Source organism: Ostrinia nubilalis, chromosome 19 (genome assembly GCF_963855985.1).
Source record: "Ostrinia nubilalis chromosome 19, ilOstNubi1.1, whole genome shotgun sequence".
Lineage (NCBI taxonomy): Eukaryota > Metazoa > Arthropoda > Insecta > Lepidoptera > Crambidae > Ostrinia > Ostrinia nubilalis.
This window is the reverse complement of record NC_087106.1, coordinates 1674630-1962987: the sequence shown is the minus strand read 5'-3', so window position 1 is coordinate 1962987 and position 288358 is coordinate 1674630. Positions and strand designations below refer to the sequence as shown.

Genomic DNA, 288358 nt, shown 5'->3' with positions numbered 1-288358 from the left:
GTAAATGGGTATATGAGCCGACACTAGCCCATGTTAACATGGGCATATAAATGGTATGGTGAAGTCAGAAATTTGATATCTATATTTAATTTTTTAAATTTTCATAAATAAATTTTATAAAATCCGATTTGTATGAACATTTAAATAATTAAAATGAAGATATCAATTTTCTGACTTCACCATACCATTTATATGACCATGTTAACATGGGATAGTGTTGGCTCATATACCTATTTACCTAACACCCTGTATAAAGCAAAGCCTCTTTAATAGGTACAAGAAATCAAACTTCAGGAGCTTAAAGTTGACAAAGAGACTGCGCCCTAGAAATCAAATAGGTACTCATTAATAAACGTCGCGTTAAGACCCGTGTCTTACTACTTTAGTTCAAATACAGGAGCTTCAAATCTGTAGTTGGAAAGTATTTATAATTGATTCATCCTCCATAGTTAAGTATCTGAACATTGAACAACCAATATTCAAAACTATACTTCAAACTCGAAGTAATAAATGTTATACCACCAAGAGTGTAAAGGCCAGTGTCCATTCAACATTGTCAGCAGCTTTCCAAAGCCAGCAAATGGCAGATTCCTGCTTAAGAATATTGTGCACAATGCAAATTTTCTGCATTATACCGTGAATGCACCGTGGCGTCGTTAGCCGCTGCTCTTGTGTGCACTGCACACCGCTTGCCAATGTGGGAATATTTCCACTCTTGTAAACTATGCTTTATAATGGGCTGGGTATTCTGCTATGTTGGTTGCTAGCTAGTGCCTACAACTTTGCGTGTGCTGGCATATAACTACATAATATGTGTGGTAAAAAAAAATGAAAGTTTTACATTTACCTAGATATTTTATTAAAGAGGACAAGACACTAATTACTACTATTGATTAGTTACCGACAGTGTGATGGTTGGAATGAAATAATGATGACAGACAAGGGTATCAAGTACGTAGGGAGATTTAGAATGTCATTAAGTACCAAAGGAAAAAAAATAAAAAAATCTTTGGACAATTTCACACAGCTCCAGGTAGCCCCTAAATGACATTAATATTGATTGATGTCATTATTACAGATACCTCCACCTAGTATTATATTATCTGTGCCTCTACTTATTTACATAAATAATTATTTACTAACTTATTTAATTATTTATTTACTTATTTGAGAGTACAGTATTTTTTCCCGTTATCTATTTGCCTTAAAACAAGCTCTTTTCCGTTTAAGTTTAGGTCATTTTTAAATGGCAGCGATTACTTATTTATTTAGCTAATTTAATAAGGCATCGTGGAAAAAACCCCTAACCAACCACATTCCAAAACCATTACCCTCCACGTCCTCAAACTCACACACACAAAAGGCCGTGAAATAAAAACACGGTAGTGAGACATTACAATAAATTTCCCGTGACGAGTCTCCCGTCGGTGAGTGATAAAACTTTCGTCACGCGTGCGAGTAGGGCTGACAGTTTGGGCAGTTCACACCACGCTCGGACCGCGGTGCGAGTCTGAATTTTTAGCGTAGCGTTTTAGTGTACCGTAGGTATTATTTTGTTTGTTAATGGATTATTTTCTACATCACTTTTAAAAAAGATTTTGTAAAAATAATTTTAACCTGTCTAATAACTTTCATTAGGATATTTTTTTAAGTTATTAAGTATAAAGCCCATAATATGTTGGAATACCTATTTGGAATTCAACTAGACTTATACTTGAATATCTTGAGGTTTATTCTCGACTAGCTGTGCCCGCGACTTCGTACGCGTAAAAACCCGTTTTCGTAACATTTTTCATTATTGCTCTGCTTCTATTGATCGTAGCGTGATGTTGTATAGTCTACAGCCTTCCTCGATAAATGGGCTATCTAACACTGAAATAATTTTTCAAATCGGTTCAGTAGTTCCGGAGATTAGCGCGTTCAAATAAACAAACAAACAAACTCTTCAGCTTTATAATATTAGTATAAATTTAAAATTTAGATGCAATCTTTTTAAACAGTCCTCTAAGTACCTACAGAAATTCGTGAAATCACATTACCCTTTTTCTGTCGTTTAAATACTCATTTATCTAGCTTTATCCATCGCCTTTTTCATCTTAATCTACTTCATATGTAGGTACGTGCTATAACACGACATCACGTTCGCACCAAGATCTTTTATTTGTTGACAGCCCTATATTGCAAGACTTGATTTATGCTGCTAACACAGTACAATGTGAGTATCAAGCTTGGCTAAAAGTAAAGATTTCAGTGGTTACAACTTAAAAGTATACGCATTTCAAATATTATTTTTTTATCCACAACGAGGAAGCTCTTGACCTGTATCTCGCCTGATGGTAAGTGATGATCAGGCCGAAGGTGGAAGCGAGCTTCACCCGGAATCCTCAACCACGGAGGAACTGGCTATCTTATCTCTAACTGCCGGAACACAACAATGCTGTTAACATTGTTGTTATGGCGACAGGCTTAGGTAAGATGGTGGTAGCTAGCCAGGCGGACTTAGAACAAGCCCTACCACCAACCAAACCGAACAGAAAAATTTGCCCCCACTGGGAATCGAACCTGGGACCTCTGCGTCTGAAGCAGGTGGTCTTACCACTAGACCACAGAGGCGGTTCTATGTAAAATTCTATGTAACAAAAAATAGGTTAGGTAGTCGATTTCAACGTTACAAGCTTTAAATTACATAGAAAGTTCGTAGAAATATGAATAATCATGATAATTAATGTGATAATTAATTCTAACCTAATATTAAGGAGAGCGTATAGGACGTTGGTACTATGACGACTTTATAACGGACTAGTGGCCGCCCGCGACTTCGTACGCGTGGATCCCGTTTTACTCCCTTAGGGGTGGAGTTTCGTAAAATCCTTGCTTAGCGGATGCCTTCGTCATAACATCTACCTGCATGCCAAATTTCAGCCCGATCCGTCCAGTGGTTTGGGCTGTGCGTTGATAGATCACTATGTCAGTCAGTCACCATAATATCTCTGTTTATGATCATCCGTTATTTTTATTTATTCAATGGGAGTAGTGATCGAACTTTAAGGGCGTGATCTATGGGAAAATTTTATCAATAAAGAGACCTCTTCACAGCGGTCGCATAGCGCTCCCCCTCAGGGATCATAAGACCGCCGGCGGTCATGTCGGCGACAATGCACCTACAACCTAATCCGACTCATTTAATCGGACTTACACACTATTTATACAAATTCATTTATTTCACAGAAATACACGTCTATTAGATGTTTGTTATACATATTAAATTTTGTTTGTCACAGTGTTTCTTGCCATGACTGGCATGTGACATATTTAAATTAAAAATACATAAAAGTTTATTCCGGGTACAAAATTCAAATTTCTAGTAAGTCACACCTATGTTACACTTGTCAACCAACTAATATAATATACGTTGTCAACAAATGTTCCACACATCAACACTCCGCTTCAACGAATATGTCATCCTGTCCTAACTCTGGCCGCGGGGGAGTTGGTAACGTGTGAATCCGGCTCGAAGGACCAAAAGGCGTGAAATGTGCGCGTTTTGCGAAACATTTTGCTGTTTCTTAATTTGTCTGGATATATTGTGTAACCAGACCTTTGTTCCATGTGGGTAAATTTAATTTCTGGAGTCAAAAAGTCTAGTCAAAAAGTATGTAATATTATATTATATCGTTTTCCTGGAATCTATTTAGTTTATTTTCGTACGTAATCGTTTCTTTAAACGATTTCATCCCTTTAGAGTTAAGGTACTTATTTTATAAAAAAAAAAAGGTTTAGGGTTCCTATGTGCTCTAAGCTATTATTATTCATAATGATGTAGGCTCCATGGGCGTCGACAGAACAAACTTTTTTAGATACTTCAATTAAATTGTATTTTAAAAAGCAATAAAATACCAAAGACGTTAATTATCCAGCAACTTCAAATACTTGTCTAACAAAAGCACAACTGAACTTGAAACGCTCAAAGCTAAGAGGTTTCCAAGAAAAACTGGCTGGGAAGCTTTTTGTCTAACTATTCTAGACTGGAACTTGGCTGTCTGCGCTTCAGTCTGAACTTTCAGATCTTTAAAAGCGGTTGGATCGAACGGACTGCCTGAAACTACTCTAAAAGGTATGCTTTGAAAGTGGTAACTAAACATTCTAGAATATCCTTCTTAATTAACTATTTGTGTCATATATAAATGTGGTGCTTTTTAAGGTATTTTAAAGAAAGAAACATAATAACAACTCTATGACAGGACTGGTAATTTGTTGGCGCTATTGAATGTAACATTTCTTTTATTTACGCGAAAAACTGAATCCGAAAAATGTTGGTATTTGAACTTTCAATACGGAAAAACACAATATATCTTGGACCATGCATTTTCTGTAGTAAAAACAGAAATTTTAATTTAACCCTTAATTTGGCAGACTCATTATTTATCAAAAAATAAAAACACATCGTCAGATTTATGTTCTTAGGGTTATTTATAGGTCAGAAAAAAATATATAAAAAATCAGAACTTCACCAAATAGAAAAAAAACTATGTTCATCCCAATGAACACTGCCAAATATATGGAGAATTTTAACTGTTCATTGGGGTGAACATTGCCAATTTAGGGTAGCGGCATTAAATTAAAACAATTATTCATATAAAAAGTAAAATTTATATTATTAAATGCTTTTTGGTGCACAAAATAGTAAGAAAGTAACTATTACCATAGAATTTTGTATGATCGTTGAGGTAAAACAATGTTTATTTTTTTTTAAAGAAAAAAATCATAATTTTTTGTTTATGTAACTTAAAAGTGGACAAGTCGCACTAAATAATAAAAAAACAGCTCCCACATTTATAAAGTATATTCTTCAGGGTTTAAATAAAAAAGTAAAAATGATTTTAATCAAAAATATTCTTTTGAACTACAAACTTTGAATCTACAAACAACCGCAAAATAAAATATGTAATTATTGTGCATGAAAATTTAGAAAACAATTATGTCCACTTTTACCAGTAACAAAACATTATTCTGATATTACATTTCATGCAATATACTGTATCAAGCTGCCAACAACTCAAACAAAATAAAAAATAACTCTAAATAAAGAAATTAGTCCACTGAAATAAAATTAAGCAAAAATAAACGTTTCATAGCCTATTTGACAATGTTCACTGGGATGAACAATCAAAGATTATTAGTAATCTGGCAATGTTCACTGGGATGAACACTCGAGTTTCACCTGGTATAACATGGCTTATTTATTAAATGAGCATTGTAAATCAATCAAGTTATTAAGCATGGACACTATGCAATACGTTAAAACCACTGTCATTACTCAATTATAATAAAAAACATGTAAAGCTTGAATAAACACTTTGACACTAAAGCCTGGTCTTCACTACGCCGGCATTTTAGCTAAAATGTAACACTTTCAGACTGTGGCTAGCACATAAAAATATTTTTCTACCAAAGCTTAAGTATATTTTCTAGTGAAAAAAAAAAACTTACCAGAAATGAAGACGTATGCACTCGGCATATTATTTTTTTCAATTTAATGTTCATCCCAGTGAACAAAATCAAATGAAGGGTTAAACCCGGTTCAACATCAACGTCCTTCCACCACATTACAATGTGTAATCAAAAAAGTATGCAGCAGGTTTACTTCATTCTTCAAATCATTTTGACTAATCCTAAATTCTTTAGAAATTTCCATCGATGTAAACAAACACTTCTGCACACAATTACACTATAATACTCACGTTTTCTTAATATCATACACATTATTTCACAAGCTCATGAAACCAACTTTATTCTCATGATGAAACAAATATGAAATCTAACATTGAAAACAAAATATTTTAACAAAATATTTGGATGGTGAAAATTTGTGCTTCATTTTAAAATGTCAAATCGACATTTGACGTTTAAATTTAGGTAATATCTCTGGAAAATCTGTAAGTCATAGACAATATTCATAGATAATAATCTGTAAATTTAATCGATTTTATTTCAAATATTCAAGTATTCAATTATTTCAATTACCAATTACTTTGATAAATAATATTAATTTAAAATAAAATATAAACGAGGTTATATTCAACAATGTATTTTTTCTTCATTGAATGCAACAACACACTTTTCGAAGAAGTCTGAATTCAGCTTTATTATACAGACGAGTGTCACATAAAAAAGGCCTTTCGACCACTTTTCGACTGGTTTACGATTTTATTGTGCACTTTGTCTAGACCCACAGTATAATTTAAATTATCCTACTTCCTACTAATATTATAAATGCGAAAGTTTGGATGTATGGATGTCTGGATGTTTGTTACTCTTTCACGCAAAAACTACTGAACGGATTTTAATGAGACTTTACAGTATTATTGTTTATAACCCAGAATAACATAAGGGAGAGTCCGGTAATTTGGACCAGTTTTTTTCAATCCCATTTTACACATAGTTTTCTTTTGTTTTTGCTAATGTTCATGGTATATACTAAAAGATAAATTATTCAACTTACTATTTCATAGGTATTAATCAACATGATTGTTGTATATTTAGCACAAATCAACAAAATGCGAGTTCAGAGCATCGGTCCAATTTAGCCAACCGGTTCGATAATTTGTACCACAGGGTTACTAAATTGGATTTCAATAAATTTCAAGCCTATAAAAAAACTATGGCAAAATATTATACGATACATTCTTCACAAATTAGGTAACGAAAAGGAACAGTAGTTAATAACATAGACAATCGATATTGTTTTACACGTTATCACGATTTTGAGTAAAAGTTTTGTAATTCCAATTATCGTAACGCACACTTGTACCTAAACTACTTTGCCAGTCCTTTGCTTTCATTTATTGTTAGTCAATCATAACTACGCTATTATAACTTCAAAATATGATTAACTAAAAAAAATTCAAAATCCTTTGGTAAAGTTCCATACAACTTGATGTGGTACAATTTAGCCGACTAGGTGATAGTGCTTTTAAAAAATCGGTAAAAAATAAAGCTTATAAATACCGAAAAATGTTTCAAATAATTGTAACCCACACTAATTTACGCTTCTAAATAATATATTAGAAACACCCTGTGATTAAATTTAACAAAATTACAAACTAAACATGCATTGTCAAAAGTTACTTGAAAACAATGAAAAAATACTTTTCAAAATAAAACACAAGTGTTAGTTGTCACGGCAAAAATCATATGGCCGATATTAATTGAATTAATATATAATAGTCCTAAGACAAAATTATGTATGTAAACCCCTTTGCTTGAATTTGTGTCTGTCTTGTTGGTTGTCCTAATTAAATAAATAAAAATAAAATAAAATTTAGTTGTGTATCGCTGAGTGTTGCAATTACAGACATTCAATAAATACTTTACGAAATATGAGGGTGGTACAATTTACCCGGCGGTACAATATACCGAACTCTCCATAGGCTATAAATTATAACGATATGTGACAAACTAAATTTCACGCGGGTGAAGCCGCGGGCAAAAGCTAGTACCTATTTCCTAAACAAATAAAAATTGGAAAATTAAATTTTCATTGATTAAGAAGATCCTATTTTGACGATCACATTACTGATCTCAACATCAATCAGAAGAGGGATTGATCTTAATAATTAAGTATACAAACGATCTTTGAAAATCTAATAATCGTCTGTTGCAGTCCGTAAATGACATTTACAGAATTTCGAATAACGAGAGATTTTGTCGCATCACTAGTAGATCAACTGACATAGACTAAAAATTCGTCAATGTCAGTTGGCCATATTTGTTTACATTTAGGGAAATTTCTAAAGAACTAAGGTATAGCTTAGTGATTTTCGTACCGGACCACGAAGCGTGCAGATTTCTAGAGTGACATTGACATTAACTTACAACTGACAGCAGCTAACGATACCGACATTTTAACATTTAGGCTGAGTTGCGCCATATTATTTTAACTTACCTACTTAAAAGCACCGGTTATCGTTAACAGTAACCGTTAAAGTTAGGCAACTCAGCCATAGATTTTTTACAATTAACAGTATGTAGGTTGCTTCCCAAATTAGTCTGGGCAGCGTGAAGAGTGTAGGCCAAACTTCCATTTTTGTCTCTGGAAAATTAGAGAGGGTCATACTTCTGCAGTGGAAACCAGATTAACTGATGATGATATGCTTAGGCGGTAGAAACAACCGATTTTAACGAAGCCTTGCCACGAACGTAAGCCGTGTGGTGACGGCAGAGTAGAATACATTTGTCACCAACCCCTACTCTTCCCGCGGGAGTCGTAAGAGGCGACTTAGGGACTACACATCAAACAGAGAATGGGCAGCAGCGCTCTCTGAAAAACATCAATCTTTTAAACTGCGATCTCCAACCCGCCTGCCAAGCGTGGAGATTATGACAAAACCCTCCACTATAGTGGAGGAGGCTCATAGTCCAGCAGTGGACTGTAAAGGGCTGTTGATGATAACGAAGCCTACTGCATCCTCTTTAGTTGTATCACCTGGCATGTTTTTTACTTATAAAACTGTAAAATTGAATCGGACCGAATTAAATTGGGTAGCCAGGGCGATTACGAATGCACACACCCAATCCTGGATCAGGATTATTTGTATTCAGGAATTCAATGATTGGCCAGGGAACACTGGATTGAGGTGGAGGAATTTATTTAAATAAAACTGTAAGACCTGATAGTAATGTTTTTGAATATGAGCGAAAGATAGGGGTCAGTTTTTTTGGAGGCTACTTCGCTCTAATTAGCAATTTCGAAACAGAATCTGTTACGATTGTTATTTTGTCTATGTTACAATACAATGTTTCATTGCAATGTAGAGTGAGAATCTAAGGTAATGGATTTGATCCATGTGTTCAACACATTGTAAATTAACTTTACATGTTATTTTGGATATTAGAAGCTTGAATCATCCTATAGGCCGACTGACCAAGTCTGAGTTAAAGAATTTAGTCATTGTTACAAGTAATTTCGTTTATTTGAAAGTCCTCTACAAAACACATCAAGGCTTACTTTTATCTACGTATGTAATACAGACCCTTTACATGCCTCTAATAGAAGTAAAGAGTCTGACAAAGTAAGTAGGTAAGTATGAAATCAGTTCAGTCCAATAAAGCGACATCTGGTGAATGGACACTTTCTGCCCTCATTATGTTTGGCCCTTTTAGGCCTTCATTACGTCTACATTATCTACCATCTGGTTCTCGACTTATTTAATAACGAATATCTAACGTGTACTGTAATAGTTATTTATCTATTTGCCTCTATACTGAGAGGCCACTGGTCTATACTGAGAGGCCACGTGAACAATTGTCATCACTGGTAACACACCCTGACTATAGGCTTTCGTCTTTAGGCACTGAGGTATTTTTGACGAAACATCTTTCGTCAAAAACCTCCGTATAGATTCCCGAACCCTGCCCAGCCGAGTTGGATTCGAAGATTGACCTACTATTTAGTACTTGTTAATTTAGTGTTGGTTATAATCTTAATTTAAAAATTAATTGCCTCATGCAGGAATCAAACTCACTATTTGCCACTTGCCGGGTGACTGCTCTAATCACCGAGTTTCGGGGATATTAAGTAATCCCGTTTCATTTCAAATAGTTTCAAGGCCGCATCCTGTATTTTATAGATTTGTATTTTCATAAATTTATTGATATTATAGTCACGTCTATCGTTATGCATGTTTTTCCCGTTTACTCACATAGTATTATAAGATTCCTTCACCACTCAAAATGGCGTAACTCATAAAAAGGAATTAACATAGCAAATAGATTTTCCTTCGGAAACAGCGGACCCTGCAACATTAATGTCCAGAACAGGACAGTACGAGCTATATTTGCTGACGAATCGGGTGGCTGCGACTGCTCATCAATAATTCGGAGGTCTGCGATGGCGATTCTTTCGGTTATTTGGACGTGTTATTTTTAGGCACATCGAGCTTTACGGTGACGTTTGTGAAGGATTAAAATCGTGTGATATTCAATAAATTGTCATGTAATGCTTCTGATGCTAGTGACTCTACAATTTATTTTATGTAGGTATAAAATTACAATGATCCTTTTTCTTCTGCTAATCGCGTAAATTAGAAGAAGATTCGTATACGAACATTAGCGAACTAATTTGGACATAATAAACTGCATTATCTGGAAGAAGTTAGAAGTCTTTCATAAAAAAAAATTGATCTCGTGCTTTTTTTTGTCAAACATAATATCATTTTCTTTTTTATAATAACCCCAAAATCTGCTTCGCTTCATAATTTATTTTGACTATTAAAGTACTTATTATTATTCTGTGTTATTGCTAACGAGAGATTAATGGAATAAAATATTGACAGGTCGATATCCCGGCAGACAAAGTCGTGCGCTAAACCTAGTCACTCAATCATTAAAAACACCATACCATAAAAATATCCCCAGACTCATATTTCATTGACCCGACACCGCACAGCTAACAAGACCTTCTGGGAGTAGTCTGAAACCTAGACCGTCTGGAAACGCGAAACTAATGTACCTTTTGAGGCAAGTGTCACTCGAAACGTGGCACTAACATCTAAATATTATATAACTCAAAGGACTGACTGACGGACTGACTGACGGACTGACTGACGGACTGACTGACTAACTGACATAGTGATCTATCGCACAGTCCAAAACACCTGATGAATCGAGCTGAAATTTGGCATGCGGGTAGATGTTATGACGTAGGCATCCGCTAAGAAAGGATTTTACGAAACTCCATCCCTAAAAGGGGGTAAAACGGGATCCACGCGTACGAAGTCGCGGGCAGCCGCTACTCGAAAATATTTAGGTAACTCTTCACGGGACCAAAACTAAGGTCGCTATTACTAAAAAATACTCCAAACTCTATTAAATTTCACTCATTTGTGTCCTGCGATTGGTAGGTATTGAATCATAAATCATAAATAATTTATGCTTGAAATTGACTTTAGTCTTGAACGTCGTCCATTATGCACCTCAGTGAAACTTCTCGGAACACATAACTTTGTTGAATTATGTGCTATTTAGTAAAGATGATGTAATACATAGAGTAAATCCCCGAGGTACAACATTTTCATTGCGCATGAAGTTTTCGTAAAAATGATGTTAAGAAGGAAATATATTTTTGGCATATCTGAGAAAAAGAGTACATTAAGCACTTGTTTTATTAATGACAAAGTTTGCGTCATTGTTTTGTTTGAAAACATTAGTCACAAATTCACAATACAGTTGGGAATTTACAGTCCTACTATGACCATCATCAAAGAAGACCGTATATCTTCTCTGAAACATCATGATGTCATTGAACGTCAATAAATTATGTTACAGAATCGAACAGAGTTATTATTATGTTTATTGTTATTATTTTTGCATTTTAATTTCGTGTTTTTTCTTTTTCTTATTCTTTATTATCTTTGACGTTCAGTGGTGCCAAAATATTGGTCAAATTGAATAAATATTTTTGATTTGAAGTCGTTATTATTGGGTAAAATACAAGCTTGCTGAGCCATGATCCTAAAATACCTCGGCCTTAAGAGCCCTCCGTTCTTTCATCTTTGTCCAACTGTACTAATGGTTCTTGAGTATTTTAAGGTCTGGTTTTCAGCAGTGGAAGGTTTTTATTGTACGATTACAAGTGCTTTTATTTATTACCAGATTGCCTGCGGTCCTGTCCAACTCGCTTGGTATTTATATTGTAAAACGAATATTCACCTAAGCACTAAATTATCGTTTTAGCACGCTTTACAAACGACACGTCATCTAGGTATTTTTTTAATACGATTTTTATTGATATTCGGAAGTATTTTCTGATCAAAGTATAAACATTTTGACATTTAGTAGTATAAGACTATAGGCTCTATTTCCATCTCTTAGGTCTAATGTATACTAAAATTCATCAAGATTAGTTCAGCACTTCAAGCGTACAAACGTAAAAACAAACAGACTGACAAAGTTACCATAATTTCACAAAAATCACTATTTTTGAGTTGTCTCAGTTTAAATAGGTGTGCGATATTCTGTAATGGTAGTCTATATTTTATTATTTGACATTCTTATGCAGAATAAATGCTAAGTCTACATGCAAGGTAGGGCAATATTGCCCTTTCTGTGAAATATGTAAATTTTGCTTACTAATACCTGCTTAAGGTTTAATGCTGTGGTAAAGGTTTAAAATTAACATACCGGCTAAAACTAGCTCTAACCAGCTATATCTGGTTTCAACAAAATGGGTACAGTCAGGATGAAAATGTTTTGAAAAAAAAAACAAAAATCAACAAAATATCTACAATATCAAGTTAATGTTAATGATTTTCCCCGCGGCTTCACCCGCCTCAAAGTCCGTTAGAGAAAAAGTTAATCGCTGTTTCTTAAACCAGGATAAAACTATTTCTATACCCATCAAAATCGGTTCAGTGGTTTAGGTGTGAAAGGGTAACTAACAGAGTTACTTTCGTATTTATAATATTAGTAGGGATAGGTAACCCGAAACAAAATCTACCTAATCGAATCTATCCAAGTCTTGGCCGAAAATGACACTTTTAAATGTTGTATAGTGCTTGCTGGTGGATAGCTAACTTCCTAGACTTCCTATTTACTACCACTATCATGCTATTTCTGATGAACTGTACTGACTATGACTAAGCAAAATATTGAGGCATTTTATGTTGTTGTACAAGATGCGATATTGCAAAAAAATATTCTGGTAATTATATTGGTGTACATACCTTATTAGGACAAACAGCGCATAAAGATTTCGAGCTCGACTGTACAACTGAAGTGTAAATACCGTCATTAATATAATGGTTCTGAATATACTTTATTTCAGCCACGAATGGACGGCGCTGATGTCGCAATTTGTTCGAAAATGAACTTTATGTGGAGGATATAAAACTATTAATTTAGTTCAGCTAAAATCCGTGCAACTTGCAATGTAGAGTGGACAGATGTAAGTGACGACGTAGCGAGAATGAGACTTGAGACGTAACTGTGCACGTTTTGGTTCAATAGATATTTGTATTAGAATTCAAAATACAAATTAGAGCCTTGATAGTATTTAAGCCATTGTAGAATCCTGTAGTTTGATCCAATATCAATTCCATGTGGTAAAGTTTATTATGTACTAAAGCCTGGTCCGTGAGCACGTAGAATTTTGTCCAATGACCCCAAGCTACCCATCCTTATCGCTCGCAGTAATTATATTGAGCCGGCCGCAGTGAGTGTGCGAGCGCGACAGCTTGGGAGAGATGGGTAGCTTGGGGTCATTGGACAAAATTCTACGTGCTTACGGACCAGGCTTTATAAGGAGTGGTTTTGAAATCGAATAATGCACATGTTACAATGGTATGTCTCAATATTTGATACAAAACATACTTTATAATTTTGTTAAGACAAAAAAGCTTCTTTGAGGCAATTCTCACTTCCAATGCAGTATAGATATCAAGAAGTCGTCTAACACTTGGAAAAGCTATTTTTAGAGAGCTTTGTAGATAATGCTCAGCTGTAGTGCCTGTATTTCCTTAACATCGTGTAAAACCGTGTACGAGCTAAAGGATGCGCAAAACTTTACGTGCTAAGCCAAATACCACATTCTAACGTAAGTAAAGTAGTTCCCCACACTTGTGTCGATGGACCGACTTATTGTCTGGAGTAATGCGCCTTTGTTTAGCTTCAGTTATTGTGATACTAGCTTACGATCGCAGGTTTGTCTGCTATTTGCTATTTATTATCCAATAGACCTTTCACCCACAAGGTGGACCGATGACATTATAGAGGCAGGGAAGCGCTGGACGCAGGCCGCTACCAATCGATCAACATGGAAAGCATTGGGGGAAGCCTATGGGAAGCCTATGTTCAGTAGTGGACGTCCTATGGCTGAAATGATGATGATAATGATGAGACCTTTCATAGTAATCTTTGTATGCTTCTTATCTTACACTTTAGCACCCGTATTCACAAACGATACTTGCTTAAGTGAAGCAGCCAATCGAAGGCTCAGCGTTGAATAGAGCTCTGGGATTTTGGTTCGTTTGTAACCCTGTGCGTCCACGCGCACTGTGAGACCTTATAGTAATGTTTGTGAATAGGGGCGTAAAGGCTCATAGAAAACACGGTAGGGTCGGTAAATCATCATATTTGCCATCATGATGGTAACATCCATCAACATCAGGTCATTTAGTCTTCATTGTAGAATTACCAAAAGAAATTGAGGATGTGGCCTACACTTGTGCCTACACTTCCTACGCTGGCCAGACGAGATGAGAGGCTTGATCTTAGCATATTTTTAATAATTGGTAACCTCTTACGGCATCCACCGTGTTGAGTTGTATCACAGTTGTATGTCTTCTAATGTTAGTGATAACATAAGACATAAAGCTGGACTACCGACTACATCTAATTTTTGTTTTATTTCATGTAAATTGTCAATTTTGTTGTGTAGAGTCCATCGCCGTACTTGTTCTTTTAGATTGACTGGGAGAGAATATTTTTATTTTAGGCATCAAATCCGTCATTTGTAACCATCGTAAAATGCAAAAGAGTAATAAGCAAAGGACCTCCTGGCATAGACCTCACTGCATCAGCTATCTTCATTAATTTTTTCTTTTCCTTGCGGAAAACAGGTCAAATGAAATAAAAGCTACTGAAAAATTCAAGGTGAACAGAAACATTAAATGTAATTAGTCCAAGTGAGTTAAGCTTCTATTGTTTTAATTTGAAAGTAGTTTAAGGTTAACTATATGTCAATTGCCGCATTGGGCTGGCCATTAACTAAGCTGCACAAAGATATACAAACATATTACTGGAAATGCTTAGTGTTTTTAATTTGAGACATTAATTTTCTAAGTTTCTTGCACTGCTTCTTCACAGCACTTTCCCATTTAAGGCTATATTTCACCGGGACACCATGGCGGCGCAACCAGTCGCCGCTACCAACAAAATGTATGCAGCTTTGCGCAACCAAACGGACACCAGGTGAGTAACTCTCTATAGAGCTGTATACATTTTGTTGGTAGCCGGCGACTGGTTGCGCCGCCATGGTGTCCCGGTGAAATATAGCCCTTAGTGTCCTGCAACAGTGGTAGGGTTAATACTGGGACGTTTTTTTTAATGCTTAAATGACCAAAAAAGTATTAAAAAAGTATGTCTGTGCTCAGAATCTAATATTTGAAAAAAATCTGATGTTCACCATGGTCTATTTGCTAAATTAAGTTTTGAACCTTCTTTTACAAAAATATATAAAATATTAATTATTTTGTACACAAATGACATGGAACAATTTAAATATTTTTTCGTAAGTCCCCAACAGGCATAGAAGTTACAAAAAAATCTGTTTTACTTATGTAACCCGTATGGCACGCACTCCATAAATACGTAACCAAATGTATCCCAGAGGAACCATAACCAAACAAAGTCAATTACAGCAGATGACGATTGCGGCAAAAACAGGCCCAACTCGTTAATATTACATTCTGTTATTACAAAATGAATGGCTAAGTTGACTTTGGGTTTAATTTAGTTTTCAAAGTTTTTATTTTAAGCCCGCTCCTTTGTTTTTGAAAGAATAACCCTCCTTTTGGCGCAGTCGGGTAAAAAGTACTTACATTTTATAATGGGCAACACTGTAACGCCTTTCGCGAGCTGTCATCGCCATTCTCGCGCTGTCAAACGTGAGGCGAGGCGTTTACGTTACGGTGCGGATAAGCGTGCGTTGCAGTATGGAGTTTCATACAAAGAATACTGACCGCTTCGAGTTGATACGGTTACAATTTCTTTCCGGGTTGATAAAGCGACGACCTTTGGGTTTTTCTCAAGGTTTAAATATTATAAAAAAGGAGCTTGCTATGTCCATTATAGGGTTGAGGGTAACCCTATAAATAATCATAATTAAAACAGCTCAAAAAATCTCCCCTTGGTATTCAGTATAACCTGACTCAATTGTATTCCTTTTCATTCACTTAAGAAAAAATATTTTTAACTCAGTTTGGATGCCGGTATCGCGGCCTTTTTCCCTGTTAATCAACATTCCCCCGAGTGATCCCTCGGGAGAAGCCAGGCCAATTACTATAGATGACGAATGAGCAAAAACGAACCTGTCGCTCCAGGATTTGGGTGGGTTAATGGTGTGTTTTCCCTTTACTAAAATGACTGCAACCTATGGTTGATGTAATCAAAATTAAATGTAACTTAAGTATTAAAGTATTCCAAAAAAAAACTGTTATGAATCTCAATTGTTGACAACGTAAATTACTTTTATGGTAATAACTTTGGGTAAGTTTAGTGGTGTGTTTTCCTAGCTGAATAACTGTTATTTAATTAAAATCTGGTTTCTGTGATCTTTAATTAAAATATTAAATTCACTTCTTCTTCTTCTTCTTTTTGGTACCTTTACTAAAAATGTTTTTTTTATGTTGGTCTTTTTTTCTACCTGAACTCTAGAATTTAGCGTAGAATAATAATTTTGCACTACTACTTGCTACACTTGTGACTGCTCAGATAGATATATTTTTACGAATGCTTTGTTTTGTTGGTATTACCCTGATTGGCAGTCCATACATTACATAATTATTGTCACTTTTGTGTGGTGTGCATTAGAAAGTATTTACCTATGTAGTACAGATACTTGATATCGCTTCTAGTACTGTAATTACATCTGTGAACACGAATAAACATAAAATGTTAATTAATTGAAGTGACACATCAAACACGCCCTCTATTAGATAAATTAGGAAACTTTATGGTTTAATTGTGCTGTAAATATTGCGATTTGACGATAAGGACATGTGTACTGACATCTATAATCAAAATAATGAATAAGAGCTAAAAATGAGTTGTGAATTTATTATTAAACTGTTCGAATATTATGAAAATTGTTTGAAAATTCTTTTTCCGTTTTCATTAGTTCTCTGCCCCTATTAATCGTTCGTTCGTTCGTTCATTTCAGCGAAATAACGTCCGCTGCTGGACAAAGTTTAAGGGCTCCCCCAAGGTTTTCCACAATGAATGGTCCTGGGCTGCCCGCATCCAGGCTTTTCTCGCGACCTTTACCAGATTTTCGGTCCACCTAGTAGGAGGCCTGCCCACGCTACGTCTTCCAGCCCGTGGTCGCCACCCTATTAATTGTAGCGGGTCGTTCGCCTATAACTTTTCTCGATAAATGGGCTATGCAATACAAAAATAATTTTTCAAATCGAACCTGTGGTTCCTGAGATTAGCGCGTTCAACCAAACAAACAAAAAATAACTCTTATTTTATAATATTTGCATAAGATCTGCGTGAATATCCCGCAAAAATAACTAAAAATCAAATCAAATCAAAATCAAATATATTTAATTTGCGAACATGGGAACACATCTACCAAAAATAGATTATAAATCTTTGCAATGACTTTAAAATTGAATTAAACCAATCAAACGAAACTAATGAATCTGTCTGGGACATGATAGAGTTTGAAAGTCATTTAATAATAGTATTATCCGTTTGTTACCTTTTGTAAATGCTCAAGAATTTTTGGTTCAAGGATAGCTACACTTTGTGGAAGGACATAAGCTTTCTTTTGTCTAAATAGATTAAAAAATGTGAACCCCTTTTAATATTATATTATAAATGCGAAAGTAACTCTGTCTGTTTGTCACGCTTTCACGCTTTCACGCTTTAACCACTGAATCGATTTTGATGAAATTTGACATAGAGATAGTTTGAGTCCCGATTTTTTAAACAAGGACGCACGCGATATTGTTTTTTTGTGACAGACCTTACACTTAAAAAGCAAAAGCTAGTATTTTTTTAAATGTGCTAACTGAAGTAGGTATCCGACTTAAATTCACGCAGGTGAAGTCACAGACAGACGTTAACTATCGGATAAAGTTAGGCTTCACCCTGCAATAATTTAGACTCGAGTCTTGCCCTGATCAGCCATTCAATCATAACTTTTTAATGGCGGAGACATAAATAGCTCAGCGTTTTTCATTAAAAAACTGCTTATTCAGTGCAATTAACGTTTTACTGCGAACGGGACGATCAATTTACTACGTTTCAAAGGTTTTCCTTGTATTCTGCTGATTGATTTTCATTTTAATGTTCTGTCATTCTTGAGGGTATTTTTGGGTACGAGTTTCCGTGACCGGTAGTATAGAGGTGTATTTTTATGGGGATAGCAATCAGCGGCATGTAGTGTAAATAGATAAAAATCCTCAAAAAAAAAACTGTCGTATTTAAAACACTAGGATTTGCCTGCAGCTTCGACTGCGTAGAATTCAGTTTGTCATAGACTGTTATTTTCAACCTATATTATTCTGTTTTTGCTAAACGTTGAACAAGAATGTTACCTACTGATAAATATTAGAAACAATATCCATATTGATAAATATCAGAAACAGCAAGGGTTGGATTTAGAACCCATTTTTTAATACTTACTAGAATTGATAGATCCCAATATTTTACAGCATTACAATCCCTCTAACAAAGTGACTTCAAATACTAAAACGTATTCCAAAGCTGTTTCTACAAACCTATCAGAATTCCAACGAATTTCAGAACCTTTAGCATTCGTACGTCAAAGCAAATCTCCTTTCTCAATAGACACTTGAATTTTATAAAATGTTTTGTCAATTTATGCATAGAGACCGCAATGGATTCCTTTGTGGGGATTTAAACAGAATTTCAGATGACATACGAAGTTTTGAAATAATCGAAGAGAAAACAGTAACACTTGTTTTTGTTTTGAAAATTACGAGTATGTTGTTTCTAGTTGTTCAATAGAAGAAATGCTACCGTATGAGCGGTCACTAAATTGGCGCCAGTGGCAAGTGAGAGGATCTAACACTACTGTCACTACTGTGCTGTACTGTATTGCACCTTAAAAATGGTACATATAGGATAGTTAATCTCGGCGCTAAGTACCCAATTTGCGCCACTATTTTAGCAACTCAAAGTTGAAGGTAATTCTTGAATTAATTTAAACAGGTTTTAACGCGATACGCTGATAGGTAACATTGAAATTCAAAAATTATTTGTATACACTATTTCAATAATTATGTAGTACTACAAATCGCCAAATATTTTGCTCTTAGCCAGCGCCTTACCACGCGCTTCGAGACCAACATGGCAAGTGCTGAGAAGAAGTTCCGCAACAAACTCAGTCACCACTGTCTGCCGATTGATATCAATAATAAGAAATAGCAGTTGTAGGTACATTATTAATTCAGGAGCAGTTCTTTGAATTTATCACGCATTCCTGTATGGTGTATCTTATAAAAATCTACAAAATTGCTAGATGCACTAGCAAGTACAATGTTCAATGGCACCACCGAGTGTGAATATACCTACAGCTTCAGTGCTCAGTTGGCGCCACTATCTTAGCATCCAAGAGAGTGACAGGACCTTACTCTACAATGGCGCCAACTAGCTGTGTATAAGGTTCCTAGTTGTCATTTAAACCTTTCTGGTATTAAATTCTAATTGAGGTAGGTTCCGGTGGAGTGGAATAGCAGTTTTAACCTCTGCAATCCGTCTGGCCACAGCGTGGAGAATCAAGGCTTAATCAGTCAGAAGCAAATGGATCGCACAAAACTGGTCAAGTAAACCATCTTTACTAACATTACACTGTGTACTGAACTAGTGATGCGCCAAACTCGCTGCAGCAACTCTTAACTCCTGTTTAATAATGCCGATTCTAAGTGTAAATAGTTGTGAAGTTTGATGAAATACCATCTGCATGCTGTAGTATGTGAGATCGCAATTTCGTCTAATATGGAGCAGTTCAAACTACCTAAAGTTTCAGGACCGGTGAACGTGTGAGCGGGCATTGCAATACACACAATGCCCTATGCTACGTGCCCCTAATGGTATACCTAACTTACTTCCAAAAGTTAAATTTTGATCCATATTTATCGTCAACTGCACCAAAAAGTACATAATACGTAAGTAGGTACATGAAGTAAGTTAACTTAAAAATATCGATAAATACTACCTTCGTCACCTCACTACAGGTGACTCCATTTAAACTGTCGAGCAACTTCTACACCTAAATATGTATTCCGTTTTAAATGCACTTTGGACTGGAAAATGTTCTAAGTTCAAAGAAAAGCTTTATAGAGTTCTTTACGGAAAAATGTAAAGGAATCTTTTATTTTGGCTTACATGCTCAGTTCAATAGTAGCCTTTAGGCTTCAAAAATTAGGTTATCTGTCCATCGGGAATGCGGTTTTCGAATCATTTTCCTTTGGTAATATCAGCATGACGCAAAGGTTCACTGTAATGACATATTATTAAAACATTAAATTCGCCTTTTCTAAAGCCTGGTCCGTGAGCACGTAGAATTTTGGCCAATGACCCCAAGCTACCCATCCTTATCGCTCGCGCGTAATTATGTTGCTGTCGCGCTCGCACACTCACTGCAAGCGCCCGTCGCACAGTCGCGACAGCAATATAATTACGCGCGAGCGATAAGGATGGGTAGCTTGGGGTCATTGGCCAAAATTCTACGTGCTCACGGACCAGGCTTTAGTACTGAACTAAAAGTATAAAGAAGAGAGATTTGATTGTTTGTTTGTTTGTATTGAAGGCTCCGAAACTACTGGACTGAAAAAAAAACTTTCATCATTAGAATCTTACATTATTCCTTACGAACGAAGAAGATATTTCGAAGTTCGCCAGATCAGCTTATAATAAATTAAAGTATTTTTCATTATTTAATTTTACTTTATTAGGAACACGATTTCTTAAAATACTTTACTTATTTATATATTTTTAGCTACTTTTGTTGCATTTTATACTCATACCCACTAGATACTTGTATTTAAACTTGATTGTAAACATTGTTATACCCCTTTTTATGCGCAACCTTACCTTTCCCCATAAAGTAAACCTCGAATACCCGACCTCTGTCCCAAAAAAGCCTGTAGTTTTTCCACACCATGGGTAATTCTAACACCATGGGAGGGTAACGGGAATTTACTGAGATTTCCTACTAGGGATGTGACTATGAAAATGTTCGTATACAATTTTCGTATATTTTTAGAAAATATAGGCACTACGATACTTTTTAGGTAACATAAATTAAAAAGTTCATAAGTTAAAAATTTAACCTTCAAGTTATTTGTTATGGAAAAACTGTAAATATTATTTTTAATGCCATTTAAATCTGATTAAAGGATAGTAGTAACCTAAATTACCTTTACGTAATTAGTAATTGGGTCTTGGGGAATAAGTATTTTAAACGCAAACGATAGCTACCTACAAAGGCCAGCAAATACCTACATACGTGACAATAAAAAATATTAAAACAACTGACGTTCCAATGGGGGTCTATGTCACATGTTCTGATTTTTTTCTCTACCTGTCTCTTCGGGTTAGTAGTTAATTCGCACGAATGTACGAAACGTCCTTTCTCAATAATAATATTATTTTAGTAGGCGTTTCGCCCGGATGTATTAAAAGTATTAAAATCGCGTGCGAATCGCCTCTTTTTTGATCTTATAGTAGTATGCAATTACTAGTTCTCGAAGGAGTTAATTCGCACGCGATTTTAATACTTTCAATACATCCGGGCGAAACGCCTACTAAAATAATATTATTATTGAGAAGGGACGTTTCGCACATTCGTGCGAACGAATTTCGTGCGAATCGACTACTAACCCATTCTTCTACTCTCTTTATGATACTCTCATGGGTACATCTGTGACAAATCTTCCTAAATGTAACATCAATCGCTTAACCCTAATAATCCCAAGACACCACTAACACGTGTTACTAACGGATACGCAACCTTTACGGATCTACCAAATGTATCCCATACAAAATCAGCACATCCCTATTTGAAGGGTCCTCGGGTCTTAATTTAAAAGCGTTAATGTACTCTCAAGTGTTTTGGGTTTCCAGATGAGTTTAAGGATATGCCGACCATTGTCCGTGATTATGGTTGTGTTCTTGACACAGATCTTAGTACTGCTAGACAGGCTGTTTAGAATAAAATTAGTCACAGCATGTCAGCTATTGTGATATCCGAGGCCTGAGTGTGAGTTTCCCGCTAGGGGCGCTGTACAATCCGTCATACATTTAATGACATTTTCACTAGTGAGCGCATTCGATTTAAACTCACACTAGGCCCTCTGAGCAAATTACGACGCTTTGTCTTATCTAGAACTTCATGTTTTTTATCCTTTTGTTCTAATAGTAGAATTAAGGGAATATTTTTCTCCCTTACTCCTACTTCCCCCGCAAAGATTGACCCTCTACTCAAGGAATGTTCATTGTATGGCAATAAAAATATTTAATAAATTACCCGAAGATATTAAAACATTGACATTTACTAAAGGACAATGGGCAAAATGGTACCCGGCTCCAATAGATATGTGTCTAGTATCGTTTGAAAGGTCTTACCAAGATGAACAACTTTTACTATGACCACCAGCCTCAGATCTGGTTGTGTACGAAGATATACATACTTTTAGCAGAATGGTACCCGGCTCCAATAGTTATGTTTGTAGTGTCATTTGAAAGGTCTTACCAAGACGAACAACATTTACTATGGCCACCAGCCTCAGATCTGGTTGCGTTCGAAGATAAAGATACTTTTTGTGTAACCTAAGTATCATACAGTATGGAAGGCAGACGCGCTCGGGGCAGGGCACCGATGAGATGGTCGGACGCGGTGAGGCAAACGGTGGGCGGGAGTTTGCATCGTGCGGTCCACACAGCCTATGACCGCAGTCTGTGGAGGAACACTATCTGTGGTCGCGATCCTCATCAGTGAGGGACCGAGGAAGAAGAAGAAGAAGTATCATACGTGTCCATCGTATGGTACTTAGGTTATGCCAGGCAGGAAAGGTTTACTGATCCAGCATGCTTCCTTAACTCTATTAACTCTATAATTATTGATGGGGATAATAATTGTGAAATAAATATTTTTATTTAAAGAAGTACTACCCCCTTATTAATAAAAAGTTACACCTAGGAAGAACCTTGGATTAAAATGACATTTCCATACCAAATTACAATTTAAGCCACAGCTCAACTAGGGTGTAACTTTTATTAATAAAGGGGTTAAAGTTTTATTACTTGTTAAGGGTTTTATTATGGGTTGCTAAAGCGAATAAACCCACAAGACCCAATAAGTCCACCCACAAGATGGACCGACGACCTCATAAAGGTAGCGGGAAGGCGCTAGATGCAGGCCGCCACCAACCGGCCATTGTGGAAATCATTGGGGGAGGCCTATGTTCAACTGGACGTCCTATGGCTAAAATGATCATGATGATGATGATGAAAGCGAATAAAGGGCTAATAGCTTGGGTAGTTCATCGTAGGTATAATCCTTTCCTTTTCAATGCTTCTTTTAGTTATATTAATAGATTGTAGTCATAATACATACTCGTATACATGGATGATTGTGTTATACTTTCATTATAATACTTAGTGGAATTACTGCTTTCAAAACGTGAATTAGAACTGGCCCCATAGCAGACATTTTCCTACATCTAAAGGCCTTTTAAAATATATATTGGTTATGGCTATTGGAGCGGGTACCACTTTCCATACATTTGTGCCCATCATCCTTTAGAAATAATTTATTAGAATTCTTAAAACAATTACACAGTCAGTGAATTCCTGACCGAAAAATCTTTTTGACATTTTGTACTTGACATTTAAAAATTTCTTAAGATATGACATTATGTATCATTGACATTGTTTGAATCTAATGTAATATGTTTGTGCTATTTCAATAATTCATAATCATTTTCTGACATTTGCATGACATTCAATTAATAATGATACTAATTTTTAATATTAAAAACATAACCATATTTTTTGTAATTTTTTGTAATATTTGCACATCGTAGGTATGTACGATAGGAATATGTTGCAATATGAGCACTCGGATTAACAACTGGCCCCGTGGTGTCGCTACTCACCAACAGCTCGCCACAAAGCTGCAGAATACTTCAAAGTGAGTATTTTGAGTAAAGAGTTTCCCATCTTACCTGATCAGGATTCTGAATTTCCCTATTGTTCTTGAAAACACTTAAACAAAAGCTCTCGTAAATTTATATCATTTTATCGATCTTGCTTAGTGATATACAACCTCTTACTTGTTCGTAATGAACTTAATATTCTTAAGTTCATACTTCTGTAGAAAATGAGCACGCCTTAAGCTGAAAATATCAATTTAGAAAACGGGAGTAAATTAGTTGTTAAATTAAAATTAGTTAGGAACTTAAAAGTTTCGACAATTTAGGTACAGTCCTGTACAGTCTATTGGTGTTTAATTCTTCGAAAGATTACGGGATAATTGAGGTCCAAATGAGCACGCATTTAATTGTAATATCGTACAGAATAATTAAGTATTGTTTTAGTTGTTGGTACCTACTGTTTCGCTAAGGCCGTTTTTCTGCCTGCTAATGAGAAATATACTTTACCTACGTTAATAAATACTAAATCATCGTAAAGGTAGCAGGGAAGCGCTGGACGCAGGCCGCTACCAAGCGATCAACGTGGAAAGCATTAGGGGAGGCCTATGTTCAGCAGTGGACGTCCTATGGCTGAATTGATGATGATGATGATGACGTTAATAAATTGTTCAAAATAAAAGTAGTAACGCTTCTCAAGCTTATGGTTACAGAATTTTGGTTAAGTAGCCCTAAGTCTTAAAAGCTTGCACGAGACTGGGCTTTTTAACGCACAAATTCTCGCAAGAGCGAGCTTTCAACCGACTACATGGAAAGCTTTTATTTAATACCGTCTCCGAACTTCCGAGAAGGTGATTTCAATCACAAAACTTTCTAGGATTAAGTGTTTCGTCCCGTCTTGCATTTACATAAGTTTTCTTAAGAAAAAAATTGGTGAAAAAGTTGGTTTTGTTACAAAATACACATAATCAAATCAATCAATTTTTTAAGCGCCATTTCGACATATTTGTAGCGATACAGACGGAGACGGGACTCGATATTTGTCAAATTCGAACCCGATTAGCCGTTTGTAGGAAAAAATGAGTTGTTGCGCCGTTGACGCGCTTTACATAGGCCCTTCGTCTTATATCCCAACTTAGGTACCAACTCTCAATTATAGGGAGGATAATGCAGGTTTTCTTGTATCATATACCCTTTCTTAATCACAAAAAGCCCTTCAACAAAGCGCAATAATCACCTCTTCTAAGCGGAACAGCAAATAAACAAGCCCGTGATAAATCGCAGCAATCCCGCACTATGTGGTAATTGCTAGGACTAAACCCGCAGGAGCCGGGTGATGATGCAGAAACATGGGAGATTTATTTGTTCTGTGCTTGACATGGTGAAGCACACAGGTTCACTAACGCCTGAACATGTTCTGTGGAAATTAAGACATCTGTTAGGCTTGTTTTTAAATTATTATTACTTTATCATAATTAAGTTATAATGTTGATAAGAGAGTTCACTTTGTGTAAAAATTTTGATCGATTTTTTAATTGTAACCCTAATAATTTAACCTTGATTGCTATAATAATAATGCACAACGTGGTGGTCAGGTAGATAAGATTTTTTATGAAATGTTTTCCCCTTTTTTTCTGCAATCGGCTAACAATGAGCGTTATTATCGTTTTTTAACCAATTCTTTTTCAGGAACAGATTCTTTTGAATTTCAAATCAGTTTCCTGAAACTTTGTTGAGGCAGCGGAAGAAAAATAAAAAGGATTTTCTTGGGAAGATCTTACTGATGTTTTTTTTTTCTGAGAAACGCACAAAATTGCAAAATAAAACTTATTGGAAAATTACCAAGAAACATTAAGGTAAAAATATGGTTAACGTTATTAAGACTTCCTTACCTAATTATTATTTTATCGGAAAACCACGCAAAATTAGCCATGTTTTCACAAATTGTATGTTTTTAAAATTGGTTTGATTCAATCTTGGGATGTAATCTATCAAACCAGAGAATTCTGATGATCACACTGAGAAGTCGTTTTCAATCTGTATGTCCCACTTGATATTCGAACCCATGACCTTAAATTGAAACAATCTAACATTAACCACTATAATAAGGACGTTTAAAAACGATTCCTAAGAAATATTTCAAACATCATTAATGAAATTACTACATATCTCTTACATCCAAAAGAGCCATAATTATTAGAAACAATTAGACGATTCCAGCGTAATTTGATACCAAACAATTACTGAATTATTTACTCACTTCAGCCAAAATCATAGCAAACCCAACCCTAAGTCAACGGTTTACGGCCCAAAAGGCCCCTATTCTGTACTTCACTCGTTATAATTCACAACTTATGCTTTCAAAATGTAAATGCAAAATGGCTTCCCTTCGTATAAGTTGTGACGTATGCTAAATGCGCCTAAAATGTGCTACGAGATAACGCTGATTTAGATGATACTTTCGTGGGGAATGGCCTGAAATTATGAAATGATATTCTTATGAATAACGATGTGTCTGTATGTGTAATGCTAAAGTGGTGAGCAATTAAAATTATCCTGTTTTCGCCTCCGAGATTTATTTTACCGTGTAGTACCCCTGTACGACAAGCCAATCCGCACACAATATTCAGCGTAGTAGTAGTAAAAAACAAAAGAGCGGGCAACCCCACCCCTACCACGCTGTGGGCTCGGTGTCCGAGCGGTCTCATTCCTTTGTGCGCACGCGCAACGACCGCACGCAGTATAAGAAAAATGCTTAAGTGACGTCACCAGGACGTTTTTACCGACAAAAAACGTAATTATTTTAAGTTGTGCAGTGTAGTGACGAGAATTAGACCCAACACAAGGTTGGTTGTAACAACTATTTTGTGCAAGTGCTCGTACATTTTTATTATAAGCGTTGTGACACGACGCGTAACTTTGACCCATTTTTAGCTCCAAGTTAACGCGCGATGTTAACCAGTAGCCATTTTTTGCTCCGAGGTAATGCGAGATGTTACCCAGTAGCCATTCTTTTGCTCCGAGGTAATGCGAGATGTTACCCAGTAGCCATTTTTTTCTCCGAGGTAATGCGAGATGTTACCCAGTAGCCATTTTCTGCTCTAGCGAGTTAATACGAGATATTAACCAGCAACCACTTTATACTCGGTCATTTTTGCGGGTCATTTTTTAACCAGTAGCGTTAATACGAGATATTAACCAGCAGCCACTTTATGTTCGGTTATTTTTTAACCAGTAGCCGTTTTTTGCTCTAGCGAGTAAAAACGAGATATTAACTACCGAGATAGCCAGGTATTGTAATATTATTCACTTTTACGAGTTAAGTATCTTATTTTCGGCCATTTTTAAAAGCCGTAAAAACAGAACATAATGAGCTCATACAGAAAAATGTTGCGTTTGTACGAAACTACCCACATTAAGAGCTTGCCTTCTTGGCCTTACACCTTATGAACCATCAACCGTCTTGGAGCATGATGACCCGGCGCCGCGGACGCACTCGCCCCAGTCGAGCCTCCGCCTGCTTTTATAACGACCGATGACCCTGTGGCCATACACATTGTTCAATGCTACAAAGGGTAACTGAATAATTTTGTTGTTTCGTATTTTTATACATTACACCAATCGATATTGGTCTAAATACAAAGGCTAGTAAGAAAGAAATAAGTATCAGATCAAAATTCAAAGTGCATTTATGTAGATTCATTACTTGCTATTATAAGGTCAGAATAAAAGATCCTAAATAAACCTTAGGCCGTTTTGTTGACCGAACCGAGTCGAAGTGGAAATAAATGCCTACTTTTTATATGAAGTATGACAATAATATGTCGTTTTTTTCTATGCAACGACTCATATTAACTGACATTGTGATTGTGAGTACTTATCAGTCTCACATTTTTTTGTTGGAAACTTACAAAGATCTTTCTATATTTCCGGTCGGTCGACCAATTACATCGACGGTCGACAACTATAACTCATTATAATCCTCTAAAACGGGAAAAGAGATATTTATTTGATATGACAACTAATCCAGGCTGCTGCATTGAATATATAATTTAAGCTTTAGCCGTTCGCATAACTGTGTGAATCGAGGCTTTATACAGAGGCCGTACCGACAAGCTACGCCCTGCTGTATGGTATGATGGGCTAAGACCTATCACCCGCCCGCGGCGCAACCACGCCGCCTTCCACAAGCGCAGGCGCCGTTATTTACGCCGCAGCGCCGCGCCGCCGCCGCCGCATGCCCAGCGCTGCCAGCGCAACGCGGGAAGCGCCATTAAAGACCGACCAGAACACCAAGGTAACCCGCGTCCCTAGACGACGCGCCATCTATGTACAGGTATGTGCTGGCCGCTTAAAATATTTTTATTTTAAATACAATGTACCTAATATCCGGTTACAGAATTTATTGTACCGAGATACCTATTCGATTCCCGATTCGAACCCAGATGAATTTTTTCATAATCATCATAACCATGCGAGTAAACATAATCAATTATACATAACAAATAATTATACACGTCGGCGCAGAGACGTTGATATTAAGAATATTCTTAATCGCATCCGTCGACACGAGTACATTCTGAGATTACCCACTTGTTAAAAAAAAAAAAAATATGTTCCTAGATGGTGGACTTAAATAGCGTTTATATAAGATGCTAAACAAAGTTTATGTATTGTGGTTTAAGCACTTCAAAAGGGATGATATTTTAACCGCAATTAAACTTTTAACAAAAGATTCATTTATGATTTAAAGAAACTTATTAATATAAAATATGTTTATTACATAAACACGATAGCCACTGAAAAGCAAATAGAATTATGGTCTTATTTTAACGGATGTTTGTTTTGTATCTGAACAAACAGGCAACATTTTTTTTTATCTCTTTGCGGCCTCTCTTTAGCCCTGATATTTTACAAAGTTTATTTTTTTATTCATGACGTCTCACCAGCTTGTATCTATAAATAATAGATAAAATCTAAGAGCTTCCTTAAACTGTATCGGTATCGGTACATAAGATGACGTCATTTTTTCTTGTATTGGAAAAACATTATTATGTAGGTTTGTACCTACTAATCAATGTATGATTAATGCTAATAATACTATTGATAGTCTTACAAAGTAAGGCTTCATCATCATTATTATTATTTATTTACTAAAAAAAAAAAAAAAAAAAAGGTCAGTTTTAATTCCATGTACTGTTTTAGAATTGGTTCGTATAAATTATTTATGTATAACGTTAGAATTCTCATAAGAAGAGATGCGACATCATGAAATACATTGAATCATTTCTTATCTTGCTAAATCTTTTAGACAAGCAAAGTATCTTATTATGCGTTAAAGCGATAATAACTATGACTTTATAAATATAACACAATAATAATTACATTGTAATCAATGTAATAGAAAATTATTGACGCATCAAAAAAGAAATCTGGCCGCTTGTAATAACAACCGGACTAGTGGACTTTGGTCAGTCAAAGAACGAATCAACCACATAAAATAAACTATGTATTATGTAGGTACCTACCAGTACTACCACTACTTGTAACCTTTAGTTTAGATTAAGGACATTTTTTAATAATACCAAAAAATAATGCGATATTATTTTACGAATCGATAACGCTGCCACAAACTCATAATAATGAATGAGTCTTTCTTCCCTTTCTATGAAGTATAAATTGAGAATTAGTATTTTGTTATTTTTTCTTAGCATGATTATAAAAATTCAATCATCACAGTCATAATACTGAAGCTGACTGAATCAAGGTGTCTGAATAAAGACACGGAGTAGGAGCTTGGTTTAATATTGTCTCAGAAAATGTTAGACGCTTTGGTCTCAGTACATGACATAAAACTATTTTTTGTTTCTTGAACTTTGTTTGATATTTAGTCATAATTCATATTTTATCGTCTGGCGTAGAGATTTCTACACGATTAACATGAATTAATTCCAATTAATTCGCCTTAGAATGGCGACCATTTTTTTTTAGACGTTAATACGTTTTTTCACTAAAAAAAAAAAAAAAAAAAATAGAATGCTGGGGCAACAGGTACATCAGTAGTACCATATTGCCCATTTAAGCTTACCTTTCCTTGGCAGTGAGTTTTGTATTTGGCAGTCGTGGATCAAACAAAAAGTACCAGACTCCGCTATACACTCCGCAGATAATAAATAAATATACTTCCTTCGACATTTTACACTACGCTCCTAGTCCCAAACGTAAACTGAGCAAAGCTATGGGTCCTAGACAACGGATATAAACATACTTAAATACCGTTTTTATATACATAAGTACATATTATACATAGTAACACCTAGACCCATCACAGAAATTAAAATGTATCAATTCAATTTCTGCCCGGCCGGGGATCGAACCCGGGACCTCTCGGCATAGTAGTCCGTTCCGAAACCACTACACCAAATGACTGACAAATATATATTTTTACAATGCTCAATTACATCATTGTACATACCTTACTCTATTTTCTTAGCATATTCTAAAGTCGGGTGCATCCTATAATAACATTAAATAACCACCGCTTAGCAATATCGTTAGTGAAATCATATAATTTATTGAAATATATAATTATTTAAATAAATATTATAATTTATAGGTCAGGTTTCAAGAATCAAAAGATTGCTATTAAAAGGTGCTATTAAATAGAAACCAAACGTTTTCCTCGCAACAGTGTTACTTGGAATCCAAATTAATACTGTTTTGGAATACTGGTCAAACTGTATCCAAATAAATTAATAAGTTTTAATTAACCACATTATTTATTTATTTAATTAAAATGCAAGTGAGCTTATGTTTTACAACTGTCAGAGTGTTAGCCTTGCAGTCACTGTGATCGATTCGGTGTTAACCACTACCGTCGTCAAGCTCAGTTCTGAGATGAAACTGGATAAATATAGGAAAGGAGTGTCGACACGAGGGTGTTCGGCCCACACAGCACGCGACACGCGGCAGTATTGCCTGCGGTTTGCGCCGCTGTCAACGTTGACACAATTAGCCAGTGTGCTGGATGACAGGATGCTCTGTCAACTGTCTTGGCAACTTTTTACAATCAGTAGTCGTACTTAACAGTTAATAGAAGTACAAATAAATGTATATAATAATACTCTATAATGAACAAAATCTTGTTGAGACCGTGATACTTGTTATTGTTATGAATAAGTGATGCAATACGATTATAATACAAAAATATTGCTTTATTATGTATTTAGTACATTGACATTTACTCTTTTAACCATTTAACATGGACATTGATCCATGCTCTAAACATCTACACGGTAAAATAAATCTCGGAGGCGAAAACAGGATAATTATATGATCAAACGAACTTACCAAGTGAAGTTCGATCTGAATTATCCTGTTTTCGCCGAAGAGATTTAAGGTCCCTCCCAACCCGAAGATTTCTATATCTTCTTCCCTAGAGGTAAACGTCAATGTCGTCTCTTCTCTAAATATAATGAGACCGCTCGGACACCGAGCCCACAGCGTGGTAGGGGTGGGGTTGCCCGCTCTTTTGTTTTTTACTACTACTACGCTGAATATTGTGTGCGGATTGGCTTGTCGTACAGGGGTACTACACGGTAAAATAAATCTCTTCGGCGAAAACAGGATAATTCAGATCGAACTTCACTTGGTAAGTTCGTTTGATCATATAAATATGATTTAAAAGAGTGTTACTGGTATTCAAAAAGTTTTCAGAGATGTTTGTTGTTCAAGAAATAAAGCCTAATTAAAAAAATATGTTATTGTATGTTTTAAGCCTTGGTTGTCTCATTAAAAAGCTATGATTGACTTATAATGTCTTTTTTCTCTAATTTATGATTCTGATAAGAAAATGCCTTTGATAAGCAAAATATAATCGTCTAAATTAGTCTCTACTATCCAAGCTTATACGACCTATTACCACAAATATACAGTTTACTTAAGAGATAAATTATACAAACATAAATATTTACCCCGATCAGATATTCCGTCTGAAACGCGTCTGAAACATCATGAAATTCGCGAAACTATCTTCAGTTTGCTCTGAAATTAATTACAATTATTCTGACGTGAAATGTGAACTGAGAGCGATTCTCGAAAATTATTAAATTTCATACATGAAGAGCTTAGAGTAGGCCTCTGGAGGGGTGGTATTCTGGAGTCGAGCGATAGATTTCTATTTGTTTATTTTCTCGAAAGTATCGAATATGAATATAAAATATGATAAAATTAATGCAGAAGTTATGAATACCAGTAAAGAAGAACGGTCATCTGTGACCCAGGCCCGACAGAAACGAGACATACCTCATTTTTTTTGTCATGTCTTAATTAGTTAAATTATATATTTTTTATATTCGAAATCTATGTATAACACCAAAATATTAACCTTTGTTTTTGTTCAGGCCTTATACAAAAACTAATACAAAATGCCTATTTATCACCAAAATTGGTAAATGTATGTACCTAAATGTCTATTACAGCTGCTATGGAATGTATCTAGGTGACCTGGAGATACTACAGCCGGATTATACAGGGTGGAAACAAGAAGTTACAAAATCCAAAAATTCAATGTTACCACCTTCCATAATCTGTAACCTATTATAGGTACCATTTGAAAGAGCTCGTGAAGCACTTTCAGAATCAGTAATTAGTTTTTCGATATCTTGTATAGTTTAGAAATAATCGAGTGAGATCACTTATCGTTCCATATGTATAACCACCCTGTATAATCCGGCTGTATCTCCAGGTCACCTAGATACATTCCATAGCAGCTGTTATAGACATTTAGGTACATACATTTACCAATTTTGGTGATAAATAGGCATTTTGTATTACTTAGTTTTTGTATAACGCCTGAACAAAAACAAAGGGTAATATTTTGGTGTTATACATAGATTTCGAATATAAAAAATATATAATTTAACTAATTAAGACATGACAAAAAAACTGAGGTATGTCTCATTTCTGTCGGGTCTGGGTTTTTTTTGTATGGGGCGTGACCGTTCTTCTTTATGATGAATCTCTTGGAAATGGATTACTTAAACAGTGGTTTATTGTGTACTCAGAAAGTCAATCGATTGTGATTTGTTACTCGTAGAAAGAACCATGAATTGAATGGAGAAAGCCACTTATAGCCACGATAGCCGAACGGTGAAGGGGTTGGAGTGGCCGACTCGAGATCCGAGGAACGCGAGTTTGAATCCCACCGCCGCTCGACTATTGTGGTGAGCCCACTCTTAACACAAGCTTATTTAGCTTAACACGAGGGGCTAACGGGACTATTAGTAATTTGGGCAATACAAATTGCTAATAATCTTTAAAAAAAATGAAGTTAGTACTGGTCCTAAAAAGTAAATACGTGACAACGTAGACGACAAGATAGACATAATTATCTTGGAAAAGTAAAACTACAATGATTAATCATTGAAATAAATTATGTTGCTTCACAAAAAATACGCATGGCATCTGATTTGTGAGCAGTTGAATTAAAATATAACTCTGATGAGGTGAAGATCATGAGTCAATACGAAAATTAGCGAGTGATTTAAGAATACGAACTCACAACTGTAGAGGGCAGGCAGTTATTAATATTCACATTCCCAAACGAGTAGGTTGAAGGGGCAGAATCTAGGCCCAGCAATGAAGAATGTTCACTAATTTTGTTTTTTAGCTTTCTGTATTCTCTGTTAAAAATAAAAAATACACGTGAAAGAATTATTTCGATACGTCAATTAGTTTCCAAGATATTGAATTTTAAAAGTGCGGGCGGCGGCCGGCTCGCCATTTTATGCGCGTGACGTCATATTACAGTGACTGGCTCATATTTGTATGGGTGGAATCTTGCAAGCTGAATTAAGACCCACTTCCAGGCAACCGATTAAGCTGAAATTTCGCAAACACATGTGATTTGGATGACCATGCAATATTATGATGACATGGAGCTGATCTGATGATGGAGCTGGAAGGTGGCCATAGGAACTCTATAATAAAACGACTTAAATCCATCGAGTTTGGGTTCGTTCGTTTTGTATTGACGAGTACTTTAATTCTATATAGTAATCAGGGTCTAATGATGGAGCTGGAAGGTAATTCGCAATAAAACGACACAATCGCATCAAGTTTGGGTTTGGTTCAATTTTAATTTCTGTGATGGGTCTGGGTGTTAATATGTATAATAAGTTTGTATTTACAAAAAAAAATGTATTTAAGTATGTTTATATCCGTTTTCTAGTGAGCGGATACTGTGAATGTACGTCACGCGGGGTCACGTGACCGTCGGCGGCACTTAATATTTATGCGAACTTTGAATGCCTATAAAATCATAACTACTGGGTATTTTTGAATGAAATAAAAACTAATGTATTTGTAAATGTAAAAGCCTAACTGTAACATAGGTTTCAAGTGATTTTGCATACCTAGTAACATTCTCAATTATAATAACTGCTCAGCAGTACGTGATATTAGAGATTTGTTTGATTTAATTATTATTAATGATGTGTTCATTTGTAATCTAATTTCAAGTTATGAAGACAAATAGAAGTTATTGTTATGAGAAAGTTTCAGTAATTTTATCGGACTGAGAACTGTGCTATTGCTTCCACTTAGTGAGGTCATCTCATCACTGTTTTGAATAAAAATAAAATAATGTCATGGGAATAAAAATAACAGTAAGGGATGAACTATAAAAAAATTGTATTACAGAGAAACCATCTTTATTTGTATTATTAATATTAAAATTTACCAAGCAGAATATCTCTGCCTACCCATATTCTCTTTTTTGCCTAAGATTAGCTGGTAGAGAATGCCACATGGCATTAAGTTCGGCTTTTTGTACCGCTTTTTTGTGTGTAAAATGAAGTTTTTAAATAAATAAACAAAAATATTTTAGGCACTAATAAAATTAGTAGATTGAAATATTAAGATCTGAGGATCGCGGGTTCGAATCCAGTCGCCCGCTGGACTGTTTTGAGGTGAACACGCTAACACAAGCTTATGTTATGTTAGCTTACTACGAAGGGTTACCGAGACCAATTACTAATAATAATAAAAATAGATACTTCATTTACACGTCACCAGACTGGAGATAAACTTGTTTTTCTTCTTCTCTTCCTGTACATACCTGCTGACAACAGAGGGCCCCCGCTGAAAATCAGTTTCGAGACAAGCCCTGGCGCGGTCTTGATGCATGCTGAGCGGCTGCCTTTTTGTCAGAGGGGCACAAGCAGCTATCTGTCCATTTGTACCTATGTCTTTCCTGCTTGTATGTCTTTCTTTCAAATAAAAACTATTCTATTATATTTTATAAACAAGTTTATATCAATCTGAGTCTTATTTATCTGCAAGATAGTCAATATCCTACTACCCTACTACAAAACAGCGGTTTGACCACGACGGCACTTCCAGTGATCTTATTGCTCTCCACTTTTCAATGGAATCTGAATCCAAGAGCTTTAAAGCTCCTGTATCGCTGACGCAGCTTTAGACGACTGTGGAACCGGATCTGTTGAGATTTTTCATTTGGCTCATGTATTGAGACTTGCAAGATATACATCAGCTTCAAATTTCACAAATATACCTCAAACGGTTATTTAGGTATTGACGTTCAAAAATCGATATTTAGAGCATTAAAATCTATCTATCACATGTGAAATGTTAAAATTGACTGGTTTTTTATTTGTTCCTAAGTATTTACATAACTACCTTTCTGGATGCCAAATTTGAACCTTCGAGGTCATCTGGAAGTGGTTAGAATTTGGTCTGTAGGTCAGACATGTAGATTTTTGGACGTCAATATTTAAAGAACCGTTTGAGGCATATTTATGAAATTTGAAACTGATGTATATCTTGCAAGTCTCAACACATGAGCCAAATTTGAAGTGTTAATGCACAGTACTTTTTGAGTGATGAGGAGTCAAAAGTGGCTCAAAGTGGTTCGTCTAAATATACGCACGGTGCAGTCCCCTCCCTGGAACTAGGCTTAACATGCTCCCGCATGTCTAGAATGATTGCTCAATGTTGATTTAGTCGATTTTCTCCTGATGGAAACATGTAAGACAAAAATAAAATTTCCAATATTACAGACCTTCTACAGCAGATGCCGCGAAAACTATACAATTTATAGAAAAACTTGTCTATCTCACCTGTAGCAAATTGAATATGCTTTTTTTGGTTCAAAGTAGTCATGTCACTAGGACGCATAGTTTCCGAGGATTAAGCGAAAAACCGAAAAGTGGCACCTTTAAACCCCCCTCTCCCCGCCGGCTCAAGGGTTAAGGGCGGGGACTTTTGCTATGTTCACCTCCTAACTAGTCTAAATAAAGTCCTGAAGTCAGAAATTGTGTTCTACAGTTTTCCATCTATAATGCTTTATTGACTGGACTAATTGTTTTGTGTAGAAAATTGAAAAGTGCAATGTGTTTTTATCTATGATGGCCAAAAACAATCGAAATCAAAGCAAAAATCAAAAAGGTTAACTTTGTCTAGATTAATGAATGAATTAGTGTGAACTTATCGACAAATTCAATAAACATTGTGTTCTTTGTATGTAAAATTATTATTTTTCGCCCTATATCAGTGCTTGTTGCAAAAATAATGAAGATAGCATAAGTTGGTGAAAATAAAAATAAATAAAATAAATATTGTTGCTAGTATTGTCTTACATTGTGTTTTACTTGTGGACATTAATGTAACATAATGAAGAGGCACGTCTCTGTACCTTTTAACTTGGCAAGAGTAGTCACTGTGTAAGAAAAAGGTATTAAGTTTATTTCTAAACTAGCTTTTGCCCGCTGCTTCACCCGCGTGAAATTTAGTTTGTCACAGATCGTCATAATTATAGCCTATCTTAAAAATAATCATATCAAAATCCGTTCAGTGGTTTTTGCGTGAAAGAGTAACAAACATGTTAACAGACATCTAAACATTCATAAAAACTTTCGCAGTTTATATTTTAAGAGAAAGTCGATATTATAGAATCCCAGTAACTAAACTAACGTATTTTTTCACGTTTTCAGTACATCGACCTACGTTTATTGACCAAAAGGAATTACCACTAAAAATCCAATCGCAAATACCATACTGGAACTTAGAACAAATACTATAAAATTCCGCCACAAATTCTTATAGACACGTCCCACACGTGGTCCCCTGATGGTTATTGGTTCTTCGCACGAAAATTGCAAAATGCTCTTCAGTGGTGCATCTGTCTGGGGTTAGGTTGCCCTTATCTCGAATGTTGCCACATTATCGAGTTGGAGTTCTTTTTACCCAATCCAATAATGTTAAGAGCGGCATTAAGTCCTGTAACAAATGTGTCTTGTATGGGATAGCCGTTTAAGGCCTCAGCCTCGAACTTAGCGGGCAGCGGGGCGGCGGCGGCGGCGGCGCGGAAGCGGCAGGATCTTATGCGTAAAATCAAATAGACCGGTTCTCGAAAACAGCGGCGCGGCAGCGGGGCGGCATCAGCGGGCAACGAGCGGGCTGCGGCGAGGGAGCGGGCAACGAGCGGGCAGCGCATTCCTTCTTTTGCCCACAATAAATCGATCGAAATAAAATTGTCGCCGTTGTTCAGACATTTCGTTTGCGAATAAAAACAAATATCTCGACAACACAACCCCGAACACAACACTTCGCCGCTAAAGCGCCGCGCGAGCTGCCCGCTTGTTTCGAGAACGGGTCTGCGTTGCCCGCCCCGCTCCCGCGCCGCCGCCGCTCCCGCCCCGCTGCCCGCTAAGTTCGAGGCTGAGGCCTAAAAGTGTTTAAATAAAGCAGTGTGTTCTCTATTCTCCATTGATTGTAATTTTTTTTTGCTGAGCCATTACAGCAGTAAAGTAACATAAACTATCGATTTCAGAGAGAAAAACACATTAAATGCAGTCAACTGCACATTTTAGACTATATTTTTTGTTGCAAAAAAGCTTCTACATATTTTTTTATTTTATTTTATATTATATTACAACTTTATGTGCTGTCATCTGTACCTAGATAAACACTTATGTAGGTGCTCTAAAAACTGATTTTTATTTTAAATAGCCTACTAGACCATGTAATAATAAATCAATTGCTATCAGGTATAATGATAAAGAAATTGTCATAAGATATTACATATTGTCTTCGCAAGATAAAATACGACTTGAAATTATACCAAAAAGCGTGTCAAAAGAAAATAGAAACTTGGTCCAAACTTCGCTCCCTGCGGTACTCCCATAACTATTTGAAAGCTCGCCCACATCTAAATCCTGCAGCTTGTACTCGTTGCAAGTTTCAGATGCAGAATACAAAATAAAGTATACTTCAAGACGTATACCAGCATGCTAGCATCGGACGGTACCTAAAGTGCTGGTAAAATGTGCACCATAATACTGATTTGAAGATTATTTCTTATCCCTTTGATTTTATATCACAATTATAGTAGCAATATCTTCAGAAGCTCCTAATCCATTTTCCATTATCAAAATGTGTAGAACTTATTCGCAGAAAATTTCATATTGCTGTTGTTAGATGTTGTTATGTATGTTTTTTCTCTGCCTACATTAAGTTAGAATTAACAGCAAATCAGTGAGACTCAATATTTTGTTACAAAATATCATGGACTAGCTTTCCGCCCGCGGTTTCGCACGCGTGAAAAAGGGCTGTTTTTAGGGTTTTCCCGGAAATTACTCGAATTTTTCTTGCCGTAAAAATGTATCCTTGGACTTCAACGAACATTAAAAAAAGTATTGGTAAATTGGTCCAGGCGTTGTTGAGTTAAATGCGCTTACCAACACATTTTTCGATACATTTTTAGGATTATAGATTACAACGACACAAGTGCTAGGATATCGAAGTTTAGGTTGACATGCTGTCTCTGTTCATGTATGAAGGTAGATAGAGAGAAAGACAATCAAAAGAAATCAATAACAGAGAAAAGAAAATAATATGGGATACCATCTTAAAAGTAACAGAAGCTATTCGCAGTGAAGCTAGTCGCACTTTAGGAGTCTATTTAATATTTCCCATTGTCACAGCAAAATGTTTTAAGAATTCAACTAGATATAAGAGCGGCGACAACTCCCCTCCCTGGGGCACTCTTACAACTATTGCGAAGCCTTCGCCAGTGTTCGTTGACCAAGTTTTAGCTCTCGTTCCTTATTATTGTACATAACAAAAGGAACTCGAGTCAGCAAGATATTTTGAGCTTTTGGGAATATAAATGTGGAGGGAGGATTGTTTTGATACACATTTTAAATAATCCTATGAAAAAATTTTGTTAATGCTTAGTTTTTCGTAATTTTATTTGAAGTCTGGGTGTTGTATATGTACTTGAAATTTCACTTGTAACGTAACAACGAGCCGCTCTATGATATGTTCACATGTTTGAATGTTATCCTGTCACGTTTAGGTATTATTTTATTTTGTACTTTCATCGAATAAATTCATTTTTTTTCTTTTACGACTCAAACGTCATACATTTTAACGGTATTCGTAAAAATGTTACATTACATACAAATGCTCAAGTGTATTCTCATCTTTAGATCAGGGTTGCTTGTCGGACGACTGCTCTTACCACTGAGCTTAAAAGATATATTAGTAAACTTATCAAAATTTTAGAGTGTAGTTTGAGCTATGAATCTATCTATCTTTGTGTTTTATTTAGCAATATGTCAGAGATAAAATGTGCATTTTAAATGCAAGTCGGCAACAACTACTACACATGATACATGAAGATCTTCCCACAAATTGCTTGGCTGCCACATGTTGACATCGCAAAGCATCTTCCCTAACAAATATGCGTTACCTGTAGCACTAAAGCTAGAGTACAGAGCACTTGGCCACGCCAATAAGCTGACGTAGCGAAAATATATTCCGTTCGAACATGCCGAGCTGTAGTTTGTTGGAGGTGAAATTTTAAACAGGTGTGTGGGTGAGACATAGTATTTCTATAATGTACTTATTTATTCACATACCTTAGACTTGTAGGTTGGATGTTCATTTGTTCAATTCAATTGTTTGCTTAAGATTGATGCAATATTTATTATTTATTTCTTAGGTAGACCAACAAAGTCACATAATTATATACAGTTCATACATTTTAACATGGATTAACACATGATGCGTATATGACCTCAATTACAGGTATACACAGCATTTCTTTTTGAAAGGTTAGGGTAATTATACACCAGTGTGCTTACCATGAGTTTACGTTAGGTGTGCTCGCTAGCGAGAACGTCAAAAAAGTCTATGAAGATTTTGTTTCTTGAAAGTAGCCGCTAGGGGCGCTGCACAATATGTCATACATTTAAATGTCATTTTTTTACGCAGTCGCTAGCGAGCACGAGCACACCTAACGTAAACTCATGGTAAGCACACAGTACAGTTTTAGCACCAAACAATTATAAAGGACTTAACATAACCATATTAGAATATTATAACAATATAACTTTTTTGTCTAATATAACAAAATTAGACAAAGAATTGCAAGTATCGTGCCATTTCATAATAAAGATTTACGCCCGTATTCACAAACGATGCTTGCTTAAGTGAAGCAGCAAATTGAACTCACAGCGTTGAATAGAGCTCAGTGATTGACTGTGCGTCCACGCGCACTGTCAGACCTCATAGTCATCATCATCATCATCATCATCATCTCAGCCATAGGACGTCCACTGCAGAACATAGGCCTCCCCCAATGCTTTCCATGTTGATCGATTGGTAGCGGCCTGCGTCCAGCGCTTCCCTGCTACCTTTACGATGTCGTCGGTCCACCTTGTAGGTGGACATCCCACGCTGCGTTTTCCGGTACGCGGCCTCCATTCCAGAACCTTTCTGCCCCATCGGCCGTCAGTTCTGCCCTCATAGTAATGTTTGTGAATACGGGCGTAAGTCACCTTGGTTAAAAAGACTTGAGAGACACGAGGTTGGGAGATTATAATTTAAACTTTTGGGATCTTTATTCATCATCATCATCTCAGCCATAGGACGTCCACTGCTGTACATTTTAGGCCTCCCCCAATGACTTCCATGCTGCCCGGTTGGTAGCGGAGTGCGTCCATCGCCTTCCTGCTACCTTTATGATGTCGTCGATCCATCTTGTGGGTGGACGTCCCGTGGGATCCGTGGGATCTTTATTATCATACTAATATAACGTCAGTCAGGTATAAAACAGGTATGGGTAGATAAAATAATGATAACTTCAGGAAAAAACTTCACTCATTCCATTTACGATCCGTTCGTGCCTTCTATTCCGAAACGACCTTTTTCTGGACCTATTTACATACTGGCCCGGTTTGAATAAATTAGAAATTCGGCCTACATTCGTGATATGTGCCAAAGAAAACATCACAAAAACTCTCCATGCATAAATTACAGTATACAGTTTCCATTACCCCTGAAAATACATTCTGCCCAACTGACTGGGAAAACATTTTTTCTTCCGCACTGTGTTTCTAAAGAAATTGTGGGCGGTAGAGTCACTGTATGTGGGGAAACATGCGTCTTATTCTTCAGGCTTTAAAGGTATATTTAAAACGATAATTTTAACATAATTAGACTGGATCACGGGCTTAAATCTCAGTATTGGTTCAAATAAGTTTTTATCATTAATTGTAGTCAAAGATGTCTTTCACTAAAATTAAAAAAAAAACAGAAATAATAATTGAACATCGAAACACAACATTAAATGCAGAATTTATTACTCACTAGCTTTTGCCCGCAGTTTCACCCGCGTAAAAAGTTTGTCACAGATCGTCATAAATTATAGCCTTATGTTATTCTGGGTAATAAACAATAATACTGTAAAGTTTTATCAAAATCCCTTCACTAGTTTTTGCGTGAAAGAGTCAAAGTCAAAGTCAAAATTTCTTTATTTGTTTAGACTAATAAATAGTTCTTACAAATCGTCATATGCTCTTAAGGAGCCTCTACATGTCTCATAATCTTTTTACCCTACCAGCGCTTCGAGACCAACATTTGGCAAGTGCTGAGAAGAAGCGCCGCAACAAACTCAGTCACCACTGTCTGCCGGTTAATATAAATTCAGAGAGAAACAAACATCCAGACATCCATACAAACTTTCGCATTTAAAGTAGGATAGGATCATCATAGGCACAATCATATTTTTGGGATAGAAAAAAAATCTGACAAACAATTGAAAATCGGAACACAGGTGAAGATACAAATGACCAAAGCTCACAAATTGAACATGCTGGTTTATATTGAATTACGTTTGCACCCCAGAAACACGTTTTAAAATTAACAATCTCCCCACAAAGGTTTTCCATATCGCTGCTTATAAAAGGGTAATTATTTTGCCCAATGCTCACAAAGGGCAACAAAGGCTCTCTATCGCCACTATGGGAGTGTCGAGACGTCTCTGGGCATTATGGGAAACAATGGTATCAAGATGACTGATATTTAAGCTCTTTGAATTGTTTTATTTATTTGTGAAATTATATAAATTTTCACGGGGTACAAATGGTACGGTGAAAAATAACAACATTCTCTACAAATTTTAAATTACACGAGACTGCAAAAAATTTTGAAGTTTTCAAAGCGTTTTATTTTGTCGTTGGGTTATACAATGCATGTAAGGGCCGGCGTGCACGGGTGACTTTTTTGTTTGTTATATCGAAAATGTTTAAAAAATCTGTCACTGTCACGTCGCTACGCTACGTACCTTCATAAATCTCCAAGGACTTCAAAAAAGTCACGGCGACAAAAGTAGGACAGAAAAGTAGCACGGGTGCGCGCAATCCCTAATTAATATGCCTTTAAGAAATAAAAAAAAAAACATTATAAAATTTCATTTACAACGTTCAGAATCTCAAAATTGTCACAAATCTCTGGCAGTAAAATTCCCTTGATTCCTTTAAGAAATTCCGAATCTAAGACCACCGGCCTAAAAAAAATACATTTATTGATTAAAACACTACGGCCATTGATGTATTGTCTATGACCAACAACATCATCTGGCATTTTCACCTAATAAACAAGACTAGATCTAACCCAACATGATTTGGTAATTGCTTTACAATGGTCAATTAAGCCGATACTAAGTAAACATAAACACCAATAGATTAGCGGTTTGGCGATTGGGAGAGTCAAGAATCGATGGTTGTTAGGGCTACCACACAAACATTTGTAATGATTTAGTGACGTAGCCATGTAACACGTTGCGATATCGACTAATGACGTAACGTCATGTCAAGGGAAATTAGATCACGTCTTAAAAACGTCACGAAATTTGCCACGATGAATGACACGACGCTATCAATACGATGACAAAATGAAAAATACGAATAAAGAATAATAACTGGGATAATCAGAAGAACTAGATAATAGCCAAAATAACTTTTTTCTTTCTTTTTTTATGCATGACAAGACAGGTATTTGACCACAATCGCACCTGATGTTAAGTGGGATGCAGTTTAGGATGGTACATATTTTATCTGCCCTGTAAGTAACTGTGTTTATTAGAAGAAGAAAAATTTAAACTAATATGGATACAAAAGAAAATGTCATGATTAAGATATTTTATTATATAGGGATAGAAATAAGTATTATTATCCTTGTTAAAAACGATGGAGTGGACTGTATTAGATGGATAGGCCTGCCGGTCGGTGGTGATTATAGGTATGCTAGAAGCAAGGAAACTCTCCAAACAAGGGGCCAAAACAGTAGGTATATTGCTCAATACATTAGAACACAAGAGCGTACCAAAGCCAACTTCAAAATCAATCAATCTAAAACAATATTAAAAAAAAGTAAAAAACCATAAACAATTATCAAAAAGGATTGCTGGCCAAACTGCCAGCAACAATACTTTTATTGTGTTGTATTTTTTTTTAATTCATACATTACATACAGGTATTTAGCAAGCACACAAAGAAACGGTATATTGAAAACGAACAAAGCAGCACAACATACTAGTGCACTATAAATCAAACGCAAAGCACCGTCTACCCAGTTCAAACGGGCATCAATATCTATTTGCTTTCCCTATATTCGTATACCGGAACGTAACCGGATTCCGGAATACAAACAAAATTCTCCGGTATTACGCCCCAGGGAGTCTTTGAGGGAGTAATGGTTCCGTAAGTATGTGTTAGTAATGACTATTTAATGTACCAATTACATTTCAGTCGTAAGAAACTTGGTAATCAGGGCAAAGATACAGGGTGGTTACGCAAACTTAGAGGGTCGTTGTTGAGTACTATTCTGTCTGTGCCGGCGAGGATTTCAGTCTGTCTAAGTATTTAAATTTCACACTGATCTAAAACAAAAATGTAATAACTACAAAATCTCAAATTATAGGTACTTTTTAATACAGCCCTCTTAGCTACATAGCAAAATTCTCGAGTGACGACCACGAGCCGGAAGACGTAGTGTAAGCAGGCCTCCCACTAGGTGGACCGACGATCTGGTGAAGGTCGCGGGAGGTGCTTGGATGCGAGCGGCGCAGGACCGGTCTTTGTGGAAAACCTTGGGGGAGGCCTTTGTCCAGCAGTGGACGTCTTTCGACTTCAACGAACGAACGAAGAGTTCTCTTATTTTTTAATAAGTTTTTGAGTAGTCCGTATATCCATGGTTGGCCAATTTTAAGTCTATTCGCGTTTTAAAATTTAATTTACTGTACATAAGAGTCATAAAAGTAATTTATTTTTTGCAAATAGCCTTGAAAAGCGCTTTTTAGCGGTTTAATAAAAGAAAAACGAAATAACAGTAAGTAGGTTGCTTTTTGCGCATTAATAATATTTGTACTTAGACCCACCATAAAAGTCTGCCTCGAACTAATTTTAGGTGTAATATTAGTATAAAAACCTCATTTTCTAAAAAAAACTACTGTGCATAAAAATTGCTCGCAAGTTTACTCCCAAAAAATTGAGGTAGTAAAATTTTAACTTCATTATTCAAATTTTGGCAGTAAAACTTTACGAGCTTTAAAGGGCAGTAAAAAAATTGTTAAGTAAATAATAAAGGGTTTGATTAAAATTTTAGCTTTACGATTTTTGTATTGAATAATTTTTATGACTTATTAAATAATGAAACAGGTCTTCAGTAATGAATGAATCTGGGAGCACAGAAGTGTAGGGGAGACCGAGGAGAGTTGTAGGAACAACGGGAATATTCCCACCTCTCGTTCCCACCGGAGGTGGGACCACTGCAACTCCTGTGTAGCCAGGATCTACAGTTTGACCGCCATAAAAACCCAACCAATGAAGGCCAAGTCTGTCCCGGGGGAAAGTTAAACTGTCATTGGACCCGCAATAAAATTAATCAAAAGAACATAGGAGGAGTTCGAAATTAAGGTTCGACTTCCCTCCATTGCAAAGCGGATGACAGGTGACAAACAAAGGTTTAAAACCTTTAAGAAAAGATTAGAGATAAGAGAGTTGTAGTAACAGAGGTGAGTTGCAACAAAGTAAATTTCTCTGAAACTATAAGTTTATAGAGTATAGAGTCAGCGACTTCGTGAATTCGTTGCTCTTTCGACACTCCACTGTTTGCGTGAAAATGCTAGCTCGCTAACAGTCATAGGTGCAGCAGAGAAAACAGCTTTGTTATAAATCACCTCTGTTAGAATCCCCTCGGTCTCCCCTATCCGCCAAGTCGAGCAAAAGAACAAAGAGGCACGGCCGAACTATCCTATTCTTGAAGCCATTCGGGCAATTTTTTATCCCCTAACTTTGCTGTGGAAAAAAAACTAGAAGCCTTATTAATTATCAGGTACCTACTTAGATAATTATCTCAATTCTTAGGTTGGTATTACAGCCAAGATAATAAATATCTTGCCTACGTCACTGTTCCCGAATTCATAGAACCCTGAGATCAAAGCAATGAATAGGCAACTTTTGGTAGATTCGCACCATCATCGGTCGCATCTGCCCTTCAGGTGAAATTGTAATTAAGAGACTTAATATGCCCGTTTTCACCATCAATCCCTAATTTTTAGTGACCCCTATGAAAACAAAATGTTTTTTTATGTTACCATAGGGGTCGTCTCTACTTGAATTGAATAATCTCCGGAATCTCCTAAACATCATAATAACATCAGATTGAGTCATAATTAAGTAGATTAGGATTATTAAAGAATGGATGATTTTTCAAATCAGATATCATTTTAATTATTTCGAATATTCCCTTTACAGAGCCCATTAACATCACTCAGTAATTTAATCTCGCCAAACACAAAATGTCCCAGAAAATTAGTGATGACCTAAATTTTCGCCATTCTTCGGGACGTCCCACAAACGTCCTGTCGTTAAGATAATCACACCTTTTTATGCATGACTTGATTTATAGCTTCCTAAGGAATCCATTACTTTCTGTTTTAAATTTTCGCGCTTGACGGAACAGGCTGTGGGATATTAAGATCCCTTTGTGATAATACGGAAATGCTTTGTCTAAACTGTCTTTGTTGGACAGCATGTCAGGCTACGCCGAGGGATCTTATTCAATTGGAATAGACGCTATTTTTCAATAAAAATGTTGTGTTTGTGATAATGGCTGAAAACCGTAGATTAGCGTCGTATTTTTAATGCGAGAGATGGGGTTGTGATAGTACGACCTGTATAAAACACCACGTGACATCGAATTTAAACTACACTCGACGTCAAATAAATCGCACCTCCCGTGACAAGCATTTTCAAACGTATGTATCCCCACTTCCCACTAATATTGATACCATTTAAAAGCCTAGTTCTAACCTTCATTTCATTAAAGGAAAGGTTTTTACCCCAAAAATGTGTCCTTAGAAGGATCCAGAGTCACTTCTTCAAGAAATAGGTAGTTATGCTAGAGCCAACTTTTATGGCTATAAAACTGTTAAGTTGGGTTTAATTGCTATTCATCTGTTAAAGAGGACACATGAAATCATTATTTGGTTTTATAACCATAAAAATTGGTCTAATTGATTCCATAGGTGGGCCCAAAGTGAGGTATTTTTTCCAGTCACATTTATGGTATAATATACCATTCGATTCGATTTGGCCGATTCTTCATACAATTTGAAATCGGGCACAACTATCTGCCAACTAAAAATCAACGGTGTGCGCCTACTCTTAATCTACTAAAAAGCGTGAATGCAGTTTTTTTCGAAGTTATATTTTTATATTAAAAATAATTGGCTTTTAAAAACGGTATTATGTAGGAGTAAAGTAAGTGGATGTATTTTACTGGAATTAAAATCTTCCTACTTGTAATCTTACTTACCTAACTTTTCTACTTTTATACCAAGTACAATGACATAATTTTAAGCTACTATGAATTAATAATGTTTAATTTATTTAGAATTTAGAATAATAATTATTCTAAATTCTTATTAAATAATATAATAAATAATTAATATAGTTTGGTTTTCGTTTGTCCTTAATAATTCTATTATATCTGCATTATCATAAGGTCAACTGGAGGACAGACTGCCCTATGGAATTAAGTCCGCTATTTGTAGTTTTTCGAAACAATAATAATGATTAAATAAATAAATAAAATTAATTTAGTTTCGGTTTTTCCTATAAAGTAGACATTTATGAAGTTTTATTTAAAAGCGTCATAATATTTATTTTCTAAATTTGCTTTTATATCGGAAATAGTTTCTTCTAGTTCGAAGATATCAAAACTTCTACTTAAATAGTTACATGAATTGTGTGCATTAAATTATGAAGCTACGGAAAATCATTTTATTTCATTTAAAAGACCATAATTCATTAAAAATATGTGAAGAAATGGTATATTACATATGAAATACCATAAAATATTAAATATTTAAGCTAAATCATCAATTTACCCTTTCATAATACCTTACCTGGGTGTCCCGTTACGACCCATGAAAACCTACAAAACTATGTAAATTGTCATTTATTACCTTACTTTTGTAGTTTTGTGAAATAAAAATAGACTTACGACCTGAGTAACTTGCCTAGGACGAATATTTGAGGGGCGTAAAGGTCTTTTTGTTGTGATTTTGAGGGCGTAAAGGAAATCTATCTCAGTAAATACAGCTCTAGTCCAGTTTTTCAATACCTCTTCGGAAAATGCTGTGAATTCTAAGCACTTTCTTCATAAGTCATAATTTAATAACTCAAAAAACAAAAAAGTTATCGTCGAATAAAAAATAAAAAAACGTTTTTTGCTTCTCCTGAAAAGTCGTACTTTGTCCTTTACGACCTTTGAGCCCAGAGGTATCGATATGTTAATCATTTATTAAGAAATTAAATGTGTTTTTCTGTAAGGATATTTATTGGGCTTTCAAATAACACCAATATTGTTTGGGCACCATGATTGTGTCAGAAGAAAATCGTTAAAGTTCGCGTCGCGGAAGGTGCGGTTTATTTGATGTTGAGTATATTATTAAAGCAATTGTACAACATATAAATATACGTTATTAAAATTTGCAAACAGTCACCATCTAGTCCCAAACTAAACTATGTTAAAAGGGAAGCCTTTGTCCAGCAGTGGACGTTATTTGGCTGAAACTAACGCCTATACAATATATACAGAAATATATGACATAAACTAATGTATAGTCATATACTCGTAGTCCTTTACAGCCGCAAGGTTCCGGAAAAGTGGAATATGACCTCTCTTTTCCCGTAGATGTTGTAAAAGGCGACTAAAGGTTGTCCCTTAGTCGCCTTTTACAACACTTAACTTATTAAGCGTATAATATCTGGGAAATGTAGGTCAAATACAGTTACCTCTCTGGTAAAGAAGAGGGGCAGTGCTCCTGCTAAATGAATTGATGATGATGATAAATTATTACTTTATTACATTACAATATCGAAGTCATAACAAAACCGCCAATAAAATTAATATTTTATAACTTTTGCAACAACAACAACGCCAAAGGCAACACAAACAACATCATCCATAGTAAAATGGAAAATTGAAATAAGCCGACCTGAATCATATGTAGATGCGAACAAAAACAATTCACAACGCATCGCGCGTCAAAATGCTTTAGCTGATCGATCAATTATGCAAAATGCTCAATGAATGCGTAATTACGCAAAACAATAATGTTTATTCGCGGCATATCATTACGATGGTAACACTTCTAAATAGGGTATACAATACACGAGGGATCTATATTGGATAGAGTTGACACGTATATTTGGTGGTGGTAGCTAAAGCCACCCACAAGGTGGACCGACGACATCATAAAGGTACCAGGAAGGCGCTGGACGCAGGCCTCTACCAACCGAGCAACATGGAAAGCATTGGGGGAGGCCTATGTTTAGCAGTGGACGTCCTATGGCTGAGATGATGATGATGATGATAATCGTAGCTAAAATCCTTCCTTTGTGGGGGAGGCCTATGTTCAGCAGTGGACGTCCTATGGCTGAAATGATGATGAATCACCATCATTGATGATGATGATGATTGGTAGCTGTAAACAAGATTAGAAACTAAGCGATCGGCTTGCAACAATTGCGGTTCCTATCATGGTGTCAAGTTTGGGTATGGTATTACAATTGAGGTTACTGAGACTGGAATGTCTGACCGCATGTCTGCGAGTCCTCCGCCTGGACATGAGCTCCCCTGGCTTACCTGGAAGTCTTTAAATAGACTTCGGATGCAGGTCGGCCGTAGTAAGGACAATCTGTTCAGGTGGGAATTCAGGGGGCTCAGACTTGGAGTGCAATTGTGGTTTTGTTCCCCAGTCGACGAAGTGCATGATGTGGTGACAACGCCACTCTTGTGGCGGAGTTTTGGGCTGACATTGTGTTGGCCGTCCAACGCAGCGTGGGACGTCCACCCACAAGGTGGACCGTAGACCTGATAAAGGTAGCAGGAAGGCGCTGGATGCAGGCCGCTACCAACCGTGCGATGTGGAAGTCATTGGGGGAGGCCTATGTTCAGCAGTGGATGTCCTGTGGCTGAAATGATGATGATGACTGTGTAGGTTGTTTGTCGACACGACAAGAAGAATATTGAGGTTGGTCTCGGACTCTCTACATAGTAGATGTGACATGGATCTACCTATAGGTCTCATTTTTTATCATGATGTTCACCGAAGTATGAGTTGAGTTTTCTTTTTGGACAATCAAGTAAAATCGCGGGAAGTACCTGGATGCGACCAACGCAAGACGGGTTGTGGAAATCTTTGGGGGTGCCTTTGTCCAACAGTAGGCATCATTTGGCTGAAACGAACCAGTAGATTCAACCCTGCAATGTCATTAGTAACATGGGAATAAAAAGGAAAACATTTTTGTGATTTATGTCTCCCATGTGAGCACCCTGATTAAGAGATTTGTGACCATTTGGCATACCCAATAAAATAAGCTTTTGGGTCTGACCTAGTCGAAGTTGTTTTACAATACCTTCACCTTGACCTAAATTGAAAGTTCCAGATACTGAAATGTCGCTAATGAAAGACAGATTGTAGTTTCATAAGCTGTTGATCTTATGTACCTACAACTTAGTAGATTTAATCGTTCGTTCGTTCGTTTCAGCCGAAAGACGTCCACTGCTGGACAAAGGCCTCCCCCAAGGACTTCCGCCATTGTAATGTAGTAGATTTAATATCTAAAGATAAAAAGATAATTACGTGTACTTTATTGATTACAGGAAGTGTAGTTGCTTAATGTACCCTTTTTATTTTCACAAACAAAAGCCAATTATATAAATCGTTTGCGTGATTTTCCGTGTTTTTTTAACCGCTAGAGGGCGTGCCTAATGGATTGACGAATTGCTGTAGAATGAACTAATTACAGAGTGTGTGAAAAAAATGATTTATTGTCTGGCAGCGTACTGTAGAACACAACAGGGGTGGATGTGGTAGGCTTTTCCCATCTCTCGTGCCCACCGCTGCAACTCCTGTGTAGGCAGGATCTACAGCTTGACCGCCAATAAAAACTCAACCAATGAAGGTCAAGTTTGTCCCGGGGGAAAGTTAAACTGTCATTGGACCCGCAACGAAATTAATCAAATGAACATAGGAGAAGTTTGAAATTAAGGTATATGGTAGGCTTATGGCGAGATCTTAGAAAATTATATTTCTAGCATCTGGTTCGAATTCTGAATTTATGTCTGAAAAGAATAAATGCATACTAGAATCCTTTCCGTTACAAAACTTTAGATACCAGCTGTTTAAGCCTACCTGAATCCTTCACAGACCGACTACTGTTCGTTTGTTACAGAAGAAATTAAATGAAATTACCTAGTTAGTATCTGGGTCATTCCACCGGCCAAGAAAATCACGTGTCCGGGGTCAAAAAGTACCCGAATATCATAATATTTTAGTAACAAATATTTTTATCTAATAGTATAACTTTGGTTCTTGTTGTTAAACCACAGAGATAGTTAATAATGGTTAATTAAGTAATTTAAAAAAAATCGTAAGTCGTCAAAAATTGATTACCACGACGTGTCCGCGCTCCCGATTTCAGAACAAATTTGCTCGTATAAATTAATCCGTTATTATTACCGCTTTCAATGCTTATGTAATCGATTACTGATTAAATAAACATTGATAAATTAAATACGATATAACTATATGACTAAAAGGTTTTGTAAAATAACTATTTGAAATTGTGTCCGGGCGTTAACCGTGATTACCCCGACACGTCACTAATGTGCGCCTACGTCCTTAGCTACGCAATTTAGAAACGAGCTCTATCCTCCCCCGTGAACCTTTAGTGGTGGCCTGCGTGCCGAGGTGATTGGTAATGCAACTCGTCGCAGGATTTCGGAGTTATCGAGATAAGAATATGATTACCCCGACCTTGGTTCAGTGCACGATTGATTTACTCTATCCAATTTTTTTAGGTTTCTTTACATGGAAAGTTCTTGAGAATGTACAGGAATAATGGTCCATGTAACCGCATTTTTGTGTATTAAAACATATGAGATTCAACTTACAGATTGGGCAGGGCTCAGGATAAACCTTAATTTTTTGACTACCCCGACCTTGATTACCCCGACTTTTGTCACCGAGTAATCAATAATACTGTAATTTTACTAATGAATGATTAACTAAATAACGTTTAATAAGCAAAATTACCCTTTACTAAAATGAAATCCTATCTCCTATTAATACATAATATTATCCCTCAAAATTGGCAAGACCCCTGGACTCGACCTTATCACCGCTGAAATGCTGTAAGCCGATGTAAACTCCGCCGTTAACGTCCTGACACCTGTCTTCGAAAACATCTGGATGGAAGAGGAACTCCCAGACGATTTGCATAAGGGGCTTCTAATTATTGTGCCGAAAAAAGGGTAAAGCAAGGGTATCAGTACCGGAAGACCCAAGAGATGCGATCTGGAGTGAGGAATTGCACACCGTTGGTGCAGAGGATGTCCAACGAGTCCACAATTTCACTTACCTCGGGAGCATCGTTTCAGAGCCTGGAGGTACCGAAGAGGACATCACTTCGCGCATTGCCAAGGCCAGAGCTACCTTCGCACAACTTCGAGCCGTATGGCAGTCACGGAAATTGACCCAAGCAAGATCAAAATATTCGGGTCCAACGTCAAACCAGTTCTGCTCTATGGGCGTGAAACGTGGAAGGTCACTAAGGTTATCTCGCACCAGCTGCAGATCTTCTTCAGCCGCTGTCTTCGCCGAATTCTCCAAAATCTTCAAACGACGAACTTTTGGAACGCTGCCACGAAATACCGATCTTTCAGCAGAATAAACGCTGCAAGTAGAACTGGATCGGCCACACTCTCCGAAGGGACCCCGATCACATCCCCAAGCAGGCTCTAGATTGGAACCCCCAGGGAAAATGCAAACGTGGTCGCGCCAAAAAAACATAGCGGCGCACTGTTAAGACTTGGAGCGAGATCAAACACGAAGCTCAAGACCGAATGCGATGGAGGACTGTTGTGGACGCCTTCTGTCCCATATAGGAGACATAGGACATTGAGTCACTAATATTAGGGTATTTCTCATCGCCACGGTTCTCATCGTCACCTTCGTGGCAAATTTTATTTCTAACTTATTTCAACTTTTTGTAAACAAAAATTGTAGCGCTTGATGTGAAGAGTGTATTCTCAGTAAATCAGTCAAATAGTGAGTCTCGTTTGGAAGCTTTAACATTTTGAATTTTTTGATGCCACGAAAGTGATTCTGTACTTCACAGCAATAATTTTTTCAAACTTTACTACTGTAAATGACTATTTAGTGTTTATAAAACATATATTTTGTCTTATTTTCATAGATAAATAGCAATAACATAATATAAATAGCAATTTTTTTATTTTTAAAGCTTGTACATATTTTAATTTTTACCCTTTTTTATTTAGTATTAGTTATTCACTTGTCGATATTAAATAGGTACCTACTTAAATAAAATAAAACTTTACCTTTACAAGATAAAATTTTACCTATAATGTCACCTACTAAGTTACAAGATTCTACGCAATTGGTTTTAAGGGTGACACTGGTGGCATTCTGAAATGCTAAAGAAGCAAAAAAAGGATTATCAGTACCACAATAAAAAAAAACTGTAACTGATTATCAGTCCCTCAACAAAAATATATTTTTTATTGAGGCCAGATGTTGTACAACTTTTAACTCAAACTTCAGATTAAATTTATCTTACAAACAGATACACAGTCCCATATACAGACATACATACAGTCATACAGACAACAAAAATACGAGGCCCTTATTTTTAATTGATGTACTGAACTCTACTTACCACGTATCATTTATTAGTTATTAAAATATTGTAAAAACATAAACACCAGTCACTATATTTTAAAATAAACCAAAGCAAGAAATCACTTTCGTGGCCTAAAATCACCTTCGTGTATAAAACACCACGAAGGTGATGGCACGAAGGTGACGAAAATTTTAGTTTTTTATGAATTATCCTTAAATTTGAATTTAACGGTTCAAGTCGAATACTACACAAATAAGTCTAACATGTTAAGTTTTCAATGGCCTAAGTTTCAATTAAATTGTTTAAATTTTAGAGGTAGAAAATATTGTTCAAGCAAGGGACGGTATGTCTATGGATAATCACAAAAAGTTACGTATTTTTTTCGCGGAGCGACGATCGACCTATCTCACCTCCCCAATGGCCGGAGCGCGACTGACGTTAACCGAATAGAATGATGTGATTGGTTACTGGTGTTCGGTTTAACGGCAATCTTGTATTATAACTCAAAATTTTAGGTACCTAAAATCGTGTGACCAACGTATTTCGCTTTCTCAATTCGAAATAATTATAAGAAGATATTTTTTTGACTATTGTGTGGAAAGTATATTTAATTACGATGATTTAAGTATATGCTACACACAAATTGAATGAAAATTGTGAATGCAGTAACCAAATGTTTCATTGCAACCGAGGGTGTGACACGATGAGAACGCAAAAAATGACCCCGTTTCTTATCGTTTCATGTGATGTTTTCGTATTATTTTTGCTTCTATTACGATAAAATTTATTTTATATGTAGCTAAATAGATATTTTATCATCTGATTTCAAAGTTATTGTTCTAACTTATACCGTTTATGAACTATTATTGTGTGACCATCAAATTTGAGTGTAAATGAGAAGTACCCATTATATGTATGTTTTTTACTCTTTTACGCAACAACTACTTAACAGATTTTGTTCAAACTTTACAATATTGTCGTTTATACATCAAAATAACAAATGGCTAGTTATAATAACATTTATTTTACCATAACTTAAAAAAAAAAACCTTAGAAAATAAAATATTTTGTTTTATTTTTGATTACTCTGACTCCCAACTTTGATTACCCCGACCATGAAAATTTTGATGTCGCATAACTTTTTATTCCTGCTTGCTACAGATGGGCCAATATAAAAAATATGCTCGTAATAATGTCTATTTTGAAATGTTTTACCTAAACTTACTCTAAATTCAAAAATAAAAAAGGTCGGGGTAATCAACAAAATAATCCAGATCCGGAGAATGACCGATCTGTTTTAACGACTTTTGGAAAAGCTTGTGGACCCACACAACAATTTATCCTTCAACGCTAGTAAAATACTGCCTTTTTAAACCTGGATCAAACCGTAGGTTGATAAAGTGGGATTAATATTTACGAGTATCACGTATACCTAAATAAAATGCAGTCCACTTACCTTGCGTAGACCGGAGCCGTGTCGCAGCCGACTGCGCAGCACCAGCTGGTTCCAGGTTCCAGATTCCAGTCGTCCCAGCAGTTCCTTCGGGTTCAGCACTTTCGAAGAGAAACTTGAGATCACATACTTATAGATACGCCCGATATTACGTGTCTAGTAACTACACACATTATCACTAATTATATACCTTTTAAATAAATTATCAAATTAGATTAAATAAATTATCGAATAGAATATGGCGAGAGTCCGATGCACGCTTCAAAAATATACAGGGTGTTAGGTAAATGGGTATATGAGCCGACACTAGCCCATGTTAACATGGTCATATAAATAGTATGGTGAAGTCAGAAAATTGATATCATCATTTTATTTTTTTTAATTTTCATACAAAATAAATTTTATAAATTCCGATTTATATGAAAATTAAAATAATTAAAATGAAGATATCAATTTTCTGACTTCACCATACCATTTATATCACCATGTTAGCATGGGCTAGTGTTGGCTCATATACCCATTTACCTAACACCCTGTATAACTACCCGCAAGTTGTAATAAAATTCGAACGCGCACGAGCAGCCTAATACGGCCGCGTTTCGACACTGACTAACTGTATTGCCTGTGCAAAAAATCAATACCGTATTAAATAAAATAAAATTGTGGAAAAATAGTAGGAAAAAAACCTAAACTATTTATTTTGTTTTTTATTTATTCTTTTTATAATTTTAAAGATTTTTAAACCGTATTAAATAAAATTAAATTGAGGAAAAATAGTTGTAAAAAATCAATAAAAAAAATGAAATTTATTTTGTTATTTTTTTTTAATTCTAGTAATTGGTTTAATTCTATAAGGTAACTAAGTATAATAATGTCTAGTGATGTTACTGCTTTGGTTGCGTTGTATAAAAATCAGTAATGAGAAAAATATCTTTATTAGCATAAATATTGCCTCCATTGCGAGTAATTAACAAATTGGTCAGCGGTGAGTTTGCATAAAAAGTGGTAAAATAACATACTTTTTATGAATTATTTCTTGTCCCACATATTGTAATAAAAATGCCAAAAGTGATTCGTCATTATTACCTTCATTAATATGACCTACTTCCTATTCTTTTTACAAATTTAATTAATTTTCTAATACCACAAATTAATGATAGCTAGTTCCTCTGTGGTTGAGGATTTTTCATCATCAGCCTTATCATCATATTCCATCAGATGAGATGCTGGCTAAGAGCTTCCTCGTTGTAGACAAAAAAAATCTGCAATAGTTTACAAAATATTTGAGGTATGTGCCTCTATCGAATCGCAATATTATGTGCGCAGTCTTCGATTGCAATAAAAATAAAAATAATTATCATCATTTCAACCATAGGTCATAAATAGGGCAGAAAGGCGCTAGCACCTATGCGTCTAGACGCAGACCGCTGCCAATCGATCAACATGGAAATCATTGGGGAGGCCTATGTTCAGCAGTAGACAATGGACATCCTATGGCTGAAATAAAAATAATGTCTTTTACAAAATAGGGATTTTAGTTTGATGTGCCATTGTTTGTACATTTGAATGTGCTGTCCCTGTGCACTCCGCATAGTGACTACTTACCTTTATCTGTTGTTTCTTTATGATAAAACCTTTTGCTTAAAACGATAGAAAATGGGTAAGTTAATAATTCGACGTATAAAATTTCAAATTGTATTTATTAATTACACCTTTTAATATACACAATTCATTCACCCCGATTTGGTCCATCTAGCATTCTCTCTTTACTTGACCATATTTTATTAATAATATAATTTAATTATTATTCTCATATACATAATTTGTTTACCTAATATTTACATTTATACATTTTATATAATATTTAATGTATATTATAGAGCCATGTCTTCAATGAAAATGTAAAATTCCACTATTTCTTTTCTACTGTCGATCCAAAAAATCTTTTAACTATACAGGGTGTTACTTTGCATTCTTGCCATATTTACAGAGGTAACTTTACTACTGATACTGAACACAAATCCGTTAAAAAATAATGCCCGAAAATTTTGATTTTTAATTTTGAATATTTTATTTTATCGACAATCAGTTAAAAACATCACTAATTATCGTAACACATGCACATCACTTGTTAGCGAAGGCGATGGAGACTTTTTTACTTTTTATTGTATTTTTAAATATCTATTGCAATCTATTGTCTTTAAAATGTCTTTTTGACACTTTTGTAAAAAACTGAGAAATCCATCAATCACAAATCACGTTACAAATAATACAAAAATGACTGAAGTGTATTCAAACAACGAACAATTTAATCAAAATGGTGCTTGGAGTGTCTGCAAGACGTCTTAGACGAAATGCTTGATGACGTACCCTTAGCGTTACACCAAATGCTCTACTACCAGCAGGATGGTGCTCCCCCACAATAAGGACGTCAAGTGCGCGAATAATACGTTTGGTGAACAGTGGATTGGAAGAGGGAATCCAGTAGCTTGGCCACCACGATCCTCGGACCTAACACCAATGGACTATTATTTTTGGAGTGACTTGAAACGACCTGGTATGCGCAGAAGAGATAAATAGTGTAAACCTAGTGTAAACGTGTTACGTGAAAGGATTGTTTCAGCGAAATTGTGAGATAAAACGTGTATGTGTTGCGAAAACTAAAGCGAAATACCTACGCTTCGCCGTGCTAGACTTTGCCTTCATCAGAACGGCGGACACTTTGAACACTTGCTTCGCAGTACGTAAACTTTGTAAGTAGGAACTTATCAAATTATCAATAAATAATTATTTGTGAACAAGGTGATTTCATTTCATACTTAATTTATTAATTTGTAAAAATAGGGAACAATGTTATAAATTAATTAAAAGCCTAATAATTATTACGTATTTTTGACGGTCCTAAGCCCGAAAAGTAGAAACTGAGAGCAGAAAGGAAAATCTAAAATCAACTGAAGAGTATTTTAAAATAATTATTATGACTGGATAAAAAGGCTGGTACCCAGAGCCATAAAACATCACAGATTAATAAGAACTAGGCCACGCCCACTAGGTTTATTCCAATTGCGCCTGTAGAACGTGCGAGACAAAATTGGTTTATTCCAATTTGTACTGCAAAACCAAATTTACTAAAAACTCAGTGTACTTTCTTTATGGGAGTCTCTTGTTTATATTAAATAATAGGTATTGTTCCCTACTTTTATCTCTGTGAATATGGCAAGAATGCAAAGTAACACGGTGTATAATTTATACAAATCAACTAATTATATACATCTATTTGCCTATTTATTGATTGTATGAAAGAAAGCTTGGAAGAGTATAACCAATGCAATTTAGTTATTATTCGTATAAGCACCAATATTTGAATTCTATTATTATAAATTTACAATAAGTATTTTCATTTTCTAACGAAGATCAATAAAATTTATCATAATCATAGAAAAGTAAATACAGTAAAATAAAAAGACTGATATTGAAATATCTTCCTTCATTTTTAGGCGCATGCTCGTAGGTTATACAAAAAATATCATATAAATATAATTAACAAATAAGTAGACATCATAAAACTTAATAATCATTGGAGTGGGTTTCTTAATAAATAGGGTCACAAAACCAATTTTGGTTATTAATATAACACGGTCGAGATAACTTCGCAACTGGCGGCCGTGACGTCACATCGACGCTCTGGTACGAACTAGGCTTGTGTAGTACATGTACTAAAGTACTAAAGGAAGCAATTCCTTTATGTGAACGAGAACGAACTATTCCGTATTGGTCGTTCAAATCGGTCTTTTAGTTCACTTTAGTACAGCTGATCACGAATGAATAGGTGTGAACGAGACGTGAAATTGGTTACAAGCGCGCGGGAGCGAGATGGATTCGGCTCTGTAAGTGTATTGCGAGTATTTTGCGACATTCTACTATAAGGTGATAGTAATAAAGACGTTTTTCGTCCGATCTGATTAAAAAAATCGGTACTAAAATGAACTAGGAGTGCTAGAATGAGACGTGAGATTAGTGACATGTGAGCGCGAGTGAGATGGGTAAGGCTCTGTAATTGTGTTGCGAGTATTTTTCGATATTGGACCATAAACACATAGAAATAAAGACTTTTTTCGTTCGATCTACCTAATAGAATCAGTGTACTAAAATGAACTAATAGTACTAGAAGACCGAACTAGTTCATTTGACCGATTGTACTAGTTCGGAGCGATCCGTTCAGTGTCCGAGTAAGAACAAGCCTAGTACGAACGGGGCGAATGCGGGGAGGTGAGCGGGTAAGTGCGAGGGAGAGTCGCATTTTAACGAGGTGCGCAGTTACCTCGATCGGGTTAAACACAATCTAGAATTGGAGTAATAATTGTGATCAATGCAGAACTTGAACACACGTTCGACTTATGCCCGTTTTCACCATCAATCCCTAATTTTAAGTGACCCTTAAGGTAACACTTAATAGCATTTCTTTTTTCATAGGTGTAATTTAAAAATTAGGGATTGATGGTGAAAAAAACGGGCATAAGTATAATTTGGTCGAGAGGACATTTCATTCAGCTTTTGCGCTAGCCATTTATAAACTACTAGTTAAAATAATAATAATAGTACTTACATGAAGGAGTAACACGTTTATATAATCTTTAAAATTAAAATATAACATTACAATATAATGCTTTAATAAAACATATGAAATAAGTCCTTGTAATAAAAATTCTAAGCAATACATTTTAATTTTAACTGGCGGTAGTAATTAGGATTACAAACAAAACCAATTTACCAAAGTACCGACTGAATTAATCCAGGCACTAGTTTTAACTCAAATTAACACATATTTAATCAAATTGCCCCAGTATTTAAAAAGAAAAGAAATATAAAAGTTAGGATACTCAATAAATTGTCTTTCTTTTACACGTAATTTTGCATCTCATTTAGATAAATAAAATAACTATAGTTTAAGATGGTTTTTGGTATGCCTGGGGAAAGTTTTACCCAACTACTTGCTTGTTATTAAAATTCTATGTAGTAGGTAGTAGGTTTTCTAATAAATATTAAAGTTTTTTCTATTTTTGACATGACATTGACAGATATGTCAAAATCCACCAATCATGCAGCATTTGGACCTCCCGTCTACGTATTGCCATCTGGCGGATTTTTCAATCGCGAAAACCCTCATTCACGAAGGCGAGTAAGCTTTACTTGTGTGTGTACGTGTACATGCATAATTGCATATAACGATAGTGTAATGTCTATCAAAACTTTAGAAAAACAACAGTAGCGAGCTACCAGACATGTAAAGCTCACTCGCCTTCATGAATTGCAACAACATATCAGTATTATTTCAGACCTTTGTTGCAATATAAAACAACAAAATTTATTTTTTTAGGAAGAATAGGAGTCAAATAATCACATTAGTTGACATAAAACTTAGGACACTTCCTAAGTTTAAATTACTTAATTGAGTTTAAAACCTGACTGAATCTAAGTACTTACTCTACATAATTGTATTTAGGATTATTATGTACTATTGTCCTTTGATTGAGTCAGTTTGCAAATGTCTTTGTAACTTCTCTATCTTATCTTTCTTCCTAGAAATTAAATCAAAATTAAAATAAACATCATAAATGAAGCAAATTGATAATGACCAATTATGATTACCTTGTAAATATCACTTGAAGATAACTTATAAAAAGATACAAAAACTTAAGACGTATTCAAGCAAAACTGTGTCCCAGCTAAGCCATCAACTTTAAATCCCAAAGCACAAGGTTTATTTTCGTATGGATTTAATGTGCTGGTTTATATGTAAATAGGTATTAAATCTGGAACACAGTCAGACAAAAACACACCTTATATTATTATACGCTTAAATCTACACTTGCGTGGCATTCTCACCAGCGTTTAACAGGAACGGTTCTTTCACTTCACAAGAGTTCCTCTTCCGAGGTTTTGGAGGAGGTTTGGGAACTTTTGTCCTACCTAAAGTACCACTCACCACGTTCACACTGTACCCCACTCGCAGATCCCTTGGATTCTTTAGGAGACTTTCACTTTCAGAGAGCATGACTTTCAGAGGCCTCGTCTCAGAGTTCTTCCCACGACCCTGAGCCATAGACATAGCTTGCAGCATCAGCAATTGGTTGTGGATGTTTGGCGAACTCAAGCTGTTCCTTGGAATGGTAGCATGAGGAGTGCCAGGCGCAGGAGATGGAGCTGGCTCGATTTCTTCCGAATCCAAGAAACCAGACCCCATTTTGCTGATCGGACCTAAATCCATCTCGCTTTTGTTCAAGCTGTAGTAATGTCCTCCGTAAGAAAATAGTCTGGAGTTTAAGTGATCATAATATGGAATCACGCCGTTTAGAGTGGAGAAGACTTGAGGTCGCAAACTGCTTTCTGGAATGTTCCCCTTTGGTCTTCTTGGGAGAGTCACGTAGCCAGCTTTCGAGCCGATCAACGGCGTCGATCCTTGGAAGTTTGGGGACTGGAATCTAGAATACATGGAAGGTATGGCTGTGACGCCATACCCCGGCGATTTCAACGGGCTGTCAAGGTTTCCGTGAGCTATTCTCTCCTGGCCTGAAGTGCTGCCCCCTGCTGGAGATATTTGCGTGGATCCTCGTAATGGAAACGAGAGGAGGTCTGGAGGATACGCTTGATGTTCTTGAGTGAGGTGATCCATGAGAAGAGTCTCTTGCGATATCTTCGGCATTTCTATATCAGCGTGCCTGCTTGTATCTTCATTAGAGGCTGTGGACAAAGAAGATTTGTTATTTCAATTGTTTGGCTAATTCATTCGTCATTAAACTAATTTATACAGCTCTCTAGTTAGGCATCTCAATTGTAGCATCATTCGCATTTAATTAACCAACAAACTACGTCTACAATGAAAATAATTTTGCTGCCGCAAAATTCAAATTTGTCTCTTTGACATTCAAATAAAGTTTTGGCAGGGAAATGTTATTTGTAGCTACAATCAAGTCGGCACAAAGGAGTTCTTCGTTTAGTTTTATGCTCGGGCACGCAACCGGGAATGTTTTACAAAATATAGTTTCCCGTTGTAAATTATGTGGTATTCGAGGTGACATTCGAAGAAGAACACAATCGTGTCTCGCTATAGCGAAGTTTTCATTTAATAGAAGAATTTAAAATTAAATCTTTGACTTATACACTAAGCTTAAATTACGTAGCTAAATTAATTACAATTCGTAATTTCTAGTATAATTTAGATGACATCTTATCTTAAGTAATTATAGTTTCCATTACAGAATTAAATTAGTTAGGCAGTTATTTTAGTAACGATTCAAAGATAAGGACAAACAATTTACCAATAAGATTTTTTCAGATGTGTGACGTGATTTATAAAAACAACTTTTTACTTTTATAGGTATCCTACTAGTAAGTAGCGCGAGTTATAAAAGTATTTTGTTATTTTGCTTCTTTGCCTTTTCGTTTACTGATTGCTTTGAAGTTTATATTGAACTTCAAGCAATAAATTCTTTTAAAACTTGCCACTGCTCATTGCTAGGATATTGAGAAAACTTTGTATTGCCTGCCGGTGTTAACAGTCTAGTTTCTTTGCATTTAAAGAAATAAGTCAACAAATTGTATAACACCGATCTAGCATTGGGTACGAAACTTTTTAATAATTTAAAAAAGATTTATACGAATTTTATTGTGGGATTGAAACCTTTAATCTTGTAAGTTAAAATAAAAATCACAAAACAGTTGATAACATACCTAACTGTTTGAATATAACCGAGATATTTCCCTTCATTTGTTTGTCTAACCGTAGAATACTGAAAATAAATGCGCCGGAACAATCTTAGTTACCTAAACCCGTCTTGTGTCAATATTAGCTTCGTACAAACCAATTTTCGTCTACCTCTTTGGGCAATATCATAAATTCGGCGCGAAATATTACTGCCCCAGGGATTCTGGAAGCTTGAGAAATATAAGCATTGATAAACAATGAGCGCCTGGCTGCTAGCTCTTGGCAAAGTTTCAGATCTGAGACCTAATGCTCTGCATCTGATTTAGGAGATCAACATTTGAATTAGTCTTGACTTGCTCGCTTTGGTAGTGATGTAGCTCGATTGTGCATAATGATATCGATAGTTTTTGTAAAGCAAAGGCATGGCTGGTTTTGCAGTGTTAGTAAAAAAATAGACAATTGTTTTGACAGGTAAGTAATATAAATAGTTTGATTAACTCATTTTATTAATTCAAATTCAAATTCAAATTGTTTATTTGCCTACTAAGTGTACATTAGAGGTCTTATCACTAATACATGTGTGCTTATTACTTAGTTACCTAGTTAAGGCATTGCAAAGGTTTGATGGGAGGGCTACATTATTTATTTTTATAAATAAGTAAGTATTTATAATAAGTATAAATAAGAGTGTTACATTAATATTAAATCAAATATTCTATTGAATATAATATGTCGGCTCGTCAGGGATTCGAACCTCGGATATTGTGGGCGAAATAGGGTATCGTGCAATGAGAATGAGACTTGTGTTCGAACACTTTTAATAATCGTCAAACAGAGTTCAAAATCAGCACTTAGTTCTTAGTACTACAATCTAGACTTCGTCGAGCGATAAAATAGGCACTAGGTGAAACGTGGGACAGTTCCGTGACGATGTCTTCTCTTGTCGGCGTCCGGAGCGAAAGTGAGTTCGATCCGTCCCGCCGTGACCGTTACGACTCTGTCGAAGCGCGCCAAAGCGGTGTTGCGCCGATTCGCCGCTAGGTGGCGCACTTGCGTTTCACTTTAGTGTCCGTACTCATGACCGTCTGCGACACGGCCATCCTGAGTGTCACACGTCCTCGTGTGATCATCTGAAAAAACCAAAAGAACAGCACAGTATCCGCTCGGCCAATCCTATTTCAAGCAACTTATGTGCTTTCAGAAATGAGGAAACTAAACTTTCAGTACTACTAAGATACTCTTTCTACAACTAGTTACTCTTTCTACAACTAGTTACTCTTTCTACAACTAGTTACTCTTTCTACAACTAGTTACTCTTTCTACAACTAGTTACTCTTTCTACAACTAGTTACTCTTTCTACAACTAGTTACTCTTTCTACAACTAGTTTACTATACTCTATCCACTCTTCCAAATAAAAGCCATCCAAGTAGATGTCTAGTGTTTCTAACTAGTAACCATAGCTAGCTATTAGAAACTACCTAGCATTTAGGAATCCAATCACTACTATTCACAATTCCTAATAATTGCTACATTGAAGTCACTAAGACCATGTGGTAAATCATCATTACCAAAAATTACTTCAAAAATTGAATGAGTCCCAGGTATCACAATCGCGGTCCACATTTTTTAGGTAGGGTAACCTCGGGAGCCTAAGTCAATCAACCAATGACTTTATGATCTTAGTTACACACTGCAAGATCCTACTGCACCACCCAGAACTATCGCACTACCGAATTCCCACGGACTACTCAGAGCAGATACCAGTTTCTAATAGGCTACGGCTACGGCATCCTGGTACAATCTCCGATCAAACAATTGAGAAACCTGTGCTTGTAATTAATTAGATGGAACTTGGTCATCCAACTCGTTTCCTTCACAATCTCAATAGGTACTGGGCCTTCAGGGGTCTTCCTAACACGATCATGTGAATACTCAATACACGTTTGTTAATTAGGGATCTTAAAACATAACGGTCACCATCATAGATTTCCACAATTTGAAACGAAGGTAGATGGGTTGACTCATTATAAAGTGGGTCTGACATGGCGGGAAAACTCGAAATATTCGTCTCTATTTGCAGTATAGACGTCTATTCCCACAATCAATTAGAATTTAATACGAAATAATCAACGATCAGTTAGATTTTAACGGATGACTATTCGGAAACACGTACGCTACTATCTACCTAGCGATCGCTTGATACATTATCAAAACACAATAGAGATTAATGTCCATCAAAACTCAATAAACTACATCACAATAACTAAGGCCAGCAAAGCAGTAAACAATACTCTTCATCTCCATCCGATTGTTTCTTACACCATATCACAAACATGGGCTACCTCCATCCGGTACCCGAATACAACACATCATGGGCTACTTTCATCCAGTACCCAAATAAAACACAATCATGGGCTACCTCCCTCCGGTACCCGAATACAAACAATCCGGTGGACTCACAGCGATCGTTTACACCTCCCCGCCAAACGCATGCCATTCACAGTCATGGCCGCACTGCTACGGGAAATCAGGCCCGATTTACGCTTACGACTACGAATGCACGGGAGATGCAAGCAATCTGAGCGACTTGCATACTACGATACTGAGAAAAGTAACTTTAAAATAATTGAGTTTTGATCGACTAATCCTACAACTGGTTTAAGGTCCATGTCCATATGAACGTAGGGGATTCATTATCATCCATGAAAAAGCAATGTACCTCCATCAAGTACACTCATCTACCAAATACTTTATCTAGCATTTTTGTACTACATTAGACACGTCTACCTCAGGCGTTCTAATTTCATTGCAATCCAATGTTCATAATTACACTACCAATCGCTACCACAATCACTGCTATTAAAACATGAAAGTAAAGTAACTCAATTCTAATTATTTTCTAAAATCGAAACTTAACATTTAAGAACATAGAAGTAGCCAGGGCTATGTAACATGATCATTAACTTCAACACTTCAATAATGTTAGTCACTAATAAATTCGTAGGACACTCGAGTATCTCCATATGCCACAGTAATCACCATTACTGAAACTGTACCATTAAGTACCATCACAACACTGTGTGCATCACCCACGGACTACACACTACGGTCTACCAAGACCACGTCTTCTGCCACCGTGTGCATCACTCACCGACTACACACCACGATTTACGGCTCAAGAGCAAACTCGAGTTCCCATTACAGAAAAAATAATCATCATCACCACAACTGTGATCAGCACTTACCTCGACTTCAACTTTAGACTGGTACATAACCCTATGGCATTCTTCTCAATTGATCATGAATAGTAGGTACGCAAGTGCAAAGTGGCAAGGCTGCTTGCTACTTTCCTAAGATGAAATCTTATTTTAAGCTCACCGCCCGTATTCTACTAAACGAGTACCTACAAGGTAAACCGACAAGGAATTCAGGAAGTCTAAGCAATTCTAATAGTTTTAGTCTATTTACATCCGTCACGTACGTCCGTATCGATAATATTCACATCAGTGGTGAACCTACCACCTAGGAATGAAATAATTTTCCAATAACATCTTCATTCAATGTAAACCCAGCTGAGGTCACGCGTAATTGAGCACGTGACGTAATTTATTGCATGTTCTTAACGGGCCCCTTTTTTTGATACCATTTGTACTAATGAGCCAAACCAAAAATTATTTTGAATTAAGATTAAAATTTATCACTTGATTGGACGTAATACTAATTTGCAAACAACTACCTTTTACCAGATGGTAAAACATGAAAATTCATTAACTGAGAACTACCTTTGTCCTATAAAACGTACTTTAACGAAAATACTAGAGAAAAGCCAAAAAGTACAAGTGCCGTTTATTCAAATATAAAGAAAGCATCATGAATAGTAGGTATGTAAGTGCCACAACTTTGAAAGCCATCCCTGTGACTCTCAAAATGAGTGAATGTTATCCCTGTAACAATCACTTTCACTAGTAATCATCCCTGTGACTACTATTGCAATTATCCCTGTAACTGCACAATACACCCCAAGTCATCCCTGTGACTATAGGTTTCAAAATAAAGTAATCATCCCTGTGACTACTATTGCAATTATCCCTGTAACTGCACACTACACCCCAAGTCATCCCTGTGACTATAGGTTTCAAAATAATGTAATCATCCCTGTGACTACATTACTAATCGCAATCATCCCTGTGATCACGATATCGTCATAAGTCGAAAGTCTATGGTCCGTCATCAAGTCAAAATTATGTAATCATCCCTGTGATTACATCACACATCGCAATCATCCCTGTGATTACGAACATAGTGGTAGTCATCCCTGTGACTATCACTCAAGTGGCCTCTACATCACTAATATCATTACTCAAATCATCGTTATTACTAATCAATCGGCACTCGACTGATGGGCATTCCTCCAATTCGATCGTTAATCATTACACAACATAAAATGTATTCTGTGCTGACTACTTGTGTTTGACCTATACCGGTCATTACAGTAACATTATTGAAACGTCTGCCACTCAATCTTGGCGACAATCTTTAACCAACAACAACAAGTATTCAGCAAAAGAATCAAATGAAAAACAATATCGCTCACCCTTGTGATCCAAAGCACTCGCGGGCAACCTCGTTCCGCGCCGCGCCGGTCCAGTGTCCTCCACTTAACCGCCGCCGCCGTCCATTGCTGTGAGCTTGACCACCACCTCGCGCCAGTCCAATGCTGTGAGCTTGACCGCCGTCCTGCGCCGGTCCAACGCTGTGAGCTTGACCGCTGTCTCGCGCCGGTCCAACGCTGTGAACTTGACCGTCGCCCCGCGTCATCTATCCTGATTCTTCATTCTTCTGGCCAGTTATATTCCGGGCATACCCTCAGCTCGACTTTGACACCACTGTTCCGCCCTCAGCGCGGTACTAGCCCACCGGGTGAGACAACATTGGTCGAGGCCCAGTGAACGACCAGCGAGCGAGCGGTTCCTGGATGCCAAAGGAGCTTGCCGGTAGTAGGTATAGGTAGGTATGTTCTTATTTTGTTGGTCCAAAATAGCACGTCGCAAATGTTGGCCTCTTCATTAGCGTGTTGGTTCCAATATCGTTGAAAGTGATCTCAATTGCACGATTCGATCCCAATTCTGATGTCGGCTTGTCAGGGATTCGAACCTCGGATATTGTGGGCGAAATAGGGTATCGTGCAATGAGAATGAGACTTGTGTTCGAACACTTTTAATAATCGTCAAACAGAGTTCAAAATCAGCACTTAGTTCTTAGTACTACAATCTAGACTTCGTCGAGCGATAAAATAGGCACTAGGTGAAACGTGGGACAGTTCCGTGACGATGTCTTCTCTTGTCGGCGTCCGGAGCGAAAGTGAGTTCGATCCGTCCCGCCGTGACCGTTACGACTCTGTCGAAGCGCGCCAAAGCGGTGTTGCGCCGATTCGCCGCTAGGTGGCGCACTTGCGTTTCACTTTAGTGTCCGTACTCATGACCGTCTGCGACAAATATATTATGTTATATATAATATATTTGCTAAAGACTCAGAGCGCCATAACACAAAATATAACAGAAGGTAAACTCATGTATGTACTTCGCTTCGCATACCTGCGCTCGGCCGTCGCGCTAGGGTTGTCTTGTCACGTGTTGCGTTTATTTCGTTATGATAGAAAAATAAAACTTTTAATACTATGGAAGAAAGACAATAACAGATATAAACATTATCCACGTATAATTATGTAGTTATGTTTAGTACGTTATTATTATAATAATAGTTTGCAAACAAATACACGAGTATGACGTAGTAATTATGTAGTTGGGTGGTTGACACTATTATCCAATAATTTCTAAAACCTCTTTAAAACACTTCGATATCCCTAATAATTAAGTTGGCTTTCAATTTGTCAACGTTAAACGAACTATTGAAATACAAATAAATACCTTATTTACCTCCCGGAATCAATTGGTAGTTTAAAAAACGAAAATTTAGTTTTTAATGTTGAGTGTAAGCAACTATCTACCTACTTAACAAATATTATAATAACCCTTTTTTGTTGTTCACTCATTCTCGCACAAAAAAAAAATTCACAAACGCGTGAGCAGCGTCACTCAAGCGAACGCAGTCGCGCCTCGCATTCGTCCGAGACAGTCTTGATAACGCGTACGTGAGCGGTGTCTATGTGTGCGTGGCTCGAGCGCGCTTAGTATGGAGTTTACCTTCTGTTATATTTTGTGGCCATAATGAGATATTTTAATAAAAAATTAAAAAGTATAAAAAGTTAGTTTGTTGTATTATTTATAATGTTGTTTTATAGGGTTTGTTATTTAAATATTCGTCTAGTTTGTAGTAGCAGTTATTTATTAAGAATTGTTTTAGCTTGTTGTTAAAAATTGTGTAATTTTGTTCGTTTTTTATTTCCAGTGGTAATTTATTGTATAGCTTGATGGCCATATAGTATGGGCTGCTATTCAGCATTTTAATTCTCGAGTATGGTAGGCATAGTTTTTCTTTATGACGAGTGTTTACGTTATGGGTGTCTTGCATTTTTTGGAATGAATTTATGTTTTTATAAACAAATGAACATAAATCGTGTATGTATATTGATGTTAGAGTCATTAATTTGTATTTTTTGAAATATGGTTTACAGCTTTGTGTATTATCTATTTGGGCTATAATTCTTACACATTTTTTCTGTAGTAGAAACAAGTCATTGGCATTTACGCTGTTGCCCCATAGCATTATGCCATATTTCAGCCAGGAATATGCGTACGCGTAGTATGTCGTTAATGCTGTTTCTGTGTTGGTGCTGTGTTTGATTTCGAAAAGGGCGTATGTGAACTTTGATAATTTAGTTTTTATTTGATCGATATGTGTTTTCCAATTGATGTTTGTATCTATGTGTAGTCCTAGCAATTTAAAAGTATCTACTGTTTCTAATTGTGTTTTGTCCAGTATTATATTTATGTTTAGGGGAGCTATTGTATATGGTCGGAATTGCATTATTTTTGTTTTATTAAGATTTATTTCTAGGTTGTGTAGTTTAAGCCAATGTGTAATATTTGATAATGTATCATTGATAAGGGTGTTAGGATTTGAGTTTTTTTCGCACTTGATTAAAATAGACACGTCGTCTGCAAAAAGTATGGGAAATGATATTTCTCTATTTAAGATTTTCGGAAGATCGTTAATATAAATTAAAAAGAGTACACAACCTAGTACACTTCCCTGGGGGATTGCAAGAAAGGATTTTTTCCTGGCGGCTTGGTGACTGGAATTGAACCGCCACCGGTGCAGACTGAGAAGATGGTGAATTGTCTGCACGTGAAAAAGAGGTTGTCCGGCTTGCAGAAATTTATATAAGTTACCGTTCCTTGTGTGAAATTAGAAAATGTAAATAAAACAGCTCCCTCTCAATTGACACAATTTATTTTTATCTCGTATGCTCGTATACAGTTAACAATTAAGATATTATAACCACTGTAATAGATAGTGCCAACCTCAAGGGATTCAGGGTCGTTAATTAGGTTCGGTTTGGTGAATATTATAGCCACTACAAATTTCTTAAAACTCAGCCTAAATATTAAAAGACTCTAATAGTTAAGATAACTGCACGATGTCAGGTCGGAAAGACTCCTACTTGAAGGATGGAAAAGTGGGTACCTTGGAAGCCATGCGGTTATAAGCCGTTACCCTGAACGTTCCTCTCTTCTTCCAGGGTCCAACAGGTCTCGCACACTTTTAGGCTCCAAGCAGCGTCCTCCACGGCCTCAAGCGCGCAGTGCCAGATGAAGCTCTTGCATCTCCTCGACAGGTAAGCGTTCAAACTCTTGCAGAGACAGAGGTTTGATGACAAGGAGGAAATGCGAAGAGATCAGCAGTTTAGAAAGGACAAATATTTCATACGAAATGAAGAGAAATTAAAATATATGAAATATCATCAAAATATTGTGTTTAAATTATAGAATTGTGAAATATGAAATTGTTTAAACTACAAAATATTGTAAAATTATGAAATTTGAAAATTGAAAATTATGAAATTATGAAATTATGAAATATTGTAAAATATGAAATTGTAAAATACGAAATTTGAAATCCCGCATGAAGGCTGTTCACTAATTTGAGCTTCGCTCGCAGCCCTCAGCAACCCAATACCCTCATCCGAATAGAATTTAGGGAATTTCTGAAAGAAACCATCACATAAAATACCACGTACTGGAATACGAAAAATATCAATCACGAAAAATAAATAAATTCTCCGACGGGAACTTACCTCATGTGTGATTATTTTAAATTATATTATGAAATTATCGTGGATGCATTCTGCAACACACGATTTAAAACACAGGGGATTACATCCCCGAAAATAATAAAATTGCGGTTGCGCAAGATCGACCAAAATTCCAAAGTGATTTGACAGCTCAACTGACAGCCTGCGAGTCATCGACATCGCAAGACGTTTCGTTTCGCCGCTTAGGTAAAAAGCAAATACTAATAAAAACCATGATGAAAACAATCTCCTGAACACTGAAAATATTCTATTAAAAAATAGAATAATCAAAACAAAAACATTAGGAAATGTTTCAATAAAATATATTTGAATTGACTGAGCAAAAAGCGCCATCTATTGCAAATTAATTCAAAATCACGCCAATAGATGTCGCCAGTGGTATCCTAAATCCAAATATCTAAAAGAAATATCAATTTGTGAAAACAGCCAAAACTGCAACGCTACAATACCCTCCCCCCTAGACATTCGCACGGAGAAAGAATCTGAGCTGCCCTCAGCGAACTACAACTGAAAAGGAAAAAAAAATGTGTCTAAACGCAGAAAGACCTCAAAAAGAAAACGTTCCAGCAGAAACTTCAACTGAAAAAAAAAATTCGAAAAAACAAACAACGAGTTGTAGGGTATGCTGACATAACAGGAACAAAAACAAACTGACTATTCACTAAGCAGAACAAACCAGATGAAAACCAACTACCAGGACTGATGTTCTTCAAGCCTAAAACAATCTCTGCTGTCCGAGCATAAATATAACCCAACACTAACATACAATCATCTTTCATACCTCTCTTTCATACCTGTAAGCATCAGTTTCAAATTACACTGCTTGCCACCTGCATTCAAAATTCCCCATAGAGTCCCAACTGTGAACCAGTGGTACTCGAATCCCCAGTAACGTTGTAAGGCTATTTCGGCCATTACTAACATATTTTCTGGAATAGCCATCCAGTGGGCCCTAGGGAAAGTGTATATTTCAACACATGTCGTCCCTAGAAAAAATGTCTGGGTTATAAAAACCACAGAACAAAAATGTCGCTGGCCACAATATAAATTGGACGTCATCGCAACAAAACACAAAACACAGGGAATAGTGCATAAAAGCACATGATGTCATCCCTGGAAAAGACAAAACAAACGAGGCATGTATATAGGAGATACATAGCACTCACACAAAACAAAACAAAAACACAGAGATAAAATCTCTGGAAAAAAAAATCTGAACTTTAAGTTACAGATAAAGCACCGAGGCAAAACTGTAGCAGATACCCGACAACTCGATTGTGTCCAAAAAAAAATTTTGCTAAAAGAATCTACCGTTAATAAATTCCTAACAGTAAACTACACAATACGATTGTGTCCAAAAAAAAAAAACTAAACTCATAAGTTAGTTACCAAAGTAAAGTACCCACCTACCCAGAAAAAAGAAAAATCCTAAGTCCTACGACTGAGAACCTTGGCATAACAATAATTAAAAAAAAAAAAAAAACTTCCTCAAAGAAGGTAGCTTAATAAAATTATTTTTGAAAAAAAAAACTAAGTGGCAAAAATATTTTCCAAAAGTTATAAGAAAAATTATTATTATTAATTATTAAACTACACAAAAGTTATACAAGAAGAATGGCACTTTACAAGAATTAATAACTTTTAATTGTTATCAAACCAAAACAATAATCAATTAAGTTATTCCCGTATAAACATCAACAAGTTAGTAAGTGTACCCACAAACAACTCACTAGCCAGTAATAACATTATGTACCAAACCTTATAATACACTGCAGTATAATGCCTAAATAACTAATAGGTATAACTGTATTTACTTAATTAAAATCCATTACTTAAGATTCAAAACATTTCAACAAATGTAAACAAATATTTACCAAAAACTAATAAAAGTTATAATATTATGCTAACATTATGTAATACAAAATAATGTGTACTAGGTAACAAGAAATAAAAGTTATATGTCCATAGTGGCACAAAAGCAATTTGTTACCTAAGTACATAAACAATAATTAAAGATTTTAGTCAGCATTATGTAACAAAATATCTGGGTAGGTACTTTAAAATACATTATGTACTTACTTAATATTAGTACAAATGAATAAACACTAAAATTAACACTAAAACTGTGTTTGTCTTGTATGAAAAAACAAAACAATTAAAGTAAGTAACTAAAAGTTATAAGCTATAAAGCCCAAAAGCAGTGTAGGTTTAAGGTAATTATAACCTAACAAAAAAAATGTTACTTACTTGTCCCAACATAATATACAAAATAAGAGTTGCAACACAAAAAAAATGTAACCTAACATCATGTAAACTAACCTCATATAGAGTAGTACGCTCTGTTATAATGGTTAACATAATAAGTTTAAAGTTGACAACCTAAATAAAAAAAATTATGTGGGCATCACAAATAAAATAAATTACAACAAAAAAAAACAAGACAAACAACAGCACACACATGAGAGATTCCCTAATAAAAATTATTAAACAATAAAATAGAAGTGTATGAGCGGATAGTCAGCACACAATGTTGCTTCTATTATTGGCTTTCCACCCATAAACTTCATAAAAAAAAGATGTGGCAATAATAAACATCAAAAGATGGGCGCCACTGCAAGAAAGTCCCCATAGATTTGGTGAGTAGTATTGCCACTGAAAATTTCTCTGCCCCACGTTGGGCGCCACTGCAAGAAAGGATTTTTTCCTGGCGGCTTGGTGACTGGAATTGAACCGCCACCGGTGCAGACTGAGAAGATGGTGAATTGTCTGCACGTGAAAAAGAGGTTGTCCGGCTTGCAGAAATTTATATAAGTTACCGTTCCTTGTGTTGTAATTAGAAAATGTAAATAAAACAGCTCCCTCTCAATTGACACAATTTATTTTTATCTCGTATGCTCGTATACAGTTAACAATTAAGATATTATAACCACTGTAATAGATAGTGCCAACCTCAAGGGATTCAGGGTCGTTAATTAGGTTCGGTTTGGTGAATATTATAGCCACTACAAATTTCTTAAAACTCAGCCTAAATATTAAAAGACTCTAATAGTTAAGATAACTGCACGATGTCAGGTCGGAAAGACTCCTACTTGAAGGATGGAAAAGTGGGTACCTTGGAAGCCATGCGGTTATAAGCCGTTACCCTGAACGTTCCTCTCTTCTTCCAGGGTCCAACAGGTCTCGCACACTTTTAGGCTCCAAGCAGCGTCCTCCACGGCCTCAAGCGCGCAGTGCCAGATGAAGCTCTTGCATCTCCTCGACAGGTAAGCGTTCAAACTCTTGCAGAGACAGAGGTTTGATGACAAGGAGGAAATGCGAAGAGATCAGCAGTTTAGAAAGGACAAATATTTCATACGAAATGAAGAGAAATTAAAATATATGAAATATCATCAAAATATTGTGTTTAAATTATAGAATTGTGAAATATGAAATTGTTTAAACTACAAAATATTGTAAAATTATGAAATTTGAAAATTGAAAATTATGAAATTATGAAATATTGTAAAATATGAAATTGTAAAATACGAAATTTGAAATCCCGCATGAAGGCTGTTCACTAATTTGAGCTTCGCTCGCAGCCCTCAGCAACCCAATACCCTCATCCGAATAGAATTTAGGGAATTTCTGAAAGAAACCATCACATAAAATACCACGTACTGGAATACGAAAAATATCAATCACGAAAAATAAATAAATTCTCCGACGGGAACTTACCTCATGTGTGATTATTTTAAATTATATTATGAAATTATCGTGGATGCATTCTGCAACACACGATTTAAAACACAGGGGATTACATCCCCGAAAATAATAAAATTGCGGTTGCGCAAGATCGACCAAAATTCCAAAGTGATTTGACAGCTCAACTGACAGCCTGCGAGTCATCGACATCGCAAGACGTTTCGTTTCGCCGCTTAGGTAAAAAGCAAATACTAATAAAAACCATGATGAAAACAATCTCCTGAACACTGAAAATATTCTATTAAAAAATAGAATAATCAAAACAAAAACATTAGGAAATGTTTCAATAAAATATATTTGAATTGACTGAGCAAAAAGCGCCATCTATTGCAAATTAATTCAAAATCACGCCAATAGATGTCGCCAGTGGTATCCTAAATCCAAATATCTAAAAGAAATATCAATTTGTGAAAACAGCCAAAACTGCAACGCTACAGGATGGAACAGGTCATGTCTCTTTCTTCTGATGTGATTATTTCTATTTTGTTCGTTGAAGTGTTGTGATATTCTATTTGGACTATTTGTTTTCTGTTTGTTAGGTATGATTTGAACCAGTTGTATGCAGTACCTCGTATACCTGAGCCATATAATTTGGACAAAAGGATGCTATGTGACACTTTATCATATGCCTTTGTCATATAATAGATATATATGCTTAAGGCATATTTTTTATCATTTATGTGTTGAAGAGCGGCTTGGATGTATTTATACACTGCCAAGGTGGTTGACCTAGATTTCCGGAACCCATTCTGACAATCATCTAAGATATTAAATTTTTCTAAAAACGTGTATAACCTATTGCACATGGCTTTTTCAATTACTTTAGAAAATGATGGTAAGATTGCTATTGGTCTATAATGTTTGGGATTGCTCTTATCGCCTTTTTTATGAACTGGTTTAACTAGCGACATCTTTAGTAGGTTTGGAAATTCACCATCGCGGAAACTCTGATTAATTATAGAGGTGAGAGGTTGAGATAGTTCTTCTGCACAATGCTTTAGTAGTTTTGGTGGAATACCATCTACACCATAGCTATATTTGGTTTTTAAATTATTTATAATTTTCATTATTTCTTCGTTTGTAACGGGGTTTAGGTATAGTGAATTTACTGGGGGGTCAATTACAGGTTGTCCTATATTGATATTTTTGTTATTGTTTTGGCCGACAGTAACAAAGTAGTTGTTGAAGGTTTCTGTTATCTCTTTTGGACAGTCTATGATTTTATTATTGATTACTAGTTGCATGTTTTTATATTTTTTCTGTTTATTTTTTCCCGTTTTGCTATTTATTATATTCCACATAGTTTTTATTTTGTTATCGGAGTTTTTCATTTGTTTAATATACATTAACTTCTTTGAAGTTTTGACACAACGTTTTAATGTTTTCGTATATGATTTGTAATAATGTTTAATGATTTCACTATTTGTTTCCTTTGCAAGTTTACCTAACGCTCTTTTATGAATGCATGATTTTTTTATTCCTGTTGTTAACCAAGTTTTTTTTGTAGTATTCTTAATTTTTATATTATTCATCGGAATATGTTTATTTAAATTATTCTTTATTACTGTTATGAATGAATTATAGTTATAGTCTACACTTTTATTTTGATCTACATGAATAATATGTATAGTCCTTAAAACTATGTAGTTTAAGCACTGGAAAGTCGCTGGTTTAGTTCCATTCCTGTGTGAACCATTCATCGACTCCAATAAAGTTGGCGGCAACTGATTTGCACGTGTAGCAGTTGTTGATATGTGTAACGCCACCTTTATGTAATGTTTATGACTTCCACGAATTTGTGTGTTTACCTAAACTATGTGTTTGATAGGAGAGAACATTGATCGATTTTCAATTCGGAGTTCCAAAATCACCCTTTACGAAATCGGATTCCTCATCAAGTCGAAGCCCATTGTTACATCACTACACAAAACGGTCAACTATCGACCAATTAGAGCGTCGTTATTCCGCAACACTAGTTCCAGTATTAATTTCCTTTGGCTTGCCGAAATTCTAAATCTGTTTGCATATCATAACAAGCCTCGTTTCTGACGTTTGCCGAGGTAATATGTTCGTACAAAGCTTTATTTGGTCTTTGCGTTTGGCAGATGTTTCAGCTGTGTTGTTATTAATTTTGATTTGGATTTATGTGAGAATATAATGGGAACGAAATGCCTACATTTAAATTTGCTTTGATATCAACTTGAATGGTCTTGACAGTCATAATATCATTTATTTAATTTAAAAATAATGGACCTGTCATGTCATGACATGACTATGATTAGCCCCTATAGTTAAAGCCATGATTGGTGCTGATGGCGTATCCACGAAATCCATGAAAAAGTAATAGAACTAAACAAAAGGAATAGAAACAATATTTTTGTAGGGTTTTTTAATTTTAATTAGGTATAGGTCTATGGCATTTGGTTCGTACCTTTAAGGCATTGCGAAAATCATTACTTTATTTGAAGTAAGTTGACAGCTGTAATGGTATACATTACGAAAGATTTTTTTTAACTTATATGCAAGTAAGTAGGTAAGTTAATGTTTGGAAACTTACCTAAAATGGAGTCGTTGTCCAGCAACGTTTTGTTGAGCTCTGACATCTCTGTCGCTTTGCAAGTCAAGGACGGTGGAGGCTCAAATTTCCTCGGAGGCTTGGTGATAGGGTTCACCTCGGTCTTGAACCCCTTGTCTATCTCAGAAGCCACAGACCCTTCTATCAACGCGTCTCCATTAGACGACCGCGTGTCGGTCTTAATCAGTCTTTTAATTTCATTATTCTGCGTAGTATAATAGCAAACGAATAGGGTTGCCCCGAAAATTATCACTATCGCTATCAAGCAGCCGACTAGTATAGCAAACGAGTCGGCGTCCATCCCCGCTATAGTTCCAGCGCCTGAGTACTTAGAAAGAACAAGGGTGAGCGTCTTCTCATCTCTACCTCCAGGGTTTTCAGCTACACATGTATAGTTTCCTCTATCGCTGTATCGAGCGTGTAGAATAGTCAAGTTTACCCATCTAATCAAATCCACAGTATTCTCTGTCATAACGTATCTGATCTCACCGAACGCGCGTGTTTCAATTGTTTTCCCACTGAACCGCCACACGACTTCGGGCGTCGGATTCCCGACGACTTTACAAGTCAGAGTCACGTTTTCATCGTAACTTTTGACTGTCGAGTCCGGGAGGGGCTCGAGTATCGTAGGCCGACAAGCGAAGTTCGAAGAGTCTAATTCGTTCCAAAGTTTCTCTCTCACCGTCGCAGGCTCGGCGCACGAAGTTGGCGGCGTGTACAAGTTATGACTGATCACCCAGTCTCTAAATGTTTGCAGGTTGCAATCGCACCGCCACGGGTTGTTGTGTAAATCCAAGCCCGACAAATTTCTCAGCGCCATCAAAGTTTCCGGCTTCATGTGACTCAAATTGTTTCCGTCGAATCTCAGGATCTTCAACTGGGGCAAATTGACGAACGCCCTCGTCCCGATCTTGACTATCCTGTTATTGCTCACCTCTACTTTCTGAAGGAACTTCAAATTGCGGAATATGCCGTCTTCCAGCTTGTCAATATAGTTATTGCTCAAGTTTATTAATCTTAGTTTCTCAGTGCCTTTGAACGTGTCCGGGTGCAGATAGCGGATTTTATTTTTCGATAGATCCAACTCGATCATGATGGCTAGAGTTGTGAAGGCTTGCTTGTGGACAGTGTCGATACTGCACTCTCTGAGGAAGAGTTTCTTGAGGTTGCTGAGGCCGACTTTTTTGAAGGCTTCTTGGTGTAATTGTTCTAGATGATTATTTGAGAGGTCTAGTATTTGGATGTCGCTGCTGAGGTTTGCAGGGATGACTTTTAGGCTGGAGTTGGAGCAGATGGCGGCTTTATTGCCGGATTGCCATCGGCAGTCGCAGGGTCTTTGGCATTCTGTGGTGAAATCCGCGATGGATGAGGATAGCAGGGCGAAAGGTATGAGTGCGATTCTCATCCATATCTTCCAATGTCGATGAGCCATCTTGCTGTGGTGGTGGTCATTTCCTCGGAGCGGAACATTCCTGGGCAGTACACGATGAACGCATTGGTGTGCTGGAACAAAAGAGACAAATGTTAATGTCAAAGTTCTATGACAAACTAACTTCTGCTTGCGGCTTGGTCTGTATGTTAAAATGTTCTTGATTACTACAAACGCATCGTAATAATATCATAACACCAACATGAGGAAATAAAAGAACTCATCTCCTACTCAATTTTTCATTTTTATTTTCGCTGAAAAACGTAACAACATGTCCTGCAAGGTGTAAAATTGTGAAAAAGTTAATAGACAGAAACTATTAGTTTCGCATTATATCGTCGCAAATTCGTCACCAAAGTACCAATAAAATAGTGTGAACTCTATTCTTAATATATAAGTACCCTTTATGTGTACAAGTGTCATTTTTTATAGTTACTTTTGTGAAGCCTCAATGTAACCTTGTTGGTGTTCAAATAAATAAATAAAGAAATAAATAAATGAGGTTTAACTCCGTACAAAATAGGTACTTTGCTTTAAAATCAAGTGCGCTTTGGATTTTCCACGAACGAAAATGCGGTCTTTATTTATTACCCCAGTTAAAATAGAATATCTTATTACTTTTGACAAAGTTGCTAGAGTTAAGAGGAATTTCTATGACATAAATCGCGCAAGCTAAAAATAAGTAAGTTTATAACAAAATTCATAACACTGCACACTACAAATCTGTGTTATGTCAAAGAATGGGCGTAATATAGGAGAGGAAGCGATTTTTGTTACATTTTAAATACCGACTTTCTTTATAAAAATATGGCTAGGCTTTCAAATGGAACCAATGTTGGTGGGAAGTGGGGATGCATACGTTTGAAAAGTGCTTGTTGCGGGAGGTGCGATTTATTTGATGCAGAGTGTAGATTTAATCTGATAACTCAAACATTCGTTTCAACCAATGATAATTTCGCGCGATATGGAAATCATTGGGGGAGGTCTATGTTCAGCAGTGGACGTCTTGTGGCTTTAATGATGATGATGAATAAGTGTACGAGGACGTTTACTGTTGGACAAAGTCCTCCCCTAATGATTCCCACAAGCAACGACCGGTCTTGCGCTGCCTGCATCCAGGTACTTCCCGCAACCTTCACTAGATCGTCGGAACACCGAGTGGGAGGCCTGCCTACATTACGTCTTACGGTCTCATAATTTACCTTAATGGATTTTTAAGCATAGACAGATAAGCATAGATTCTACTAGGCTTAGCATACACGAGTAACTACCACTATTTTGGATTCAAGAAAATCAATTTTTACTACTATCTTATGACTTGGGTACAACCAGGTGGGAGGATGAGTAACGAGCTGAATACGTGACGACGACATTCCACTGCTTAAGACCCGAGATGAATGTGACAATGAATAACTTTGTAAGGGCTGACGCTGGTATGCAGCTAATTAAGATGGAAACGGAAAACTTAATTGGTGAATAGAAAAAGAAGGTGATTAAATCAAAATTGAGTAACAGACTCGGAAAAGTGGCGTCCATTTTGTGGTAAAACAAAATTGAGTAATCAACTGAGAAAAGCTTTTTTATTACGGCTTTACATTGCACGATTTATCCATCATCATCAGCTAGGCTTGATTGCGCGCTGTGATAAAATCTTATCGGCGATTGTAGACGACAAATGTATGGGCTTATCGCGTAGTCGATAAAATGGCGCGGTAAAAGGGTTATCACGGCGCGCATCCTAGACCTAACTGGTCATTTACTTATTACCCCCATGCTAATAAAAAGTTACACAGTTGTTGAACACTGTTTCCATACTAAATGTCACTTTAAAACACTATTCAACGAGCGAGTAAGTAAGGGGGTTAGTCTCCACTGCATGAGCATGGCCCTCTCTAGTTTCATCATCATCAACAGCCCTTTACTTACAGTCCACTGCTGGACTATGAGCCTCCTCCACTATAGTGGAGGGTTTTGCCATAATCCCCACGCTGGCCAGACGGGTTGGGAAGCGTGGTACACGCATATTTTAAAACATAAACCATCTGAATTAATATCTATTCTTATCATTTCCATGAATCAAAGAGCACGTAATATTCACCAGATATTTCAGCATAATTTTATTTAATTTTAGGCGTAGGTTTTATTTGGATTAGACAGACCTATTTGTGCTTCGTTTGTAGGCGTGAGAATTATGTATAATGTGCCATCATTTACTTAAATTATAATGAGAATGGATCTCACTATCTACCTACAGTCTGAGAAATCATATCTCAGAAAAATAAGGTAATAAAGAAATTCTTGAAACCATAAATAAAATAAAATCGTAGAATAACATTCCTAGTAAGTCATTTTTACTTATTCTCAGTAACTTAACTTTTACACTGTTTTATACGTCCCTGCCTATATTGTTCTACTGCTCCAGGAAAATATAGACCAGTGTTTCGAAAAAGCAGCTGCCTGGATACGGGCAGCGCAGGACCGGTCGTTGAGGAAATCCGTGGCAGGCCTTTGACCAGCAGTAGCTGGTATTGTTGAAAATTAAATTAATGATACTCCACTCTACAAAGTACATTTTAATTCTTCTCAGCACCAGCCTATATGTTATTCCAAAATGATTATTATTATGTTTGTACGCTTTGGAGCTCACGGGTCAAGAGTGGCCCGGTCCTTTATAAGGCTTGCGTGGGGATACAGATCCAACACGTAGAGGCCGTTTTAAGCGCAAAATAATCGACAAAAGTGAAAGTGGTGCACATGCTGGATGTGGTGCTCTGACTATATCATGGGATGTAGCCAGAGGCCATCCCCAGCCTGTGCACAGGAGCTATTGCAGTTATTGGAGAATGGACTAGGGTTATGGATGAAGGATGGATGGACTGGTTACTGGGCTATGGATGGAGACTACGGGACACCTGCCTGGTTCATAGTCTCGGACTGAAAAAATGGCAGGCGGTGGCTAGCCAGCGACTAAATGGGCCCCCCCTGGCGTCATGGGTCGTATAGACCGGACTGAGGGGCAACATTGGCGTCTGCCAGCTCAGGGGTGTAGAGAGGTGTGCTGCGCTTTCTCCGAAGTTACTCGCGGCGTTATGCCCTTTAACACTTCCACCCCTGGAGCATATAGCTCTAGCGACTCCACTCTGGCCGGCCGGTTAAGGCAAGCCAGAGGTGAAAGTCCTGCAGACCCTCTCGGATTCCACTTCGGCAAGCCGAAGACGAGGGTCTTGACCGACTCTCGGGAGCACTCGGATTAACAACTGGCCCCGTGGTGTCGCTACTCACCAACAGCTCGCCACAAAGCTGCCCTGCGGGGCTTATTATTATTATTATTATTAGTTTTGGGCCTTCATTTGCGCCAGCTCGACCAGGTTTGATCTATTGTGGCAGCCCTTGTCTTTAGAGTTCACTGCTTAGTCCCGTTGAGTCTTTAAATTTCCAGATTCTTTGGAGCGTGATATCTGCTATCTCATCCGGGTGCATGATGTGTCGCCCGAGATGGATACTTCTTTTGCTCATAAGCGGGCCGCATGAGCAAAGAACATGCATGGCCGTTTCTTCTTCTGTGTGGCAGAATCTGATGCATCCAAAATGATGGTAGGGCAAGCAATCTGTAGCATTATTCACGTAACAAAACTTCAACGACAACAAATCGCTGAGTTGCGATCCTATCGAGTAATCGTTCTATCGAAATGACCCTTGTGAATACGTATTTAGAACTGTTCTTCAATAGGACGACTTCTAAACGTCAACGAGATTTTGATTGTGTCAAAATACGTGAATTTGGCCACTGGGACGTGTATTAACGTCCTGGAAAGGGTTGACTTTGACTTTGAATAATGCTCATTTCATCACAAAAATACTTATCAAAGCTACAAAGTAGGAATGGGAATTATCACTTTTAACAAGTCCCAAAACATTATAATGAACCAGTTTTCCAGCAACTCGTTTCCCAGGGGATGCGAGGGAAGAGGCATTTAATAAAGTTATAATAACGTGTAGTGGGTTGTCTACAGCTTGTTTATACTTACCTACTTTATGTTAGTAAAACCGTAGGTTCCTTAGGAAGGACCAAAAACAAAGCGTTTTTTTTTCGGTAGATCATCTCTATACGTCATAACATTGACAGTAACAATGACATCAGTAGGATAACTTTATGAAATAAAAATTTTAATTTGAAGTGCTGGGACTGACAGGGTATAAAATGTTAGTACTTTTTAAAGGACCTTGTTCGTTCTTACCTCCTTCTTATAAAATTTAACCTCTCGGTCTTACGAGGTTATAATAAACAGAAAATACATTAAAGATAAAGTTTCTGATACAATTGACAGTACGCAATTAAGTAGGTAGTTGACACTATTAACATGCAAGGCACAACTTCTCTAAGCCCCAATTAGATCACAATTAAATTCAACGGAAAATTAGTCAACTAAGTTAGCAATTAAGCGAGATTTCTATTGCTATCTAGCTAAAGTGACACAGTTAAATACACTTATTTATTAACTAAGTTATTTTTATGTGGGACCGATTTCTGTGTGAATTGAGTATTAAGTGGAATGACAGTTATTGATTTCTAAACGTGATTAATATGGAAGAATGAAGAGTAGTCAAGTGAGAAGGGAGATATGATAATTCCAGCTGACAAAGGTGACTGAGTTTCTTCCGCCACTTCTTCTCAGCACCAGCCTATATGTTGCCCCGAAGTGGTGGTAGGGCAAGCTATATTTGGGACGAGTAAAAGCGCATTTTAAAAGCCTTCATCATCATCATCTCAGCCATAGGACGTTCAGTGCTGAACGTAGGCCTCCCCCAATGCTTTCCATGTTGCCCGGTTGGTAGCGGCCTGCGTCCAGCGCCTTTCTGCTACCTAATTTAAAAGCCTATTTGCAAAAGAAATAAAATATGAGTTTTATCCGTAAACGAATTCTGCTTTTAATTCTTCAATTCATGACTCCAGATAATTATGTAGTTTTCAACTGTGCAGATATGGAAGAGGCGGGCGTGTACGCTGTATTATTTTAAATATAAAACAGCCTAATTTGTCTAAAGAAGTATATCTAAAACTACGTCACAACTTCCCTCAAAATACGCCATCTCCATGCCCCAAAATTTCTTGGGAGTGCAACAAACGTACACTTTAGCATTTATATTACTTTTCCAGCAATCGCAGGTAATGCACTCTGCTCTATAAAATATCACTTCGAGATTAAAGTTCTGAAGGAGTTTCGGCTAGATTTACTCCGCTCTCAAGTAGGGTTGGGCTAAGTGGAGTTTATGATCTTCTTAATTGTTTCTTTTAGGTGTTGAGTTACCGGTAGCACAGAATAAGTAATAGTACAGGTACAGAAGGATTACTCCGCAAGACAATTTAAATAAATGCGAGTCTTGCTACGACGCGATACAGTGGAATTCAGCTCGCACAGCACTACGTACCTACAATTTTATTCACCTACAAGTTTTGTCTCTTTCTATCGCGTGCCTCTGAACTCTTCTTACGCTGTTAGGGTTGCTGTCTAGTGAAAAAATAATTAATCTACTTATATGTCATGAGGAACGTATGTAGGTAAGTACGCATTCATTATGGAAAACCTTGGAAGAGGCCTTTGTCCAGTAGTGGACATCATTTGGCTGAAACGAACGAACGCATTCTGAGCAGTAGTCATGGTAGGTTAGGTTCCTATACTATCCTAAGAATTATTGATTACCTACATGGCCAACATACCTTTCAGCATTTTTGGGAAGCGAAAAAAAAGATAAATAAAATCCGGTAGATTTCTTTTCGAATTTAAACACCCGAACGCCGCACAATATTTCTTCCTCTTTATTCCATTTTTAAATAATACTTCGATCGTAGAATTAGGTACTACAACGCACGCCAGCGTCCTGACGGGCGCGCACGTGACACTCGACTGATATATGTAATACCCGCCGGCGGGGCGCTTCGCTGTAGGTAATTATCGGATGTACCGCGCGGAGTGAGCCAGGCCTGCCGGTAGTTTGTACCGGCATTAAGGAGATAGTAAAGTGTTATGGAAGCAAATACTTTCGCTGCTTATACAGGGTGTTGATTTATTTATTATGGTTATGGCCATTAAGATTAATGCTGTTTCATGGATTGTAGTTGCAAAAGGTGCTAATTTAGTCTCAAGTTTAAGAAATGACGGACTTATTTTTATATTAAACTTCGGACGAGTAGAAAATTCAGACATATCAACTTTAAGTGCTAAATAGTTGATTATAGCATTAGTTTTTTAGCAAATTTGATAAAGTGAAGTACTTAGGTAGGAATGTTTTAAAGTTACGCAAATGCCTAATCCAAAATTCACAGTTTATAAATTACCGCGATGTAAAAATAGGATAACGCCATCTATGGCGGCCACCAGAACTAACTTTGAGTTAGGAATCCTACTTTAATGGTTAAATATGAATATTTGTTTACAATTCGAAGTAGCGATATCGAATATCGACTTTCGCCGGCCCTATCCTTCGCGATAAAGTTCGATGACACCAAGATGCGAATTTATAACATCGTTAAGATGTCTACGTTCTGCTCATTAAGCCGTAGCTTTTGTAACATGCTGCAGAGGCGCTTCATTGTGAAAACTATCAATTTTCTCGTGTGATAAGAGTATTTTAAATTCAGTGTTTTATACGCTTTGCTTTTTATAAGTAAAAGTAATAATAAAGTCATTTATTTTTGGCAAATAGGCGTTTAAAATTCGTTTTGCTTTTGAACAAAATCTTTACCTACTCATTAAATGTTAAGCAGATAGACTACAGATTTTCATAGATATTTTCATTAAATCAATATGGTTGAACAGTCCCAATAATAAGTGTGATTAAACTGATTTTAAAAGAAGTAGTGGTTGGAGGTGAAAAGTACATGATAATTTAAATATTTCGACATTTTTTTTAAGTATGTAGTATCTCATATTATGAGTACTCACAGCTTAACGTTTCCTATTGCTACAGTGGTGATCACAAGCCGACTCGTGAGTCAATTTAATCTCATTAATCATTTCTTCAATGGATATGAAGCCAAGAAATTTAGGTACACGTCCAGACACTGTATATCTTTTTATTTGGGATAATTATGTGTTAACTTCATTCTCGTTTTATTAACCCCACGGATTAAAACAAACAAACTAGTAGAAACCTATAAAAAACCATCCAAGAAAAATTACCGTCATAACAATAGACGGGTGGACCAATAACAAAGTACGAAACAAACCTACAACGGTGCCAATATTCCCCCTACTTGTGACATATTTGACCGCCGCGAATCAGCGGGGTCCCGATAAAAACGACATCACTCTGTGCGCCACTCGCGCAATAAATGTGCGTCTTAAGGTAGGGTGACCAACTATTACGTCAAGATATTTAGGTTTCAACCAAAAGACGTCCACTCCTGAAGAAAGGCCTTCTCCATCTAGACAAGGTCTCCCTGCAAAGGATTTTCACGGCGACTTTACCTGGGCCAGATGCATCCAGTTTCCCGTGACCTTCACCAGATCGTAGGTCCATCGATTTAGGTCATGTTGTATAATTTTCTCTTTTCAATATTCTGTGCACTTAGCGGATGCTTATGGATGTAGGTATCTCCTCAATTGAGTAAACAGATATTATTGTCCTGTAGCTGTACCTACTTACACATCCCAACACATTATTGTATTTCGCAAAGGCATCTTCTTGTTCGATAAGCTTATAACTAGAATCTAGCTTTGTCTGTATTGCCATGAACGCGTTAAAAATGGACCGCGGTCTTTTATCATAGTAATCTACCATGACTCTACGAGAGATGTAGTAAATTGATAGAGGAAAAAAATAAGTGAATCTTAAAAACCATTCCAATCACTAAACTATGCATATAATTGTGCGAATAACGGATGGATGCCTAAACAAAAACTAATGTGCTATAGGTACACGTGCTTAAATGTCAATGTTCATCGGCACTCAGAACCGCGACCACAGCTTGCTTTAAACTCTTAGACAAGGCGGACGTCAACAAGTGATCTTCGTGTTTAGTTACATTAAGCGTCAGTCCCCGTCCCTGCATAGTTTCTGGTCTGGTAGATTTCAATGAATGAGTGGGTAGTACAGTTTCCATGTGCGTTTCGGGCTCTCTAAGGGCCAATCTGTTTAATCGAAGATTGAGAGAATAACGTGAGAGAGATCTAGATCTAAGATCATTTTGAGCTTTGGATTTCAATCTGGAATATAGTTCAATCTCATCTCATTACAATTCGAATTGCATTAGCATATAAATATCATTGTTAAAAAATATGTGGTCAGTAAAAGTATGAAAATAATATTAATTTCATAAGCATTCTTCAGGTCAACTTTCTTTTCTTTGCTTTAATGCGTCTTATACTGTGTCCCAAACATTTTGGAGAACATCTTTCAACACGTCCGGTGCTGAGTCAGTACAATAAATTATGCAGGTTATATCAGAGTTTAAAGTAGACATTACTTTAAACTCTGATATAACCTGACACTAGAAAAACAAAGGAGTCAACGAAACTAAAAAATTAATATGCCCACATTACCCACTAAATATCAAACAGTCCCAAATTTCCCAGCTTCCATGGTCGTTCTATTTGTTCGACAGTTACGAACGGGTGCGTCCTCTGAAAAAATCATTCCCTCTGAGGTCTAATGTCTTCCTTTGCACTCGGCTGTCGCATTGACTCGTTTTACGTAACACCACACGTGCCGCCTCTGATGTTTTTGTTAGGGCTCCGTAACCCGCAATTTGGCGATATGATGCCCCCTTTTATGGTTTTCCTCCGTTATTAAATAGTTAATGCTGGTAGCCGTAATTGGACGAATAAAATGCGGGTACTTATGTGGCTGTATTTCTGGTATAATATCGTGAAAATCTATTTTTTTGCTTTTGTGTGGTTTCCGCATTCCAGTCGCCCACCAAAATACATCATTATTACAAAAAATATTAGGAAATTAGAGAAACTGCTTCATGACGCTATAATTTCTTGCTTGTAATACAACGCAAATCTAACAATATTGTGAGTAATTGAAACAATTGTTGGTTTGACACTGAATTTATTGTTATATTTTTCTGATTAAGAATAAAATTGACATATTTTATGGTTTCTATAGAAAGGTACGTAAGAGATACCTTAGATTTCGAAGCGATCACGACATAATCAAAACCGAATTTTGTTCTTCTTCAAGCATTTTGTTACATAAACTTCTTACTTTTCATCCAATCTTTCGCTAAATCTTTTTAATCAAACCCACAATAATGTCTTTGGTCCACTTTAGACCACTGTCCATTTAATCCTACTAATTGCGAGTATATTTTACTCTTTCTAACCCATATCTAACATTTTTAATAGCGAAATAAATGTTCCAAACGAACAATGAAACTTTATATGGTAGCACTGTGACAGTCCGCTCCAACCTCAACTAAGTTATTAGTTCATAGTTAGGGCTAAATTATTACAGTTGTATGTTTTGTGTTACATTCTGCGGTGGGCTTGGAGTCGTAAAGCTTTCGCTGCATATGAAATTTTAAAGCTTTGCAAATGTGGAGCTTTAATGGCAAAGGGATGGATGTTACATGTGTGTTTAAGCTCGTAGCTTTCGTAGAGATTTTTATGTCCATACAAAATTGTATCATTTATTTCGTTGTTAGACGGTTACTGTAGGATTATGGTGTTTTAGTATAGTAGTGGATAAAGTTTATAACATAAGGAAACAGGTCGATTCCTATTTTATTTTATTTAAGATTCCCAAAATTCTCACTTCAATGTAATGTTACGTTTCGTTAATCTAAGGGGATATAGGGGGTAAAGACAGGTGAAAGTGAAAAATATCTTTGTTTAGTGAGTTGCCCTTTGGATAGGACATTCAAGAAACCTTTTTGAGAAGACATTTTATAGTTCAGATGCGGGCAGCGCAGGATATAATGAATCGCCTTGAGTTATTCAATTCAATTTTCCCGAATTTGTTAGTTTCTTGGTTGGTAATCCTCCATTTGTCTCTGGTACAGATGACAGCACGTCCAGCTACACAGGATGGAGTCTTAAGGCCGGGTAGCAGAGAAAATGGCGAAAATGAGGTTTTCATTTTTCATTTTTGAGGTACAGAAACAGTAAAATTAAAGGCTAAGATTTTTATTGGGCATAGTTGAGGATATTTTCTAGGGCTATTAACGGATGGAAACACGATTTGATGAAGTTGACTCGATAGAATAAATTCCCAAAGTTACCTCTATTCGTTTTCTATTTATGGTTTTATTTTTAAAATAAGCGATTTGAGATTCTAAATCTTTTACTAAACTAAAGTTCAGAAATAACTTGAGGGCTTTTAACGGATGAAATTTTTATATTGCGTCTTATTTAGTTACTATGTTAAAAAATGTGGAAAAAATCGTCCATGACGGCTTGGACAATCTCAATCAGTCGCGCGGTGGCGCTTACGGAGGACGGACGCGTGTCAGTTTTTTGGCCGTGACAGTTCGCGATTTGTCAATATTTTTGACAATGATGACTTTGATGAGTCACAGTATAATAATATCAGTGTTACTGGAGAAAGCTTAAATTTTTGATAATTAAAAATTATCAATTTTGTCTACCTATTGAAATTTAAATCGTTCGCATCCTTTTAAACGAAGACTCTACTCATGATACATAGTACATTCCTCAAATATGAGACAAAACCAATGAGTTAAAATTACATTTTAATAGTACCTGTAATATATGTATATTATATGTATATATTAATAGTATGTAGGTCCTACATACAATCGTCTTACACTCTTTAGAAGAGCACACTGACACAAATAAATTATAAAAAATACTGTCTAAGGTCTGTAGCTAAAGGTCTAAGCTGTAAGATAGAAGAATCTTCTAGCCAAAAAGATGGCAGATGCAGCAGATGTCAACGGATTTAAAACTGGAGTTCATATGACTCCTTGTAGACTTGAGTCTCTAGAGCGTCCCTTCCTCCACCATGCGTAAGAATTTTCACAAAAATACTGTCTAAGGTCTGTAGCTAAAGGTCTACGCTGCAAGATGGAAGAATCTTCTAACCAAAAAGATGGCAGATGCAGCAGATGTCAACGGATTTAAAACTGGAGTTGATGTGACTCCTTGTAGACTTGAGTGTCTAGAGCGTCCCTTCCTCCACCATGCGTAAGAATTTTCACAAAAATACTGTCTAAGGTCTGTAGCTAAAGGTCTAAGCTGCAAGATAGAAGAATCTTCTAGCCAAAAAGATGGCAGATGCAGCAGATGTCAACGGATTTAAAACTTGGAGTTCATGTGACTCCTTCTAGACTTGAGTCTCTAGAGCGTCCCTTCCTCCACCATGCGTAAAAGTTTTCCAAAAATTCTGTCTGAGGTCTGTAATAAAAGTCTAAACTGCAAGATAGAAGAATCTTTTAGCCAAAAACATGGCAGATGCAGCATATATCAACGGATTTAAGACTGTACTGGCACCACCTTGCAATGTAATCCTCTCACTGTTATCTGTAATGTAAATTTATTTTTAAAATGTATTTAAAAAATAAAATTTTCGTTTTATTATTTCAATAATCTGACCTCTCAACTCAACTACACTACACAAACACCTTTGTTCGCAACTGTACTGACGAAACCTCGATTTTATACCGTTCATTTAAGATGGCAAGCTTTTTGCTGCGGTAATGCACTCCAGGTAACCGTGTGTGATGCTTATTGCTCATAGTGATTTTCGATACAGAGCCCCGTACATAAGTTTTACATAAATTATGGAAAGAAAACACCCAGACCAATACAAACAAATATGTATGCAATTTTAGTATGATATTTTTATTTATTAATAAACAAAAAGACTGAACAAAATTGATGCGTGTTCTGATTAATGTAATTAACCACATGCAAAGCTTTGTGAATTGCAACAACTATAATTTATTATCCAAGCTCTAAATAATCGCTACTACGAGTAACATAACTGATCATAAAATGTTTTTCCAATCGCTCAAGCTCCCGAGGATCTACCGATAGGTCGGGTGACATAATCTTGAAATTCTTTTAGCCGGCGCGGAACTTCCGGAAGGTCGGGTGACGCCACGCCTTTTTGAACCGTGTTTACTTTGGCAGTTATATTCTATATTTATTCGATTCTAAAATATATTCCCAAAAATTTTGAAAGTTGTTTTAATTTGTATCACTTGGATATGATTTGTATTAGAAAGTGCTGTGAGTGTGACGCTTGAACGGAAGGAAGTCAACCTAACCTAACCAACTGCGTATTTCTAAACTGCATATTTCTATACTGTGTAGCCGCGAGAGCTCTTTGGCGCGCTGTCTTCGGCGAAGTATTGCGCGCGCAGATTTTGACAGCGCGAAATACCTACTTTAGCAGAAATACCAAGCCTTAAGGCTAGCGTCCACATGTCGGTATCGTACGCATCGAAAGTATCGCACGCAACGGATCGTAGTATTATTTATATAGAAACTCATATAAGTGCGTCCACCTGTCCGCATCGTACGCATCGCACATCCGATACGATGTGTTTTGTACGATTCGTCCGTTGCGTACGATACCGACAAGTGGACGCTTAGCTTTATTTCGTTGCAATACAGACTATTTCACAACAAAAATGTAAAACCTCATGTGCTATCGAAGTCTAATGCTTCTGCAGTGGAAACTAACACCCGCATTCACAAAAGTGAAGCAGCAACGCTATGCGAAGTCGAACGCATAGCGTTGAATAGAGCTCTGTGATTGGTTCACACTCATTCAAGTATTGTCTATGAATAGGTTTTTGGGACCCCGTGCGTCCACGCACACTGTGAGACCTCATAGTAATGTTTGTGAATATGGTGTACCTAAATGACCAAGATGATGATGAAGTACCCTCAGGAAAGTTGTCTGACATAATATCTTCTAATACATCCCAACGTAAACAATGTGGTTAGAAGCATAATATTACAGGATAATGTTACGTATCAATTTGATTTCCAAGACCGTGAACCTATAAATAGCTTGTGGCAGTTCGCAGAAACTGGGGAATTCTAGAGATGTCTTCAAAATACTGCGTATAATCGAAAATGAACTTTTTTTTAGGGTTCCGTAGCCAAACGGCAAAAAAACGGAACCCTTATAGATTCGTCATGTCTGTCTGTCACAGCCACTTTTTCCGAAACTATAAAAGCTATATTGTTGAAACTTGGTAAGTAGATTTATTTTGTGAATCGCATAAAGATTTTCACACAAAAATATAAATAAAATTTGAGGGTCCCCCACACTTAGAACTGAATCTCAAAACAAAAAAAAATATCAAACCCATCGTGTGGGGTATCTATAGATAGGTCTTCAAAAATGATATTGAAGTTTTTAATTAAATTTTTTTCTTCAAAGTAGTAAAAAAAATATTATTATATGATGTACATTACCATGCAAAGGTTTGTAAGGTCTCGGTGCGCGAATCCGACTCGCACTTGGCCGGTTTTTTTACATTATTTCTGTCGGGAACGCTTACGAACTTTTTCAGTTATAAATACAGGTCGCCTGAAAATAACCTCACCTCGGGTATTTGCTATAAAACGATTTGACAGAGTCCAGTATTTGAACCCCCAAGAAAAACGCAAACGTGGTCGCCCCAAGCAAACTTGGCGGCGCACTGTGGCAGACGAGGCGAAGAAGATCGCAAGACTTGGAGCGAGATCAAATACATAGCTCAAGACCGAATGCGATGGAGGACTGTTGTGGACGCCCTCTGCCCCATCTAGGGGACATAGGACCATAAATAAAAAATATAAAATAGTATTTGAAGAGATTGTATAGACGGCAGTACTTCAGTCATTCTGCTTTTTCTCAGCACTGACCCATTTATTAAAGGAATAAAGGACTTTATTTATTGTCCTGGAGCAGTGCAATATACCCTATTAAAACTACATAAGATGTGTTACAATTTATAGCTTCAAATCATATTTCAAAGAGTGAATTTATAATAAATGATAACAAGCCTTAGTTTGTCTCTAAAGTTCAAAAAGTTTGAGAAAAGCTGTTGATTTGATTGATTATTAAAAATAGAGTTTTGTGCGAGTACCTACAATAAAAACAGTTCGGAACCAGATAGATTGACAATCTGATCTCCCCTGGGATCCGGTTCAAACCGGCTGCCAATCCAAGTTTCCAACTGTCAGAATGTATGACTGTATTCCCTGTTCCAGGTAGAATTCAATTTGTGGGATTCCTACACACAATGTTTTTCAGTTAAAAAAAGATCTAATTCGTAATCTGTACCTTTATTATTATTCTCGATAAGAAGATTAAGTTACAGGCCTTCTAAAGCAGATGCCTCGAAAACTGTTCAAGATATAGAAAAAATTGACTATCTCACCTGTAGCAAATTGAATAAGCCTTTATTGGTTCATAGTAGTCATGTCACTAGTACGCATAGTTTCCGAGAATTAAGTGAAAATCCGAAAAATGGGACCTTCAAACTTAAAAGCTCTTTTTAAAAGCCTATTTACAGAAAGTAAAACGACCAATAACTTTTTAATTATTAATACGATACAACAAATGCACCTTTATCAGTAACAATACCTTGAAAACCTTAAACTCCCAATCGATTTAAGGACACCGAAATAAAGCGATACGCTTCCTTCAGATATGGGGCAAATTAGAGATTTTATCGACTGCCCCATTCGTAGGGTAAATTGAAGTTTACCCCGAAACAAGGGTGTGGCGTGATTATTTCGCTTATCTTAACCTTTAAGTAGTTTGGCTAAAAACAGGAACTGGGGCCCGTATTAGAGAGTGCTAGGGGTTTATTAAGTGGATAAGAGGTGGGTGGGTAGAGAATTATTTGATCTGGCGATAATATTAAGATGTACAAACAATAGTTGATGCCCTCAATGTGCGAGGGGGTTCGCCGCGAAGATAGGCTACGTAAGCCATCTTCAGGCACACCAGCGCCGCCAAGACAGCTAGGAGTCGGAGTGGTCGCCATGGTCATCATCATCATCAATTATAAAAAAAAAATGTTTTACTTTTCTATGGAATCTTTCTGTTTGCTTTTGTGAGGGAAGGATGTTATTTTTGCGATCTTCTCCTTGTTTTTGTTAATTGTTTTGCATGTTTTATATTAATTAAGTATAGTAAACTAGTGCGCGTTTAAAATACTTTTTTTACGACATAATAGTTATGTCGCATTGTCATAAAAACTCTAAAAACTAATTTTAAATAAAAAAAAGTTTGAGAAGCGACTCTAATAATCGCTAAGAAATTTTAATGTCGAAAAACTGTTTTTTTTTTAGTTAATGCAGCTTATTCTTAAGCGCGCAGATTACTTTAATTGATGTAAGTAGTTTTGTATTTTCGCGACAAATATTAGTTCGGTTTATTTATTTATTTTTTATTAAGACTGCCAGTTACTCATGGCACGGAACAAAATGTAAATGACCGGGCAAATTTCATTTTCCCAAACTATTACCAGCTGTAAGCCTTCTAAAATAATAACATAATAATAACGAGCTTATAAGTTATAACTATTTTAGGGATCGTCGGGCAATTTGGGCAAACTTTTTGGACCTTTAAATTCAGTTAGACCGTTCATTAGTTGGATTTCTATAGATATAACGCTAAACTCAGTCAGTGTCTGAGGTATAAGGGCGTTATGTAACGTCAAACGGGACTATTCCCACCTCTCGTTCCCACCTAGGGTTGCCAACTTTTTTTAGAAGAAATAAAGTATATATGACTTTAAAGGAGGTAAATAAAGAGTACGGACTTACGAAAAAGAGTATCATTTATTTTGTACTTTTAAAAAGGTATTTTTTTTGTACTTTTTGCAGCACATAACAATTTTTCATTTTTTTTAAAGGACTTGTATGAGTCCAAACATTCCAACTCTAAATGTATATATATCGAGAGCTCATTTTTGATTAAATTCAATGAAGCTCTGTTTCTCTCTTCTCGCCACTTCATAATTTCACATTCATGACCGAAAAGACTTTCAGTAAATGCTGAAGATGCGGCAACAGAGTATATAGCTAATAATTTTTTTTAAACAATCAAATTCTTCAGGACATTTTAAAAAATAAATTGCCATTTTTCTGCAGTAGATTTTTGCATAAAATCTGTGTTATTAAACAATTCGGCTTGGAGTTCTTTTAAATTTATTACTTCTGAATATAAACTGTCCATCTGTATGTTTAGTTTTGTAAATTAAGTTTTCCTTCTATAATTTGTTCTAAATGATTAAATTCAACATATTAAGTCTTTTTTTATTCTGATTATGGATTTTTGCATATTATTACAGACGTGCACTAGTTTAGTAAACATTTTGTAAAAAAGAGTATTTTAGCGTACTCTATTAGTGTTATAGATTGTAGAGTACGCCTACATGATATAGAGGACAATACTCTATTTTAGAGTACGGTTGGCAACCCTATTCCCACCACTGCAACTCCTGTGTAGCCAGGATCTACAGCTTGACCGCCAATAACCCAACCAATGAAGGTCAAGTTTGTCCCGGGGGAAAGTTAAACTGTCATTGGACCCGCAACGAAATTAATCAGAAGAACATAGGAGGAGTTCGAAATTAAGGTTCGACTTCCCTCCATTGCAAAGCAGATGACAGGTGACAAACAAAGGTTTAAAACCTTTAAGAAAAGATATATCAATTATGGAGGCCTCTCTTATGAGTAATTAGAAACTACCTGCCAATTTTATTGTAACGTCAAACGTCACGAGACTTCAGAACTCCTTCACATTTATATTATGCTCTGACACGTCAAAATGTCAATGTCAGGGTCCCGTGCCGCTCTCATACCTCAGGTACTAACTTAGTTCAGCGCTAGTCCTATAAATGTATATTTAAATACCAAGAGTAATGTAATATTCAAATAGCTATTGGTTTTTAATTATTCTAGTGAGCACACAATAATAACGTTATACAAACTTAAAGTTATAAACTGAAACGAACCATTTGCTAGGGTAAATTAAAATTACTTAAATGATTGAAATAAATAAACAATAGTCTATGTCAATACAATTTCAGTTAAGATCTATATCTTAGCCTAGTATTCCAAGAAAGTAAATACTAAAATTACTTCGTGTTCTCGATATATCACTATGGAGACAAAATAATGTCACACCACTAGCAATATAGACAATGAGTGTAACAAATGACAATATGAGGGTAGTTGAAAATGTTCAAGCCCGCCCGAACGGACGACGCCGCGAGCCGCCAGTCTCCTTGTGACCACGGCTGCAGCATCGCAGCCGAAACGTCAAGCCGTGAGTACATAATGTAATTCATTAATAAACGTCGCGTTAAGACCCGTGTCTTACTATTTTAATGAGTGTCAATGTTTGTCGGCCTTGATTATAATGTTGACTATTAAAGCCTTATCTAACCTATGTTACATTATGGTGATGCAAATAAATATCTATCTATCTATATAAAGCTCTATGAATGATGTTACCTACTGAAACATAACTTCTATGATTCGGTATCGGTGTCAGCCTGCTAAGGTTCAGGAACGTGTATAAAAGTAACATAGATAACTGAATTAAGACCCTATTCCTTTTTTGAAGTCGAATTAAAATATTATTTGTCTATAATATGAAAACTATTTGCAGTAAGTATATCATTTAATAGGTTTTGTTTGGTTTTATGTTTTATACAGTCAAAGTTTACGTTAGTTCATAAGCGTCAAATTCTTTTTTCTTCATAATTCCAGTTGCAGGCCAAGCTAAATTAGCTAGCTCATAGAGCTGACGCAATTTTCTATACCTACATAGTTGTGTGCCGACTTGTCCTTGACATGAGTTGCACCATCTTACTTTGACTTTAACAAACATAAAATATCTGTCAAACTCCATACAACAAAACATAACCCTCCTTCTGGCGCAGTCGGGCCTAAGGCTGAGTTGCACCATCTTACGTTGACTTTAACAAACGTCAAAAATCTGTCAAACTCCATACAAAAACACCGGTTATTGTTAAAGTAACATGGTACAATCCAGCCTAAGCTCCTTGCACTTTATTTTCATTATTATGTGACAATATCATTTGCTATACCATATTATTACAAATGACCATAATCCAGACCAGGCGACAACCCACGCATAAACTATAATGTATCCCATAAACCATAATATATCTAAGGATTACTTTAATAAATTAACTGGCATTATTATCTCATTTCTTTCGGCAGACAAACTTTGGGCTTACGACATTATTTATAAGGTTATTATTTGGGACAGAGAAGTTATGGGGTTGCTAAGCTGAGAAAATGGTGACTATAAAGTTCATTTAAATACAAGATATCATTTCAATTGTCTACAGGGCGTTAGGTAAATGGGTATATGAGCCGGCACTAGCCCATGTTAACATGGGCATATAAATGGTATGGTGAAGTCAGAAATTTGATATCATCATTTTTTTTTTTAATTTTCATACAAAATAAATTTTATAAAATCCGATTTGTGTGAAAATTAAAATAATTAAAATGAAGATATTAATTTTCTGACTTCACCATACCATTTATAAGACCATGATAACATGGGCTGGTGTCGGCTCATATACCCATTTACCTAACACCCTGTATATTGGCAATACTGTAACTGAAGAATTCTGCACGGTTCGGTTGGTTGGCTAGCTACCACCATCTTACCTAAGTCTGTCGCCAAACAACAATGTTGTGTTCCCGCAGTTGGAGGTAAGATAGTTCCTCTGTGATTGAGAATTCCGGGTAAAACACGCATCCACCTTCGGCCTGATTATCACTTTCCATAGGTGAGACGCAGGCTAAGAATTTCCTCGTAATGCGTAAAAGAATACATTGTACCTATATTTTAAAGATCGTTTAATAAAATAACTTGTAAGGTCATCTGGTATCGATTCCGGGTTTATTTTAACGTATTATTACCCTCGGTCACGAATTATACCGACTGCTTTGTTTTAAGCGGTTTTTTTGCACGCGAGTGTAACAATTTAAATAGATGGAGTAGGCTCATTAAAAAGAAAAAGAATTTTAATTTCTATCCATAATTTATAAGAGAAGTTTTTTTATATGAGAAAGTATAAAGATCAAATTAGTCGTTTAAAGTTTTCTTTTCAGTGAAGCATACGTCTTTAGTTTTTGATATAGTCGTACTTACAGTTTTCTTTTATTAGTTTAAATGCAGAGATGTTGTGTCTGACACACATCAACAAATAATTCAGCGTCAGACTTAAGTGGTTATGTGCGGTAGCACACCAGCTTTTACATATTGTAGTAAAATAGCAGTTATTCCAAGTACCTACATAAGGTGTTATAGCGTTACCTTGATGAGCAGTTGGTACCAACACCGTTACACATTTATGGCTTTATAGCATTGGTCCTCAAAGTGGGGAGGCCCCAGGGGAGGCGCAAAGACCTTTAAAGGGGGGCGTGGGCCATCTGTGTACTTAAGTATAAAAAACCTGCGACCGCTGAGAGAAAGCATTCCAGACTGCTCGATACGACCAATAAATAATCTTGACTAGGGGGGGGGGGGGCGGATTTATTTGTCGAATATCTCAAATAAGTTTGGGAACCAATGCTTTATAGGATTAGGCTTAGTAAGCCGCCTGCTAGCTGTTGATCTCAAATAGGTTTGTATTAAGGCTACTAGGTGTTAATCGCAAACCAGTGACATAATATTGACTAAGGGTACAGTAAAATGCGGACTGTGAATTGAAGTAACACACTTTAGTTTGCCTGTTACGTCATTTTTTAACTTATTTTAATGATAAATATTATGAGAAATTAAAGAGTCTCATGGAAATAAAATTTAGAAAACGACGCATATAAACATTCATAGTTTTATTCTTAGTATGTGCTATTTTAAAGGTTAAAGTATACAAACTACGTTCGAAATGTAATAAATTTAAAGATTTTTTTTTTCAATTCGGTTTACAATAATGAAATTGAATTAAATATAAAAAAATACAGGGTTACCCTTCAAAGGGTCTTACTCTACATTACTACATTATAAGACTGCTATCTGACGCGGTTTATTAATGTGAACAGACAGACAGTAAATAAATACACGAAAATGTGGCGCCGATAACGCTCTGGATTCCGTATACAGGGTGTAAAAGTTCGTTTACGATCTTTAATAAAAAAAACCGACCAAGTGCGAGTCGGATTCGCACACCGAGGGTTCCGCCGTACAAACGTAGCGGTTTACAATTTATGACGTATTAGGGGAGAGTTCGGTATATTGTACCGCCGGGTAAATTGTACCACCCTCATATTTCGTAAAGTATTTATTGAATGTCTGTAACTGCCACACTAAGCGATACACAACTAAAATCAATTAATATCGGCCATGTGGTTTTTGCCGTGACAACAAACACGTGTGTTTTATTTTATAATGTATTTTTTCATTGTTTTCAAGTAACTTTTGACAATACATGTTTAGTTTGTAATTTTGTTAAATTTAATCACAGGGTGTTTCTAATATATTATTTGGAAGCGTAAATTAGTGTGGATTACAATTATTTGAAACATTTTTCGATATTTATAAGCTATGTTTTTTACCAATTTTTTAAAAGCACTATCACCTAGTCGGCTAAATTGTACCACATCAAGTTGTATGGAACTTTACTAAAGGATTTTGAAATTTTTTTTAGTAAATCGTATTTTGAAGTTATAACAGCGTAGTTATGTTTGACTAACAATAAATGAAAGCAAAAGACTGGCAAAGTAGATTAGGTACAAGTGTGCGTTACGATAATTGGAATTACAAAACTTGTACTCAAAATCGTGATAACGTGTAAAACAATATCGATTGTCTATGTTATTAACTACTGTTCCTTTTCGTTTCCTAATTTGTTAAGAATGTATCGTATAATATTTTGCCATAGTTTTTTTATAGGCTTGAAATTTATTGAAATCCAATTTAGTAACCCTGTGGTACAAATTATCGAACCGGTTGGCTAAATTGGACCGAAGCTCTGAACTCGTACTTTGTTGATTTGTGCTAAATATATAACAATCATGTTTATTAATACTTATGAAATAGTAAGTTGAATAATGTATCTTTTATTATATACCATGGACATTAGCAAAAACAAAAGAAAACTATGTGTAAAATGGGATTGAAAAAAACTGGTCCAAATTAGCGGACTCTCCCTTAAATCAAATTACTTACTAGATAGGTATCGTAGTAGTCTTTAAGTTTTGATTCCGTTGCGAGTAGTGGCGAATTTCAAAATATGCGGTATGATTATAGGTAGGTACCTACCTCAGCGTTTTGAATTTTTGCGTTGATTTAGAATTTTTCACACTTTAGAGGCAATTAGATTTAAGAAGTGTTTGATATGAATTTCAACTTTAATATCTCTACGCGTTCATGTGAAAAAGGGTAGGTAGTAAGTTTATAATTATTAAAAAAATATTTTATGTCATGTAAGCAAAAATGAACTGAAAAGATAGAAACAAGACAAAGTGTTCACAAATGCAGTTGGAGGCATCAATTACTAGTTTTTTTGTTTGTGATGTATTTCAGAAAAAAGTATTGAAGTATATTTACCTATATCCATTGTCTAGTACCCATAGTACAAGCTTTGCTTAGTTTGGGACTAGAGGCACAGTGTAAAATGTCCAAGGATATTTATTATTACTATTATACGATAAATGCTCACCCATTTCCTCCCATTAACTTGAAACAATTATTCAAATTCTTTGAAATTCTTTAATAGCTGAGCAATTTATAAATGTAGGAAAATTTTTTATAAAACAAAGTTTGAACATTTACTTGAAGGAGTAATAAAAACTAATAAAGGTCCTTTTATAAAGTTTTCTAAATTTAGACACAGGTAAAAACAGCCCAGATTTGAGCCCAGAGTGACGTAATCACAAGACTTGCCTGATTTTTAAATTTATTTTGTAGGGCAAAAAAAGAATGAGACATGTATAGGCTCCTTAAGAGCATTTGACGATTTGAAAGAACTAATTTAATTAGTCTAAACAAATAAAGAAAATTTTGATTTTGATTTTAATTATTCAGATTTTTTAGATTTATTTCCATAAATTTGGTGTAGTCTGCGGTATTAGGCACAAATTTTAAGATATAATAATATTATACATGTGAAAATTTGTGATTTTGGATGTTTGTAACTCTTTCACGTAAAACCCCCAAACGCTATAACAGTGTTATTGTTTATAAGTACAGTACAATAGTGACTGAGTTTCTTGCGCTGCTTCTTCTCAGCACTGGCCCATTATTGTCCCGAAGCAGTGGTAGGGTTAATATTGGGACGTGTAAAAGTTCTTTTTAAAAGCCTATAATTTGCAAAAATAAATGAGTTTTAGTATGAGTTTTTTTTATGAGTAGAATAACATAAAAGCTTATAAGGACCTGTAACAAACTGACTTACATGCATTCTGCCTTGAGAAAAAGTTAATGATACAATTTAATGTGTATTGAAAGAGATACTACACTGTACCAGTTATCTCTATATCACTTACAATTGAGAATATTTATTATTTCCCGAGTGACGGAATAAAATACCCTGGAAATATTCCAGGATTCTATTAGCTATTTACACAATGAATTATCAAATAAACACTGGCAACAATGTTGCTTTCCTCACAAAATAATGGCTCCTAACTTGAACAAAAAATAAGAATGAATTTCCACCAGGCACATAACTTTTTCGATTCAGAATTGTATTTTTTTAAATAAACTACGTTTAGCCAAAGATTAAAGACACAGTATTTTTTTCCCAGACACCCCTTATTTTGATATCATTTTTGTGAGAAAGTGTACGATAAAGTACATAATTTGAGGTTAAGAGATCCAAATTCAGATCCCATGCTGCAATTATTTTGTAAAACTGGAATTCGAACCCGGTACCTCTGGATCTGAAGCAAGTCTCACCACTGCCTCTGTGATCTGCGAGTGCAGTACGGTTATGTACTAAAAACTGTTACTAATTTCTTAACCGCGAAAAACTAGCAAAAAATAGGTACGAATTCAGCATCTCAGATGTGATGTGAACCAGTGTGTAGTTCTGTGCCGAACTGTTTTTCATTTCATGACGGCGAAAGAATAACAAAAAATAGGTACAAATAGAGTACCTCAAATGTGATTTCAAACCAGTGTAGGTTCTGTACCAAACTTATCTTCATATCGTGACCGCGATCAGTTTAGAATAGCGTGACGCCTCGCATTCCCACCTCACATAACATACTGGCGTATTTATTATCGTAGCTATCCGTATTAACGACAATATTACATTTTTGTGGAGCAATATCATACGAAAATATGCTTTATGTGTGATATGATAACATTGGGCAAGTTTTTAAAATATTATGTTCAATGAAAGAGCTGTTAGTGACTTCATTATTGTGTAATATAAATAGAGTTTGAAGTGGTTTCATTGAATTTAAAATGTTACTTATAAGCGACAAATAAGTTCTAACGTCACGTAAGTAACTTACGGCACAGGTACACTACGAGGGAAATTAAAATAGTCAGACACGGGTCTTAATGCGACGTTTATTAATGAGTTACATTATGTACTCACGGCTTGACGTTTCGGCTGCGATGCTGCAGCCGTGGTCACAAGCAGACTGTGACCCGTGTCTTACTATTTTAATTGAAATGAAACGCGAAAGTTCTAAATATTATGAGGAAAATCGAACAGAAGCGCGAGCACGCACAAGTATGGGCGACGCAAAGCGAAACAAATGAAGTGCGTGTTTACACTTTATTTTATGTCTTGGTCAATTTCCCGCATAGTGCAACTGCGCTTTTTATAACATTTGTAAAATTAAACGATTTTTCATTTTTTCTAAAATCGCCCTCACAAACTCTAGCTGTAATTGCTATATTAATAATAACAGCATAAAAATAGCATACAACGGACATGAGAACCTCGACTTTTTTTAAGTCAGTTAATAAACTTTTGAACATTTAATACAATGACTAGGTACTTTCAAATGTAACAATTATTATATTACTTTGACAATGCAATGCTTAATGACCTCAAAATAATACAGAGCATGTCTTCTCTTCAAATAAACAAAAATACGCAAGCCCACCCGCACGAAAAGGCACACACTAACGCCCGTATTCACAAACATTACTATGTGGTCTAACAGTGCGCGTGGACGCACAGGGTGACACACGAACCAATCACAAAGCTCTATTCAACGCTGTGCGTTCGATTTGCTGCTTCACCTAAGCAAGCCTCGTTTGTAAATGCAGGCGTATTGACATTGTAGCTACAAGCTACGAAAATAGCCGTAGTTCTGCTACGAAACACTACGACGCTACGATGAGCGTCTACAAGTTCATACTACGATTTCTACGAAATATTTATAGCCGTAGTATTGTTTTGCTACAAAAAGATTGTAGCACGCGATGCGTTGAAACGTAGTATTGATTTTGAGGGTGATTTTCATAACTCCAATTAGTCAATGGTCTGATGGGACTTTTGTTCCCATTCTCTAGGAAAGTTACTATTTACACTAAATTATAAACAAGAAAGATTTGATTGTTTATTTGTATTGGACCGATGGTACTGGACCGATTTGAAAATTTTTTCACTATTAGAATCCTATACTTATTTCTGATGAACATAGCCCGTGGGCAGTAAGTACGGGGCAACTACTACTACTATTACTACTACTACGGGGTACTAAATACAGTAAGAACTTCTTACTGGACATAACTATAACGTATAACTGGACAATACTGGACATAGCATGAACTAGGACATAAGTCCTAACAAAACGGATACAGGAACTTATTTTTATATTTTGTCCCACGCGGGAATTGAATTTTGAACCCAAGGTCCAAACAGTACAACTTTCAAACTGCTATTTTAAACAAATCAATACAGTCGACTTTTAACCATGGATTTATAAATAACGTCTACTCAAACTTATTTTAACCATGCAATTATAGTCAATCATCGTATCAAATATTGAACAAGCATGGTCTTTACAATAATCGTTTGTAAACATACAATGGTATTCAATGTCAACTAACCATGATTTATATCTTTATAACCTACCTCGGTTATTAAAACGTTCACAAAAATCAATCGTTAAGCCGAATACAATACACAAGGTTGTTCAAACAATGGTAAACACGGCCTCTCAAAAACCGGAAAACAAACTTGCTTGAAAGCTCCAAGCTCAGAATAATAGAGGCACAACACTGGAGGATGCAGTAGGCTCGATAAGGAAAAGCTCGTTTCGTTGTGGAAGGCTTAGGTTCAGTTCTCATCATCATCATCATTTCAGCCATAGGACGACCACTGCTGAACATAGGCCTCCCCCAATGCTTTCTATGTTGATCGATTGTTAGCAGCCTGCATCCAGCGCTTCCCTGCTACCTTTACGATGTCGTCGGTCCACCTTATAGGTGGCCGTCCCACGCTGCGTTTTCCGGTACTCGGCCTCCATTCCAGAACTTTGCTGCATCGGCCGTCAGTTATACGTACTATGTGCCCTGCCCTGTTCAGTTCTCAGAAGTAAAAAAAAACTTTTTTATTTATTAACTAGGTACTTGGACATAAATACTTTACAGAGGCGGACTTAATTCCTGGTGGCATTCTCTACCAGCTAACAACAGGGCAAGCTGAGAAAGTAAGGAATTGTAGTATCATTAATCATTTCAGCCAAAGGACGTCCACTGTTGAACATAAAGCCTTTGGACCTAATGATTCCTAGATTGGCCGGTTCCTACAACCGTTACAAGGTCGTCTGTCCACCGTGTGGACGTCTCACGTTGCCTTCGTTCCAGAAACTTGCTGCCCCATCGAGCATATTTTTATTCCCTGTTTGAATGTTTGATTTTTTTTAAAAGCGCTTTTACACGTCCCCGTATTAACCCTATTACTGCTTCGGGACAATAAATGGGCCAGTTATATGTACACGTGTCGTTATAAATTAGGTATTTGTTCCGCATACTTATTTTTTCCTGTTTACCAAAGTTGAAAATAAATAAAATAGATCAGTATCGTTTTTCTCAGTGCGATGGTTATTTTTGTACAAGTTGTGTACATTTATTTATCAGTGCCAGTACCTGTCCTCATTTTCTGTTGTTTTGTTTTTTGACCCATTTAATCTAAATATATATTATTATAACTCAAAGGTGACTGACTGACTGACATAGTGATCTATCAACGTACAGCCCAAACCACAAGACGGAACGGGCTGAAATTTGGCATGCAGGTAGATGTTATGACGTAGGCATCCGCTAAGAAAGGATTTTACGAAACTCCACCCCTAAGATGGTAAAACGGGATCCACGCGTACAAAGTCGTGGGCGGCCGCTAGTTCTAAATATAATTTACTGTATGTTTGTGTATTGTGTTAATAGCGTGATTTAGCCCGTTACCCCTTCTTGTAAATGAGTAATGTACCCAAAAACTCGCGTGAAAATAACGAAATAGCATAAGGGCGTGCTAACAATCCATCAGTGTCAAATGTGTTAGTATATCAATATGTAGACGGTTAGTCTTGGCGAGTTGGGGCTTTGGTCAAGGCGTTTTGCAATTTAAGAAACTTTTTCTTCTTTTTTTCGTGTCGACAACAAACCTACACAGTGTCAGCCTAAAACTCCGCCACAAGAGTGGCGTTGTCAGTAGCACTCATCAAATCCTCCTGAGTGAAGTTGCTTGGACACTCAGGGCACGACATCAGGTGCTTCATCGACTGGGGAACAAAACCGCACGTGCACTCCATAGCCGTTTAAGCCATCCTAGAATCCCCACCTCACCAGATTGTCCTTACTACGGCCAACCTGCGTCCGAAGTCCGAAGAAGAATTAAGAAACTGTAAAAAAGATGTTTGTAGAGATACTGAGCTAGAATCATTGAACATTATGTGGATGAGGACAATCTGTTCAGGTGGGGTTTCTTGGATTGCTCAAATTTGGAGTGCAAGTGTGGTGTATTCTCCAATAAATAAAGTACGTCACGATGTCATGCCCTGCGTGCTCAAACAACTGCACGCAGGAAGATTTAATTAATGATACTGACAACGCCACTCTTGTAGCAGAGTTTTGGGCTGAGACTGTGTAGGTTTGTTGTCGACACGACAAGAAGAAGAAGAAGATGTGGAATAGCTTGTAAAAGAACAATCTAGTTTTCAAGGTGAGCTTATTTATTATCGTGTGTACCTATGTTTTTTAACACTTAATTACCTACTTTATAAGTAAACCGAAGTAACATTTCAAATAGTAATTTCTGGTTAGACGCTGAAACTTTAATATTAGTGCAGAAACTTTATATTAATATCAATATCTGAGAAGTACCCGGTTGTAAGAAATAGTAGGAATATTACTTTGGACGGTCTAGAAATCCAACCCGAATTTAAACTTAAATCAAAATCACAGATTTCGAGATAACCCTTTGAAACTCACAACCTTTATTTACACTGGTTAAGTTTCAAAACAAATAAAGACTTCGACTATCAGACATTACAATAAACCTGATGTTAATATTTGGTCATGATAATATTGTTCTTACTCCCCGCTCACAGTCAAGCCACAGCCCTAGCATAGTTTTTGGGTTATGGATTCCACGGAACATATGGAAATTGGGTTATTACAAAAACGGGGTTCGGCGAAGGGAAAGAAAATAAAGTAAAAACATTATTATCGAAGTAATTAAATAAGGTACTAGCGGCCGCGCCCTTCGTACGCGTGGATCCCGTTTTACCCCCTTAGGGGTGGAGTTTCGTAAAATCCTTTCTTAGCGGATGCCTACGTCATAACATCTACCTGCTTGTCTTTAAGATTACTATGTCAGTCAGTCAGCCTGTATACCTTTGAGTTATATATGTTTAGATTTTTATAATCATGGTAGATAAACAAATTTTCCTTATGGCTAATGCAGATTACTTTCTATTTTAAGAGATTGAATAAGATTAATGAATGGCACTGTCCTTTGTCTTATTAATCTATAGAATACCGGATTTTCTTAAAAAAGATATGCCTAAATTAAATTATGATTGATGAAAGTGGATAAAAAAGAGAGAGCCTGCATTGTGGCGTTCATTGCGAGCGGCTCACGTCCAACAGTGGACTACCATGGACGGAAATGATGGCACCTATTTTCATTTGTTTTGAAAGAACTAGGGTTGAACGGATTCTATAGCACAGACATCCGAATAATATCCCAATTACTTACATACATACAATACTAGCTTTCCGCCAGCTGCTTCGCCCGCGGAATTTTGTCTGTGACAGAAAAACTTTATCGCGCGCGTCGCTGTTTCAAAAACCGGGATCAAAACTATCCTATGTCCTTTCCCGGGACTCAAACTATCTCTATGCTAAATTTCATCAAAATCAGTTTAGTTATTTAGGCGTGAAAGGGCTGAAATTTGGCATGCAGGTAGATGTTATGACGTAGGCATCCGCTAAGAAAGGATTTTACGAAACTCCAGCCTTAGGGGGGTAAAACGGGATCCACGCGTACGATACATGATGCAATAAACATTTATGACTATGAATATGAAGTCGCGGGCGGCCGCTAGTCTTTTAATAAATCCACTAATAGCTTAAATCATATCAAATCAATGATCACAAAACAATAATAAATTTAACTCACCACAATTGAATTGTTATCAGCAAATCTCCAGCGATGGAAAAAAGAGATTTTTCATGTTCTGAAACAAACAGATTTAAAACATTAAAAGCTGTCGTAAAGCCGTGTGGTGACGGCAGAGTAGAATACATTTGTCACCAACCCCTACTCTTCCCGCGGGTGTCGTAAGAGGCGACTTAGGGACTACACATCAAACAGAGAATGGGCAGCAGCGCTCTCTGAAAAACATCAATCTTTTAAACTGCGATTTCCAACCCGCCTGCCAAGCGTGGAGATTATGGCAAAACCCTCCACTATAGTGGAGGAGGCTCATAGTCCAGCAGTGGACTGTAAAGGGCTGTTGATGAAAAGCTGTCGAATACAGATAAGTTCGACGAAAAATGTTTTTAGTAAAAATTCGAGCGAAGTACTTAATTGAATAAAACATGACTAATTGGAACATGAGCCTGTAGATATGATAAATTCCAAATGAAAATAGAGAAATTAAAATAATTATGTATGTTCCCACTGATATTATAACTGTGAAGGTAACTTTATATTTTACATTTTTATAACTAAATGGCTTGATTATACTTGGATAAAGGCCAACCTAAATAAATATGAACAAGTTGAAACAGTGTGTGGAATTTTGGGAACCCACAATTTCTTGATTTGAATAGTACCATAGTATACAGGATGGCCAGTTGACGTTCAAAGCTAAAATTTAAATTCCTTACATCAAGGTGTATCTAAATCAACCCCATATGTATGTTCTACGATTTTTCTTAGTTTGGGAGGTAGAGTTAATTTTGTGATTTATCCTTAACTAGTTGACCCGGCGAACTTTGTTCCGCCTTAATGGCAATAAATAAGCAGACTTTTTTTTTATTTCGAACGGGATAAAAAGTATCCTATGTCCTTCTCCTGGCTCTAAACTACCTCCCTGATAATTTTCTGCTAAATCGGTTCAGCCGTTCTTAAGTTATAAGTGGAGTAACTAACACGACTTTCTTTTATATATATATAGACTATCACCTACGGTAGATTTTTTCTCACTCTGGCGAGCACTTGTAGTTTGTTTTACTTATTTACGCTAGAGAAGTTTAATAATAGTGTAATAATGTATGTTAAAACTTTTGTAAACTATAGTAGCGAGCCACCACACATGTCAAGGTCACCTTCGTGAATTGCATTGAGTAAATTTTATGAGTACAAAACCTACTTTAATTATCTACAATCAATTAAACGATTTAAACCAATAGAGTTAAGATACATTGATGAAATCACTTTGATCATCCGTAAGCTCATTCCCGTAATGATTCGAAGTGGATAAGCTCATTAGTTCCGCTTTTAGACTAAGCCGAGAAATCTATTAAAGCTGTAAACCGTTACAGATAATCTGAGAGAGATAGAGAAAAAAATCCAGTAGCTTTACATATGTATAAATGAATCACTTATGTGAGCATACAACACACACAGACACAATAGGCATTTACAGGGCAGATAATGTACCATCCTAGACTGCATCTCACTTAACATTAGTTGCAATTGCAGTCAAATACCTCGCTTTTTCTGCATAAAAAAACATAAAGGGAAATAGAAAGAGAGAGAGCGGCTAGCATAGGATAACGCGTTTATCTATACTAATATTATAAAGCTGAAGAGTTTGTTTGTTTATTTGTTTACTTGAACGCGCTAATCTCCGGAACGATGATTATGATTATGAACTACTGGTCAGATTTGAAAAAATATTTCAGTGTTGGATAGCCCATTTATCGAGGAAGGCTGTAGGCTATACATCAACACGCTACGATCAATAGGAGCAGAGCATCAATGAAAAATGTTGCGAAAACGGGTTTTCACGCGTACGAAGTCGCGGGCACAGCTAGTTGTGTATAATAATTTGACGCTTGATTTATCAATGAAAAAGTAAGTAGCATTCTAAATAGAACATTGGATGGGTTGAAAACAAGTTTTTTTGCTTTTCTACCCTTCTCATCCTATAAATAAATTCCCTAACCTATAAACGTCCTAACAACAAATATTTTCCTCAATTTATTTCATTCACAGCCGTAAAATTAAAAGGCAAAAAAGTTATTTTGCCAATAAAGGTAAAAACACAGCGAGCAGACTTTAAAATTAGTACTGAACACATCCCACGGGGTCTTTTCATTTGTTCCAATTGTAGCGATTGATCACTCCCAAGGGATAGCTAAAGACCGTATCTATAAATGCGTTCTACAATTTTCCAGTTAAAAGTTCGTTTGGAGCATAGACAAGTGAGAGTTATAGAGGCGGCTTTGCATAAAATTGTCGAATTATAAAAATTGCTAGGAGTTAGTACAAATTTTTATATCAATAAAACTGTCCAAAATATTATTGCAGTTTTATTTATTATACAGGAGCTAAATTGTAGGACTTTCACCATGTTTATTGAATGTGTAGAATAAAATACAACGTTTGTTTCTACTAGCTTCAGAATTACGAAGGATGCGCGCCGTGATAAAATCTTATCTATGATTTTAGACGACAAATGTATGGTCTTATCGCGTAAAGTCAATAAAATGGCGTTATGAACGTTTATCGCGTTGTAAGGCAGTCTCACAAGTCTCACAAGTTTAAAGAAAGAGACATTGATTATTTGGATCGTAAATGATATCTATGCGGCGTCTATGGTCTTCAATAGTCTGATTTTCGGAAATAAACTGGAAGTAAGAAGTTATAAAATTGTCGACCCACTTTGTACTGAAATAGCTTACTATTACCGTCTTTCTTGCTTAGTTTCATGCAGTAATTAGGTTAAGAATTGGATTACCTTTAACTGTAGGTCGTGAAATGTGTGAATTTATTACTTCTACAATTGCTTGGTTTCTTTGTATAAAGCAAACCGTATATTTACAGGTTTGTAAGCTTTAAGGTCCGTATTAGCATATCTGGACGGTGTTACATAATTTTATTAGCACGAAACTTATACAAATATAAAAAGTGAGCTTACTTTATTACTGTAACCTTGATGAATGATACACAGCAAATCAGACTTTCGTATTTTTGTTTTTATCTTTCATGGTCACTAACAAAATAATTTATTATTGACGGGATTGCTACCATGTACCTTAATTTCGAGTTTCGGATATTTCGGCACTGTTGCAAGCGCCATGGTGTGGTCATGGTCACGGAGTAACTGAGGAACTGGCGGGTGAGATGTTATGGCAATTAATAACTATTTATACATTTGCCTAATAATGTAATAATAATAATTTATGCTTCTTCCAATTAAGTAATTGTGGATTCAACCTATAATTATCCTTTATTACGTTTTTCGTGATTAATATAAATTATGGATTTAATCATTGGTGTTTCTCAGTTTCAAAAACACTTTTAGGCAGTCCAAACTTTTAGGCGGCCTTTTACCAAAGTAAATAAAGAATAGTTGCCTAAAAGTGTTTTCAAAAACAACGTTACAACTCCAGTGTCCACGATAAATAACAAACAGCCCGTCGAAAAATCGCCCGGAACGCTTTACGCTAAAAGCGTAGACTCCGTACTTTTTGGACACTTAATCATTCGAGGCGAAGACACAAAGCCGATACTGGCCAACAGAAAAAGGTGAGTAAAAACAATCCCATTTACCACCCGATTCTTTTACGTAAAACGTCCTTTTCCCAAGCATATAAATCAGGAGCGGGCTCAAACCGCGCTCGTAAATATTTCAACTGACAATTACCTCAGTGGACGGACATAAATACCATTCACTTAAACGACTGGAGCGACACGGACATAAGGGTCCCTTATTCGACCAAATCTGTAAGTTAGGCCTTAGAATGGTCGCAAGAAACCGAAGTTACTTTTCAAGTTCATTGTCAACGGGAAAATAATAAATCAGAGCTTCTACCTGACCTTTTTTCGCTGTGGGCTTAGGAATTTACACTAAGGCTGAGTTGCACCACCTTATTTTAAACGTAAACCTAAAACCGTAACACTTACCGGTGCTTTTTGTATGGAGTTTGACAGTTTGACGTTTGTCAAAGATAAAGCAAGATCATAGCTAGCGACTGCGTAAAATATGGCATTAAGGCTGAGTAGCACCACTTTACTTTAAGTTTGACAAACAAAAATATATCAAACTCCATACAAAAAACACTGGTTATCGTTAAAGTTTCGGTCAAAATTAGGTGGATACTTTCAATAAATAAAATCTTCATAGATTTTTTGATGATTAAACTCATTATGCACTCGCTAGCGACAATGCAAACTCGCACTAAGCACACTGATATCTGATAATACCTACTATTGAAGCTAATGATTTGGTGATCAAATCGCAATAACTATAGTAATTAATTGCATGATCATGAAAGATAGAAATAACGATGTAGTTACTTTGAAATACAACAAAGACCAAACCCTTTACTAAGTTAGATTATATTTACTGTGTCTTGGCTACATTTAAATGTTGCTGAGTTTAGTGACTAGAATAGTGACTGAGTTTCTTGCGCTGCTTCTTCTCAGCACTGGCCCATTTATGGTACCGAAGCAGTGGTAGGGTTAATACTGGGACGTGTAAAAGTGCTTTTTAAAAGCCTATTTGCAAAAATAAATTAGGTTTTTATGAGTTTTTATGCTCATTTTTAAGTTAGTAGTTTATAAGCTTATACACTGCGCTCTTTCATTTAAAAATAACGTATTCCAAACATTACCACCGAACTAGGCCTGATAAAAACCTGAAAATAACTTTGTCTAGTAATTCTCCTGATATTTGCCTAGGCGAAGCCGAAAACGTTGATTTTTGTCACGTATTCGTAATACTTTTCCAAACTTATTTGTACGGAGGAATTTTATTCCTATTTGGCGTGCCTACAGATTTTATTGAAGTATTTAAGTATCTCTAGTTGTTTTAACCTTTCTTGTTGATATTTTTTTCAATTTAAGCGATCAATAATAGCTCAATGGTGTTGGCATCTGACTACCAATTTTCCAACTGCCAGTGCCGCTGTATTATTTTGTTGAGAAAGATTGTTTAGCTTAGCTAGAGCAGAGAATGTTGTTTTCTTAAATACTCTTCTATAATAATAAAAAATCATGAAAGAACCAAAGTACACGGCGTGTGTGTCCCGCGTCTCACCGCTGCCGGGTGTGGTGTCGCTGCGTCGTCTTACCACAGAATAATAATAAGTACTACGTACAGAAGTTTTACTTCGCGAAGGTATTTAAAGAAATGTATGCTCAATGTCATTAACAATATGGTGTAATTTAGCCTGTATCAAGAGTCAAGCACCATTCTGTTGACAAACGTCAGTGATCGGCACTGCGCCGAAGCTATAGGGCTGACTTCGGTAAAATGATGTGACGTGAGGTGCCAAACTGCGGAAAATGGCGGAGGAAATACATGATTTAGCATGAATTATCATGAATAATATTAACTACATACCTTACTTACCTCTCAGTGTCTTGAGGCAACTTAAAAAGTACATTTTATGTTTTTATTATTATTTAGGCAGTTAAATACTGCACAGTATTTAGTACACCATTTTCTTTATTTTCTTCCATCATACACAAGAATACGCGTGCGTGAGTCAATGTTCGCTCGTATGTGAGGCCTTGTCGAATAGTATCCTGTAGGTGGGCTATCGTGCGTGTTTTGTTTTCGATGTAAACTCGCGGAGATGAACAGGCCTGGTCTTACATAGAAATCGGCCATTCTCAGATGAGCAAGTTTTTGCGTGTCCGGGCTGTTAAATCGTTAAAAATGACAAAATAGAGACATGCAAGTATTTTTATATGTTACTTAACAACCCTATCCAGTTGTGCATTAAATCATAGGCCTCTATTTTAAGTATTTGTGACTAAATTAATTTCATGAACCTCTGTTCTCTAATTACCGTTACGCGTCCGCACACCGACTTAAGTTTAAAAGTTGGCTGTAATTTTTATGTCGTATAGATTTGGTTTACTCCAATCAACATTTTAAAGAGTATAAAAGATTGTCTCATGCATAGCAAAATATCAATTCAATAGAACCATTATGTAAATAATTAGAATTAAAAAACTGCTTGTCCGAGCGAAAGTCCTAATTCCCGTGACGTTTTCTGTTTTTGGGCACACAAGCCTAAATCATGATATTTGACACATCATTCACGCGCGCGGCGCGAGCCATTAGTTAGTTCTATGACCTGTTAGCAAATAGATGTCTATTGCGTTGGCGTACCGTCGATGAATTGCGTAAGAGTATAATTACCATATCTTTGGTTTTCAATTTTTCTATTTACCATGTCCTTATTTTTATACTAGATTTTTGAAGGTAGATTTACATTGTTAATTTAAATAGAAACGGTACTCTGGCCTCCATACGTTGTAGTAAGACAGTATTTGCAAACCCTGCAGATTTTGGAAATGTTGAAGAAAAACTATCGTTTTATAATTTCCATGTACTAATTACCATATATTTATAATCACCGTTGTATGAAATTATTACCTACAAATTGCACTCACGATCGAATAAGTATGATGATAAAATACCTAGACTTTCGCATAACAACCTTACGGACTTTTCTTCCAATCTGACATCAAAATTTTGAAAAGCTTTCGTTAGAGTAACCTCGAAATAGATTCGATTTCATAACGAATGTTCAGCTTCAGTTGCTGCATGGTTGTTGAATGTTAGAGTATATTTTAACCCCTAAGGTAATCCCACGAAAAGAAGTTAGCTGGAGGGAAATCGGGGCTTCCTGATGGCCAGGAGATGACGTCACCCCTATGTGAAACATGTCTCGTACCAGATATTAATTTTTACTATTAATATCATTGATATTAACATGTTAAATCATTAATTTTCTAATATAATACCATTAAAATCTATCCAAATCACCTTTGCCCTAAGAAGATGAGATTGTCCTCCAGTAACACCTACCTGGCGTGATCACATTAAGAACAAAAGGGAACAAATGAACAGACAATGGGCCTTTTTAAGACGAGAGTGTATAGGCACTTTGTACCATCCTAGACTGCATCCTACCTGCTTTCTTATGCAAAGAAAAAACTTCGTGATATGCAATGGATACTGGGCAGAAGAAGCTTGGAGAACAAACTATATACAAATGCATCCTAAAACCCATGTAGACATATAGCATCGACTTAGCCTCGCAAATGTAGAAATATTTTAACGTTTTCAAAATAATGTATTAAAAATATTGAGCTGTGCACCTTGGTTTACATACAAAGTCCACTAAAGTGATACCAAACGTCAAAGAGGTTGTAGAAAATTCATGCAAAGCTTACAAACAAAGACTAGTGAAATCTACTTGCTGCAGCCCTTCTCAATTCTGAGAACTCTACATTCAGGCTCAGGAGAAAGCGAATAGCATCAATCTGTAAACTTATTGTAAAAGAATCGAGGTGACAAATCATGGGATATGCAGACCTGAAACTGTCATTATTACAAATTCAATATAATCTGATAATGGGTGATAAAGAGAAAAAAACACTAATATCATTTATAACTTTTTCGATATATGCATATCCTTAAAGTCAAATTTGTGAGACCTCCTGACCCATTATCTGTATCCATCGTTTGTACCACATTTGAAGCAAATAAATGATGATTCAGACTTTGATTCAGCTAAATGCTCTCATTTGAAATGTGACACGTAGCCCCTTCTTGCTGAAACTAAGTGTTCCGGTTATAGCCTCGATTCTTGCAGTATACTGAAAAAATCTTGATACAATAAATAATAGAAATTAGTGTTTTTCTTTTTTCAAAGTGTTATTAAGAGTACCTACAGCGTTTTTTATGACGCTATATATTTGTGTACAATTTATCTATGCAAGATGTTGTTTTTTTGCTATTTTACATAGCTTTTCTAATTACCGTTATATTAAGTATTAGCCTTATCTAATTACCGTGCCCATAACATTTTTGGATCTCATTTACGCGAAAACCGCTTTGAATAATTTGACGCCTTTACGATTGTTAAATTCGTACTTTTCATGTGTTTTATATTTAAATGAGTTTAAGTCAATTAAGCCAAATTTCAAAAATGATATGGTAATTAGGCTGAGAACGCCTAATCGTGAGAATGACCGAAATATCTGCGGCGGGCACACGAGCGGTGCGGCGCCGCGTCGCGCGGTACGGCGAAATCTTTGCGTTGAGGTGCCGCAACGCATGTTGTACTTTTGCTCTAAGGGATAAAAAATATGATGAGGGAAAAATAAAGAAACGCAGGCAGGCAACACCGCGAACAGTTACAATATAGCTCCAAGCAAAGCCTTGAATAAAGAGTATTTTTACCTAAAGAGGAAAAACAATACAAGTACATCGTAAGACATAAATCAAAGTTGGACGGGCGTTTCCCGCAAACGATTTGCAATTTTGGCCTCCTTTTGTTCAGCCATTAGACAAAACAAAACATTGTTTATCAGGGGACAGCTGTCTACAGCTGAATATCCACTGAAGCTTGAAAAGAAGATGGCCCTGCCTTTTCATAGGTTGGAATAACGATATCGATGTTAGAATTACTGGACTGGTTCAATGACTTTTATTAAAAACTAGCGGCTGCCCACGACTTTCTACGCGTGGACCCCGTTTTACCCCCCTTAGGGGTTGTATTTTGCAAAACTCGCCGTAAAAACCATCCTTGGACTTCAACGAACATTTAAAAAATAGAAGGTAAAATTCGTTCAGGCGTTGTTGATTACTAACACATTTTGCGATTAATTTTCATGTTATAGACTAGCGGCCGCGCGCGACTTCGTAGGTATTATGGACCCAGTTTTACCTCCTTAGGTACTTAGGCTTTAAATTTCAAGTTTGCAGGTGTTACTTATAGACTGAGATTTCGTGCTTTAATCAGTGAGTGGTACTAGCTTTCCGCCCACGGCTTCGCCCGCGTGGAATTTTGTCGTGGAATTGTGACAGAAAAACTTTATCGCGCGCGTCCCTTTTCCGTTCTTTCCCTTTCCCATTGAATAATTATTAGTTTCTAGTACAACTCGAGTACTCCGGCACATCTTGTCTTCTCTCTCGCTCACAATCAACAAAAAAAAATGTTTTTGATATTCTTATAGTGTCTCTGATCTGAGGAATATCTCAGCACAGCCTATCAAGTCTTTGGTAGCTAAATACCTAGACGAAGAAGTTTCAGTCCCATAGGAATAAAGAAGCAATCGTTCGTTAAAGTAAGGTAACCATTAGAAGCTTAGTATGTGTCTGTTTTTGAGCTCCTACCCGGTATTATTTTTTACTTTCCTGAGCTTTTTCATCATCTTAAAGACTTGGTCCCTTAATTTATAGGCTCTTGCCTAATTTGAGCTACTTTTTCACCACCATAAATGAGGCCAATTATTATAATTACGGTGCCGTTGGGCCACATTACCCGTGGCCGCCATTATGTTATGGACGCCATTAAAAGTCGGCACCAGAATTATGAAGGCTGCCGACAATGTCACGGCGAAAAGGCCTTGGTCTGTCTTTTGTTTTGTACTGAATTTTGCGGAATTTTGTACAGGTCAGTGAGTTCAGGCCCAGATGCTGTATTTTGTAAGGTTGCTCATTTAATTTCCACGGCTATTTTAAATACTATAAGCCCTTGAAAGAGAGGCTGACAATAGTGACGGAGTTTCTTGCGCTGCTTCTCAGCACTGCCTCCATTTATTGTCCCGTAGCAGTGGTAGGGTTAATACTGGGACGTGTAAAAGTACTTTTTAACACTAGAAGCGCTGAAGATACAACCCCCCTTAAAATAGATTTAAAAATCAATTCTTTCTAGACCAAGAACATTATTCTGTCCTTCCAATGGCCATATACCCGAAGGATCTCGGCCGAAGTGGGCTATCAATAAACTGACTAGTCGATCCAGCTTAATGCTGCACGATCTGTCTCATATATCTGTTAGGAAGTAAACCTTAAAGTTCGCTTTCCAGGAGCGCTGAAAAAGTGGTAAGATATTTCCTAAAACCACAGAATAATAATAAGTACTACGTACAGAAGTTTTACTTCGCGAAGATACTTAAAAAAATGTATGCTCAATGTCATTAACAATATGGTGTAATTTAGCCTGTCTCAAGAGTCAAGCACCATTTTGTTGACAAACGTCAGTGATCGGCACTGCGCCGAAGCTATAGGGCTGACTTCGGTAAAATGATTTGACGTGAGGTGCCAAACTGCGGAAAATGGCGGAGGAAATATATGATTTAGCATGTTATCATGAATAATATTAACTACTTATTTACCTCTCAGTGTCTTGAGGCAACTTAAAAAAGGACATTCTGTGTTTTTATTATTATTTAGGCGGTTAAATACTGCACAGTATTTAGTACACTATTTTCTTCATTTTCTTCCATCATACACTAGAATACGCGTGCGTGAGTCAATGTTCGCTCGTATGTGAGGCCTTGTCGAATAGTATCCTGTAGGTGGGCCATCGTGCGTGTTTTGTTTTTGATGTAAACTCGCGGAGATGAACAGGCCTGCTAAAACCTTGTGAAAAAGTTAATTATCCAGGAACCCTCAAAATACTCAGATAAGTAATCAAATCAAATGAAATTATTTTATTCATACTTAGGCCCCTTCTAATGCGCTTATACACGTCCCAAATATAGCTTGCCCTACCACTACTTCGGGACCACATATGGGCTGGTGCTGAGAAGTGGCAGAAGAAACTCAGTCACCTTTGTATTTCTTAACCTTACGATCACGGCTGAAAATACTATCATAACTGTTTATTTCATCATCATAATTTCAGCCACAGGACGTCCACTGCTGAGCATAGGTCTCCCTGACCTGGGAAATTATTATACATTGCAGACACAGAGACTAAATTTTAAACAAATTACTGTTTAAACTAATAACCATTTGCATTTTCTTCTACTTAAAACTTCTTGTTTAAGTAGATTTTTAACCCCAGACTGTTAGGACTAAAATTCTTAAAAGGTACTTAGTAATATTAGTTGAGAATATTTTCTTGAGCTTCGCTTTTTGTATGCTCGTTTATAACATGAAACTCAGGTTTATTGGGACATTTTATACCCACTAGAGGCAGTAACAGGTTAGAAGCCGTTGGGTTTTATTGAGGGTTCCGTACTTATAATTTGAGAATCTATTTAATGTGTTTTAGGGATGAGTAATCCTTGTTTTATTACCGTAACTTCATGTGGGGAAATATTTTTTATTAGCGATCTTTATTTTCAATTTAAACCAATGAGTCCAATTCACCTTAATTTTTTATTAAGCCTTTTTTTAATTACTGTGAACATCGATTTTAGTTGCTTAATGATAAATAAATCTCAAAAAATAGTGGCGTCATCAGAAACGCCCTACCAAAGTTCTTAAATATACAACAAAAGATTGAAAAATAGAGAGGCAATGCTTTTTGCCTAGTAAAAATAGGTTGAGTTGCACCATCTAACTTGGACCGTAACTATAACGACAACCGGTGTTTTTTGTATGGAGTTTAACAGATGTTTGACGTTTGTCAAAGTTAAAGTATGATGAATGGTGCAACCCAGCCTTAGTGTTAAGTTAATAATTAACTAATTTAGTTTATCTCAACGGGTATAACCCAATCGAGGTAGATAATTGATATCATATACCTTTAAAGTTAGACATTTATACGGCCCACACAACGACGACAGAAGATTGAGTTACAGTTAAAATGTAGTTAAACGCCGATGTCGAAGTCGTGACGACATGCCCAATTCACGACTGAATTGAATTATTTAATGGTTAGAAGTGGTTTGGAGCTATTAGACCCTTCACTGACGAATGCTGCAATATTCAAGCTGTGCGGACTTCACAGACTTGCGACTAATCGTTGAGTTTTAATCGTGTAGAAAAAGTTGTTGTAAGTTGTTATTTACTCTTAATTTTCACATAGTCACTAAGGTGAAATCTAGTTAAAACGTTTAAAGCTACACTGTCTGCATTTCTACGGCCCGATCGCGAACGTCGGTCTGCGATGCGACCGACGCGGACGAGCCTGGGCTTCGCGAATCGCCAAACGGCTAGAGTACCTACCTTCTGTACTCGCCACTCTGCCCGGTGAAGTTGGAAAAGCTCTTCAAGCTACCAGCGAGCGTCCCTTCAAAAAAAAAATGTCTGCATTTCATTATTACATAATTATGTATACATATTTTTCCAATTTCCCCCTTTTTTCATCCAGCTGCAGAAAACTATTCTGATCTAAAGGTTGACGTTCTCTGAATCAGTAGATCGACAATGCTTTGAAAGTCGCGGGACCTGTAAGTAGCTGTAGAAATACACAGGAAAGGCTTTTTTCCAGCGGTGGACGTCTTTTGCTTGAAGCAAACAAATTTCAGGACCACAGATTTCATTTAAGTACCGACGACAAAGTCGCAAGTCGCAACCCTGTGTGCAGCCACAGGCCATAACTTACCAGTTAATTATTCCTTAATAGATTTATGGCGCAGAAGGGTTCTGGGAATTTATGCTCGGATGTCACAGGATCGGAATAAGGATTCGGTTATGACAGCCGAAAGAAAGAGGGTTTTTGCCCGATATTAGGTCTTTCGAATGATTTGTGAGTGTAGGGGAGGAATTATGAATGAAAACAATGAAATTACTAAGAACCAAAATGATGCGTTTTTGTAATGAAAATAAAATTGATGATACCAAATTTCTTCTTCTTCTATTTCGCTATACTAATTAAATACATTTATGTTAACATAGTATGTTGGCTTCATATACCATTTACCGAACAGCCTGATGAAAAGTCACTCATAAGTAGGTATTGCATTTTAGAAACATTTGGAAAGACCGTAAAGTATATTTTTTATCCACAACGAGGAAGCTCTTGGCCTGTATCTCACCTGATGGTAAGTGACAAACAGGCTGCAGGTGGAAGCGAGGGTCGCCCGGAATCCTCAACCACGGAGGAACTGGCTATCTTACCTCTAACTGCCGGAACACAATAATGCTGTTAACGTTGTTGTTATGGCGACAGACTTAGGTAAGATGGTGGTAGCTAGCAAGGCGGACTTAGAACAAGCCCTACCACTAACCAAACCGAACAGAAAAATCTGCCCCCACTGGGAATCGAACCCGGGACCTCTGCGTCTGAAATTGATTGGATGCAACCTTCATTTGGTTTATTGTTTATCCTGAAATTAAAATTAGAAGTGTTTTATAATACAATCATTTTACGATCAAATGAGTTTCAGAATCAAATACCCAATCTTTCCTTTACAAAATGCATTAAATTTTATCCAGTAACAAAATGGACATACATAAAAAACACGTAAAACGATCTAATTATTCCAATTGTGTAACAAAGGTAAAAAACACTCTTACGGTTTAATGACGTCAAAGGCCCCAATAAAGAATTCACAAACAATTTACGTAAAAATGTGTGTGACATGTCACATTTTTGATTATCGTAATACCGTCTTTCATATACTAATGGCATGAAAAACAATGTCGTTCCGCTGATGTGGGTGCCTTAATTTTATTTGAAACCGTTTTGGAAAAGTAATTCTCTTGTTTTTGTTTATTTTTGTTAATGTTTTGCTGTAACAAGGATGTAGGGTTCAAATTATGAGGTTTTTCTTTTTTATTCAGTTTTATATTTTGTTTTGGGGCGTCAAAGATTTAACAGGCCGAAAATAAATGTGAAAACTTTCGATTGGCAATTACATGGATTTCATTTCTAATTGTGACGTCATTTTGTGTGAATATTAAATTCTAAATTAATAATATCATTGTACTCGTATATCTTGTTGCCGTGTTTGTTGCTTTGTTTCCATGAAAAGTTTAGCGATGAATAAGTAATTTACACCGCGTGTTAATTATCATTTTGGAACATGTCAGATTTTTTGCTATGTAATTATCTAGTCTAGAACTAGTTTTTAGTTTTAAAACAAAGAAAAGTTTGAGTGAGACTTAAAAACTAGGTAAGTTATTTCTTGGCCTTAAAGTCGTTAACAGGCATGTTTCGAGTTAATATTTTAGAATTATTTTATACCATATCTACCTACTGAATACATAACATACTTTTCAACAAAATAATAGTTAAGTAGTATTAGAGGCCGGTAGATCTATTCTCATAAATAAAACACTGGATACTCATCTTTCACATTATATTGCCTTATTTTAGTTACAATTCATCACTTAGTACAAAAGCGCGCGGAGTCGTCTCCGCGCGTCCCTCTATTCTGACGTTTGATGCTAGCGTGACATTGACGTATTGTCAATGTCACTATGACAGCATCTCATTGGCCACAACGATACCGTTATTTTAACGTTTTAGATTTTTCATAATTAACAGTAGACATACGGTAGGTAGGTATGTCTTGTACTTTTTGTCATTGCACATTCAACAGCTCATCAGATTTTTTTCGTACCTTACTTTAATTTTCCTTGTTTCTTACTATCAATCCAAAGTGAGAGTGGTCATTATCATTATACTGCCCAGATTAAGGCCAACAAAACCCTCTCCACCCTTTTAATAAACCGGTATTTTTATAACGAAACATCAAAGGGTGATAGTAAATCTTCAGCTACTTTATATTCCATGATCCGGCACGCACAGCTATGGGAGGAGCGATTTGTAGCACCATTAACGGCTTTGAAGTTATTTTTTGCCACGCAAAGGCATTTTTACTGCTCCAGGATATTGCTGAAGCAAGTGGCAGTTAACTCAGTGTTCTATTTTTAATGAAATGCTTTTTGCATAGTATACCACAGGAAGGAAGGGAGTTTTTTATTTGATATATTGCTTAGCACATAAACGACTATACTTTGCGTACCTAGTTTAAATAAAGATAAAGTTTTAATACGTTAGAGAAGTGCTACAAAAAAAAATTGCTGAACTATTTTTGTTATTTTAAAAGTTAACTAAACTTTGGTTAAGAGGAATAAAATGTTATCTATATAATAGAGAAACTACTTTGTTGTGAGCTAAACCTTTTTTTGTGTAAGCAGTAACTAAAAATTTTTTTTTTAGTGTTATTTCAGAATTATCGGTCGGCGGTGGACGCGAATAGGCGACATTACCCTAATTTTTTTGAGAAATTCCAGAATTTAACTATGTTTTAAATATAAATGGGGGCAACCTGAAAACCAGCGCCGTTGCCTTCGTCACCGTGGGCCATGGCATATGCTGAGTGGGGTCCCGTTGCAGTGGGCATCTTGTTGGTGAGTGGGTGGCACTACTCAGTTTACTCTTGTTTACATGTCTATGTAATTGCCTGTATTTGTGTGATGTCCATTGTAATAAATGTATCTTACTTTCTTTCTTTCTTTGAATACGTGTGGACTACCCTTTGAAATATACATTGTTTTTAAAACTTCACAAGTTCTCACATAGCATTTTAAAGAAATGTTATATGCAGTCTAGCTCTAGCCCATTTTATAAAGTACGCATTTTATCTAAAAGAAAGTCCGTGTTTTAAGAAATAGTACAAGTATATATTTCACAAAGGAAGTTGCATCGCCACAAAGGATTTTTCTTTCGTATTATTTTGCATACATTTTCTGAAATGAAACCTGTCTTATTTAATATCATATTCCGTTTATATTATGAATGTGCACTAAAGAAAAAGCATAGATATAGCATTTAGCGTTGGCGTTCATATTTTTATTAGAATAAAAATAAGCACTTTTTATTGTGTCATTCATAAAGACACTGGCGACCTTACTTGCCCTTCAAAGTACGGAATCACATATAATAATAATTATTATCTAGATAGATAGATTTTAATCTACTAGGTTTTGCCCACGGCTTCACCCGCGTGAAATTTACCTTGTCACAGATCGTCATAAATTATAGCCTATATGTTATTTTGGGTTATAAACAATAATACTGCAAATTTTCATCATAATCCGAACAGTATTTTTTGCGTGAAAGAGTAACAAACATCCAGACATCCAAACTTTCGCATTTATAATATTAATAGGATTAAGAAACTGTACGCTCAGACTCTCTAGCTAAAAGTGTACTTTAAGTACAAGTATACTAGTACAAGATTATTGTAACACACTGTTAAAATGGAATCCACTCGAAAGAAAAAATAAAATATTTTAAATAATATTAGGAAAATTATGTTCCTACTTACTTTTAAAATTGAGTCATAATTTTACATGTTTTATATTTAGATAAACAGATGTAAAAAGATACAATTAACATAAAGGTAGAGGTACTTTTGCTGGATAAAGTGGCTACTTTTATACATTTTTCGTTCACCAGAACGTTATTAAAACCGCTTAGTAACGTTTCTCGCATAGTTCATCGAAAGTTTTTCACTTAAGAATAGTCATTTGATTCATCTTTTGTTGAGAAGTTTGTTTTCGCTTCATAAGCCATTTTGTAGTTTTGCCGCGGCATTCCTTGATTTATTAGTGTTTTCAAGTTTATGTTCTATTAATATTGTTGCGTTTTATTCTTTCTTCTTTGAATTCGCTCACAATGTTGAAATATGTTCGAATATAAAGTATGAGGAGATCCGTAGAAGATGCAGTGGCAATGGGCAGAGCACATAGTACGCAGAACTAACGGCCGATGGGACAGAAAGGTTCTGGCACGGTAATACTATATGATAGTATTACCGTGGTTCTGGAGTGGAGGCTATGTAGCGGAAAGAGCAGTGTAGGACGTCTACCCACAAGGTGAACCGACGATCTCATAAAGGTAGCAGGAAGGGCCTTTAAATCCTTTAATACTGTATTTTTAAGTTCATAAGTGCCACTAAATGAAAAATACGATAAAATATTTTTGATTTTGATTTGATCAACCATTCAATTGTTAAACCACGGTCTCATGCGACCACTTGTAACCTGTTTAGTAATAAGATAGCTCACAAACCATTTTCCTTTTCAGTAGTACCAAAACTACTAGAAGTAAAATATTCTTTTTACAAATTCCTACACTCAAAGTAATCTAAAACCTTATGTAACATACCAGGAATCAAACCGTTGACCTTAACATCTGTCCCGCAGCTGTCCCGCATAAATCACGTCTGGGACAAATGGATCCTACGGACATTCAGGATTTCACGTTTTACTTATGAATTTCAGGTCTGAAGTATGATGGATTGCAGGGATGAGAGTTGCTATGAAAGATACAAGTTTTTGGAGATATCTTCAGAAGCGTGGTTATAATATTATAAATAAATAGTTGCTAGATAATCCTTGGAAAGCGAATAACTATCTAGGTAGTTTCAAATGAAGTGAAATTTGTTCGGCGGATGTAAAAACATAAATAATTAAATCCTTTTCTGTAAATACTGAGTATAAAATTGAATCCAATTGACTTGTAACATTGCTGACATTTTCTTGACCTTTTAAATAATTTTGGTGGAATTGACATTTCGAATATACTGTATAATTTCTAATCTAAATGTAATAATATTTGTATAATTTGTGAATACACCTGAAAAGGTAGAATTTGGAGCGTTTCTATTATTAAGCCATGTATCTGCTATTATTTACCTAAATTCACATTTACAATAAAGTTCATTTCATTTCATAAAATTACCCATAGAATTTACCAATATGTCAAGGGTTACTAACATACTGATACAGGAGTTACAGCGGTGGAAACGAGAGGCGGGAATAGGTTTGTTAACATAGGTTTTTTCCTAACACAATAGGGATCAGTTTTCCGAAATTAATATTTTAGTTAGATAGAATATTAACCACGAACTTACTGTACTTGTACTTTTTTATAGACAGAAAATCAGGCACACTAATCTTTATATTCTGCGACCTCTTTTTACCAAATATTTTTTGGATTATGCAACTAAATAAAAAGTACCTCAAAAACGCAAAAGCGAAATACTAAAACCTTTATTAACAGTCCAAAAAGTTATAACAAACCAGTAGAGCTGTACGATGAAACACATCGCGAAAGTGCCCCCACACAAAAGGCTTGAGCCAAAAGGCAGTTGGGGTGTTAAAAATTTAACAATAGGTATTGCGGCTTTGTCCTCGCAAAGCGAAAACTACGAAACGTGGCAATAGAAGTGACATCTTTTTTGGTGGTGCAAGTTTGAAAAATGCAGACATTTTGGTGTTGGTGGATTTGATGTCCATCCGTCTGGCCAGCGTTGGGAGTTTAGGCCAAAATATGATCAATTTGCTTGTAATTAGACAGAGTGGTGCTCCTCACCTTAGTGGAGACTAAGCGAGGGACCCAATCATGATTGAAAATGAGGAATATTATTACAAACTCTTATCAATTGTTGACCTATGTTAAAAAGTGATCGAGTTCCTTGCTTTGATTATTTGCAATACTGGCTCTCATTTTATTGTTGTGAATCAGAGGGTAGCATAGGGTTTACAACACGCAAAAGCACTTTTTCAAAGCATAATTGCATAAACTGAATTAATGGCATTTAATGACTTACGTATTATATTTAAATTAATATTGAAATGTTTCCAAACAACCACTTTTAAACGCCATTAAGGGCCTATTTGTCAATCGCGTCGGATAGCTTTTAACTGAAGAATAAGTTTATCACATTAAGGCTGAGTTGCACCACCTAACTTTGTCCGTAATTATAACGATAACCAGTGTTTTTGTATGGGTTTTGACAGTTTTTTGACGTTTGTCAAAGTTAAAGTAAGATGGTGCAACCCAGCCTAACAGTTTAACAGTAGGTATGGGAAATATATCAAAATGACAAGTTTATTTTTCAGTTAAAAGTTATTCGACGATTGAAAAATCAACCCTAAATTATGAAGAACTTTTATCGACTATTATAAAGCATGATATTAATTATAAAATTAGCGAAAATATTAAAAATATTAATTTCTTCCAGCGACCTAAGTCTACGTTATGAACAAGCTGCGTCTGTTTAATTTTAGTACTCGTTGTAATTCCGCGACAAAATTCCCTTTGACGTTCAACCGCGGCACATCAGGCTTTACATTTTCTTTGTAAACTCGACTCTATTACAACTACATAAGAGCCTTTAGTGTTTACCTTGATATGATATACTTAGAATCTTATGGTTCTGTGAATTCCCTTTTGTAGAACAAGACGTTTTGTAATTTATCCTTTTGTTGCGGTTGTGTTTTGTTTTTATAATTCTTGTCGAATTGATGGGTTTTTATACAAATGTTCAATGTTTTTTTAGAAAAGATTTTATTTTAGTGACTTTGTGTCCTTCCCTAGTCATATTTTGGCAATCTTCTAGATACTAAAATTAAGTGTTATACGTAGTAATAGCGGGTGTTTTACTACATTCGATATAAATCTGCGAAAATACGGTCCGAGGTAGTCGTGGAACTATAATATTTTATATCGCATGGCAGTATACGTACTTGATGATTTCTCTAGTTGGTTTTCTAGATCCTTATTTCGACGAATTGGGAACGAATTTAGATCGAATGAAGTACCAAACCGCTTTTAGATACAGGGTGTCAAAAATCGCGGAACATAGATAGAAGTGATTTGAGTAGCCCTAGTGATGCTCTACCTCTGGGCTTTGGCTTGACCCTACTTTTTGGGACACCTTGTATATCGTTATGTCATAGCTACTTGCATTTTGTTCACAAAACATATTCACATTCGAATCAATCACAATCACATAACATTTAAGCTGTAGATCTGCCTATAGTAGAAACCCTATTGACCTCAGTTATTGAGGCTTATAATCCAATTACATCTGCTTGTTTTGCTATAGAAATCGAACCAGGAACTGTATACGGAACCATCCTCCATGCCAGAGGCCAAAACAATTAGACCCTAGTTTGGGGTCAAAGGTGACCGTTAGAAGGGACGGGGAGATATGACGCAAAATGCTTTGAAGGTCCCTTGGTCCCTTTAAATCAATTATAAAGGTGTGAAATTGCCTTATTTCACATAACATGTACTTTATGGCGTTTAATTTTGGGGTTATGAAGAAGAATTATGGGCTAATTCGTCTCTCTAGGGCTGCTATTGTCCATGTTTTGTAATATTCGTGACACACATTGTCTTAATGAGTAGGTAACTATTTATCTCATACACAAATTGATGTCTTCATAGCAAAATAATTACAAATACACGGAAACAAGGAAGATACCTCTAAAGCTGGGTTGCACCATCTCACTTTGACTTTAACAAACGTCAAAAACCTGTCAAACTCCATACAAAAACACCGGTTATCGTTGTAGTTACGGTCAAAGTTAGGTGGTGCATCGCGCCCTAAATTTTTTGAGTTATTTGAAAAACAGTTATCAAATAAAATAATTTTATTTGTAGAACATAAATGGACACGATAACATAGTTAAAATACAAAGATTAAGAGAGTCTTTTCAAGGCGAGAGTGAAAAAGCTTATACAGGGCCAGGGCAGATATGTACCATCCTAGACAGCATCTCATTTAACATCAGGTGCGATTGCGGTCAAAGACCTACCTTGTTCTGCATAAAAAAAGAATAAGAATTGCAAAAATCTTTAGAAACTTGCAAGCAGATGGAGGTTTTAGATTTGATTCTAGATTGGGAAAATTTCTTTATAAATAAACCTCTTTCGCGATACAAAAATAAAAATAAAGTATACTCATGCCCCATCAATCCCCAATTTTTAAGTGACCCATATGAAAACAAAATTCCTGTTATTTGTTACCATAAGGGTCGCAAACATAAAAATTGGGGTTTAATGGTGAAAACGAGCATTAATCAGCTAAATTACTCAAAGAAACTTCATTCTATCCAGTAGTTTTCATTACACCACCGAAGCTCACAAAAGGTTCTGCTTAAAGCATTATCCTCCAGTTAACAATTCAAAATCCCATTATTAAGCTCGGAAACTCATTTATCCGAGCCTGTAAGTTTCAAGCAATAATTGAGGTGCGAGTAGGGTTCCCATCAAGAGCTTTCGAAAGGTCCTGACAAAAAGGAAAAAGTTACGTTCTGACCAATGTAAGAAGCAACACACGTTTTTATATACAGGGTGGAATTTTGAAATGCTACCTGTAGGGAAAGTTCAAAGTACTACAATTTTCTGAAAATAATAAAAATAATTTAAGATTTCATGGTTTTCCTATCATTTAATTTATTAAGTTTGTTAGAGAGATTTCATCCTAATCCTTAACCTAACGATCGATGCAATACAAATGCAGGTTGTAATTTTTAACAGATTTTAGTAAGTTCGACTCCCGGGAGCGGCAAGCAAATTTTTGGAATTCTTTGAATGCAGTTCTCTTTGTTTTCAAAAACGAAGGTTTTTTCTTTGAGTAAAATTGTCTATTTACAGTATTAAGAATACTTTCCTTCCAGGTGGCATTACAAAATTCCACCTTGTTTAACCTGTCCGAACAGATTTTGCCAAAAAAGTCCAATGCGTCCGAAATTTCGTACAGTTTCGCAACAATCTGTGATCGTGGTAACCCTACATGCGAACCAGCGGAACTGAGGGCTGCTCCTCCGCGGCAAAGTTTATTTAATACCGACATGTTCAAACTTCCCTGTAGGGCACATACCTATTTAAATTCTGTTTGTAGACTTCCCTTCGGACGCTTTTTTGCATTGCGACATTGGGTTTTATTTTTTGTTGGAAGCCGAATTTGGGAGGCAGCGAACGCGTTAAATATTTATATCAGACTATTTTCACGATAAATTTTTAACCTTGTGTCAAACAAGAATTTTTATTGTGTAAAAGTGTTTTAGAAAAGCACAGCCCTATTAGTTTATTTACTGAAAAGTAATAAATAATTGACCAAAATCCGAAGGTCCTCCATTAAATGCTGGTGCAACATAACCTTAGGGTTATCTCTATCAACTTATCTTTCAATCTAAAATTTTATTTACGATGTTTTTTGATCACTTAATACTATGAACAGTTTATTTCAATCTAAAATTACCTAGAATGTTCTTGGACCTCCATGAATATAAAATTGGCAGTATTTTTGGATTCACTAGAGCAGGGGTGGCCAAACTTTTGACCTGTGAGGTCTACTTACCTAGGGTAGGTACTACCTAAGGTAGGTAGAGTTGAGAAGAATGAAATAAAACGTTTTAGCAGCAACAATAGGTACTATCACGTTACGACCGACTGAAGCGTGTGAGTACCTATATTTATAGGTAGACAGATAGTCAGTGTTCTTGCCACGAATAGTACATTTTAAAATAAGTTCAGTTTATTTAACTTTTGCAGGCTACCAAGATCGTCTTCGCAGTCAACCAGTAGACCGCGGTCGACCTCTTGGCCATCACTGCACTAGAGTTTAAAATGTAATCAAACGTTATAATTACCTACATCATAAAGAAGTAATAACCATGTCATCAAAATTTGCATTCAATTACAACATGGAATGCATAATTCATTAATATATTCGCCATAACTTTGTATAAATACTTATTCGAGTACCTCCAGGTGACGCGAGAGCTTTAATTTCACAGATCATGAATATACGAAGCTTCTAATTATAAAATTTAAGCTCCTTCAAAGTTGTGGTTTTGATTAGATTTTCCACGTTATGGAAGGAAATGAGTTCATTAAAACAACAAATTCTATTAAAGACATCACAAGAATCATAATTTATTGCTATCACTTCTAAAATTATAATAAAAGTTAACTGGTATAGGTCGCTCAGCAAGTCTTGAGGCTAATAAGACAAATAAAGATTGTATCTGTATACGCTGTCTGCGCTACCAGCGCTTATTCGCTAATAAGTGCTTTCTATTTCTCTTGCAGGCATAATAACATGAGCGGGTATCTATGTATTCAAATATTACATCAGTGTGAGCACAATATTCATCTCAAATTTCGTTGCGCGGCCTATAACTGGTGCCATGGTCGAATGACAGGCCCTTACTCGTTAATGGCGCCAACTGAATTTATCCACTGTCCTATACTAACAGTGAATGAACCTTACTAGCCAATGGCGCTATTTCTCCTGATGAATTTCGTTGCGGGTCCAATGACAGTTTAACTTTCCCCCGGGACAAACTTGACCTTCACTGGTTGGGTTTTATTGGCGGTAAAGCTGTAGATCCTGGCTACACAGGAGTTGCAGCGGTGGGAACGAGAGATGGGAATAGTCCCGTCTCACGTTGGTATGACAAATTTAGTTAAAAATATTGAGAACCGGAAAATAGAACTTGAAACCAGCCTTATTACCTACGAAGCAGGAGAAATAAACATTTACTATAAGGCTGTTGAATATTCTTACAGTAAAAACATTCCTCAAGGTTCCTCTCCAAGGGAATTTGATGTGATGTCACTCAGGCTTAATAATAATATCAGCATTAATTAATAAATTCAAAATACTAAGAACTTCATGTTAGGGGAGATCTATATCAAAGGTTCGCGTAATAGGAAAATGCTGTTGAATATGTGAAGACCTTTGAAGTTTATACCTTACTTATAATAACGAAATTATTACTTGGAAGAAGGATATTTTGATGATTGCTAAATGATCCATGGTAAAAAACTAGACTTTTTTGCTTTTTTTGTAAATCCTATGAATAAACAACATAATTAAATAAAACAAAGATCAAAGTCATAGGTAGTCTATAATGTGTCTTATTTACTACTCGTTAAAAACATTTCAACGCTTCTTTTTCTTGAATAAATATGAAATAACCTCCTCCTTTTTTGAGTCGGTTAAAAAATTCTAAAAAGTTTGATTCCAGCTTAACATTTTATATTACACTAGCGACCCGCCCCTGCTTCACACAGGTACAATACTTAAAAACCTTCCTCTTGAATCACTCTATCTAATAAAAAAGCCGCATCAAAATCCGTTGCGTAGTTTTAAAGATCTAAGCATACATAGGAACAAACATACAGGAAACGACTTTATTTTTTGTTATGTAGTGATTCAAATCAGTAGTTTGACACTAATGATCAGTAAAATTACAGTGGACAATTTCTAAATAAACACCTCATTAGCCCTGAATACTAATTTAGATTAATTAACTGTAAAATTGGAATTGAGTTGCTTTCAACGCTAAATATAGTGCATTCACTAAGCTATGTTTAAGCCAGTGACGTCAAATGAACTTATTATGTGCAAAATCTTTCTAAGAATTATTGTTAAAATTGATCATACATTAATCATAAAAAGCCAACTCATTTAGTACATACCAATTGGACAGTTGACATCATTTATCATTAATTCCAAGATATAAATTCTAAAGAAGACAAAATTATACTTAGTACTGAAACCAATTCATTTTTAACTGTAAAAAAAATGTGGCTTGCTGTCATCAATCAATAGTTACTTTAGAGTAAGGCTGGGTTGCACCATGTGACTTTAACTTTTACAAACATCAATAATCTGTCAAACGCAATACAAAAAAACTCCGGAAATCTGTCAAACTCCATACAAAAAACACCGGTTATTGTTATAGTCACGGTTAAAATAAGGTAGTACAACTCAGGGTAGGCAACCTCCTCGTGGTGCACCCTGGGCAACGTCCGCGTGGTCTGTTCACGCGGGCGGCTAACTTCTCACCTGCGCGGCAGGTCTCGTCAACTCGGCGGGTCTGTCGGGCAACCCGTAACCCACAATTGAGTGGGCCGGGGGCCGTCGAGGCATTTGCCCGGGCCACGATGCAGGGGACATCTTTAAAAACCCCCACAGGTGGGGGCTGGCGGGGCGTTTGCCCGGGCCCATTCTTTGGAGGGCCGCTCTCGGTACTTCTCTGATCAGCAGAGCTGACCGAGCAGCGGCATAGAGCAGACCGTAACCCGCTACGGCGGGCCGGGGGTCCTGTTATACCAGGGCCGCGAGGAGAAAACCTCTATAAAAAACAACTGGAGGAGGGGACTGGGGGTTCCCTCGAAGCCAGAGAGGCTTGCTCGTGAGCGAGCCTCTAGCCTGAGGCGGAGCTGCGGACGAATGTCCAACCAGGACAATAACTCGCGGCTCCGTTTCTTTGGGCTCTGGTGGAAACCGTCGGGTTTTAGTGGGTAGGCCCCGCCTTTAGTGGGTAGGTGGGGAGAGTCCCACATAACCCACTGGCCGTCCCCATAGACCAGTGGGTATGCGCAAAGCATTTCCCGACGAAAAAAAAAAAAAAAAAAAAAAAAAAGGTTAGAAAAAAGTTACCTCACAGCGTTCGTACAGGTCAAGGTGTGTCCATTAAAAGGTGGTGTCATTAGAATAACATTGCTTGTTTTCTTTTCAGCGTAGACGTCCTATTATGACTGAACGATTATAATATACTAGCGGCCGCCCGCGACTTCGTACGCGTGGACCTCGTTTTACTCCTTAGTTCGTAAAATCTGTTGTTTGATATCATGTTGATAGATGGCGTTTCACGGCTTCCCCCGCATGAATATTTACGAACGTCAAAAACAGTAGTTTGTCCAGCGCTGTAGATTTTAACCAATGACGATAGATGACGCTTTTTAGACACGTCTTATTTATGTTGAAAATTATTTGTCACATATAGTCATTAATTATAGCCTATATGTTATTCTGGGTTATAAATAATAATCGTTCGTTCGTTCGTTTCAGCCAAATGACGTCCACTGCTGGACAAAGGCCTCCTCCAAGGTTTTCCACAATGCACGGTCCTGCGCTGCCCGCATCCAGGCTCTTCCCGCGACCTTTACGAGATCGTCGGTCCACCTAGTAGGAGGCCTGCCCACGCTACGTCTTCCAGCCCGTGGTCGCCACTCGAGAACTTTTCTGCCCCAACGGCCATCGTCTCTACGAGCTATGTGCCCCGCCCACTGCCACTTGGTTTTAGCAATTCTGCGAGCTATGTCGGTCACTTTGGTTCTCCTGCGGATCTCCTCATTTCTGATTCGATCACGCAGGGAAACTCCAAGCATGGCCCGCTCCATCGCCCTTTGGGTGACCTTGAGCCTTCTTATGAGGCCCATAGTAAGCGACCACGTTTCAGATCCATAAATCAACACTGGCAGCACACACTGCTCGAAGACTTTTGTCTTGAGACACTGCGATATTTCGGACGTGAGTATATTGCGTAGCTTCCCGAACGCTGCCCAGCCGAGTTGGATTCGACGATTGACCTCTTTCTCGAAGTTGGCCCTACCTAACTGGACTGTTTGTCCCGGGTATACATAATTGTCAACAACTTCGAGTGTAGAGTCTCCAACCTTCAAAGGAGTGGGTGCGACACGGACATTAGACATGATTTTTGTCTTGTCCATGTTCATTTTGAGACCCACTTGTTGAGAGGCTCTACTGAGGCCATCGAGCATTGTGCCTATATCTTCCAAGGTTTCAGCCATGACTACGATATCGTCCGCGAATCGAAGGTGGGTGATGTACTCACCGTTGATATTTATGCCAAATCCGCTCCAGTCCAAGAGCTTGAAGACATCTTCCAGGGCGGTGGTAAACAGTTTTGGAGATATGACGTCTCCCTGTCTTACCCCTCGCTGCAACTGGATAGGTTTCGAGTCCCGATCCTGGAGGCGGACTGACATTGTGGCGTTTTTGTATAAACTTTTTAACACTTCGATATAACGATAGTCAATTTGGCACCTTTGGAGAGACTGTAGCACTGCCCAGGTCTCGACCGAATCGAAGGCTTTCTCATAATCCACAAACGCCAGGCAAAGTGGCTGATTATACTCCTCGGTCTTCTGTATAATCTGCCGCAGCGTATGTATGTGGTCTATGGTACCAAAGCCTTTTCGGAAACCGGCTTGTTCGGGAGGCTGGAAGTCGTCGAGCCTGCGAGCGAGACGATTCGTAATGACTCTCGAAAACAGCTTGTAGACATGGCTCAGAAGTGAGATGGGTCTATAATTCTTCAACAAGGTTTTGTCACCTTTTTTGAAGAAGAGTATCACCACACTTCTGTGCCATGTCGTAGGCGTTTTTCCTTCGAGGATGACGGAATTGAACAGCTTCTGAAGAGCATAATAAATAATAGCATAAGAAATAATAATACTGTAAAGTTTCATCAAAATCCGTTCAGTAGTTTTTGCGTGAAAGAGTAACAAACATCCATCCAATTCAGACATCTAAACTTTCGCATTTATAATATTAGTAGGAAGTAGGATTGTTAAGATACAATATTGTCTTTTTTAGGTCATTGACCGTATCAGCCACTATAGTGATACCTGCGTGCCTGTCAAGCGTACAATATTAAATATTAGTTTGTTGGCATGACGGAACACGTACCTACTGCGTATGCCATTCGTAGGAATTGCGTGTCATTCCCCTCTTTTACAAGAAACAAACTGTGTGGGTGTCTTCTACCTCACTATTACGCCGTGAATGCGTGTGGTGTCCGATTCACTATAAAAGAGTTAAATTGTCGTTTAGCATAACGTTAGTTACACAAAAGTGCTGGATCGTCGAACGTCATCAGATCATTTAGAGCGCTTTCACATTATGGCGTTAGAAGCGCGACTGCAGCGCGGCAGCGGCGTTTTTATAATGTGATTGTGAAGGAATGCATCCGCTGTCACATAGTATGAAATTTTCGGCGCGCGACTGATCGCGCTGTCGCCTAAATGTAAAAACGCTCTTAATCTCCACTGCGGGAGCACAATAATAATTCTCTGATTTATTTAAATCATTAGTCAGTCAAATATAGCTTGCCGCTACGTGCTGAGAAGAAGTTGCGGAAGAAACACAGTCACCTTTGTCAACCAACGGAGGCAAATGAATGGTTCGAACCACAATCCCGAATGCTGCAGGCCAGATCGGTTGGGGAAATCGATGCATAAGTTCCTTAGTCCTACGATTATAACCGCATTTTCTTCAACTTCACAAATGCTAGCATTTAAATGATTCCACTACATTAAAACCTCATTTACTTTAAAATTCAGACGTTTAACAAACACTTGACCATCAGTTAAGACTTAACTGCTACGTCAGAGCCAGCCCTGCTTGAAGTTATTGTTTCGTTCGTACTTGTAATGGTTTTGTTGTGAAATAATGAATTCGTCAGCTAGCGGCTGCATTGTACACTGTTAAATAACTGGTGTTAGGACTTAATCCAGTGTGAATAGTTTTTAAAACACCTCATGGCATGTTACGGGCTAGGGCTACAGATAAGGTAGGTAAAACGCATGCAAGTTCCAAGGTGTAGGGGTATCTAGTACACATAAATACCCTACGATGCGACGACGCATCGTGCTACGACGCGGCAACGTATCCCGATTCCCGATGCGACGTCGTATCGTGGGAATATACGATGAGCAGAGCGATACGACATCGCACCGTGTCACGATTTCGTGGTGTGAACGATCGCAGATAATTTAGAAAAATGGACCGCAATAGATGTGTTATCCTCATGATACCTATTAAGAAAATTCTCCGTTGCAAAGCGAGAGACAGATTTTTTTTATCCACAACGAGGAAGCTCTTGGACTGCATCTCACCTGATGGTAAGTGATGATCAGGCCGAAGGTGGAAGCGAGCTTCACCCGGAATCCTCAACCACGGAGGAACTGGCTATCTTACCTCTAACTGCCAAACTAACTGTCTTATCTTAGATAACTGAAAAATGAAAATGTAATCTTTTTATTGATAAAATAAGGTATATTACGAACAAAAATGGTCTATTTGTGCGTCGTTCATAATTTAATCTTGACATTCCCTTCAATATTGTGCCTGCTCTAATAAATATATCGCTTCAATATCGCCTGTAATGCGCTCGGCGTTGGTGCACAACCGTCATAAAAGGATCCAAGGAAAACGTTCATTAATTTGTGGTCACCTACTTTCTGGCGAACGCTGTGTTTTGATGTACAGTCCGACACAAAAAACAAATGTTCTTTAGGTTCGTGAAAATCAGAATCATTATGTAGTTCCAGTGACTTGGCCCACTTTTAGCTTAGAACACGTGCCAAGTCAAGCCAAGGGAAGAAAAAATACTTAAAATTCAATCCAGCGACTTGGCCCGTGGGCCAAGCTAAAAGTGGGCCAAGTCTTTGGAAGACCCTTAAGTGAGTCAGAAGTCAATACTACTGATATTATAAATGTGAGGATGTAAATGGATGTTTTAACACTACTGAACGAATTTTAATGAAACTAAAGTATTTAATAAATTTAAACTTTCGCGTTGCATAATGTAACATTGAATATTAAAAACCGGTTTAAATTAATTCAACTAAAGTATTTGTCTACCTATATTTTTTTACGATTTTGAGTTAGGTCGTTTTCTGATAAACTGAATTTTACGGGGATGTAGTCGAATAAATGACTCTAAAATTAGTAAGTATGTAGGTAGGTAGGTATCCTAAAAGTAGTAGGTACATATTTACCACTCAAATATTAGTATTTGTTGTTGGCATTTAAAGCAAAAGTTTTACAAAAACATTATTTTATTGTGCACTGACATTCAAACCGCACCTTGAAAGAAACAAAGGTGTAATAAATCCGGGACTTTGTGAGCTCTAAGATAAATGCGCCTCATTCAAATAAGAATGATTTATTTTATGGTTTGGTTGGCATTAAACATTTTAAAGTCATTAAAAATACACGATACATTTTCTCTTGCATTTTTTCCTCTGTTTTGTATATTTTTTATGCAGCACACAGTTGGTAGTATTTGACAGGAATCACACATGATGTTAAGGGGATGCAGTCCAGGATACCTGCACTTACTGAATGGGCACTTACAGGGCAGAGAGCGCTTGAAATAATGAATTGAAGTTGAAAGAATTAATTGAGATCATCTGTAACCGCTATCTAATTTTATGATCAGCTATAGGCTTTTGATAAGGCTCTATCATACCGGCACGAAATCTTGACGTGCTCTCCAAAACAAAATTACTTGTATTTTCAAGTTAAATTACTATCCAAGTGAGAACATTTACATAAATAAGTTTTATAAGTTTTTTTTTATTTTTCACTTGGTTTACTGACTTCCACATCGAGCTAGTACTGTTGATATTTTTGCTTTTTGTCAGCTAAAATTTTCATCTCATCATTCAAATAAATAAAAACAACAAAACTCTAAAAAGATTTTTTTTTATTCCTACAAAACAGTCGAGTTTTCAGGGCCGGACTGTACAAAATACGTCTGAATTTTCTTTGGGCAAATTCATTATCTTAAGGGCAGAATGGTTCGAGGTTATTATAGGGCGAGTAAAGCTCATAGCAGACTTATCAACTCGGAAAGGGATCAACACCGTATTGCCTTTCGCGAGCTGTCATCGCCTTTCGCGCGCTGTCAACCGCAAGGCGAGGCGTTTACGTCAGTGCGGATAAGTGTGCCTTGCAGTATGGAGTTTCATACAAAGAATACTGACCGCCTCGAGTTGATACCATAGAGATATAGAGAGATGCCATCTAATGCGCTGAGTTCGAAACTCAGTGTGTGTTAGAAATTCTTCGGAAGCAATGCAAGCTGTTTACATTATGACGTCGCTGCTGTCATCATTGCTTTCACGAGCAATGTGTTCTGTTTTTGGGCATATTGCTGCGACGCCGGCCCCGCCCCCTTGTCACATCTCCCTTTAGTTTCTGTGATCTGTGGTTGATACGGTTACGATCCCTTTACGGGTAGATTGGTGTGCTACGTCCTTAATACAGAATGGGGCCGTGTAACCGCCCTTATGCGATTCTGCCGCGATATGAACTGATGTACTCGTAACTTGTAAGTTTTGTTCACAGGAATTTTGGGGGCGATGATACGCATCTTGGTAAACAAGAGTTAAGGGGCAATACTTATTAACTGATGTAAGTAAAAGTTGTTTATGACGTCATGTTTATCTTTTTGAGAAGATTTAAACTGTGCACAAGTGCCTATTGTTAGCGCTTCTGCACACGACACATACGCACCAAGTAAAACCGCTGCCGCGCCGCCGCCGCGCCGCTACCGCGCCATCAAAGCATAATTTCGCCAGTGCAAAAGCGCGGGGGCGGCGCGGCGGCGGCGTCGTGTGCAGGAGCGCTTAGCTTTTTGTCTTTACAAAGTTATTTATGGGTCACGTTTATTCCTAGAAAATTTAGGTAGGATATTATAAAAATATTATAGATATCCTATATACATCAACTAAAACCTGTCATTTTTACCCGACTGTGACAGAAGGAGGATTATGTTTTTATATGACTGAATGAAGTGGAGGAGTCAGTCATAACGAATCGAAATAAAATGTATTGAATTTTTAAACATAGTTCATATACATAACAAATTCATTTTGAAAATACAGTTTACTTAAATATTATTATCACAATCTAATCTTTAAAATTGAAATCATCGCGTTTTTATCTATTCTTTATTTTCTTCAATTAAAACTTCTCAAGTAAGTAATGTAAAGAAAATGAACCCTTCATCATCATTAAGTCTAAGATAGGAGTTGGGGAGTTGGAAACTGGCCATTACGCTGGTGTGTTCACACCTCATTCGTTATTTTTGCATTCATAACGGACACACTGTTCTCACGGATGTCAAGCAAATTCTGGCATTAGATGTCCTACCACGAAATTCCGATCGACCAGCAGATCAAGCGCCACAAGTGGAACTGGATTGGCCACACTCTCCGAAGGGACCCCGATCAAATCCCCAAGCAGGCTCTGGATTGAACCCTCAAAGAAAACGCAAACGTGGTCGCCCCAAGCAAACTTGGCGGCGCACTGTAGCAGACGAGGCGAAGAAAATCGGCAAGACCTGGAGCGAATTCAAGCGCGAATCTCAAGGCCGAACGCGATGCAGGACTGTTGTGGACGCCCTCTGCCCCATATAGGGGACATAGGACCTTAAGTCAAGTAGGTCAAGATGTCATACACTGAACCGTCGCACCCGTGACATTGACAGGGGGCCCCACCGTCAATAACGGATCGCTGGTTCCGATTTTTGCCACGTTGGAACACTGAAATTTCATTTGCAAGAGGGCGCTGCCACCAATGCCGAGTTACTATATAGTTGAACGATTTTAAAACGTCAAATGGCAAAGATCGGAAATAATAACCCGGCATTGATGGCAGCGCACTCCTGCATCTCTTTCCGAGTTGATAAGTCTGCAATGACCTTTACATTAAACTAAATTTTCACATCACATAAACTAAATACCTCAATCTCTCGTGAGAGATATCTAGGCTAGCATACGCTGCTAACTCAGCAAATTGTTGAGTATTATTTTAGTTTCACCTGAATACCTATTATAATGCAAATCAAGAACAGTAGTTTCGCTTCCTATCTTAAGTAACAAGGACATGAAAGTAGCAAGCTTGTGCTTCTACATTAACTTAGGAAGCCACGATAGCCGAACGGTGAAGGGGTCGGACTGGCCATATCTGCACTGTTAGTGTCTATTCACTCTCGCCTTGAAAGAGTCCGGATTAAAGTGTTCAGGAAAAACAGCAGCAGGCAGTGAATTCCAGTCTCTAACTGTAGCTGTCGTTCAAATAATTGATAATAGCCCAAGGGTGTCGGTGTCAAGATCCGCGGAACGCGGGTTCGGTCCCCACCACCGCTTGACTATTGTGGTGAGCCCACTCGTGACACAAGCATATTCAGCTTAGTGCGAGGGGCTAACGAGACTATTAGTAATTTTTGCAATAACAAATTACTGATAATCTTTAAAACAACTCAAAAGTTTTCAAATTATTTTCAAGAAATATGACTAATCTAGTTTCATGAATCAGTCAAACATAGAAATGATTCGTGTCGATTGACAGCTTTGGGTCTCAAAGACTTTCATCAAAAACAGTCTGGGTTGCAACATCTTATTCTGACTGTAATAAACGTCAAAAATCTGCCAAACTCCATACAAAATCACCGGTTATCGTTGTAGTTACGGTCAAAGTTTGGTGGTGCAACTCAGCCTTAGAGTAGGCGCACACAGTTGATTTTTAGTTGGCCGATAGTTGTGCCCGATTTTAAATTGTATGAAGAATCGTCCAAATCGAATCGGCGTAGTGTGCGCACCCCATACATGCCCATACTGATCAACTGCCCGACTAAACTCTCGGACGACGAAAAATCAACGGTGTGCGCCTACTCTTACTTAGTCTTTCTCTATTATGTTATCACACCCAAGCCCACCTATCCAATTAGTTGTGTTACATTAATCTTTTCATTAATCCACATCGATTGTGAGTCATTATTTGTAGTCTTACCACTGCAGTATATTCGCCCTTGGCGTTTCTTTGTCTGATGCCCTTTGAAAGGGTTTCTTGAACTATTCAATCGAAAAGTTCTATCTAGCTAGATAATAATAAGGTTCTTTTTTTGTATTAATCTAAGGTCTATTTTCGACTTTAATTGAGGCTAGTAAAAATATCAAATTAGGACAATGTTAAAGTTTTCGTTGTTAAGTCATGTTAACGTCACTTTAGATTTAAGATTGTTGTTATTTTTTTGTGGAAACAATTCTAAGAATATCTTTATGATAGTCTTTAAAACAGTAATGAATTCGAAGAATAAGAAATTGTATAATTTTCTTCTTTTGTAATGTCTTTCCTGTTTCTCAGTCCTAAATTATTGTCGTACTTTAAATAATAATACCTATGAAGCTCCTTCTAAAACATTTCACATAAATAAAATGTTGTGTAGAGCGAGACGACAAAGAAGAAAGGTTTTTTAAGGTCTCCTTTAGCCCTCGCGGTGAAGTTAAAATCATAGTAAATACAAATGAGCAGGTCATCTTCATAGAAACGCCCGAGCGCGGTTTGTATGTGAGCGCGCCAATACGTATGCGGCGCGCACGCACACACTGACCAAAATTTTGCGTGGATTAGCGGGGAGTTGCGCCGAATTTTGTCAGTGTGTGCGTGCGCGCCGCATACGTATTGGCGCGCGCTCACATACAAACCGCGCTCGGTGCGTTTCTATGAAGATGACCTACTCATTTGTATTTACTCTGGTAAAATTATGCTTGTGTCACGACATGAGTGAGTTCACCAAAATAGTCCAGCGGTGGCGGAGAACCCACGTTCACAGACACCTTGGGCTACTGTCAATGAGGGCTATCGTTTTTATACTTAACAGTTGGCACCCCTGGCGATTGACAGGACCTTACTCTACAGTGGCGCTAACTGGTGAGCGCTAAAACGATAGCCCTCATTATTTGAACGACAGCTACAGTTAGGGGCTGGAATTCGCTGCCTGCTACTGTCTTTCCTGAACACTATAATCCGGGCCTTTTCAAGGCGAGAGTGAATAGGCACTTACAGGGCAGATATGTACCATCCTAGACTGCATCTCACTTAACACCAGGTACGATTGCGGTCAAATACCTGCTGTTGCGAGCGATCCTCCTTCCACTTTTATACCCTTTCGGCCTATAGATTTGTAAAAACCAAATTCTGTGTTATTGTCATTTTTGTACTTGTTTTTATAACTTAAGCTCGTGATGATATATTTCTGTTCTGATCTCGCATCTCTCTATCTTTTATAACTCCCAAATACAGTCTACATTTCGTTCACAACACCTGCCTTGCCATGCACAAAAAAAGCATAATGTTTGCTGTTCTCTACAGCTGTGTGTATCACAGTAATGGCGGAAAGTTGCCGCCACTCGTACATATTTCAACTCCACAGTAGATGCAGCCGAAATGATGTTTGTACAAAAGATTTTTCTAGTGTTGCCAGCGTGAATGCATTCAGAGCCGGTGATATTTCGTGGGTTTTGAAGTCATGACTGTCGAGTATGTGCTGTGATTGTAAATTGTGACAGATGTGTTATACGCCCGTAGTCACAAGCGATGCTTGCTTAAGTGAAGCAGCAAATCGAATATACAGCGTTGAATAGAGCTCTGTGATTGGTTCGTGTGTCACCCTGTGCGTCCACGCGCACTGTGAGACCTCATAGTAATATTTGTGAATACGGGCGATATTGTGTCAGATAGCTAACAGGTATAGGGTCGAGTGGCGACCACGGGTCGGAAGACGTAGCGTGGGCAGGCCTCCTACTAGGTGGACTGATGATCTGGTGAAGGTCGCGGGAAGAGCCTGGATGCGGGCAGCGCAGGACCGGTCGTTGTGGAAGTCCTTGGGGGAGGCCTTTGTCCAGCAGTGGACGTCATTTGGCTGAAACGACGACGAGGTATAAGTACATAGTATTTGATAGTGTTTATTATAAAAACTCAATTACACTTTGCCGTGTTGATTCAAAAGGAATTTACCAGCTTTAGGCCGTGACTTCACTCGCGTGAATATTGATCTATCACAGAAAGACTTTATGGTTGACAATAAATTAGGTATGTGCCTAAAACATTCCCATGAATCACTTTATCTATTGGTAAAAATCATATGAAAATCCATTTCAGTAGTCTTTAGAATCTAAAAGTTTTATACAGGGTGTTTGGCGTAAGGTTAGACAAACTTCGTAGGTGTATAGGTAAGGTCAATTTAAAAACACAAGTTCGCCCATTTGACCCTAAGTGGGAAATTTTTTTTATTGATATTTTTGTTTTCGTTTTATTTTCTCCAAAATGTAACCTAACAACTGCCTCCTTTTTTTTCTCGCGTGTTTGTTAATCGATATTAATATCGAATAATGTCTTTAATCAAATAAAATAAATTTCAGATCCAGATAATGATTGGATAGCTAGTTACGACCCGCCAAAGTTTAACAAAAGTACAAACCACGATAATAAGAACAACTTGGGATTCGATTTTAAAAAAAAATGTGATAGTGGATTGTGAAGGATCTTAAAAACATCTCTAGCTTCTCTTCTTTCCAATGATATAATTATCACATGTACCTAGTAATTAGATATTGAAATTCGCCCAAAAGTTCAAAGTATAGAAAGAAAATACACCCACGAAGTTTGTCTAACCTTCCGTCAAACACCCTGTATATTATTTATGTAACATCCACGGAAAGAAAACCAGTAGAGGGTGAAGTTATATTTTTTCAACTATAAAATTTCGCGGAAATGCTTGCTTATTATAACTAAAATTTTACAAAATTTATATATTTCTTCGAAATATTAAATTTTACAGTAATTACTCTGCAAATTGGGATAAATATTTCATTTGATACCGGTTAGAGAACCGGAACACGGTTTTCCAATTATTTTATTCGGAGAACTCATAAAATTACAATTTCAAGTATAAAATTATACGTTAAAATAACAAAATGTTCACTCAAGTTTGATTCTTGTTAACTCGCAAAGGGCAAAGTTAACTTTGCTACTTCCTACTTATAATATTATAAATGCGAAAGTTTGGATGTCTGGATGTTTGTTACTCTTTCACGCAAAAACTACTGAACGGATTTTGTTGAAACTTTACAGTATTATTGTTTGTAACCCAGATTAACATATAGAATTCATGCCGATCTGGGATACTAATTTGCACGCGGGTGAAGCCGCGGGCAGGAGCTAGTTTATTAATAATTTTAGGGTTTCGTTAATCAAAGGAACCCTTGTAATACGGTACTATTGTCTCTCAATCCGTCTGTCTTTCACATGGAACCGTTATAGCAGAGATTGCAACCCGGTATGTTTGGGCCCGGTTGCGTATATAGGTTGTCCCAAAAACTAGTGTCCAGCCGAAGCCCAGAGGTAGAGCATCACTAGGGCTATCCAAATCACCCCCATGTATGTTCCGCGATTTTTGATAGTTTTCGAGTTGTGATTGTTTTAAATTTCTGTGCTTAGGCACTTTTTTGGTCACTGTGGCGCGAATAGTCAAGTTACATGACTGACAGACAGACAGACAGATTTATTGTGATGAGCCCAGTCCTCACACAAGCATTATAATTAATTTAGCTGTAGGGCGTGTAGGGGTTAACAGGACTATTAGTAATTTTTGCAAAACCAATACAATTACCCTTTACTTTCAAAAAAAAAAATCCAAAATGGGAGCCTAATTCCAACTTTTTAATTCACATACTAATAATACCAGTTCCATCTACCCACATTAAAACCATTCACAACGGAGTTATCGCGTACCTGCCTTTATGTCCTTCAGCATTCCTTCAAGGGTGTCTCTACCTTTGTACGAGGATTGTACGAAATGTATTAGCATGATTATCCTTTTCATTATATCAACATGTCTTTATGTCTTTACAGAACCTCCCTTTCATCCTTTCAAACGGGGTATTAAAACAGTGACGTCATAGTATAATGGGGGTTAGTAGGTTTATGTTTCAAAGTTACTTCATCATCGTCATTTCAGCCACAGGACGTCCACTGCTGAACATAGGCCTCCCCCAATGATTTTATCACCTGGTTGGTAGCGGCCTGTATCCAGCGCCTTCTTGCTACCTTTATGAGGTCGTCGGTTTATAGTTTACTAGCTTTCTATCGATCTATCTCAGAAAGACTTTATCATTGACAAATTATGTGCCTATTAATCATTCCCATGAATCACTTTATGTAGTGAAAACCATATGAAAAACCATTTCAGTAGTCTTTAGTTTAAAAGTTAATTATATTTTTTTATGTAACATCCACGGAAAGAAAACCAGTAGAGGGTGAAGTTAGATTTTTTCAACAATAAAATTTCGCCGAAATGCTATAAGCATAGCTCTAACACAATTTATATATTTCTTCGAAATATTGAATTTTACAGTAAGGAGTTTTGTCTGTCACAGAAAAACTTTATCCCGCGCGTCCCTGTTTCAAAAACCGGAATAAAAACTATCCTATGTCCTTTCCCGGGACCCAAACTATCTCTATGCTAAATTTCATAAAAATCGGTTCTCTGGCTTAGACGTGAAAGCAAGACAGACGTTTGTCTGTCTTGCTTCCACGCCTGTTTAGACAGAGTTACTTTCGCATTTATAATATTAGTATAGATTAGTATAGATTATGTGTACATTTTTGCGTTCTATTAAGTTTTAAACTGCAACGGGAGCCAAGAGGCTTACACTCGTATTCACAAACGATGCTTGCTTAAGTGAAGCAGATTGATTGGTTTGTGTGTGACTCTGTGCGTCCACACGCACTGTGAGACCTCATAGTAATGTTTGTGAATAAAATCTCAGAATACGGGCGTTAATACATAACATTTATTATTATGTAGTCTGACGTTTTGGCTGCTCAAGCTAACTTGGGTGGGCTATAATGTAATGCAGAGAGCCTGCTCTTACATTCTATTTGAAGCTCTAACTAAATAGCATTTTAGCGATAAAATATTAAACTCTATAAAAAGTTACTTTTGTTACTTTTAAACAGATGTCTCTACTTCTTGTTCGTTCTATAAAGATCCAAGAGTAGCTCTCATGGCACGCAGATCACGATTTACGCGAGCCCGATCATTCGATGTCGACGTAATTTGGACGCTCCTTGCATAATAATAAGGCCTAGTATATTTAGCTATCTGCTGGTTTCTTTCTTTTGTCTTATTTTAAGATATACTCGTATGCACTATACAGGATCCTCTTGGTTTCCGTAAACCTTTTTGTTCATAGTTTGGTGAAAAAAAGTAGAATTCCACAATAAAGAAAAAAACAGCCATTTAAAAAATGTAGAAACCTCAACCCTCATTATTACACTCTGTAGAATCGTTACCCGTTATTATACAATAATACCTCTCGTCCCCATCGTTGTAACTGTGAAGCCTGAATCTACAGCTTGACTGCCAACAAAAACCTAACCAATGATATTATAGTGTTATTGCGTACGTATTAATTATTGAATTTGAATTTACCATTATATCATCAGGTCATTCAGTCTCCACAGCAAGAACACAAGCTCTTAAATCACTACAGGCAAATGTATGTAAAATACCTATATTTGGATATCCTATATAGATTTGGATTACGGGTTGCAAGCGGCGCAGGACCGGTCTTTGTGGAAATCCTTGGGGGAGGCCTTTGTCTAGCAGTGGACGTCTTTCGGCTGAAACGAACGAACGAACGAACCTATATTTGGGCCTAAAGTGCGTGTGGTCTTGGCCTACACTCCCCATGCTGGCTAAACCGCTTGGTTAGGCCTGATGTTCGCATAATAATATTTGTCCCTTAGTCGCCTTTTACGACATCCTTTACCTGACAACTGATTAACAAGATCAACAAAGGATGATCGCGTATTACGTGTCCGTCAGGCATCGATGGCGGCCCTTGCGGTCGGCCTTCGGAGGTGTCAGTTACCGGGTAATGTTACAGGACGGTAATAAGGTGCAGAAAGTCCATTTATGACGATTTTAACTAAGTAATCTACATAATATCTCTTTTTAATCTACAGATGTGTCCAAATACTGTTAATCCTACTTTTTTTTAAATTATTTTGACCAATTTCGATTGTGAGGATCTTAGTTACTCTCACCTTATAATAAAGTCGTCAGTCTATCGAGCAGGGCAGATATTAGACTAAATTTGTTTAGATGTTTTCTCAATTCGAGAACTTGTTTTTCTTTTCTTTTTCAATACATTATATTATTAACTTAGCCACCTACTCTGTTGCAATACCTCCTATGTCACTAAGTCTTAAGCCCATGTGTATGTAATTTCCACCATTACAATAATTGTCACTTAGTACGCAATAAAGATTTGAATTTGAATTTAAATTTGAAGCTATTTTCTTGAGTTCGCGTATACTAAGAAATTATATTTTTAGTTATTGGCTGATTCAAATCAATTACACTATCTATGTTTCGTAAGAACTGGTCTTACTGACTTGTCCTTTTTATACTGTGGCCAGTGTGACTTGTTTTAGGTGAATGTCACGTAATCAGAAGACGAATTGGTATCGATCTAACGATAGCAAATCCGCAACAGGCAATGCGAACAAACGTGCTTGATTACTATGGAAATTAGGTTTGATACGACATTGTTGGTGAAAACTTTACTACTGCAAAGGTGACTTTTATATTTCGTTTGAACGTGCTTAATAGCACGTTCAGGTAATGTAGATCAGTGTGCTTACCATGAGTTCACGTTAGGTGTGCTCGCTAGCGAGTACCTACGTCAAAAAATCTATGAAGATTTTATTTCTTGAAAGTAGCCACTAGGGGCGCTGCACGATATGTCATACGTTTAATGTCATTTTTTTACGCAGTTGCTAGCGAGCACACCTAACGTAAAACTCATGGTAGGCACACAGCATACAGCACAGCAAAAGCAAAATTGTTTGCAGTCATGTGAAGATCATTTCAAAACCTTTTACAAGGACATGAAAACTAGGTAAGTAGGTATATGCGATTGAGATTATAATATACGGTTATGCAATTGATAAAGATCTTGAAACCACCATACCTAAACCATTAATATTTTAATAACATGCTTGGGGGAGGCCTTTGTCCAGCAGTAAACGTCTTTCGGCTCAAACGAACGAACGAATAACATGCTATTATGTAGGTATGTAAATTTTTATACAATATGCTACCTTGTATTCAATTTGACTAACAATTCTGTTACCACTCGACATCAGAGGCTTTTTTTAACCTTTAGAGTACGAAAATATTGAAAACCAAATGTTCCCAACCACCAGGGGTAAATGTTTCTAAGTGTAATCCTCAAGATATTATTACAGTGTGAAACAATGAAAATGCAATTAATAATCACTGGAAACTCACAAACCCACAAATTGAAGTTGAATGCAAACTAGCGCCAACTTCGTCGAAATTAATCAGGGGCTTGTATAATTTTAATAATTATGCACAAACTGTCTGAAGGTGTTTAGTTCGAACTTATCTCGTTTGTTGTTTTGCCGGATTCATTTGAAAAGTAAATTGTTTTTGTTTTGTTTGTTTTATTCATAATGAATCAACAACTTTACTAACTGCCTGAGTTCAGAGAAGTGGTATTCATAAATGTTTTCTTTTGAGCTGAAAATCAGTGTTCTGACCTTTTTAGGGCACACATCACTCTAATAAATTTATTTTTGCTACAAAATGTAACTAAATAATACATCTAAAGTCGTATCTAATTAATCAAAAGTCATGAAGATTCGTGTCAGAGTAAATACAAATGAGTAGGTCATCTTCATAGAAACGCACCTACTCATTTGTATTTACTCTGTGTGTGTGGGAAGTGTCTTACTCGTGAAAATGTAATATACAGACAAAATGTACCTATTTTCGCAATTATATTGTACTTTGTACTTATAAATCTAGATAATTGTTGAGTTTAAAAATATTCTGTTTTGGTAAAAACAGTAAACATACCTCAACTGTTGGTTTCCAGCTGTTCGGACCTGAAAAAAAGAAAATATGTTGTAAGTATATCTCCAATAAAAAACTGATAATAAGATTTTACAGTGACAATCTTATTATAGGTAAAAAAAACTCAGTAATAAGTGGAAATGGAAACTTAAAAACATTCAAGAAATAAGGGTGAGAAACTACTCAGCACTGGCCCATTTATTGTCCTGAAGCAGTAGTAGAGTTAATACTGGGACGTGTAAAAGTGCTTTTTAAAAGCCTATTTGCAATTTAGAAGTATTATGAGTTTTTACTGAACAGCAAAAAAACCAGTCTTTAGCAAACAGTAATCCCATAATAAATCTAGATCCTAAGTTGTGCGGGTTCCCCTGATAACGGCACCCTCTGCGTACTGAACTGATAACGAAATTCCTTGACGAAATACCGACTTGTAAATTGGCCTGAAACTCCACGAAGTTTGCAGACATGTGATCTTTATGTCAAAGTTTGTTAAAAGTTTTGGAGGTAGAAGTTTTATTGTTTTACGTGGTTTTCTTATTTTGTAATAGATTGCGTGTGTTTTTCATCATTAGCTGTAAGATAATATAACAATTTTATATGAGGCTGACAATAGTGACTGAGTTTCTTGCGCTGCTTCTTCTCAGCACTGGCCCGTTTATTGTCCTGAAGCAGTGGTACGGCTAATACTGGGACGTGTAAAAGTTCTTTTTAAAAGCTTACTTGCATAAATAAATGAGTTTTATGAGTTTTTTATATGTTTTCTATACAGATTAGGACCAATTTTATTAATACTAGATGATTGATTTATTTTTGTTACATCACGACTGTTTCCTAATTTTATTCACGATCTTGTACTGAGCGGAGATTACTTTATTGCTGCCCTCATTTTATAATTTAAGTTTAGTTTAAAGTAATTTTGGTGCCTAATAAATGTTTTTCTTTCTTGCTTTCTACTGAGAACTTAACTCGATCCAGTGTGACATTTATACACCGTGTTACTTTGCATTCTTGCCATATTCACAGAGATAAAAGTAGGGAACAATACCTATTATTTAAGATAAACAAGAGACTCCCATAAAGAAAGTACACTAAGATTTTAGTAAATTTAGTTTTTCAGTACAAATTGGAATAAACCAATTTTGTCTCGCACGTTCTACAGGTGCAAGTGGAATAAACCTAGTGGGCGTGGCCTAGTTCTTAATAATCTGTTGATTTATGGCTCTGGGTACCAGCCTTTTTATCCAGTCATAATAATTATTTTAAAATACTCTTCAGATGATTTCTAATTTCCCTTTCTACTTAGTACTTACGGGCTTAGGACCGTCAAAAATACGTAATAATTAGTAGGGTTTTAATTAATTTATAACATTGTACCCTATTTTTACAAATTAATAAATTAAGTATGAAATGAAATCACCTTATTCACAATTAATTATTTATTAAAAAGTTCCTACTTACAAAGTTTACATACTGCGAAGCAAGTGTTCAAAGTGGCCTCCGTTCTGATCATCTGATCAAGGCACAGTCTAGCACTGCGAAGCGTAGGTTTTTCGCTTTAGTTTTCGCAACACATAAACGTTTTGTCTCACAGTTTCATTAAAACAATCCTTTCGTGTAACGCGTTTAACACTGTTTATCTCTTCTGCGCATACCAGTCGTTTCAAGTCACTCCAAAAATCCATTGGTGTCAGGTCCGAGGATCGTGGTGGCCAAGCTACTGGACCCCTCGTCCAATCCACTGTTCACCAAACGTATTATTCGCGCACTTGACGTCCTTATTGTGGGGGAGCACCATCCTGCTGGTAGTAGAGCATTTGGTGTAGCGCTAAGGGTACGTCATCAAGCATTTCGTCTAAGACGTCTTGCAGACACTCCAACCACCATTTTGATTAAATTATTCGTTGTTTGAATACGCTTCAGACATTTTTGTATTATTTATAACGTGATTTGTGATTGATGGATTTCTCAGTTTTTTACAAGTGTCAAAAAGACATTTTAAAGACAATAGATTGCAATAGATATTTAAAAATACAATAAAAAGTAAAAAAGTCTCCATCGCCATCGCCAACAAGTGATGTGCATGCGTTACGATAATTAGTGGTGTGTTTAACAGATTGTCGATAAAATAAAATAATCAAGATTAAAAAAAAAATTTTTCGGGCATTATTTTTTTACGGATTTGTGTTCAGTATCAGTAATATAGTAACCTCTGTAAATATGGCAAGAATGCAAAGTAACACCCTGTATAAACAGTACTCAATCAGATTCGATAGTGTAATGAACACGGTTTAATATACCCTACAAAGCATTGATTTATATATTTCCTTTAAAATACTCGTTAACTGGAAGTCTTCAATGACATAACCAAACTGAAGACAAACGCTCACAGTAGTTTTACCAAGAATCCTAGAATTGTATTCTCTTCAGTGTTCTCTAACTACTAGGAATATCTATCTGTATACAGGGTGTTAGGTAAATGGGTATATGAGCCGACACTAGCCCATGTTAACATATGCATATAAATGGTATGGTGAAGTCAGAAATTTTATATCATAATTTTAATTTTTTTCTGACTTCACCAAACCATTTATATGCATAAGTTAACATGGGCTAGTGTCGGCTCATATACCCATTTACCTAACACCCTGTATAGGTAAATTACCCAGAAATATCACGTAGTTTCAAGCACAAGTTTAGTTGTACCTACTTGGTAAGGCCCGCGACTTTGTACGCGTGAAAAACCCTTATCACCGAGGGGTATGAAAATAGAATGTAAAGCTTACATGATTAGTGGAGGTTATGCTTATATCTACTTGATAAAACTGGTATCTTTATACCACGAACGTTGCTAAAGAAACAAAGTATGTTTGCGTATATTTTCTTTTTTTTCTTATAACTTAAACAATAGCACGTCGCTGTACAATATTCCCATCAATTTCTAAAGTAACGGCCTTACTCAGATACTAAACTAGGCGTATTGTTGCTTCTAAAATACGCGTGTGTTTATATTCCCCTTGCCCTAGTAGTGCTAAGGGGAGTACAGATTATGCGTTTGTGTAACGTTTGAAACGTTTGCTTGACGTAAAACTATACATACTATGTATACGAATACGACTATACAGGATGGAAACGATAATTGATCTCACTGGATTATTTCTAAACTGTACAAGAAATAAAAAAACTGGTTACTAATCCTGAAAGTGATTCACAAGCTTCAATAGGTTACAGAATAAACTGGATCCATTCGAAAATTTAATGTGCGACAATAATGAAACAACCTACGATGCAAAAACGTAGTTTACCATTGGATTTCACAAATATTTATTCTAGTTTCGGTTGTAATTATAAATCTTTAAATCGCCAAAAGTTCACTTTAGTGGCGATTACCCAAAAATACTCTTTAGTGTGGTGTGGATAGCTTGAAATTAAGTCTTAAAATTCCTCGAAAGACTAAATAGGAAATGAATTGTGCTATTATCTAGACTGTAATCTAGCCAGTTTAATCAAGGAACCGTTGTTTGCCTGCTAAAATACTTGAAAGCTCGCTTCTGCTACAGACTGCGGTTTTGGCACATTGTATTTAAAAACTATGATGTTCACTTAGTTAAGTTTGGTGGTTTGAATTCACAAACATTACTATGAGGTCTCACAGTGCGCGTGGACGCATAGGGTGAGACACGATCAATCGTAGAGCTCTATTTAACGCTGTGCGTTCGATTTGCTGTTTTACATAAGAAAGCATCGTTTGAGAATACGGGCGTTAGACTACCCACAGCGTCAGATAGGGTCACGACACGAGTTCGTTTCTGTTAAAATGGAAATACTACTACGTAGAGATAAGCATTTGTATCCGGAGTCATAAAACTTAATTTATTTTCAGTCCACAAAGAGCGCCATAAAAATTATGATCTCACGCTTTTTACCCGACGGCGCTAGAAGAAGGGTTATGTTTTTTCATCTCTGAGCTAGAACTCTAAGCTAGATTAAAAAAATCTATCTGTTCATCGCGTTCTACATAAATTATTCTGAGTACAAGCATTTTCTATCCCAAATCATTAAAGTTAATTTACTTCAGTCCACTGCTGCACAATCTTCTCTAAAGTAGTGCCATCATCCACCCACAGCCCATTGTCTTGTTGAGGTCGTCTGTCCACCGCGTCTTGCACTACGTTAACCAATAGTGGTCTCTTAGCTCTTCGTTTTCACACGCTACACGCCTAATCTGTAAACAGAGTAACAGGCCCTTCCTTCGATAAGGGCCCATTCCCACACAACGTTCGTCCGAGCGTCCGACCCTTGCCCATTATGTTACTTAATAAAAACCGGGCGTTTTCTCCTTATAGATATAGACCGAATAGAACAGCCTGCTTCTACTATGAATATAAATTGGTCCAACGCTCTATTTCTAAGTAGCACTCATGTATATTCCAATCTTAAGATTGCCTGGAAACCAGTTGGCATGTTTTCCCAACTAAGGCTGGTGCAGAGAAGAAGCGGCGGATGAATCTCTTCTTTCTTTTGCTTTACCACTAAGGACGACATATCAGCTGATGAGAAGAAAAGGGAGAACAAATCATCTTTGTCTGCAGATGTAGGGGCTTTGACCCACCCAAGACACATTAGGACGGAGCAGACAACGAACGGCAAACATTTACGGACAATCGCGAGCTATATTCGGCTGTAGAGTGAACATTCACGATCGACATTTTTAATCCTTCGATATCACAATAATGAGCGTTCGCTGTCACTAGCATTTAATTGCAAAATATTAAGTACTAGCTTTTGTCCGCGGCTTCACCCTCGTGAAATTTAGTTAGTCACAGATCGTCATAAATTATAGCCTTTATGTTATTCTGGGTTATAAACAATAATACTGTAAAGTTTCATCAAAATCCATTCAGTAGTTCTTGCGTAAAAGAGTAACAAACATGTTCACATCCAGACATCCAGACATCCATACAAACTTTCGCATTTATTATGTTAGTAAGATGTGATTTAATCGCTATTTTATTCTTATCTTTGATAAATCTACGCATCTACAGGACCTTAACAGGCCGAATTTATTGATTATGATGCAATTTTTTTTCCTTTAATTCAGGCAGTTTATTTTGAATTTGACTGGCTGTTCTTCTTGTACTGTGATAAAGGTCCGCTGTTTTATGTTAGAGTTGCGTAAACGCGCCTCTATCACACTTGCGTTTTTATTTTACGAGCTCCGTGGAATTATAGGCAAATGAGTATAAGATGTGGGTGGTATCGATTTCGGAGCCCTTTTCAATCAAATTAATGGTCAATTTGTTACCAATGCTACTTCTTTTAAAGATATATGTAAAAATAAGCGGTAGGTAATACACTTCGTGGACCGACGATTTAGTGAAGGTCGCGGGAAGCAGCTTAGGGCCCGGTCGTTGTGGAAATCCGTATGGAGACTTTTTTATTAATTATTACGTATTATAAACAACGCTATCCCTGCCTCTGTGTGACGTCACCCATAACCAGTGTGAGTGCGAGAGAAAACGTGTTATGCACTGTTTTATTAGAAGTTCTTAGAAAAGATCTCGAGTGGCGACCACGGGCTGGAAGACGTATCGTGGGCCTCCTATTAGGTGGACCGACGATCTGGTGAAGTTCATGGGAAGAGCCTGGATTCGGGCAGCGCAGGACCGTTCATTGTGGAAAACCTTGGAGGAGGCCTTTTTCCAGCAGTGGACGTCATTCGGCTGAAACGAACGAACGAACTGTTTTATTATTATACCGCCTGCCACGAGTAAAGACGCCGAGTATAACAGTGGACGTCCTTTGGTTGATACCTAGGTACTTAATACGTTAAAAAATAAAAATAAAAATGCTTGTGGTGATTTTTCGAATATGAAAATGTTGTGTCTATCGCAAACCAAAAAGTGTACTAAGAGTTGACAATGTCACTTTTATCAACAATTTGAATTTCAAATTTAAGCCCGTCCATAAACCGTTATCCCCTTTATAATCCACCAGTCCCGATCCCATTCAAAAATAAATAAAAAGTAACACAAACTCCCGGCATCATTTGTAAACGAACAATACGAAAGGCATTCTGGATCATTTGTATCATTTATACTGCAAACTGACGTAAATAACTCCAATCATGCTCGTTTATGCCTTTCATTACAAACGTTAGCTTTAGTGAGGGGACAGGTGGTTGGGTAATCGATATAAATTACTTGGATAAATTGAAGAAAATAGGTACCTATTGGAAGAAGTGTTTCCTCATCAGCCAGACAGTTTTGACCATTCCAACTCCTTGCCAGACAATCTTTTTATGGTAGCTGCCAAAGCCACGATGACCCAAACTTCATAATGCACCAAAATTCTAACCTATGACTACATACAATTCATGAAAGCTAGTGAGCTTTACTTGTGTGTGTACGTGTACATGCACATAACGATAGTGTAATGTCTATCAAAACTTTTGAAAAACGAACAGTAGCGAGCCACAAATACCAATCGCCTTTGTGAATTGCAATAACCTATACCTATAAATGGGTAAGGAAATGTCAAACCTATCGATACTTATTACAACTAATTTCCTCATCCACCCACATCACTACCAACGTTTATTTAGAGCAAATGAAAAACAAATATAACAGGTCCGTGAATGCTTAAAGCGAGCTTTCAAGAAACTAAAGCTTATTAAGCTCGCCGGATGGCGATGGAAATTGGTTTAAATTTAACCGTCTGCGAGAAATAGTGTTAACTTTCACAAATTGTGCTTGTAAGTTAGTGCAAATGGGAGACTTCAGAAGGATCGGGAGCAAAATGTGTACCAGATTGTGCAATCGAGGTCCTGTAAATCTCTTGTACCTCTAGCACGAAAAACGGTCGACTTCGAATCGCCATCAAAAGATTAAGGCTCAGTTGAACCACCTAATTTTGACCGTAACTATAACGATAACCGTATGGATACGATACAAAAAACGTACGGAGTTTGACTGATTTTTGACGTTTATCAAAGTTAAAGTAAAATGGTATAATCCAGCCTTAGTATGAAAACTTAATCAGCGTCTCTATGAACGTGCCGTAAAGTGAATTTGAGAAATAGTAGCACGAAATTAATTTTGACAATCGAGATCGTCACGTTATCGTTGAATTCGAAGGGGTATCGAATTTTGTCGAATACTCAAACGATTCGAAGTTTATCGTGCAGAGGTACAGGATTGTAGTATTTTTGCTGAGTTTAAAGCTGCAGCTTCCGTTTGGCGTACTGATAGGATTGGAGTTGTATTTTCATTGTACTGATTGCAGAGAAAACGGCTAGAATAATTTTATTGTACCTAAATCCAGATTACGGCTATGTTAGCATTACATTTTTATATCATTTTTAAAGGCCTCAAAACAGAATATTCAAGTACTTTTGATCGCGAAACTAACAAAAAGTAAAAACTCTTTCGACTTACTATCGCCCGTATTCACAAACATTACAAAAATACAAAATATTTTATTTTATTACAAAAGTACTACAAGTTTTGGAGTTTCTTTTTAAGCCTGTAAGCATACAGTTGGTTGTGTTAGGAAACACATTACTATGAGGTCTCACAGTGCGCGTGGACGCACAAGGTCACACACAAACCAATCACAGAGCTCTATTCAACGCTGTGTGTTCAATTCGCTGCTTCACTTAAACAAGCATTGTTTGTGAATACGGGTGTGTAATTCATTCACTTAAGATTCGGTCTCAAGATGTTATTGACTTCCGTTTCTGGAATTTGTTAAGACCTTATACTTATCCCTTAAACCTTATTTTTTTCCGATGATCCGGTGTGACTTCAAAGTTTAGTATGTTTATTTACGAGATCAGAGATTATTTATCATTGTCTGTCTGAGGGTTAACTTACCTTTTACAAGATACATTTACAAGATATCGGCATATAAACAAACCTGGAATTCCCAACAAAAAACCGTCAACCCCCTTATTCAGATATCCCCCCCATTTAGCCCCGGGTGGGATCAACGTCAATGCCAGGCCAGCCCAGTGAGCGTTGTAATTGAAAATGATCCATGATGCGATGCGATCTGCGGGGTGTAGGGCTGCGAGACTATCATTTACATAGGCAATGCCATGAGGCATCATTTAAAAGCACTCAAAATGTAGTCATACTTTAATTTTTGTTAGTGCCCTTGGAAAAAAATTAAGGATTTTTTTATGCAGAACTGCCCACACTACGTCTTCCGGCTCGTGGTCGCCACTCAAGAACTTTCCTGCCTCAGCGGTCATCAGCTTTACGAGCTATGTGCCCCGCCCACTGCCACTTGATTTTAGCAATTCTGCGGGCTATATTAGTCACTCTGGTTCTCCTACGGATCTCCTCATTTCTGATTCGATCACGCATTGAAGCACGCTCCATCGCAAGGCAGGTATTTGACCGCAATCGCATCTGGTGTTAAGTGAGATCTAGGATGGTGCATATCTGCCCTGTAAGTGCCTATTCACTCTCGCCGTGAAAAGGCCCGGATTATATTGTATGGGAAAGATTATCGGAGAGTCTCCTTGATTCCTCAAAAGTTGGTAGAATTACCAGTTTTGGTCAGATTTGCGTCGTTTTTGGCCATTCTGACTTGCAAGTAACATGACAATAGTAACTGAGTTTCTTGCGCTACTTCTTCTCAGCACTACTGGCCCATTTATTGTCGAAGCAGTGGTAGGGTTAATACAGGGACGTGTAAAAGTGCTTTTTAAAAGCGTTACTGGCGAAATAAAATGAATTTTACTCCAACAAGCACCAGCCCTACGCCGCGTATGAATCGCCGAGTCCCTTCAAAGGTAGTTTATTCAAACATGGCAATCATGATGGACCGCCAATCCTGTCATGAAATCTACCTACGTACTAAATATTATGGCAAAACACGCAGTAGTATGCTAGTTAGCCAATTAGTATGGGACTATAATTTTATTTTTGAGAATTTGGATATTGTTGAAAAGCTGTTGCATTTGAGCAGTGGAATCAATCATATTTGTTTGATCCATACTTATAGGAACACCCTGTATCTTATATCTATAAAAGCGAAAGGTCCACTGATTGACTGATTGACTCACTCACTCATCACGAAATCTCAGAAACTACAAGTGCTAGGAGTGTGAAATTTTGCATAGGGTTTTCTTTTTGAACGTAGTGAGCACCCACTAAGAACGGATTTTTAAGAAACTCCACCCCTAACGGGATCCAGGCGTATGAAGTCGCGGACGGCCGCTAGTTATTCAGTATCTAAGACACAATAATTGTTTCATTAACATCCGTGTGACACACAAAACACCTGTCTAACGTCACCCTCCCATTCCTGACCTTTGCATCTCAAAAGAACCCGACTCCCCCCTACCCCCCACTTTACATACGAGAACGTTCTGTGCACCGAGCAAATGAGGCGGAAAAGTACTCCCAATGACCCTTACGAGGTACAGAAAGCTCGTCAAGCTATATGATCGTAGGTATTTGTGATAGGGGCGATTTTTCAACATACATTTTCTGATGTTTGATGGTAGGTACAATCGATGTTGAGGCAATTATAACAGCTCCAGCGCGGCGAACTTTGCGTCTAAAAAGAAAAGATATTATGGATCCATCGACTCGATTTTGATTTTACTACATTGCAAATAATTGTGTATTCCAAAATAAAGGATAGGAACAAGAAGGCAAGTTTTATTACACAATCAATCTACATGTAAAAAGGTTTCAATTCAGTATGTAGGTATGTTAGTCAAAACCACTTTTTACTGCATGCAAACAATTAGTCAAAAAGTGATTTAAAATTTTACCAATCTGTCAAAATTCATACAAAGTTACGATTAGTGAAAATAACTAGGAAATCATCAAAAAAGTGTTATAAAAAACATAAGTGCGCTAAAAATGTACGGTTAGAAATACATAGTTTTGAAATAAGTAACAACTTTTTTTAGGTTTCAATAATAACTTAAATTAAACCTAGTCCAGGAACAGAATAAGTAGTATAAAGTGTAAAGAAATCTATTTCCTTACTTTGAATAGCATCAAATTAAGCTCGCAGTGTTATAACAAGAATACGAAAAGATGTTAAAAGTCATGCCTTTGTTCTAGTTTCTTGAACACTTAACTTTCAGTGTTGCCAACAATAAGAAATGAATTACGAACGTTCTCGGTTTTATTCCATGCTTTCATTAAAAAGTTAATCGTGTTTAGGGTTGCCTCGCTTCGAATTTTTTTCCAAATGAAAAAAAACCTGTTTTTTTAAATAGACTGTGTCTTGTACTGTGTACCTGTGTGTCCTATTTTCTAGATCTTATTTACTCACTTACTTACTAAGCCTGATGTGCCTTCAACTTGATCTTTTTTTTAATGAATAAATAAAAAATATATTAAACCTGATTGGAAAGTTCAAGTATCCTAGGTTTTTCAAAATAATGTTTTTTTAACTCCAAAAAAGCCATTAATCATTTTGAACAATATTTTCTTCAACTTACTAAGATCCATTTTACGTTGTCATAATTTTTTTATATTTGTGTAAATCCCAATGTACGAACTCTTTGTCATTTAAATATGTTTTTCACTCAAATGTACAAGCAGATTTACATCACAAAGACGTTAAGAAAAACCGATTTTGTAAATGCCGTATTTTTTCTTTATCTTTTTTTACGACAATCGTTCTTAAAAGCACAATGGATCACCGTATCAGCTTTCTACGAATCCTATCTTAAACCTTTCAAAAAGTCCAGTGTAGTACGTTAAGTCTATCTCTCATCAGACTTAAATATATTTTTAGTTCAATTAAACCCTATTACATATAAATGTGTTTATTTTTAAGTGACGTAGTGTGTATTTGAACATAAGTCAAATTAGCTAAGAAACAAATTACGCTCAGCGAATCAGGGGTCAAACCTAAACTGAAAAAATAGTCATCATCTAAAACAAGTGCTTTCCCAAAACTTACGTAATCTTAGAAATAAAGGCTAAATAAATATTATACAGAAAAAGTCAATGCCGGAAATTGGCGCATTATTTTTTCGCGCGGCCATCGACCAAACCTTGTTTTTTGATTACAAAATAGTGTAATAAACCAAACTTACTATGACATGTATACCTCTAAACTCAGTCTAAAAAAAGACGCCACCTTCCATTCCAATTTTGGCATTGCCATTTACTTATACAAATACTTAAAGAAAAGTAGCAACCCTATGCACAATGAACTAGAATCATTTGCGATAATTATTATGCAGAGAAAGGAAGAAAGAAATTGCTAAAGATGGCAGGAGAAATATTACTGTATGGCTGAAATGCTTTTATTCATACTCATTGTTCTTATCTCTCTAAACTCTAATTAATCAGTAATTGTTTATTGCTTTCTATTAAAAGATTAAGAAAAAATAACACAATGAAGTTACATTAATAATTATGATTAATGATTGGAAACTGTAAAGAAATTTTTAAAAAGTGTTTGTTAGTTAATTATTGAAGATAAGTTTTCAGATTGTGGTTGACAGTAATGTTCAATATTTATTTTGGGCTTTTAATTTTTATCAATCTCCAGATAACTAATACCCAAATTATAATTGTCTTGTATTTCTATACAAAACACGTGAAACTTACTTCATTTTATTTACACCTAAAACGCTATTTTGACACCATAATTTACGTTATTTGCTCATGTTGGGATGCATAAATTTACGTAAAATCTAAATATACATAACTCAAAGGTGACTGACTGACTGACTGACTGACTGACTGACATAGTGATCTATCAACGTACAGCCCAAACCACTGGACGGATCAGGCTGTTTGGCATGTAGGTAGATGTTATGACGTAGGCATCCGCTAAGAAAGGATTTTAAGAAACTCCACCCCCTAAACGGGGTCCACGCGTACGAAGTCGCGGGCGGCCGCTAGTACAGTATAATTTTGACAGCAATATTCTTCACCCAAGAACTAAAGTGCCTCCAACTAGTTCCACATAAACCTGTCTTGCCATTGACTTTAAGATTGTTATCCACTAATACTAAAGTTCCAGTCGGTTGGATCAGTGACAAAACCCCCAACTTATACTCTGTAAAATGTTTAAAATTACTTCCAGGCAACTTATCTTCTGGACTTTAAGTTTACTCAAAAATTTTATACTAAAACGAAAGTTTTATTTACATCTTGCGCTTGATTCTTTCATAATAAAAGAGCAATAGCAGTAGGCTCATTTGTAACTTAAAGTAAGGAGATAAAAACTTGATTGTACCACATAACAAGTACAATAAATAAACAATGAAACACATCTTTGTGTGATGTCCATTGTAATAAATGTATCTTTCTTTCTTTCTTTCTTTCTTTCATCTTACGAGTATGTGATTTGTTATATGGGAAATTGTACATCGCAAAAGCAACTGAGAAACCAATGGTATCTTTATAGTTTGACCAGATTTGGATGCTTCATCATCAGGTCATATAGTATCACTATCACTGCAGGAGCACGACCCTTTAATTTACCAAAGGCAAATGATAGATTTGACCTACATTCCTCACTGGCCAGACAGGTTGAAGCCTGATAATTCGCATATTTCTCCCTTGGTCGCCTTTTGCGAGATTCATGGGGTATGGATACTGCTACTTGAAGCTTCGAACTCTTCCTATGTTCTTCTGATTAATTTCGATGCGGGTCCAATGACAGTTTAACTTTCCCCCGGGACAAACTTGACCTTCACTGGTTGGGTTTTTATTGGCGGTCAAGCTGTAAATCCTGGCTACACAGGAGTTGCAACGGTGGGAACGAGAGGAGGGAATAGTCCCGTAGTACTTGAAGCAAACTTACTGCTTCATTTGTATTATGATTCATACTTCTTATGAATTCTCAGGGAACGTTTTATTACACTTTACTTTAAGTTGCGCCTGCAATAAGTTCTGCAGACTTGTTTTTATTCGAATTAGTTAACTGGATCGTGAAAATGTGACGAACTCGAGGCAACTTAGTAGAAATAATATAGTTTTTTGTTTATTAAGCTAATATTTTAAGTAAATTGTTTTTAGTTAAATAGAAATTAGGAAGTTCCTGGAAGTAAGTTAAGTTTTACTGAGAACTCGAGGTGTGCTTGAATTTGCGTAAAATATTTTTTTAACTAGGTACCTATATTATGAATGTAGAATAGGCACTACTCAAATGCGTTTTTGTTTTGTTATTTAATGTTTAAGGTTAGTTAAATGACAGTATTTTTGCTTATCTGTTTCTTGTTTCACACAAAGCGTGCCCACTACGATTGCTATTGTAGGGGAGACCGTGGAGAGTTTCTAACAGAGGAGTGTTGTGACATTGACGATTTTTTGGAACTTTTTTTAATTACTAGCGAGCTCGTAACAGTGCGCGCTAACAAATACGCGCTGTTGCGAGCTCGCTGATAGTTAATAGGTTTCAAAAACACAACGTTACAACTCTCCTCTGTTACAACTCACCTCGGTCTCCCCTACCTATTTGATATATGGAAGAAATTGCCTATGGTGATATTACTGCTACAAACGTGTAGTTTACATAAAGCTTACATTAAAATGACGTCAAATTCCATCTACTTCTCTACCTTACAGCATTCGCATAATATACATAAATAAATATGGGGCAAACCCGCAGCATCTTACGGAGTTGCCCCAAAGCCGTCCCGATTGTCCTCAAACTGGGTCACGCCGAGTGAAGCCGATTTTTGCCATTTAATTAGAGCGACGCCGACGGGACGACTCGTGTACTTTTTGCCGGTTTTGTCCGCGTGTAATCTCGTTAAGCCTATACCAAAACTCCACCACAGTCCGCAACACTATTTTTAAAGCTGGGATTTTTATAAAATTGCTTGCGATTTTCGAACGGCCAGCGCATTGGAGTGGAATAGCTTATAGAATGTGCGAGGTTTTGAAGATATTTCCAAGGCGCTCTTTACGAGGAAGATGATGCGGTGTTACATATATATAAGAAAAGTTATTACTTATTTAGTTGAGAAGTAGGGTAAATGGTTGATGATTATAAATTATTTATGGTTAGGGAAGTTCATGTTTAATCTAAATAAAAAAACAAATAGGTACAACCCTCTATTTTACCGACAACAAATCTATACTAATATTATAAATGCAAAATTAACCCTGTTTGTCTGTCTGTCTTGCTTTCACGACTAAACCACTAAACTGATTTTGATGAAATTTGGCATAGATAAAGTTTGAGTCCCAAGAAAGGACATAGGATAATTTTTATCCATGTTTTAAAATAGGGACGCGCGCGGGCGAAGCCGCGGGCGGAAAGCTAGTGGGAAAATAAATGAATAAAAATTGCCATACAAATACTCGTAACTAATTGAGGAATACAAAAGTCACCATTTCTTACACAATTCCCATGCATATCAGAACCATATATCGTACGGCGCCCCATTATTGTTTATTCCATACGCATTGACCCCAAAACATGCCCCACTAACCTTTATACCCGGTCAAGGTCACACCAATTTGCCCCATTGAATTAGTTTCCAAACCTTTCGCGATTCATTTACACCAGGGGTGGCCAACTTGATTAGACATAACATCTACTGTTTACTAACGAAACCCTGGGTTATCTATCACTTACATACTTCTTGAAATCTTAAATGAAACAGCATAGTTTAGCACACAATCATGTAGTGTTTTTTTGCCTTGCCACGATCGACTGGACTAATAGTCGCGACCGGTTGGCCACTTCTGATTTACACGTTCATACGAAGACTGCATTACATCGGATAGTAAATTTGTGCGAAATTAGAGTCAATACATCGGGTCTGGGATTCGGATCACGTGCACTGCTCTTGTTCTATTATAGGGGCCTTTGGGAAATCGCGGGAACAGGTATAAACAACTCAATTGCGTATTGTTTAGGTTAGGTTGCCTCTACGTGAGGCAGAGTTCGGAAATCGGGTATTATTTGGACGAAACGATTTTGTGGCGGGTAATGGGAATGAGGGCGTTTTTGAACGTTATTGACGGGGATGATTTTAGCAAACTGAGTGTTTCAGCCGTCAATAATTTCGACAAAGATACCATTTCATATCATTTCAAATATGTACAGTAGAATCCCGACTATGCGGATCAATTAAAACCAGGGGTGTTCCGGATAATCGAAAATCCGGATAATCGATTTCAAAGTAAAATCAAACAAAATTAACTTTTTACAAAAGGGTTTTCAATACATCATTTAGAGTCTAAAAATCTAAATTTTAGACCATTAGATGAATCCATGTCTTTTAACAATGAACTAAGACGACGTCCATACCGTGTTACGGTGGCAGCGCCTTCCGTTTTTATGGGTCCAGACCCTAAATCGGTAATTAGAAACCGTGAAAAATGAGTTCGGGTAATCGAGATTCTACTGTATTAGGTTTTAAACACTACGCATAGGTAAGTAGGTAAGGTGCTGGACTAATAACCTTAAAAAGGTAGCTGGATAAAAAAGTCAAGATCGTGCTCTGTCACGCTACTTGCCCTACGTCGTGTAGATTTCCACATGTTGAAATAATGATGATGACAATTTCATTGGATGAATGCAAAAACTGCATTTAAAAATGAATTTGATTTATAATTTGTTAAAAAAAAATAGTTTAGCGAATGTTTTTCGAAAATAAAACGCAAATCCATGAAACGTTTATATACGACCGGTCACTTTTCGGTCTTCATGGAATGGACAAAATTACACAATTCGAATTTAGGTAAACAATCGATGGTCAATTGTATTCATTGTCCAGCCATGAACAACTTTACACAATCGCACTTCTGAAATGATGAGGTTTACCTACTTCCAGCCGTAGACTACAATACGATGATCTTGTATGATGGAAATGATAAAACCGTTTGTCCTATCAAAAAAATCAACTAGAGAGCTATAGAAATACTTAATGTGATTGTACAACGTTAGCACCTAATGTAACAAAAGGGGGAAGAAAATAAATAAATAGAAAAGGGAACTTTGTAAGAAAATCTTTGTTCTATCAAGGAAAAAATATGATCAGTCCTTCAACTATAAACTCACAAGTGAAGCTTGAGAAGAAACTAAAGAAACTACATAGTTTATACATAAAAGTGTCTTTGTAGATCAGTGAAGTCGTGTGAATATTTTACGCTCTGTCACACGCTAGGAATTTTTATTTGTCGAGGTTCTGGTACACTTGCGCGAAAGTCACTGGCGCGAAATACATTAGCGCGAAAACAGTTTTTACATTACTATTCGCGAAAAGTATTTGTTTTCGCACTAATATCTTTCGACACTAGGTCTTTCGCGTTCATGTCTTTTCGCGCAAACGTCCATCCGCGCTCATTTCTTTTCGCGCAAGTGTCCATGTTCGCAAATGGCTTTTCGCGCTAGTGTCTTTCTCCCAAGTGTCCCGATACGATTTGTCGATAAAACGCATGGTAATAAGTGTTATTTTCCTACAAAAAACAGATTTCCTTAAATGTATTAAATAATCGAATTTTGTTGGATACCGTACAGACGAACTAATTTGTAGTCTGACCTGAAAACACTCAAAGTACATTAGCTAACTAATAATAAAGTAGTTTATACTGAACGTGTGTTGTGTCCGAACACAAAATAGTATTAGTCAGAATTAACAACGTATTGAGGAAATAATTTATTGATAAAACAGACTAGAAATAGAAAATAGTTTCTTACTTACGAGTATTGCTTGGATCATAAGTGTGATAATATTCGTCATAACTGAATAAATATTATTCATTTTCAATTGAGACACCACAAAACAGCATTTGCGCAATGTAATTTAAAAACATTAATTAAACTTACCTGGAAATTATTAAATCCTTATTTTTACCAAGTTTTAGGTGTACTTTGTTAGTAAATGCAGAATATTTGTTGATGCTTTTGCGACTTACTTCCACCTACTTTCTGTTGCAATGTGAGAGAGCACGGCCTGCATTTAATTTGTGTAATTCTGTACAAGTTTCAATAAATAAGTAAATACTTATAGCTGCAAACTGAATTTCATTTCAATAACCTGAACATATAAAGAAAATAACTTATTTAGAGCTAAAATGTATTTTAAGAATTCTTGTTACAAATTAAGCATTTCTTTCTACGAATTTTTTACTCGAGCTACAAAAATGGGCAAACATAATCCAAATTCAAATAGCAATTGGTATTCGGAGACATTGAAAGGACTAATAAAAGATTCATCAATCCCTCACGAAACGGCAGGTAAAGATAAATAAATAAAAACACTCGAGTCACCATAGTATAAATTATTAGCAGTAGGACTACTTTGAACAAAATCGTTATTGCACTCACGCATATCGATCATGTTTTATTTATTTGTTAATGCATTACTTAGTACTCAAGTTTAACCTTTAACTACTGACGTGGGGGCCTCTCAGGCCTTGCAAAAGTCAAATTGTTGAATTTCTCCTCTACCACGTGCACGACACACGCGAATCTTTTAGTACCTTCAAATTTCATTGCGCCGAGGCTGTCAACAACGGTGCACGTGATTGCACGCGCAATTTCAGTAGGTAAATTAATTTTAAAGTTTCTTGTGGGCCTCTCAGGCCCCCACCTCAGTATTGGCGTAACTTTTTTTGTCTATAGTTTTCATTTAGTTGTCGTCTTTTCTTGAAATAATTTGATAAAATCTATAATATGGAGCCTACAGTACGTCGTCCGAGAGAAAGCGGTATCTCGGAAGTAAAAATAACCAGCATTTAACTAAAAATAGAAGAACAGTAGTTTTTGGCACGTATGCTAGGAAATGATAAGCCTGTACCTGTCTATCAAGATTTCAACTATGAAACCAAGTGCCATACATGTATTTTGAAGATTCAAATGAAATCTACATTTTAAAGATATGTATGGCTTCCTCCACTGAGCAAAGCAAGTTTATCCAGACTGTGTTTAATTCGCACTATTTGATGTGTGTAATTTTTTTCCCCCTTTTTTATATTAGGATTACTGATATATCATTAGCTAAAAAGACTATTGAAAATTATGATTCTAAGTTGATTTGTTGAATTTATGAATATTTTTCATGATAACTTTGTGACTCATGATTTCATGAGATTTTTGCCAAAAAATGCTACATGTTTTCTAAATATTGAAATAATACGTACTTATTAACAAATAATTTACATAAAAATCGTTTTATTGTATTTAAATATAACCACTATTAATAATTATTAAACATAAAACCCTAAAAAGATTATATATTTTTAAATATAAGCACACATATGTACGGGCCTCTCAGGCCCCCACGTCAGTGTTTACGTGAAATTAAATCCACCTCAGTAGCTAAAGGTTAAAAATAATGTTGACTTAATATGTGACAGTGACTTAGTTTACTAAAAAGATATCATGGTTGTTTTTCACTTTTTACGGCATGATTTACTTAATATTCATTTTTGCTTTAAACTAATAATTACATAAAAGGTTTAGTTAGACTAACTAAGTGGTGTCCGTAACATGCGAATTTAATTATTTACTTTATTTACATTGTACTGTTTTAAACTTACACTGTGGTATGGTAGCACGTCAAAATGTCATTCACAATCATTTATTCCAAGAAAGAAATTTTGATAATGCTTCTAGACTTTAATAAAAACCGAGAGATATTTCAAATAGCTTTTTGCTACATCACTAGATTTGTCATTTGTCTTTGAATAGATAATCTTATCTCAGGCCGGATCCACACGTTGACTCAGTGTTGGACGAGTGGCATTGGGACCAACGTTGGTCCCAATGTCACTTGTCCAAACGTGTATAGTCGTGTATAGTATAGGCCCAACGTATATAGTCAGCCCTAATAATGCACTATCAAAGCGAGTTCTTTGTAGAATTGAAACCCTTTCTTTCATGTAGGAACGTATAAATGTTAAGACAGAAAAATAAATATTTACGTGTCTTGCCTGTGTTTGGTGTCATAGGCAAAAAAAGACAAAATCACAGAGCTAAAGTAAAATATTTTACGTAACTTGTTGTGTGTACGGAAAATCGAATTGTGTGCGTGGACCATATCAAACATTTCGATCACATAAACGTAACTAGCACCTAATAATACTAACTTTAGTAGTGACTAGCTTTCCGCCCGCGGCTTCGCGCGCGTGGACTACATTATACGAAACCCTATTTTTTTCCAAAATAAAATTTAGCCTATGTTACTCGTGGATAATGTAGCTTTCAAATGGTGAAAGAATTTTTAAAAACGGTCCAGTAGTTTTTGAGCCTACTCATTACAACCAAACAAACAAACAAACAAAGTTTTCCTCTTTATAATATTAGTGTAGATAAGTACTACTACTTTCATTTTACTATAACCACGTCTTCAATACACACTCAATACCGCGGTTTTACTTAAGAAGGTAGACGCGATACACGCGCGTACTTGTTTGTAGCTCAAGTATGTATAATTCAATTAGCAAAAGTTTGTTGCAGCTACCACCGGAGTTACGTGGCTGTTGCGAGCGAATAGAAGTTGTTAACTTTGATATTATTAGTATAGAATAAACTATTTTTCTTAACTATTACGCTGGTATTGAGTAACTTGTGCCTGGATTAAGACGTCATAAGGTAAGTTTTTCTAAGACCAAACTTTCTCCATTCTTCTAAAATTATGTTTTTTGACTCAAAATTTACTAAAAGTTATCCAAATCGTTCGTTTTTTTTAATCATGGGGTAAAGTTATTGGGGGAGGAGTTTAAATCCTGAGGGAGGCCTTTGTCCAACAGTGGACGTCATAGTGGCTGAAACGAACGCATGAAATATAGTTTTTAAGTTTTTTTGCTCTGAGCAAAATGAGAAGTTTATTTTGAGGTGATGTTACCACTTAAGCAACAAAGATCTTACTTATGAAGCTTACGCCCGTATTTACAAACGATGCTTGCTCAAGTGAAGCAGCAAATCGAATTCAGGGTTGAATGGAACTCTGTGATTGGTTCATGTGTCACCCTGTGCGTCTACGCGCACTGTGAGATCTCATAGTAATGTTTGTGAATACGTTAAATTCGATCCCATATAAGTTTTGATTCAGACTTATAACAACACACTAAAAGGTTTTCAATATAGATTGCTAAAAGAATTTTAAACCGTGTTGTTTTGTAAAATTTATATTAAATTTATATTATGGATATGATATGCTGCAGTCATACTGAAGTCAAGACAAGACAGCAAGCCACTGGACCAGATGGACGTAAGAAGTAATAAAGCAGTTGCAATAACGTATCTTCGCTTCGGATTTATGCCTTAATATCTGGGATACTTCAGGTTTCTACCCCCTGGCCGTGTGTATTTTATTTCAGATGGTTTCTGTGGTGCAAGTGATGAGGAGATCCGTAGACGAACTAAAGTCGCTGACATAGCCCGACGGATTAGCAAGCTGAAGTGGCAATGGGCAGGGCACATAGTACGCAGAACTGACGGCCGATGGGGCAGCAAGGTTCTGGAGCGGAGGAGGTATCGGAAATTCCAGCATAGCACATCCATCCACAAAGGTAGCAGGAAGGCGCTGGATGCAGGCCGCTACCAACCGGTCAACATGGAAATCATTGGTGGAGGCAGATGTTCAGCAGTAGACGTCCTATGGCTGAAATGATGATGATCATGATGATCAGGGATATTTCAGGTTTCTACCCCCTGGCCGTGTGTATTTTATTTCAGATGGTTTTTGTGGTGCAAGTGATGTCGGTTTCTTAAGACACTTTAGAGGGACGAACGTCGAAAGAAATTAAGACAATTTGTGACCTCTATGAAAGACTTTCATCGAAGAACTTAGAACTTGACTTTCAGTGATGAAGAATATGACTGACGATAGTGGGGCTACTTATTAAGGCAAATTCCGTGTTTTAAAACTATAGGTACTTACTCTCTCTTAATTATCCCAAGATTTTATAACGATGTGCGTGAAAGAAAAATTCATATAGAAATACAAATCTTTTGGGGTTTTGTCCCAACTCTAGGTAAGAAGCACTTAAAAAATCAACTAGTCCTGACCCAAGCTTGTACTTTAGCCTGCTTATGTCCCCATTTGTCCCCTTATCTACATTTATCCCCCGGATTCGAACCCATTACTTCTATCTATCTAGCGTCTTAGTCCGATAGATTCCAACACAGTAGAGACATGGCAGGAATCTGTGGATACTTTGTAATAAACGTCACCGTTTATGCTATGGCTGTATAACCATAGTCGGTGATTTTTGTATGGAGTTTGACAGACTTTTCACGTTTGTTAAAGTAAAAGTAAGATGGTGCAACCCTGCCGTAATTTTGCAAAAAAACAAATGAAGAACTAAAGTAAAGAACGTAGAATGGCGCTCAAATTCAAAAAACTTGTTCTTAAAAACAAAACACTACACAAATGTTCAAAATACTTAATGATAATTTTATTGCCAGTAACATAACTTAAAATAATTTTGAAAACAAATCCTTTATTTCTTCGTGGTGTGTCGTCTACAAAGTTTCCCAAGCTATCAATAAAAGTGCTCAGTCAGAATGTGGTCACATTTAAAGCAGAATTTAAAGCTCCACACCATCCGTCAATTAAGAAGTTCAGGACAAAGTACTTTAAACTCCATTGTAATGTTTATATGGGTGTTTTGGTTTATTTTAAATACATACAGAAAGAGTGAATTATGGTGATGGAATGAGCTCTCACAAATTGCTAGTAGATAGATACAAAAACAAATAGTTTATTGAATTTAAAACATACATTAACATTTACACTTGTATACCTTAACTAATACAGAAACAAAAAAACAAACGGTGAACATTTTTGCTGTCTACCGTCAACATTCATTGTGTATAATAAATAGGTACATCTGAAAGTGGATAGAAAAAAACTCAAAAATACTTAATATGTATAAACATTGAGAAAATCTACCCAAAAAAAACTTAATAACCACGTTTTATAGGATAACAGGACTGAGTCTGAACTGTTTTAAAAAAACATTTAGTCTTCTAAATCAAAATAAATGTGAAAATTCTGTAGTCTTAATTTTTTTTTTTTGATAGATACATACCTTACATTGTCATGTCTTTTTTACATAATACAGTTGACATAATGACATTTCCTGATTGCTTTATTAGTTGATTGGTAAAAAAGATATCAAAAATTGCATGCATTTCCATTTTTAACCGACTTCAAAAAATAATAATAATAATAATAATAAAAAGCATTTATTTCTTTCTTTCACAATCCATTATTACAGTGAAACACAAATTGCTATGTACTAATTGAACAGGGTAAGATTGTGAGAGAACTGGAGTCTGAACTAGGCGAGAAGCCTGTACTACAGAGCGCCAGTACTCTCCTCTCTCGATAATGGCCGGAGCACATAGAATTTATTAAAGTTATTTTAAAACTAGACAAAAACTAGACGAGTATTGAAAGAGAGTGTGTAAAAGGTGAAGTGTAAGTGATGTGAGAGTGAGTGTAATGAGAGTGAGAGTGTATGTGAGTGTAGGTGTATGTAAGTGTGAGTGTATGTGAGTGTAGGTGTATGTGAGTGAGTGTGCGTGTGTGTTAGTAATGAACCATCTGCCCGTATTAAAGTTACCTAATTGGTTGAAGCAGGTTTTCCGTTTCAGCATACGTCAAGGATTGCAAGTAATTTGAGACCTTGTACTTACAATGAAATTTGGGCAAGGAGTGGAGATCTAAATTATGGTGAAGAGCATTATACAAAAAAGGACCCAAGAAACAGTAGAAGCGATGAGAGAAGTAAGTTTTAAAAGAAGAAGAGGGAACTACCAGGTGATTACGTCGGACAACAGAGGGATCGAAATTTGCTAGATGGTGTTGTTTTAAGACAATATACAAGATGAAGAGTTGGCGGACGGTTAAAACTTGGCAGTATTGGAAGAGCTCATACGTAGGGAAAAGCAGCGGTTTGAAGGTGCAAATTTTAAGGATGGCCCTTTGAGCTCGTTCCAGCTTTATCAGGACAGTCTTGCAGGCACCTCCCCAAGAGGTTATGCAATAAATCAAAAGTGACTGGCAGAGGGCTACATAGACTGTCCTGACAAGGCTGGGGTCTGCTACGTGGCGAAGCCTACGAAAGACAAACATAAGCTTGCGGAGTCTCCCGGCTGTAGCTACGATATGGGATTTAAAAATTAGTCTCGAATCTATAGTTATGCCTAGATATTTAATTTCATCAGTCGAAGACAGTGGTGAACAGTTACAAGGTAGGTCAGATAGAAGGGGGTGAGTATGGGCAATTAATCGAAGACCACTAAGGGTATTTGTTGGGATTTTGTTAATAGAGAACGTCATATAATGGGTTTTTTTTACGTTGAGCGTTAGAAGGTTTTTTTGTAACCATAAGGAGACCTGGTGAAATCCAGACTGTGCTCGCCGGAAAGTGTCACCCCATGAGTCGGCTGCAAATACGAGGGCTGTGTCATCGGCAAAGGAAATAATTTTACAGTTTGGGATGGGAAGGGAGCAGAGATCGTTGATGTACACCAGGAAAAGCGTGGGGCCGAGAATGCTTCCCTGGGGAACACCGTACTCTATAGGGACCTCAGAACTCACATTTCCGTCTATTACGACCGACTGAGAGCGACCTGTAAAGTAACTGCGGAATAGAGAAAGCTGGTTGCCTCTAACACCTATCGCCTCCAATTTGGCCAGCAGGATGGGGATGGAAACCGTGTCAAAAGCCTTGGCCAGGTCTAGGAAGATCGAAAGACATTTCTTGCCCCTGTCCAGATTTCTAGAGACGTGGTCGGTAAGTTCATGAACCGCATCAGCTGTAGATTTACCCTGTCTAAAGCCGTGTTGACCAGGAGACAAGAAATCCCGCTCCTCAATGAATTTGATCAGTCTGTTGTTTATTAACCGCTCTAAGATTTTCGACAAGGCTGGCAGAACCGATATAGGACGGTAGTTATTGACACGGTTTCAATCCCCAGACTTGTAGATTGGGTGAACTAGTGCCTTTTTAAAAGCATCCGGAAAGCAACCTAAGGAAAGGCAGAGGTTGCAGATGTGTGCAATAGGAGGGACTAGCTGGTCTTTACAGCGCCTCAAGAGGGTGGTAGGGATATTATCCCAACCAACTGCGCACTCCTCCCTGAGGGATAATAGAAGGGTTTCAACCTCTGCGGTAGAGGCACTCAGGAGAACGAAAGATTGACAGGCAGAAGACGAAGAAGAAACAGGAGGTGTAGGAGAAGAGGAGGGAGGACCGGAATTATTTGAGAGAATTTCTTCGGCGAGGGACCTACCAATGCCTGCGAAGAAAGAGTTAACGTGCTCAACAGCTTGATTTGGAGTGGGCATACAAGAAAGGAGGTCGGTAGAACTTGAGTTTGTTTTTTTGATATTAGAAACTTCTTTGATGGCGTTCCATAGTCTTTTGTTATTAGAACCCGCCTTAACAATGAGATTCCTGTCATGTGCAATTTTGATTTTTTTAAGTAAAGAGTTACAAAAGTTACGGTAGCGAATATAGGTCTTACGAAGGATTTCATTGTTAGGCTCATTTCTGAGTCTTTTGTGCATGTTATCCCTGTTTTGGATACACCTCAATAGACCTGGGGTGATCCAGGGTTTAAGGATTCTACGACGTCGAGGGACAGTAAGAGCTCGAGTGTGCTGTGCAATAGCAATTTGAAGTTTGGATATTAGGAGATTAGTAGCAATATTAGGGTCAGAAAGCTGAAGAATGGGCGAAAAATCAATGTTTTTTATAGATTCACAAGTTTCAGGGTAATTAACTTTTTTAATTTTGATGGTGCCAGGGTTTCCGATTTTGGACTGAATAGCGAGAAGGACTGCATCATGATCAGTTACAGTGGACTGGATAACCAAACACTGGGCAGGTGACGAAGTTTTGAGAATGGCATGATCAAGACAGGCAGAACTGCGGGTCGGTAAGGTGTGACCTGGAAGGAGACCGTGAAAGGCAAGTGCGTTAAGGTAATCCTCAGAGTCTGGGTCTGACTTGGGTGATGAGATCAAGTTGATGTTAATATCGCCCATGACAATTATATTTTTATATGATTTAAGTGGCAGTAAAATCGGGTCTAGGGAAAGTATAAAATTTTGGGCGCTTCGGAATGCACACGGACGGTAGATAGCTAAAATCGCCGTTTCGTCGTTTATAGTAATTAAAAGTCAGCTGGCATCTGCTATGTTGGGCTCCGATATTGTGACTCGAGGTAAGGAGGAAAAAGGAGGTGGTTGTTATTCTACAATCCCGCCAAACGTCATGACTTAGACCAAAAACCGAAGTAGGTGCGGGTATGAAATTGAAAATTTATGAAACAACACGATTTGCCCGCTTCCACGGCTACGTTTATCTTTCTTGGCTCGGATGTTTCTGGACGTAGGATTTGTTGCCCGCTGATGTAAGACATCAAGCGATTCTGTAGCTCAAGTTTCTATTTTGTTACTCAAAAATTGTAAAGAAATGTAACATATTGGACGCAAGAAAGAATTTGTGACGAAGTCATAAATTTTACATGATATTAATTGTCAATGAAAATAAGTTTTAACATAGATCCTTAGGGCGTATCTTGATGAAAGTCTAACCTAAGTTAGAAAATATTTTCAAGCCCTATCGTTTCAAGTCGTTGGGGTAGCCGTACGGTAAGTAGACTTTTTCAAGAACAAAATCGGGCTATTGATATCATCTTTCACTAGACTATAACTATACTGTATGACTAAAACTATATTTATTATGTACAGATGACAGCAAGAGAGCCGTTATAGAGCAAAAATCACCCATATTACAAATTAGATCTGACAGTGTATAAATTAATATAGCTTAACGAACTTAAAACTGATTGGGAATTATTCTATCTAAATTTTTTCAGTCAGGTGCATTATTATGCAGTGTGTTTTATTCCCAAACAATCGTATTAACTTCAAACATTTTCATTGAAAATATTTTTACAAAAACCATTTTAGATAAAGCCAATATGAAAATGCAATTATCTGCTATTCATTTTCATTTCAAGGTTTCAACAAACAAACAATGTCTGTCTGGTGATTTGTTTTCCTTTTATTGAAAATATATTCGTCAGTGATTTGAGAGTCCCTGGAATAAAAATATGAGGAAGCAAAAAAATAATTTCAAAACCTCGCGAGTTACATCAACTGTAATAAACTGGTCTCGGTTATTTCTCAAATATAATAATAAAATTAACTAGAAATAAGAGATAAATAGAGAGATATAAGACTTTATTTACGACTTCTACACAATACACAAGACAAGAAAAAAAAATAAAAGAAAATAAAGAAATACCTACACAAAAGAGACGACGCAATTTAATAAAAATAAAAAACACCCAAATTATTCACTGATTGACTGACTCACTCATCACGAAATCTCAGAAACTACAAGTGCTAGGAGTCTCAAATTTTGCATGGAGGTTCCTTTTACAACGTAGGTGCTCACTAAGACGGGACTTAGCAAAATTCAACCCCTAAGGGGATAAAAGGGAATCCACACGTACGAAGTCACGGGCGGCCGCTAGTACTTATATAAATGTTAGTGCACATCCCACACAAATGGTTGTATTACAGGAATCAAACCCCCGAAAAAGAACCAACTGAAATACAAATTCAGTGTTACGCCTTTGAAGTTCTTAGAAATTGAATTAAGTTAAATAGTATTTACAAGTCCAATGAACTTACGAAATGATAGGAATAGAGGGTGAAATAACAAGAATGTTAACGAACCGTATAATTTCCAACTATTTACACTGACTATCAACAATAATAACTGCTGGCAAAGAATTAAAAAGAGTTGCAGTGAAAACTAACAAATGAATGCCATTATTGTACTGGCTCTAACCTAAACTAATTTCATGTTATTTGTCTTTGAATAAGAAGCAACTGCAAGAAACTGCAATTATGCTATCAAATAATATTATTGTAGTAGCATTTCTTAAGTGATAGAGACTTATTGAAAGAGGCCATATAGACATACTTTAACTGTAACAACCGTCAAACTTCACACAAAAAACGCCGGTCATCGTTATACATGGTTACGGTCAAAATTAGGTGGTGCAACTCAGCCTTAGTGTTTTCGAAATAAACGTTTTTTTTCAAGACTGCACCGTGACTATAATTTTTTGTCCAACGCAGTTCTCACACACGATTTCCTTTGCGGTTCTGCAAACGCACGATATTACTAAGCGGCATCCTGCAAAAAACAGTTCCTGTAAAAAACGGGATGCCTCCATCAGAAAGAGCTACCGACTCAGAATTTAAAAGAGCCCAAAGAGAATGGCACTGAAGAATACATTCTTTACAGATATCAAAATCCATGAGCACCAAGTCACGATAAAAACAGACGCTATTCAGTATAATTTAAACTAGCGACGAGTAGGTAGGTACCTTCCTTAACGAGTCAGGTGAACGATTTATTATATAAGACATACTTAGCTTATGCGTTTAGCATAATTGGATCAGACTCGGAGGTTTGCGTTAGAATTTTTCCATAACGAAGAAAAGACAGTAAGTCCTACATATTAGAAATGGACCGATTTATTCTTCATGTTGCTCTTAACGTATATCCCTTTCTTTCTCTATTAGTTTCTCAGTAATTATGTTCCTTATTCCCGTAAATACAAATGGAGATAGTGGACATAACTATTTCAACATACTTCTATGCATACAATTGCGACACATAAGGAGTTGCCTGGATACGAGCGGCGCAGGACCGGTCCACAACCGGTCTTTGTGGAAATCCTTGAGGGAGGCCTTTGTCCAGCAGTGGACGTCTTTCGGCTGAAACAACAACAACAACAACAACAACACATAAAGGATCGTGGCGAAGTGAACGAAGAAATGTGTATTGAAATCGTTTTACTGTAATCAATTCGCGGCATCGGGAGTAGGTACTACCGGCGTTAGGCTAGGTTTCCACAAATGGGGGAGAGGAGTGACGACGAGAGGAGATGTGTTTTGAACTAAAGTCGCTGACATAGCCCGACGATTAACAAGCTGAAGTGGCAATGGGCAGGGCACATAGTACGCAGAACTGACGGCCGATGGGGCAGCAAGGTTCTGGAGTGGAGGCCGCGTACCGGAAAACGCAGCGTGGGACGTCCACCCACAAGGTGGACCGACGACATCATAAAGGTAGCAGGAAAGCGCTGAACGCAGGCCGCTACCAACCGGGTAACATGGAAAGCATTGGGGGAGGCCTATGTTCAGCAGTGGACGTCCTGTGGCTGAGATGATGATGATGACTAATCAGATTTCGTTATTTTCACTTATTCGTCGCGTCTCCTCTCCGCCTTGGTGGAATGGCCTTAGAATCACAAACGTTCCAAACAATTGAGTGCCATTTTCAATCCTACTGAGTGTGCTGCTATTGTAATATTACCTTTACGCAAGAATATTAACAACATATTTTAGCGTTGAGGCTTAATATTATTTCATAACCTGAAAATTTGATAAATATTAGGTTAGCAATATTCAATAATAGCGCTCCGCCCGCGGCTTCGCCCGCGTGGTATTTTGTCTGTCACAGAAAAACTTTATCGCGCACGTCCCTGTTTCAAAAACCGGGATAAAAACTATCCTTTGTCCTTTCCCGGGATCAAACTATCTCTATGCCAAATTTCATCAAAATCGCTTCAGTGGTTTAGGCGTGAAAGCGAGACAGACAGACAGACAGAGTTACTTTCGCATTTCTAATATTAGTATAGATTAAGACTGAAATGGCAAACTGTTGTGAATGTACTAGAAGAGATTAGTATTTTGTTGTTCAAAGTAGGTTTATTATAAGCCCGTTCTTAATAATAATAATAATAAATTTTATTTTTATTTTTTTGATAATTTACATTGTAAAAAATATTTAAAATTAAGAACCAAAGTTAATAAAGAGAATAATAATAATAATAATAAGCCCCGCAGGGCAGCTTTGTGGCGAGCTGTTGGTGAGTAGCGACACCACGGGGCCAGTTGTTAATCCGAGTGCTCCCGAGAGTCGGTCAAGACCCTCGTCTTCGGCTTGCCGAAGTGGAATCCGAGAGGGTCTGCAGGACTTTCACCTCTGGCTTGCCTTAACCGGCCGGCCAGAGTGGAGTCGCTAGAGCTATATGCTCCAGGGGTGGAAGTGTTAAAGGGCATAACGCCGCGAGTAACTTCGGAGAAAGCGCAGCACACCTCTCTACACCCCTGAGCTGGCAGACGCCAATGTTGCCCCTCAGTCCGGTCTATACGACCCATGACGCCAGGGGGGGCCCATTTAGTCGCTGGCTAGTCACCGCCTGCCATTTTTTCAGTCCGAGACTATGAACCAGGCAGGTGTCCCGTAGTCTCCATCCATAGCCCAGTAACCAGTCCATCCATCCTTCATCCATAAACCTAGTCCATTCTCCAATAACTGCAATAGCTCCTGTGCACAGGCTGGGGATGGTCTCTGGCTACATCCCATGATATAGTCAGAGACTAGATCCAGCATGTGCACCACTTTCACTTTTGTCGATTATTTTGCGCTTAAAACGGCCTCTACGTGTTGGATCTGTATCCCCACGCAAGCCTTATAAAGGACCGGGCCACTTTTGACCCGTGAGCTCCAAAGCGTACAAACATAATAATAATAAATATACTCATTCGGCATACTAAGATGGACTCAGACTGAGCTTGATGCCCTGGATAGGAAGGTACGTCAGCCGCTTACACAACATCGCATGTTACATCCGCGCTCATCTGTAATGAGACTGTACATTCCACGGAAGTGGGGAGGTCGAGGCTTTCTAAATGCCAAGAACCTCCACAACCGTGAAGTGTGCAATCTCAGGGATTATTTCCTTACCAATGAGTGCGGAATGCATCGCGATGTTGTGGCAGTTGACAAAGGCCTCACGCCGCTCTCCTTGGCGAACGAGAACTGGCGCAAACCAAAGGTACTGAGCGTCGCGGATCGGAAGGACGTATGGAAGAGCAAGGAGCTGCACGGGAGGTTCTATCGGACCCTAACAGGTCCCGATGTGGACCTCCTCGCCTCGGTGAACTGGCTACGCTTCGGTGACCTCTTCGGGGAAACCGAGGGTTTTGCTTGTGCAATTGCTGACGAGGTAATGATGACGAACAACTATCGAAAATATATCCTGAAAGACGGTACGGTCGACATTTGTCGAGCATGCCACCGTCCCGGAGAGTCACTCAGGCATATAATTTCTGGTTGTTCGCATCTTGCTAACGGTGAGTATTTGCACAGGCATAACCTAGTAGCCAGAATCATCCACCAGCAACTTGCTCTTCAGTACGGCCTTCTTGAATCTGAGTCGCCATATTACCAGTACCAGCCGGTGCCAGTTCTTGAAAATGGTCATGCATTGCTCTATTGGGATCGGTCTATCATCACAGACAGGACTATTGTCTGTAATAAACCTGATATTGTGGTGGTTGATCGATCCCAACGTCGGGCAGTGCTCGTTGACATCACCATCCCGCATGACGAAAACCTCGTGAAGGCCGAAAAGGAAAAACAAAGCAAATACCTTGACTTGGCCCACGAGGTGACCGCCATGTGGGATGTTGACTCGACGATCATTGTCCCGATAGTTGTCTCGGCAAACGGGCTAATAGCGAAGAGCTTCGACCAACATCTAAAGAAGCTCTCGCTAGATGGTTGGCTCAAGGGTCAGATTCAAAAGGCGGTGATCCTCAGCACGGCACGCATTGTCCGGAGGTTCCTCAGCCTGTGACCCTGACCACCGGTAGCCTGGGCCCTGCTCCGCTGCCAGCGGGTTAACTATTTTTAAGATTTTTGTTTTTATAATGTATTTTTATTTTTCGATAATAATTACATTGTAAAAAGAAAAAATTAAAAATAAGAAAGTAAGATGAACAAAGGAATAATAATAATAATCTGTATCCCACGCAAGCCTTATAAAGGACCGGGCCACTTTTGACCCGTGAACTCCAAAAAGTACAAACATTTTTTAAAACAAAAAGGAATTACAAGAAACAAAAATATTATAATCAAATATAATGTGATCCGTCTGCTCGTTTGCCTCCTGTCACATAAAAAAACACTACATAGAAAAAAGTCGCTTTCCGCGGTCTGTCCCTATGTACGCTTAGATCTTTAAAACTACGCAACAGATTTTGATGCGGTTTTTTAACGGTTTATATGTACACTTAGCACCCGTGCAAATCCGGGGCGGGTCGCTAGTAAAAAAATAAATATACATAGTTTTTCTACTATTATTATTTAAATATCCTACTTTATTTTGATACTACTCAATATTTTAAGGCGGCTAACGACCCCGGAAACGAGTAAAAGGTCACCCTAAGCAAACAACGTCTTAATATTGTGAGAAAATAGAGCCTTTTATTAAAAAAAACTCTGAATTATAATTTTGTACATAGGTCTGTGTAATGAAAACATCCAATTATATTAGATAGGTATTTTGAAAATATGTTATTCGCTTCTTGGAAAATTTTCCTTGGTCTAAATACAGATGACTTTATCAAGAAAAAGTACCAACATCAGACGTTATAATAATGTAGTTGAGTTCGCGATAAGTAAAAGGTTTGTGTTTTTATCATCATCATCCTCATCATTTCAGCTACTGACAGGATGTCCACTGCTGAACATAGGCCTCCCCCAATGACTTCCACATTGCCTGGTTGGTAGCGGCCTGCATCCAGCGCCTTCCCGCTACCTTTATGAGGTCGTCAGTCCACCTTGTGGGTGGACATCCTACGCTGCGCTTTCCGGTACGTGGCCTCCACTTCCGAACCTTGCTGCCTCCGTTAATTTATTTTACTCTTATTCAACTATTTTAGTTGTTAACTGTCACAGAATTCTTACTTTAAATTCGTCAAATTTTAAAGTATTTTCGTCCAAAAAATACATTTCATCTGCACAGGTGAAAACTGTCCATAGCGGGACTAGAACTGCCCACCCCTTGATTTACACCGCGGTAGATTGATTTATCGGAATCCGTTATCCTGGATAAATTCAATGGAATCTTTTTTGGCGGACACCCAAGGTTTTTGGGGAAAACTGATAATAGAAGCTGATTGAATGACACGTCATTTTGATTCAGATTCAGATTTTTATTGATTGTCATTCACAAATGTATTATTTACTAGCTTTCCGCCCGCGGCTCCGCCCGCGTAGAATTTAGTCTGTCACGGAAAAACTTTATCGCGCGCGTCCCTGTTTCAAAAACCGGGATAAAAACTATCCTATGTCCTTTCCCAGGACTTAACTATTTCTATGCTAGCCAAATTTCAGCAAAATCTGTTCAGTGGTTTAGGCGTGAAAGCAAGACAGACAGACAGAGTTACTTTCGCATTTATAATATTAGTATAGAAGTATACATTAGTATAGATTTGATTAAAAGATGTTAGAGAGTAGATAAGGTACAGTCAGCGTAAAATAGTTCGTGACACCCAAAGCGGCCAAAACATTGACAACATAACCTTATTTCAATGAGGGCTATCGTTTTTATACTTAACAGTTGGCACCCCTGGTGATTGACAGGACCTTACTCTACAGTGGCGCCATCTTGATGAGTACCAATGCGATAGTCCTCCTACCACTTTAGCGCTCACCAGTTGGTGCCACTGTCTTCGCTACTAGCAAGTGACAGGACCTTACTCTACAGTGGCGCTAACTAGTGAGCGCTAAAAACGATAGCCCTCGTTGTAACAAAGACGTGTTGGCTAATTTAGGTATCACAAACTATATGACGCTGCTGTACAATTTTTAATTGCTAATAGCTTCTGCCCACGTAGATTGCAGTTTAAGATAGATTTTGTCCACAAATTTATGAATTTCAATCGGTGTTCACGGCCCTCATTCCTTTTAAAACATTTATTGTAAACTAAGTCGATTTATCGCAGACAAAGGCTTATACAAATTCGTCACTTCATCCATTTTTCGTGAAAATTGCCACGTACTTATCCACATTTGTGACGTTACTTTCAGTGTTTAAAACTCACAAAAGTGCGACAAACTTGACAATAATACCCCACTGTATGCCAATTTAGATCAAACAGGGTATATTCACATGTATGACACGTGAAGTACGTGTGCCCACATGAATTAAAAATCACCCGACTGCCACGGCTCGGTGTTTATTATTGTACATGTTTTTACCCGGGCCAAATTGAGTTTGCACTCCATGCATGGCTAAAGCACTGTACGTGAGGGTAATTTGGACCTGCACAGCGTGATAGTTCAACTTTGTTTACAAAGACCTGTGAACTACTAGACTAGATTGCTTATTTCAACATTATCATCATTTCAGCCACAGGACGTCCACTGCTGAACATCATCATCATAATTTCAGCCACAGGACGTCCACTGTCCCCCAATGGTTTTCTAATTGATCAGTTAGGTTGTGACGCGCCCTGCGACGCATCGACAGCCCTAGCACCGAGCGCGGAGATTTTGACAACCCTACGGCTGCGCGGCCGCACGCCGCACGGACCGAGCTAATATAAGAGACGGCGGCGACCGCGGGCGCCTAGCATTCGCTCGGGAGCCATCGTAACAGCCAGACGATCGCGCGCGCGTCTACGGCTAATTACGCAAGAGTCCCTAGCGAATAGCTGCCCTCACTGTTCCCACTAACCTGGCTCGATAGGACTTTCGGCTCGCGCGGTTTCCGTGACACGAGCGAACCATCGTTGCCTGTATACACATTCCAATCCTTACCGAGTGCATGCTTTACTCAATCCCGACCTGCGGTAGCAATCCCGCTGCCACCCTTCCTGGATTCCTCCCCACTCGCCACGTAGGTCCCAAGCCTTTTTACCTTTGGTACTCGAACCCCCACTTCGTTGACCTCGGTTACCGATTTGGTGAGCGGACCGTCCTACCCCCCTAGTTTATAAGTATCCAAACTAACACTCGCTAAACCTCGCACAGGGCGCCGCCCCTCTCGCGGATTACGTAAACTAGTCTCGGGACGCGAACCGGGCGCGTCGCTATCCCTCTTGTCATAGTAGATTTGCAATTGTGGAATAACTTACTCATTGTTTAAATAATAGTAATTTAGAGTCAGTGAAACTAGAATAAGTAAACTATTGTGGAACCTGAATTATAAGTGCCATTGTGTTATTGATTGTGCGTTTCCTTGGTCGAATATCCCTGTAGGCATCCTGGATAGGTACACATCCCTCATCGCAGAAGGCGAACTGGGACTTAGTACTAAACAGCGGGGTGTCAGACTGAGCTAGCTAAGACGCCCCGTTGCAATGGCGCCCAACTAAATAACCCACGGAACCTACAGGGATCACCAGATCGCTAGAGAAGCGAAAGACCAAAATAAACGCAAAACTTCGCACCCGACCAAATTGATAAACACACATGTCAGAACCGACATCTTGGATATACAAACTGAAGAAGACAGAACTTGAGAACGAGTGCAAAAGAAGAAACATAAAAACGGAGAACAGAACCGTACAAGAACTGAGACAGAACCTCACAGAAGTACTCAGAACCAAGCAGTCCCATCAACCAGTCCAGTCCGCCAGTAAATCCGCCGAAGACAGTGAGTCAGAAACCGATTTCGAAGACACTGAGATGCACCAAGAACCAAACATGTCGTACACCATGGACCAGACTGAAAGCATAACGGCAAGATGGAACATAAGTTTTGACACATGCAACGACCCAGTGGAGTTTTTAGAGCAACTGGACGAACTAATGTCATCGGGCGAGGTCAAGCCAGATAAAGTGCTCAAAGTGCTACCCAGATTCCTGAAAGGTAAAGCTGTGCTGTGGTATAGAAATAATAAAAACTCGTTTACTACATGGAACGAATTCATAGAACTCTTCAAGTTGACATTTGTGAGCTGTGACAGTGACCTGTTAGCTAAAATAGTGAATTATAGGCAACATCACCGCCAAAAATTCACAGACTACCTCATTGAAATACAAACACTCATGCGCAGATACGCAAAAATGTCAAAAGAGGAAGAAATAACTAGAATCTACGAAAACATGAACGCAAAATACAAGTACTATATCAAGAAATCAGAAGTCGACTCGATTAGCAAATTAATACAACTGGCAAACGACTATGAAAATGTCACAGCAGAACGTCAAACTAGCGTCACAGAACGAGAACCACGAAATAACTATCACGAAACAATCCCAAATCAAGGACACAAGGAGACGGCATCATACATACACAATTACAACACAAATACTTGCTGCTGGAGCTGTGGAAAACAAGGACACTCGATGAAAGATTGCAGAAGCAAAAAGGTACTATTTTGTAACGGTTGTGGCAAGATCGGCAAAATGAGTAAACAGTGTTGTAAGAAAACAAATGAGTACACACAGTCCATGACAATGAACACAAGTCCGCAACTTAAAGATAACCGACCCTTCGTAGATGTATCGATACTAGGCGAAAAATATCAAGCACTCGTAGACACCGGCGCCACAAGATCATACATCAACGACCAAGTGTACAAGAAATTCGTGAAAAGAAACTTGAAACCGAAAACAGTAAGCATAACAGCTAGCATGACAGATGGGCACACAACTCGAATAAAAGAAGCACTAGACTTGGAAATAAAGATAAAAGGAAAAACAATTAACCACCAAGTATTATATCATCCACAAATCACGAGTATACTGATCGGCATGGACATATTAAATAGAATAGGAGCCAAAATAGAATGGCCCAAAGATAGCACCAAGCAAGGAGAACAAGTGGGAACAACGTCAAGAAAAACTACAGAAGCCAACATCGTATCTACATACGAAATGGCTGAAACACCGACAAGCAAGAAAAAACACAAGATCAAACTCGTACACGAACTTGAACTCGCACACGAAAAACCAATCAAGAAAAAAGACTATTCACGGAACCCTAAAAATCAAGAAGTAATAAATAAACACGTAACACACTTAACACAAGAAAAACAAAAAGACTGGATCCAAAAGAAAATTCAAGAACTACAGAAAAACGGAAACAAAGATTATAAAATGTCAAATAATAGTTTATACAGGAAAATAACAAATCACGCATACGGACCAAGAACAGAAGCATCACCAGACTGGAAATTATGCATAAACAACAAAGAAAAAGACCAGATTCTCAAAGAAAACCACGATACACCAACCGCAGGCCATCTAGGAACAGCAAAAACACTGAACAAAATATCACAGAGATATTATTGGCCCGGTATGTACAGAGATGTGTCAACGTACGTCAAGAACTGCAAAACCTGTCAAGTCAACAACGCACGCAAAACCTGGAGCGTAGTGTCTACAAACCCGAGTAGATCACTACCCATATCATCAAACCGGTCCACTGACTGGACCGAAATCCTCGATGTCGACACCGTCGACCACCCACAAGACCTGGACTGGCGCGAGTCCGGCCCTGGAGAGGAGCCGACCCGAGCTGAGGACCAGACCAGGAGGCGGCCGGGGAGAAAGAAGAGGCGCGGCCAAATCCAGAACCAGCTGAACAAGGCCAGTAACATTTACTCGTAGCTTAACTTTATACCTAAGTTAGGTTTCTAATAGATAGATACAAAATACATAGAAATTGCCTAGTCAGTTCTCGTTAAAGTAAATTCATCAATATTAAAAACAAGTCAATAATGTAAAAGTATTAATTAACATTACATAGCAACCCTGTATAATCTAGATCATTCAGTTCTCGAATTTAATCTCGTTAAATATCACATATCAATAACCTATAAATATTAATTAACATTACATAATAACCCTGTATAATCTTGATTATTCAGTTCTTGAATTTAATCTCGTTAAATATCACATATCAATAACCTATAAGTATTAATTAACATTACATAATAGCCTTGTATAATTTAAATAGTTCAATTGTTCTATTTAATCTCGTTAAATAACTATTGACGCAAAATCGCATTGTTATTTACTCGTACCTAACTCGCAACCTAAACTCACATAAATAACGAACCGGTTTGCTACGCGTCAATAGTACTACCAGTTTCTCGATAACTTTTAAATAGTAAACAAACATTGTAAGAACGATTCACCGAGCGAGCTCATTTGCATATTATCAGAGAAACATGTATTTTTCTATTCGCCACGGGCGATCAACAGCGCTCGCTTACTAGATGACTCATAACTAGATTTTACCTGCCTAATGTTTGCGCGCCGCGTCAGGCTGCATTCCATTATGAAATAATATTGTTGTAGTTAAAACTTAACCCCTTAACTGCCATTGTCTTGTATAACTTTTAATAATTATAGAAATTATTAACATTAATCAGACGACTATTCTGAGTATAGTAATTTAAATAATAAAACTAGTAAACTAGAAATATTTATAACAAGTGCCATGAATACTATTATTGTATTAAAGAAATATTTCAAGTAGGAATACTCGTAATAACAAATTAAACAACTCGTTTAATTAGCTCATTAGTTAATTGTAAACAAAAGGTCAAAGGTATCTTAATAAAATTGTTTCAAAACTAAGTTAGCTAAAATTAGCGTTCAATTAGTTCATTGTAAGCAAAAAAAAAAAAAAAAAAAAAGGTATCTTAATAACATTGTTTCAAAACTAAGTTAGCTTATATTAGCGTTTAATTAGTTCATTGTAAGCACAAAAGTTAAGAGTACCTTAACAACATTGTTTCAAGACCAAGTTAGCTAATACTGTTATAAGTAAATAAATGTACTGTCATGTTTTAAATAAAGAGTTATAATTGGGCTAATGATTAAATACAAATTCAGTCATGTTTTACATTTTTAGTTTTCACTCGTTATGAAGTTACCCAAAAATAACTTATTATTAACATGACTTTTAGTTGTTCTTAAAGAACCTTTATGTACCAGACTTGTGATTTTTCCAGGTAAAAATCTCCAAAACAAGGGAGGATGTGACGCGCCCTGCGACGCATCGACAGCCCTAGCACCGAGCGCGGAGATTTTGACAACCCTACGGCTGCGCGGCCGCACGCCGCACGGACCGAGCTAATATAAGAGACGGCGGCGACCGCGGGCGCCTAGCATTCGCTCGGGAGCCATCGTAACAGCCAGACGATCGCGCGCGCGTCTACGGCTAATTACGCAAGAGTCCCTAGCGAATAGCTGCCCTCACTGTTCCCACTAACCTGGCTCGATAGGACTTTCGGCTCGCGCGGTTTCCGTGACACGAGCGAACCATCGTTGCCTGTATACACATTCCAATCCTTACCGAGTGCATGCTTTACTCAATCCCGACCTGCGGTAGCAATCCCGCTGCCACCCTTCCTGGATTCCTCCCCACTCGCCACGTAGGTCCCAAGCCTTTTTACCTTTGGTACTCGAACCCCCACTTCGTTGACCTCGGTTACCGATTTGGTGAGCGGACCGTCCTACCCCCCTAGTTTATAAGTATCCAAACTAACACTCGCTAAACCTCGCACAGGGCGCCGCCCCTCTCGCGGATTACGTAAACTAGTCTCGGGACGCGAACCGGGCGCGTCGCTATCCCTCTTGTCATAGTAGATTTGCAATTGTGGAATAACTTACTCATTGTTTAAATAATAGTAATTTAGAGTCAGTGAAACTAGAATAAGTAAACTATTGTGGAACCTGAATTATAAGTGCCATTGTGTTATTGATTGTGCGTTTCCTTGGTCGAATATCCCTGTAGGCATCCTGGATAGGTACACATCCCTCATCGCAGAAGGCGAACTGGGACTTAGTACTAAACAGCGGGGTGTCAGACTGAGCTAGCTAAGACGCCCCGTTGCAAGGTAATAGGGGTCTGCATCCAGCGCCTTCCTGCTACCCATATGAGAACGTCTGTCCACCTTGTACCACTGTACTGTGGACGTCCCACGCTGCGCTTTCCAGAACGCGCTCCAGAACCTTGCTGCCCCATCGGCCGTCAGTTCTGCGTACTGTGTGCCCTGCTCACTGTCACTTCAGTTTGCTAATCCGTCGGGCTATGTCAGCGACTTTAGTTCGCCAAAGGATCTCCTCATTTCTGACTGCTGAACATGGTCTCTCCCAATTATTTCCATATTGTTCAGTTGGTAGCTGCATCCAGCTTCTTCCTATGAGGACGTCTGTCCACCTTGTGGGTGAACCTTTCACGTTCCGCTTTCCGGAGCGTGGTCTCCACTCCAGAACATTGCTTATTTGGTTGATGAGAAGTAATTCTGTGATATCATCTATTTGTTTAGTAGTAGAGAAGCAAATGTCGTAAGTTAGTGATGTTGATTTAGTAAATAAACTAATACTCTTATTTGGCCAGATTTTAGTAGGCCGATAGGCTCGATTCTAATTTGTATGAAGAATCGGCTAAAACCGAATCGGTGTAATGTGCGCACTTTCATACATCTTCAACCCAACTATCGGCCAACTAAAGGTCGGTGGTCTGCGCTTAGGCTTAGAATATTTATATTGTGGTTCCACTCTCCCGTCTTTTAATGCGGTTTTCAGCAATAGAGTGATTCTAGAGGAAGGTTTATAAGTAAGTTACATAAATTCAATGGACTCGTGCGAAGACCTAGTTCCATATTAATTATAATAAAAGTGCTTCTATGTTATTTATAGCTTTAGAAATACTAAAGACTAGGAGCGCTTTCACATCAGGGTGTCAAGCGCGACTGCAGCGTGGCAGCGGCGGTTTTATAATGTGAAGGCATGCATCCGCTGTCACATAGCATGAAATTATCGGTAGCGCGTCTGTCGCGCGTTTGTCGCGCTGCTAAAGTCGCCTTAATGTAAACTTAATGCGCTCTAACTAAAGGTATTTTGCGTTGCAAATCTTATCAACGTTAGTACAAGCGTATAAACATCGGTATGGACCGCGCTATCAGGCATTAAACCCACTCAACACGAAGTGCCTAAAGTTTTCGCGTGCGAGGTGTAAATAAGGTCTAGATTAGACTTAGGTAAGGCCTACATAAAAGGTATAAAAAAATTAAAATAAATATTTTGTACAAGGAAACCCAGCGTGAGACCAACGACCTCATAGATGTAGCAGGAAGGCGCTGGATGCAGGCCGCTACCAGCCGGGCGATGTGGCAATCACTATGTTCAGCAGTCGACATCTTGACACATCTTGGACATGGATTACTGATAGAAGCTCGCACTAGGTAAACAATGCATCATTAGCCTTTTAATTAAAAGCCCACAGTTGGACTTAGGCTAGCCCAGAATACTCTTTAAGCAAGCCGTTAACATTGAGTTTATTTCCTATGTTTTCCTTAAGCGTAGTTAAACTTATAATTTATTCATTGGCGTTATTAGATGATAAGGCTATTTCAAAGGACAAAGGTCAGATTCTACATTGTCATTAAATAATTTACTACAAATAAGCGAGTATCGGTGTATAAACGGTATTCGCTCTCAAATCATTATATTGTTGTACCTATCTAAGAAGTACCAAGACCAAAAGATATATAACCGATTTCAATCAATCATTAAGTAAAATAATTTTGATAAACCTAATCTAACTAACCAGTTAATTCAATCACTGTAACTACAAAACAATAACACCTGATTTAGCAAATCCATTCCAACTTTTGTGCTGCCCAAATAGCAATTTGGTAAACTAAATTTATTGGCCCTCGTTTTGCTGACCGTACATGGCAGTGCACGAAACAAGAACTACATTAAATTTTAGTTTACGTAGATGATATCTGTTTTGAAAAGCTAATTTTGTGGCGCACCAAAGTAATGCAAACGTAAGGGATGTCCGTCAAAATATCGTAACGTTATGTAGGTATCTTATGTATGTATGTAACTTAGCGTATCTTCACCTTAAAGGCCGGCAACGCACCTGTAACGCCCCTGGGTCTGCGGGTGTCTATGGGCGACGGTAATCACTTACCATCAGGTGATCCGTCTGCTCGTTTGCCTCCTGTCACATAAAAAAAATATACTTTTTATGGGTCTTCAGGTACACATACATGTAAAGCCCCAGAAGCTAGCAGTAGGGGAGACCGAGGAGACTTGTGATATTGTCGATTTTTGGAAACCTATTAACTATCTGCGAGCTCGCAACAGCGCGTGTTTGTTAGCTCGAAACTTGAACTAAAAATGCGCACTGTTACGAGCTTGATAGTGGTTAAAAAGATCCAAAAAATCGACAATATCACAACGCTCCTCGGTCTCCAATAATAATGATAGACTGACAGTGTAAAAGTGTGTGTTGGAATGAATGAATGACGGTGACCGTGCGACAATCCTATTTTTATGTGGAGATTTGTATATTGGAAGATTTATGCCCATTTTCACCATCAATACCTAATTTTGAAGTGACCCCTATGGTAACACTTAACAAGAATTTTGTTTATACAGGGTGTTAGGTAAATGGGTATATGAGCCGACACTAGCCCATGTTAACATGGGCATATAAATGGTATGGTGAAGTCAGAAAGGGTTATGCCCACTTAGTATGGGACCTTTGGCCTGAGGTGGACAGACATTACAGCATGTAATTTGTTATTTATTAAATAGTCTATACCAGTAAGAAACAGAATATAAATATCATTTTGTATCCAAGTCCTTAAAAAATTTTTTTTTTGCTTAAGACTAGAAAGGTTAGAAGCAAAATAAAACACCATTTTTTTTTATTATTATTATTTTAATCTGACTCATGGGTCAATAAAATATTGTCTAGGAACTAGGCAGGTGGAAATACATGTTCCTGATACCTTGCCCAGCTCAAAAACCACAAAATTGTCATAACATGAGCACTACTGTTATTCGGCCAATATCAGGGCAAATGAATCCTCGTCCCATCATGTGCTTGTTGGGGCTCCACAGCATGTGTAGCAGCTCGATCAGCTCACTGCCACTTAAGGATGACATATTTGGTCAGATCCCTGCAGCTGAAACAAAGAAATTAATTATGGTATCATTCAAAATTCATTCTTTAAGATATTGAGATGTGATGTCAATTTTTATCTATCAGTAAGAAGTATTTGTATAGAAAAAAATATACACTTTGTTCAAATATATCAAGCCAATGTCTTTAATAAAATATAATGAAAATAATTATAAAAAACTTACTTGACGAGGTGAAATCTGTTCCATTATTACATTATTTTCGAATATGTGATTCTCTTTCCGTGTTAATATGCAGTCTATGGAACGTATTTGTAACAAAGACAATCCACGTTAACTGTGACCAGTGCTAGTGGTTGCTTCTTCATTTGAAATATTATTTGTCCTTGATTGGTGCAGAGCCACACCGTGGCCACGGTCCAACATGAGTGACAACATACACTGCTGTTATCAATCTAAAAAAAAAGTTTTATTAGGATTATGGTAATCTACGGTAAAGGTAGTTGATCAAATACATTGTAAAAGGTATTCAACAAGTCCACACGCTCATTCAATAACTTACCAGCTGAGGAGTCATCCACTGACATTATAACCAACTGAACTTAATAAGCTCTAGGCTATGTCGCCTCCTCTGCATCATGTCAGCTATACAATTGATACATATCATAGGTTCCTCATGAGATTGAGGAATTGCTAGTTGCATTATCCAAAATCGGGCCGGGATTAACATTGGGGCTCGGGTCGGAGTCCATACGTAAGCCGTGGTCGGCGTTTGGGCAAGGTTCGATGTCCGAAAGTGAGCCATTGGTCATTGGTTGAGTGAGATTCGTAGTTCGAGAGTATGCCAGGGTCATCGGGAAGGGAAGCATCGAGGACCATGGTCAAAAAAATAAAGACGTCAAAAGGGAAACGTAACAACACTTTTCTGCTTTTATTTTGGCAAAGACTTGGTTTTGAGAACTAAACAACACTCACGATGAAAAATACAAAACAAAGCGAATGACAGATAACAGCTGTGACAATATTTTCAGTGTTGCCATGCTAATAATGTGGTGATGAATAAAAATAATCGATATAAAAATCGATTGTATTTTTTGATGACTCGAAATAAGGTCTATAATAAGGTGTGTGTGATATAAGGTTTCATTTAGTTATTTCAATATTTTTGGTAGTGTTATTAGAATATTAAAAAGGTTTTATAAACGTCATTTTAATGAATACGTATTTAAAAAAATAATAATTGTCATAGTCGAACAACAATCGATATGAATCGATTCTTACCGATAAGATTCATTTTGGCAACACTGAAATGAGTGTTAAAGACAGGAAGTTGTAATTATCACATAAAGTACTATTTAAATTGGATTTTTATAAAGGCAAATTGATACAAAGTTACACTAAGTGAATACTTTAAAAATTAATTAAAAATTTTTGGCAAATTCATATTTTCATTAGCAGCTTGTCCACGCCAAGCCAGAAATGAACATTGTCCTTTGATATCATCATTTTATTTTTTTAAATTTTCATACAAAATAAAATTTATAAAATCCGATTTGTATGAAAAATAAAATAATTAAAATGAAGATATCAATTTTCTGAATTCACCATACCATTTATATAACCACGTTAACAAGGGCTAGTGTCGGCCCATAAGTATACCCATTTACCTAACACCCTGTATAGGGGTCACTTAAAAATTAGGGATTGATGGTGAAAATGGGCATTAGAATATCATTAACGAAGGAAGAAATAATATTGATGATTATTACTAATAGTGTTTGGTCCGCTTGTTTTACTCTACATTTGTAAAACCCATATTATGCAAATATATATTTTGATTTGATTTGATTTGATCAGCATGCATTTTTTCAGCATTGACATAATATACATTTTTGTATACAAAAACATAAAAATAAATACAAGCTACTACTTACCAAAAGTGTCCGTTTCGATCTCCTTTGATATGATTTATATCGTATCATTTCTGAAGGCCGCGGTAATATCATTGCCTGGGTTCAAAGGTCTGGGTACTAGTGATGCGACGTATATGATTTTTTATCGATTTTTTTTTATTATTACCACTTTTTTAAATTGTAAAGATTTCGCAAAGCGTTTTTTTAAGCAGCAAATTATTATGATAGTTTGATGCAGTCTAAGGAGCACCTAATGAGTTCATATTTTCGTATGTAGAGCAGTAAATGTAACCTACTTATTTTGAGTTTGATAATCTTATTCTAATATTGTATAGTCAGCACTTTTCAAACAGATACCTAAGATACAGGCAATAAATTTTGCTTTGTTTAGGTATCATTAATTACTTTCGCACACTAACCTTAATTTTATTGAAACCAAACTTGTACGTGTTTAGGCTAAGTAAAAACTTAGCCTAAACACGTACAAGTAATAAAAACAAAATACAGTAATAAATTTATTCTTATTCTTAATTGAATCAATGATCACTTTGGCATCTTATATTTTATTCATGTATAGTCATAGCACTCAAAAACTCAATTTAAAAAGTGTAGATGAATACTGACACTTGTTGAATAGGGCTTTAAGGATATTTTTCAAAGTTACCATGCTCGTCCCAAACATTAAATCAAAATAATTGTCTTCTCAAGTGAAAATCCCCACGAACACAGTGACTACAGTGGCCAAATGACTATGTCAGACTGCTAAACCGTGTAATATATCTCGAGTGTAAGCAAACAATCTTTGATAATCCCCTCTGGGTGTAGACACCGCTGAAGGACCGCCTTTACACCTTACAGTAGAGATAATACACTACGTATTACGTGAGCTCAAATAGATATGCGCTTTACGACTAAACTAACATATTTTTAAATAATAAACTCATCACTCAGAAATAAGATATTTTATCCACCTTCAGCCTGATCATCACTTTCCATCAGGTGAGATGCAGGCCAAGAGTTTCCCCGTTGTGGATAAAAAGGTGATCTTTTATGGGTTCCGTTTTTTTTTTCTTTTGATGTACGAAACCCTAATAAACAGAACCGATCTTTATTGATATGATATTGGAGGTAACCTCATTTAATATTATAACCTTAAAGTAATACGGGGACGTATAAAAGAGCTTTTTATAAGCATACTTGCAAAATAAATGAATTTGAAATTGAATTTTTATGATTTTTTATCGACATCGTACCTATTGACAACTCTATCATTTTAATCAATGTTTATGTTCACCGCGACTTTAACATTTTCATATCATCATATTACGCAATTTATATTTTGTGCACTCTTCTGAATATTTTAAATTTAAAAATAATCCATCAATTAAGTTTATTTATCGATAAATAATCATAAAAGAACAACACTACGGGGTACAAAGAACTATTATATCTCTATCTGAACCTTCACAAGCGTTTGAAGTAGAATTTCTTTGTCAAAAGAATTCAAGTTGTGTTATAATAAGAAACGTGTGCAAATAATAATATGTTTGGCTTTGTGTGGACATTATTTTCATAATTATTATTATACGTTAGACATCACCTCTACAATACTCCTTTGAGGGTTTTCAGAGTTTGCGTCAGGCAAATATGAATCGAACACCGTGTGCATTAAGGTACATGTTCCATCGATCGAGGTTACTATGTTTCAATACGCAGCTGGAAGGTATACCTTGAAGTGCACCCATTTTGAGGCGCACCTAAACTATTCCTCGAATGTAACTTATGTAACCCTTTAATTTATGTAACACACACTTATATATTCATCTTAGTAGAAATAACATTAAAAATATATAAATTAGTAAACTTTAGTGCGCTTCATTTTGTGCGCAATTTTATTTATTTTATTACTTATTAAAAATAAAAATCTTGAATTAATTTAATTCAAAGTTTTGATTACTGTACTATGTTATTGTATTGTATTGGGTTGCTTACATTCTAATTATTATGCATGCTGTGGTTATTGTTTGTGTGGGAGCAGTTAGCTAGACACTTTTGGCTTATTTTTTTTAATTGTGTTTAATGCTGTTTCTCATGTTGATAAAATAAATAAATAAATATTTATTTCATAAAGCTTTTGAAAAAGCTTTTTCTTTGCGGTCCAGTGTATAATTTCCTGTTTTCAAACCTATACTAATAATACGAACGAACAAATTAAAAATAATTTTCTAATCGGTTTAGAAGTCACATACGAGTACGTATTAAATCGCGAGCCTGTAATTTGAAGGCGCCCATAATGTGAAATAATAATACAGTATTGGAGTAAAGGTCCTGTCGTATTTGGATTTAAACATTTACGAGTGAAATTAAACACATGTTGTGATGTAATTAGCCATACATTTCATTATAATATCAAGATCAGTAGGGGAGACCGAGGTCAGTTGTAACATAGTTGTGATAAAGCCGATTGCGAGCGGACAATAATTCATCATCATCATCATTTCAGCCATAGGATATCCACTGCTGAACATAGATCTTCCCCAATGATTTCCATGTTGACCGGTTGGTAGCGGCCTACATCTAATGCCTTCCTGCTACCTTTAAGGTTGCCGTTCCACCTTGTTGGTGGACGTCCTACGCTGCGTTTTCCGGTACATAGCCTCCACTCCAGAACCTTGCTGCCCCATCGGCATCGGCGGAGCTGACACATATTTCACGCAAACTGTGGAGTGTCGAAAGAGCAAAGAATTTGCGAAGTTGCTAGCTCGATTACACAGAGGAACTGACTATGTTACAACATTCTGTAGTTGTAACATAAAACACACAGAAACTAAAGGGAGATGTGACAAGGGGGGGGCCGGTGTCACAGAAATATGCCCAAAAACAGAACACATTGCTCGTGACAGCAGCGACGTCATAATGTAAACAGTTTATATTGCTTGCGTAGTACTAAAGATTATTTGAACGTTGAGTACTAATACCGTAGTGGAAAATGAGCACATATTTTGATAATCGTGTGAATTTCTAGTGCAACATTGAGTTTCGAACTCAGCGCATTAAGTAGTTGGCATCTATCTATATCTCCAGGATTACTAATGTTTGGCCAAAAAACGTTTCCCAAATTATCACATCGCAAACAACGTTTCGCAAATTTTCATTTGGCAAATCAACTTATTGCAAACTTTTAATTCGCAAATGTCGTTTTTGGCATATTATTGTTTAGCAAATTATTGTTTGGCAAAGTATGTTTTGCCAAATGTTTCATTTGGCAAAAATATTTCACGATAAACTATTTACAAAATAATTTGATTGGTGCATAGAATGGAATACAAATTAGCTTGTGGTTATTATTTTGTTTAGTGGGTAGTTAATATAAAATTTGTTCTAAATTAATTTTCATATTTCATTCTTTTTATCGAAATTTCTAAATGATTCATTAACAATAAAGGTGATTCTAGCGCTCGGCGGCCGCTACCGCGGCACGCTCACTTCGCTCGCTCCGTTCGCTCGCCTTTGCGCGTTAAGAGTCACTGTTCTAACCTAACCTAACCTACTGTTTTCTGCAATACCTACTTTCTGCAACCTTACTATTTTCTGCAATCTCTTTGTTTTACATAAAATTCTTGTGAAAACCATGATCATCTACATATGCATTGATTTGTGGGTAACGGTGGGTAAGTATGTGAAATGTCAATTTGACCAAATAAATTATTTGGGATATAATATTTGGCAAAATAAAACATTTGCTATATAAACATTTGCCAAGTAAAATTTTGCCAAATGATAATTTGACCAAATGAATTAGTTGCGAAAAAGTACAGTTGCTAAAAGTTCATTTGGGAAATGAAACTTTGGCGATAAGTTGTTTGCGAAGTGAAATTTGGCGAAAAGTAATTTGGCCAAACGGAAGGATACCATATCTCCATGGTTACAATTCACCTCTATTACAATTTTCCTCGCTCTCCTCTATTATAGATAGATGGCCATTATGCCTTATTAATATTTCACTAGAAACTATGCAAGTTGGTCGAGTCGTAATTAACTAACTATTAAAGGAATTGATCACTATTATAAATATTACGTTACAGTGAACGTGATAAATTGAAAATTGTTCATAATTACCGGTCATTATAAATAATTACCGACAGTCGAGGTGAAAGTAAGAAATTGATCACATTATCAGTGATTATTTAATAATGTAACCTGTGTACTAACAAATATTATAAAAGAAAACACCGGCTCGTGTATAGTGCTCGTGTACAGCCACACATTTTGAACGTTTTGATATCATATAGGTATTAATATAATTTGGCATAATGAGTTTGGAAAGTATCTTGCACAATATTACTTTGCTATGATGCCCTTGCCCATAACATATTGTTTAATTTAAAGTGTGAAATAAGTTTAAGTGCGGCTTAGGGGTGGACCTTGGGACACCTATTTAGTTTTATACATACATAAATGATTTCATATTAATCACATTTACCAAATCACGAGGTAATTATTCATAGCCTAACTGGTAATTTATTATTCATTTTCACATTTACCGTAACATATACAAACTAAACAAAACAAACAAACTACTAAACGGGATCCTGCAAAAAACAGGATGTCTTCGTAGAAAATAGCCCTTTATCCTCTATCTACACCACAGAGATCATTCAGGCCAAAACGGTACAGCCGAAGATAAACAACGCCCATTAGTCACCCAGCCATTGAATAATTACTTAATTAATATAACCTGATAACCTGGGATTGCCTATTTGTAAGGAACAAACTACGAGTAGCTACGAGTGTTGTATGAGACGGATCGTTTGTATTTAATATCGTAATGACGTGTTGATTAGCGGATTGATTAGCGGATTTTTTGAAACGACTTCAATTGTTTAGACAAATGACGGTCGCGCAAGATGACTCCTGAAATCAACAATGGCAGCAATTTATTAATAGAAAAGAAATAAATTGAGGCATCTTAGGACCCTCGCCCACGGCGACTTTTTGTCGCAACTTTCGTAAATGATTTACAGCATCGCTACTAACGCGCGCAGTCGCATTTGCAACGCACTACAGAAGTAATGCCAACGCGCTACAAAATCGCGACTGAATCGCTACAAAAAGTCGTCGTGGGCAAGGGCCCTTATGTTGCCGTTAATGGTGTAATATTGCCGTAAGTGGACATTACAATAGTTTATTTGTATGGATCCAACGCCTAGGTATTTTTGTTTAACCATTTGCCCGTGCGAAGTCAGAGCCTCCCGCAATTTTTATACGAGTAATATGTGCCCACGCTACGTCTTCCAGCTCGTGGTCGCCACTCAAGAACTTTCCTGCCCCAGCGGCCATCAGCTCTTCGAGCTATGTGCCCCGCCCACTGCCACTTGATTTTAGCGATTCTGCGGGCTATGTCAGTCACTCTGGTTCTCCTACGGATCTCCTCATTTCTGATTCGATCACGCAGGGAAACTCCGAGCATAGCACGCTTCATCGCTCTTTGGGTGACCTTGAGCCTTCTTATGAGGCCCATAGTAAGCGACCACGTCTCAGAGCCATACACCATCACTGGCAACACACACTGGTCAAATACATAGCGTGGGCAGGCCTCCCACTAGGTGGACCGACGATCTGGTGAAGGTCGCGGGAAGTACCTGGATGCAAGCGGCGCAGGACCGGTCTTTGTGGAAATCCCTGGGGGAGGCCTTTGTCCAGCAGTGGACGTCTTTCGGCTGAAACGAACGAACGAACGAACGAATATGTGACAGGGTTTCAAGCTTTACAGTTCAAAATCTATCTACATACTTATAATAAATCTGTAGAGAGGTCAATTCTGTACATGAAATATATTTTCAAAATAACTAATAGGGGGTGATTAGTGATCGATACTGATGCCAAAAATGCAAGCAGTAAAATTTTTGTCTGTCTGTCTGTCTGTCCGTCTGTATGTTCCTTATAGAAACAAAAACTACTCGACGGATTTTAACGAAACTTGGTACAATTATTCTTCATACTCTAGGGCAGGTTATAGTATACTTAGTAATTCCCACGGGAACGGGAATTAGCGGGAAAATCCTTTTGTATGAAAAATCTAAACCGCTTAAGTTGACGCTTGAAATTTGGCATGCAGGTACCTTAGTAAACTTCAAGCTTAGTTACAACAGGATATTGCGAAATTCCTACAGGAACGGGAGTTAGCGGGAAAAAATATTTGTATGAAAAATCTAAACCGCGTAAGATAGATGAAGGGGGTAAAACGGGATCCACGCGTACGAAGTCGCGAGCGGCCGCTAGTCTACAATAAATATTGATTCTTTATCATTAACAAGATTTTTATCATCACGGATCATGTTTTATCAGAAAAACACTTATCCCCAGTTTTGCCTGAACCAGTTTCTCTCCCAAATTAAAAGCTCTCGTAACTTTTTAATCGAAAACTCGCAGCGGAGCTTTCATATTTTAAAAGCTGTGTAAAGGCGAATAGCTATTAAGCTCTTTAGCTTTTGGTCAGCTGAACACAGCCTAGTAACGCTCACAAAGTTGGTAAATAGTGGTTTTAAGTTGCTATTTTTAGCCATAATGGAATTTAATAATTTTATTATGTAATAAAATTAGATAGGGCCTCGTTCGTTTCAGCCAAATGACGTCCACTGCTGGACAAAGGCGTCCTACAAGGATTTCCACAACTACCGGTCCTGCGCCGCATCCAGGCACCTCCCGCGACCTTCACCAGATCGTCGGTCCAACTAGTGGAAGGCCTGCCCACACTATGTCTTCCGGCCCGTGGTCGCCACTCGAGAACAGATAAGTCCTAATATCCTTATACAAACGAATATGTAGACAATATTTTTGTTACTACCTCCCAAACTGTCTGGCCAAGCGTGGAGAGTGTAGGCCAATTCCTCCATTTGCTCAAAAGGGTGCGCAATAGGGCATGTATTGGATAAATAAAATTAAGTAAAAATAAATAAATAGAGAAGTTCACCTAAAAAAGGCTCTATCCGTAGCTCTATAAAACTACTCCCAAATTAAAAGAGTTGTTTAAAACACGCCGCAGCTCTTTACATGTGAAAGCCTGTGTAGAGTCGGATATCCATTAGAGCTCTGGGGCAGCTGAACACTGCCCGATACAACGCACGAAGAATAAACAACGGGTGATGTTTAACTTTTGGAAGTGGCTTGTATGAACAAAATATTACTACCTCCTAGCTAGCTAGCGTAAAGAGTGTAGACCAAATCATCCATTCATCGTCATCATCATCTTTGAGCCGCAAGACGTCCACTGCTGAACATAAGCCTCCGCCAATGATTTCCATTGTGACCGGTTGGTAGGTCTGCATCCAGCGACTTCCTGTTTTAACCTTTATGAGGTCGTCGGTCCACCTTGTGGGTAGTCGTCCTACGCTGCGCTTTCAGTTACATGGTCTCCACTCCAAAACCTCGGCAGTCAGTTCTAACATGCTTTGCATAAGAGGGTAGAGTTGTGACCTCAGTTGTTTACATAGTACACGGCAGAAGATGCAGGAAAAGACATTATATGTATGTTACAATAGTTACAATTTTACTAGAGAAGATGGCGGAGATCATGGAAGAGTTGTCTCGACCACATATCTACCACAGACATGGAGTCTTCAATGTGGCTTTGACGGCTCGGCCTCATATACATGAAAAATAACAATTTCCAAGTTCATCCAGCAAACCTACATCCATCTACAAAAAACATGGCGCATATTTCACCTGCAAACCGACAAGTGCACAAAACTAAATACGCTGCTACGTTTCCAGGTTTTATTTTAGTCTAGTTTTTAGACTGTACAAAGATCCCTCTAAATAAAAGAAGCGAGCCACTTCCACGTGAAATTAAGTATGAATGAGGGACTCTAAGTGCGCGTGTACTAAGTATTTTTTGTTGCAAGGTAGCATCTAATACGTTTACATAAGACACAGTGTTTACCTTGATCGGTCGTTTGGTACTTACGACTGCACACCAGATATTGTTTGTAGAAAAACTGATCATGGAACAGCTATATAGCACTATAATGTAACATAGGGTAGTTAAGGCTTAAAGCTGAATATTGATATAAGCATTCAATGTTAAAATTAAATGTGGAACTCAAAGCATGACACATAATTATTCTGAAACCTTTCGAATGTGCAAATTAGTCGACGAAAAAACACCAATTCCATCATTGTTTCTACTTCACAAATAACGGTTTCTATTAAAAATATTTTTTCAACTTTTGACCGTAGCAGTTTCGTGTACAAAAATAATAAATGGGAACTCAATAACTCGTTGATTTTCAGCCATTACTGGATATGCGGTAAAATGTTTCGTGGAACGGAACGCGAATTAAAAAGTCAATATTTCAGAGTCTCTACTTTTCTGATATAATTTTCCAATTAATAAATAAAAGGTTTTAAATATGTACAGTCAATCTGGGTAACTTTGTCCATCAGTTTAACATCCATTGGTAACATTTTACAATTGGTTTAACTACGGATCAAAAAACTAGGCCTTTCGCCCGTATTCACAAACGATGCTTGCTAAAATGAAGCAGTAAATCGAACGCACAGCGTTGAATAGAGCTCTATGATGGGTTCGTGTGTCACCCTGTGCGTCCACGCGCACTGTGAGAACTCATAGTAATGTTTGTGAATACGGGCGTTAGTTTAAAAGTTATCGGCACGCGCCATATAATTTAACAGTCATACGATATGACAATTATTCAAATCAATTATTCAGCAATAACCCGGCATTTTCCATAACAATGAAATCGTTATGAAATTTAACTCTTCTGAGTACCTGACACGGGTGGGGATAATTATTTTTAATTAGCACCATTCTCTGAATTTTTAATATTCCTATCAGTATGCACCGTCGTGTATGAACAGTGGAAACGTAGTCAGTAGGTTTGCTCACACTAAGCAGAAAATCACTATGAGTCAGATATAGTCGTTGACAGCTTATCAGGAACTTATCTGTCAGATAAATTAGAGCTTTTGATACATAGAGATGTCGACCTTATTATGTCAGATAGAGACTAGACTGGGCGTCCCATCAGTTTGGTAACATATTGTAAGGCCCGTATTGCTTGCTTAAGTAAAGTAGAAAATCGAACGCACGGCGTTGAATACAGCTCTGTGATTGGTTCGTGTGTCACCCTGTGCGTCCACGCGCACTGTGAAACCTCATAGTAATGTTTGTGAATACAGGCGTGAGTACATCATTTAGCTACATATACAGTGACTGAGTTTCTTGCGCTGCTTCTTCTCAGCACTGGCCCATTTATTGTCCCGAAGCAGTGGTAGGGTTAATACTGGGACGTGTACTTGTGACTTTAGGAGTTAATATTTATTTTATTTTATTTTATTTTTATTTTACACTAATTACAGAGTTGAACACAATATCACTCTGAATCACGTGAGTAAAACTTTTTAACCCAGAGTGACCTTACTTATCGCTTTTTTGTTGTAGCCCGATTTAATTTTAAAATTCATAACAATAATTTTGTATGGGGCTCAGTAAGCGCATTGAGATAGGAAATCATATTAGCGACGATGAAAATATAACCTATGGGGTACCTCAGGGTAGTGTCCTGGGCCCGACATTGTTTCTTGTCTACATTAACCAACTCAGTAATTTGACTTTGACCAATGGACGTGTTTTTACGTACGCAGATGACACTGCTCTTCTTTTTACTGGGAAAACTTGGGAATGTACTCGAATTTCTGCTGAAAATGGCTTAGCAGTGGTATCACATTGGCTCGAGGATAACCTCTTAACGTTAAACACGGCAAAAACACACTATATCTGTTTCTCCATTTATGATCGTTCTCAACCTGCTGCCGATTTCAAAATAAAAATTCATAATTGCAAAAACATTTCGGATTCTGACTGCTCGTGCGTTGACCTGTGCAAGAAAGGATTTTTTCCTGGCGGCTTGGTGACTGGAATTGAACCGCCACCGGTGCGGACAGAGAAGATGGTGAATTGTCTGCACGTGGAAAAGAGGTTGTCCGGCTTGCAGAAATTTATATAAGTTACCGTTCCTTGTGTGAAATTAAAAAATATAAATAAAACAGCTCCCTCTCAATTGACACAATTTATTTTTATCTCGTATGCTCCTATATAGTTAACAATTACGATATTATAATAACTACTGTAATAGTGCCAATCTCAAGGGATTCAGGGTCGTTAATTAGGTTCGGTTTGGTGAATATTATTGCCACTACAAATTTCTTAAAACTCAGCCTAAATATTAAAAGACTCTAATAGTTAAGATAACTGCACGATGTCAGGTCGGAAAGACTCCTACTTGAAGGATGGAAAAGTGGGTACCTTGGAAGCCATGCGGTTATAAGCCGTTACCCTGAACGTTCCTCTCTTCTTCCGGGGTCCAACGGGTCTCGCACACTTTTAGGCTCCAAGCAGCGTCCTCCACGGCCTCAAGCGCGCAGTGCCAGATGAAGCTCTTGCATCTCTTCGACAGGTAAGCGTTCAAACTCTTGCAGAGACAGAGGTTTGATGACAAGGAGGAAATGCGAAGAGATCAGCAGTTTAGAAAGGACAAATATTTGATACGAAATGAAGAGAAATTAAAATATATGAAATATCAACATGTAAAATATGAAATCTATGAAATCCCGCATCTGAAACGAAAAATACGTGTGTCAGCATCACATGTGGAACGTGGCATTAGGTTATGAAAAAAACCGCAATGGGAAAGAAATACTTACGAAGGCTGTTCACTAATTTGAGCTTCGCTCGCAGCCCTCAGCAACCCAATACCCTCATCCGAATAGAATTTAGGGAATCTCTGAAAGAAACGATCACATGAAATAACCACGTACTGGAATACGAAAAATATCAATCACGAAAAATAAATAAATTCTCCGACGGGAACTTACCTCATGTGTGTTATTTTTATTTATTCATCAAGAAATTATCGTGGATGCATTTTGCACCACCCGATTTGAAATAAAAGGAATTACATTCCCGAAAATAATCAAATTGCGGTTGCGCACGATCGACAAATTCCTAAGTCATTTGACAGCTCCACTGACAGCCGCTCTGTCATAGACATCGCGATACGTTTCGTTTCGCCGTTTGAAAAAGTAAATACTGTACTAATAAAACCATGATGAAAACAATTTCCAGAACACTGAAAATATTCTACTTGAAAAATAGAATAATCAATATAAAAACACTAGGAAATGTTTCATCAAAGTATATTTCAATTAACTGAGCAAAAAGCGCCATCTATTGCAAATTAATTCTAAATCACGCCAATAGATGTCGCCAGTGGTATCCAAAATCAGAATATTGAGAAGAAATATTAATTTGTGAAAAAACAGCAAACGGCAACGTTACAATACCCTCCCCCCTAGACATTCGCACGGAGAAAGAATCTGAGCTGCCCTCAGCGAACTACAAACTGAAAAAGAGAAAAAAAAAAATGAATCTTTACACCAGAAAGACCCCCAAAAAGTCCAATTGAGAAAAAAAACTAACTTACTAACTATAACTAAACTTTCACAAAAGCAATACCAAACCAAAATAATCCATCTACCAGGACTGATGTTCTACCAGCCAAAAAAAATCTCTCCTGTCCGAGCATCCAAAATTCCCCATAAAGTCCCAACTGTGAACCAGTGGTACTCGATTTCCCCAGTAAAGTAGAACTTGACATGCAATTCTACTCGTTCTTTTTCCAAAACGTTGTTAGGCTATTTCGGCCATAACTAACATTATTTGCTAAAATAAAATAAAAATGCCTGGGTTATAAAACCGCAGAACAAAACGTCGCTGATAACAATATAATTGGACGTCATCGCAACAAAACACAACCACAGGGAATAGTGCTCAAAACACATGATGTCATCCCTGGAAACAAAAATCTGGACTATAAAGTCACAGAGAAAAAAAAACACGAGGCAAGTATACAGCAGATACTTGTCCACTCGAAAAAAGAAAATTAAATCGCATACCCTAAATGGGGCGATCACAAAACTAACCTAAAGGCTTCCCTAAAAGGGAAAAGTAGCCTTGGCGTCATTGTTGGTAGAATACCAAACAACACTTGTGAAACAAGTCCTACGGCTGAGAACCCTGGCAAAAAAAACTATTCGGCGAACTGAGGGTGAAAACAAAAGACAAAGATTAAACCTTGATGTCCTTGATATGCCAAGTACCGAGAGGCTTGCCATTGTGAGCAATTAATTCATAAACAAGCGGAGATAGTACCTTCTTGACAATGCACTTCTCGTACTTTGGGGCAAGCTTGGTAGCCTTGAACTTCTCAGCGTCACTCTGAATGTACGTTTTGCGCCACACCTCCTGACCCTCTGAAAGTTTGACGTTACGTCTTCTGAGGTTGTAGTACTTGGTGTTCGTAGCGTGGGCCTTCAGCAAATGCGAACGTACCTTCTCGAACACTTCCTTCAAGACGCCAAACTCCCCTGCATAGTCTTCTCTTGGCATAGCAACTTCATAATCGCAGTCGTCCGTTTGCTTATAAAAGGAGCCATTTATTATAGGTTCTCTGCCATGAACCAAAAAGAACGGTGTAAATCCGGTAGATTCGTTCACAGCACTGTTAAGTGCGAACTGAATCTTAAACAAATTGAGATCCCAGGTTCTATGATCTTCTTTCACGTACGAAGATACGGCAGTCATTACTGTTTTGTTATACCTTTCGACCAAGTTTATCTGTGGCGTGTATCTAGGACCGTAATGTACACGAGGGACGTTATATTTCTCCAACAGGCTACGAAACTCCGATCCCGTAAATTGAACCCCATTGTCGGTAATTACGGTTTCAGGAATTCCATGAGCCAGGAGAACATAGTGTATTGTAACGTTGCCGTTTGCTGTTTTTTCACAAATTAATATTTCTTCTCAATATTCTGATTTTGGATACCACTGGCGACATCTATTGGCGTGATTTAGAATTAATTTGCAATAGATGGCGCTTTTTGCTCAGTTAATTGAAATATACTTTGATGAAACATTTCCTAGTGTTTTTATATTGATTATTCTATTTTTCAAGTAGAATATTTTCAGTGTTCTGGAAATTGTTTTCATCATGGTTTTATTAGTACAGTATTTACTTTTTCAAACGGCGAAACGAAACGTATCGCGATGTCTATGACAGAGCGGCTGTCAGTGGAGCTGTCAAATGACTTAGGAATTTGTCGATCGTGCGCAACCGCAATTTGATTATTTTCGGGAATGTAATTCCTTTTATTTCAAATCGGGTGGTGCAAAATGCATCCACGATAATTTCTTGATGAATAAATAAAAATAACACACATGAGGTAAGTTCCCGTCGGAGAATTTATTTATTTTTCGTGATTGATATTTTTCGTATTCCAGTACGTGGTTATTTCATGTGATCGTTTCTTTCAGAGATTCCCTAAATTCTATTCGGATGAGGGTATTGGGTTGCTGAGGGCTGCGAGCGAAGCTCAAATTAGTGAACAGCCTTCGTAAGTATTTCTTTCCCATTGCGGTTTTTTTCATAACCTAATGCCACGTTCCACATGTGATGCTGACACACGTATTTTTCGTTTCAGATGCGGGATTTCATAGATTTCATATTTTACACTATTTTTATAGACATTTTAGATATTTCAATATTTCATATTGATTTCTCATCATTTGGTATAAATTATTTCTCCTTTCTAAACTGCTGATCTCTTCGCATTTCCTCCTTGTCATCAAACCTCTGTCTCTGCAAGAGTTTGAACGCTTTCCTGTCGAGGAGACGCAAGAGCTTCATCTGGCACTGCGCGCTTGAGGCCGTGGAGGACGCTGCTTGTAACCTAAAAGTGTGTGAGACCCGTTGGACCCCGGAAGAAGAGAGGAACGTTCAGGGTAACGGCTTATAACCGCATGGCTTCCAAGGTACCCACTTTTCCCTCCTTCAAGTAGGAGTCTTTCCGACCTGACTTCGCGCAGTTATCTTAACTAGTAGAGTCTTTTAATATTTAGGCTGAGTTTTAAGAAATTTGTAGTGGCAATAATATTCACCAAACCGAACCTAATTAACGACCCTGAATCCCTTGAGATTGGCACTATTACAGTAGTTATTATAATATCGTAATTGTTAACTTTATACGAGCATACGAGATAAAAATAAATTGTGTCAATTGAGAGGGAGCTGTTTTATTTACATTTTTTTAATTTCATACAAGGAACGGTAACTTATATAAATTTCTGCAAGCCGGACAACCTCTTTTCCACGTGCAGACAATTCACCATCTTCTCAGTCTGCACCGGTGGCGGTTCAATTCCAGTCACCAAGCCGCCAGGAAAAAATCCTTTCTTGCAGTGGCGCCCCACGTTGGGCGCCACTGCAAGAAAGGATTTTTTCCTGGTGTGTGTTATTTTTATTTATTCATCAAGAAATTATCGTGGATGCATTTTGCACCACCCGATTTGAAATAAAAGGAATTACATTCCCGAAAATAATCAAATTGCGGTTGCGCACGATCGACAAATTCCTAAGTCATTTGACAGCTCCACTGACAGCCGCTCTGTCATAGACATCGCGATACGTTTCGTTTCGCCGTTTGAAAAAGTAAATACTGTACTAATAAAACCATGATGAAAACAATTTCCAGAACACTGAAAATATTCTACTTGAAAAATAGAATAATCAATATAAAAACACTAGGAAATGTTTCATCAAAGTATATTTCAATTAACTGAGCAAAAAGCGCCATCTATTGCAAATTAATTCTAAATCACGCCAATAGATGTCGCCAGTGGTATCCAAAATCAGAATATTGAGAAGAAATATTAATTTGTGAAAAAACAGCAAACGGCAACGTTACACCTGGAGAAAGTTGAGCATACTAAATATTTAGGAATAATATTTGATCAAAGATTATCCTGGCATGTTCACATTGAATTGATCTTAAATAGAATTAGAAAATTAATTTGGACTTTCAAGATATTACGTCATATTGCAAATAAGGAATTATTAAACCAAGTATATATTTCATTAGCCCAATCGGTTTTAGGTTATTGTCTGCCGATCTGGGGAGGTGCATCTAAAATGAAATTTTTGGAACTTGAAAGAGCTCAACGATCGCTGGTGAAAGTTATGTACTTCAAACCCTACAGGTTTCCTACTGATATGCTCTTCCTGACGTCGGGCCTCCTTAGTGTACGTAAGCTTTATGTGCTCCTGATTGCCTTAAAAATACACAAATACTTTCCCTACGACATTAAACTTATAAATACTGATAGCAGAAGAAAGAAAAATGTTGTTCCTACAGCTATGGTCAAAACTACTTTTGCTAAACGTCAATACGGTAGACTGTCATCCTCTATTTATAATGTCCTTAACAATGAATTAAATATTTATCCGTTGACTATCCATGAGTGTAAAAACAGAATCACAGAGTGGCTTAAGACCAAAAACTATGACGATATCGAAAACCTAGTCAAACCTTATACATAGTATTTACACACGCACACACGCACACACATACACACACACACACACACACACACACACACTGACACACACTGACACGCGGTACAATAGAGATTAGAATAAGTTCTACTTAAATATTGTTAACACAAGAGCGGTGTTTCCTAACACAAGCAACTGTATGCTTAAAAGGAAACTCCAAACCCTGTATGTTATTTAATTTTGTAATGAAATAAAATATTTTGTAAAATATTTTTGTATTTGTATTGAACAGATTGCATTTTAAATATGCAATTAAGTGATATAAATATTTGTTACATTCATAGTATTAATTAATAGCGTATTAATTTTGTCATTGATACAAATGTTCGGAAAATAGGCAATTCTCATTGATTCAATCATTGTAAAAACACCAAACAACAACAAAATGACTGAATTTCTTTCGCATTTATAACACTAAAGGTTTTATTCTGCGGTTTTTGCAGAACTACTAAACGTAGTAATACGTTTTTCAACATTCACACGAACTTCCCGTTTTGTAGTGTCCCGCAAAAAACCGACCCGTTAGGCCCAGAACAGACGGTGAAACGCAACTGCAACGAAACTGCAACTGCTAGTTACTTTTGATTTGCATCTAAGTTTCACGCGACCAGTTTGAAAACTTTCACATCATTAGTTCCATAAAACGGGTTTGAGGACCAACGCAAAACTGAATTGCCGTGGAAAAGGGCCCTAATGCCCCTAATACCTATCTCTGCTCTATTTAGTCCTAATAAAATAGTCATCTCCCATATCATATACTCAAAGATTCGAAGCACCAAAATGAAATGGCAAGATGGTTGATTTATGCCATAAGTTAGACGTCAGCCGTCGAAGTTACGAACTTGATTCGAATAACTAAAGTTAACGGCAGATTTCGTAGTAATGATGTGGTATTCTGTATCGAGTGACTGAGCTGTGACTGTTATACAAGTATTTTTGCATGTAGTTAGAAGTTGCACTGCCATAGTAGTGTGTCGAAGTACTTTATGAATAGATCGTTTCATCCACGAAGACGCGCCCCACCATTCTTCCGCTAATGTTTGAGTGTTATCGGTACACGCTAAAATTATCCATGAGTGCACACGGACACTACAATAATGAGACTCGGATTGCGCGGATCAAACTCCCCGCACCCCGCGCGACTGAGACCAAAAATTGGTGGGGCGCGTCTTCGTGGATGAAACGATCTATAGGATTTCTTTTAACCACAAAACGGTCTCTTAGAACATATAGTGTGTGGGATTGTTATTTCGCAAAAGCTAGGTGTAGGAAAAGATTTGAAAGTGTAGGAAACCAATGAGCTGCTGTCAGAGTGACATTGTAAGTGATGTCAATGTCACTCTAGAAACGTCAGAATAGAGGAACGTGCGCGGACTTTTAACGGAACGTTTTTATTAAGTGATGAATTGTATTTAAAATGAGGCAATATAATGTAATAGTTAAGTATCCAGTGTTTTATTTATGAAAAGAGATCTACTGGCCAATAATGTTACGAAATAGTAACGTTCCTGCTTTTAATTTAAAAATATTTTCACAGATCTTCAATGTACGGATGAAAGCAATTTGAGTAGTTGCTATACATATTACTGTGTATGTTTTGCAACATAAATACAGTGTGAGTCACGTTAAAGTGTACATATGAAAATAGATGAAACTAGACCTATTTTTATCGACAAAAAAAGGCCAAAATTTTTTTGAGATTTTATTTAATTTTTTATAGAATTTTTTTTCTTCCAATTTTTCTTCAAACAAAAGAAAACGTAATAACTTTTAAACTAAGCGGTATATCCTGATAAAATATAAACAGTAATAATGCTAAATAACAGGCGATACTAAAAAAATACATAAAATACACAAAAAATGCCAACAAATAATAAAAAATGATACTTTTTGAAAAAAATCTGCTTAAAAATTCGTGTTTTTTTGGTTATTTTATAAATTTCTCCAAAAAATGCCCCTATAACAGGTGGTTTTTATTACTTTGTATTATTTTCTATCGTATTATCTTTGTAAAACCAAAAATCGCATGTCTCTGTCCCTATCACAACATTTGCTATGATCGTTTGAACAAAGGCCTGCCACAACATTATTCTCCGCTACAGGTAGAGACAATTTTAATTTTACTAAAATGCTTATTTTACTTCGAAATCTTTTGTTTTTATTTGAAATCTAAGTTGTCTTTATCAAAATTACAAATCTAGAGCCATTTTCAGTTTTGTTGTTAACGAAGCGTTGAATGGCGCGCCCGGAGAGGCTTAGTTCAAACGATCATAGCAAATGTTGTGATAGGGATAGAGACATGTGATTTTTGGTTTTACAAAGATAATACGATAGAAAATAATACAAAGTAATAAAAACCACCTGTTATAGGGGCATTTTTTGGAGAAATTTATAAAATAACCAAAAAAACACGAATTTTTAAGCAGTATTTTTTCAAAAAGTATCATTTTTTATTATTTGTTGGCATTTTTTGTGTATTTTATGTATTTTTTTAGTATCGCCTGTTATTTAGCATTATTACTGTTTTTATTTTATCAGGATATACCGATTAGTTTAAAAGTTATTACGTTTTCTTTACAATAAGTAATCGGAAGAAAAAAAATTCTATAAAACATTAAAAAAAAATCTCAAAAAATTTTTGACCTCTTATTTGTCGATAAAAATAGGTCTAGTTTCATCTATTTTCATATGTACACTTTAACGTGACTCACACTGTATAGTCTAAAGTTCTGTTTAACAAACCTAAGTGCGCATTAACATTTATCTACATACAATGTTCCATTTTAATGCTTTTTAGGTACTAAAACGGTACTTAAACTAATTAATTAGAACGCTAACTAATATGAGTCTTAGGAAATCTACATACCACTATAAATGTGGATATACACTAGAGCATTTTTTCAAGCATTTTCATGTAATGTAACGTTTTGGTGAGTAAGACACAGACACAGCTTATGACCGCAGTCTGTGGAGGAACACTATACGTGATCGCGATCGTCATCAGTGAAGGACCGAGGAAGAATCTTCTTCCGTTTCTGAGAATGCTCGGAATTCATTTCTCGGCGTAATGCTCACAACGAGTGTGCATTTACCCATAATACTTCGTTGTACCTTGCGTTCACTTTTTGTTGAAATGTGCATCGCCCGCGCTCGTATAAAGAGTGGAATAAATGTTACACCAATACGCTCGTTGGTTTGTAAAATTAGGTTATAACAAAGCGGCAAACCTGCTCGACCTTTGGTTCGTGAAAAGGTGGTGGTGTATTATGTAAACCCTGATCTTCCTAACATAAATAAATAAATAAATTAAATCAAATCTTTTATTTAAGCAAGTAGGCTCCCAAAGAGCACTTATACACGTCCCAACTCTACCACTGCTTCATACGGGTTACCTACGCCATATCGAATGACAAATGATCGAAAATCAAAATATCGAATACGTTTCATCGAACGATCAAAATATCGAACGTTCAAAATATCGAATGCTCAAAATATCGAACGTTCAGAATATCGAACGATCAAAATATCGAACGATCAAAATATCGAACGATCAAAATATCGAAAGTCGATTTTATGTTGCATAGTATAATAGGAAGATGGAGGTAAGGGTTCCTTGTTGACTATGGTACCCTAAAGTGGGAAATAAAAAAATGAGTATATGAATCATATGTTTTATTTCTATAAATCATAATTAAGTACACCGGTCACTTGTACCATTAGGTACATATTCTAATCATTTATTTAAATCACATCTAGCTAATAATCAAATAAGACAACAAATGATATTTATAATTTAGTATGTATTGCGATTGCACGTAAAAAATCTAACAAATCCATGTCACTTTTTTTGTCGATTACTTTATTAACAGCCATGTCATCTTTTTTTCCTTTTTTCTTAGGTATTTCTAAACTGCCAGTGCTGAGAAGAAGCAGTGCAAGAAACTCACACCCGTATTCACAAACGATGCTTGCTTAAGTGAAGCAGCAAATCGAACGCACAGCGTTGAATAGAGCTCTGTGATTGGTTCGTGTGTCACCATGTGCGTCCACGCGCACTGTGAGATTCATAGTAATGTAGGATTGAAACATCTATGGCGTAAATACTCTATTGTTTTAAACTCTTTGGATGGACGAACGAGTGTGAGCGAGACGGATGTACGGAGAGTGAGTGAGAAGGGAGGAAAGGGGTCATGGCGGCAAGACGGTTAAGAGTAAAGTGTGGCTCTGTAATAATTAAGAAGAATAAACATATTGTTGGAGGAAACTGATTTTCCTTGCGAAGCCCCGTCCCTACAAATTTTGGGGGCTCGTCCGGGATAATTATCTTCGCGGTGGACGGTGTACTTCGCGAGAAAATCTCAAAAGACGTACGAGCACACGCGTACGACGACGCCATTGTACCGGCCGGCGTGTTTCAAGATTCAGACGGAATCATACGACGGAAACATGCCGAACTACGGCAAAGAAAGACGTAAAAGCCGACAAGACGACTATGAAGATTGTGCTGACGACAATATCACGCATAACCCGACGCACATGTTGCAAATGACGGCGGAGTTGGTGCCTAGATACAGCGGGAGAGATAATACCTATCCCGTGTCACGCTGGATTGAGGACGTCGAGAGCAACGCGGAAATATTCGGTTGGTCTTCGTTGCAGCAGCTGCTGGTGGCACGAAGGTCACTGACGGACACTGCGCAGCTGTGGCTCAGATCCGAACGTCCGTTTAAGAGCTGGGACGACTTGAAGGCCGCGATATCCAAGGAATTCCCAGACACCGTGGACATCAAAGCCATTCACGAACAAATGAGTGCTAGAAAGAAGCGGGTGGATGAAACATGCCTCGACTATATGCTGATCATGAAGGAGTTAGGCAAGCGTGGCAAGATGCCGGACTACGTTGCGATTAAATACATCGTTGACGGAATCGTGGACGTAGAAACAAACAAGATCATGCTTTACGGTGTTACAACCTATAACGACTTAAAAGAGAAGCTTAAAATCTATGAAACGATATCAAGAAAAATGCAGAGTGCTGTGCAGCAGAGGCGTGCAGTGAGTACAAGCAAGCAGCAGAGTGATCGACGAGGGTCGTGGAAGATTCGGTGCTATAGCTGTGGAGAGACTGGACATGCATCAACTGATTGCCCGCATAAAAGCAAGGTATGAAGTGCTTTAAGTGCAACCAATTCGGCCATGTTGGATCGGCTTGCACTTCGACTGCGACGGCGAATCGGAAGACTTCGGAGGAGTTCGGTAAATCTCGGCAAGACGACCACAGACAAAAGAAGAGCGCTATGTTCGCGGCTGACATCACTCGAGACTGCGGCGCCTCCAGCGGTGAGCTATGGAACGAACTACAAGACTACCAACATCATGACAAGAAGCGGACGATGTTCACTACGTCAAACTCCATAGAAGGCAGCGCCCCTAGCGGCTCCAGTACGAACGACGACGAACCAAAGATGGCGACATTTGTTTACGACGAGATGTCAAAATTGTCAACCTCGCAGATCAACAAAACGGAGGAGAAAAAGCCGGTTATTGTGTTGACAATGAATGAAATACAGCAAAAAGCGTTAGTTGACTCCGGCAGCGACGTGAATATCGTATCGGAGGACGTTTACATCGAGTTGGGAAAGCCCAAATGTGAGAAAGATGATTTGGTGCTATCTGGAATTGGACAAGGAACAGTGCGTTCGTTGGGGAAGTGTCTCCTAAACCTGTGCGTAGACGAACAATATTATGTAGACGTGATATTTCACGTAATCAACAAAGAATATGTACCTTACGACGTAATACTAGGACAAGAGTTTTTGAATGACGTAACAGTTGTGATTAAAAAGGGTTGTGTAAAGTTTTATACTAAAGAATGGGAACGACTGGGATGTTATGTGAGTGAGGTATGTTCATCTAATTCTGTTGTAGGTCCCATGAAAGATCCAGCTTTGAGAGAGGAAGTCATCGAGTGTATACAGAAGTACAAACCGGAACAGACGGAGGAAGCACCACTGCAGCTCAAGATTGTGCTTAAGGATGAGGTACCTGTAGCACTACGACCGCGACGACTGGCACTTAAGGAGCAGGAGATTGTGGAGGAACAGATTGCAGAATGGTTAGAAAAGGACATAATACGCGTAAGTCACTCTGAATATAGTAGTTCATTGGTTTTGGTCAAGAAAAAAGATAATTCCATTAGAGTTTGTGTTGACTATAGGATGTTGAACAGAAAGATTATGAAAGACGAGTTTCCATTACCAGTAATTGAAGATTTAATAGATAAATTAAAAGATGCCAAAGTGTTCAGCGTGTTAGATTTAAAAAACGGGTTCTTTCACCTGAGAGTAAGTGAAGAGTCGATAAAGTATACATCTTTTGTTACACACAATGGACAATATGAGTTTTTAAGGGCTCCTTTTGGTTTAAGCATTTGTCCGAAGTATTTCATGAGATTTATAACGATAATCTTCAGAGACCTATTAGCGAAGGGAGAAGTAATTATTTTCATTGACGATTTGTTGATTCCTGCAAAAGATGAAATTCAAGCTGTGCAACGCCTTAAAAATGTACTTATGATTTCAGAGCGATATGGGTTAGAAATGAATTGGAAAAAGGCAAAATTGGTTTGCAGAGAAATAGAATATTTGGGACACTTGGTTAAAGACGGAGAGGTGAGACCGACCACTGAGAAGATAGATGCAGTGATGAGATATCCAAAGCCAGCAACAACCAGGCAAGTTCGCAGTTTTCTGGGTCTAACCTCATATTTCCGAAAATATATAAAAGATTATGCACAGATAGCTAAGCCACTAACAGATTTATTAAAGAAGGACATTTTGTTTCAATTTGGTGATAAAGAGATAATAGCATTTGAGACTTTGAAGCGAAAGTTAAGTGATTCTCCAGTACTAAAGATTTATGACTCAAACCTACCTACTGAATTGCATACAGATGCATCAGCTGTTGCCTATTCTGCGATATTAATGCAGCAACATGAAGATGGTTGGCATCCTGTTTACTACATGAGTAAGAGAACCTCAGAAGCCGAATCAAGATACACAAGCTATGAGCTAGAAGCATTAGCCATCATAGAGGGAGTGAAGAAGTTCAGAGTTTATTTGTATGGTATCCATTTCAAGATAGTCACTGATTGTCAAGCCTTCGAGCTGACGCTGAAAAAAAAGGATTTGTCACCAAAAGTTGCTCGCTGGGTATTATACCTAGATCAGTTTGACTATGAGGTTGAACATAGGATTGGTACGAAGATGCAGCATGCAGATGCATTAAGCCGGCATCCATGCATGACTATCACTGGAAATAGCTTACAAAACCAAATAAGACTGGCTCAACAAAATGATGATGGTTTGAGAGCAGTATGTGAAGTGCTAAAGCATCATTCTTATGCAGACTACTGGTTAGACAACGGACTTCTATATAAAGGAGAGCAGAAGCAGCTAGTTATACCGAAGTCACTAGAGAAAGAGATCATAAAACAAGTTCATGATAAAGGACATTTTTCTATGAAGAAGATGAAGGAGATAATTAAACAAGACTATTACATACAAGACTTAGAAAAGAAGTTGCAAGAGTTTGTGGTTACCTGCATACCTTGTCTTATGGCAACTAAGAAGGCTGGGAAACAAGAAGGCTATTTGAACCCAATAGATAAAGAAGGTATTCCCTTACACACACTTCATATAGATCATGTAGGACCATTGACAGACACGAAGAAACAATATAACCACATTTTGACAATAGTAGATGGATTCACGAAGTTCACATGGATATTTCCAACTAAGAGTACAACGAGTAAAGAGACAATTGAGAAGCTGAAGATGCACCAACAGCATTTTGGAAATCCTGTAAGAATAATAAGTGACAGAGGAACAGCATTCACCGGGGGTGAATTTCAAGATTATTGCAAAGAAGAGAATATTCAACATGTTACCATCACGACGGGTGTACCAAGAGGAAATGGACAGGTAGAAAGACTACATAGGACTATTTTGGCTGTGTTGACCAAGTTGTGTATAGAACATCCATCATTATGGTACAAGCACATCAGCCGAGTGCAGAGGGCTATAAATAGTACCTACCAGCGTAGCATAGACACGACTCCATTTCACCTGATGGTTGGTATAAACATGAGATGTAAAGAAGACCTGGAAATATTGGATTTACTAAGACAAGAAGAGATTGATCAATATGATGAACAGAGAGAAGACATTAGAATGAAAGCTAAGCAGCAAATACTTCAGGTACAGGAGGAAAATAGGAAGACTTTCAATGAGAAGAGGAAACCAAGTTCTCAATACAAAGAAGGAGATTTGGTGGCCATAAAGAGGACTCAGTATGGACCGGGTTTGAAGCTGAAACCTAAGTATCTAGGACCATACCGGGTGACGAAGGTTAAGCGGAAAGATCGTTACGACGTAGAGAAGATGGATACTGCTGCTGAAGGGCCTAATAAGACGTCCAGCTCAGCTGATCAAATGAAGCCGTGGCCAAATTAGGTAAAGTATCTTGCTATTTTAAATAAGAGGTGATGAATGAAAGAATTTGTAAATTAAAAACCATTTTTATTACAATTGTTACGGTCATTCATTATTGTATATTTTATTTCACTAAAATGTAAAGTTTATCGTAGTTCATGTTTCACTAACTGATTTGATTAATTATAAAGATGAACAATATTACAGTTTTATAAACATTGGTGTGTTTAGAACTTGAATATCTTAAGACTTGATATTGAGTAACCTGAAATTAAAGATTTCAAATTATTTCTATGAGGTTAATAAATAAGATGATATACACTATTTAAGATGTAAAGCGTTTAAGACTAAGTTGAAAGATTTATAAACATTAATAAAATAAAATGATAACTGTAAAAATGTAAAATGAGATGTGTACTATGTCAGGAGGCAAAAATCTAAAATGTTAAGGATTTCATGTAAATTGTAAGAATAGTAGTTTACCGTTAGATGCTCATTTAAGTAGTTATTTACAAAGTATGTTTTGTGTAAGAAGTTAAAAGTTAAATGTAACATAGAGTTTTAATTTTAAACCTTTGGAGGCTTGAATAAGTTTTTATTTACAAAGTTAGCTATGTATAAAGTTTAAGATGTTAGGAGATGTAAGTAAAGTTTAATGAGTTGAGTATTTACAAAGTTTAATGATGTTTAATGAAAGTTAGTGTTTGTAGCTTAAGATTGTCTGAGGACAGACAAAGACAGGATTGCCGAGAGTGTAGGATTGAAACATCTATGGCGTAAATACTCTATTGTTTTAAACTCTTTGGATGGACGAACGAGTGTGAGCGAGACGGATGTACGGAGAGTGAGTGAGAAGGGAGGAAAGGGGTCATGGCGGCAAGACGGTTAAGAGTAAAGTGTGGCTCTGTAATAATTAAGAAGAATAAACATATTGTTGGAGGAAACTGATTTTCCTTGCGAAGCCCCGTCCCTACAGTAATGTTTGTGAATACGGGCGTAAGTCAATTGTCAGATATACTAAAACATATCATAGAGCAGCCCGTTGTTCTATTATAAGTAAACGTTCTAGTCTCTGCTCACCTTAACAAAGAAATGCTAATATTATTTGCATTGCACCTGTTGCCACATTTCTTGGGAATACCGAATTGCTTCAAATGCTATGTTTGCTATGATTTATGAACAATTTGAATAGCCCTTATCTGGTATGTACGAGTGTAAAATTAGCCCTAGTTTCTACTTATTACTAAAGCTTTGTTCGCACTAGTCTCGACTATTATTTAGTCGAGTGGTGACTAATTTAGTAGCTAAACGTGTCCGAATACTAAAAATTTTGTCAGTTACTAAATCGTTTAGGCTGAGTTGCACCAAACTTTGACAGTAAATTTAACGATAACCGGTGCATTTTGTATGGAGTTTGACAGATTTTTGACGTTTGTCAAAGCTAAAGTAAGATGGTGCAACCCACCCTTAGTCTTTTATTTTAACAGGCGAGTAGGAGTCTTCCAGTGACTTGGCCCACTTTTAGCTTGGTCCATAGGCCAAGTCACTGATTTTTTAAATAGTTTTTCTTCCAGTAACTGGGCCCACCATTAATGTATTATTAATAAACTAGCGGCCGCCCGCGACTTCATACGCGTGGATCCCGTTTTACCCCCATTAGGGGTGGAGTTACTAAAGGCGTACTCTACTAAATTACTCGACTAGTGTGAACAAGGCTTAAGAGTCATAAGAGGTCACCTAGATTGGCAGTACTAATCCAGCTTGTTTGCGATGCAATATTACATGCAATGGCAAAAAATGACCTAGAATTGACCTGGAATTAAGTTGAATTTTAAGTGGTATTTGTTTGCCTAGTTCTAAGGGTTTGTGCACACAACACCATTTACACCATACGACGTCGCATCGTGGAAATACATGCCACGATTTTGTGTATAGTCAATCGCTGTCAGAAAGTGGACCGTATTAGATGTAATCCACATGATATAAAAGCAGAATAAAGAAGAAATAGATACACAGATATTGGATACATCCATTTCTTTCAATTATTAATAATGAGAGTCATTTTAAGAAGACGATGTTGTGTCGCTTGCTTGTCGTAGATTCTCACGATGCGATGTCTTACCAGGTCTATATGAAGAGCCCTAAGGGTGTATTTGATAGATGAAATAAATAATAATAAAATATCCTTGGTATGTCCAATTATCAAAATCAGATATTATTAAATAGATTTATTGAATATCAGGTTTTTAAGCTTATTGTACAATTGATTGGAAATCCTTCGAAGAAAAAAAATTTAATCTAAGTTTTTCTGGAAAGGCTCTGAAATGGATCATAACAATATTCTGAGAAGGGACCTAAGTCATGAATTCATAAATTTTAATATAAGTTACTGGAACTTTTTTCTTTCTATAAATAAATAATAACTATGTTATTATACTTCTTTTTTCATATCAAAGTCAACAGATAATCATAATAAGTGCCAAAATATTGGTCTCTCTAAACTAAATAAAATATTTTTGATTTGATTTGATTTGATTTAATATGTTCATGTACAGTCGCGGAATGAAAAGGTTCGTCACCTTAGTGTTGGTTTTCGCTTGCACTAGGTACTGTAAGAGTCAAACCTGCCAACATAACTGTGCAAGAAACATTGCTGCTAACATTTAAATAAATATGACGTTTGCTAACGAATAAGGTTTTGCTTGTTTATTTTTTATCCCATCAGTGCAATGTGACAAAATGTAGTTTTTTTTAATAGATACTTAATGGCAGGTTGAACCAACAAGAAGGTTTTAGTTTATCAATCATAATAATCTTCTTGACAAGTTAAATCGTCAAACAACTTTGATCTGAATAATTTTGAACTTTACTGACGAACAGTTAAAGATTATTTTCTCTAACTTGAGATTATTCTGTAACATAGTTTCAAAAGGTAATATGTGCTCGCGATTCGTTGAAGGAATCAATTTGAAAACTGACGAACCTTTTCATCCCGTGACTGTACACATACATTTATGTATCGTACAGGTGTCAAACCTGTGGCAAAGCAGTCTGGTTTAAGGTGGTCGATAAAAAATTGCCTCGTATAATTACAGAATAACTGGTTCTTTTTTCAGACAAATGCCAACAGATATTTTGTCCGTTCATGCACACAAACCCGCGACTTCTGGCATAGTAGTTTGATACCAGAACCACCAGGTTAGGCGAAAATATAGAATTCCTGGATAGATCCAGTTTATTCTGTAACCTATTACTGATACCGTTTGATAGAGCTCGAGAAACACTTTCAGGTGCAGTAAACAGTTTTTCGATATCTTGTATAGTTTAGAAATAATCGAACGAGATCACGTTTCCACCCTGTATAATGTAAACTTGCCTTTCTCTGAAACTCGAGTCAAGTTACAGAAGACACACATCCCTATTTACGTATGAACAAAATAGGTAAACACCCATCAGCTTAGATGCTTGCGTTTAAATACCGTGGCGCTTCCAGCCTAAAATCACGGTAATGATATACAACGTTCAAGGCTGTCAAACGTGTGATCATATCTATATTTATAAAAGCGAAAGGTCACTCATTTACTGACTCACTCATTTATCATAAAGTCTCTTTTGCATGGGAGTTCCTTTTAGAACGTAGGTGCTCATTAAGAACGGATTTTACGAAACTGGGTCGAGTTTCCATAAAGGGGGTAAAACAGGATCCAGGCGTGTACGAAGTCGCGGGCTGCCGCTAGTATTAAAATAAATATTAAAAAAATTCGGCCCCCATACTTTAAGTATTTAACGTAGGTACACCAGAGTGGGATTAAAATTCATGACTATTCACTAGCCGAGAGGTTGCTCTTCCCAGTAACACTAACTTAGCTAAATGCTTGTTAGTGGTGAGTTCAACACAATAGCTAGACACTCAACAGAGTTTGAAGCGGATCGGACCTCTAGATCGGCAGTAAGATGCCTAAGCGATAGCAGAACTGTATTATTGTCCATAGAGTTGTTTCTGTTGATCTTCGCAAAATTAAGAACGGGACTATCCCCACTTCTCGTTCCCACCGGTACAACTCCTGTGTAGCCTGGATCTACAGCTTGACCTCCAATAAAAACCCTACCAGAGAAGGCCAAGTTTGTCTCGGGGGAAAGTTTAATCTGTCATTGAACCTGCAAAGAAATTAATCCTCGAAGAACGTTCTTAGGGGGAGGAAAAACTGAGAAGTGTGTCTGCTGTTCATTCTCTTGCAGAAAGTCTTAAATAATTCAAACCTCAATAATCAAGTGTTTCAGGCTTCCAGTATTTACCTTCAAGATATCAGTTTCATACACTCCCAAACCGTGTGTCACGAAAGCAAATATCTAGCCGTGCCGCCAGAGTTGGTAAACTAATATCTTTGATACTTATCCAATATCAGAATCATCAGAAGGTTCACTAAATTCTCTTCTTACGACCGTATTCACAAACATTACTATGAGGTCTCACAGTGCGCGTGGACGCACAAGATGACGAACGTACACGAACACAAACAGGAACTAATCATAGAGCTCTATTCAACGCTGTGCGTTCGATTTGCTGCTTCACTTAAGCAATTATGGTTTGTGAATACGAGCGTTAGTCGGGCACTCTTGTCAGAGTGGTAGTGGTTGCGCTGACGAGGCACAGGGTAGGGTGTTCGATGTCATCTCCGAGGCTAGCTCTCCTGGCGATGTGCTTCCATTTCTGACAGCGTCGCGAGTACACTGGACCATGGCGGACTCAGTGGCTTTTGTGATGGCGTCTATCCAGCGGGTTGGCGATCGACCGCGTGCTCTCCTGCCTTCCACCCGGCCCTGAACTAATATTGTTCACTAATTAGCAACACATAAATACGCAATTCATCCCGCTCTTCCTGTGGATGTCGTAAAAGATGACTTAGGAATAAAAATTCGAACTTCAGGCCTCCCTAATCCGACCAGCCAGCGTGGTAAGTATAGGCCAAATTCTCCATTTGCATCTGGTAAATGGAGTAGGAGTAGGAGTTAGATCGGGACGTGTTCTAAAGCCCGGTCCGTGAGCACGTAGAATTTTGTCCAATGACCCCAAGCTACCCATCCTTCTCGCTCCCGTGTAATTATATTGCTGTCGCGACTGTGCGACGGGCGCCCGCAGTGAGTGTGCGAGCTCACGTGCTCACGGACCAGACTATAGCAGTGGCTAACTCCTGATGATAATATAATAATTGGCTTCTGGTACTGCTCAATCAGACCAAACTACTTTAAGTGCTCTTTTCCGGACAATCGGGCTAATTCAAGCTCTCATTTTCAACCAGATATCAAATGAATAGATAAATAATTTACATATTTAGGTGTCATTTCTCGTGATTAAACCCTGAACTGTAGAGTGGAAATAGTATCTCTCTCCCTCCACTTAGATCTACTCCATAAATATTACGTTTGGTGCTACTCTGTCCAACTATACTGTGATACGTGGATGTTGTTACTGTACTCCGTCTCAATTATCTTGATACTTGATGTAGGTAACTATTTGCAGACGCCACGTCCTTGGTATTTGTAAACTTTGAAGGACTATACCATTTGTTGGGGGAGGTTTGGATGTGTCAATATTTCAGTGCAGCCATCAGAAGGGACGGAGTTCAACTTAATGGTGCTTTTGCTAAAGTTTAAACTCGTTTAAGCAGTGTACAGTTACAGTACATCTATTGTTGCAAAATCGCACTTATTGCAACTCCATAAGGCACCAAAATGTTTGTCTCTATCTGCCGTCTTGAGTAAATACTTGAGAGTAAAGTATTTACTTAAGCTTGTAGGACAAACTATTCCTTTACTTTCAATTAAATCATCATCATCATCATCATCATTTAAGCCATAGGACGTCCACTGCTGAACATAGGCCTCCCCCAAATATTTCCACAATGACCGGTTTGTGGCGGCCTGCATCCAGCGCCTTCCTGCTACCTTTATGAGGTCGTCGGTCCACCTTGTGGGTAGACTTCCTACGCTGCGCTTTCCGGTACGAGGCCTCCACTCCATTAAATACTCAATTACAAGTATTGTCTCTTAATAGGGTGCATTAATATTATGATGCAAAGTTGTTACATCATTCACAATATTCAGTGAAGGTAATCAAACAAAGAAACCAGAAGTATGCTGTATCACACAAAAGATGCTGCAGTTTCTCTCAATACAAATAAATAATAACAACTAAACTGAAAAAAATAAATCAATAGCCAATACACACTCGTAGCATTTGCTTGCAGACATAAGTTACCCTGTTTGTTTTTTACCATTATTCAGTAAGTAATGCATTTTCTTTAGAAATAAGAGATATTTTTTTACAAGCAGAGAAATCAACAGTACCTATCACGTTTCAAGAAAAACGTTTGTTCGATCTATTTTAAACCTTATGTCTTATATTTCTTCCGTAAAGGTTCGGCCAAACCAACGCGATCACACGCGATCAGCCGGTATGCAGCGATGGCGACCAGACTTAAGGTTTGGCCAAACCAACGCGATCACACACGATCAGCCGGCGTGCAGCGATGGCGACCAGACTTAAGGTTCGGCCAAACCAACGCGATCACACACGATCAGCCGGCGTGCAGCGATGGCGACCAGACTTAAGGTTCGGCCAAACCAACGCGATCACACACGATCAGCCGGCGTGCAGCGATGGCGACCAGACTTAAATTTGTGCTTAAATGCATTGATCGCCATCGCTGCACGCCGGCTAATCGCGTGTGATCGCGTTAGTTTGGCCAAACCTTAACACCCACGAGAATGCCACACAGCTGTATAATACAGCGCTTGCTCGTTAAAATATGCGCACAATCAGGGTGCAAGTACGCGTGTGTGGCTTGTCGACGGGTTGTGTTGTGCTTTTTATCGATAATAATAGATGTCGATGAACTCGTTATGAGTCGACAAAACTGGATAGTTAAATTAACGGTGGCAGTATATTTCTTTTCGAAAAAGGCGAAGCACTGCCTACAATTTCTCGAAGTAGTTCGACTTTTCTTACCCTCATTACGAAATGGCTATGCCACATAATTGAAACTTAGAAGCTTGGCTCTACATGAGACTATGAGCACTTTCACAGTGCAAGCCATACCCATTACCCATGGATTGTTTTAGCAACATTTTACTGGTAGATGAAAATGTTTTTGGTGGGATTGATTTTTCTGTATATTAAATGTACGAGTAAGATTAAATATTCTGAAACTGAAAAGAAACCTTTAAGCTTTGTGTTAGGATGTAAGTAAAATAATGGAGTTTGGTATGAATGGATACGAACGAACGGTAACTAAATATTAGAATTTGAAAAAATAATTCCTACATCAACATGATTATCGTGAGTTATGCTAAGCGCAAATTATTATTTTTGCTGAAAATATCGAACATTGTTCCATCACGCCCCATCACTAAAAGCCTACTAATCGTCCCATACAATTATAGGCGATCGTCGCGTGACGACACTAGCTTCTTGCCACTTCTTTGCACGCGGGTTAATTAGGATATGCCCTCCTTCCAAAAACGACCCTCAGCCATCAGCACACAGTTCATTTCCCTTTACAAAATGCACAGTCGTTTTCAATGACACTCTAACAGTGAAGAACTATTCATGCGAGCGTGTAGGTGTCGATTTTAGGGTTCCTCATACGTTATGGAAAATCGGTCCTCATAAAATCACTCACAAGTCTAGCCGTTAATCTTTCCCTAAGCAATCATGACTTAAACTATATCCATACTATCGATATCGTTCGTTCGTTTCAGCCAAATGACGTCGTCCACTGCTGGACAAAGGCCTCCCCCAAGGTTTTCCACAATGAACGGTCCTGCCTCAGGCAGGTGGGTAGGCCTCCTACTAGGTGGACCGATGATCTGGTAAAGGTCACGGGAAGAGTCTGGATGCGGGCAGCGGACCGTTCATTGTGGAAACTATCGATATACCTACTTGAAATTAAAAAATCCCTACATTGTCGACATTCCACCAGCTAGCACTAAGCGTTACGATAACTTTTTTTTCATAATGCGAACAGCTAGGGACTGGAATTCACTGCCTGCTGCTGTCTTTCCAGAACACTATAATCCAGGTCTTTTCAAGGCGAGAGTGAATAGGCACTTACAGGGCAGATATGTACCATCCTAGACTGCATCTCACTTAATATCAGGTGCGATTGTTGTCAAATACCTGCCATGTTCTGCATAAAAAAAAACGTACGAAACCCTTTGCACACGACTGACTCGCACTTACCCAGGCTTTTTGTTCTCTGCAGGTTGAGGTGAAAAAGCAGCATCGAGATTTAGCATTACAGCCATTTTCCGTGCACGCCAGTTTTTCGTCAGTAATTGGATAGTCGGTTTTGTAACTTGGATCTTTTCAGGAATATGGTTGCTAGATTTTGAAAGTACGTGGAAGCACGTTTGAAAGGTTTTAGATAGAAGTTTTGGTTGCATTAGAAGTTTCTTTTGTTTGAGCTTTTTAGTGCTGTTGTGTTGGTAATGAAATACGGTTCGAGTTTTTGTTTATCCCTTATTTCAAAGATTACCGACTAGTTCCTGATGATGTTTATCCCCATACAACACTTTTTTTTTCGCAGTTTTTAGATCGTCAACCCAATTGATCCATTTCAAATACCTAAGGTGGCTCATTAAGTGTGATACCGTGATTATAACCTCAGTTATTACAATACAACCCCTATAATAGAAGTACAAGTTATTAAAATTAAAGTATTCCCTATAGTTCACGAATCAGTACTCGAATCTCACAAACAACTCATAAACACTGTCCTTTAGCATCGCAATTTTCGAATTGAGCAGTTTTTCAGGTAAAAAATAAGAACCAAGCTCCCGTTAGTAGCTGGTAATTGGACTTGGATTCCTGGAATTCGTTTATGGAATATCCTGGAATAATGGAATTTTAGGAATTATGTCCAGACGAAATAAGAAAAGATATTTTGTATGACAAATCCTACGGAGGCAATAAGAAATTTGAAGTTTTGCGAGGAAGTCAGAGATTCCAATTAAGGGAATGGAAACAAGTTTGGAATGCAGTTACGACTTGTTTCACTTGTTTATACAAAGGCGGATGAATTTTGACTGCGAGACAATTGTCGGGGAAACTTAAACGTCTTTTTGGAGTTGTTTAGTACCTACAAGATTGTCTCAAACTTCTCTTTGATTTACTTCTCATATTGTTTAGGTTAAGCTAAAAATTTATTACAATTTGATAATGGCGCCTCGTCTTGGAAATGTTAGTTCGAATTTTCACTCCTAGATGGCGTTATCCGTACTTGAGTCGCGGTGTCATATTTTCTTGGCTTTATAGGATGTTTTACATTTCTGGTTATTAAAGTTCTTAATTTCTTTCGAAATTCATGATTACATGCAAATACCAATGCACTCAATAAATTTTACGTTATCTAAATAGAAATCTCATAAAAATGATTTTCCAGACGATATCAATCTACTTTCATAGCACGATACATACTTTCTTCTATCACTTTATAGCTACTTAGAGTTAATTTATACTATTGCTAGACGTGGAATTCGTGATTGATTTACCATTTCTATTTATTTATTTTATTTATTTATTTAATAGGACAACCAACAAGATATACACATAATTTCAGCTGCACTTATCTTACTACGTTTTAATTACTTATGTAAATGACTAAATATATTTAGATGTTTCATTAAATTCATTGTTTTATTACTTACCGCCTTAAAATGTGCAGCGTTGAAGCTCAATCTGTAACAAGTAAGGAACAATATTTTAATTGTTAAAAATATAATACGACCAAAAACATACATAGTAATTATCTTTTATCTAGACATAGTCTAAGGCTGAGTTGCACCACCTAACTTTGACGGTAACTATGACGTTAACCGGTGCTTTTTGTATGGAATTTGACAGATTTTTGACGTTTGTCAAAGTTGAAGTAAGATGGTGCAACCCACCCTTAGATTTCTAAATGAAATGTAGTAATGTAATGTAAAGATGACTGAAAAGGTGAAGGTATTAAACCTTTTTTAAGAATGAGATATACACCACCATAATGTGATGTAAATTAAGGGACCTATCACGTGTAATAAACTATCTGCCAGCAATAGGCGTGGCAAACGGCCGGTTCGCACGGAAGTCTGCCTTGTCGCGACAAGGTCGGTAAAATAACGAATGTAGATTATAGTTGTTTACTGAATTGAAACTTAATATTCCATGAAGAATATTACACACCTACAGTCACAGGAGGATTAATTTTGGAGAATAATCTTAACAGTACAATGATTGAAATGAAATTGTAGATTTTGTTTTTAAAGACATGCTTTCCATTCCAGATTTCCATGATCTCCATGATTTTCATAATTTCCAGACATCCTTTGTAATGTCAGTTCCAGGACGAGTATACTCGTATAAGGTAGTTATAGAGAAATGTATGGATTAACCGAAACGGACATTCAAATGCAAGGTTTCCAAAGTGGAATCACATTACGGGTAACACATACTAGCTTAACGGAAGGGTTGTATTGTATTATGCAATCATGCTGAAACAATTAATTTTATTATTAGGTTGAGTTGCACCAACTAACTTTAATCGTAACTATACCTAACCATAACCGGTGCATTTTGTATGGAGTTTGACAGATTTTTGATGTTTGTTAAAGTTAAAGTAAGACTGAGTAAAGTAAGTTGCAACTCAGCCTTTTTAGTCTTTGTACTAAATTACGGAGAAATTAAATAGAATCGTTGTAATACTGAATCTAATAGCATATTTAGAATGCTTGTTTTATTTATCAAAATTGTAGAGCGAAAACTAAAACACATTTTTTTTCAATAGGTACAACTTAAAATATTTTTTTTATATTCAGTGCACAAGAAGAATGCAATAGTCAGATGTGATCGACCAAACTAAACCAAAGTAGGTACCCTCAAAATTACACATAGCGGTATCCAATTTCCAAATGAAGAGTACCTGCCCAACACAAACTTTGGGAGAAATTTTGAAAAACACTTGCTTTTATTCTTTCAACTATCGCTCCAAAGATCTCGTTCGACACCAGAATAGTGTCCTGAACTGATTAAGCGGGTAAATATTAAATTAATCAGTGGAATCAGCTCACCGGTGATTGTTTCGGGAAGCGGCGGCGTAATTAAGTGTGCGGCCAGAATCACGCATCAGTGTACTCATTTGTCATTTGGATTTATAGAACAGTAGGAATGCATGAAGAATAAAGGCTAGTTTTATTTTACCTATACCAATGTATAAAAAGACACTTAATCATCATCATCATTATCATCATCATTTCAGCCATAGGACGTCCACTGCTGAACATAGGCCTCCTCCAATGATTTCCACAATGGCCGGTTGGTAGCGGCCTGCATCCAGCGCCTTCCCGCTACCTTTATGAGGTCGTAGGTCCACCTTGTGGGTTGATACTTAATACCTACTACCATTACAAATTAAACCCAATAGTCCAGTAGAATTAGCTTTTAAATCGGAAATAATTCCTACAAAAGATTTTATTGTTTTAATGGCTTCATTGGTTGCCCATTAAGATTCTCCTAAGTTTTCGACTTCGACGGAGTTGTGCTTAAGTGGTGGGGGCCCCCGAAAGGGGCATTTTTTCAGTTTTCCGGTTATACCGCGTAAAGGACTTACCCTATCAAAAAGTGGTCTTCATGACGGTTGAAGGGCACTTAATCCTGCATTGAATAAGACCAAATTCATATGTTTTGGACAAACCGTTCTCGCGCTAAAGTTCGGCAAAGTAGAAAATATACGTATAATTAATGACCCTCTCCGCGTCCAATGGTTTGTTACCCACAGGCTTCCAAGTCTTGAAAAGGGCCACCTCAACTAGTGTAACCCTATCAAGGCTTACGAGCTTGATGCGCCTATCCTTGTTCGTCCCAGCCGTTCCTTAACTGCGGTTGCTGCACCTCTTCCTGGCACTCACCTGAACGACTCTGTGTTACATACTGTGGCTGCCCCTCTTCCTTGTATCCTCCTGCATGACTACGTTGCCTAGCCGTATGCCTGGTCTAAGGTTCGACGCCAAAAATCAACAACAACAAGTTCAGATTAAAACGCTGAAGAGTTTTTTGTTTGTTTGTTTGAACGCGCTAATCTTAAGAATTACTAGTTTGATTGAAATCATTATTTTTGTGTTGAATAGCTCATACATTGAGGAAGGCTATAGGATATATACAATCACTCTACGACTAATAGAGGCGAAGCAGTAAAGAAAAATGTTGCAAGCACGGGAAATAGTATTTAAACTATTTTCACTCGTACGAAGTTGATTTTGTGGCGTCGAACCTTGGACCAGGCATATGGCTAAGCGATGAAATCGTACAGGAGGGTACAAGGAAGAGGGGCAGCCACATTAGGTAACACAGAGTCGTTCAGGAGAGTGCCAGGAAGAGGTGCAGCAACCGCAGTTAAGGAACGGCTGGGACAAACAAGGATAAGCGAATCAAACTCGTGAGCCTTGTTAGAGTTACACTGGTTAAGGCGACCCTTTACAAGGCTTGGAAACATGTGAGTAACAAGCCATTGGACGTGGAGAGGGTCATTAATTATACGTATATTTTCTACTTTGCCGAACTTTAGCGCGAGAACGGTTTGTCCAAAACATATGAATTTGGTCTTATTCAATGCAGGATTAGGTGCCCTTTAACCGTCATGAAGACCACTTTTCGATAGGGTAAGTCCTTTACGCGGTATAACCGGAAAACCGAAAAAACGCCCCTTTCGGGGGCCCCCACCACTTAAGCACAACTCCGTCGAAGTCGAAAACTTAGGAGAGTCTTAATGGGCAACCAATGAAGCCATTAAAGCAAAAAAATCTTTTGTAGGAATTATTTCCGATTTAATCAATTTTTGTGTTTAATTCTACTGGCCTACAAGGCGATAGTGCTAGTCCAAGCATTCAATTGTGCAATCATTTATTTACTACCTTCTAACTAATTGCATGTAATGCAAGTGCAATTTTATTTACCCTTAGAAAACACAAACAGATGGCTTTTAAGCTATTTAGCAGTCCCCTTACTAAGTCTAGTATTGTACTGAATATTATTTGCGTTGAGTTTTTAAGATTTGAAGATAAAATTGTAAGCATGACTGCAAAAAACATTTTTGTTTATAAATCTTACTTACTAATCTGATATATTTATAAGATCATACATAATAAGTAACTACTTTACAATATCATCTCTTAATTATGAAGACGTACCTACTCTAACTTAAGCGAGTATGGAATAGTTTGAACCCTTAAGCAGTTCTACAGACAGATCATCATCATCATCATTATTTAAGCCATTTGCAGTAACATCAAAGAGGGAACAAGGGGGTGAAGGAGAAAGGGAAACGAGGGCCATCATCTATCTCTATAATTTATAAATGTAGAGGCACTTAATGGCAGTACAAGCCTAGTAAATAATCGCCTTTAGATCTAAATATTATCACAGGTGGAAGAGCAGTCGCCAGGTAAGCGAAAGGTTCGATTCCCACCTTAGGCAGTTCGATTTTTTCAAGTTATTTTAAAAATGTTGTATTTTGATCCACCTTTCTCACTCACACTTGAATGCAGATAAGCCAGAGAATAAGATACTCTTAATAATCTATACTAATATTATAAATACGAAAGTAACTCTATCTGTCTGTCTTGCTTTCACGCCTAAACCACTGAACCGATTTTGATGAAATTTGGCATAGAGATAGTTTAAGGACATAGGATAGTTTTTATCCCGGTTTTTGAAACAGGCACGCGCGCGATAAAGTATTTCTGTGACAGACAAAATTCCACGCGGGCGGAATGCTAGTATCGAAATAATCCAGCAAAGTTACCTCACTGAGACTACGAGTATTTTACAAAGATACTCAAGTTTTATTCCTGAGATTGTCAAACTCACCCCGTAAAAACTTCAAACAGTCTTCGTAAACCCTGTACCTGAACAAATCCTCTTTCAGGCAGAACAACAGTACTAAATGGGTCAATCTGCCGAGCAGTGTATGTGCGGGAAATTTGACTAACATTTGGTCAGCTGCGGCACATTTGCTCAGCTGGGCTGTGCCTTGGGACCGCAAAGCTTGCTAAAGTGATTACCTAGTGAGGAATGATACAAGAATGTGCGGACGGTTCATCAAGCTGCACACTGTGGATAAGGGGTAGTAGGGGTTGTAGTAAAGGCGATTTTGCAACCAAATTATAATTTGTGTAAGACTAGGCGCAGACCACCAATTTTTCCCCCCAATGACTTCCACATCGCACGGTTGGTAGCGGCCTGCATCCAGCGCCTTCCTGCTACCTTTAACAGGTCGTCGGTCCACCTTGTGGGTGGACGTCCCATTAATTGTACTAATGAATATGTAACTAGTCCTTGATAAGAATTCATTACATTAAGCCATTTACTTTTTTGTGGCCATAAATACTGAATACATGATACAATAGCATACATAAATTTAACCAATATCCTTGGCTTCCCCGTTCCCTATTCTGTTCCAGAAACAAACCCCATAAAATAAATACAAATTGCCAAATGGCCTAAAAACTTGGCACATAACATCTTATGAAGGGAAGAAGCACACTTCAATGGCGTTTTATATCGTAGGGTGCTTGTACATCAACGATTGTTGAACGTACTTTCAGATTGTAACAAAAACTGAAAGTAAATGAAAGTTTGTTCGTTCTTTTCACGCCTAAACCACTGAACAATTTTGATGAGATAGATCAGGCCTAATTTTATTTTTGTAGAAATGTGAAATGTTAGAAATGTAATCAATCATAATCAATCACTTTTCATAGTTGGCGATATATAAAATATAAAAGGATTTCTGTGTCAGATCGAAATTTATGAGGGTCATGCCAGTTAATGTTTAAGGTAATTATTATACGTACAACACACAAATAAACTTGTTTTTTGAAAATTTTCCATTGTCACTTTTCAAAAATACACTTCTTCTATTTATAAAACTCAAAGGTGACTGACTGACTGACTGACATAGTGATCTATCAACGCCCAAACCACTGGACGGATCGGGCTGAAATTTGACATGCGGCCGCTAGTATTAAATATAAGTCCTGGAATTTTACCACAATTTTATGTCACAGTAACTTATAATCACTTTGGTAAGTGAGTTGGTCTGCTTTTTCATCTGTGTAGAACTTTAATTAGGTACTACCCTGATTTTATTTCACAGTAACTTATTTATTTGTAAAAAATAACTTTGGAAAAAGAGTTGGCCTAGTTTTCCGTCAGTGTATCGACGCCCTTAAGAAAAACTGCTGACTTGAAAGGCTTGCAAGTAGCTAAGTGTTTTGGAACTAGTCCATAATTGCTTGTTCTACTTATGGGATGTATAGTAACGCAATATTAGTGGTTGCGGAAAACAGTAAGCATAGTAGGTCGGTATAAAGGTTATGGACGCAGACGAAGCGGATCAGCTTGGTTAGAGCGCTTGTAGACGTCCGTTTTTTCACCGGACGACGGACCGTCAAAAAACGGATATCCTTTGTTTGCTGTCAATTTTCTCGCCGGACCTACGTCCGATGCATGTGCTGTGCACACGTTCATTATAAACCATACACCACCGCTAAATCCGGTGAAAAAATCGGGCCGTTGTCCGATCAAAAAAACGGACGTCTACAAGCGCTCTTATGCTTATTTATCAATCTTCTAGAAGCACATGATGTCGTGCCCTGCGTGCCCAAATACCTGCACGCAGGAAGATTTTATGAAGGCTACTGAGAACGCCACTTTTGTGGCGGAGTTTTGGGATGACGCTATATAGGTTTGTTGTCGACACGACAAGAAGAAGAATCTTCTAGAAGTGGAATGCCCACTTATGAAAACATATTAGTTTGTAATTGTTAAAAAAATAAAAGCTAACTAAAAACACAGATTGACTGTGTTTACAGTCTAAAGAATCAAATGTTGATTGTCATTTCAGAATAGGCATTGGTCCTAGAAATTAATTTCATGAATATGAATGGATTTTCTCATTCTTACCAAAAAACGTCCGCTGCCGGACAGCCTCTCAAAAATTCCAACAACAAATTAATGTATTTTCCATGATTTTCACCAGATAGTCCACCGAATATGAGACCTGCCTACACTATACCTTTTTGAAGACCGTGGTAGCCAATCGAGGAAGATCCTTTCTTCTTCAACGCCCATTATAGGTCCAGACTAAAGATATATTATTAATTCCACCTTTAATATGCTTATTTTTTCATATCTATAGAAAAAAGAAGCATGTCACATTTCTGTTTTCGACCCCATAAAATCCGCTGTTAGTAAGACCACACCTTAAGACCCCAATAATCCCGAAAGTATTTTAGGAAATAATCCAATTTACGACTTAGCGACCTAGAAAATTAATATCAAAATTGATTTAGCACATCGCTAAAAGTTTGTTACAAAATGGCAGTTAAGACAGATCTAAATGTTTTCGAGTTTGTCACTGGAATAATTGTTGAAACTTTAGAGGTCAATTTTGTGTAAGAGCTTTTTTGAAATGTCAATATTATTTCTTTTACTTCTACCGTGTATTTGCATTGAAATTAAACCCTATGTACCTATATCAGACTATTAGCAGTGCCGGTAGTATATCAGTCTTTAGAAAAAACTAACGCGATTTGCTGATAACCGCTGGGGCAGGAAAGTTCTTGGGTGGCGACCACACACAGACGTAGCGTGGGCAGGCCTCCCACTAGATGGACCGACGATCTGGTGAGGGTCGCGGGAGGTGCCTGGATGCGAGCGGCGCAGTACCGGCCTTTGTGGAAATCCTTGCGGGAGGCCTTTGTCCAGCAGTGGACGTCTTTCGGCTGAAACGAACGAACAACCGCGATTTGCTACTTTTACGGGTCTAGAATTAGCGCAAAATAGTTTTTATGTCCTAGCAAATTTATTGGGCTCTATTTGTTGCCCCCAAGACGTGCTGCCCTAAGCAATTGCTTAGTTTGCTTAAGGGTTAATCTGACACTAACTATTATCAGAGTAAATAAAAATGAGTAGGACATCTTCATAGAAACGCACCGAGCGCGCAGTTTGTATGTGAACTCGCCAATACGTATGCGGCGCGCACGCACACACTGACAAAATTTAGCGGGGATTAGCGGGGTGTTGCTGCGCCGAATTTTGTCAATGTGTGCGTGCGCACCGCATACGTATTGGCGCGCTCATATACAAACCGCACTCGATGCGTTTCTGTGAAGATGACCTACTCATTTGTATTTACTCTACTTAAGGGTTAATCTGGCACTAACTATTACCTGCCATTAAAGTTACTAAAAGGCTATTTACCTACTTATTTCATCGTCTTTGTCTCTTGAGATCTATTCCAGAACCAAACCCTAATTTTCGTGTCCTTAGTTTTTAATAAAAGAAGTTCGCAAACTTTTATACTTCTTTTGATTTTAATTAAAACGTAGTTCCAGTTAAATGTTGACATTTCTTCCGCTTTCAGTCCAGCAAGATTTTAGTAGCCCGCATTTTCTTTTAGGACGTTCTTTCTGGTCTAAATTGTTGTACAATTAACGCTAAGTACCACTTTATGTATAGTTGGCTGCACAGGAATGTAGGTATATTTCTACCAACGATATTTTTTCCCTTGGGAAAAAATTGGTTTCTCTCCAAAGCTATCTCCAAAGTTAACATTTCTTTTATCTGACTGTAGTTACTCAAGCAATAATATAGTACAGATTAAGAGAGAGAAAATCAGAAGGTGATATAACATAACACTAAAGCCTGGTCCGTGAGCACGTAGAATCCCGTCCAATGACCCCAAGCTACCCATCCTTATCGCTCGCGCGTAATTATACAGAAATTAAAACCTTCCTTTAATAACCTTCCTTTAAGGCGGAACAGAGTTCGCCGGGTCAGCTAGTAGTTAATAAAATTTGCCGTTTTTCATCCGTCTATTCTCAGTTTAGACGCTATTTATCGACGTTTTTGCAGCCATGACTACTATCTACTAAATAATAAATACTAACAAACCGTACGTCACTATTACAAATCTATGTAATTGAATGACTGAGGCTGAGTTGCGCCAACTATCTTTAATGGTAACTATGAAAATAACCGGTGCTTTTTGTATGGAGTTTGACAGATTTTTGACGTTTGTTAAAGCTAAAGTAAGATGGTGCAACTGTTAGTGAAAAAAGCTAAATAATAGTAAAGCGATTTCCACTAACATTTCTATAGATAGTGTATCTGACCTCGTATGTCGTCCGGATAGCCTGGTAAGCCGACATGCCATATATCCGGGTGCAGCGATGCTCGGATTAGGCAGATATAAATGTTAACTTGCAGAGCGGAATATATGTAGAACTAAAGCCATGGACTTCATACCCATTACTGATAAATGTAGCTATCTATTATGCATTGGCTTTAGTACCTACTAATAAATTTAGTCATGTACGATTTGCTCTGATAATAAATTTAAGACCGTGTGGTACCGGCAGAGCAAAACAGGGCTAGTAGAAGGCGACTAATGGACTAATATGCGAACAACAGGCCTTCTTACACAGGGGCACATAGCTCGTAGAGATGATGGCCGCTGGGGCGGGAAAGTTCTTGAGTGGTGACCACGAGCCGGTAGGCCTCCCACTAGGTGGACCAACGATCTGGTGAAGGTCGCAGGAGGTGCCTGAATGCGAACGGCGCAGGACCGGTCTTTGTGGAAATCCTTGGGGGAGGCCTTTGTCCAGCAGCAGTGGACGTCTTTCGGCTGACGAAACGAACGAACGAACGAACGAGGCCTTCCTAAGCCATTTAGCCAGCTTTTGTAGGCCAGAACCTCCATTCCTTCTAGTAAATTATAAAAAGTAGTGGAAATAAAGACTAGATGACATGATGATTATAAACCTGGTGCACTTTTTAACTATCCTGTGGGCTGTACCAACTTCTATCAACCAGTGTCAAACTTAATGAGTCGCTTTAATTGACTGTTCTGAGTGAAGCTTCCTGAAGACTGAAGGCTTTTGTCTGTGAGAGTTTTGAGCGTAATTTCATGACAGCCTTAGATTACGCAAAATTTTACATCAAGGGCAAAAAGATTTATCAGAGTTTTCCTTTGAGTATGAATCCCTAACAAAACCTTATTTAATATGAATATTCCTGTATAAATCTTCTCGAGATTCCACCCATTATATGGATGCAAAGAAACCCACGCGTAACGCGCGAAAATATATCGAGTAGGGATGTTATGGATATGTAGTTTCGGTTATGGATACGGTTACGGATATAGGAATAATATTATATCGGTTACGGTTACGGATACTTTTTATTTCGGATATCCGAAAATTTCGGTTACGGTTACGGATATCTGTGCTTTAGAATGCAATTTGCAATAGCTGAATTCGACATCGAATAAAAAGTAATAAAAAATAAAAATTGATACTAAATGGCATTAAAAAGGTAAATCAGGGCAATCAGGCTGTTATGCCTTTAATTATAATGCTATGCAAAAACAATTTAAACTGCCTACATCCGAAACTATCCGAAACTTTTGAATCGGTTACGGTTACGGTTTTGGATATTTTTTATTTCGGATTTCCGAAAGTTTCGGTTACAGTTACGGATATCCATAACATCCCTGATATCGAGTAACCTCCTAAGAGCTCTTAAGGGAGTGTGTGTGCGGTCAGCGAAATGAGTGTACGATTTTACTATGCTCAGGCATAATAGACAACGATTTAGGCTCCTAGTCTAAAAACTCAACATAGATACAGGCTTTTTAAAGTGTTATTGGATTAATTTGGGCTTTCAAAATAAATAATAAGGACAAGTAATTGAAAATCAGCGTTTGCAATCAATCATAATAAGACATAGATTTTCGTATCCACAACGAGGAATCTCTTGGCCTGCATTTCAGCTGATGTAAAATGATGATCAATTTAAGATGTAAAATGAATTATTACTCTTAGGGATAAGGTTCATTCAAATAAAAAGTTTTGAGCCGGAGGTTTGTCGTCCGTTTTCCGGATCGCACACTAAAAACTACTGCATCGGTGCCGCCTCAGTGGTGTAGTGGTAAGACCACCTACCTGCTTCAGACGCAGAGGTCCCGGGTTCGATTCCCAGTGGGGGCAGATTTTTCTGTTCGGTTTGGTTGGCGGTAGGGCTTGTTCTAAGTCCGCCTGGCTAGCTACCACCATCTTACCTAAGTCTGTCGCCATAACAACAATGTTAACAGAATTGTTTTGTTCCGGCAGTTAGAGGTAAGATAGCCAGTTCCTCCGTGGTTGAGGATTCCGGGTGAAGCTCGCTTCACCCTTCCTTCCGCACCTTCGGCCTGATCATCACTTACCATCAGGTGAGATACAGGCCAAGAGCTTCGTCGTTGCGGAAATTGGAATATAATTACAATTTCCAAAAGTTAGTGACGACTAAGTCAGTCGTCTCTATACGTCTAATTTGAAAGAGATACCTACAATGGTAGATCATAGGTACATTCTAAACTTATTAGATACCTACCCATAACAGCTACCATAGTTGAAGATAAAATTAAAAAGACTTAAGTTATCAGTAAAAAGTAGCGTATCGAACAAATAACAATGTCCATGACATTTAAAATGAAAATTTGTTTTCCCAACTCAAAATCTGGCCTAAAACCAAATGTTTATAACCACGCTGATTAATTTTCCGGCAAACAAATCGCTTGGCCACACGGCACAAATAAATTGCGGGTAGAACCGAGCTAAATCATCCGCACACCGCACTAAATATTTACTAACACTCCAATGCATTAGATGATGAATATGAAATATTTGTAATTAGTGTGAGTTGCCGCATGGCGAATGGTGTGATGATGCTTCAACCAAAATACCTCTGCATATTTGAATTTATAAGCAGGAATGTAAATAAAAAGTAAATTTCTTATTAAGTTATCGCCCGTATTCACAAACATTACTATGAGGCCTCACAGTGCGCGTGATCGCATAGGGTGACACACGAACCAATCACAGAGCTCTATTCAACGCTGTGCGTTTTCTGCTGCTTCACTTAAGCAAGCATCGTTTGTGAATACGGACGTAACTCCATTAGTACCTTTTTCTATGACGCGGATTTAGACATGCGTGCGGATCGTCCGCATGCGGGCTGTCCTTACAAACGCCCTACATTAATTAGGGACAATATTATTTGATCCTCTAAAAACTAATTGATCTTTTTTGTATGTGCACTTTTAAAAATAAATGATGTTTTTTATTATATTTTATCTTTATATTAATTATTGGGTCTATATTAGTTGATCTACGGATAAATTATGAATGATCTGCATTAAAGGTAACATAATATTTATGTTTAACATACTCTTTTAATATTTGGTAAACAAAAATAATATTTGATCCTCTTTTTTAGTTATTGATCTTTAATTTTGTTAATTTGATGATTTTTATATCAAGTTTGCCTTTTAATATTGATCACCTAATAAATACATTTCGATCTATGTATAACTTAACTTCAAAATATATTTGAAGTTAAGTTATACATGACTTAACTTCAAATATATTTTGAAGTACACGGATGATTTAGCTCGGTTCTACCCGCAATTTATTTGTGCCGTGTGGCCAAGCGATTTGTTTGCCGGAAAATTAATCAGCGTGGTTATAAACATTTGGTTTTAGGCCAGATTTTGAGTTGGGAAAACAAATTTTCATTTTAAATGTCATGGACATTGTTATTTGTTCGATACGCTACTTTTTACTGATAACTTAAGTCTTTTTAATTTTATCTTCAACTATGGTAGCTGTTATGGGTAGGTATCTAATAAGTTTAGAATGTACCTATGATCTACCATTGTAGGTATCTCTTTCAAATTAGACGTATAGAGACGACTGACTTAGTCGTCACTAACTTTTGGAAATTGTAATTATATTCCAATTTCCGCAACGACGAAGCTCTTGGCCTGTATCTCACCTGATGGTAAGTGATGATCAGGCCGAAGGTGCGGAAGGAAGGGTGAAGCGAGCTTCACCCGGAATCCTCAACCACGGAGGAACTGGCTATCTTACCTCTAACTGCCGGAACAAAACAATTCTGTTAACATTGTTGTTATGGCGACAGACTTAGGTAAGATGGTGGTAGCTAGCCAGGCGGACTTAGAACAAGCCCTACCGCCAACCAAACCGAACAGAAAAATCTGCCCCCACTGGGAATCGAACCCGGGACCTCTGCGTCTGAAGCAGGTAGGTGGTCTTACCACTACACCACTGAGGCGGCACCGATGCAGTAGTTTTTAGTGTGCGATCCGGAAAACGGACGACAAACCTCCGGCTCAAAACTTTTTATTTGAATGAACCTTATCCCTAAGAGTAATAATTCATTTTACATCTTAAATTGATCATCATTTTACATCAGCTGAAATGCAGGCCAAGAGATTCCTCGTTGTGGATACGAAAATCTATGTCTTATTATGATTGATTGCAAACGCTGATTTTCAATTACTTGTCCTTATTATTTATTTTGAAAGCCCAAATTAATCCAATAACACTTTAAAAAGCCTGTATCTATGTTGAGTTTTTAGACTAGGAGCCTAAATCGTTGTCTATTATGCCTGAGCATAGTAAAATCGTACACTCATTTCGCTGACCGCACACACACTCCCTTAAGAGCTCTTAGGAGGTTACTCGATATCAGGGATGTTATGGATATCCGTAACTGTAACCGAAACTTTCGGAAATCCGAAATAAAAAATATCCAAAACCGTAACCGTAACCGATTCAAAAGTTTCGGATAGTTTCGGATGTAGGCAGTTTAAATTGTTTTTGCATAGCATTATAATTAAAGGCATAACAGCCTGATTGCCCTGATTTACCTTTTTAATGCCATTTAGTATCAATTTTTATTTTTTATTACTTTTTATTCGATGTCGAATTCAGCTATTGCAAATTGCATTCTAAAGCACAGATATCCGTAACCGTAACCGAAATTTTCGGATATCCGAAATAAAAAGTATCCGTAACCGTAACCGATATAATATTATTCCTATATCCGTAACCGTATCCATAACCGAAACTACATATCCATAACATCCCTACTCGATATATTTTCGCGCGTTACGCGTGGGTTTCTTTGCATCCATATAATGGGTGGAATCTCGAGAAGATTTATACAGGAATATTCATATTAAATAAGGTTTTGTTAGGGATTCATACTCAAAGGAAAACTCTGATAAATCTTTTTGCCCTTGATGTAAAATTTTGCGTAATCTAAGGCTGTCATGAAATTACGCTCAAAACTCTCACAGACAAAAGCCTTCAGTCTTCAGGAAGCTTCACTCAGAACAGTCAATTAAAGCGACTCATTAAGTTTGACACTGGTTGATAGAAGTTGGTACAGCCCACAGGATAGTTAAAAAGTGCACCAGGTTTATAATCATCATGTCATCTAGTCTTTATTTCCACTACTTTTTGTAATTTACTAGAAGGAATGGAGGTTCTGGCCTACAAAAGCTGGCTAAATGGCTTAGGAAGGCCTCGTTCGTTCGTTCGTTCGTTTCGTCAGCCGAAAGACGTCCACTGCTGCTGGACAAAGGCCTCCCCCAAGGATTTCCACAAAGACCGGTCCTGCGCCGTTCGCATTCAGGCACCTCCTGCGACCTTCACCAGATCGTTGGTCCACCTAGTGGGAGGCCTACCGGCTCGTGGTCACCACTCAAGAACTTTCCCGCCCCAGCGGCCATCATCTCTACGAGCTATGTGCCCCTGTGTAAGAAGGCCTGTTGTTCGCATATTAGTCCATTAGTCGCCTTCTACTAGCCCTGTTTTGCTCTGCCGGTACCACACGGTCTTAAATTTATTATCAGAGCAAATCGTACATGACTAAATTTATTAGTAGGTACTAAAGCCAATGCATAATTAATAGATAGCTACATTTATCAGTAATGGGTATGAAGTCCATGGCTTTAGTTCTACATATATTCCGCTCTGCAAGTTAACATTTATATCTGCCTAATCCGAGCATCGCTGCACCCGGATATATGGCATGTCGGCTTACCAGGCTATCCGGACGACATACGAGGTCAGATACACTATCTATAGAAATGTTAGTGGAAATCGCTTTACTATTATTTAGCTTTTTTCACTAACAGTTGCACCATCTTACTTTAGCTTTAACAAACGTCAAAAATCTGTCAAACTCCATACAAAAAGCACCGGTTATTTTCATAGTTACCATTAAAGATAGTTGGCGCAACTCAGCCTCAGTCATTCAATTACATAGATTTGTAATAGTGACGTACGGTTTGTTAGTATTTATTATTTAGTAGATAGTAGTCATGGCTGCAAAAACGTCGATAAATAGCGTCTAAACTAGGGTTTCTGATTTCTCGACTTATTTTTTTTCTCGAGTTTCGAGAATTCTCGAGGCCAAAGTCTCGAGTTTTCTCGGGTCTCGAGTCTTTTAATGAAAACTGCTGAAATCGGTTGAAATTTATTAAAAACAGGTTTTTTTTTATCTAATATACTTACTTTTATGCACAACAATCAATATTAGAATTTAGTACCACTTATTTTGGTAAAGAAAGAAACAAAAAATTAAATCTTCTTTCATCATTAATATTTACTAATAATCATAACAAAAGTCATAAAGTCGCGTGTACTTTAAGGATAAATAACAATAAAAATCTGGAGCTACAATTGAATCACTTGTTTTCTAAAGAACACAAGTCCAAATAGCAAAATTACGATAAATACACTGGTCATCACAAAAATCGACCCTCCCGCGACAAGCACTTTCAAACGTATGCATCCCCACTTCCCACTAATATTGGCACCATTTAAAAGCCTAGTTCTAAACTTCATTTCATTAAAGGAAAGGTTTTTACCCCAAAAATGTGTCTGTAGAAGAATCCAGAGTCACTTCTTCAAAAAATAGGTAGTTACGCTTGAGCCAACTGTCATAAACTATAAAACTGTTAAGTTGGGATTAATCGCTATCAATCTGTTAAAGAGGACACGTGAGATTATTATTTGGTTTTATAACCATAAAAATTGGTCTAATTGATCCCAGAGGTGAGCCCAAAGTGAGGTCTTTTTTCAAGTCACATTTATTGTATATGTTAATCGTTTAAATCGTTTATTAAGAAATTAAATGTGTTTTTCTTTAAGGATATTTATTGGGCTTTCAAATAACACCAATATTGTTGGGGCACCATGATTGTGTCCGTAGAAACGAGTTTTCCTGTCAAACGTAGGTGGGCCGATTTTTGTGATGAACAGTATAGTTTTTTTTATGAACAAAAAAAAAACTTTTTAATAAATTTTTAAATTTCTCACAGATAATGACTTGAATAAACTTTACGAGAAGGCACGAGTTTAACAAATTTTTCAGTCTTTATATCAGTCAGCAGAGTTAAACATACATAATACGTAAATATATTATACTCGTTGTTGAATATTATTACTTAGTTTCGATTGAGATCATTACTTGCAAATCAAATCAGTTAAAAAAGGAAAGACTAGGCCAGTCTAAAAGCAACGTTGACCTATTAAATAATTAAAAACTTTCTTTTGTCTAAGAAAATAGGCTTTCAAGAATATTAAAGCTTCAAAATCGAAACTCGAGAATTCTCGAGCTCTGGTAATTTTTTTCTCGTCTCGAATGAAGCCAAATTTCTCGAGTTTTCTCGAGTTCGAGAAAGCTCGAGCAGAAACCCTAGTCTAAACTGAGAATAGACGGATGAAAAACGGCAAATTTTATTAACTACTAGCTGACCCGGCGAACTCTGTTCCGCCTTAAAGGCAATAAATAAGCAAATCTTTCCTTATTTGCTCACCGTTTAGAGCTACCATGGACTACGAGTCTACGACAAACATTTTAACACCAAAATCAGCTCAATCGGCCCAGCCGTTCTCGAGTTTAAATCAGACTAACGAACATCAATTCATTTTTATTTATATAGATTCACTGTTGGAGTAGTAACTTTAGTTAAACTTTTGTTAAATAGTACAGTATTTACGCTCATTTGGCCTACTCTAACATTAAAGTACATTTGGTCGTCAAAAGATACATATACAAGGTAGAAAAGGACACCAAAGGGCCGAAAAATCGCACCGCACCAGAACTGCTGTTAATTTTACAGATCAATGCAATGACTTGAAACTGGTATCTTAAGACGCCTGGACTGGATTTTGGTTTTCAATTTTGGTATCAAAATGGACTGCATTGGTATTATTTGGTTTTAACTGGCACCTTAAGACTACCGTCCGTTTACCATCCGTGATTCTGGCTTCAGCATGCAAGGGTAATCCGCGTAGTTGCGATGGACGACGCGACACGACACATGTCGGCTTACTGGCTTCACGACACGATGTACGATGTCCGTCATGGACGGAACAAGCGTTTACTGTTTTAATAGCCTTCTGTGTAAGGCAAGGGATAGAGAAGCAACCAATATACCTTAGAAAAGCTAGTTTTGCGTGCCTGAATTTTAGTCTAATAAGAACTAGCTGTGCCCGCGACTTTGAATACGTGAAAGTGGTTCGAATAATATTTCCCGTTTTCTTTACTACCCCTATTGATGTTTTACAGCCTAAAGCCTTCCTCGATAAATTGGCTATCTAACACAAAAAAAAATCGAATCGGACCAGTGGTTCCTATGATTAGCGCGTTCAATCAAACGAATAAACTCTTCAGCTTTATAATGGTTAATGGTAGTAAGTACAGATTTTCGAAATTCGATTCGGAGTTCCAGAGATTATTTCCTAGAAAGAAACTCACTAACTGTACCTTTTTGCAGTGTAGTTAGTTTGAATTTTCCTCTATCGCATGGAAAATCACAGAGCAGCACCAATTCTCCTCATTATTATGAAAATGAAGTTGTAACTAGACGGAAACAAAAGTACAATACAGTGAGTTTAGCAAAAATGGTTTCCTCGTAGTTGTGTCGGTATTCAGGATTCTAAACGAAAACTGTGCTTCATTAAAATGAAAATAACCTCAAATCTTACATACATACTTAGATAGACAAAAGGTTTATTTGAAGAAAAAAACAATTGACGGTCTTAAGGTCGCCAGTCAGTGCCGTCCGCCATTCAACGTTACGCAACGTTACGATACGATACGTCCACTATACGCGACACAACATGAGCTAATCCACGTTGTTACGACAAACGACACGACACATGTCGGCTTACGGGCTTCCGGACATGTGCCGGACAGTCGGACGTCACGTATAGTATGAAAGGGCCGTTAGAGGTCGCTTCTGAAGTTTCTTGGAATATCCATCAGATTATTTTTATACGGACCGTTATGAGTTTGGTTAGTTGGAAGAAAATGACAGTTCTTGGATCCAGTATGAAAACGTAGTAACATGATTCGAAAATATTTTGCTATAATAAGTGAAATAGTTATTCACTCTTTTGATGAAGAGTTTACAGAAATGCCTTCTCAAGAAATCATTATCATCATCTTTTCAGCCATAGGACGTCCACTGAAAAAAAGAATTCCATAGTGACCGGTTGGTAGCGGCCTGCATCTAGCGCCATCCTGCTACCTTAATGAAGTCGTCAGCAGAGACAATTTTTGAGTACTAAAATAATAATAGCAATGGTAACATTGTGAGCCAAAAGAAGAAAACTCATCTTTACATGTGTCTTCTTTAAAAAAAATACTGTCCACTCTTTCTACATTGTAGCTAAACATTATTTTCCCCAGCTACAATTATACTGCCTTCTGCGCCAGTTAAGCCTCATCCTTAAAATAAATAACGTCGTCGAAATATTATTTCGCTGCCAACTTCCAGTTCAGGCCAATTGTTTGATACTTTTTCATATTGTCCGTTTCGAAAGCAATTTGCCGCTGTTCAGTCGTGCTAATCTGAAGGCTGAGTGTGTGGCACATGGTTTATTGGATTGGAGACGTGCCTGGACTGGACATGACATGAGGTCTTTGAGCCACTGGATTTTGTAAGGAATTCGAGCTGAATAAGTTATGAAAGGATGCATGGATTGTATGTGTTTTATGAAATGTATTATAAATTGCTCCGAGTATCACACCAAACCACAAAACTTGTAGGTACTAAGTACGGCTTCAATAAACTTCCATAAAATGTCTTCAGGTAGGTACAAGAAGTGCTCATACTGAACACACTAATCATTGTCCCCTCCAGGATTTAAGCGACCACCAGAAAAGAACTCATCATACTAAATATTATTCCTTTAAACTTTAATGTATTTGAAATAGGTCTGATGTGTAGTCGATTGTATCTACATACACAAAAAAAAAAACGGAATACCTAAATCTAGTAGATACTACTTCATTCGTTCGGTCCAGCCAAATGACGTCTACTGCTGGATAAAGGCTTCCCCCAAGGTTTTCCACAATGAACGGTCCAGCGTTGCCCGCATTCAGGCTTTTCCCGCGACCTTTACCAGATCGTCGGTCCACCTAGTAGGAGGCCTGCCCACGCTACGTCTTCCAGCCCGTAGTCGCCACTCGAGAACCTTTCTGTCCCAATGGTCAATCGTCTCTAGCTCGTAGATACTACTTATAGATACTTATTTAGGGCTAGATGGCGCTGTGTTAAATTGTCCAAAACATATTTATTTATTGATTATAAACCTTACCTAAGTCTGTCGCCATAACAACAATGTTAACAGCATTGTTGTGTTCGGGCAGTTAGAGGTAAGATAGCCAGTTCCTCCGTGGTTGAGGATTCCGGGTGAAGCTTGCTTCTACCTTCGGCCTGATCATCACTTACCATCAGGTGAGATACAGGCCAAGAGCTTCCTCGTTGTCGATAAAAAAAGAACAAACAAACTTGTATGCAGATATCTGCGAAATCCTGCGAAAAATGAAGCTGCAAGCTCCAAGCACTCCCGTGGCAATTCTTCAGTGACAATGTTTCAATTTCCGAAGTGTTTTGGTTTACACGTTATGCTAAGCCGCAGTTATGTATGGTTTATGGCCCCATGTGAGCCGTTCATGGGATACTCGAGATCCAGTTCAGTTTAGCAGTTTATTTTCAATGTATGTGATGTTTACTACATGAGGTTAATATTAAAGAGTTGAAGAGCATCTTTGAATGAACGAATCCTTGTGAAGATACGCCCGTATTTAAATAAATAAATAAATATCCTGATTTTTGAAAAGAAATCTAGATATGGCAAACTTTTTATCTTTTACTTTTTTATCAAAAACATGTAAAATGCTAATAGCTAATGACAATGCAACGGACGTAAGCCATCGACCAAACTTTGTTTTTTGATTACAAAATAGTGTAATAAACCAAACTTACTATGGCATGTATACCTCTAAACTCAGTCTGAACTGAGTTACGAGCATTAGAAGTTTGATGATTTTCATACTAGATTTGCTTTTTGTGTGCAAGTTTTGTAAGAAATTGCAACAAAATATTGCGCTATTTATTGCGCTGATTCTGCTCCATACTGAAAATACTGCTCTTTAAAAAATTCCCTCAAATATTGAATCAAGAAAAGCTGATTGCAGTTTAAAACATCTTTGAGTCAACTTTTTGAGAGAAAGAGAGATATATGCTAGATATAATCGGGCACAGCATTATAAGATACTAGCTTTTGCCCGCGGCTTCACCCGCGTGAAATTTAGTTTGTCACATATCGTCATAAATAATAGCCTTTATGTTATTCTGGGTTATAAACAATAATACTGTGAAGTTTCAACAAAATCCGTTCAGTAGTTTTTGCGTGAAAGAGCAACAAACATCCACACAAACTTTCACATTTATAATAAGTATTAGTAGGATTTTGAAAATTTCTTTTATACATAAATGTTGTATACAGAGTGTTTTGGTAGATAATTAGACAAACTTCGTAGGTGTACTCGTTTATTAAATTAATAAATAAATTATGGACGCACGAAGCACATGTTTTTGTGAATCTGTATTATAATTACGTATGAAGGAAAAATCTACCTCATTAGTTCATCAACGAAAATCTAATCAACCTCAAAATAACGCCATAAAATTGCAACTATGGCTTCCATGTCGTTTAGTATAATTAACAAGATTTCTTATTATAGCAAGGAAATTGGTTCGGCGATAGGCGGGAAATTCGGAACGATAATAACAGGATGTGTTGATAACGCAATATAGGGTAAACTGGGCTGGGAGTAGTGCTGTCGAAGTATCGATGAAAACATCGATAGTTGATCCAGCAAAAATTCAAATAAATTTCAGTAAATTGCCTAGGTACTCTATTCTCAGTTTGACCCTAAGGATAATGCCAAATGGCATTAAGTTCGCATTATGTACTGTGATTTATGTGCATTATAAGTTGGAATTAAAATAATATACTTATATTAATGCTAAGCATAATTTGTACTTTTTATAGGAATATTCATAATATACATTGCATAAGATGTCACTTTATTTTCTACATGTGCCATCTGTAGAAACACCAACAGTCATACTATTTATTTTTGTAGATAAATCCCATCTTTTATAACTACGAGTACATAAGAAGCAACAGTCATTAGTTTGATGTGCCATCATCTCTCATGTTCATTGTAGAGCTGAACATTGGCTGTGATTATTTATACTGATAATTTATATTTATATCGCATTATTATCGATACTCTAAATAGACATCACTACACAGAATAGGGAGTAAAGTCGTTATACAGCAGCTTGGAGCGGATTTAGTTCGGTAGTTATGACAGACGATATGATAATGTCCTTTAATGCATATTTGATAGCTCGACAAATCAACATAAGTTCTGATGGAATACTGTATGATTTACCTTGCGTCTATATGATAATATTATTATCTTTTACTGCGGATTGTTTACTTTATATTTGACTGGAAATATACATACACTAATATTATATAGCTGATGAATTTGTTTGTGTAATCATAAAGTCTTTTAACACAAACTTTTCAATCGTCAGATATCTTTCAACTGAAGAATACTCTTGACATTTTGACATAATATTTCCTACACAACTATCAATGTGCCAAACTTATTCTTCAGTTAAAAGTTATCTGACGATTGAAAAATCAGCCCCTACTAGCGTAACAAAACATTATTTCCAATAGTCGTGTAACTAAATCGTCCGTCCATTACTACAACTTCAAATATGAGTTACAAGGAAAGTACAAAGCGGCCAAAGATTTGGTACAAATATCAACCCTTTCAGTTACCCTTTAGTAGGAATCTCCCAAGTTTCCCCGACCTAATAATGAAAGTTCTTGGTCCGCACAATATAAAACCAAGCGTGTTCCTGCGAATGGAACGGGCTCCGTACACCCCAGGGCATGTGGTGTCGTGTGAATCAAGAAACTTATTTTGTTGATGAAAATGTGTGAAACAGTGTTGGATTGGATATTTGTTTCTATAAACTCATTTTATTTTTGCAAGTAGGCTTTTAAAAGCACTTTTATACGTCCCAATGCAGCACGGCTTTGGGACAATAAATGGGTAAAGTGAGTAGAAGCTGAGATGCTATGTAGTAACAATCGAAAGCACAGCAGATTTTTTTATTGCAAAACCGCAACTGTAAAACTGCGAAAATGCCGCAATGTACGTACAGCTTGATGTGCTGTCGACCTGTCGTACCTAGGACTAACTGCCCACCATTTTGTACCTAGTAAAAAGATAGATTGTAATTAGATATTATAATAATAATTTAATAAATAAACTGTTAATTTATGATAAATACCTATTAGCAAAGTAGGTGTAAAGGCTCACCTTTGTGTCAAGCAGAGGTGTGCTCGCTAGCGAGTACGTCAAAAAATTTATGAAGACTACTTCTTGAAAGTAGCCGGTAGGGGCGCTGCACGTTGCACAATATGTCATAATTTAATTTAATTTTTTACGCAGTCGCTAGCGAGCACACCTAACGTAAACTCATGGTAAGCACACAAAACTATTATTGATTTCTGAGAAGACTCAAACTTACCGTGTTCTTCGAAATATGAAATCACATATCTTAGGACACTACACAAAATTGCGCTGCTAAGCGGAATTTCCAATAAACTGAATGGGCAAACCTTGAACCCTAAAGTGGGATACGCCTTTCATCGAGGAAATACATTGTTGTCAAGATTCGTGCCATTTTGTGACAAATCGCATTCCAGGCGGGTGGAGCCGAAAGGGAAGGTAGTCCACAAAATTATTGCTTAGTTACTTTAATTCAGAATATATTTCATGCGAAATTCAAGGACGAAGACTGCTCACTTCATGTCAGTCATATGATATCTGTTCAGGTGAGGATTTTCAGATGGTTCAAACTCAGAGTGCAAGTGTAGTTGTATTTACCAATTGATGAAGCACATGATGTCGTGCCTTGCGTGCCCAAACAACTGCACGCAGGAAGATTTAGGCTGGTTTTAGTGTCACGCGGACCGTCCGGTACGGACCCGCTCCGCACGGCCAATCTGTATGAACTTCTAGGGAGCGTTTTAGAGTAATGCGGTCCGGAGGAACCGCTCCGCTCCCTAGCAGTTCATACAGATCAACTGTGCGGAGCGATCCGCACTGACAGTCCGCGTGACACTAAAACCAGCCTTAATGAAGGCTACTGACAACGCCATTCTTATAGCGAAGTTTTGGGCTGACACTGTGTAGGTTTGTTGTCGACACGACAAGAAGAAGAAGTCATATGAAATAGCTGGTTTCCGTCTAAATAAGGTTTAGTGATAGTGAGTTGAATCTAGAGGAAACTAAGCTTACGTGAATATGAGCATATATAAAAAACATTAATTTGTCGTCAGCTGCAGGACCGCACACGGAAAATTGTATGACAACTGCGTTGGAATAAAATTGTCAATATTTCCAATACTTAGTGGGCGACTGATGTCCTGTTCAAAACGTCTAATTTAAGAGTTATTAAACAAAATTCAACTAGTTTCAACTCGAATTCTAACAATTTTAAGGCTGAGTTGCAGTTGTTACTTACAAAAATCTGTCAAACTCCATACAAAAAAACGGTTATCGTTATAGTTACGGTCAAAGTTAGGTGGTGCAACTCAGCCAAAACCAAACCAGAAAAGATTTGGCAAAACAATATTCTCGAACTTTGCCTGTACAATATCAGCCTGCAGAACTCTAAAAATGGTTCCCCAAACGTTAATAGCTCCAGCAATCGTCCGGAAGTTGTTCGCAGGAAATAAAATCCACATGCGAACGGAAGCCCTAATGAGGTTAATAGCCACTTTGTCGAGTCTTCGAATAGACCGGGTGGGAACAGGCTATAGGGCTGGTGGACGATAATCTGCTCAGTCCAACTTTCTATTGTTTTGTTTGGTAGTTCCAACGTAGTTTTGGTAAAGGGGAGATGTATGCGTCAAGGTTTATTAATCTCAATTAAGTTTTAGCGAATTAACCCTCTAATATCGATTAACTGAGGGAACAATGGGTTATGTGAGACTTATTCAGCGTCTCGCACATTGACATCATTGGAGTACTTATTATTATTCTGTGGTTGTACTTTATTTTTTACTCATCAAGTTTTTTATTTCAGGTGAATTTTACAGGTTTGAATGAAGTCAAATACCCACCCTGTTCTGCATAAAAAAATGTAAATGTTATTAAAACTATGAAATATTTGTAGAGACTATTTGAGGTAGGCATACCTAGCTATTACATTACAACTAGCCTAGTTTAAGTATGTATAAGCACAATAATTTATAATTAGGACAGCTGAATTTCATTAAGTAAGTTAGTTTGCCTACCTTTAGTTTTTTTTTTTCACCTTATACCACCCGTACTTTTTATGTTTTTATCCTGGCTATATCATTCACCATCTACAAGGCACTATTAGTTCACTGTCCAAGCTAGAAGAGTTTAATCAAATTCCTAACGATTTCCTGGACATAGACTAAACGACTAGCAGGTGTATGCATTATTGCATAACCACAACGTCAGGGGAAATTTTTCACTGTCGCCGCCGCTTATTTTCACGCTACATCGGGGAAAATTCCGGGAGATATATAGCAACACTTGTTCACGGGTAAATTGTCGCGATATCAACCGTAACTTACCACGAAAGCGGGGAAATTGGACCGCTTTGAATTTTGTTTGTGGGGCCATAACGTCTTTTTTTGGCAGCCTTACTACAGATAAAGGGAAATACAGGCTTCATATTAAAATAAATACGCCACACGTTACAACAAATTAGGGATTTCTATTGAAGGGAAAATGAAATTTCTTTGTTCAATATCGACACGTGAGAGCGTCAAAAAATAAAAAGGTGGCCCTTAAGGGACTCTTTACGTCCCGTTATCTGGAAGGCCCTGCCAGCGCTTCGAGCTAAACATAATTATGACAAGTGTTAAAAAGACACAGACTGTACTTCCAAGAAGAGAAACTACTAAGTACTTATCTAGTTGTCAGATGACACATTTTCTCAAATTTCCAAACATTTAGAAAACATGGAATTTGAATTGTAAAGGCTTGGGCAGACCAAACGCGGAGCTGTAGCAGCGCAGTTTGAATGCGGGCCCGCGCAAGTTGTAATACAAGAAACTCTTTGAAGTATGTCACACCAAATTTGAACGCGGGCCCGCGCGGATAAGTACCTAAGTAAACTCCGACAAACGTTACTTCGACATTACGTTACTCCGACACTACTGAATATCGACATGACTTTACTAGCCTTAATAGAAACAAAAACTATGAACAAATAAAAAAACCATGCTATGTTTATTAATGGTTGCTGTTGTCACAGTCAAGGCTGTGACCGACGAATAACCTATCACTAGTACGATGATTGATGATTGCATGAAATTGATTGATATTAATCTGGATTACCATATTCAGTCATAACTTTTGGGTTATTAAAACAGACATGACTAACGCCCGTATTCACAAACGATGCTTGCTTAAGTGAAGCAGCAAATGGAACGCACGGCGTTGAATAGAGCTCTGTGATTGGTTCGTGTGTCACCCTGTGCGTCCACGCGCACCTCCCTCATAATAATGTTTGTGATACGGGCGTTAATCATTTGCTTTGTCTATATTATTTTTTAATCGCCCAAACGAGCTAAGTTAAGTGCTACCTAATTTTCTCGTCGTTTTTTTAACCCTTAGAGTAGGCGCACACCGTTGATTTTTCGTCGGCCGATAGTTTAGTCGGGCAGTTGATCAGTATGGGCATGTATGGGAGTGCGCACACTACGCCGATTCGATTTGGCCGATTCTTCATACAATTTGAAATCGGGCACAACTATCGGCCAACTAAAAATCAACGGTGTGCGCCTACTCTTAGCTCTACAAGCATCACTAAAGCTGAGTTACACCATCTTACTTTAACATTGACAAACGTCAAAAATATGTTAAACTTCATACAAAAAACACCGGTTATCGTCATAGTCACGGTCAAAGTTAGGTGGTTCAATTCAGCCTTAAACTCTACAAAACGGCCAACATAATTATTTTTACTAAGGTGTAGGTGTAGTAGAAAGCGCTTGCTAGTGTAGAAAATGACCCTTTAAAGTTGCCCTTAGGACCACTAAATCTTCAATGTTCACTTAGCTAAATACCGTTTAGTGATTATAGAATTCGATTGTAGAAGACCCATCTAATTTAGATCACCAGAAAATTCGCAGCAATAAAATAAAACACCTTTTCAAAAAGACCCTGATGCAAATCGTCTAATGAAATCCACCTAAATCTACAAAAAAAGTAGCGCAGAATAAGCTGACTAAAATCCCAGGCAAAAGACTGAAAAAACAGCTGAGACGATCGGGGAAATCAAATATCTTTAAACAAAATGCCTCCGCCTACTAAACGAGCAGACTGGCAAAGAATAAGTAATACTACAGAAAATCTAGTCTAAGGGCCCTCGCCCACGGCATCGACAGCATCGCTAATAACGCGCGTTAGTCGCATTTGCAACGCACTACAGAAGTGATGCTAACGCGCGCTAGTTCGCGCTACAGCAGCGCGACTGCATCGCTACAAATAGTTGCCGTGGGCGAGGGCCCTAACACAATTTGAGCTAGGATTTGTAACAAATATTTTTATCGTGTGACCATTGATTTTTGAATTAAACTAAATTTTGTTAGAGAACTAGAACTATGGAATAGTTTTATAAGCTTTATATTAAAAAGTTGCTAGGTATTTGTTTGTATGTAGTTGGAAAAACGACTTAATAAAGTTAGCTCGAAGTTGATCAATGTGGAAATTATTGGTCTCATTTCTGGTTCATCAGAGGATGCTGAATCTGGGGCTTGATGCTCCTATTAGTTTTTAATTTCTTAGTATTCACCTCTTCCTTCAAAAACAAACGACATCAATGTTCACCTTTTTTGAAATCTATTCTTTCAGAGACAGTACGTCGACTGTTTAATATGGAGGATAAATCTAACAATACAATTATTTAGAACAATAAGCATCCTTCTGATAAAACAGATAGGTGATTCAAAACATCGCTTGCCCAGTTTTCTTATTATGCCTAAGCAACACAGACACAAATTGCTTCTAGTTATATAACATTGTTTACGTTTCCGTCCCACTGATGTTACCGTCTGTGAGCGAGACAAAGAATCTACTGTGGCCATTCAGATGGAAACAATTGAGACCGCATCGCTCGAGCTGCCGTACGCATTGGGATAGGGTGACCATGATAGCATTAATAGAGGAGGATAAGTTACTAAAAGATATTTTTTTTGCGTAATAGTCATTAAAGTCCATTATTATTACATCTGATTGACTAGAATACAGCTCTTACAACTCAATCCAAAGTTAAAATATAACATCGTAGTAAAAGGAAAGAACTAAGAAAATAAAATAATCTTTGATTGTCTTGAAGGGAGCAATATGAATGCCTAATTAGTTAACTGCCTTTTTGGCATAAAAAAATGTGTCCGCAATCATGTATTTCTGAATGCGTGATTTTTTTGGTTTATAAAAATACTTTGCATTATGTAGCAATAACATCCCGCCCCTTTTTATCAATAGCGAGCATACATAATTTTCCGAGCGTTTGTGTAACTGCAAAACTTTTAAAATTTTACAACAAAATAGTCAACTATCTTGTTTTTAGAACTACCTAATTGTCTGCTTTTTATGTCCTCTCTACCACATAAAACTAAACACCATCCAACTCAATACACATTACACAGTCGTCAATAACCCCTATTGTCAACAATAACAAACAAATGCCATCAGCATCACAACATCCGGTCTATATCCGTCCCCGTATCCACACAAAGCATAGTCACCCTACCATGAAGGGAGGGCAAGGGCAATTTTTTCCTCCCTCAGTCCGTAATTGGCTACAGAACGTGAGGACTCGATAATGGGAGAGCAAATGAGGTTTTCATTAGTATACACTCAACTGTGCTGTTAGGCTGTAATTGTCCTTTTGGTGGTGGACTGTTTAGAGAAAACCTTGGGGTTGATGAGACCAGCGTCTTGGCGATTAAAAAGAAAAGTAGGCATAATTAGAACGCTTGGTGACTCTATTCTTTATTTTTATAAACGCATGATTTGAAAAGTGAATTAGCAACCGGAAAAGTAGGCATAAATATAGCTACAGATTTTGAAGTAACTCTTGGCGTCGTTCGTTTCAGCCAAATGACGTCCACTGCTGGACAAAGGCCTCCCCCAAGGTTTTCCACAATGAACGGTCCTGCGCTGCCCGCATCCAGGCTCTTCCCGCGACCTTTACCAGATCATCGGTCCACCTAGTAGGAGGCCTGCCCACGCTACGTCTTCCAGCCCGTGGTCGCCACTCGAGAACTTTCCTGCCCCAACGGCCATCGTCTCTACGAGCTATGTGCCCCGCCCACTGCCACTTGATTTTAGAAATTCTGCGAGCTATGTCGGTTACTTTGGTTCTCCTGCGGCGATCAACTCTTGGCGATATTTATTTATTTATTTATTTATTATACATGATTTTTGATGTGAGTCTTAGCAGTGACTTTAATCGCAAGACAAATTACTCAAAATCAAAAAATCAAAATTAATATTACCTTTATTCGTGTAGTAGACTAATCGAATAAGTACTTACAAATCGTTAAAATTAAATGCTCTTAAGGAGCCTATATATGTCTCATTCTTTTTTGCCCTACCAGCGCTTCGAGACAAACATTTGGCAAGTGCTGACTCACCAATGTAATTCGTTGGTTTGGAGGACACGATAAGCCGTAAGTTGTATTGAGCTATGTCATATGCCTATCAGGCTAGATGAACTCCTTTTAAATTAATAAATATGAACAAACTACTTCTTATTACACTAACGTGACCCTGATGGTGTTTGCACTAGCTACCCTAGTTATCGTAGTCATCGCTTGATGGTCCTGGGCTTGAACCATCAAGCGATCATCATATTTTTACATAAAATAAAACAAAGTCACATCAAGGAACACTGTTCAAAACTCCCTAAGTCCGGGAAACCTCGTTTCACTCGGGCCATTTAATCCTCCGTCTTCTAAAGTATTAAGTTCACTCTCATAATACGTTTAAAAAAGAAACGTTGCTCGGTTAAACTTCCTAGCTTCGTTAATGAAAATTAAATTTTAATAAAGCAAACGTAGCTCGGTTAAATTTTCCAGCCGTTTTCATACTAATTATTGCCGTCGAAAAAGTGGATTACCATACGTCCGACGCGTAATAAGGTAAAATGCAGTGGGTTCTCTATTTAATATAATATGAAAGGTCAAGCTAAAAACCGAGCCTTTTTCCCATCTGGAATGCGAAAAGGAAAGAGCTGCACGTAAACAGATGGAAGAAAACATAGAACAGTTTTCTTCCAGCTGTTAACCATTCTATGTTGCATTTGAAGTTCAGTAATTTCTTATTTAATTAATTTAAACAGGTTTTAATGGTTAAAGAAATTTATTCTCAAAAAAGACAAATAGTCACTTACATGAGAACATCATTTACATGAGTATTTAAATAGATCGTTCAAAACGCTTATTTTATTCATAGGTAGGTACTCATTTAGTGCATTCGTATTATTTTATTTTATTTTTATAACCAACTGCTTAGGTACTTTCTAAGATATGTTGAGCAAGTTTAATTTTAAATCCACTAAATGAGCTTACATTTTTTATTTCTGAGGGTATTTTATTATAAAGTTGCGCTCCTTCAAAAGTGATCATATTTTTGCCATAATTTGTTCTTACTTTGGGTAGTACGAGAAAACTGGCTCGGCGAGCGCTTCGTTTAGTAAAGTTTTTAGCTGTAGTTAAGGTTATACTAGTATGGAAAGAGCTTTTTAAAATTTTTCTTATTAGTATGCAGGTAGTATAGGTATATAATTGCTTGATGTTCATTAATTTAGTATCATTATATATTTTTTCAGTTGAAGTTAAGCGGTTATATTGAAAAAGTATTTTTATAATTTTGTTTTGCATTACTTGAAGTGGAGCCAATTTTGTTTTACCAGCACCACCCCAAATCTCCAATAAGTATAGTAGATGCGATTTGACAAGAGAGTTATATATAGTGTATCGTAGACAACGCGGGATACACCGAGAGATTCCCTTAAGAGAGCCAATGAGAGACGTTAGTTTCGTTCTGACGTGCTCGATTTGTGCATTCCACGTCAAGCCGCTATCTATTCGAAGGCCAAGATATTTTTCGCAATTCTTTTGTTTTAATTCAATATTGTTTATTTTTAGAGATTGAAATGGTTTTATTACTTTATTTTTTGCCTTAAATATTACGAAACAAGTTTTTGATGCATTTATTGTAAGGAGATTATATTTGAACCACAAGAACAGTTTATTTAGGTCTTCTTGAGCCTTTGTAATTATATTATTTATGTCAGATCCGAAATAGAATAGACATGTATCATCGGCATATAATGTAATATGGCCATGCAAGTCTAATTCACGTATATTATCAATATAAATAGTGAAGAGCAATGGTCCCAGAATAGATCCCTGGGGAATGCCACATGTTATGGGTAGTTTTTCACTCTGTATATTGTCTATTTTGACGATTTGGGATCTGTTTGTCAAATACGATTGAAACATTTTAAGTGCAGAGCCTTGTATTCCTATTCTTTCCAACTTCTTTTTAACGAAATATTACCTGTAATATTTACCCGGTCGAAACGTCAGGTAAATACAGGTATGTACCTGACGTTTCGACCGGGTAGCCGTGGTCACAGGCTGACTGGAACCCAACTCACACTGCAACCTGATCGAAACGTCAGGCAAATACAGGTAATTCAATATCACCTACCCGCGTATCGGAAAGCGGGGAAATTGGACCGCTTTGAATTTTGTTTGTGGGGCCATAACGTCTTTTTTTGGCAGCCTTACTACAGATAAAGGGAAATACAGGCTTCATATTAAAATAAATACGCCACACGTTACAACAAATTAGGGATTTCTATTGAAGGGAAAATGAAATTTCTTTGTTCAATATCGACACGTGAGAGCGTCAAAAAATAAAAAGGTGGCCCTTAAGGGACTCTTTACGTCCCGTTATCTGGAAGGCCCTGCCAGCGCTTCGAGCTAAACATAATTATGACAAGTGTTAAAAAGACACAGACTGTACTTCCAAGAAGAGAAACTACTAAGTACTTATCTAGTTGTCAGATGACACATTTTCTCAAATTTCCAAACATTTAGAAAACATGGAATTTGAATTGTAAAGGCTTGGGCAGACCAAACGCGGAGCTGTAGCAGCGCAGTTTGAATGCGGGCCCGCGCAAGTTGTAATACAAGAAACTCTTTGAAGTATGTCACACCAAATTTGAACGCGGGCCCGCGCGGATAAGTACCTAAGTAAACTCCGACAAACGTTACTTCGACATTACGTTACTCCGACACTACTGAATATCGACATGACTTTACTAGCCTTAATAGAAACAAAAACTATGAACAAATAAAAAAACCATGCTATGTTTATTAATGGTTGCTGTTGTCACAGTCAAGGCTGTGACCGACGAATAACCTATCACTAGTACGATGATTGATGATTGCATGAAATTGATTGATATTAATCTGGATTACCATATTCAGTCATAACTTTTGGGTTATTAAAACAGACATGACTAACGCCCGTATTCACAAACGATGCTTGCTTAAGTGAAGCAGCAAATGGAACGCACGGCGTTGAATAGAGCTCTGTGATTGGTTCGTGTGTCACCCTGTGCGTCCACGCGCACCTCCCTCATAATAATGTTTGTGATACGGGCGTTAATCATTTGCTTTGTCTATATTATTTTTTAATCGCCCAAACGAGCTAAGTTAAGTGCTACCTAATTTTCTCGTCGTTTTTTTAACCCTTAGAGTAGGCGCACACCGTTGATTTTTCGTCGGCCGATAGTTTAGTCGGGCAGTTGATCAGTATGGGCATGTATGGGAGTGCGCACACTACGCCGATTCGATTTGGCCGATTCTTCATACAATTTGAAATCGGGCACAACTATCGGCCAACTAAAAATCAACGGTGTGCGCCTACTCTTAGCTCTACAAGCATCACTAAAGCTGAGTTACACCATCTTACTTTAACATTGACAAACGTCAAAAATATGTTAAACTTCATACAAAAAACACCGGTTATCGTCATAGTCACGGTCAAAGTTAGGTGGTTCAATTCAGCCTTAAACTCTACAAAACGGCCAACATAATTATTTTTACTAAGGTGTAGGTGTAGTAGAAAGCGCTTGCTAGTGTAGAAAATGACCCTTTAAAGTTGCCCTTAGGACCACTAAATCTTCAGTGTTCACTTAGCTAAATACCGTTTAGTGATTATAGAATTCGATTGTAGAAGACCCATCTAATTTAGATCACCAGAAAATTCGCAGCAATAAAATAAAACACCTTTTCAAAAAGACCCTGATGCAAATCGTCTAATGAAATCCACCTAAATCTACAAAAAAAGTAGCGCAGAATAAGCTGACTAAAATCCCAGGCAAAAGACTGAAAAAACAGCTGAGACGATCGGGGAAATCAAATATCTTTAAACAAAATGCCTCCGCCTACTAAACGAGCAGACTGGCAAAGAATAAGTAATACTACAGAAAATCTAGTCTAAGGGCCCTCGCCCACGGCATCGACAGCATCGCTAATAACGCGCGTTAGTCGCATTTGCAACGCACTACAGAAGTGATGCTAACGCGCGCTAGTTCGCGCTACAGCAGCGCGACTGCATCGCTACAAATAGTTGCCGTGGGCGAGGGCCCTAACACAATTTGAGCTAGGATTTGTAACAAATATTTTTATCGTGTGACCATTGATTTTTGAATTAAACTAAATTTTGTTAGAGAACTAGAACTATGGAATAGTTTTATAAGCTTTATATTAAAAAGTTGCTAGGTATTTGTTTGTATGTAGTTGGAAAAACGACTTAATAAAGTTAGCTCGAAGTTGATCAATGTGGAAATTATTGGTCTCATTTCTGGTTCATCAGAGGATGCTGAATCTGGGGCTTGATGCTCCTATTAGTTTTTAATTTCTTAGTATTCACCTCTTCCTTCAAAAACAAACGACATCAATGTTCACCTTTTTTGAAATCTATTCTTTCAGAGACAGTACGTCGACTGTTTAATATGGAGGATAAATCTAACAATACAATTATTTAGAACAATAAGCATCCTTCTGATAAAACAGATAGGTGATTCAAAACATCGCTTGCCCAGTTTTCTTATTATGCCTAAGCAACACAGACACAAATTGCTTCTAGTTATATAACATTGTTTACGTTTCCGTCCCACTGATGTTACCGTCTGTGAGCGAGACAAAGAATCTACTGTGGCCATTCAGATGGAAACAATTGAGACCGCATCGCTCGAGCTGCCGTACGCATTGGGATAGGGTGACCATGATAGCATTAATAGAGGAGGATAAGTTACTAAAAGATATTTTTTTTGCGTAATAGTCATTAAAGTCCATTATTATTACATCTGATTGACTAGAATACAGCTCTTACAACTCAATCCAAAGTTAAAATATAACATCGTAGTAAAAGGAAAGAACTAAGAAAATAAAATAATCTTTGATTGTCTTGAAGGGAGCAATATGAATGCCTAATTAGTTAACTGCCTTTTTGGCATAAAAAAATGTGTCCGCAATCATGTATTTCTGAATGCGTGATTTTTTTGGTTTATAAAAATACTTTGCATTATGTAGCAATAACATCCCGCCCCTTTTTATCAATAGCGAGCATACATAATTTTCCGAGCGTTTGTGTAACTGCAAAACTTTTAAAATTTTACAACAAAATAGTCAACTATCTTGTTTTTAGAACTACCTAATTGTCTGCTTTTTATGTCCTCTCTACCACATAAAACTAAACACCATCCAACTCAATACACATTACACAGTCGTCAATAACCCCTATTGTCAACAATAACAAACAAATGCCATCAGCATCACAACATCCGGTCTATATCCGTCCCCGTATCCACACAAAGCATAGTCACCCTACCATGAAGGGAGGGCAAGGGCAATTTTTTCCTCCCTCAGTCCGTAATTGGCTACAGAACGTGAGGACTCGATAATGGGAGAGCAAATGAGGTTTTCATTAGTATACACTCAACTGTGCTGTTAGGCTGTAATTGTCCTTTTGGTGGTGGACTGTTTAGAGAAAACCTTGGGGTTGATGAGACCAGCGTCTTGGCGATTAAAAAGAAAAGTAGGCATAATTAGAACGCTTGGTGACTCTATTCTTTATTTTTATAAACGCATGATTTGAAAAGTGAATTAGCAACCGGAAAAGTAGGCATAAATATAGCTACAGATTTTGAAGTAACTCTTGGCGTCGTTCGTTTCAGCCAAATGACGTCCACTGCTGGACAAAGGCCTCCCCCAAGGTTTTCCACAATGAACGGTCCTGCGCTGCCCGCATCCAGGCTCTTCCCGCGACCTTTACCAGATCATCGGTCCACCTAGTAGGAGGCCTGCCCACGCTACGTCTTCCAGCCCGTGGTCGCCACTCGAGAACTTTCCTGCCCCAACGGCCATCGTCTCTACGAGCTATGTGCCCCGCCCACTGCCACTTGATTTTAGAAATTCTGCGAGCTATGTCGGTTACTTTGGTTCTCCTGCGGCGATCAACTCTTGGCGATATTTATTTATTTATTTATTTATTATACATGATTTTTGATGTGAGTCTTAGCAGTGACTTTAATCGCAAGACAAATTACTCAAAATCAAAAAATCAAAATTAATATTACCTTTATTCGTGTAGTAGACTAATCGAATAAGTACTTACAAATCGTTAAAATTAAATGCTCTTAAGGAGCCTATATATGTCTCATTCTTTTTTGCCCTACCAGCGCTTCGAGACAAACATTTGGCAAGTGCTGACTCACCAATGTAATTCGTTGGTTTGGAGGACACGATAAGCCGTAAGTTGTATTGAGCTATGTCATATGCCTATCAGGCTAGATGAACTCCTTTTAAATTAATAAATATGAACAAACTACTTCTTATTACACTAACGTGACCCTGATGGTGTTTGCACTAGCTACCCTAGTTATCGTAGTCATCGCTTGATGGTCCTGGGCTTGAACCATCAAGCGATCATCATATTTTTACATAAAATAAAACAAAGTCACATCAAGGAACACTGTTCAAAACTCCCTAAGTCCGGGAAACCTCGTTTCACTCGGGCCATTTAATCCTCCGTCTTCTAAAGTATTAAGTTCACTCTCATAATACGTTTAAAAAAGAAACGTTGCTCGGTTAAACTTCCTAGCTTCGTTAATGAAAATTAAATTTTAATAAAGCAAACGTAGCTCGGTTAAATTTTCCAGCCGTTTTCATACTAATTATTGCCGTCGAAAAAGTGGATTACCATACGTCCGACGCGTAATAAGGTAAAATGCAGTGGGTTCTCTATTTAATATAATATGAAAGGTCAAGCTAAAAACCGAGCCTTTTTCCCATCTGGAATGCGAAAAGGAAAGAGCTGCACGTAAACAGATGGAAGAAAACATAGAACAGTTTTCTTCCAGCTGTTAACCATTCTATGTTGCATTTGAAGTTCAGTAATTTCTTATTTAATTAATTTAAACAGGTTTTAATGGTTAAAGAAATTTATTCTCAAAAAAGACAAATAGTCACTTACATGAGAACATCATTTACATGAGTATTTAAATAGATCGTTCAAAACGCTTATTTTATTCATAGGTAGGTACTCATTTAGTGCATTCGTATTATTTTATTTTATTTTTATAACCAACTGCTTAGGTACTTTCTAAGATATGTTGAGCAAGTTTAATTTTAAATCCACTAAATGAGCTTACATTTTTTATTTCTGAGGGTATTTTATTATAAAGTTGCGCTCCTTCAAAAGTGATCATATTTTTGCCATAATTTGTTCTTACTTTGGGTAGTACGAGAAAACTGGCTCGGCGAGCGCTTCGTTTAGTAAAGTTTTTAGCTGTAGTTAAGGTTATACTAGTATGGAAAGAGCTTTTTAAAATTTTTCTTATTAGTATGCAGGTAGTATAGGTATATAATTGCTTGATGTTCATTAATTTAGTATCATTATATATTTTTTCAGTTGAAGTTAAGCGGTTATATTGAAAAAGTATTTTTATAATTTTGTTTTGCATTACTTGAAGTGGAGCCAATTTTGTTTTACCAGCACCACCCCAAATCTCCAATAAGTATAGTAGATGCGATTTGACAAGAGAGTTATATATAGTGTATCGTAGACAACGCGGGATACACCGAGAGATTCCCTTAAGAGAGCCAATGAGAGACGTTAGTTTCGTTCTGACGTGCTCGATTTGTGCATTCCACGTCAAGCCGCTATCTATTCGAAGGCCAAGATATTTTTCGCAATTCTTTTGTTTTAATTCAATATTGTTTATTTTTAGAGATTGAAATGGTTTTATTACTTTATTTTTTGCCTTAAATATTACGAAACAAGTTTTTGATGCATTTATTGTAAGGAGATTATATTTGAACCACAAGAACAGTTTATTTAGGTCTTCTTGAGCCTTTGTAATTATATTATTTATGTCAGATCCGAAATAGAATAGACATGTATCATCGGCATATAATGTAATATGGCCATGCAAGTCTAATTCACGTATATTATCAATATAAATAGTGAAGAGCAATGGTCCCAGAATAGATCCCTGGGGAATGCCACATGTTATGGGTAGTTTTTCACTCTGTATATTGTCTATTTTGACGATTTGGGATCTGTTTGTCAAATACGATTGAAACATTTTAAGTGCAGAGCCTTGTATTCCTATTCTTTCCAACTTCTTTTTAACGAAATATTACCTGTAATATTTACCCGGTCGAAACGTCAGGTAAATACAGGTATGTACCTGACGTTTCGACCGGGTAGCCGTGGTCACAGGCTGACTGGAACCCAACTCACACTGCAACCTGATCGAAACGTCAGGCAAATACAGGTAATTCAATATCACCTACCCGCGTATCGCGTTAAAACCTGTTTAAATATTGCAACGCGAAAGTTTAAGGCGATTAGAGTCCTCAATGACCTTGGGCGTTTGACCTTCACGCCGCGAGCAACACCCGCGTACCCCGCACCAAAAACTCCGATTTGACACCGATCAAAAATACACGGGCATAGGTAGATACAGAATAGAAGCTCTTTCTTCATACATTACTGCCTATTATTTTAAACTTAAATTGATGAACCTTGATGTCGGTGTCATTTAACTCAGGCGTAAAGGTATTTAAAAAAAATAAAAAAATCCATGAACATTTTGTACGGGACAAACTTTTATTTTATTTTTCGTAAATTTTCTAATGCTTTTGTCGGTTCAGTCGTTCTCGAAATTTGAACAAACCCGACTTTATTACAAGCTTTTATTTAGCTTGCAATTTATGATGTATGTAGGTAATTACATAAATGTTTGTTCGGGTGGAATCTTGCAAGCTGAATTAGTTAGACCAACTTCCTGACGACAACTAGGCTAGATGACAAAATTTCAATTATTTGTCCGTCAGACAGATAATTGGAAAATATTAGACTCATATTTTTTATTTTCTTTCATAATTAAATAATAACAATGGTACATCGAGTTGAAATGGCGCGATACGCCACGCTTGAGTAGAATTTTTACTCAAATGTGACATCACGCGACATTTCAACTCAATATAATACTGTAATTATTCGATTATGGAAAAAATTAAAAAATATGAGTCTAATATTTTCTAATTATCTGTCTGACGGACTAAATAGAATTTCGATTTCATTACCCAGTCATCATCCCTATTGGAACGCATTAGTACCTAGTATTGTCTATGGCCTAAAAAAGCAAATGTTTCTGCTTTTGTCTATTGTCATTCTCTCTGTGTCACTTATGAAGAATAAACTGACAATGTATTTGTCTTTTTATTAGAAATCCTTCATCAATTGATTGAGTTAAAATTTCGGATATACATGTACTTAATTCGGGTGACAATGCAATATTGTGATGACATGGAGCTGATCTGATGGTAGAGCTGGAATGCCAGTGGCCCCATAGCAACTCCGGGATTAAACGATTCCATCGAGTTTAGGCTCGTTTGATTTGTTATTTATTTATTATTATACCTAAATAATTTCATTACAATTTTCTAAAAATGCACAAAAACTTAAAAATCTTGAAAACGGTGATATTTTTACTGGGGTCAAAATTGGACGTTAGGGAGACCATGGCGAGGCCTATCGATGGTTGAAGGGTTATCCATTGTTTTTGGGACACCCTGTATAAGCAAGTACCTAATGTTATGTAAGTACGCTACTTTGAAAATCATGAGTCTTCAATTCTCTAAGGTAAACTGCAGGGTCTGATGATGGAGCTGGAATGTGGCCATAGGAATAGGCTAGTTTCTTAAAAAAAGACTTTTGGTCCGTCAATTTTACATTATCAAAAAATATTGGACACAGGATATTTTTATTTGTCAATTAAACAAGTAATTACGAAGATATGATGCGAAGAAATTCCGCGTGACGACACAAATCGCCACATTTTTAAGCATGCCTTGACGTCATGTGCCTCATCTTCTGAACTTTGGTGCGCTTCATCTCTATATCAATTATATATAATTATAAAAAATTTCATAAGTTTAAAAAAGTGAAAAATACATTTAGAGTTTTTTTTTGGTAAGTTCACCGACGGACTAATTCAAACTCTTGCTACTTTCTTGCTTTATCCACGAAACATCCCTATTCTTCGAAATTATTACGATCTACAAACGGAAAATCTCTGCTACTACGCCGCAGTAAATTCCCCATCATAAATAAAAAGATTTTTTTTAAAACAAGCTCTTGTATGCTAATAATTTTGGTTTCATGACATGCTCCTAAAATTCATCACCTTATAAGAGGATTTCAGTTTTCACCAAAAGGTAGGCTGCCACCGACTCCGAAAATGGCTAATTTTGTAATCAGTATCCAAATTTTTTAATAAGCTCCATAGAACAATTCAATACCACTTTATCTTAATTTTTTTTAATGTGACAGGAGGCAAACGAGCAAACGGATCACCTGTTGGTAAATGATTACCGTCGCCCATAGACACCCGCAGACCCTGGGGCGTTACAGGTGTTATTTTTAATTGTGGTATTTTGGCGAAGAAACATATTGAAAATCTAATTCTAATATAAGTATGAAAAATATAAATTGTTTGTACACGTAAATCGATTAAGTTACAGATTCTGACAAGCTCCTAATTTGGATACTGATCGCAAAGGCCTAGTAAATAAAAATAACGTAATAATTTTTCTACTTGTATTTATCTAGTGCAGTTGTTTTGGAGTCAATTATAGTTTTTTTACACTAATAGATTCTATTCAGGTAGAAAATAGCGTCTGAGCGCGTCATAATTCAATTGTATCATCTGACTGCACGTACTCTATGAACAATTCTGACATAAAATCTATTGTGGAACAAAAGCTGGGTTGCACCATCTTACTTCAACTTTGACAAGCGTCAAAAGTCTGTCTAACTCCATACAAAAAACACCGGTTATCGCCAAAGCTACGGTCAAAGTTAGGTCACGTCAGGTGGTGCAACTCAGCCAAAGAAAAAATTCATTTTGATCGCTAATGTCAGTTTGCAGCGAGTGACACAACCTCCCCGTCTGAAGGCCAGCGGCCGACTGCCGCCCGCACCCCGCGAAGGCCCCCTCAACAGCAAAACGTTCGGAATTTATCAAAAGTAAAATTTATGAATGAAAGTAATGTTCGATTGAAAAACGCAACGTGTCATTTAAAGACTAAAGAATTCCTAATCTATTCGTGCAAAAATCTTTTAAATTAACATAGCCGTTTTGGAGGAGTAGGGAATTTAAGTAAAAAATCGATGTCCCGTATTTATTTTTTTAATCCGAAACAAAGAGACGTAGCGAAAATTCAAACGTCACAAATGTAGTCCTTGAACTGTTGTATAACATATATTTTTTTCAACTATTTCTGTCCAGCAGTAAAAGAGGAGTAGGCTTTACAAAATGCCCATTTGGCGCGGATTGAGGACTCTAATCGCCTTAAAATTAATTAACGTCTCTCATTGCCAGATGACCAAAACGTGGACGATATGATCTTCCCTCGCTGGCCAGAAAAGTTCTTATTACATATTAAAGTGAGCAAATCACATGTCATACCTACAATATTCGCGATGACTGAAATAATTTTTATACTTGTCAAATTGTTATGAGTTTGAAAAATTTACATCAGTAAGGCCGTATACAGAAAGAAGAAAAGCTGGAAACTTATAAGCGCTTACCAGCTTACCAGGCCTTGTCAGCGCTGGTCCGTTCGTTCACAAAGGAAGCAAGTTGAATAGCATTTTATATGGCAGCGTCCAGCGCTGACCAGCGCGTGTTGAAACTTGTCGGCGCCGTTCAGTGCTTGTCGGCGCGCGTTCATATATTTTCCTGCGCTCACAAGCGCTGGTAAGCGCTTAAAGTTTCCAGCTTTCTTTCTGTATACGGTTAAGGTGTCAAAAATGTAACGCGAGTTAACTGCTAATTCACTTTCATTACTGGGCGGGTTTTTATCCACACCGAAAATGGTCCACAATGCTGTTAACATTGTTATGGCGTTGTATTGTTGTTGTTAATAAAATAGATTTAAAATGTCATTACTAAGACACCGCTGTATAAAACTCCATTGTGTGCGCCGAAATTCACCGCTAAAATTAAACATTATTCACAAAAATGTCAGCCACCATTTATACTCACCTTTTAACTTGGCCGCCTCAACTTTTGGTGAACTAGCGCCATCTATAACGCTGGGCGAAAATATTTTCACTTGTCGGACGCCATTTTAATATCATGTTGCTTGGAATAAAGTGGTATTTTGTGCTTTTTAAGTTAGAGTGAGAGAGTCAGAAATTGGTATTATGGATTTTTATTACTACAGCATTTTTAAATCACTACTTATTATAAAACAAAGTCGCGTTCCTGTCTGTCTGTCCATAAGTACCTGAGCGAAGCAGGGGCGGGTCACTAGTCAATGAAGATATATGTATATTACTATCTCTTGAGGAGTATTGATTTAAGCGAGATAATGCTTAAGCTTGGTGCACTATAAATTATGTATATTTCGTGCAAAATCAGATGGTCAGTAATAGAGTGGTATCCCAAAGTAAGTAGTATTGTGCTTCGAAGACAGAAAGGTATCAGATTATAAGAGCTTTATACCATTTCGGAAACTTGGTATAACAATTTAGATGATACGTGATTTAAACTGATACTTATGCTTGTCAAAAATATGACCGATTTAATTTTTGTTTTATTATATTCTTTTACAAATCAAACGAATGTTCGGGAAAGATGGAATGTATGTCTATCCAACCAACGTACAAAATGTTATGAAAAATCTCTACCTTTTCCGGTATTTGGTGAATAACTATTTATTATGAGGGTCAGAATGTTATTAGCTAAAATATCGTCCTCATTTCCTTATGTTGACGTATTGATTAATATGTGTAGATGTTATTGTGGGTGTGCTAAAACATTGGTAAATATCACATTCTTAATATTATAAATTTATCATTTTGTGCTATCGTTTAACTTGTAACCTATGAACCAGCTCTTTAAACAAAGCTGGGCAAAATCGTGAATCCTAACTAGTAGCATCTGTCTTCGAATTAAGTTACTATTATTAATATTGGATAATTATCTAAGTTATAATTATTGATTTCAGAGCAAAATACTGTCAGGGTACAAGGTCTGCGAACCAATATTACCTATAAATAAAACACTACCTTACTTCATCCTGAACTCGACATACAGTATCAAACACAAAAAACCAATACAACTAGCCATCAGTGTTGCCATTTGAAACCAAAACTAGCCCCATGTCACGTATCCGGCCATTTCATACCTAAAACCAAACTTTAAACTGCAGCAATGTTGGCATGACACCAATCCTTTTTATGAACGTCCCCAAAATAGGTTTGTCGCGAAAAAGCTGAAATGTATTCCATAGAAAAGTCCTTGCTGCTGGCTTTTTTGCTGTTATTGTCAGAGTTCATAAAACACCGCTACATGCGGGAAAAAACAAGGATTTGAAACCGCTTTTTTATTGTGTTGTATTTTTTAGCACTTCATAGGTATACATACTTTTGATAATAATTTGATGTTGTCATTGAATATTTATACAAAAGGAGCCGAATGTAGTACAAACATATTTTAAAGGTTAAGTTCAACATTGGGTAGTACTAGTAGTGAATAAATAATTCTAAGGAACATTAAAATTTATCAAACTGAAAACTTATTTTCAGCTTGAAAACAGAATTAGCTTTTTAAATTTGATGTGTAGGTAATTTGATTTTTTACAACTTGGCTTAAGTTGTAAAAAATCAAATTACACTATACCCATGCTGGCCAGGCGGCTTGAAGAAAAATGATGTTCGCATATTTATCCCTTAGTTGACTTTTACATCAATTTTATAGAAAGAGTGCGAGACGCGAGTAGTATACATACAGTCGAAAGTACATCAGACTATATGTATATACATTTTTGATCCAAAATAGATCGTATTACAACGAGACAAGAGGCCACGTTGTTTACCTTGATGCGCTAACAAAGCTAACACTCTTATTCACAAACGATGCTTGCTTAAGTGAAGCAGCAAATCGAACTCACAGCGTTAAGAGCTCTGTGATTGGTTCGTGTGTGACCCTGTGTGTCTACGCGCACTGTTAGACCTCATAGTAATGTTTGGGAATACCAGCGTAAAACCATTACTCTGTATTACATTAATTAATAAAAATACCCTGGCATTTGCACATTTTACGTGCAATAAAGATTAAATAATATCACATAATTAAGTAATACCCCAAAATGGGTCACAAAACTCACAAACTGGCGTATGTTTTAGAAAAAACCCGCTCGTTCCAAGCCCTCCTGATGGCGGTCCCTCCATAAACCGAACTTGCCTAGATTACATTAACATAACATAACTTTCTGGACGTAATTCCATTATATGCCCGCAGACCTGACAGTTTTGGTCGGTTTGTTTCAAATATATTTGTATCAGCATTACAATATTGCTGACATTTTAAGGTTACTTTCTTATTTAATGGCAATCAAGAGTTTAGCGAGGTTTTTTTGTGATAAACCCACTATACTAATGACACATGCAGTTATTGGAAATCATCATCATCATCATTTCAGCCATAAAGCGTCCACTGCTAAACATGGCCTCCCTCAATGATAGTTGCTAGCGGTCTGCATCCAGCGCCTTCCTGTTACCTATATGAGGTCGTCGGGCCATTGAAAAAACAGTAATAGGTTTAAGGTATTCAGCCTTTTTTCCAATTTACAAAATCTAAGTACCTACATTGATAGGAAGAAAAACACAATCTTTTGACTGGGACTCATAGCAGCACCCTCTGGGATTCAAACTCTAGTCTGAGTTACAAGTTATCTCTTCTTCACTCTGCCGGTTACGTTCATTATTAATTCAGGAATACTAGTCTGAAACGTTATACTAAGATACTAAATGTTAAAGGTAATAAAGTTATAAAGATGCTTTGGCATTTTAAAGTTATCCATAATTTAATGAAACATCACACACAACGTAAAAAATAATAAAGTAAAAAGCTATTTTTCATCCACTCATAAATTTTTAACAACTTCATATTAAAATATTTAAATGAAAACCGGCAAAAAAGAGTGGGTTTTTATATACCCTACGAGTATTATGATATTATTAGAAAAAAATGTGTGATAAGTAGGTATTTATGTTGAAACCGCCTGCACTGAAAAATTTAATATCGTGACTATTTAATTTTTACTTATTACAAACTTGGGTTAACATGAAAAAAGTGTTGTGTAAGATAAGAAAGTAGTTGTTTGAACTAATCTAGTGGACGTGTTTTGGCTGAAACGAGCTAGTAGCATACTGAAAGCCACGCTCGCGAAGTCTCGTGCAAATACTACTATTCCCACCTATCGTTCCCACCGCTGCAACTCCTGTGTAGCCAGGATCTACAGCTTGACCGCCAATAAAACCCAACCAGTGAAGGTCAAGTTTCTCCCGGAGGAAAGTTAAACTGTCATAGAACCCGCAACGAAATTAATCAGAAGAACATAGGAGGAGTTCGAAGTTAAAGTTCGACTTCCCTCCATTGCAAAGCGGACGACAGGTGACAAAGGTTTAATAACCTTTAAGAAAAGATACGCGCAAAGCTATAGTCTGGTCCGTGAGCACGTAGAATTTTGTCCAATGACCCCACGCTACCCATCCTTATCGCTCGCGCCTAATTATGTTGCTATCGCGCTCGCACACTCACTGCGGGTGCCAGTCGCACAGTCGCGACAGCAATATAATCACGCGCGGGCGATAAGGATGGGTAGCTAGGGGTCATTGGAAAAAATTCTACGTGCTCACGGATCGAGCTTTAGTACATAGGTACTGAAAATCCCGGTCGCTAATTTTGTACACAACACGAGCATTTTTGTTTGCGCAGGCCCAATCCAAGCAATATGTCTGCCGTATCTCGTCCTAGATAAGATTTGCCACGACAATGGCACTTGATATTTTATTCATAAATTGTCGTTCCCTCTATCACTCAGCCATAGTGCAGATCCGTTATTGGATCCGATATTAAACGGGAATAAGGAGTGCTGGTATCGATAAAACGGTCTTTGAACGAGTATTTGTTAAGTATGTTAGAGCTTTGGAAGCTCAGTTAAAGCGATAAAGTACTTATTATTTGAATAGTTTGAAAAAAAAAACTAATTTATGACTACATAATATTGTATTTTAGTCAGTTTACTTTTAGTATTAGCAATTTTTTTGACACACATACATAGCTTGTAGAACTGAAGACCGTCGTGGCAGAAAAATTCTAGGAACACGCTAGATGCAGATCGCTACCAACCGGTCCTTGGAAATTATTGGGGGAGGCCTTTGTCCAGCAGTGGACGTTAGTGGTTGAAATTTTATTATGGTCATGAGGCGTCATTTAGGAAGATGAAACGAGAATTATATGGGCAGAATTAAAAAGAGTAAAACGGCCGAATACTGAAACACTACTCAAATCTGTCACTCAGCTGACGGGCTCCTAAATTTAAGTATCCTTCAATTTTAAATGGTATTCTCAAACGCCACTCAACGGATTTGAAGCCGTGATCAGCTAAGCAGCTCTCAAATGTTTACCTACTGGCAACATTTACCAAAAAAAGTATGTTTTCATTTACAGAAATGATAACTTTACGTTTTTTATCCATTACACGCAGCATCGTTTGGTTATGTATTGTCTTTTATGGAAATATACTCAATCAACTTAACATAGAACAGTTTATTTTTAGTTTCTATTATATATAATTCTCGTTTTATTATATAAAATAATTAATGCTTGCATTTTTATTTAATTAAAAAAATAATTTTAAAGGTGAAACTTTTTATTGTTGTAATCTATTAAGTGGCGATCGTGGACCGAAACGTAACCACAATTGACATTTATCATTGTTGACAGAGTATCAAATTGACAAATCAGCAACTCTTGGAAATGCTGCTATGCGATGTCCCCATATTCCTCAGAAATAGGCATGTTTATGTAAAGCGATTTCATAGCAGCTATTTTGGTTGTTACTTTGTGCACTAGTACGATGCACAGTTGGCTGTTCGATGTGGAAGATATCACCTAGTACACGCTCATAACTTCCCGTTGCGTAGAACCGTAGGGTTATAATAAGTATTTGGTCCACTGGTTGTATGGCGTTTGGTGAGGGGTTTCAAAGAGCTTCCAAATTATGAATCCAGAAACAACACCGTTTCTTTTGAGACGCGGAACCTCGCTCGGAATTGCATGTCATTATAATGATATTTTTCAATAGCGTTCAGCCTTATTGCGTTCCTGCGATTAGATCTAGGTATTTCCTCGAGGCTCGAAAGAAATGATAACGATGACACAGACATTATTTACCACTATTTAGGTCGATTTAGGTATAAGAATAGGATTTAAGATACCGCGCAAGCACTCTCAAATTTAACGGCTGCTCAAGACGATTTGACAGTTGTTTGAGTAATGCTTAGCGTTGAATGGCGTTTCAGTATTCGAAAATTCATTTAAGTGGCGTTTGAGTGCAACTTAATTTGAGAGGTGCTTAAAAATTGAGAACTGCTCAGATATTGTTTTGAGTATGCGAAATGTAAGTTTAGGAGCTGCTTAACTATTTGAGAAGCCGTCAAATATTTAAATGGCGTTTCAGTATTCGGCCGTAAGGAACAATCTTTCACCCATAATATTTAGGTAATGTTACAGCCAAGTTTCTTGGCTTAGTAAGTAGGTATTTGATATTTCCATATAGCTATTCAGTATAAGAAACCCGTATCATAAATTAGTGTCCACGTTTTATGGAAATTAGATGGACGTCCATGGCGTGAAGGAGGCTATCTAGCATTCCGATGATAATTTCCGGATCTCTGGGTTATTTACGGGATGTTTACAGCGGCAATGTCCGGGCTGTCCGAACCGTCCGGTCTGACCGGACCTTCCGGTTATAACGTCTTCGCGGACCTGAGATTTTATAGCTTGGGCGTAGAATTTAGATGAAATTATCATTATTATTACTTTATTTTCCTAAAAACAACGAACCAATAGAAGAAAATGTATCAATTAAGTCACATTTCTCAATGTTTGTTAGCTTTCTTAATTTTATTATTTTGAACAACAATTTACGCGAATATACCCAATAAATCGTAATTCGTAGAGCTGATGGCCGCTGGGGCAGGAAAGTTCTTGAGTGGCAACCACGAACCGGAAGACGTAGCGTGGCAGGCCTCCCACTAGGTGGACCGACGATCTGGTGAGGGTCGCGGGAGGTGCCTGGATGCGAGCGGCGCAGGACCGGTCTTTGTGGAAATCCTTGGGGGAGGCCTTTGTCCAGCAGTGGACGTCTTTCGGCTGAAACGAACGAACGAATGTTCTGAACTTATAATACCTACTAGCTGTGCCCGCGACTTCGTATGCGTGAAAACCCGTTTTCGCAAGATTTTTTATTGTTGCTCTGCTCCTATTGATCGTAGCGTAATGTTGTATAGCCTATAGCCTTCCTCGATAAATGAGCTATCTAACACTGAAAGTATTTTTCAAATCGGACTAGTAGTTCAAACAAACAAACAAACTCTTCAGCTTTATAATATAGTATAGATTATATTACTATGCAAGATAGTCATATCACAACGTGTGTGTCCATCCATGGTGACACATCTAATCGCGAATTTTGTGACATGATCCTATGTTAATATTTGTATGGTTCATGTATCATGGTTATTGAAATTATTGACAAAATCTGTGTATACTTGTTAAATCATTGCACCGTCATCATTCAGGCTATTCTCATGAGCTATGTCTTAGCTTCCCCTCCTTCCCATTCACGAGTAAGTTTGTCCCATGCTAGCGAGTTTTGTTATAAACATGCCTGTAATTTTGACTCGGACACAAGTAAGGAAAGATGAGAAAGCTCGTTTAATATAAAATAAACTAAACTAGCTAATGAAAATGATCTAGGTCTACGAAAATATTATCTCTCACTCTCTCTCACTCTCTCTCACTCACTCATATCAGCACCATTTAGTACATAAGAGAGAAAATGGTAATAAGTTTATTTTTTTCTACAAATTTTGTTAAGCATTGCCAAAAATGATGTTAGGGGCTTACTTTCTTTTGTAATACGCACTCAGCATCATGTAGAGACTCACCAAATCTGAAACAATACAAAAAATATTATTAAATTAGTTGACAAACATTAAGCGTTGATTAGCGGGGTGTTGCGCCGAGTTTTGTCAGTGTGTGCGTGCGCGCCGCATACATATTGGCGCGCTCACATACAAACCGCGCTCGGTGCGTTTCTATGAAGATGACCTACTCATTTGTATTTACTCTGATAATATGAGAGTATTTCTCAAAAAAAATGTACGTAACGAAACGGTAGTAACGAAATAGTAAGGCCATAAGGCTTGTTATACATTGGCGAAATATTGTGAATGCTCTTCATTTATTCAATTCGAAATATTTGTAAGTATGCACCCAAATACGGGGTAATATTAAGGGGTTAGAAATAAAATAAGGGAGTAATCATTCATACTATTTTAATAAAATTATTTTTGTTCCATCATGTTTATCCATTTTGAGTCGTTCTCTGTAAGCTTTTTGCCTTTCGGCATTGGTTTTTGGCGGCATTCCTAAAAAAACAAAAGAAGTAATCACATAAAAACGTAATCTAAATGATTTGATAATTTTCTGCTGGTGGCACTTCTGTAAAGCAGATAGTATCCAATCCTTTTGTTATTAACGCTCTATATTTTTTGAAATAAATTAAGTAGTGAATATTACTATGCTTAGTCAGGTAATAACAGTATACACTCAGCATTATGTTGTACTTTTTCGTAACGTAACGAAATTCGTAAAAAACGTAACGAAATATTAGACAAAATGAGATCAGAAACAAGTATTTTTTTGATAAAATTTGTTACAGCAAATATAAAAGCTTACTAAATGTTCGTACCACACGTATTACAAAAAATGGTTAAATGAAGACTTACCGTTCTATATAAAATCGCTGACTTTACTGCCTGTTACGAAAAAGTAATCCCACAAAACACACACGTTTTTACTAATTTTCGCGATAGATGTAATGGCGGAGACGTCAAGCCAACAGCCATTCAGAGTGCAGCTATTGTTGTCCGTGTAAAATAAATACGGAATTGTTCAGAAACCATGGGAAAGTAGAAATAAATCGTAACTAAAGAGTAAATAACGAAATAGTAAATGAGAGCGACTCATTTTGTTTTTTTGCTTTAAATTGCCAATTCATTATGACACCCCATAGAAAATCAATTTGATACAGAAACTGCGATTACTGTAGAACGATAATAAAAAGAAATTTACAATAATTTAGTTACGTATCGCATTTTATGAAACAAAAATACATGAAAAAGCTAGGGTGGCAAACAGGTTTTTGTATGAAAGGTAAAAAAGGACTATTTTTAAAATATCTAAATATTTGGTAATAAGTAGGATTATAGCTATAATTCTTCGTTATCTTAAAGATTAATATTCATACTTCAAAATTGTGTGTGTGTTTTTTTTGTGTGATGATTTATAAATATAAAACTTTTGAACTGTTTCAAAGCACACTTTTTTTTTTCAAAATGTACATTTTTTTTGAGAAATACTCATGAAATGTCGCAAGAAACTCGGTCATCTTTTCCAGCCTCTTATTTATTACATGAATACCATTTCCTTGATTTTAATCAACGAGACTACTGAACTTATTTTCTGTTATGTACCAATTTCTAGATAAAGTTAGGCGTGATTTGCGGCTTGCCCTAACCCTTTACCTAAGGCTTACAACGCCCACGCAATTTAGAATCCCAAGATTTCAGTTGACAAAATTAAATGTTCTTCAGGGATCGTTGACAAACTTCGTGATTATACAGAGTGGGAAGTTCAGAGAAAACGTACTGAAAATAAAAATAGGCTAAGTGAAAGTTGGGCTAACACACGACGGGTTCCGTGCCGTGCAAAAGATTGAGCAACAATTACTTTTATTCAACTCTATTAAAAAATTTGGTAGTTTTTAAATTGAAATAAAAACTATAGATCCGTCATTTTGAATTTTACTTATAAGTATTATTTTGGTATGATGGTAATAGATGTTTAGCAGTGATTATGAATGTGTATAAATTCTATGTAAATCAAGTGGCAGTGGGCGGGGCACATAGCTCGTAGAGACGATGGCCGTTGGGGCAGGAAAGTTCTCGAGTGGCGACCACGGGCTGGAAGACGTAGCGTGGGCAGGCCTCCTACTAGGTGGACCGACGATCTGGTAAAGGTCGCGGGAAGAGCCTGGATGCGGGCAGCGCAGGACCGTTCATTGTGGAAAACCTTGGGGGAGGCCTTTGTCCAGCAGTGGACGTCATTTGGCTGAAAAGAAAGAAAGAAGAAGAAGATAAATTCTATGAAAAAGTCATCTGTCTATGACGGTTTATGTGATAGGTAGGACAATAAAAATAGTGTCTGGGTATTAAATGCCTTAAAAGGGTCCCGCTAGCATCTTTGAATAGAAAGAAAAGAAAGAAACATTTATGCTATGGATATCACTCAAAGATAAAAAAGTTAAATAAAAAAAGACAGAGGTAACACATAAAACAATGGAAGAGAAAATGAGCTGAGCAGTGCCACCCTGTCGCATCGCAATGGGACCCCATTTAGCATATGCCGTGGTCCACGGCGAGGAAGACCACGTCGCTGGTTTTCAATGTACCTAAGGAACCCTAAAATATTTTCATGTGGGTAAATAAAAAGTATTTTTGTTTGTCTACTATTATCATATTCGAAGAATATAATAATGTAAATTATATTTATTGGTTCCATGAACTCGGGCGAAGCCGTATTCTATCTATAGTTTGCGTAAACAAGGTTTTAATAAAATAACAACAACTACACCAACAACTCCTACGGTAGAAACTCGATTATCCGGACTTCGATTATCCGGATATCCGATTATCCGGACTCATTCTTTACAGTTTCTAATTACCGATTTAGGGTCTGGACCCATACAAACTGAAGGCGCCGTCACCGTAACACGGTATGGACTTAGTCTTAGTTCATTGTTAAAAGAAATGGATTCATCCAATAGTCTAAAATTTAGATTTTTAGACTCTAAAATACTCTAAATTATGTATTGAAAACTCTTTCTATCGTAAAAAGTTAATTATTGTTTGATTTTACTTTGAAATCGATTATCCGGATTTTCGATTATCCGGAACACCCCTGGTTTTAATTGATCCGGATAATCGGGATTCTACTGTAAAAGCAAATAAAGGTTTTTCTATTAAAATATTCATTAATTTACTGTAAATGCCTTAAAGCACCTTTGTACGTCCTACGTTACCACTGCTTTGAGACAATAATATAGCTCAGTTCTAAGAAGAAGCAGCGTAAGAAACTCACACCCGTATTCACAAATATTACTATGAGATCTCACAGTGCGCATGTAAGCATTTTTTTAAGGGACGCGCGCTGGTAGCTTGAAGAGCTTTTCCAGCTTCACCGGGCAGAGTGGCGAGTACAGAAGGTACTCTAGCTGTTTGGCGATCGTCGGTGCGCGTGCCGACACATAGGGTCCCAAAACTTATTTATGGACGATACTTGAGTGGTGTAGTGACACACACGAACCAATCAGAGCTCTATTCAACGCTGTGCGTTAGACTTCACATAGCGTTGCTGCTTCATGAAGCAAGCATCGTTTGTAAATACGGGTGTCAGTTACTATTGTCAGCCTCTTTGCCAAAGTATAAGATCATACTGGATGCAAAGGTGACTGAGTTTCTTCCGCCACTTCTTCTCAGCACCAGCCCATATGTTGTCCCGAAGTGGTGGTAGAGCAAGCTATATTCGGACACGTATAACGCCCGTATCCAAGCACAGTGTTGAATAGAGCTCTGTGATTGGTTCGTGTGTCACCCTGTGCGTCCTCGCGCACTGTGAGACCTCATAGTAATGTTTGTGAATACGGGCGTATGTGCTCTGAAAAGGCCTACATGATAAAGTAATAAATACTTTGAATTTGATGTACAGGTGTAAGCTAGGCTGTTTCAATTTCATATTTGAAAGCAAGAAGCATTTTGAATTTCTTCATTTCTGTGAAAGCTTACGAAGAGTTTTGCGTAAAACCTATAAGCTTTAAAACAATATGTATACCTAGCATTTTGTTTTGCAGGCGTGCCCTGGTTTTGATCGTAAAGCCCCATTTTCCTATCATCTCAAATTTCGTACGACTTTGATATCAGCTACACACAGCTGTTGTGGACCGCGAATAAATGTGATATTATTAAGCCTCAAAAGTTATAAGGTCTCATGCACACCGCGTTTTTTTCAGGCGTCCACAACCCACGTTTCAAATGCAATTGGAACGCGCTGCGTACACGGTGCTGTCACAATAATAAAAGTATGTAGCAAAACGATCAAATTTAGCAGCACAGCAAACACGTGATCTTTAAACGGGGCCATAAGTGTCATGCATTTATTGAAATTGGGCTTTTATTTGCTTTTGACACTTGTATAAATAATAAATTGAACCGTAGAAATATTAAGGTATTTACTGGACGGCGCACATTAGTTCATCATCATCGTCATCATTTCAGCCATAGGACGTGCACTGCTGAACATAGGCCTCCCCCAATGCTTTCCATGTTGATCGATTGGTAGCGGCCTGCGTCCAGCGCTTCCCTGCTACCTTTATGATGTCGTTGGCCCACCTTGTGGGTGGACGTCCAACGCTGCGTTTGCGTCTGAACATTAGTTAACTGGCACAATTAATTACAATTAAAATTACGGACATCCAAAATACTGTTTAAAGTGTCAAGCTGTGTTTTCATAATATTATGCCAAATTAAAGCCAGTGGTTTATACAAAGAAGCATAAACTGATTTTTGTTACTGCCGTCAAAAAAGCACAAAGCAGGTATTTGATTGCAATCACAGCTAATGTTAAGTTAGATGCAGTCTAGCATGGTACACATGCACCTCCCGCGACCTTCACCAGATCGTCGGTCCACCTAGTGGGAGGCCTGCCCACACTACGTCTTCCGGCTCGTGGTCGCCACTCAAGAACTTTCCTGCCCCAGCGGCCATCAGCTCTCCGAGCTATGTGCCCCGCCCACTAATTAAGTATAATGCTCGGGAAAGACAGAAGCAGCGAATAAATTCCAGTTCATTCCAGTTTTGCTTTCCATCCTTCCCACCCGTGTGTCCCGCTAACAAAACGTCGCGGCCCATTCAGTAAAACGTCTGTCATTTTTGGATTCCGTCTCATTTCGCGCGCGAATGACTCTCCTCCCTTTGATTCCCTCATTACGCCTGGATATTCGGGAATACTCCGGGAATACCCCGGGAGGCGATCAGCCGAGCCATCCAGATATATTTTCACTTTTCTAACGAAGAACCAAAAAATATTTGATGAAAAAAAAAATTTTGAATCAAGGCCGAATGCGTTTTGTTTGTTCGAAAAGTTCAATTTTAGATTCTTTTGTAGAGGTTTCTGCCTTCTTTCTAGATAAATAAGATGCTCTGTACGAATATTATTTGTTTTTTTACTTCCTCTCCTATCTTTTTCGCAGTCACCATACCATTATCCTTTCAAGTACCAACGAATGGAGACACAATAGAAATCTTGACCGCGGTCTCTTGCAAACACTTGGGGTCCCACGAGTTATTTGTATTTTAAGTAACTAGCGGCCGCCCGCAACTTCGTACGCGTGGATCCCGTTTCACCCATTTAGCGGTTGAATTTTGCAATATCCCGTCTTAGTTAGCACCTACTTTCTAAAAGGAAGCGAAATTTGAGACTCCTGGCACTTATAGTTTCGTGATGAGTGAGTGAGTCAGTCAATCTGTCAATGACCTTTCGCTTTTATATTATTTAGATTCCTACAATAAGGATTGAATCGCCACATCTTATGATAAAATCTATCACACGGTTTCGATTACCAAGTATGCTGAAGAAATAGGCATTTATGTAGATATTGTTAGTCTAAAACATTTAGTTCATCTTCTCTACTAACTTCCGAAGTGGAATAAAAATACACTCTCTAATTCACTGCGCCTTAAAACCATAAATCTATCCCTATCTTTTTATAACCCCACCAAAGTCAACAAAACAGAATTCCCTCCCCATCGCCATTGCATTAAGTTTACAAAATTGCAGCCCTCGACTCTATGACATCACAAACTACTATTTCTCCATGCTAGACAAAATATAGGGATGTTATGGATATAAAGTTTCGGTTATGGATACGGTTACGGATATTAGAATAATATTATACCGGTTTCGGTTACGGTTACGGATAGTATTTAATTTCGGATTATCCGAAAGTTTCGGATAATTTCGGTTACGGATATTAGAATTTTAAAAAGGTGAAATTCAAATAGCTAGATGCTGCGCGACCCACATAGCCACTACTAACTATGATAAAGGTAAGACAGGCGGGTATTTCAAAATGGTGCCAGATAAGTAACAAATATTAATATTTATCTTAGACTCCGCCTTTATCCGAAACTTTTGAATCGGTTACGGTTATGGTTACGGATATTTTTTTATTTCGGATATCCGATAGTTTCGGTTATTTTCGGTCCCTGACAAAATATATCGTCCTATAAAAGCTGAAACATTACTGCTTTGACAATATACTCCACACAATGGCCTGGACAATGGCCGCACTATGAATCTCCTCTCATATAGTTATTTGCTTTAATTTAATACCGAAGTTCTTTATGGAGGACAATATGCTTTAAATTGTTTCGGGATAAGGATGCAATTATGATGTTGTGTCCATGGGGATCTGTAGAACAAATAGGCATGTTTTATACGGTTTTTTATTGGTGAATATCAGTGGCTTACACACAATAAAACGAATATATTTTTCCATTTAGAGTATTTTGGATGTATCGCCTATGCAAAAAAATATATTTTTGAAATATCGTGGTCAAGCAGTACAAATACAAGTTCCAAACTTCTTTATCGCTTCTAGTTCCTATAAAAAATAAATATAAATTCACAATATGCAATTTAGAAATATAAAGCCCTGTTTCATAATTATATTAATTGAAATAGTCATTAATCAAGCTCCTATAAACTTCATGCCAATCTTAGGTTGAGTTGGACCATCTTACTTTAACTTTGACAAACGTCAAAAATCTATCAAACTCCATACAAAAAGCATCAGTTATTGTTATGGTTACGGTTAAAATAAGGTGGTGCAACCCAGCCTCATTATCACTAGAAGAGATGACAATTTGTTTTCTGTCTGTTTTAAAATTTTCTTTAAGATCTAAACTTCTATCTGATAGGAGACACCGTTAGTAGATCATCAAATTACCGAGTCGCGCGAATAAAATTTATAGGAAACCGCACGGTCTTTTCAAGACGTACCTAAATGCTGACATACAAAGAACATGCAATATTTTAGTTTAGAGTAATAATTTAAAAACGTCAACCCATCTGTTGTAGACAGTAAAACATGCAATATTTTAGGGCAATAATTTGAAAAGCGTCAATCTACATAGTAAAAAGAGAATGGCGAAAGCAATCTGTCTACCAAACCTTCGTCACAGCAGTAAAATAAATTGAAATCTATCGCCATTGAGGAATTTATTACAGTAACGGCCAGGTGGGCCAATTTACTCGTTTTGTGGAACACCAAATTGATTTTTTATTAGTTTTAGACATTCGGATTGTTCTGAGAAATAAATAAGGCAAAGTAGACTTGAAATGTACCTACCAGCAAAACAAGAGAAGTCGACGAAGTAAAAGACGCGCTCCTCAACTCAACAACGCAGAATGAAAAACTGGGATGAAAACTTGCAGCTTGAAAAGTTGCCGAAAGCATAATAGATTTATCTATTACTATATAAGGTGTTATTTTTTATACTGATCATACTTTACCAACGCATCTAATAAAATCATACAAATACAACCCAAGTGTTTTTAAAAAAAAATTCAGGCTAGTTTTTGTTTTTACTTTTCCTAACAAAAAAAAGATATTATTTTTACAACCATCCTGTCTTCACTCACTGCCTCTCTCTCTTTCTTTACTCATTTCATTCATACGAGTACGAACAATGGCCGCGCGCGTTCATTCAACGTTCACACACATAAAGGTTAGGTTACACTAAACCTACGTTACCAAAAAATATCACTCGTGAGTATGTACGAAGTTACGTCATGTTAATAGGTACTACGCGCTGGGAGAAACAAAATCTAGCCACTTAAGGCCGGGTAGCAGAGAAAATGGCGAAAATGAGGTTTTCATTTTTCATTTTTGAGGTACTAAATAGTAAAATTAAAGGCTAAGATTTTTATTGGGCATAGTTGAGGATATTTTCTAGGGCTATTAACGGATGGAAACACGATTTGATGAAGTTGACTCGATAGAATAAATTCCCAAAGTTACCTCTATTCGTTTTCTATTTATGGTTTTATTTTTAAAATAAGCGATTTGAGATTCTAAATCTTTTACTAAACTAAAGTTCAGAAATAACTTGAGGGCTTTTAACGGATGAAATTTTTATATTGCGTCTTATTTAGTTACTATGTTAAAAATGTGGAAAAAATCGTCCATAACGGCTTGGACAATCTCAATCAGTCGCGCGGTGGCGCTTACGGAGGACGGACGCGTGTCAGTTTTTTGGACGTGACAGTTCGCGATTTGTCAATATTTTTGACAATGATGACTTTGATGAGTCACAGTATAATAATATCAGTGTTACTGGAGAAAGCTTAAATTTTTGATAATTAAAAATTATCAATTTTGTCTACCTATTGTAAATCATTCGCATCCTTTTAAACGAAGACTCTACTCATGATACATAGTACATTCCTCAAATATGAGACAAAACCAATGAGTTAAAATTACATTTTAATAGTACCTACATACAATCGTCTTACACTCTTTAGAAGAGCACACTGACACAAATCTATCTATATATATAAAAGATAGAAGTCGTGTTAGTTACACCACTTATAACTCAAGAACGGCTGAACCGATTTAGCTGAAAATTGTCAGGGAGGTAGTTTAGAGCCAGGAGAAGGACATAGGATACTTTTTATCCCGTTCGAAATAAAAAAAGTCTGCTTATTTATTGCCATTAGGGCGGAACAAAGTTCGCCGGGTCAGCTAGTATAATATAAAAGAAAGTCGTGTTAGTTACTCCATTTATAACTCAAGAACGGCTGAACCGATTTAGCTGAAAATTGTCAGGGAGGTAGTTTAGAGCCAGGAGAAGGACAAAGGATACTTTTTATCCCGTTCGAAATAAAAAAAGTCTGCTTATTTATTGCCATTAAGGCGGAACAAAGTTCGCCGGGTCAGCTAGTAAATAATAAAAAATACTGTCTAAGGTCTGTAGCTAAAGGTCTAAGCTGTAAGATAGAAGAATCTTCTAGCCAAAAAGATGGCAGATGCATCAGATGTCAACGGATTTAAAACTGGAGTTCATATGACTCCTTGTAGACTTGAGTCTCTAGAGCGTCCCTTCCTCCACCATGCGTAAGAATTTTCACAAAAATACTGTCTAAGGTCTGTAGCTAAAGGTCTAAGCTGCAAGATAGAAGAATCTTCTAGCCAAAAAGATGGCAGATGCAGCAGATGTCAACGGATTTAAAACTGGAGTTCATGTGACTCCTTGTAGACTTGAGTGTCTAGAGCGTCCCTTCCTCCACCATGCGTAAGAATTTTCACAAAAATACTGTCTAAGGTCTGTAGCTAAAGGTCTACGCTGCAAGATGGAAGAATCTTCTAACCAAAAAGATGGCAGATGCAGCAGATGTCAACGGATTTAAAACTGGAGTTCATAAAACTGACTCCTTGTAGACTTGAGTCTCTAGAGCGTCCCTTCCTCCACCATGCGTAAAAGTTTTCCAAAAATACTGTCTGAGGTCTGTAATAAAAGTCTAAACTGCAAGATAGAAGAATCTTTTAGCCAAAAACATGCCAGATGCAGCAAATATCAACGGATTTAAGACTTGACTGGCACCACCTTGCAATGTCATCCTCTCATTGTTATCTGTAATGTAAATTATTTTTAAAATGTATTTAAAAAATAAAATGTTCGTTTTATTACTTCAATAATCTGACCTCTCAACTCAACTACACTACACAAACACCTTTGTTCGCAACTGTACTGACGAAACCTCGATATTATACCGTTCATTTAAGATGGCAAGCTTTTTGCTGCGGTAATGCACTCCAGGTAACCGTGTGTGATGCTTATTGCTCATAGTGATTTTTGATACAGAGCCCCGTACATACGTTATACATAAATTATGGAAAGAAAACACCCAGACCAATACAAACAAATATGTATGCAATTTTACTATGATATTTTTATTTATTAATAAACAAAAAGACTGAACAAAATTGATGCGTGTTCTGATTAATGTAATTAACCACATGCAAAGCTCTGTGAATTGCAACAACTATAATTTATTATCCAAGCTCTAAATAATCGCTACTACGAGTAACTGATCATAAAATGTTTTTCCAATCGCTCAAGCTCCCGAGGATCTACAGGTCGGGTGACGTAATCTTGAAATTCTTTTAGCCGGCGCGGAACTTCCGGAAGGTCGGGTGACGCCACGCCTCTTTAAACCGTGTTTACTTTGGCAGTTATATTCTACAGGGTGTTTGGTAAATGGGTATATGAGCCGACACTAGCCCATGTTAACATGGGCATATAAATGATATGGTGAAGTCAGAAATTTGATATCATCATTTTATTTTTTTAAATTTTCATACAAAATAAATTTTATAAATTCCGATTTGTATAAAAATTAAAATAGTTAAAATGAAGATATCAATTTTCTGACTTCACCATACCATTTATATGCCCATGTTAACATGGGCTAGTGTCGGCTCATATACCCATTTACCAAACACCCTGTATATTTATTCGATTCTAAAATATATTCCCAAAAATTTTGAAAGTTGTTTTAATTTGTATCACTTGGATATGATTTGTATTAGAAAGTGCTGTGAGTGTGACGCTTGAACGGAAGGAAGTCAACCTAACCTAACCAACTGCGTATTTCTAAACTGCGTATTTCTATACTGTGTAGCCGCGAGAGCTCTTTGGCGCGCTGTCTTCGGCGAAGTATTGCGCGCGCAGATTTTGACAGCGCGAAATACCTACTTTAGCAGAAATACCAAGCCTTAAGTAGGTAAATAAGTGTATTTTCATTAGTGTAATAGCGGGGGACTTTTCCAACGAACCGAGGCGAATCATCCGCGTTAAACTAGAAATTTAAAAAAGGATAGAAATTGGAATTCAATATCTACGGTTTCGTAATGCCTACGCAATTTATTTAGAGACGTAATAAAAAAATGATACGTACATACCTATTACTACTTCGCTTCGCTTCAGTGGAAATGCACCCTAATATTGAATATGAATAGGTGTTGTAAATAAAACTCACTGATCAATTTTCCTGGTTTTAATTCCTAAATTATGATTTGCCATCACACTTTAGATTCATTGATTTTACTTATTCACACATTTACCTATTTTGAATGTTGTTATTTAAAGTTCCTAGGTTATTATTACACTAATCACAATACATTTTGAACGTCAAGCCTTTGTTGAATGTTCACGTAAACACTGTCTTGCACTGTCTCTAGCCACGATCAAATTGAGGTAATGCTTCCGGGCTGCACACTTGCTTGCTGTTCACTAGACACCACGTCGGATGTTGTATTCACAATTCGCGCACTAACTTTTTTACGGAAAAAGTCCCTTTCGCGTAAACAAGCACTCATCTGTCCAAATCACACTGTAGGTATGACTTCCGCAATATCCATCGATAGAACTCGGTCGCGGTCGTGGCCCTCTGGCAACAACTCCTTGATAAGGCATTCCGTATTTTTACGCAAAAGCCGCCGTCTGCGGAGCTCGCATCTGGGTACCGCCAGCACCGTGCCGGTGATTGAAATTGTAATCCAGAACTTCGTCCTCGAAGCGCACGGGATCTCGTCAAGTCAGGATACGGCTACGCTCCCTGAAGCGCTGCGCGGCTCCAAACAAGCAAGGTGTGAAGGTTTTCGACTCGTCAATGTTTCTCGTCGGCCAGTTAGTGTGCCCGAAACATAATTTCACATGCGTTTTGTTATTAATTAAGCGCGGCATTGTAATAACTCGCACATACACTGCAATACGTTTGGGCACATTGGACGGACTGGGGTTTGTTTTGTTTATGTTGTTGTGCTCCCGCATGCCGATCGGCGGCTCGGCGCGGGCTGTGGGCGCGGAGCGACTGGCAGCGATATCAATATGGCCGACTCACGCGGCGCGGCACGTGGCAGCGGTCGTTGCCCTCGGCCGGCTACTACGATAGTGCGTAAACGAATACTCACCGCGCTCAAAGGATGATTTATTTTTTATTTTTTTTCGAAACATTCTTTGTCGATTTACTCAGGCTAGTTTTCGAGTAAAACGACAAAGAATGTTTCGACATTTCGGCATGCGGGAGCGCAACAACTTACAACATAAACAATCGTCCCAGTCCGTCTAATGTCCCCTAACGTATTGCAGTGTATGTGCGAGTTATTACAATGCCGCGCTTGATAAATAACAAAACGCAGGTGAAACCTTCACACCTTGCCGTATCCTGACTTGACGAGATCCCGTGCGCTTCGAGGACGAAGTTCTGGATTTCAATTTCAATCACCGGCACAGTACTGGCGGTACCCAGATGCGAGCGCCGCAGACGGCGGCTTTTGCGTAAAAATACTTACGGAATGCCTTATCAAGGAGTTGTTGCTAGGGCTTGCAATATCGGATAGTTTTCAACTCCGGAACTGATTTCCGATATTGGGCACTCAACTCCGGAATTCCGGTTCTAGTTCCGGAGTTGGTTAAAAAAAGAAAGCGCTTCCCGACAAACACGTACACGTATGTGGCCTCCACTTTAGAACTTTGCCCCATCGGCCGTCTGTTCTACGTACTATGTGCCCTGCTCATTGCCACTTTAGCTTGGTAATCCGATTGCTATAATAATATGTCAGGCAACTTCAGTTCGTTTACGAATCTCCTCATTTCTGGTTCGATCTCGAAAAGAAACACCGAGCATAGCACTCTCCATACCATGGTGTGCAACTTTGAGCTTATTATAAGGCCTTATAGTAAGAGGCCACGTTTCCGAACCGTGTACCATCATTACTGGTAACACACACTGATTGTAGACTTTCGTCTTTAGGCACTGAAGTGTTTTGGTCGAAAAGATGTTATGTAGTTTCCCGAATGCTGCCCCGCCGAGTTGAATTCGACGTATTATTACATCTCCCTGCCTCACAGCTCACTGCAGAGGAATCGCAGAGGAATCGCCCTCGTGTTCAGCCAGGCTCAAAGACCTTCTCATAGTCTAAGAACAACTAGGCAAGTTAGACTCTTCGGTCTTCTGTATAACCTGCCGTAGCGTATAGATGCGGTATATGGTAGTGTAAACGTTTCGATAACTGGCTTCCTCGAGAGACTATAAGTCATCGAACCTACGCGCGAGACTATTCGTGATGGCTCTCAAAAACAGCTTGTAGACATGACTCAGAGTCAGAACCCAGATGGGTCTGTGATTATCCTTTCTCCTTAATAAGGCTTTTACCCCTTTCTTAAAGAAAAACACCACCAAGCATTTGTTCCGTGCCTCTGGCATTATTCCCTAGAGTAAGACGGAGTTACAGTCTATGAAGGACTTTCAGTATCGGCTTATCACCTGCCGCGTTCAGAAGCTCCGAGGTTATTCCGTCATCACCCGGTGCCTTGTTGTTCTTTAGCTGTTTGAGAGCCATCCTAATCACGTAAGGGCTGATGTCCGGCTAATCTTCGGTATAGTGTCGAGTTAGCTTAGCTGTTGGAACTGTCCTGTGGCTGAGCTATTAACAGGTTTTACTCTATCATCCGCTCAAGAGAGCTGAAGACAGCTGGCTTCGCCCATTAGAGTTGTCTCTATCGAACATTTTGGAGCTTTGGTTTCGCCCTATTGCCTCTTTAATATTATTACTAATAAAGTTGCGAATACATATCTCAAGGACTTCCTTATCTAGGAACCTATTTTGATACTTAAACGTTTTGAAAACCTAAAATAATTTATGAAAAATTTCAATATCGGAATACGATATTGGCTTCAGTTCCGGAATTGAAATATCGGAAAAAATGTATCCGAAATTCCGGAGTTACGAAATTCCGGAATTCCGGTATTCAAGCCCTAGTTGTTGCCAGAGGGCCACGACCGCGACCGTGTTCTATCGATGGATATTGCGGAAGTCTACCTAGGTACATACCTACAGTGTGATTTGGACAGATGAGTGCTTGTTTACGCGAAATGGACTTTTTCCGTAAAAAAGTTAGTGCGCGAATTGTGAATACAACATCCGACGTGGTGTCTAGTGAACAGCAAGCAAGTGTGCAGCCCGGAAGCATTACCTCAATTCGATCGTGGCTAGATTAGACAGTGCAAGACAGTGTTTACGTGAACAAAGTACAACAAAGGCTTGACGTTCAAAATGTATTGTGATTAGTGTAATAATAACCTAGGAACTTTAAATAACAACATTCAAAATCGGTAAATGTGTGAACAAGTAAAATCAATGAATCTAAAGTGTGATGGCAAATCATAATTTAGTAATTAAAACCAGGAAAATTGATCAGTGAGTTATATTTACAACACCTATTCATATTCAATATTAGGGTGCATTTCCACTGAAGCGAAGCGAAGTAGTAATAGGTATGTACCTATCAATTTTTTATTACGTCTCTAAATAAATTGCGTAGGCATTACGAAAACGTAGATATTGAATTCCAATTTCTATCCTTTTTTAAATTTCTAGTTTAACGCGGATGATTCGCCTCGGTTCGTTGGAAAAATCCCCGCTATTACACTAATGAAAATACACTTATTTACCTACTTATGTGGCTAGATTTTGTTTCTCCTAGCGCGTAGTACCTATTAACATGACGTAACATCGTACATACTCACGAGTGATAATTTTTGGTAACGTAGGTTTAGTGTAATCTAACCTTATAGTCTTTTTCACCTAAGATGATCCGTATGACGTTTCGAGTTTGAAAGATTTAGAGATGTCACATAACTAAACCATAGCGATTTATCTATCGATTTTTTTCGAAGAGGTAGTGAAACCTACTTTTAGAGAAATATTTTGTATAGGTGTTATTTAACAAAAAACATGTTTTTTTTTAATTACAAATATTATTGTAACACCGCTACCAATCGATTAACATGGAAAGCATTGGGGGAGGCCTATGTTCAGCAGTGGACGTCCTGTGGCTGAAATGATGATGATGATGATGATTATTGTAACAATTTTTTATTGATAATATTCAAATTTCATGGTTCGTGTTCAAAAAAAAGTACTGGTTCTGTTTCTTTAAATTAAAAACTATTAATTTATTTTCAATGCGTTTATTAAAGTCAATAATCGAAAAATATAGTTGCTTTTTGTGATGTTTTTAATAACTAAGTATTCACTGCAATCGATTAATGAACCGCGGAAATAATCGATTTTATTAAACAAGAAATACCCCAGCACTAAATCTATTCCGTTTCACACATTGCGTACATTAAATAAAAAATATTTTTACATCGTATTTAATTTAAATATAATCAATAGACTCAGATTTTACTATATATTTCAAGACAAGTAGTTAATTTTTTTTTAATTATATTCCTAATAAAATACAAATTTTTTTTCAAAAATATTCTGCATATGTAGTATGCGTAATATGGATAACCTTGAAGTGTCATACGGATCATCTTACGTGAAAAAGACTATAATGTGTGTGAACGTTGAATGAACGCGC

General features: G+C 37.3%; 1 protein-coding gene and 2 long non-coding RNA genes across 9 annotated transcripts; 1 reads left to right on the top strand and 2 right to left on the bottom strand.

Moving 5' to 3' along the window:
* Positions 1–56622: 56622 nt before the first annotated feature.
* Positions 56623–225411, bottom strand: LOC135081030 (uncharacterized). Of its 7 annotated transcripts, none has more exons than XM_063975753.1 (6): positions 191724–191810; positions 188760–188860; positions 148091–148119; positions 107233–107290; positions 77222–78742; positions 56623–61682 (listed from the first exon to the last, which is right to left on the bottom strand). In XM_063975753.1, the coding sequence occupies exons 5-6, from the start codon at positions 78669–78671 to the stop codon at positions 60805–60807; spliced, it is 2328 nt and encodes a 775-aa protein (XP_063831823.1). In that variant the 5' UTR covers positions 78672–78742; positions 107233–107290; positions 148091–148119; positions 188760–188860; positions 191724–191810; the 3' UTR covers positions 56623–60804. The 7 variants fall into 7 exon arrangements, with proteins under 7 accessions (XP_063831823.1, XP_063831822.1, XP_063831820.1 ...); XM_063975752.1 differs by having other exon boundaries at positions 188780–188860; XM_063975750.1 differs by having other exon boundaries at positions 188831–188860.
* On the bottom strand, positions 201781–203860 carry LOC135081026 (uncharacterized). Its single transcript, XR_010259102.1, has 2 exons — positions 202599–203860; positions 201781–202507 (listed from the first exon to the last, which is right to left on the bottom strand). It is a non-coding gene; the product is annotated as an uncharacterized LOC135081026 (long non-coding RNA).
* On the top strand, positions 204547–205845 carry LOC135081025 (uncharacterized). Its single transcript, XR_010259101.1, has 2 exons — positions 204547–205007; positions 205099–205845. It is a non-coding gene; the product is annotated as an uncharacterized LOC135081025 (long non-coding RNA).
* Positions 225412–288358: the final 62947 nt, after the last annotated feature.

Bases quoted from the DNA above. Each gene is read 5' to 3' on its own strand.
- LOC135081030 (XM_063975749.1), bottom strand. From the start codon at position 78,671: ATGGCTCATCGACATTGGAAGATATGGATGAGAATCGCACTCATACCT. The intron at 61,683-77,221 runs GTAAGTTTCCAA...CTTTGTCCACAG, and splicing joins GGACAACGACTCCATTTTAG to CCTCTAATGAAGATACAAGC.